This window comes from Mauremys mutica, chromosome 6 (genome assembly GCF_020497125.1).
Source record: "Mauremys mutica isolate MM-2020 ecotype Southern chromosome 6, ASM2049712v1, whole genome shotgun sequence".
Lineage (NCBI taxonomy): Eukaryota > Metazoa > Chordata > Testudines > Geoemydidae > Mauremys > Mauremys mutica.
Window position 1 is genome coordinate 73,042,766 of NC_059077.1, and position 243,793 is coordinate 73,286,558.

A 243,793-nucleotide genomic window follows, 5' to 3' on the forward strand; every position below is an offset into this window, starting at 1 on the left:
TAGGCAATGCTTAAATCAAAAATGATGCTTGTCACTTTGAGTAATTTTGTTCCGATCTCCCTTTTTGCTGGTGAATGTTTGTTTTTTGATATTCCTATTGTGCTTGAATTAAAATACATTCTTGGTATTTTGTGTAATAAAACCTTGTCTACTGGTTTAGTTGCATTGGTTTAGTTAAACAGCTTCAAACTTCTTTATAGAGATTTCTATTTCTCTTTAAAAGTGTCCACATCTTAAGCCCGTTCCTTATACACTTAAGCTAAACTGCATTAACAAAAATAAGAGTGTTCATGCAGCTTTTTTGCATTGGTTTAACTGAATCAGTTTAAAGTCATACCTTGTGTTAAACCAGTACAACTCCCATGTTTTGATCAACCATTGTGGCCTGGATATTTTATTTGGAGCTACTCAAATAACAGGGTAAACTATGTCCATACAACAATAGCTCTCCAATAAGCAAAGAAGATTAGCTATATCAAACCAAACCCTATCAGACATTCATTGACATTTCATGTTACGTAATTCTCAGCAAGCTGTCTGCACTTAGTAAAAAGTTCGGTTCGGACACTCAAGGAGGATCTGAGAGAGTCACTTAGTTTCACAAGTAAAACTTGGTAAAAAGGTTTCCACTGAAAATATCAATGAAATTTATTGTTTCTCTCTGAGTGCTACATAATCTGAGTTAATAATTCTAGGTAAAGCAATTTTATTTCCACCTAAAGTCTTATACACTGCTCTTTGTCAGATCTTCTTGATCACTAAAGGGACTTTGGTATCTAACTGCCTCCTTAGGTGCCTATGTCCAACATTTAGGTGCCACTCACATAACACCACTGTTTAGCAGTCACCTATCCCTGTAGGCATGCCAATTTCAGGTGTAAGCATGCACAAAACTGGGTAGATCCTGACACCACCAAGCTGTTAGGAGCCCCAGATCATGCATAAACACTAGCAGGATTCTCAAACTATGTGTTCCCTGCCTATCTTATCTGCAAGGCCTGATCTGGTAAGCACACTCTGAACACACCTACCCCTACAAAAGCCAGCCACAGGCAAGAATATATTTGGGGCTGGGTGGTGTGTGTGTTATTATACCCTCCAGCTCAGTGGGCACTCTCTTGAGATGTGGATGACCCAAGTTTGAAGCCCATCTGCCTGTTTTGGAGCAGGGACTTGAACCGAGGACATCTGTCTCCTAGTAGCATGTCCCAACCACCAGCCTATTGAGTATTCTGAAGCAGATGTCCCTCATTCTCTCCTGTTGATGCTGTTCCATGTTGTGAAACTAATTAAATATTTATTGAAGCATTGAACCTGACTCTCTCAGATCCTCCTTGAGTGTCCGAACCACTGGAATATAGAGTAACTCTTGCTTTTTCTCTCTTGCTCTCTGGCCCATTGGCTATAGTTGGGCAGGGTTTGGTCATAGTCTCTCTCTGAGTTGTTGTTTTTTTGGGGGGGGGGTGAAAGAAAGGGCTGACATGGCACCTAACTACAGGACAGAGTTTCATGATTGTGAATCCTGAACAGAGGGAGGCAACTCCCTCTAGCCTAGAGTTAGGCACCTATTTGAGAGGCAGGGCATAGGCCCTTTCCTCAGTATTTCCTACTAGCTCTCTTAGGCAGTACTCAACTCGCTGGCTTCAGTGAGTCCATTATTTTCGGTGCCTACCTCTCCCCACATAATGCATTGGGAAGCTTGGACTAATTCAGAGCTGTGAATTCCACTGGGCAGTATGTATTGCAATGCCTAAATCCCCTTTGTGACTCTAGCCCCAGAACTAAGTTGCAAATGCCCAGCAGGGAACCCTCTGTTAGAGGCATTTCCATGCTACTGCTGGGCCCTGCGTCTCCACCATCCAGACCCCAGTTCTGAAGGAAGAAGAGAGCCTTTTCGGAGGTGGAGGGGAAGGGAGGGAACACAGCAGAGCTCTGCCATGGAAATCCTCCTCTGGTTTACAGTCCTTTAAAGATCCTAAGCCACTGGAAGAACTTAAGCTACCAAGCAGCAACTACAGCTTTAAGTTGTATTGGGGCTACAGATGGCCCTGAGAACTGGGGAACAACCTAATCTCCACCTTCCATGCCAAGCTCATCTTAGTGAAAGCCTTCTGTGATATCACCATTTGGATTCTCCATGGTCCTCCAGTAAAAAAAGAGTAAAAATATTTCTATTTCAAGCAGAAAAATATGTATGTAAATTTTAGGCCATCTGTACACATTATAAAGATGAAGAACATGAACCAGATTCCATAGTAGTTTGGGTCAGACTTTCAAATCCATTATACTGGAGTGAGTTCAAAATTATGCAAAATGTGTTTGCCTATCTCTATTAGAAACCCTAACATAGAATTTCTCAACAAGCTTATGTGACTCCTTGAAAAACAGGACTAAAGAAATGGAACACTAGAAAGCTGAAGGGCTCTTTTCAGCACCATAAAGTCACAGCTTCTTTGGAGCTGCTCCAGCATTTTAACTAGATAAAGCTCCACACTTGTCAAGTGTTTATATGATAAAAGTACAGATTTATGAAGCATATTAGGTTTATAGATTTAGAAAGGCATTAAAATATCCACAGAATAAAAGAGATGGTTCTATTAATCATGTGATTATGGTGCAGACTAGTTTTAGCAGCAAGAAAAATCTTGAATGTTGCCATCCCGGTTGAGTAAGAGGTACTATTTAATTCAAGCTCGCTCTAAGGCTAAAATATTGAGAGTAGAATTTAGAAAATTAGGTTGTTTGTCAAAATATGTATCATTTGTGCTCTTGGATGCTTTAATTTTTGGTTGTCCATCTGAGCAACCACTTGCATCCGACGAAGTGGGTATTCACCCACGAAAGCTCATGCTCCAATACGTCTGTTAGTCTATAAGGTGCCACAGGACTCTTTGCTGCTTTTACAGATCCAGACTAACACGGCTACCCCTCTGATACTTGACACTTGCTATAAATCAGGCTCTGTTAAGATGTCTCCAGTTAGGCATCCAAATATTGAGAGACTAGTCACTTATGAAAATCTTGGTCAATGTCTTCCTCCATTTGTTTGCCAGACTAACAGATAAGGCAATAAGTTGTTTGGAACTTTGTAATCAGTTGTACATTGGAAAGTATTTGCTAGAATGTCACCTGCTAGTGTTCTTGTATAGATATTATAATTCAGCAGCTTTTTCTCAATTTTCAAGTCTATCCCCTTTTAGAGGGTGCTTATATGTGGGAAATGAGGGTTCAGAACACAGATTGATATGAGATGTGGGAACTATTTTGCAACCAAAACCAAAATCATAAATAGTGAATCTGGGTTTTGAGTACAGAACTGAAAGCCCCACACTATATGCATGCAATTTTTAGGGTCCAAAAACCCTTGGGTAAAACTGAAAATTGTTTTGCTGTCTCTAACCAGGGACATGATTTTTCAAGATGTGTGATTTTTTTATAATAAAACTTGGGATATCAAGTCATATCTGGTTTGAATAAACTCTTACAGTTAATATTGCAGGTGCAATTCCAGAGCTCAGTCCTGCAAGGTTCTGTACAATCCCCGCACATGCATTCTGGCACCAGCTGATTATCTGATCCAAAATGTTTAATTTCTTCCTGAGGCACTTAATCTGTTTTTGTTAGAACTTTATCTGATTTGACATGTCAAAATGTCAAAAAGCAAACCAAACCCCCACCCAACAGATTGCATTTAATAGTTACTTGGACAAATGTCATTTGAACATGAACTGATGAAAACTCTCCCGCTATTCACAGCACAATACTACAAGAGAGCATTCCGGATTCTGCTTAGTGAACCAACAAACAGATTAATAATAAATGAGAATCTCAGAGGGCAAGCAGCCCATTTATAACTGCCTAATGGGGCTCCCTAAATAACGCAGGTTGTACAAATGGAGTATTAGAACTCTGGAAATTGGAAAAGAAAAATATATTAAAAAGGCAAGAGCCCAGCGTTGAAGTCCATTACTCAGAATGATGAACAAAAATGAGTTTTCCAAAACTCCATGTTAACATAGTCCTTCTCATTAGCAAAACTAAATGTAAATGCGTATTTATTATGATTAAGTGAATATTAAAATGGCTTTGCACAATGTAGTCACTTCCAGTAAGTGGTTTTGCTTAATTCTATCCAATCTGAACCAGCTATTAATATTGTAATCTCCACCTCCAGGAGATTTATGAGCAAAATTGCTCTTTTAGCTTTATGAAAAATTTTCAGCACCACAGAATATTTCAATGAAAAAACCCTTAGCACTCTGGTCAGGATGGGAATGTCTGCACAGTTAGATAAACTTTTGTGAAATATAGCCTACCAACACAGCTTAGACAAACACTATTGATCACGCTGAAATGCAGCATGGAAGAAAAATTACAGAGCAGAAGTGTTAAGGGCAAAAGCATTGCCCACTAAAGCTCCAATTACAGATTTGCCAGCTCCACGTCAGTGGGCAACAAAAACAATCTGCACAGCATAGCCTGTTTGCTAAATATCTCTTTTGGTCTTTTCACTATCACACCACAAAAGCACAATCACATACTCCTCTCATCTCAGGAAATGCCAGATCTTAGAAAGACAATGATGTCCAACATGAGACAAATGCCTCTCTTCTCTTGGAGTAGAGTACAGTAACTGCAGAGAGCACAGTAATTGGTTTAATCTGAGCTCTCTTAGAGCTGTAAGTATTGGAGTTACTCTGTAACAGGATATACCAAACCCCTAAAGGTGCCAGTAATGTGCAGGTGTACACAAAGCAAGAGATAGTCCCTGCCCCAAAGAGTTTATGTTCTGAATAGATAAGGCAGACGAGTGAGAGATCGGAAGAATTGTTTTATCCACATTTTACAGATGGGGAACTGAGGCACAAAGGGATTAAGTGACTTGCCCAAAGTCATACAGGAAGACTGTGTCAGAGTGCAGAGCACTGGATGACCACTCATTCTACAGTAGTAAAAATCCAAAGAAATAAATAATATTAACAAATGGGACTAATGTCTGAAGTGGAATGTAAACTCACTCACACACATTGTCTCTCTCCACTCTCCCTGCCATGGGTTCAGACATCTCCTAGCTGATGGCCTGACAAGAAAGATTGCAGTTGTATTTCTTTGAGATGGCAGGATAAATTTTTATGAGCAGGGAGTTAATCTAATTGTGGATTGGAAACTATGTTATAGTCACCTTCCAGAGTAGCAACACCTTGCAGGCATTTGTCAGTTTTGGTATTTACTAAGATAAAGAATATGAAATCTGATTCAAATGCTGCATGTATGTTGGACACATTCATTCTCTTCCCATATACAGCATGCCTAATATGATACTGCTTACCTTATCTACTAGGGCAGGGGTTGGCAACCGGTGGCTCGCGGCTCGCCAGGGTAAGCACCCTGGCGGGCCGGCCCGGTTTGTTTATTTGCCGTGTCGGCAAGTTCGGCTGATCGCAGCTCCCATTGGCCGCGGTTCGCGGTCCCAGGCCAATGCGGGAGGCAGGAAGCCGCGGCCAGAACATCCCTCGGCTCGTGCCGCTTCCTGCCTCCCGCATTGGCCTGGGACCGCGAACCGCGGCCAGTGGGAGCCACAATCGGCCGAACTTGCCGACGCGGCAGATACACAAACCGGGCCGGCCCGCCAGGGTGCTTACCCTGGCGAGCCGCGAGCCACCGGTTGCCGACCCCTGTCTAGGGTAATGACTCTATAGTTGTGAGCCTATACCATGCTAGTCCAGTCCAAATGCATACTAAATTTATTTTTATATCTGAGAGTACATACACATGAAGCCATGTTTTTCTTTTTTAAAGAAAGAAAATAATTGTTTCCCTTGTTAATTGGAATTCTCCCCTTTATATTCTAGATAAAGGGTTTCAAACCACTCCCAGCACCTATGATTTCCTTTAAAGTCAAATCTTAGTTTCAAGGCCACATCTAGACTTGATTGCATTGACAACACAGAAAAACAAACATTTTCAAAAAACAAAAATAAATTATAAACTAACAAAACTACCCAAGAATCTCAGCATTTCAGTTATATTGCCTAGCTAATCACACTTGTGCTGGGAAGTATTTATGATGTATTTCCAATATAAAACTGAAGCTTTAGCTTATTATTATTATTATTATTATTATTACAGGACAGGAAAAAAGTCAGCAAGAGTTCACAGCTTCTTAACCATTTAAGTATTTAGGATTGCAAAAAGTAACAACAACAAGGGACTGGTCTTGCACGCACATAAGCACTTGAGTGTCTCTACCATCTTGAATCATTCTATTGACTACAATGGGACTATTCACATGTGGCTCAGTGCTGCAAGGTACTGAGCATACTAGCCCCAAACCCGCATAGCACTTAGCTCCGACATAAATTTAAGTCTGTGAAAATCAATGGGGCTACTCACATACTTACGGTGCAAAAGAGAGCTTTGCTGTTGGGGCCAGAATGCTCAGCACCTTGCAGGATAGATCACAGAAGACTGATCCAAAACCCATTGAGGACAATAAAAATCTTACCACCAACTTCAACCAGGTTTGGATTATGCCCATGATTTATAAAGCTACTCACATGTTAAACTGCTTCCCGGATCAGGCTCTGGAAGATAAAAGAAAGAAAAGAATGTATAACGGGGAGGAAGATATGGGATCAAGCGTAGCCAGGAAGTGACAATTAGCCCAACAACATATAATTAGTAGATCACCCATTTATTGAGTCACTGTTTCTATTTTTAGAAATTCCTCTCTCTTTTTTCTTTCTTAGCTTTTATTATCACCTTTAAAAATCTGGGCCTATGTATTTAGGCATTGCTCCAGTCAGTGACTTAATCTCTTTGACGCTTATTAAAAATTAGTGGGATTTAGGCTTCTAAATTTGGAATTTTTAAATGGGCCTAAATCTCAGCAAAAGTCATCTAGGAACTTTTGAAAACCCTTCCCTTTAGCCCAGTGGCTGCAGAATGTTCAGCTGCAAAAGGCAATATTCCTGGATGTGTGTGCCAAGCTCTCACTGGATCTCCTGTGCAGAGACACCAAAATGAGAGCTGATTGTGATCACCACTCACTTCTCCACTGTCACTCTGAAAGCTTGCAATCTCAGATTACTATCTGTCAGTGACCAATCAGTTTGGAGTTGGAAAATCCACAGTGGGGACCATTATTCTCCAAGTATATAAGGCTGTTAAATGTATTCTGTTGCATAGGACTGCGACTCTCAGTAACGTGCAGAAAACAGGGCATAGATTTGCAGCAATGAGATTCCTAAACTGCAGTGTGGCAATAGATAGCAAGCATATCCCTGTTCTGGCACCACCCATTTTGCCAGTGAGTACATAACCAGAAAGGGATGCTTTCCATGCTATGCAAGTGCTAGTGGATTACTCTAAATGCTTCACCGATGTCAGTGTGGGCTGGGCAGGGATGGTGCATGGTGCTTGCATCTTTAAGAAGACAGGACTTTTAAAAAAGGACTTTAAAAAAGCTGCAAGCAGAGACTTTCTTCCCCAACTGGTGCATTGTCAGGTGCCGTTGAAACGTCAGTAGTGATTCTGTGGGACTGTGATGAGATTTATAGGACACCCGCTAAAACAGAGTGAGGCATGGAGCAGTACTGGGCCAGGGGGATCCTGCCCTGCAAAGCTACAGGGCATACTGCAGGTGGAGTGATAGTTTAAAGGGGCACTGGTAGTGCAGTAACAAGGGGCAAGGAGCTACAGGCTGCACCAGGAAGTGAGACTGACACCTGGACTTGTGGATAGAGTGACTGCAGGCTTGGTAAGGCCACTCCAGGAGCAGTGATCCATATTCCCCTACCTTTTGGAGTGAGAAACCCATGAGAAGCCTTGAAGTACAAGATGTTGTGCTGGCAGACGAAGCTGACGCTGCTAATACTTGCATAGTGACAGGTTTCAGAGTGGTAGCTGTGTTAGTCTGCATCAGCAAAAAGAACGAGGAGTGCTTGTGGCATCTTAGAGACTAACAAATTTATTTGGGCATAAGCTTTCGTGGGCTAGAACCCACTTCATCAGATGCATGCAGTGGAAAATACAGTAGGAAGATATATATATATAGATATATATATAGATATATATAGATATAGATATAGATATATATATATCTATATATATATATATATATACACACACACACACACACACACACACAGACATAACATGAAAAAATGGGGGCTGCCATACCAACTCTAACAAGACTAATCAATTAAGGTGGGTTATTATCAGCAGGAGAAAAAAAACTTTTGGAGTGATAATCAGGATGGCCCATTTCAAGCAGTTGACAAGAAGGTAGGGGTAACAGTAGGGGAAAAATTAGCATGGGGAAATAGTTTTTAGTTTGTGTAATGACCCATCCACTCCAAGTCTTTATTCAAGCCTAATTTAATGGTGTCAAGTTTGCAAATTAATTCCATTTCTGTAGTTTCTCACTGGAGTCTGTTTTTGAAAGTTTTTTTGCTGAAGAATTGTGACTTTTAGGTCTGTAATTGAGTGTCCAGGGAGGTTGAAGTATTCTCCAATTGGTTTTTGAATGTTATAATTCTTGACTTCTGATTTGTGTCCATTTATTCTTTTGCATAGAGACTGTCTGGTTTGGCCAATGTACATGGCAGAGGGGCATTGCTGGCAAATAATGGCATATATCACATTGGTAGATGTGCAGGTGAATGAGCCCCTGGTAGTGTGGTGGTTGAGATTAGGTCCTATGATGGTATCTCTTGAATAGATATGTGGACAGAGTTGGCAATAGGCTTTGTTGCAAGGACAGGTTCCTGGGTTAGTGTTTTTGTTGTGTGGTTGCTGGTGAGTATTTGCTTCAGGTTGGGAGGCTATCTGAAGTGAGAACTGGCCTGTCTCCCAAGATCTGTCAGAGTGAGGGATCGTCCTTCAGGATAGGTTGTAGATCGGGGATTCTTTTAACGGAAAACCTGATGGCTGAACTTTGTGACTCTGTCCTCACCCACAACTATTTCACATTTGGGGACAATGTATACCTTCAAGTCAGCGGCACTGCTATGGGTACCCGCATGGCCCGTTGGCCCCACAGTGTGCCAACATTTTTATGGATGACTTAGAACAACGCTTCCTCAGCTCTTGTCCCCTAATGCCCCTACTCTACTTGCACTACATTGATGACATCATCATCTGGACCCATGGAAAAGAAGTCCTTGAGGAATTCCACCATTATTTCAACTATTTCCATCCCCCCACCATCAACCTCTGCCTGGACCAGTCGACACAAGAGGATCCACTTCCTGCACACTACAGTGCTAATAAGCAATGGTCACATAAACACCACCCTATACTGGAAACCTACTGACCGCTGTACTTACCTACATGCCTCCAGCTTTCATCCAGATCATACCACACGATCCATTATCTACAGCCAAACTCTAAGATACAACCACATTTGCTCCAATCCCTCAGACAGAGACAAACACCTACAAGATCTCTATCAAGCATTCTTAAAACTACAATACTCACCTGCTGAAGTGAAGATACAGATTGACAGAGCCAGAAGAGTACCCAGAAGTCATCTACTACAGGACAGGCTCAACAAATAAAGTAACAGAACGCCATTAGCCATCACCTTCAGCCCCCAACTAAAACCTCTCTAGCGCATCATCAAAGATCTACAACATATCCTGAAGGACAATCCCTCACTCTCTCAGATCTTGGGAGACAGGCCAGTCCTTGCTTACGGACAGCCCTCCAACCTGAAGAAAATACTCACCAGCAACCACACACCACACCACATGCATCTGATGAAGTCAGTTTTAGTCCACAAAAGCTTATGCCCAAATAAATGTATTAGTCTCTAAGGTGCCACAAGTATTCCTCATTCTTTTTGCTGCTATGACTATGACTACACCCCAAATGGGGCAGCCACAGCCTAATAGGAAGCAATCCAGTAGGGAGTATAATTTGGGGTAGACCAAGTGGTCCAGACACTGCAACACTCTTTTAGGGCCCTGGGTAAGAACCTGGTGAAGTGGGAGGGTGCAGGTCCCCCTTCCCCCTGTCATGAAGGAACACCTAATGGCAGAAGAAAGGACACATAGGGAGGCTGTGGTCTGCTGTATATGAACTGGCAGGGGCCCTTCTAGAATGAGCAGATGGAGAGAACTGTGAAGCCACTGCCTGACCTCTAGGCCAGCTGGCTATCAGGCTGATCCAGTACAGGGATTTAGCCTATATCACGCTCGCCTGGCTCATGAAGCTGTATACTGGCTACCCAGAGAGCACCAAAAGAAAGATTAAATTAGCAGCTCTGTAGGCACAGGCATACATCCCCATTATCATAGCTACGTGTTGTATACTGCATGTTTATGAGACAAAGGCTACTGCCAGAGTGAAGGGATGAAGTAGATTGAACAGCAAGACACAAAGGCTGTTAAAGCCAACTAGGGGCTATACAGCTGACAGAGATCTTAAAAGATCATGCAGCCACTTTAGCTTTGGAGTGCCTCAGTACAACACTGCTCTGCAGCTCAAGCCATGGCAAGAACGGACTAGTCTAATGAGGAGGAAAAGGTATGTTCTGATGGATGGAAGGTTTAAACGTTGGGCACCCAGGTGTGAATATAGTGAGAGTGAGGTGAATATTGTCACAGGCATTGGTGATTTGGGGTGATCTCTCAACTCTTGAGGGTGACAAAGGCACAGAAAACCCAGCTGCTACGAACATCCAGAAGCTGCCCAGACCCCTATACTACTAGCCCGTTTACTGCAGTGTGCCAGCAGAACTCATCGCAGAACAGCATGGGAAAGTCTCCTGTCATGGGGGAGGAAACAAAACTGCTAGAAATCTTCAGGAGAGGATTGCAGAGCATCTCCATGAAAGTTTAATTGAAATCACTCAAGAAGATGAGAGATATAATCATTCAGATAAATAAAGTACTCTGCCACATCCTCTCCCCCTCCCCCTTTGTCCAACAAGGGAAAGAACTGAACAGCAGATGCTGACTACCTCTGAGTTTGTTCTACGTCTACCGAGCAGAGCACGCGGATGTGATGTGAATTGCATATCTGTAAGCATGTGGGACTCACCCCTGCCTCCTGCTGGTGTCTTGGGAATTAGCTCATTTCCAGCCTTGGAGTGCCCTCTGCAGGCCAGTATCCTGCTGCTGCTTGGCCCCCATGTCCCTCCCTGTACTCCAGTGCCCCTTTATCTGGGGTGCTGCCCCTGGCAGTACACCCCTCAGTCTCAGGGTCTCCCCTCCCCAGGGAACCCCCACCCCCTATCAGTCATAGGCTACTGCCAGTCACCAACTTGCCCCTGCACCCTGGGGCAGACTGCAGCAGCAGCCACTCATCATAGCCAAGGTTGGGTCTGGACCTGCTGCCTCTCTCTACAACCCAGTGCCTCTATAGGGCCTTGGACAAGGCCCTGCAGTCTGGGGAGTTGCCAGCCTGGAGCTCCCCAGCCCCTCTGGCCTTTCCCCAGCCCTGCCTCACTCTAGGCACCCTGAGCTTTCCAGCAGCCAGGCCCCTCACTCTCTGATGGCAAAGAGAGACTGGCTGCTCACAGTCCACTGCCCTCCTATAAGGGCCAGCTGCGGCCTGATTGGGGCATGGCCCAACTGCAGCTGTTACCCAATCAGCCTAGTAGCTGCTTTCTCCTGCCACAGCCCTCTCCCAGGGCTGCTTTTAACCCCTCTGGGCAGGAGCAGTGTAACCACCCCGCTACAGTGTCAGACTGCCATATAACTTCTTTGATTTTATTCTCTAACATTTCATATTCTAACATACAAGTGAAGAAAGCAACCAAAAGCCAATGGCTTTGTTCTCTAAATTTATAGATAGGATGAGCATCATTTTTAAATGGGGAGAATGGAGGGAGATGAGATTTTGCGTGAGAAAAAGGTTAAAAATGGAAAAGACTATAAGGAATAACACATGTACACTCCTATCCGAGCTCCCTTTCCCTTCACCACCAGGTACATCTGTTTTCACCTGGTGGGCCTGGCTTGACTTTACCAGGGTTTCAAACAGGCCTGGCTTATGTTCGAAGCAGGGGTATCCACCTACAGATTATGCAAAGTGCCTCAGTCAAATGTGGAGTGCTGATGGGATCCCTGCCAGTTATGGGATGCAGGTTCCGTTACAAGTGGCAGATCTGTGGGGTAGCACCAGATTTGTTGTCCTCCCTTGCCTTCTGGTATGCCTCATAAAGTTCCTTTGCTTTCATGTGGCACTGCTGCTTATTCCTATCATGCTCTGTTTCAGCATCCTCTCTGCAATCAGCACATAGATGTCAATATTTCTATGGTTGTTCCATAACTGTGTTACCACAGTCTTTTCTTCCCACAATCCAAGGAAATCCAGGAACTTCTTGCCAGCTCTAGGCAGAAGCAGATCTAGCAGCTCTGTGTGTGATGAATACAACAAAGATGAGGTGGAAGGTGGAATGTGTACTCACCAAGGTAAGCAGTGAGGGAAAAGCATGTCAAAAACATGTGGGAGGTTTTAAGTTGGTTGGCATGGCTGTGTATTGCTCAAGGAGGTGACATTATTGCATTACTGTAACAGGATGCTTAGGTCAGCAGGACCCAAATTTTGGTGTAGACATACTATGTACACCTACATCAATACAAGACAAATTAGGTCAACCTAACTTTGTAATGTAGACCAGGCCTATGCCTTTCTAAAGTGATGTAATTATAATGGTACAAAAACAACATGTTAATATTTTTGCTTTGTTGTCTATTATCATCATCTTTGTTGTTTTCTTCAAGACACATGCTCTTTTCCAGGGCTGCAATGCTCTCGCTATGGTCCAACTGTGCATAGCTAAAGAATGACGTCTACACTGCAATTAAAAACCCATGGCTTGATCATGCCAGATGACTTGAACTCATTGGGCTCAGGCTGCAGGGCTATTTAATTGCAGTGTAGACATTCGGGCTTGGCTGGAACCAAAGCTCTGGGAAACCCTCTCCCCCCACACCTCTCAGGGTCCTGGAGCCCTGGCTCCAGTCCAAGCCAGAATTCAAATATTTACACCACAATTAAACAGTCCCTTAGCCCATGGCCTGTGAACCCAGGCCAGCCGCAGGTTTTTAATTGCAATGTATACATACCCTATAGTCCTTCCAACTTTCTCATTTCAGTAAACATGGTGTTGCCTGACGTGTACTCTGATTCAAGAAAGCACTTATTCATGTGTTTAAGTTCATCCCTAATCAGGACAGTACTTCAGCATGTGCTTAACATTAAGCACAAGTTTAAGTACACTTTTTTCTGAACATAAATCAAGAGAGTACTAATTAGGTCTCAAGCTTTTTAATGACTATTAAAGTCAATGATATATGACTGATGAGCAGAACAAAATTAATCAGATAGTCCACTGAATGAGTGTAGATGTGACTGGAATACACTTCTATGAGCCAAGAACACAGTAATCCATCACAGGTAGAATTAATTGCTGGACGAGTATTTGCCTAGTGATCAAATTGAGTTTAAGTCCTTCCTATTGTTCAAGGTATTCTGCAAAACAGATGGCTTTATTTACAGCATTGTGTCATGTTAAACCAAAAAAACCCCCAAAAAACCAACATTTAAACTTCACAGAGACTGGTAGCAAATAAGAATTATCATCATGTGACAACTATTCTGTGACTTATGCACATGGTGTCTTATGTACATGGTGTCAGCCCACTTAGCTGTTTACAGGTGGCAACATAATAATTACCATCCTAAATAGGTTTTGTGAGAATGAGTTAGGCATCTGCCCACAAACTAGGGGTGGGGGATGATAATTTTTAGCCCAGCTGTTAGAGCACTCACCTGGGATATAGGAGACCCAGGTTCAATTCCACCCTCTAGCTGAGGGGGAGTCTCACAGGGTGGATTGAGCCCTTTAAGAAGGAATTTGTCCAGCCCACCTGTGCCTTATTAATAGCCTCTCAGTGGGGCCATCTGGTTTTTATAAAGAACCAGAGGAGGAAGCCATGGTACAGTGAGAAAGGCTTCTGCAGGGAGGATCCTATGATACCAAGGGAGTTTTAAGACCATATATTAGGGAGGAGGAGGTGCCCAGGTTAAAGTGGGAGGGGAGAAGAACTCTGTCAATAAAACCATACCTGAAGGAGGTCTGAACAGAGAAAAGCCCTTAAGTTTGAGGAGCCCAAAAGGGGAAACTGAAGCAGGAGACTGCAGAACCCACCCCAGCACAATCTCTCCTGTTGAAGCTCTTCCACTGTGGATAAATGATTAAAGAGTCACTGGATGAGAGAGAGAGAGAGAGAGAGAGAGAGACTGTAGTCCGGTGCTTGGGGCAAACCAGCTGCAAGCCCCAGTCTCCCTGCTCCAATCCCTTTTTCTTTCTTTATCTCCCACATCAAAATATTCCATAGTTCAGGGGTTACAGCACTCTCCTGAAAGAGGGATACCCCTCTTCAAATCCTCTTCCTGCCCCCACTCTCAGGCAGAGAGTGAGGAATTGAACTCGGGTCACCACATCTCAGATGAGTGCTCTAACCACTGGACTAGAAGTTCTAACGGGGGGCAGGGGAATCAGCTTATCCTCTGGATGACAGATTTTCTGAGTGGGACCTTATCCAATAGAGCATGCCTATGAGATCAGGCCCATGACAGGCAGCTGAACATATCTTTCCCTAGTTCATGATCACTCTGGGGAGACAGGTGTCTAAACAGCTAGAGTCAGGCAGCAGTGTTCATGCCCAGAGGCAGAGACTTTTACCCTGATATATTTAGGCATTGAATTAGTTTAGGTGCTCACAGAGTTTGGCAGGAGTTTTGTGGATCACCATGGAGCCTCAAACTGGGATTTAGGTGCCTAAATCTGGAGCCTCAGCACCTAAATACCTTTCTGAATCTCATCCAACCCCCTCCAAAGTAAATCTATATGGAGACAATTTCATTTTATACACACAGTAGCTTGAAGAGTTAGTCTCCTTAGTCTTCTTGAAAGAGATGGAATCAGAGTTCCCTTGTAAATAATCTATTTATCCTATCTTGGTTCTTTACCATGCTCATCACTGGAGCAGAGAGTCTTCCAGTAGCTCAGTAAGCAATATGACTAACATCTGTTTGCATTCTCATACTCCCTGTAGGGGGAGAAGTATGGTAAGTGGAATGGTTTTTTTTTGGTAAGGGATTTTTGTTTTTTTAAATATATATGTTCAAAGCAGACTTTTGGCAAAATTTCTGATACCATATTACATTATCTTCTGGCACATCTAATTTAGGGCCTGATGCTGCAAACTTTAATGTGCTCTACATCTAAGTACAACTTAATTCTAAATTAAATGGTGATTTAAAATCCCCTCAAGGGCCCAGTTTTGCTACATATACTCATCCACTTCTACATCTTCCTAGTATTATTTAAGACTGTTTTCGACATTTTTTTCTCTGTCTACTACTTAGTATCACTTTACATATTTCCTCACTTCAAACTAGTTTGTTGTCCAAGTAAAGGAATGCCTTACAAGCCTGTTTCTACAACCCTTACTCATAGAGTGTAATACTTTACTCAAAACTAGTTTGTGAAGGGTGACCCTCACCAGCAGAGCCATCTAGTGGTCAACAAGGTTGTGGAAAGTGGTCCCCCTTCCCTCTACAACTCCATCCTGAGGGGTCAGTCCCTTCTCTTATAGCTCAGCCCTCCAACGAGGTCCCACCCCTTTTGGAGTATACAAAAAGAGAAATCCAAAACAGAGAAGGTTTTTGGTGCCCACAAAGCTTTAGTGCTTTCTCCTTAGCTTTAGGACTTAATGTCTGGACCCATGTGCATTAAGGGCTTTCATAACTGGATTCCCCACAGAAGGGTAGACTCTTTATTATCCCATTTTTAGGGGTTGATAGAGAATCCTAGCCAACCCTCTCCACTGGGCTTTAATCTAGAGCCCAATAGTAGGCCATTTAGTTCTGCTCCCTGGATTACTTCCTACCTAAATTCCTTTTCTGCTCCCTCCCCAAGGTAAGTTTAAAGCACTGAACAGAAAATAAAATTTGACCTTTCCTAACAATCACCAATCTCTCTTTTGTAGGCTTGGTCAGGTCGCAGGCAATTAGAGGTCCCGGGCTGTGACTTTCCAAGAGCAAAGATCTGTGCCCTTCTACTGCCTGTCCTCTTGTGAGCGATGCTGCTTCTCCTTTTAAGCTCCACTTCCAGCTTGTGCAGGCTTTGCTGATGTGGCCAGGTGGCTGGCCTCAGAGCTCCTTCTTAACCCTGTGTTCTCCAGTGTGGTGTTTGTATACCTCATCACAAAGTCCTACTAAAATGAAATTAAATGTACTCTGGTGCAATTGATTTTGAGTAATTCCACTGACTTCCACAGTCACCAATGTGCTGAGAGGAATTTCCCTATGTTTAGTCACCCTGTTTGATTCCATGCATGTACCACACTGCAGAGGTTCAACTACATGAGAAAAGTGGGGTGTGTGAAAATATGAAATAAACATGGGAATGAAAGGGTGGGGAGGGAGCCACAACAAGGGAGACATTAACAAGAGTAAAAAATAGGAGGGTAGCATAAACCCTTGTAGCTGTGGCTAACCTACTAGGTGATCCTGGAGCAGTTACTATTTAAATTCCAGAAAGAAGTAGGAGGAGATCCAAGGAAAGCAAAGAGCTAACAATCCTCTGAAGGCCTTTTCCAATTGTCCTAGCCTGTGGGCCCTTGAGTCTGGCCAGTCAGGCTTGGCAGGAATTCCCAACAGCTCCTTAAAAGCCTGAGGCAAGGGTGGGTATCCTGAGCTTGCCCAGTTCCTGAGAGTGCTTTAAATGGGATTATCATACAGCGTGCTTGCATCAAAGCGTTCCATAATAAACAGCCTTTCTAATCAGGGCCTGATGCATTATTTATTTTCTCAAATTAACAGTCATATCAGGTGCAAATTAAAAGCTACTTGATTCATCCCATTATGTTTATAAACAATGGCAAGTACAGTTATTATAGGAATAACTATGAGGGAAAGTGTTTATTATGGAATACTTATAGTGGATCCTTTTAAATACTTTTATTTTTCACTGTTAAAAAAAATCCAGCTCATTGACAATCCAATTACAGATAGTATTGTAGCACTGCAATCAAATGCAAATGTTGCCATAAAATATACAGTTTTACTATAATAATTGCTTAAATTGTCCTTTTAAACTGTAAATAAACATCTCTAATATGCATACTTCAAGTAACTCAAATTAGCAGTTTAAAAGGACTGCTTTCTATTGTCTGTGTAATTGTAAAAACTGTTTGATTTAGCAATAAATAAAATGTAAGGAACCAAATTGGCTGTGATGCAAACTTTTATTAACTTTAAATGTAGTATTTATCATAGCTAATTTGAGGAGGGATTATGCCAGTCATTGGCATATAAAATATCCAAGATGGCTTAAAATTGCATTCAACTATTTCAATTCACAATTACACTGCTCTGCAAAATGGCTACAATGAGGCACTTAACATTCTCAAATCATCTTTGATAGTAAATACAGGTTTTCAGGAGGGTTATTTTAAAAAAGGAAGGAAGAAAATATGTGTTAAATTATTCAAACTGAAAAAAAATCCATGTGATTACTATGTTCCCCCACACACTTCTAGATATTCTATAAAAGTCAAGACCACTCTCTGCTTTCATTAAAAAATAAAATAGATCGAGTCTTTTCATTGCATAAGTAGCCTTGAAAATGTAAGCTTAGTGTTGCTATTGTAGAACAAGTCAAGATGGCTCATGTAAAGATACAGGAGCCAAGCCTGTAGAATTCTTTGAAAGATTTAACATAATGGATAAAGGAGCACTAGTGATAGTTTATTGAAGGCTTCCCAGTGCTTTTATGAAATACTCTCACAAGAAGCTACTTAGGAAAACTGGTAACCATGGTGAGAAGTAAAGTCCTGTCATGCATTAACCCCTGGTTAAATTATTGGAAATAGGGTGACCAGATGTCCCAATTTTATAGGGACAGTCCTAATATTCGGGGCTTTTTCTTATATAGGTGCCTATTACCCCCCATCCCCGTCCTGATTTTTCACACTTTTTATCTGGTCACCCTAATTGGAAAACAAAGTAAATATAATCAGTGTTCATCTTGGAAAGAGATTAATAACAGTAGTAATCAGCACTTAGGGCCATTGTTGCACAGTTTACTTAATTAAGAAGTGAGTTTCCAGAATACTGAACATTTAAGATTTTGCTTGGTTAAGAAGGAATATTGTGATGCTGTACACAGACAACTAGATGCCACCGAGCAGACGAAATTCAAAGAGTGCCCAGTGTTCATTTCAAGATTAATGTAAAACTACTCATTCAGTAGCTCTGTGTACATTGAGGGGTTCTAAAGAATCACACTGAATCCTTGACTGAAGGAGGGCATGATCCGTTGGAGACAAGTGGAATGGAAGTGATTTTAGTTTTATTTTTATTGGTGCATAGATGCCAAAGATGTAAAATAAGCCATAAAATTCAGATCTAGATCCAAATTTCAAGCCACCCATAGTGTGGAAGCATGCAGATTTGGTTTAACCCACTATAGGGACAGGAGTCAGTTGAGAAATAGGGAATCCAGTTTTGGGTTGAGATTCTGAAATACATCTACCACTGCCCTGCCAAAGATCAGTAATGCTCAGGTGCATGGTTTTGGTATGGAGCTCCCTTTATATATAATGTTAGGCAGAATCAGGATTTTAAGGCATATGAGGTGGGCGAATGGGAATACTTCCTTGTCTGGTGAGACAGAGTGACTCCAGTTGGACATTTAGCAGAGGAATGAATTTGAGTGACACCTCTAGCAGAAAGGAAAGAATTTAGAGTGGGATTCATGAAGGGCTTTAGGTATTGCAATGCTGAGTGTCACACCACCTAACCTAGCCCTAGCGTGTGCCTTCCCAGTTATATTGCTATTGTTAGCCAAATCCTGTCCTGCTGCCTCCCATCTGCAGGACTCTCTCTCTGCTGCAGGAAAAGACTCCATCAGTGGGGAAAGGCTCTGGCAGCTCCTCAGTGCTGGAGCATTCCCCCACCACAGGTAAAGACTCCAGCTACAGGGAAAGGTTCTTGCAGGTGGGAGGCAGCAGAGAAAGGACTCAGCCTTTCTTGCTGCCTCCCGCCTGCTAAAGCCTTTCCTCACAACAGTGAAAGACTCTGGCAGCAGTGTAAGGGTGAATTTCCTCACTGCCTCTCCCCTGCCAGAGCCCTCCACTGTGATGTGTAGTTACACACTGCAGTGTGGATGCGGCCTGCTTTTCACTGTGGCATGTAGTTACATGTACCCTACTTGCTACCAGAAAGTGGTGGGAAGTGTAGACATAGTCAGTGTTCAAGGAGAGGAGAGTTAACAATCAGAGAAAGACAGTGAAGTGGCTGTTAAATAAAGGTGCATGATGGCATCCTGAAAGTAAAACCTGTGTGCAGCTTTGTAGCTGCTTTTGCTAAATTTCTTCAGGGTGAAAAAGACTTGTGTATATGGGGGCCCTAAATAGAAAAAAGTACCTGAATCTCAATCTATACATTCATTTCCCATCCAATGAGAAATCTAGAAACTCAAACTTGACTACTTGGAAGCTTGAAACATAAATTAATGAAAGGTATACAAAAAGACAATGGATGCTCATTTTTATACTCTCATAATACATAAGCAAGGGGGGCTCTCATTAAAATAATAATACAAAACATAAGTGCAATTAGTAAAAGGAAATGCTACTTTACACAGCATCTAACTGATCTATTCAACTCACTGCCATAGGCTATAATTAAGACAAATAGCTTGGTAAGATTCAGAAAGCATTAGTCAGGTACTGAATAAGAATGGTTCTGGCATTTATACTGACAAGAACAACATGGACCATCTATCTTCATGTTTTATAATATAACATGATTATTCCTAGTGTCGGGATAAAGTTACATACACACACTGATGCAGTGCTGCATTTTAGCCCTGGTGGTGCATTCTTGGGAATTCTACATCATATGATACATATATTATAGGGCATGGTCTGCTCTAGAATTCCTACCATCAGACAAAGTGCTCCTGTTAGCTTAATTATGTGATCACATCCTATGTATATTGCATTAAACAAAAAAAAATTAATTTTCTTTTTCTTTTTTTAAAATGGGAAATGATTAGAGATAACAGCATTTCATTGCATTTTGCAGCATTAGTCAAAGTAGTCAGGAACTGAGCACTAGCGCTTCTTTCCAAGAGAAGCTAAGTTACTATTTCTTTTTTCAGATTAAACATTTAAAAATATGTCTTACTGTTGCACTTCAAGAATTAAAAAATGATGCAAAGACAGAAAGGATTAAATGAAAAAGTTATATAAACTACAGTTTAAAAGGAAATGGGAAAAGAATAAAAACCATGAATTTATAGGTCTTCTTTGACTGATCTGATGTTAGCCCTTTGCTAATTACATTTAAAAACAAAGTTAATTATTTCATTTTTAGGGAACATTCCATATCTGAATAGAAATGTAGAATATAAGGGAACATTCAAACTCAAATGAGTTATGGGGTATCAATAATGACTTGGTTACAATTAAGGATAGATCAGAGAATCATTATTCTAGTTCCCCTTTATATTTTCATTTCAGGAGGCGACAGACCAAAATCTGGACACATTAGAGAGAATCCTACCATATTGCAAGTGCTTGCACTTTAATGAATAATTTGCTTTGGCTATCAAATTTCTGACTGAAAAGAGGTCGTGATGAGTCCAAATGATTGTGACTTCAAGGCCAGTTCAGAATAAATTTTTTACATTGTAGCTAGAGAGAACCCATATGACATGCTGAACCTTGTCTGATTATATTACTTTGCTTGTAACTGTAAATACATTTCCTTTTTTAACCCATTAGGCTCCTCAAGTCAGTTTCTGCCCTTGATTACAGGTAGCCTAATACAATGTAAGCAGTAGGATAGCATAGGTTAACTGAGGGCAGAAATTGGCCTTACATGTATAAACTGCTTTAGTATCTTTAAAAAAAATAGCTTGTGTCAAACTAGAATTTTTCTTCTCTATTCCTCTCTTAGAGTTTGACTAAATACTGCTTATCCTTCACACAGTGAATGTATGTCAACCAGAGATTGCCATTGGAGAATTTCCCTGGCAGCTGGGCTGCCTCCTGCACCAAAGAAACCTTCCCACTCCAAGAGTAAGGAGAAGGAGGAGGCATGTTGGAGGTTGGGCAGAGAAAAGGCACAGGAGGGAATGAGTGGTGGCATGGAGAATCAAGGTTCTATTCACCAGGATCTCCACCAGCATAAGGAGCTTACATAAATGGTGTAACTTAACACAGCGGCACAGGAGGCAGCAAACAGAGCTGCTAACAGGGGAGTTTGCGTGGGAGTTCCCATTGGAGGAGCAGGTGAGTGTCTTTGTGTCTGTTTGTGTAGTGTTTGTCTCCCTCAGTAGAGGCCCGGAGGGGCAGACTGCTGAAGGGGCAGCCGAGCCTGGATTGGCTGAGCCCTGATTAGGGGGTGGAGCCAGGCTAGGAGGGGCCTATAAAAGCGGCCGCCCAGCCAGGCAGCGGCACAGGAGGCAGCAAACAGAGCTGCTAACAGGGGAGTTTGCGTGGGAGTTAGCAGGGGGAGGAGGAAGGGGGCCGCGCCGTGTCCCCTGTGTTACCCTAGGTACAAGCACCGAGCGAGGCCGGGACAGCAGCAGCCATGAGCCAAGCAGCAGAGGACACACCGAGGATGAGAGCATGCAGCAGCTGCGGTATGTACCTGGTTCTAGCAGGGGACCCAGAGCAGTACTATGTATGTATGAAGTGTCGCCTAATAGAGCTGCTGGAGGAAAAGATCCAGGGCCTAGAGCTGCAGGTAGAAACCCTGATAGAGAATAGAAGGGGGTTCGAGCAGCTGATGGAGCAATGGCAGGCAGTAACCGAAGGGGAACGCCCAGGAGCACAGGTGGGAGCAGGGGCTAAGGCCAGTGAGGGGGGACCACCAGACGAGGAGGATGGGCGGTGGAAGCATGTGACTGTGAGAAGCAGGCCAAGGAAAAGGAGAGCCAGTGAGGGGGAAATAGAGCTAAGGAACAGATTTGAAGGTTTGGAGAATGAGGAAGGGGTAAAGATTATGGTAGCTGATGGTGGGAGGCCAAGGAAAAAGAGACGAGCGGCCAGTCCCATAGATAGAGGGGAGGAGTCTATGGAGGCAACACCAAGTTTGGGTCAGGGGAGATTACAGGATGGCTTAAGGGGAACCACAAGGGAAGATAGGAATGGAAGGAGCTTGCAACCAGGGGGAACGGGGGATAGGTTAGAGGACCGCACTGTCCCCAGGCAAAGGCAGGTCTACGTGATTGGGGACTCCATACTGAGAAGGTTGGACAGGCCTGTGACCAGGGCCGATCCAGAGAACAGAAGGGTGTGCTGTCTACCGGGCGCTAAAATACGGGATGTGGACCTGAGGTTGAAAAGGATCCTAAGAGGAGCAGGTAAGAACCCTTTGGTCATCCTTCATGTGGGAACGAATGATACTGCTAGATTCTCACTAGACAGGATCAAGGGAGACTATGCCAGGTTGGGTAAGACGCTTAAGGAAATTGAGGCTCAGGTGATCTTCAGTGGGATCCTACCTGTCCCTAGGGAAGGGCGCCAAAGGGGTGAGAGAATCCTGACGATTAATAGTTGGCTGAGAGAGTGGTGTTACAAGGAGGGCTTTGGGATGTATGGGCACTGGGAGGCTTTTGGGGACAGACAACTGTTCTCACGGGATGGGCTCCACCTAAGTAGGGAAGGAAGTAGACTTCTAGGAGGGAGGCTGGCTCATCTGATTAAAAGAGCTTTAAACTAGACACTGGGGGGAGACGGTTGGGAGAGGCCCTGGTGCACTCCACGCCAAATTTATACATTGGGAGTGAGAACAAGAAGATAACAACAGATATAGCCAGAGGGGGACGGTTAGGTGTAAGGAAGGGGGGGGGACAGATACTAGATCGACAGGTCATACTGGTAGTACTGTGTCCCTACCGAGCGGGGTGAGAAGAGTGAGAGGAGCCCAACAGCAAAAATTAGGATGTTTGTTCACCAATGCGAGAAGCTTAGGTAATAAAATGGAGGAACTGGAGCTCCTGGTCCGAGAATTGAAACCGGATATCGTAGGAATAACCGAAACATGGTGGAACGATAGCCATGACTGGAGTACAGGTATGGAAGGGTATGTGCTGTTTAGAAAAGACCGATGCAAAGGTAAAGGTGGGGGAGTAGCATTGTATATCAATAATGAGGTGAAATGTAATGAAATAACTAGCAATGCAATGGTTAATACGGAGTCTGTGTGGGCAATGGTCACATTAGGGAAGAAAACTACCAGAGCCTCACCCGGGATAGTGATTGGGGTGTGCTATAGACCGCCAGGATCTAGCTTGGAGACGGATAGAGAGCTCTTTAATGTTTTTAAGGAGGTAAACACTAATAGGAACTGCTTGATCATGGGAGACTTTAACTTCCCAGATATAGATTGGGAAACAAATGCTAGTAATAACAATAGGGCTCAGCTTTTCCTAGACGTGATAGCTGATGAATTCCTCCATCAAGTGGTTGCTGAACCGACGAGGGGGGATGCCATTTTAGATCTGATTTTGGTGAGTAATGAGGACCTTGTTGAGGAAATAGTTGTAGGGGACAACCTTGGCTCGAGTGATCACGAGCTAATTCATTTCAAAATTAATGAGAGGATAATCAATATTGCATCTGAGACTAGGGTTTACGATTTCAAAAGGGCTAACTTTACTAAATTAAGACGACTAGTTAGGGAAGTGGACTGGACCAACATATTTAGGAATCTAAAGGTAGATGACGCCTGGGGTTACTTCAGGTTGAAGTTGCAGGATTTGTCAGAGGCATGTATCCCGAGAAAGGGAAAACGGCTCGTAGGTAGCAGTTTTAGACCGAGCTGGATGACCAAGCGTCTTAGAGGGGTCATAAAGAAAAAACAGAAAGCGTACCGGGAGTGGAAAATGGGAGGGATCAGCAAAGAAACCTACCTTATTGAGGTCAGAGGGTGTAGGGATGCAGTGAGAAAGGCAAAGCGACAGGTGGAGATGGACCTAGCGAAGGGGATTAAAACCAATAGCAAAAGGTTTTTTAGCCATATAAATAGGAAGAAAACCAAGAAGGAAGAAGTGGGACCGCTTAAAACTTTAAACGGAGTGGAGATTAGGGATAATCTTGGAATGGCACAATATCTGAATGAATATTTTGCCACGGTCTTTAATGAGGTTAATGAAGGGCTAAGGAATAGTGATAGAGGGACCGATGGGAATGAAGATATGGGGGTAGACATTACGGTATCTGAGGTGGAGGCCAAACTTGAACAGCTTAACGGAAGTAAATCGGGGGGCCCGGATAATCTTCATCCTAGAATATTAAGGGAATTGGCGAGTGATATTGCTAGCCCGTTAGCGATGATTTTTAATAAATCTCTAAATTCGGGGATTGTACCATTGGACTGGAGATTAGCTAATGTAGTTCCTATATTCAAGAAGGGGAAAAAAAGTGACCCGGGTAACTACAGGCCTGTTAGTTTAACATCTGTAGTATGCAAAGTAATGGAAAAATTTTTGAAAAAGAGAGTGGTTAAGGAGCAGGAGGCCGATGACAACTGGGATAGATTACAGCATGGATTTAAGAAAGATAGATCGTGCCAAACCAATCTGATCTCCTTCTTTGAGAAAGTAACAGATTTTTTAGACAAGGGAAATGCGGTGGATCTAATATATCTGGATTTCAGTAAGGCATTTGATACGGTACCGCATGAGGAATTATTGGTTAAATTGGAAAAGATGGGGATCGAAATGAAAATCCAGAGGTGGATAAGAAGTTGGTTAAAGGGGAGACTGCAGAGGGTAGTACTGAAAGGGGAACTGTCGGGTTGGAGGGGGGTTACCAGTGGAGTTCCTCAAGGTTCGGTTTTGGGTCCTATTTTATTCAATCTATTTATTGCTGACCTGGGAACCAAGAGTAGGAGTGGGCTGATAAAGTTTGCAGACGACACCAAGTTGGGAGGTATTGCCAATTCGGAGAAGGATCGGGATATCCTCCAGGGAGATTTGGATGACCTTGTAAACTGGAGTATTAGTAACAGGATGAAATTCAATAGTGAGAAGTGTAAGGTTATGCATTTAGGGATGACTAACAAGAATTTTAGTTATAAGCTAGGGACGCACCAGTTGGAAGTAACGGAGGAGGAGAAGGACCTGGGAGTCCTGGTTGATCGTAGGATGACTATGAGTAGGCAATGTGATGTGGCCGTTAAAAAAGCTAATGCGGTTTTGGGTTGCATTAGGCGGGGTATTTCTAGTAGGGATAAGGAAGTGCTAGTCCCGTTATATAAGGCGTTGGTGAGACCTCATTTGGAGTATTGTGTGCAGTTTTGGTCTCCCATGTTTAAGAAGGATGAGTTAAAACTGGAACGGGTACAAAGAAGGGCCACTAGAATGATCCGAGGAATGGAAGGCCTGTCGTATGACAGGAGACTTGAGGAGCTCGGTTTGTTTTCCTTAACCAAAAGAAGGATAAGGGGAGATATGATTGCACTCTTTAAATATATCAGAGGGATAAATACCAGGGAAGGAGAGGAATTATTTCAGCTCAGTGCTAATGTAGACACGAGGACAAACGGATATAAATTGTCAGTCAGGAAATTTAGGCTTGAAATTAGACGAAGGTTTCTAACCATCAGGGGAGTGCAATACTGGAACAGCCTACCGAGGGAAACAGTAGGGGTGAAGGACCTCCATGACTTTAAGATTAAGCTAGATAAGTTTATGGAGGAGATGGTATAATAGGATAACAGGCTTAGTCAATAGGTCAATTAAGTGCCAAACTGGTACTTAATTGGGTCAAATTGGGTCAATGATATGATATTCTTAACCTCTTTCAGAGGGTATGGCTGGAGAGTCTTGCCCGCATGCTCGGGGTTCAGCTGACTGCCATATTTGGGGTCGGGAAGGAATTTTCCTCCAGGGCAGATTGGCAGTGTCCCTGGAGGTTTTTCGCCTTCCTCCGAAGCATGGGGCAGGGGTCGCTTGCTAAAAGAGTGGGTAGATCGGCTAATGTGGCCTGCATCTTGCAGGAGGTCAGACTAGATGATCATAATGGTCCCTTCTGATCTTGAATTCTATGATTCTATGATTCTATCTACTAGGGTCAGTGGATGAGAAACAGGGAGCTGTGATCAGCTCCAAGACATTTCTCCCCTCTTCATTGCTTACATTTATACTATATCTATGGGCATATCATGATAAATTGCAACAGCACATGATAATCGACATTTGTTTAGTTCCTTTAACCATTTGAACCTGACACAAGTGTTTCTTTCCCCTAAAAGCCTCTTGTCTGCTATCCTCCACCAAACACACCCACCCAACACAGCACTATAATTTTGATCCTTTACAAATAAGAACACAATCTGTTACTACCCAAATGAGGAATATCTCTGAAATGTTGAACAGAGAGATACTTTGCCCGTAAGCTACAGACAGCCAATAATACCATTAACACTAGATGCATTCATTAATAACTTTGCTTACTTGTAGTCTAATTTTCTAAAATGTAGTCTAAACAGAAGGTGCTTAGACTCAAAGGGCCAAATCTCCAGGTCTAGTAAGGCTGTACTTGATGTAAACAAGAGGTACAAGAAGGAGCAGCAGGTTGGCTCTAAACAACCCTTCTGCTTCCTCAATCTTTGGCCTGACTGGGTGCTGAACTGGTCTGCGGTATAATCCAGAGCAGCCTAAAAGCTGCTCTAAGTTATTTCTGCTGGAGAGGTTTCTTTCTGGCTGGCAGATCAGTCCTGTGATTACCAGAGCATAGTGCATTCCTGCACAGTAACTCTTGGCCAACTCTCTTGCCAAATTCTTGTGCCTGTGGGGAATGGACAATGTCTTGCTGCCTATGCTGGCTTTACGCCGCCCAGGGAATTTCCAGCTGCTCTCTGTTATCCCTTGCTTCCATCAGGCTATTCTTTTCACTCTTCTCTGGCAGCGTGAATGGGGCATGACTATGGACCAGGATCTGGACCAAGGAGATTAAACTCAGCAGGAAGTTTGAAAAGGTAGCAACAAGTTATTTCAGAAACAGACTAACTTTGCTGGACACAAGTCAACCTAACAAAAAATTGTTCAGCCATTTCCAAGATCAAGACTAGAGAAAAATGTATTGTTTTGCCCATGTTAAAAATAAATCCTGGTGACCTTTTGTTTAAGAAGCTCCAGAGCCTTTATGCTTTGGAGCAGGGACTTGAAATAAAAACCCACAGATGGCCCATGCCAGCTGACTTGGGCTTGCAGGGCTCAGGCTATGGGGCTGACGGTGTAGACATTTGGGCTCGGGCTGGACTCCATGCTCCAAGACCTTGTGAGGTGGGAGGGTCTCAGAGCTCAGGCTCCAGCCTGAGTTTGAATATCTACACTGCACTTAAACAGTCCCTCAGCCAGAGACCAGTTAGCCCAAGTCAGCTGGCACAGGTTTTCAGTTGCAGTATAGACATACCCCAGGGCCCTCCTTGCTCTGGACTGGATTAGTGCTCCATAAGCACAGAGCCTGGCCAAGCTATATTAATTATAATTATGTATTATGCCCAGTACCCAAAGATCCCAACGGGGACATGGGCCCATTTGTGTTTGTACAATGCTTAACACACAGTAACACACTGTGGATATGGGGAAAGCGGTGGACGTGATTATTTTTTGATTTTAGCAAAGCTTTTGATATGGTCTCCCACAGCATTCTTGCCAGCAAGATAAAAAAAAATGGATTGGATGAATGGACTATAAGTTGGATAGAAAGCTGGCTAGATTGTTGGGCTCAACGGGTAGTGATTAACGGTTTGATGTCTAGTTGGCAGCCGGTATAAAGCGGAGTGCCCTGGAGGTTGGTCCTGGGGCCGGTTTTGTTTAACATCTTTATTAATGATCTGGACAGTGGGATAGATTGCACCCTCAGCAAGTTCGCGGGTGACACTACGCTGGGGGGAGAGATAGATACACTGTAGGGTAGGGATAGGGTCCAGAATGACCTAGACAAATTGAAGGATTGGTCCAAAAGAAATCTGATGAGGTTCAACAAGGACAAGTGCAGAGTCCTGCACTTAGGATGTAAGAATCCCATCATAGGATGGAAGAATTCCCAGCCCGCTACAGGCTGGGAACCGACTGTCTAAGCAGCAGTTCTGCAGAATAGGACCTGAGGATTACAGTGGAGGAGAAGCTGAATATGAGTCAGCAGTGTGCCATTGTTGCCAAGAAGGCTAACGGCATATTGGGCTGCATTAGTAGGAGCATTGCCAGCAGATCAAACGAAGTGATTATTCCCCTCTATTTGGCACTGGTGAGGCCGCAATCTGGAGTATTGCATCCAGTTTTGGGGCCGCCACTACAGAAAGGATGTGGACAAATTGGAGAGAGTCCAGCGGAGGGCAACGAAAATGATCTGGAGGCTGGGGCACATGACTTATGAGGAGAGGCTGAGGGAACTGGGCTTGTTTAGTCTGCAGAAGAGAAGAGTGCGGGGGGGGATTTGATAGCAGCTTTTAACTACCAAAGAGGATGGAGCTCAGCAGGTTCTCAGTGGTGGCAGATGACAGAACAAAGAGCAATGGTCTCAAATTGAAGTGGGGGAGGTCTAGGCTGGATATTAGGAAACATCATTTCACCAGGAGGGTGGTGAAGCACTGGAATGAGTTACCTAGGGAGGTGGTGGAATCTCCATCCTTAGAGGTTTTTAAGGCCCTGGCTGGGATGATTTCATTGGTGTTAGTCCTGCTTTGAGCAGGGGGTTGGACTTGATGACCTCCTGAGGTCTCTTCCAACTCTTATCTTCTATGATTCTAAGGGACCGTCCGTATTCCCATAGGCTTCCAGTCTAAATAGACATGGTAGCAAAAGGGTGGAAGGAGAAAAAGGCAAAAAAAAAAAAGACTCACCCAAGGTCATATGGCAGGTCAAGAGCAGAGCTGGAACTAGAACTGCCCCATACACTGGACTATGCTGTTTCACCATAGAGCTTAACATTTAACAGCCATATGCAATGCATGTAATAATGAAAATGCAAACTTCCATGTCAGATCTACTAACAAATATTAAATTTTACATATGTTGGATCAATGAGACCACACTTACTGACAGATACCAAGCTGAGAAGCACTTTAAAAATAATTTTGTGAGACATACGGACACTGTACAATTTGAGCCACCTTGTTATAAAAAGGTCACAGAATGGATGGGGCCAAGAAGAACAGCCACAGCAACAAAAGAAACTAAGAATCTTGGATATTTTTTAAATAATGTTTTTTTGGAGGAAATAAAAAGTGAAAGTCACTACGGAAAGAGATGCCACATATATGTAACTCCATTGACTTCAATAAAATTCCATCTGCTTATACAAATGGTAAAGTAGGTCCAAAGTTGGTAAACTTTGGGAAAGAAAAGATTTGGGAGGGAACCTGACAGATAAAAATTTCTGTGAAAACTAGATAAGCTAGATTCTTAAAACTGTGTGATTGTGTCAAATGTAAGAGTGTAATCTAAAGGATGAATAAAACACCAAGGACAGCAATAGGAGCAGCTGTCACAAGTCATTCTAAAAAGGCAAGTATTTGTAGAAAGAAAATATTACGGGAAACAAATTTAGATGCGTTTCCTGGTCTCCTTCCTCCAGAATATTTCCTACATTGCCATGTCATATTGAGTCCCTCTTTTAAAAAGCAGCAAAGAACTACACTCAGTCTTAGAGTGCATAAATATTTTACAATTTAACTCATGTCTGTTTGATTTATGTTTTCATGTTTGACCAATGGCAGTTTGATTTATGTTTTCAGACTTGCCTTATGCATTGAGTATTTACAGTAACTGCTCCCAAAACTAGAAGAGAATCCTAAAAGAAAGTTAAATTTCATCTTCTGAATGGATATTTAAAGGTAACTGCACACTTTGTCCTCAGTTATTCATGGGAGCTGAGGAACTGGAATGTAACCATGGTACAATATGTGCTGTCTAAAAGGGGTTCTAGATTTAAAGATGAGGAAAATGTTTATAAGGACATATTTCCAGAGATCTGTATGTGTCAGGTAGAGGAACTGATGGACATCCCTGTTTTTCAGAATGCAGTATACTAGGCAGTGAGTGAGATTAAGGAGAGTTTAACTAGTATGTAAGCGAGGGTATGTTTTCATTGACACCTTACAAAGAAGGTCATGAAATGTTACCAGCCCACTTACAAACATAAATAAATAAATCTATTCCCCCACATATATGATGACAATAAAACTAGTATTTTACTCACTCAAAACAGTTAGTCACAAAGGGTAAATGAGTGAGTAGAGTTTTGCAAGACTAGTGTATTACCACCATTCTTTCTTAAGTAATATGTAGGCATTGTAATGTGGCAAAAATATTTTCTAATCACATTGTGGACATTGTTTATTATTTCCTAGGCCTGACACTACCATAAATAAAATGTTATGTGGTATGTATTGCAGATGTGATTACCAGTGGCTTTTATATTTCCAAAACAGAAAATTGTAGCCTGCTCCACAGAAAGAATGATTGCAATCCTCTATAACAGTCTATGAGTGAAATCATGGGCCCCCTTGAAGTCAATGACAATGTTCCTATTGACTTCAGTGGGGACAGGATTTCTTGCTATAACTTTATCCTGCCCTTATTCCTTCCTCACTCTGTTACCCCTGCTTTCTCTTTGAGTCACCACTGTCATATTTCAGTGTTTTCCATAACTGTCTACACATCTTTAGATCTGAAACTAGAAATGGCCAGGAACTAAAATACTGCCTGACTCATGGAGTTGCCCCTGTCCCCAACCCCAACTTCTTATTAGAAGTGCCCTACAGCAGTTTTGCTGCTTTAAGAGTTCACTGGAAGAGTAAAAGAGGGGTAGAATGATAATGTTGTTAAAAATTACCATCGCTTTCTTAGATTGGCAATCTCTGGGACATTGGATGGTGGTGTGACAGGTTCGGTCACAGAGACCGCCTTGGGACTGTCACCTGACGTGCTGGAATTACCTCTGAGCCTGTTTTCCCTGCCAGCTTGTGACTCCAGAACCCTGCCTTGTTGAGCCAGACACACTACCCTGCTGCAACACAGACTCAGGTCTGGTCCATGTCCCCAAAGCTGCAGGCTTAACTGAAAAAAGCTCTTCAGGTCGCCAACCTCCGGCACCCAGACACCCTGCTCCCAATGGAATCCTTTTGCTTGGCCTGACTGCTCTGGAGCTTAATTTGGACAATTTCCATCATGTCCTTTAACTCACTCCTGAACCTCTGAACATACTCAGTCACAGATTCTTCCCTCACCTTGGTGCATCCTTCCCAGGTATCCCTAATGAGATCAAGAGGTCCCCTCACTTTCCTCCCGTACAGAAGGTCAAATGGGAAAAATCCCGTGGACTCTTGGGGTACCTCCCTGTATGCATACAGCAGGAATGGCAATAACTCATCCCAACTTTGGCCCCTTTTCTTGGCATACATCCCCAGCATGGATTTTAGGGTCCCATTGAACCGTTCCACCAGCCATTGGCCTGGGGGTGGTAAGGGGCCGTCTTAAGATGTCTCATTCCACACACCTTCCATAGCTCATTGAGCAACTATGACATAAAATTTGCCCCCTAGTCAGACAAAATCTCCTTAGGGAAGCCCATTCTGCTGAATATGGTGAGCAGGGCTCTTGCTACCATTTCAGCCTGTATGTTAAACAGCGTGATTGCCTCAGGATGCCGAGTAGTGAAATCCACCACCACTAAAATATACTTGTTCCCCCTCCAAGTGGGGCACAGCCTAGGACCCACAATGTCCATTGCCATCCTTTGGAACGCCTCCTGTATAAGCCTTCTGGGGTCCCACCGGTTTCTTCCTCTCTTGACACACTGCAGAAGTCCTACAATAATCCCTCACTTTATTCTATATCCCTGGCCAGTATAAATTCCTCCTGAGCCTGTTGTAACTCCTCTGTACCCCCAAATGACCAGCAAAGGGACTATCATTTGCTACCAGCACTAATTCCCCCGTGTTGGCTGGGTACAACCAACTGCTTATAGGGTTGGCCGGAGCCTCCGTTCTTCCCTACAGGGGACTCCCTATACAGTTTCCCATCCTCTTAAAAAAACTTCTCCCCCCATCCCTTCCAGGAGTTCCCTCTGAAACACAGTTTCTTATGCCCTCAAGGGAGGGGCCGACCCTTTGTTTAGCTGCAAATTCCTAACAGACAACCCTTGAGATAGCCTCTCCATCCCTAGGCACTGACTGCATCTCCCCTGCCCCCATCCCTGGGAGTCTGTCGTCTTCAGCTCAGAGGTATGGCTCTACCTCTCCCATAATTGGAAGCACCCTGTCTTCCTGCACTGTCATGTCAATGGAACCCTCCTTCGCCTCCTCTGTGGGTTCCAAGGTCCCCGCCCCATTTCTGGGGATTCCCTCTGAGATACCTACTCCCATGTTCTCTAGAGCAGGATGTGTTAGCTGTTCAGCTGCATCAGACCTACAGTTATCAGCTAGAGCAGCCTTCTCACCGACAGGCAGTTCTCTCTCATCACCCTCTGGGAACCCCTCACAGTGTTTCTTCATGTTGCGAGTTACTACATTAACAGTCCTGGCTTTGCTGAAAAAATCATTTCCCAGCCACATGTCCACGGGGATATCCTCGAGCATCCCCACTGTCTGTTATAGCTCCATTTTGTTTCTTAAAGCTGTCCCCTTACTCCATTTTGTTCTTGTTCTCCTCTGTGGCCGTCCCTCCCTGGCTGTTAAGTTGTTTATCAGGGCCTCTGCCCTTCTCAAAGGGAGGGCCCCTTAAGTTGTTTAACAAGAGCCATTGCCCTTCTCAAAGGGATGGCCACTTGTGCTAAGTGGGACCACTGCCCTGTTCAAAGGGTTAGTCCTGTTATCACCTTGTTAAAACCTTGGCTTGGTGTAGGGTAGGCAATGTCCAGAGCTGCAAGACCTATTGTGTTTTTAAGATCCTGGGCATGAGTCATAGACCTCATGTGCTTTTGAGTCCCCTATTGCACAGGACTTGCCCAGACATGCCTGTGGCTGCCTGCAGTCTCCTCCCTGCCTTCTCTCCTCCCTGTAAGAGGGGGAGCCAATCAGAGTTACTGGCGGGAAGCTGCTAGGGTTTGCCTTTATAAACAGACATTTTCTGAACAGACTTTAGAAAGGTTCCTGCATTGCTGCCTGGTCTGATCAGCCAGGGGGTTCTGGGGATCCTTTCTCCGCTCTCATTTTATTTTTGAGCGTACCCCTGTTTTTTTAAAACCCCCCCACGAAGAACAAATTGCTGCCTGAGAGATCTCCTGATTATCTAGACTGTACCAAGCCTTCTGATGTTCTTGCTGCTTCTGCCTCTGCTGCTGCCTTGGGGGCTGGTAAGAATCCCTCTGTGAAACTTTCTGTACTTTTATTTTATTATTTTAGCTGCTGGCTCTGTCTCCCCAGCACACAGACTCAAGCTAAACCTTGGTCTGTGTTTTAAAACCTCTCTCTTAAACTCCATGGCACTCTGCCACTAAAAGTAAGTTTGTGCTGCTGCTAAGCTCTGCTCCTGTGGGCTTTGCCTTGGACTCACTGTTTTCAGCTGTATCCACTGCTGCAGCCACCTCCCTTGGCTTCCTTGGGGGCTGCCTTGGGAGCAGTATTCTGGGCACATACCACTCTGCCCTCTGTAACTTCCCCATAGCATAAGGTGCACCATAGATTTTGTTTCTTTAGTTTAATAAGTCATAGTTTGTTAAGATTATAAAGCTCGTAAGTCTCACCTGCCTTGCTATAGTTCGTTGTTTTGTTGCTCCATATAGCTGCTTGTTGTAGTTTGCTTAGAATTGTGATATTTGTTGTTTTGCCTAGTCATTGGTTAAGACCTCATTCTTTATTACCCATGTGCTGGCCCACACATACAGGTAAATAAACCATCCATACAGGTAAATAGACCATCCACAACCAATTGTCCTAGTCAAAATGGGAGCCATCAAGATTCTAAACCACCGTTAATGAGCCACACTTTGCATAATTATAAATCGGACCTCAGAGTTATATTTCATATTTCTAGCTTCAGATACAAGAATGATACGTGCATACAAATAGGATGAACACACTCAGTAAATTATAAGCTTTGTAATGATACCTTACAACAGACCTTTTGCATAAAGCATATTCCAGTTGCATAATATTTGCATTCATAATCATGTTTTCATAACGCATATGAGTGCAACATCACATGTGGACATGAGGAGGAAAAGTAGTGTAGATACCAGTCTAATAAGTGATATTGGCAGTAGAATGTCAGTAGAATGCCTAATCAGGTAAAGAATGTGAGTGAAACCAAACAGCAAAAATTAAGATGTTTGTACACCAATATGAGGAGCCTAGTAACAAAATGGAGGAACTAGAGTTACTGGTGCAGGAAGTGAAACCAGATATTATAGGGATAACAGAAACATTGTGGAATAGTAGTCATGACTGGAGTACAGGTATTGAAGGGTATGTGCTGTTTAGGAAAGACAGAAATAAAGGCAAAGGTAGTGGAGTAGCATTGTATATCAATGATGAGGGAGACTATAAAGAAATAAGAAGTGATGGAATGGATAAGACAGAGTCTGTCTGAGCAAAAATCACACTGGGGAAGAAAGCTACTAGAGCCTCCCCTGGGATAGTGCTTGGGGTGTGCTATAGACCACCAGGGTCTGATTTGGATATGGATAGAGACCTCTCTAATGTTTTAATGAAGTAAATACTAATGGGAATTGTGTGATAATGGGAGACTTTAACTTTCCAGATATAGACTGGAGGACAAGTGCTAGTAATAATAATAGGGCTCAGATTTTCCTGGATGCAATAGCTGATGGATTCCTTCACCAACTAGTTGCTGAACCAACAAGAGGGGATGCCATTTTAGATTTGGTTTTGGTGAGTAGTGAGGACCTCATAGAAGAAATGGTTGTAGGGGACAACCTTGGTTCGAGCGATCATGAGCTAATTCAGTTTAAACTAAATGGAAGGATAAACAAAAATAGTTCTGTGACTAGGATTTTTTTATTTCAAAAGGGCTAACTTTAAAAAATTAAGGAAATTAGTTAGGGAAGTGGATTGGACTGAAAAACTTGTAGCTCTAAAGGCAGAGGAGGCCTGGAATTACTTCAAATCAAAGTTGCAGAAACTATCAGAAGCCTGCATCCCAAGAAAGGGGAAAAATTCATAGGCAGGAATTGTAGACCAAGCTGGATGAGCAAGCATCTCAAAGAGGTGGTTACGGATCTAGGCATGGCCCAATATCTAAACAAATACTTTGCCTCAGTCTTTAATGAGGCTAATGAGGAGCTTAGGGATAATGGTAGGATGACAAATGGGAATGAGGATATGGAGGTAGATATTACCACATCCGAGGTAGAAGTCAAACTCGAACAGCTTAATGGGACTAAATCGGGGGACCCAGATAATCTTCATCCAAGAATATTAAAGGAACTGGCACATGAAATTGCAAGCCCATTAGCAAGAATTTTTAATGAATCTGTAAACTCAGGGGTTGTACTACATGACTGGAGAATTGCCAACATAGTTCCTATTTTTAAGAAAGGGGAAAAAGGTGATCCAGGTAACTACAGGCCTGTTAGTTTGACATCTGTGTTATGCAAGGTCTTGGAAAAAAAATTGAAGGAGAAAGTAGTTAAGGACATTGAGGTCAATGGTAATTGGGACAAAATCCAACATAGTTTTACAAAAGGTAGATCATGCCAAACCAACCTCATCGCCTTCTTTGAGAAGGTAACAGATTTTTTAGACAAAGGAAATGCAGTGGATCCAATTTACCTCGATTTCAGTAAGGCATTTGATATGGTTCCACATGGGGAATTATTAGCTAAACTGGAAAAGATGGGGATCAATATGAAAATTGAAAGGTGAATAAGTAACTGGTTAAAGGGGAGACTACAGCGGGTAGTACTGAAAGATGAACTCTCAGACTGGAGGGAGGTTACTAGTGGAACAGGTAAAGAGAAGGGCTACTAGGATGATCCGAGGAATGGAAAACCTATCCTATGAAAGGAGACTCAAAGAGCTTGGCTTGTTTAGCCTAACCAAAAGAAGGCTGAGGGGAGATATAATTGCTCTCTATAAATATATCAGAGGAATAAATACCAGGGAGGGAGAGGAATTATTTAAGCTCAGTATCAATGTGGACACAAGAACAAATGGATATAAATTGGCCATCAGGAAGTTTAGACTTGAAATTAGACAAAAGTTTCTAACCATCAGAGGAGTGAAGTTCTGAAACAGCTTCCAAGGGGAGTGATGGGGGCAAAAGACATATCTGGCTTCAGGACTAAGCTTGATAAGTTTGTGGAGGGGATGGTATGATGGGTTAGCCTAATTTTGGCAATTAATTGATCTTTGACTATTAGCGGTAAATATGCCCAATGGCCTGTGATGGGATGTTAGAGGGGGTGGGATCTGAGTTACTACAGAGAATTCTTTCCTGGGTGTCTGGCTGGTGAGTCTTGCCCACATGCTCAGGGTTTAGCTGATTTCCTTCCCAGCCCCAAATATGGCATTTTCCTCCAGGACAGATTGACAAAGGCCCTGGGGATTTTTCGCCTTCCTCTGCAGCATGGGGCACGGGTCACTTGCTGGAGGATTCTCTGCACCTTGAAGTCTTTAAACCATGATTTGAGGACTTCAATAGCTCAGACATAGCTTAGGGGTTTGATACAGGAGTGGGAGGGTGAGATTCTGTGGCTTGTGTTGTGCAGGAGGTCAGACTAGACAATCATTATGGTCCCGTCTGACCTTAGAGTCTAGGTGGTACTGTCTGTGGGATCGTGATTTGCCATTATGGACATCACACTTGCCAAAGATTTTAATTTCTTTGGAATTAAAGTCAGATAAAACTCTTGGACATTTTCTTGGATAAAACAAATACATTCACATGTGAGCTGAGGATGTTGATTGGCTGAGGCTTTTGTCACCAATAGAGCAAGTAGTCTGTCAGTGGACTCTTTCCCCTTTATGGGAGTTTCTGGGGTGTTCATTTGTTTTGTGTTTACATTTGTCCCCCTTCAATCCTCTTATTCCTTTTCCAGCATTTCCTCAGATTCAGGACTGCAGTTATCTTCTGGGGATTCACAAAGGAATATTGGTTGATGAAAGGATGTTTTTCTACTCCCACTATCAGGCATAGTCCATGTTGTAAATGCTTTAGCTCCTGTTATTTGTACTGCATCTTCTTGTGGTCTTTTCACAGTTCATTAAGAAGAGGAGGAGGAAAAAGAACAGACTGTCAGTTCCATCATTAATGTGTGCCAGTAGTATAACTGAGGGAGTAACATGCTCCACTAACTCTCGGATAAACCAGAAAAACCTGGCAAGCCTTTGAGAGTCAGTCACAGACAGTCTGATTGTAGCATTCTATAGAGTGCTTCCACTTTTTCATTATGTTTGGCATTTCTGACCTGTGCTAGAAACTAGAAGCCTGGGGTACTGTGCTGTAAGGATGAGATTTTACCAAGCTACAGACCACATTGAATGAAAATAAAATTGAAATGACAAGATTGCTGATATGTAACGCCTATGTCCATGACATTTAACTTGATGTAATTTTATGTTGTTTGTATATTGAAAGATAGTAAATGAGGTTTCATATCTCTATATCTAATATCAGAAGGCAGTACAAGTACCCTTTGTGAAATCCACAAAGGGTACTATTGTAGCTAAGTCACACAATACTGCTGCTTTGACACCAAGCAATTTTTCTGCCTTGAACAATACCTGTGACTGAACTCTCCTGGTCATGAGCTCAGTGCACACTTTATCTAGATAATATGAAACTTTTAAACAATTCATTTTATATCTAGATATTACACATTGGTGCTGCTAGTTTGAGGCTATACAGAACCTAACTCAGTAGTGGGAACTTGCCTGAGTAAGGATCTCTGCATTTATCCCATATACTCATTCAATGTGCTATATACACTGTTCATTTCAGTAAGAGATGCAGCCAGAAAAAAGCCTGTCTCCTGGAAAAAATAAATACTACTTAATGGTCCAATACTGCAATTTTTTACTTCCGGGCATCATACTTACTCCCGTACAACATAAGTACTGCCAGTGAGCTGGAGAACTTGGAAATGAAAACCCTTCAAATTCAACCATAATATCATGGTCCTAATTCTGCTTTTAAATACTCCAGATTCACACTGGGGTAGCAGATCTTAATTTAATCCCATGATTTTTAAAGTGCTTTCAAAATATATTTTTAGAGAGAGAGATCTAAATTAATTGGTTCACCTGATTGCTAATGGGTATATTGTTCCAAGGGGATAGCTGACTTTTCAGTGGACATACACTACAGTAGGCATATACTACAACCTTCTAAAAGAGAATCACCGAATGTTTCAAATGGGCAAATTGACAATAGCCAGTTCTATAACATTAACCATGAAGGTACCTACCTCTTCAGAGGGCAGTGCTTCTGTGGACCAGATCATTTAAAATAGTGACTAGTGCTGTCAGAGTTCATAAGTATGTTGGTAAACCAAAATCACTTTCTATAAAGCCAGATCAAGTTAAAATATAAATAAATAATAGGAGACATACCAATCTCCTAGAACTGGAAGGGACCTTGAAAGATCATTGAGTCTAGCCCCCTGCCTTTGCTAGCAGGACCAAGTACTGATTTTTGCCCCAGAACCCTAAGTGGCCCCCCCTCAAGGATTGAACTCACAACCCTGGGTTTAGCAGGCCAATGCTCAAACCACTGAGCTATCCCTCCCCCCTATATAACTTGAGTTTTCCATATTTAATAGAAGCATGCCATTTGACTCAATTCAAAAGTAACCTTTTCACCAGAATGGTTTTTGGCTGGTTGGATTTTTAAGTTTACAGCCAATTATGGGGATCTTTCCTCCAAAAGAAGAATCTTGTTATAGCAGAATTTATATTTAATTCCATAGAATTTGGCAGATATTCTTGCCTGCCTCCTCCTTAGTCTTAGCTTGATAGGGATGTGCCCTCCAATACTACCCCATGTTTAAGAATACCACCATCATATCTTAAGATAGTAGGTGATCAAGCTTTTGCTGTGGTGGATGATAGGGGTGGTCTTATTTTTGGGTGGGGGGTTCATATACTCTTAAGTACCATGACTGGTTATTACGGTTTTATTATATTTCCAGTGCAACATCACAGAGGGAGGCTGAAGTAATTCAGCATTCATATCCCACATACTGCATTACCTGTTTTTTATGTTTGGAGCTTTCAAACTCAACTTTCAAATGCACAAAAGGAAAACTAAAGAGGAAGCACAGATGTGGGGCTGTATGTAAGAAGAGCATGCATAGGAAATGAAGGGAAAACCTGTAAATTAAAGAGATCAAAGCCTGAGCAGTTAAAAGGGATGATAAATTAGCAAAAAGGATGAGGAACTAAAATAAAAGTGCTACTGAAACCCTGTTTTTCCTCCAAATGTCTGATATTCAGAGGTGTTGATTATTTACTCCAGGGATGGCCAACCTGTGGTTCCGGAGCCTCTTCAGAAGTTAATATGCGGCTCCTTATATAGGCACCGACTCTGGGGCTGGAGCTACAGGCACCAACTTTCCAATGTGCCGTGGGGATGCTCACTGATCAACCCCTGACTCTGCCCCCACTCCATCCCTTCCCCTGAGCCTGCCATGCCGTCACTCCTCCCCGTCCCCCTCCGAGCCTCCTGAACGCCATGAAACAGCTGATAGGGAGGTGCGGGGAGGGAGAGGGAGGCGTTGATTGGCGGGGCTGCTGGTGGGTGGGAGGCACTGGGAGCAGTGGGGAGCTGATGGGGAGCTAACATATTACTGTGGCTCTTTGGCAATGTACATTGGTAAATTCTGGCTCCTTCTCAGGCTCAGGTTGGCCACCCCTGATGTATTCCTTCAGTTAAAATCTATTAGCACTGCAGCATCTCCAAAAATCATGCCCCAAATTGCTAGAAAAGGCTGTTCTCTCAATAGCACAAACCATTCCTTTCCCCTCATTTGCAGATATAAGTTATAGCATGTTCCCCATAACTACCATCTGGGGGAGAGCAAAAGGTCAAAGCCGGGATTCCAACACCTCGCTCAGTGATGGCTCCCACTGATAATAGTGGGTTCCTGGGCTGGTCCATTTTGAGAGTACAGTATGGTAAATTTCATGTGAACTGTGCAATACAGGGCACAGAAATATAGACAAATACACACACACAGCAAACTATGTTTAGTAGGGGGTGCACACTGCATATGTGTAAAATGGATATAACAAAAGGTGACATGTCCCTGAGGGTAACAATGTATGTACATCTTTGCTGAAGCTCATGGGTGAAGGCAGACAAATAGTCTTCCACTTCCAATGCCTCTGTCTGCAGGTCATTCCTCTCATCTCATTCTGCTAACACACATCTAGCATATAAAGGGAAATTTAAATTCAGCATTAAGACTTAAAGATTTGCACAGCAGGGATTTGATTTAGAACTCCTAATTTTCTTCAGAGGTAGAGTAACCTCCTCCCAATAGCAGTTAATGGAATATTAAAAGCTTAATTTAGAGGACTTGCTCCTCATTGCCCATCTGTTTTCATTGCACTTTCCTAAACCTGAATGCTCAAAAACCTAATCCTTAAAAGAACTGCTTCTTTTAACTGTACTCTACTAAATGGGTAAAAGTTCTGTTTCGGTAACATGTAGGGACCTGCAGAAAAGATTAATTTAAGCAGAGTTCAGTGAATTATCAGTAATAAACACCTGTTGCCATTTTTCTCCATCAGCCAATCATGACTTTCCGAAATTTATTTATTTGTACTCCCTGAAAAATTATTTGTCTGACCAAATTGCAGCAAAATGGTCACTATGCTTATTATATGTATGTGTGACTGGTCACCTATGTCACAAGATAGCTCTGTTCCCTTTGGATGGTCTAAGCTGTCTAATCAGGAGGGCTCTCTAGCCAAATCACTGGGGCTGGATCTTTCCCTGGGAGAGGGAGTGGCACACTACAGGGAGAGATAGAGAGTAGGCATAGGGAACTTCAGGGCATTTAAATATTTCCCTGCTTTGTACAATAGGATAGGAGATATTCCATTGGCTTCAGTGGATTTTGTATTAAGGTCTATATTTGGCTGCATATATGGATACCTGATTTTAAAATACTGTTTCCTAGTGCAGGGAAAGACAGATCTAAGCATAATTTATTGGCTGTTTGTATGGAGAGATGGCAGGAGGCAATTTAAAAGCACTCACACTTTCTTCCTGGTTGATGCTGTGTCCCCATTTCTCCCTGAATCACTGGAAGAGCTGATGTCCCTCCTCCATGTCAGCAAACCTTTTATGTCCATCTGGCCACAAGGCAATAATATATGTAGTCCTGTGCCTTATGCAGAGGTAATTTCATAGTGCATTTTTCCCCAGGCATTGAACCCTTAGCACCTGGCTATCTTATCTTATCTTACTCTATGGCCAAGACATGTTAAAAGTGTGTCAAAACAACAGATCCTTCGTCTACTAGAACATTACCCCCTCCTGCCTCAAACTAGTCTCTTCTCACTGTTGTTCATGAAGACAATTATCACACAGTTTGGTGTTGTAATTGCTGGCTTTTTAACTCTCCCACAAATCTTTCATGGACCCCAATGGAGTCAGCACAGGAGTATGATGGTTAGTAAAAGAATTCCTGCTCTTTACCCCTATAGTATTTCCTGAATATGGTAACTACAGTTTAGAACCAAAACTTGGCACTCAAATTGTGGTTCTTATTATAAACAGCAAAGTAACTGGAAATTCCACTTAGAACTTTATATAACCCCTTTCTGTTCCTGAAAGCACAAGTGTGTGAGTGTGCCTTGAGGGGAACATAAGTGAAGTCTAAGGCACTTCGGATGTATGGCAAATGTGCAATGTCATAGACCTCTTACATGAGTAACCGTTGGTAATGTCTGTCTCTGGGCAAGTCATTATAAATATTAATAACTCCTGGAGAACAGCAAAAGGAAACAGCAAGTTGGCTTATCCAGGACTTTCTGAAAGGATCCTGTAGCCAGGTGCCCCAAAGCAATGGTGACTTTGATTATCACAGTAAAAGCATAGCTGCCATGTGGGGATGGTCCAAATCGTCTGCATTGTTGTAGAGTCAAACTGGAATTATTCCCCATCTATATTCATAATGATCACCTGCTGCTGTAAATCCCTGTCATAGGTCTCACCCCCACTTAGAGCTGTTGGGTTCCAATGTGGGGACCTGCCTTGGTTTCCCTCTAAACTAAAATCCTAGTTTAGATCTGGTAAAACTGCCACCACCCAATCAGTTACGTGGATTGGGACACAATCCTTCCCCAAAATCCTAGGGGATCCCAAGAGCCCCAAATCCATGGAGTTCTTACACCCAGGAGAAATAAACCATTCCCCCCTGCTTCCTCCCCCCTCCCTTTTCCTAGGAGAGACACCGGGATCTAACTACAGAGGGTTACCTCCCCCTCCTCTTTCCCTGAGAATCCACCCAAGGAAAGACCAGCCAAGTCCTTAATAGAAAAGAATTTATTAAAGAATAAAAAGAAAGTAACTTGTCTCTGTAATCCAAGATAGAACCATACAGGGTCTAAACTTATCAATCTCTGGAGAGAATTCCCCCTCCTTTCTTTCTCAGCAAAAGCAAAGTAACAGCAAACAGGAATAAAGAATTTCCTTTAGCAAACACACAATTGCAAATGTAGAAATCAAATTATAAGACTAATTCGCCTTTCTAATTAATACTCACTATTGAATAGTAGAAACTACTCCAGGAGAACTTGGAGACATGACTGACCTCTCTTAGATCCAAAGAGAGCTCTAACAAAGAACCCAGACAAAGGCTTCCCTCCACAGAGATTTGAAATTATCTCGTCTCTGATTGGTCCTCTGGTCAGGTGGTCACCAGGTACTGCTTGTTAACCCTTTACAGGTAGACAAAAACCTTAACCCTTAACTAACTGTTTATGACAATCCCATTTTCAGGCCGTGAGCGGCTCTCAGCATTTCATAGAATCAAACCCTAGATGCCAAAAAACAACTTAGTTTAAGGGTTGTAATTAAATGAACTACAATAACACTACTTTCATTTAAATAAAATGCAATTTTTGACAAATATATTCATGCCTGAAGGTAAAATTACTGTAAAGGCTATTTACCTTCTATGTTTGTTGTTTTTATTCGAGAAAGCAACCTAACTAAAAATTGCATCCCTTTTTATTAATAGATATCCTTGTGGACATAGTTTATGAGAGAAAAGCAATAGATCTAAACCCATTTAGATAAGATTTAAAGTGCTGAAAGCATTTTTAAAAGGGCAGGCATAAAAAGAGATCCAACTGTAGCAAATATCTATTATGAGCACTTAGTATAAACTAAGGAAGAAACATTACATAAAATAAGTTAGTGGCCTCTTTAATAATGATGTACAGGCAGAAGGAACAATGATACTTTGTATCATATAAGACTCAAGTCTAGATTGGTAGCTCCTTCAGGTAAGGACCTTGTCTTCTTTGCTTGTTAAAATGCATAGCACACTTTGGGCTTTGTCAGAATAAATTAAGGGCCCAATTCACCTTTGCTCTGCATCATGTGTAGTCATTTACTCCAGTGAAAAGCAGGCAAAAACTCTATCAGAAACGATAACATTTTGCACCCACCTTCCACTTATGTAACGATTTACACAAGACGCAGCCTAAATAAATACCTCCAGCCCCAAATATCTACATTCTGAGTAAATACACATGTGACACAAAGCAATGAGGGTTTCTGTAGTGCCTGTCAGATAAATAGATAGAAATCAGTAACATGCTAATAATCACACACAGCTCATATAACAGTTAGTCGCATGGAAACCTGACTGGAATCAACTTATTCTGATCTCTTAATAGCAGCCCTTTGTCTTCTGGATTGTAAATTATTTCCAGCTATTTCATTTCTATGAGGCTGAAACAGGTTTTGAATTTTTAATGACTAAAGTTACATCTGACCAGACACCTAAAGTAAATCAATACAGTGAGAAAAATAAAGGCCTGAGCAAGCGAACACCTCGTAAGTAAAAGGACTCTGCTCATCTGACACTCCCACAAAGCAACCTGGCAGAATCTTACCTTTCTAACTGAAAGTCATTCCTAGAGAACTGATACAGCTAAGTTGCAGCCCGCTACTACAGGGCATAGGGAATTAGTGAATATAGGTAGCTAGATGCTCCGTTCGTGCCCTGCAGTAGCTGGCTGCAGCCTAGCAAATTGGAGTTTTATGAATAGCCTGGCATGTTCATATTCCACCCCTCCATGGAACCCTGCAAAGAACTGCCATAGAGTTCCTTTTCCATCACAAAAGAGAGTGGGGGCTGCAATGCTTTTGCTCCTCCATCCAGGCAAGCAACCCTTAGGGTATGTCTACACTGCAATAAAAAAAAACATGGTATAGAATCTCAGAGACCGGACCAATTGTCTTGGACTTGGGCTTGGGCTTGGAGGGCCAAAAATTGCAGTGTAGATATTTGGGGTTTCAGAGCCTGGGTTCTAGCCTAAGCCCGAATGCCTATATGGCAATTTTTAGCCCCATGAACCCAAGTCAGCTGCGGCCATGCCATGGTACTTCATTGCAGAGTAGATGTACCCTTAGAGTCTGATCTTCATTTACACTAAGGCCCTGTAAAGGGGGCATAAATTTGATCTACATGTACTTCAATGCCCCTTTACAAGCCAGAGTGGTATAAAGAGACCCCACTGTAACTAAGAATCAGGCCCTCAGATTTTAAGATGTTTTCAAAATCCACTTGAGAAGCTTTGGGATAGAGCCCTTATTACATTAAATTGTTGGAAAGTGCTATATTTCTTTTATCAAGCTATTTGAAAACCAGAGCTAAAACTGCTGAGTTCCCACCTTCCTGAGACGTAGACTAATTTCAGCTGCTTGCTTATAAGGACCATAAAGAGCTGATAACGTGTTTAAAAGTTGAACAAATCTATTCCATTTAGGAACAATTCTTCATAGATTCCATTTTTTCTTTCACTGGTCTGAACATCTATATGAAAACATGTTCTTCAAAAAAAAGAGCATAAATTGGCCAAGGCTATTGTAATATATTCATAGCAATTTCTTGGGGGTGTATGCAGTGGTGAGCTGGATCTGGTTCACACCAGTTCACAAGAAGCGGTTGTTAAATGTAGAAGCTGGTGTAGAACCAGCTGTTAAAGGGATGTGTGGGTGGGCAAACTCCGGTCCGCAGACCACATCTGGCTCGTGGGACCGTCCTGTCTCCGGCCCTCCTGAGCTCCCAGTTGGGGAGGCTCCCCTGGCCCCTCCCCCACTTCCCCCCCCCCCTCGCAGAGCTGCGGCGTGCTGAGCCACTGGCACCAGCACTCTGGGCAGCTCTGCAGCTCCTGCCGCTTTGAGCAGCATGGTAAGGGGGTAGGGCTGTGAGCTCCAGCGGGCTGCGTGGCATCCTTACATGCTGCCCTGAGCAGCATGTTAAGGGGGCCGGGCCAGGGCTGGAGGAAAGGTTGGATAAGAGGCAGGGAGTGGTTGGAGGGGGAAGAGGTTCTGGGGAAGTGGTCAGGGGATGGGGAACAGGGGGGGTTGGGTAGGCATGGGAGTTCCAGGGATCTGTTGGGGTGGTGGTGGATGGGGTTGGGGCAGTCAGGAGACAGGGAACGGGGCGAGTTGGGTAGGGGGTGGGGTCCTGGGGGGCAGTTAGGGTGGGAGGTCTCAGGAGGGGGTGGTCAGGGGACAAGGAGCAGGGGGGGTTAATGGGTTGCGGGTTCTGAAGAGGGCAGTTGGGGGCAGGACGTGGGTGGGGGTTGGATGGGGTGGGGACAGGCTGTTTTGGGAGGCACAGCCTTCCCTACCTGGCCCTGGATATAATTTTGCAACCCTGATGTGCAGGGCCAGCTTTAGGAAGTACAGGGCCCGGTTTTGACGGGGCCCCGGCAGGGATGACTTTAAAAAAAAAAACACGTAAAAAAAAACAACACGTGGGGCTTGTACTCACCGGGTGGCTCGCCAAGTCTTCAGCGGCACTTCGGTGGCAGGTCCTTCACTCGCTCCGGGTCTTCAGCATTGTTGAAGGACCCACCGCTGAAGTGCCACCGAAGACCCAGAGCAAGTGAAGGACCCGCCGCCAAAGTGCCACCAAAGACCTGATAGGAAACCGGTTGTTAAGATTTTGGCAGCTCATCACTGGGTGTATGATATGGTATGACAGTTTTGAAAAAAATTCAGAGCTCATGAGACATTAGAAATGAAAGTCAATTAAAACAACTCTATACCCAACCATCTATCACAGTTTTGGGAGCTTTCACATGACACTATTAGAGGCAGTAAGATATTGTAAGATCTGCTTATCTGAATCACCTAACCCTGCACTTAGGCACCTAAGTCCCCTTTTTAGGTTCCACTGTGATCCAAAAAAACCCTGCCTGGCTGCTGCCTAATCCTGTATGCTCCTAAACTTGCTCAGCTATCACTCTTTGCTGTGCTTAATTTGTGCCAGGGCAGAGCCCGGGTACCTCTAGACTTGGCAGTTCAGAGGCCCGGCACCTCTAGGCTTGCTGCATCAGTTTTTAATGTAAAAAAATTGCTTGAGCCCCAGCACCTCTTATTGTAAATTAAGCACTGTCCCTACCCATGTTTCTACCTCTGGGCATGTGCACGGCTGCCTCATCTAGGTACCCATCTCCTGCCTAAGCCCCAGAGTGATTCAGTGAATCAAGGGAAGACAGGCTTTCCTCCACCTATCTTGTCTGCAGTGTCTGATCCAGTAGGATGCTCACCTACCTATACACAAAATGACAGAAGAGGTGGTAGTGCTCCCTTATAACCTTATCCTAGTGGTTAAAGTACTCACATGGGATGTGGAATGAAGAGATTCCCATTGTTTCTCTAGGCCAATTAATATTAATTAGTCAATTAAATAATTAAAGTGGTACAGCTTAACTGGAGAGATACCCATATTAGAATATCCCATAGCCCACTGGTTAGGGCACTTACCTGAGAGGTATCAGATCCCTGTTCAGAACCCTTTTCCTCATCAGGTTCAGGCATAAGAGGAACTTGAAGGGGGGGGGGGTCTCCCACATTCCTGCTGAGTCCCCTAACCACTGGACAAAAGTCTATAAGGAAGTTGCTTCTGCTCCTTCCCTCCTGGCAGCTATTATATGTGGAGAAAGGCAGGCACCTAACATTCTCAGAAGAAACTATTTAGGCATCTAAGTTGCCTGACTCCAGAAGAGGGGTTCTCAGTTATAGATCACAAGCAAAGACAGGTGCCTCCCTGCAGCCAGACTTAGGTACCTGTGTTGGTGAAAGGGGCAGGGCTTAGGACACCGCCCTCTCATTGGCATCTTCCATTGAGTAGCTTTCCCAGCCTACCTTGCTGACTTTTGTGGATCCCATTCTTAGATGACTATCTTCCCCATACATTGTATAGGGAGCCTAGACACCTGATTCAGGCTTTTCCTAGAAAAATCACTGGGACAAAACCACACGAGTCCCTTTGTGGAGTTAAGCCTTAGCTCTTGAAGAAGTGTTTGTCAGCTGTAATTCATTTTTCTTTAGATGGCAAACATATCTCCAATAAAGGCTGTGCTGCCTTAGTTTCTCTTGAAATCATTCTAAGCCAGCACAGCTGACACATGAGCAAAGAAAAGTCACATGGTGTAAAACGTTACAATTTTCTCATCAGGCCCATTGCCTTTGGATGCAAGAAGTTCTTAGGTGTTTTTAAATGCTCAGTTTACAATGGGCCATAAATTAAAGGGCATGTGGAATTAAATAACACAGAACAGGGTTGTTGGATAGACTGACTGTAATATTCAAAATTCTGATCTTGAGCCTTTCACCTTCACACCCCCAAAAAAGTGTGGTTGTTCAAAAAAAAATCTGTCATAAGTAGTTTACTTTGCTGCCAAGTCAAAACAGTTTTACAGGAGCTGTTAACATAATGACAGCTTTTACCATTCAAACTGACAACAAAATAAAAGCTTTTAGCACCTTTATGGACCACAGGAACCTAAATCCTGTAGTGTTTAAAAACCCAATCTAAATTAGGAAAAAATTAGGGGGAAAATAGTGCCCCATGTGGTTATTTTAACATAAAGAGAGAGAAGCTAATAAGGGTAATAAGTGATAAAATAATTATTTATGACTGATGAGAATCCTCATTGGTAGAGCTACGGAAATAATACATAATTTTTCAAATTTGCCCTTTTTTCCAGTTTGTAAATTGTCTGTCAACAGATCACAACAACATTCTTGTATGTATTACACCTCTACCCCTATATAACATGGCCCAATATAACACAAATTCAGATATAACGCGGTAAAGCAATGCTCCGGGGGGAAGGAGCTGCACACTCAGGCGGATCAAAGCAAGTTCGATATAACACGGTTTCACCTATAACGCGATAAGATTTTTTGGCTTCTGAGGACAGCGTTATATTGGGGAAGAGATGTATTCATATTACAATCTGCAGTCCAAGAATTAATCACTGAAATAAATTAGTAATGTTCAAAATCTGAACAATCAGTAATAGGAAGTAACTTATATATATATAACATAAAGTTACAAGAGAATGCAAAATTTGAATTGTACTTTATATTTAGTTGTAATATTTGCAGTTCTCACTGTTTTGATTAATTAGATAAGTAGGGCCCTACCAAATTCACGGCATGAAAAACTCGTTATAGACCGTGAAATCTGTATAGTACAGTGTAAAAGCACACAAAAGACCAGATTTCACGGAGTGGGGGGTGGGGGAGAACAACATTTCTCAAATTGGGCGTCCTGACCCAAAAGGGAGTTGCAGGGGGGTCGCAAGGTTATTTTAGGGGTGTCGTGGTATTGCAACCCATACTTCTGCGCTGCCTTCAGAGCTGGGTGGCCAGAAAGTGGTGGCTGTTGGCCAGCTGCCCAACTCTGAAGGCAGCACCACTGCCTGCAGCAGTGCCAGGGTGACCAGACAGCAAGTGTGAAAAATTGGGACAGGGGGTGGGGAGTAATAGGCGCCTATATAAGAAAAAGACTCAAAAAATCAGGACTGTCCCTATAAAATCAGGATATCTGGTCACCCTAAGCAGCGCAGAAGGGTGGCAGAACCGCAAAACCCCCACTACCCCCCCAAACACACACACAATAACCGTGCAACCCTCCTACAACTCCTTTTTTGGGTAGGACCACTACAATTACAACACTGTGACAGTTCAGATTTAAATAGCTGAAATCGTAAAATTTAGGATTTTTAAAATCTTATGACTGTGAAATTGACCAAAATGGATCATGAATTTGGTAGGGCCCTATACATAAGTCATCCAATCAGGGAACAAAGAATTCCATGTCCTATGTAAGTAAACATGGCACAAATGTTGAATTATAAATTTTACAATCACACATAATTTTATATTTATTCTTGGGAGATGTTCAGACTGGTCAGCTGAATGTTCACTTTTTGTATTAGTCTTTGTAAAGTTTGAGCATTTAAATATTTTCAGAATCAACATGGAAAGGCTGCCAGCACAGTTGAATCAACAGTAGTTTTCCAATTCAAAATAATAGTCATGGAAATGTTTTCCACTATTCACGCAGCACTATTCATTAGTCAGTGAGATTTTATTTTCATGCTGTTGAGCATCAAGCAAACTTGCTGTTTACATGAAATCATTCTATAGTGTTTTTCATCCATAAATTTCAAGTCAGTTTGTGGAGTTAAATATTATCATCTGCATTTTACCCATGGGGTAACTGGGATGTATGAAATGCTCACCAGAATACACAAGAGCATAATTTGGTGTGCAGTCTCCCATCTTCCACTGCAGAACTCAATCTGCTAGATTACAGCTGCCTCATATGTATGTTTTCATAAACTACTTTCTGTGGCTAATGAATGACAAGATTTTTCTCTTTAAAAAGCATATAAAGGAACTGTGATTCTGATGGAACCAAAATTATCAAATGCTCTTTGGGATGCTAAAGAGTACATGAACTTTCACACAGGGCTGCACATTTCCCATGACAGAAGGGAATGTACAGTCTTAAGACACAGATAACATACTGAAATCAGTTATTGAAGAGTATTATCCTTAGGATCCAATTGTTAATCTGAGTCTGTGAAGTTCAGTTGAAAGGGCAGTGGTCCCTTAGAGAAGCATCTAATCTGCACACTACAGATCTCACAAAATGGATGTTTTTATTCACTTCTCTCAAACTTTACATCAAGTGCTCAAAGTCAAGCAAGTTCCAATGACTTTATACATACAGCAAACTTTTGTATCAAAGTATTTATTTTTGCAGAAAGTGAGTGAATTTATTCAAACCGCTAGCATAGCATGAAGGCGTGTGGGGAAATAAATATACATAAATATACATAGGGTTGTAGGAGATAGACCTGCCCATACCAGAGTTAAGGTTAAGGGTATAGGAATTAGGCTTCAAACAAGGAGGTCTGCCATGACCAGAGCTAGGCTTCAAGCAAGGAGGTAGTTATGCTGGGGCCAGGGTTGTGGCTTTCAAAAGTAATAAAAATAGATCAAAGTCTGTTCAACTGTGCTCTCTATTCAATTTCTGACCTTTTTAACATGCACTAAGGCATGAATGCACTTCACAGCCATGGTGGTTACTATGCTAGAGGTCACAGTATAGCTCCACAGTGCAAAGAAAAGAGGACTGGTGAGGATTCTGAAGAAGGTGTGGGTGAAATTCTCTAGCGATCCACCCCATGGCATATATGCATATGGGATCAAGCATATGCTGAGGTAACCACCACACAGCCTCTCCACAGCTGAGGGAGGCTATATTTCTTCTCCCACCTTCACTGCACATCTGCCCAGTACCCAGCCTAGATAATACTCAAGTTGGGTGCTGGCATGAAGATTTAGCCCTGAGAGCATAATGTCACATTCTGAAGGAAAATCTCAAGAAAGAGTAGTAGTATTGAAATCTGGTTCATTTGCGGTTTGGAAACCACATCATCCTACCTCTTTGTAGGATGGATTAGCAGCAACATAGAATGAGCAAGTGGTACTGTCTTACAGCTACACAGAAGCCTGCAGGAATTTCTAACATCAACTATGCACATTCCAGAGCACTTATTTTACTTCTTAACCCTCCTCTCCATCCTAGTAGCTGACCAGCCATGCTACCACAAGTCTACTGACCAAGGGTGCAGACGCATATCCCTTGCAAGGGGGAACAGAAGTCATACTTGAATAAAATGTTTTACTGTACATTAATGTCGGTTTCATTTCTTGGCTTACAATACAGTGTTTTCTAGGTGAGCATAAAATAGCTGTCCCTGACTCTACGCTCCCAATCAGCTTGTTATGGTTCACAGAAAATGCACAGAGTCCAAAAATAAATGGGGCCTTGCCACAGGATGCGTGCTACTCACCACTCAGTGGCATCTCCTTGGGACTCATCTGGGGAATTAGCTTGACTCTGTCCACACTCCATCTGGCAGTCACTCAGCCTGTTGTCTTAGTCACTTGCTCTGCAGCCCCTCTCTCCCTGGTCAGGAGCTACAGCACCTCTCTTTCATGGCTTAGTCCTCCAGTAGGGTGATCAGATGTCCCATTTTTAAAGTCCCATTTTGGGGGACTTTTTCTTATATAGGCACCTATTACCCGCCACCCCCATCTCGTTTTTTCACAGTTGCTATCCTCCAACCAAGTCACAACTGTCCTCCCCTGTCAGGGTCTCACCACAGTCTCTCTCCACACAGTCTTAGGCAGTCTCCATAGCTACCGCATTGACCATGTGGCTTATAGAGGAACCCAGGTCCACCCTCTAACCTGGGTTCCAATCCAGGTGCCCTCAAACCAGCAGTTCAAATCTATTCTCTCAGCCTTTACTGGTCCTTCCCTGGACTGCTTCCTACATTATTACAGGCTCCTACTCTCTCCCCACTTTGTAACAGAGGGTATAACTGCAAACTTTATCCCCAGTTAAGCCTCCTCACATCTTAGCTCCCCTTCAGGTGCAGCCTATTGCTAATTGGCCTCTCTCTTGTCCATATTAACCCTCCAGGGTTAAGTGTAGGGAGAACCTTATCACAGGCCTAAAGACATGCTGTTGCTGTCGAGTCCCAGGAAAAAATACTATAGGAAAATTATTGTTTATACAATTACAGTAATTCTATATTACTGTAAATACAGTTACTACCGTTTTTGTCTTAAGTTTATTTATTAAAATATGTTTATGGTAATATTTAGCTCTTTTGATTATAAAGTATATTAACATTACAATAATGAGATTACAATATAGAGCTAGACCCTAAGCCAACATTGGTATGTCTCACAGATTTTAAAGAATATACTATATTGTAGTCAACCAATAGTTCTTAAAACATTACATGCCAGACAATGTCTTTGTGGCTTGCTTGTGCTCATGCTTAACTAGGCATGGTGGAATAAGTTCAGGTATTATAAGAATCAGAGCTGAACACTTATGAGATTTGAAAAAGTAAAAATAATTCCTCCCACCCCAGTCACTTTCATTTTCCTGTAATTTAGCTCTATAATTAAATGGAAGTGCAGCAAAACTACACACAAAGACTATTCTTGTCGAATTTCACTTCTTTTCTCTGGTTAAACATACTACTAAATGTCTTGCCAGAAAGCTGACTTTGAAAATGTCTCACACAGTTTTGCAGATCCAAGTGCTGAGAATAAGCTTCAGATCATCATCCAAATATTTGAAGATTATTGGAGATGGGCCTTAGCTGCAAAATTTGGATTTCAATCTGAACATGTTTTGACTTAGTCCAGTTTAAAGGGGCTTAGTCACAGCATTCATAGTTGACCTATCCCAAAGACTGAGAGTGGTTAGTGGTAGGATACTGGTCAAGGGATACAGGAAACCTTTTGAAATCTGCTCATCTGTGCTCTCTATGTCTCTGCTTTAAAGGCACCACACTTTTGAAATGGTCTGCTAGTAGTTTTCTCTTTGATAGTTTTCTTTTGGGTAGATAGTAAAGTAGAATATATTTCAATTGCAAAAGAGTAAGGACACAGCAATCTCCTTTGTTTGATTTAAAATAATGTAGTTAGTTAATGTGATTTATGTGTGGCCAGCATATTCCAAAAATGCAAAGCAGAAATATATAAAGCCAATGAAGATTCTCTAGGAAACAACTCCATCTTTCAAGATGTTCTTCATTTCTTGGCAACTCCTGAAATTTGTTTGGTTTTTTCTTTCTTCATTTCCTACTTGAACAAGACAGCAACATTTTGGTCACAGGGAAAGAACAGTTTTCCATTACCAACCTAAGCATTTTGTTCTCCCTTGAATTTGGAGTTTTCATTCTCTTCCCTTATGGGAAGTTGGATAAGTAGTGTTTCAACAAAGAGCTGAAGAGAAATGTTTGTGCATAGTACTGTAGCAGTAGCTCATCCCATGGGCAAGATACTAATTCAAAACTCATTTTTCCCTGTTCTTTAAAGTGCAGCCTCTGACAAGGCATCTCTTCCAATGTAGGCAAAGGTCTCTGATCACAAGAGACAGATTCCTACAAATGAAATGATGATATCTGAGCCCAGTGGAATCACAACTTAAATATTTTCCCTTGCAACTTTTCATCATGTAATTCTGTCAACATGTATGCTTGATTCTAATTCCTTCCTTGAATTCTTTGATAGCACTGTCTACTTTGAGTATTCATATAGTGAGATTGGGATCTTTGTTTTCTTGTTGGATTTGGATTTGTTTCAGAACAATAAGTACTGCAGCTGACTGATTGATTATAGAAGAGTTCCTAGCTTATTCCCTCAAAAGTCGATAGAAAATGTTTAAATGTCAAGAAGCCATTTTGAAGAAATATGTACTAAAGCACATCAAACTGCAACAGCACCTGGATTAAAAGATTCACATAATCCAAGAAGCTTTATTTTGGATTTCTGTCAATTTTTGCTCTCAGATAGCTTGATTCCCCTCACACTTAATTCTTGTATAGCAGAAACTATTCCAATGAATTCAGTGGAGTTGCATTGGTTTCACAATATTGTAAGAGAAGAAACAGTCCCAATTGTCAGTGACCAAAATCTAAGTGGCTAACAACCACACGCACCCCTCCTGTCCCAGAGCATTTCTTATCAGTACACCAGAAGCAGGAAAAAATGCACTCTGAATTTTATAGACGAGCTACTTGCTTTTTACTGTTCTTTAAAAATTAATTTTTTTACAGGTAAGTGCTTTCTTAGTAGCAAATGCTATAGTTTAATTTGCTAGTTAAACAGTTTAATTACAACTTTGTTCTCAGTTGCTCACAGATTGTCCATCAGTGCTACTTCTACACTAGCCACTCTCTAAGAAGAAAAATCAGTATGGCTCTCTTGAGGACCCCAGCTGTCTATGCCACTTTACAGATCACAAAGTGGTATAACTACAGTAACGGGAGCATAAGAAAGTCATCCATCTAGTAGGGCAAAGCTCCAGCCACATCTCCTACACCACGAGGCTGAGTGACCTAGAACTGTCTATGCCAGCTGTTCAGCATCTGCATGTTTCCTGATCCCTGGGGAATCCTCATTTGGTCAGTTAAACCAGCTCTATGACCTCGCCTCTTTTTTTTCCCCCTTTAAACGTGAATGACTACAGCTGAAGAAATATGGTAAGCCTGTCTCAGATTCTTTGCTTGTGTGATCACAGCAAGTTATCTTGTTCTTCGACAGCTAAAGATGTTTTACTAGATGTGACTTTCTAACTGAAAGAGCATCCAGCCAAACAAGGCCAGGAAGTGCATTAGTATGCAACTTTTTTTTGCTGATTTAGTGCTCTATTTATCTGAAGATAGATCCTTCCATGCCTGGAAGCTGGCAGAGGCTAGGGACAGACTCATGTTTCTGCCACTGAAGAAAGTGTTCGAATTTCTAAATATGAATCCAGGTGGGAAATAAATTAACTGCCTGGATGCTCCCCTCTGACAGATTTGGCACATCTCCAATAGAAAATCTGCTTTGTTAGGCATGAAATATAACATTCCAGGATCTAACTTCATCACATCTGGATGTATTTCATGCTGATCTCTGTACATTAGATTGTTCTTGATTAGGAACAGGGACATTTAGACAATATGTACTTTTTATTTTTTTAAACACAAAGCAATCTTGACTGTGTTAATGTGGAGGTGATTTTTCTCCATCAATGGGATTATAAACTATATTATTAGGAAACTTACCCAAACACAGAATGCAAGATGAATACCTCTTTTTTCTTCATGGATAATTCATATTTTGTTTTCCATAATGCCTGCATGCTACTGTTATTTATTTTAATACAAATAATCATTCATTTATTTGAATGCAAATATAATCCATCAGACATGTAACTTGAGCTGTGGTAGTAACTGAGTCTGTAGTAATTGAGGATGCAGAGTACAGATGAATAGAAAAACAACTTGGGATGCATTTTGATTTCCGGGTCTTAAAGGTACTGATAGCAATAAGAGGTATAGCAAACACTTATGAATGGAACTGGTGCCAGCACCAGTCATACTGTCAGATAACCTTTACTGGGCTGCCAGACCTCCTACTGTACTGCACCATGTATTTATGCCATTATATGAATGACTAATAATAAGCCAGACATACTTTACTGAGGCATCCTTAGCTGACTTCAGAAATTCCTTCATATGGAATTATCCAGCCTGAGGAATTTATGTGGCTCATTGGTTTTATCAGAGGAGCAGGAGTTGTAACATTTTAATACAAGATGATATTTCTTTTCATTGTAAAGGTAAATAAATCCAGAGCTTCCATCCTCTGTATTGGGTTGAAAAGAGGAGTCAGAGGAAGATAATCCTCCCAACTTTACCTGGTTCATTAGAAGACATTTTTTAAGTAAAAGTTGACCTATAGAAAGGGCTATTTGTTTGTGTGCAAAACTGTTGAAACAAGAGATTCAGTTAATAAGGTAGTATGGTTTGATTATGTTAGAGTCTATAATTGATCAATAAAGAATAAAATTAGATTTAAAACAAAAAAGTGGCCTTTTGACATCAGATTCTAATAGGTCCTCTGATCTAGCAAGGAAGACCTCCAATCAGTAACAAGTTTTGCCTGTTAATGGAGAAATTTACAAATGTTAGTACCACAAAAGCTTTAAAGCATTAATCCAGTAAAGCACTTAAATTTAAGGATGTGAATTTTTCGTTTTTAGTAACTAAAAACAAAGTACATGCTAAGAACTTTATTATATCAGGGTCTAATTTTTCTGGCTAAATTGTTGGTTATATTGGATTATAAATTTACTGATTATGGTGAACCAAGATCTATATTAACATCTATTTTTAGCATTCATACCACAATCTAAGCTAGATAATGGTTTAGATTTTACAAATAAATATTGTAACCCCAGTTTGGAATAGTCTGTATTTTTTTAAAAAAACAACATATATCAGGCTTCTCTTACATAGCAGTATTTTTTATGAGACTCAATCCTCATTGTTCTGAGGTACTCATAACAATCACTGCAATTCAACCTTAGTCAATTGAGTAGCTCCTTCTTTTATCTTAATGAGTTTTTTGTAAATCTTGACCTTGATCCTCTCATCTGACTGAATTCTGTTTGCTTCAGGACCAAAATGGAGGAGCAAAGGTGGCTGTTTACCACCTTTGCACTTCTCTGATCTCTGTGACTGTAGTGCACTAGCTGCAACAAACAAAGGACAACCAGGGACAGCCAGCATACCGCTTTCATCCTGTCTCCCCTGTGATATTTCCCTGTGCTGGGTGTCAGGTGAGGGAAGCATAGCGTTGTCTATTCCAGCTCTATCCCAGTTCAGACTATCTCTACCAGTGGAATCCTCAGCTTTATAGCCAATTTGTGCCATTCGGGTGCTGCAAAAAGGCCATACTATCAGCTGAGATTTAGACCATGAAGTACAACTGATCTTATTAAGTAAGAGTAGAATGCAATGTATGATTTAAAAATAATTGTTTTAATAAACTTTATATTACTGTAACCCAATACAATGATAATTAGCTGCTGATTCCACTATTACATGAAAGCAAACAAAATACAGCTATGTGGCAGTAACATTGAATAAGTCAATTGTATAATTCATTTCCAGAACATACTTGTGCAAAACCAGACAAAATTATTTTTTTGCACAGGCATTAGAAAGCTTTTGTTCAGCTCCCCAACCCCAATTTAGAGGAATCCTATTTGCAAACCTAGCTAGCTAATGCTAGTACACCATCTTGTGGTTAAGAGGTTTAATTGGGACTAAATCTTTTAGCAGGAGAGGTTTTTGATAGGGTTGCTTCCTTGCCATAGGATGGCTCTGAAAAAAGTTTTAAATATTAAAATACACATCCAATGCCTAACATCTGCACTGTTTATGAAGAACAGAAAGTTTTGGTATAGGAAGTAGTGTATTAAGTGGCAGTATGTTTATATCAGCTAACTGGTAAATATGCTCAGTAGGCCACATTTACAATGGTATCTTTGCAAAAGCAACCAAAATAATCTAGCAACACATATGGTTAGTTACTATAATTACTTACCTGTTGTGTTGTAAAGATAGCCCCACCCAGCACTGTTGTGAGAGAATTTACCATACTTGTACTGACCCCTGGCTTTGTTCTTGTGCGCAGGTGGTAAGCATCAATGCAAAGCTTGGTGAACACCTGTTGTTCATTAGTATCCAAAATGCTGGGTAGCTTTCTTCAGATATTAGAAATTAAATCCATATGAATGTAATGATCTGTGATATTTATCATGTCTTATTCATGTGAATTGTAATCTTAGTTCAGATCACTGAAAAATAAAAGAATAGGGTAAATTATGCCCAGCTCAGTGTACACAAAGTGCAGGAAGGTGCAAGGAGTTTTGATATCCCCTCCACTTTATATGGACCTCTGGAAAATAATCCTATTCTTTGCACTCCTAAAGCACAGGGCCCATGAGGTGGACTAGTGTGAACTCCTCAATACAGAGTGATAAGACTAGGACAGGGCCAGTCTCTCCACATTGTGTTGTCCAGCACTACTGGTCAGCACAGGGGATAGCATATGCTACACTCTCTGAAAGGACCATAGCCTGCTCAATCCTGCACCCTTCCAGAATGCCAGGAGAAAATGGTCCTGATTCTCTATTGCTCAGTCATTCTCACCAGTGGAAAGTGAGAAGTGGGTGTAAATACTACCACAGTGATTTAGTAGCATTTTACACCCACTTTGCAAGGGTGAAAAATGACTACATAAGGTGCAGACAATGGAGAATGAGGCCTGTTGAACACAATCTCACCGGGTGCAGCCATTGTTGTACAATTCCTTCTCCCATCCAATAGAATACAGGCTCCATAAAAGACACAAACTTCTTCAAAAGTGATTCAGAATTTCAGTGCCACCTATCTTCCCACACTCACACTCTGCATACCTGTACACCCACATGGAATGGCAACAGTAGCTTAGCGGTATCACTTCTGAAAAAACCTACTTATGGAATGTTACAAATGGCATATAAAACATAATACAGTGGTTCACTTGTTGTCCATCAAATTAGCAATGGGCAAAGTACTAATCCTTCACATGGGCTTCTGAACCCAAAGACTGTACCCCAACTTTTCTACCTCGTCCTTCCCATCTCTCATTTGAAAAACATTTCTTAGACAGATGGTGTCATTGTTCCTTTTCTAATCTTCCCCCTCCCTTGTACTCTTTACTGCAGCTCCTCTGTCTAAAATGAAAATGCAACACAAGTGCCAACCACAAGAAAAGGTAAACAAGCATCTTAAAGCAAGAAATAATTGTGAGGGGAAATTAGTGTAAAAAGAAAAATTCAGTTTGATAGTATTAGCATAACGTGCTGTATTTTGATATCTGTGGATAGGTTTAGATGGGGCAATTGATATTTATTGAGTAATACCATGACATGGTAGTTTCATGAGGCAACTGCATCTTTAAATTTAGTGTGCATAGTTGCCATCTGTTGTGGAATGAGAAAAAAAGTTCTTTTTTCAACTAGATTGCAATCTAAATATCATTTATCTCTAGAGAAGAGATTGATTATTTAATCTTTGTATTAGAATACTTTCAATTTAATATGTGTTTAAAATAACCCGAAAACTATAACAGACATAAAGATGCTCAAATTTGTTGATCCTACTCCAAATTGGCAAACAATCAGTCAACTCAATGACTGAATATGCACAAAAGTAGTGCAGACTGATGCTGTATTCTGTGGTTCAGTGTAGATTAATTGCAGATCTTTCAAAAGAAGGTTAAAAACTGACTGCATCAAAGTATATAAACAATTGTGAGGACAATAGAGATGCTAAATGCTATTTCAAGTAGTGTAAATTGCCAGTTAGGGAACAGAGGCTTAAACTAAGGAGGGGTAACTCAAGAAATTTAAAAGGAAAAGATTTGCATTAAGCAAAGATAATAAGGAATAAATTACCAAAACTGGAACTCCAGAAAAGAGAATCTCAGAAGTTTCCTGGAACTTTTCCATGTTAAGATTAACTTCCAAGTAGCCTGTTATGCTTTCAAAACTAGACTTCACACACATTACTAGCTACAATATGCTCTAGAGAATAATTAAAGTATTCTTGTTGTAAAGCAATGGATGGGCATTAAAAGAGGTACCAAAAGATCTTGCCCGGAAAAGATGCTTGTGCTGGAGTCTGATCTCATACAAGCTTTACATCAATGAAACTCCATTGATTTCAACGGTCAGTCCAGATTTACACCGGTATTACTGAGACCAGAATTAGACGATCCCTTTAAAAATCTGTTATGATTCCTAATGAGAAAAACAAAGTAGTGGTGGGGGATGCAAAAGGAAATTCTAAACCTTACCACACCTCAGAAACCTCTTTCTGCCACTAGCCAGCAGGAAACCTGAGAAAGACAGCGGGTAACTACTAGTCTATTTTCATAATAGAAGTTCAACAAGGCCTATCTGCACCTGTACCATAGCGCCTATGACATAAGATAATATTTTAGAGGCTCGGTGAAGGAATAGAAACTTTATGGAACATTAATCCATAATGAATGTAATTGAGAACATTTATGCTGTGAAGATGAAGGTGTTTCTTTTGTAACTGGTATGTGTTTCCTGTGGGTTTGTACTGGAGTTGGCTTTACCAGACATCCCATTCAATGACATCCCATGCTGCTGCCTCACAGAGGTAAATATATGTCTCAGTGAAAGATCCTAGTGGCCTGAAGGGAATAGCCATTATTCTCAGTTTGAAATAAACTAGCATCTCTCTCTACTTCTTTACTTAAAAAAAATAAAAGCCTAATTACTATCACAAAATCTTTTACCATATTTGTGACTGATCAGCAAGAAGGAGCATAAATCTTTCAAGGTGTCCATCACACATTGCATCAATTTACCAGAAACATGAGTGAGATGGTCTCTTTTTATTCATCTGGTTTATTAATTTACCGTAGCCTTTTATTCTAAGATAATAAATGAACTAGCCTCAAGAAGTTCCATCTCCTTCCACATTTAGCTGCCTGTTACATAGGTGACTAGGTATAATAAACTATGATAATAACAGTATTAAGGAGGAGATAACATATTTCTGAGGACAGGTGTGTTACACATTGATGTGTTGTATAGTGTTGTCTCCAAACATGGAGCCAAGGTCCTCTTTCCTTCTGCTGTCTTCTGTGGATGGGTCTGGTGTCCTACACCATGACATCTGCAGGGGGAGGGCATCTGATCCCATCTCCTCTTCATCCGTGTTGGGGACGGTGGGGGCAAGGTCAGCTCCAATCACCTCCAGAAATCAGCCTGTCTGCTTGAGGATTGTCTGCGTGCCTCCCAGCTGAGCAACAATAGGGCATTAAACACAGAAGGATGACTGTCACCACAGGGCAATTTGTCAGCTCTGTATCTCTTAGGTAATACTATTATGTAGCCCCTCCTTTTCAGTTTTTAATATCTCCCTCTGTGTCTGCCCATTTGACAGCTTCACTGTCATTATAACCAGTAGGTGATACAGCATGATCAGTAGATTCAGGGTCATCTCTGTCAGCCATTTTGTTAGTGTCTAGCCCTTGTTTCACTGATGCCATTAGAGGGACCTCGGGCACTAGTGTACCATAGTCCCTCCTATTCTCTATCTGTGGCACATAGTTGTTTAGTCTCCTGTGGGATGTAATAGTTTGGTCTAATTTTGGTTGTTGGGTTTAGTGTGCGGTACTTGTGGTGTTTGTTGCCTGTGACATATTAGAGGAGGTAGACTCTCTTCTGGCCTTAAACTCTCGAGTTTGTTCCAAATGAGATATTTTGGGCAGATCCTGGGGTCAGGACAAACTACACAAATCAATGGTCAAGAGGAATGAGGGCAAGTCCAAAGCTGTCTTAAGGATCACCCCTGTACTCCCCTGATCCTGGGGCCACTTTGTGAAGGATCCATCCCTCAGTGTGAGTTAAAGAAGAGGAGAGGGAGAGGTTGAAGAGAAAAGCATGCCATTTTATCCTCTATGGTTCCATGTCAAGCCTCATCCCTCCCCTGCAACTCTCTTCACTTTCAACATTTTAAAAAGTCAAGACCCCTGGGAGGGGGAATTCTCCATCACCACTTTCCTGAACTTCCTACCCCATTTCTGCAGGTCCAACCAGGGCCGGCTCTAGACCCCAGCGCGCCAAGCATGCGCTTGGTGTGGCGTGCCGCTGGGAGGGCGGCAGGCGGCTCCGATGGACCTCCCGCAGGCGTGCCTGCAGAGGGTCCGGTCGTCCGGCGGTTCCGGTGGACCTGCCGCAGGCATGCCTGCGGAGGGTCCGCTGGTCCCATGGCTCAGGTGGACCTCCCGCAGGCATGCCTGCGGATGCTCAACCGGAACCACGGGACCAGCGGACCCTCCGCAGGCATGTCTGCAGGAGGTCCACCAGAGCCGCGGGACTGGCAACCACCAGAGTGCCCCCCGTAGCGTGCCACCCTGCTTGGGGCGGCGCAATTGCTAGAGCCGCCCCTGGGTCCAACTCCTTGTCTCATCAACCCTGAATTCTGCTTTATTTCTTGCTCTTCTTCCATCTCTATTTTCTTCTTAGCTTTCTATGTTTTTGGTTTCTTGTCTTCCTTTCTCTTTTCTATATTTGCTTTGCTTCTCTTCCATCCGTACTCTTCTCCATGCTCATTCAGCCTTCTTCTTTGTCTTTTGGATGTCTGCTGGCTAGAGCTGGTACATTTTTTGGAACCTTTAAATTGTTTTTAACAGGAAACAACTTATTTTTCAGCTAACTCTGCTGCTGTGACTGCCAACATGGATGCCAGTTTGTAAAAATGGTGATGTGGGTTTTTGTTGTTTGTTTTTTGGTTTGGATCAGGACCCCTTTCCTTTCAAAACTGGACTCAGGTCACTTTCATTAAGATTCAGATAAAATCCCAAACTACAAGCAAATTTGTAGTGAGAATGATGGGTTACATTAGAGAAAGCATTTTTCAAGATGGAAAAATATTTTTTCCATTCGTTCAAAACTGACCTTTCTCATGCTCAGTCAGGCCAAGGGGTAGGAGTTTTTCACCATTTATTTGTTTTTTTGTTTGTAAATACTGGTGCAGAGCAAGCTTGCACTCTCATGTGCTCGCTTGCTCTCTCTCTCTCTCACACACACACACACACACAATCCAGAAATATTGCAAGAGTCAAAATAGTTTGCCTTTCTCATGAGATTGGGTCTCTAATCTGGTTATGTGAGAAAGGATGTCATTTTGACTTTTCAGAATGCATGACTGCCACTAACAAAGAAGCTTGAGCATTCATTTTATAAAATAAAAATGAAATTTAAATACAACTGATGGTTTACACATTCTCACTATGTGATCTTTCAGAACACTGTTCTAAGCAAACTAAGCACAGCTTCCTCTTAAAGTTGGGCTATTTGTCACAGACAATGGTGTAAACATGCTGATGGTCACTCACACATTGTCCTTTGTGCACACACTTGGTCTGATGGTGAACTATGGTTTTGGAAAACATAAGAGGATCAAAGTTGTCCTCTGTCACCTGTAATATTAATTGCTTCTCCAAGAAAAATAATCATCAGACTATTCAGTCTTCTTTCTCAGCCCTGGGAGAGAAAAGTGGGAGCTCAGGCAGCAAGTTCATATACCCCTAAATTCTCTGGCTGCAGAATTTGCTATTTGAGCCAGCTGCCACAGAAAAAAGGGTTTTTAGAGAGATTTTTGTTGCCTTTAGCTGCCATGTTGTGCTCCCTGCCTGCTTCTGCTTCCTCACCCAAAGGGAGTCCTTGCTGTTTTCAGTGTGCACCTTAAGCCACACAAAGGAGATTCTCAGGCATCTTGACTTCTCGCCAGGACACTGACCTCTGAAAATCAACTCTATCCTGCCCCAAGGTAAAAGTGATCTACTTTGAAACTGAACATGCTATGCTTCCCACCGCTTTTCTGAACAGCTTTTGAATATCTAAACCCCTTTCTTCACTCTGATGCCTTCAACTGCTCGAGTATGTGTTTTCCCTGCCTCCACCTTTGTCAAAATAACATTTCTTTCCCTCCCAATCCTACTTTATTCTATCCCCTCCCTCACTGAATCCCAAAGCCAGAAGGGAAGCAGTAAGACACCCATACGACTCCCTCCCTGCAGTCAAAGAGGAATATAAGCCTCCTTTCTTCTTCTCAGTAGCTAGGAGAAATACACTTTGGCCCTAAATTCTACAACAAGGCCCCTTAACTAGAGCCAGTATTATTGGCAAAGATCCGACATCTGGAAATTATGCGGGAACCTGAAATTGATGGTACAGAGATAATTAAATGGTTGAATTTTGGATTTAACATGTGACTAATCTTCACTGAGGACTGAGTCAGCTTTAGCCTCAGGATTTGCCTTGATGGAGAGTTTGTGCTCAGCTTTGAAACAGCAGTGGTTCAGTGCAGACCAGGGAACTTTTAGTGCATGCGGCCAGCTGAGCATGCCACATACTAACTTTTTTTCTAGACAAACCCTCATTTGTGCTGAAGAAGTGTTGCCTAGTGAGTAGGGTCCTGGACTGGAGGTCGGAGTTCAGTTCTAGCCCCACTAACTTACTATATGACCATGGGCAAGTTATTTATCTCCTGTGCTCCACACCCCATACCCTTTGTCTATTTAGACTAGAAACTATCCAAGGCAGACACTGTGTCTCACTCTGTACAGTGACTACTACAATGGAGACCTGCTTTTGGTTAGGTCTTATATAGTACACAGTAATGCAAAAAACAATGTGTACTTTTTAAAGTGTTATGAATGCAAAAAAAATTTCAGGAAGTGCATTATACTGGATACCCCAGTGTGAATTATGAACTATATTTATAGATAATCACACATGCTGCTTAGGCTTCTCTGATATAGGACCATATGTATTACTTATCCAGGGAAAAGTTAAGTGTTTATGTAATCTACTTGTGAGTATGTGTTACAGGTCCCTTTCTGTGGATGATCCTCTCAGGATATGACTTACACTACCTCCTAGTGAGCTTTAGCTCAAGCTTAGCAGCTCATGCTTTTTAGCCCTGGAGATCGCCAGTTGAATCCCCAGGGTGTTAGCCAAGCCAGTGGCCATCACATTGGGCCACCTTAATGCAGACTTTTCATGTTTTTGTGGGTTCATGTTTTAAGTTTAACCTTTTCACTGCTATGCATATTTGAAAGATCTGCATGCTATAGGAATTTTATAGTTTACAGACAAAGATCTTGCACAACTCAGCTTCTATGATTTACAGTCTAATATTGGATACCTCAAAACTCACTTGCATTTGAGAGAACTCAAGGAACCAATTTGTAATATTTTTTCAGCACACCCTTTAACATCATTTTAATTGTTAGCCAAGTTTTATGAACATCTGATTATGTTAATCTAAAATTCATAGTCATTATAAATTTCTATTCCATTTTTATTCAGCATAGTAATGGGTCCATCAAACTCAATGGAGCATTTCTATTGATTAGATTCCTTTGCAGCGCACATTTGTTAAACTTTCCACTTTTTTCATTGTTGCTTTTTCTCTTGAGTCCAGGTTGAGTTACTACAGATATACATTGCTTTAAAGTGTTCGAGATGAGCTCCAGTTTACAGATGCTGCTTTGCCTTCAATGAAGCAAACTCACAGACTATCTCTTATCCCAAAGAATGAATGTAATTCTCTCTTCCCACACATTTGTTCCTATCTGCAATAACAAAGTTAGCCAGGATGGGTAAGGAATGGTGTACCTAGCCTCTGTTTGTCAGAGGGTAGAGATGGATGGCAGGAGAGCGATCACTTGATCATTGCCTGTTAGGTTCACTTCCTCTGGGGCACCTGGCATTGCCCACTGTCGGCAGACAGGATGCTACACTGGATGGACCCTTGGTCTGACCCAGTATGGCCATTCTTATGTTCTTATGTTCTAAAATGCCAAAATAATTTTCAAAATGTTATTCAGCAACAGTTACTTGTCATGAGATCCCTTGTCCCAGCCATGGGTTAATCACCTTCCTCTCCCTCACCTGGCTGGCAGTAGCCACTTAAAGATTCTTGATTAAATGGCAAAACTTACAACACAGGAAATACTGTCCCTATTTCCAGCTAATCAGCCTGATCTCACACAGAATAGTACATTTCAAGTTGGATCAAAGCGGCAAACTGACAAGATATGAATGTTTGTGGTTGGAACATTCATTTAGGTAGCCTTAAGCTTAAAGAAAGACATCATCTAAATGATATGGGACATTTTTGGTGTTTAGGGTACTGTTTGTTTTAGATTTTTTTTTATACTATACTCCTGTCATTGCTCCTTCACTAAGTCCTTTTTACACTTCCTTTTCCAGGTGGTACAGTTATATATCTGCCAGAATGCTCACTACACAAAGCCTCAGCTGAAGTAAACCTATGCAGGACTACAACAGCAACAAGTACTTGCAAAACAACCTTTCACCGTGCCCTGCTATGGGAGTCAGACTAATATGCTAGCACCAGGTACATTCAATATGTAACTCTACTTTGTTTTTCTCCTTCACAGACTGCAGCTGGCTCAGTCTCCCTTGCAACCATGCTGTATTGTATTGTTATAGCTATTCTCCTAACATTATGTTGTTGTCAGTGTAAAGGAAAACACTTTTTCTTTGTGCACAGTGAAGTTGGCTTGACCTTGTGTTTCTCATCTTCAGAAAGGCTCCAAACTACTGGCATTGTTCAATTGATATTCTAGCCTCTTCAGCAGCTTACCTTAGAGGAGAGAGCTCATTCCTGACCCTTCATATCACTGATGCCCTGATTTAAGAGTTTGAGAAGCTTAAATGATATGAAGGGCATAGTTAAACCTTCAGCAGTAAGGTAAAATGTCATATAAATTAAACTATGGATTTTACTCCATGAACACTTGTCTCGTTAATTCAAGAAGCACAACCTAATGAATGAGTAATAAAGTCGTGGTTGAGAGGCATTTTTGTTAAAAAAAAATAGAATAAAACACTTGAGAAAAACCTATTTGTCCATGGGCATCAGTAGTAAGACAAGAGCTGCTGTTCTCAAAGCACTTGCAGGTGGACTATAGAGACCAGGCTGGTCAAATAGTGCTGTCTCTTTGTTGTGAGATGCTAAATTTGCCTCTCCCTCAACCCTCCAAAAAAGAAGCTAAAAATACACTGAGCCCTTTATTAATATCACTTTCCCATGGAAACAATTACTGTAATTGTCATGAGGGAATTTATACATTTGTGAATTGGAGTGCAGATAGAAAATCTCTGTCCAGATCTGGTCCACCATCCTGTGAAAGTTTTTGATAACACCTACACTCAAGTGTTCAGAGAACAGTTTTACTAAGGAGAATATAAGGCCATATTTACTCCATTTCCCATTACTTGAGCATGCTATAAAACTTATAAAAGAACATGAAATGAATTTATTTTTCAGTGTTTTTCAAAACTGTACAGTACTGGTTTTTAGCATGTTGGAGCCATTATCGCTATACATTTTAATTTAATCTAGAACATTTGTTACAACTGCAATTTTATTAATTAGAACAATGATCTTAATTCTGTGAGCTGTGAAGAGATATTTGAAATCTTCTTAAGAATATGATTGGTTCAGAGTTTAGCTCTCCATTGCATGTTTCTATATTACCTAGATTGTGACAAGCCCCAGCACAGCCAAAAAGAGAATAAGGATTCTCATCCTATTCCGTAGCCATTAGAGCAATGCAGATCTTAGCTTGGGATGTTGTGGTGACTCCAGTTGCTGCCAAAGCAGACAGGGACTAGGCAAAGCCATAGACTATTTACTATCCTCTAGAGCTAGCTGGCTCTGAGTAGAGGATGGAAGGTGAGGAGGAGACTGAACCCTGAAAAGCGATATTACAATTACTCCCTCGTCAAAACAACTGGAAGCCTAAGGAAGAATCATACCTCTGGGATGTCTGTGAGACACCTGGGCTCTCAGTGCACCCCCTGTGATGGTGCACCAATGCACCACCACTTACTCAAGCCAATGCATACAGGCACCATCTAGACTTGAATGGAGACTGCACGCTTTACTTAAATGAAAAGCGGTAAGGAACTGGAAGCTGGCAGTTCTTAAATATTCTGCAGCTTTGTAACTAAATGCAAATTCTGCTTTTATTGTATTTTTTTCCTTGCAAAAGCCTTGTTAATGTATTTCTCCACACCCTTAAAGAAATCTTAGTAATATGGCAATATGTTTATCCATGCCTTTGTCATCACACTGGAAGAGGCATTTCCAGAATGACCTTTAATGTCTGTTTAAATAAATGTGTGAGGGTGCATATATGATTAAGGATTATGTCATTGGTTTATGCAAGAAATTTGTATGTAACTTGGTGATGGATGTTCATGTGCACTTATTTATAAAGGGGAAACTTGTAAAAGGTTTCAGAGTAGGAGCCGTGTTAGTCTGTATCCACAAAAAGAACAGGAGTACTTGTGGCACTATGTTGTAAAAAGCATTGCTTAGCTTACAAAGCTTCTGAAACAGACATGTAAACGAAACCTGCTACTGCATAGCAGATATTTCATTTTAATGGCTTTCCCGTTTCTGCACAGCATATGTGGTAGCATAGTAGAGATCTCAGTAAAAATCCCGGTTTTGTATATTTTATTTATAAAGAAAAAATATGGATAAGTTCCCATGGGGGAAAGAAACAAATCAAATCTATAACACCACAACTGGTCATCTTCTTGAATATTAATTTAATCAATATCTTAATCATTGACCAACATCCTCTAAAGACACCCCAGCGATAATTTTTCCAGGTGTAAATAAGGACCTTTTTCATATTTTCTTTGTGGAATAAAGGACAGTAAAAGACTCTTTTAGACACGACATTGTCTAATGAACAACTCCACAGGTACTTATTTCATGAAGGATCTTTGATGGGTTAAGTGTCTGTTCTTTACTTCATCACCACTAAAGCCTCTCTCATCTTTCCAGAGCTTGAAATTCATAATTATGGTATTTATCTGCTGTTGTGATTCACTGCTTCAGCTGTACACCAAACATGAATGGGCTGCTGAATCTGTAGTGAACAGACATGAGGTATGGCAAGTTTCAGACATTTGTTTTCTCTTTCTTCCTTGGGGTGTAAAGATTTTTTTTCTACAGAGAGACAACTGAATTAATTTTGGTGTATAAAAGGAAGGCAAAAAAATCTCTCAGGCACTAACTGCTGTTTTAAATTTTAATTTCCAGATAACTTGTCATACATACAGAATCAAGTGAAATGTGAAGAGGGCACTAAAGGAACTCAGTGCAATAAATATCAATAAGTATCAGATCAATCTTTATTTTTTGCCTTGCTATGTCAAATAAAAGGTGAAAATAGTATTATTGTTTATGGATGCGTATGGGTGGACCTGGTGCTCTGCAGACAGATAGACTTATATGTCTGTGCCCCAAGAACTTACTCAGTAAGAGTCAAATTATGACCTTGGTCACATAGGTATAAAACTAAAGTAAGTCTACAAACTTCACTGAAGATACTCTGGGTTTACATCTCTGGCCCTAAACCAGATATATATAGTTAGGGATGAAAATAAACTAAGGATGGAAATTGTATGGGAAGATGAGGGTTACAAGAGTGAAAGATCATGTTTATTAGAACATGTATCTTGTTAGTTCCTCCTTATTTTTATTTAATTTACCATTACAGTTGGGTTGGGGACTGTCTACTTGTGGTAGAGTCCCAGAACCTGCAAACTGGATGCAAACATGTGTCCCACTCCATAATAAGTTATTGACCAGACTTGTCCTTTCTTGCCTTTGGGAGGTTTAGTGAGATCTCAATCTGAGGTAGTGTGGCTACAGAAACAGAAAGGGACCTTAGAGTGGATAGCTAATAATGGGAAGACTGGTAGCACTGCATTGAAGGTAAGCAGTTGTTAATAGGTAAGAAGTCGGTAGATAAGTTTAGGATCACATTTAATTTTGCAGGTGGGTCTCAAGTGTGTACTGTCAGCAAGACATGGAGTTTCTGAAGTCCTCATGTCAGATAATGGGCCTCAATTTACTACATTGCCCACAGAGCTACAGGCAGGTGGAGAGAGCAGTGCAGATTGTCGGAGAAAAACTCAGTTCTCGCTTTTTGTTTGGGTGCAGCAAAATCAAATACTTTATTATTTCTCCAGTAATTATAATGGAGGGAGAGAGTGCCATAGGACACAGGGTCGCCCCAGTCCTGGACAGGTCTCTCAACTGGTAAACAATTACAACAAACCTTTATACCTTTGTTACAGACAATTTCTAGCAATAATACAGACGGTAAAAAGCAACAAATACATTTTGTTTATACATAAGCCTTTCTGCTATCTTATTTGTCTCACTCCTAAAAGACGCCAGCCTGCATATTTGCAAGGTCGTAATAACTTTTTACACAGTTCTTTCTTGCTTCTAGAAGTCTCACGTCATTAGGGTTACAGCTAGGCTAACTCTTGCTAACTGACTGACATGCATTAAAATCCCCTTTGAATCCTTATTAATTCTTTCCCTGCTTCCACAAGATTTTAAAAAGACTTCTGGAAAAATTCATGCACCTCTATAAAGCACTCATGATAAAAAAAAGAGTCAATATTAATTGAGTCTGGACTATCACCAAGAGAACCTCTTAGGGGAAGAACCTTTTAGGAGATGCTTCTACCTGTGGCACCAATACAACCTAAATTTAAGTGACCCAGCCTGAAGGAATTTTGAAAATAGGATGCTGGAACAAAAATTTGGCAACAACAAAACATCAATGTTTGGCACAGAACAAAAACACTCCCTTAACTGAGCCCAGGGAACAAAGTTTGACGAAAAGCACCTAAACATTTGGAACTCAGCGGAAACTCCCACATCCTACCTAGTGGAGATTCCAGATAAATTGCTCCACAGAAATTTGGTTCATCTTCAATATTTCTCTACACAAAGAGAATTTGGGACTTGCAGGTATTCTGTTGGAAAGTGAGCCCTCCGTCCACAGTGTACTCCATATACAACTCAGTAGAAGTGAAAACAGTCTGGAGGAGTGATCAGACCCCCTCAGAAACTTGAACTTTAAAACAGTGGTCAGCAATGTTTAAATGGAATTTATAAGGTTAAGTTATAAGTTAAGGAATTCAAAGTTTATTTTGAAATGTGTGGGCACGTGTATGCACACACACATACACTTATAATTTAAGTTTTAATCTTTCATTAAAAAGGAGAGAGTGAAGTGGTTAGAGAATTCTTGGTCCTCAACAGTTATTAGGATGTGTTTCAGGGGAGCTCTTTAATTGCTGTTTAAGGCCTGGCTCTTTTTGTACATATCATGCTACAATTACATATCCTGTGTATACCACATTTTAGAAATGTGGTACAGTTTTTAAATATTTCACTGGCACTATGTTGCTTATCTCTCCACCTAAAAACCTGTTCCTCCAAGTACCAGAAGTTCAACTATCCAGGCCTCAGGAGCAGAGGGAAATAACCTAAAATATTAGAAGCATGACCTAAAATAACATTTTTCAAACAAAATAATGGTGTGATTGTAAAGTCAAGTATATCAGGGGTAGAAGCAGGTGGTATATATACTGGAAAACTGGAATCTCTCCAGTTTCTAATAGCATAGGATTCCAGTTTCCAAGTTGGATGGGGTGCAAGATATTGGACTTTAAACCTTTCTAATGGACCAGGACTGAATACTGCCCTGAGCTGGGCCTCAGAGTAATATAAATTTGAAGAGAAATTCCACATTTAGGTGGTATGGCAGGAGTTTTTGATGTGTGTTTGTTTTTAATAGTGGCTATTTGAAGCTGTACAGAGGATTGCAGTGCCAGAAGTTCACCTGGAATAGATGCACCTGTGGGAAATGAGCAGGAAAAGTAGCCAAACATGCATGATAAATGTAATGTACCACCTGCCTTATAATATGATCTGCATGATATACACTTACATCTGAGCGAGGCAGTCTAAATACATACCTGTAGTGAATACATGAAAAAGTATGAACATCTGTTAACATAAAAGGGAACGTTTCTATAGTGATAATTATTTGTCAATCAATTTTAAGAAAACCTATGTATTCAGCCTTTCATGAAAATAAATAGGTAGCAGAGAAAGAAAGATTTGAAAGGACAAGAATGCAAAGTTAGATCTCTGCTGCATAAGACAACACTGGACTCTTGAAACTTTACAAGCTTGAGGATAGATTGTTGACATTAAAGAAAACCTCATGCTGTGTCTATGCCCACCAACGGAGAAAGAAGATAATCTATGTTAATAGCACACAAACATGAAAGTGTCCCAGACTGCCCTCAACACGAAGGGATGTCTACACTTAAACTGCCACAGCAGCACAGCTGCAGCTGCGTCCCTGTAACACTTCCATGTAGTAGACGCTACCTATGTTTACAGGAGAGGTTCTCCCATTGCCACGGAGGGTAATTCACCTCCCTTAGAGGCAGTAGCTAGACTGACAGAAGAATTCTTTTGTCAGCATAGCACTGTCCACACTGGGGGTTAGATTGGCTTAACTATGTCTCTCGAGGGCATGGATTTTTCAACCCCCTGAGAGACATAGATATGCCAATATAAGTTCCCAGTATAGACCAGCCCTAAGTTACATATGAAACAAATTTATTTCAGAAGACAAACAAAGTTAGGCCCGGCCAACACTAGGAAATTAGTTTGGTAAAACAATATCTCTCAGGGGTGTGAAAAATCCACCGACTTAACCTCCGTTTAGACAGTGCTAGGCTGACGGGAGGTGCCAATTGGAGAACCCCTCCTGCCAGTGTAGGTAGTGTCTTCGCTGTGTGGCTGCAGCATTTTATCTGTAGAAAAGCTCTTTTAAAAGCAGCACTGGAATCTCTACATTGCAGCCAGAAAATATGCTTTTAGTCATTTCTACGTACCCCTTTGAAAAGATTTGTGTATGACCACAAAACTGACTTTTAATGAGGCAGATGAAGCTGAACTTACTTTACACTGAAACAAGCCATTCACTACTTTGCAAACAAACAACAGTCTCTTGGAATGAGTTTCAAATATTAATATGGACATGGTGTTTATCAGTACTTGCTGTCAGGAAATTGGGAACATCAGCATTTCTTTAGTCTCGGGGAAATTTGGTCTTAATGCCAAGGAGCTGATTTTGCATGGAAAAAGTCAAACCATTCCAAAGGGGGTGGGGTGCAGGGTGGATAATTATGCTTTCAGTGGAAAGCTACAGTGAACATGTGGTTTTCTCTGACCTCTTAAATATTCCTGTGGCCATACCTTATTCCATACATGGGAATACATTAAGGACACTTTAATACATTGCAATGCTGACTATAGGCCAAATTCTGCCCTCAGATACAAATAGACAACTTTCCATTACAGTCATGGTGGTATGAGGGGGGAGAGGACTGTATGCACATACTGAGCACAGAATCTAGCCTTTAGGGTTTGCTCTTAATCTAACCGAAGTGAATGAAGTCTAGACTTTTGACTTAAACAGGAGCTGGATTAAACCCTCAATTTTGCTACACTGGATGCAAAATACATACCAATTAACTATTAAGAACCAATTAATTTGGTAATTAACAATGTATACTGCATTATACTACAATGTTGGGCCAAAGCCTGAGTTCCTTAATTCAGTGTCTGTGCAGACAAACCATATTGGGCTTGGGATTGATTAGCACAGAATACAGTAATACTGAATTCATTTAGTCATGTTTTAAATAAAAGATGAGGAAAAACTACAAAGAAAATATGGTTGCAGAAAGAAACTGTTTCAGGGAAGTTAATACTTTTGGCCCTTCCTTCTCCTCAACATCTTTCTCTCCTTTGTTTTTCTACTTTCCAACCCATTCTCTTCTTTCTCCATCATTTTCCACTTCCTTTCCACAGGCCAGAGAGAAGAGTCCCCCTGGAATAACTGCAAGATATATCTGCAGGCAGATAGGAGACTTATTTCCTTAATTTAGACCTAATTTTCCTCCCATTGCTGTAAGGGAGTTTTTGCTGATGACTTCAATGAGAGCAGAATCTGATCCTTCTTCCTTTTATCCCTATATATTTCATATTTAAAAAAAAATCCATAATTGGCAAGAAGGGGGATGGAATTGTCCCAGTCTAGAGTACAAATGTGAAACTGACTAGGGTATAAGAATATCCCTACCATTTAAGGAGGGGGAAAAGATTGCTGAGCGGGGAGAAGAAGGATAAAAGGAAAGGTAAAAATTTATTTTCACTGAAGTCATAGGCAAAATTCCCATTAACATCAATGGAAGCAAGATTAATGCTATGTCTTCACTGACAAAAAGGGTGCATTTTTTACTGTGCAGATTTTACTGTGAGGTAGGTACGTGAGGTCAACACTCCACCTCTGCCCATGATTGTCCTTGCTTATCTACCTCATGATAAGTGCACTGCCATATATCCACTAGGATTTTACAGCAGAATAGCTAACTTGCATTGGTTATCCCACAGTAAAAGTAAAAAAGACATAGCTGATGTCTAAATGAAGGAAGTGAGTCAATAGTTTCCCAGCCCCATTTTCTCTGATGGATTGTTTTGTGGTGGAGGAAAGTCTTCTGCTATATGGAACTTGTGTGTTTCTTCTGATTCACTTGAAGAGAGTGAAAGGCTGACATGATTTCTCCCTTACTGGCAAGCAGCCTGACAACTATGAGTGCAGGAGCTCACCAAGAGGACTACAATAGCCAATTAGGGAAACAAGAGGGGAGAGGTAATATCATTCATTGGACCAACTTCTGTTCGTGAGAGACAATAACTTTCAATAACTTCTTCAGGACCTGAAAGCTATTCTGTCTCACCAACAGAAGTTGGCCCAATAAATGATATTACCTCACCCCCCATACCCCCACCCCCCTTGTCTCTCTCATATTCTGGGACCAACATATCTACAACAATACTAGGAGAGAGATGTGTATGCTCACAGTAAGAACACTGAAGACAGTAACCATATATAGATTATTCAAAACAGCACTGTACCTAAGAATTTGTCATTCAGAGTACAGTGATTTACATACTGTATAGTTAAGTAGTATGCATGTAGTAATTATGTAAATCAGATCACCGGAACCAATTCAGGAGCAGGATAACAACTGGAGGGATGTGGGGGGAAATCTATATAGTTATGCTTCAGTAACTGCAAAGTATTCTTAGCTCAGGTAATTCATTTAGTCTGTTAAACCCTATCTCAGGGATTGTTCTCTCTTTCTCTCTCTGCCAGAGAGATCCATCTTCTTTATCATCTCCCTCAAACCTGAACTCCCTCAGTCTGCTTAGAAGGCCTAGCTCTGCCACCTCTGTACATGAGGCAATTAGCTAGTGAGCACAGCATGACTAGCTGGTGATCTTTCCTTTGTCTTGCAGGTGAAGGGTATTAAGCCCCATCACAACATGTAAAGCACCAAAAGATGAATAGCTCCACATGTATAAGACCTGTCTCTGTCTAAAAGAATGGAAAGTCCCTATTAAAGTTTGAACAAATAGTATGCCAAAACAGCTGTTTTAATCAGCCAGTGGAGTCAATATCAGCTTCTCAATCTTCATGAATTCATCAACTAATAAAAAGATGCAAAATATAATAAATAAAACTTTTGCCTTGCTGTTGATTATAAAATTGTTGTTATATGGAAGCATAAATATCTTATGAATAAAGCATAGACCTTGTTTATACCAAAATTACAAACACAGTAATCTAATATCCATCTAATGCTCTGTACTACAGAAAAAAACAGACAATTATTAGAAATGATGAATCATTAGTGCACACACCATGCACTTCAAGAGCCTAGATGGCCAAAACAAGAAAATAGTCAATTAATTCAAAGAGCCTTAATTGGAAGAAAAGCACATGAAAAAGCATCACACTATTAGGACTCGTAACACACACAATGTGTATGGAATAGAAGATTTTTAATCATTTTAATCTGTAATCTTTGCTATGGAGGCATAGTATTGCCATATAAAGAAAACACACACAAAAAAGTTTATTCTAAAAACACTGAAAAAGGAGTTACTGACAGATAAAGAACATATTGATATATCAGGTTTCAGAGTAGCAGCCGTGTTAGTCTGTATCCGTAAAAAGAACAGGAGTACTTGTGGCACCTTAAAGACTAACAAATTTATTTTAGCATGAGCTTTCGTGAGCTACAGCTCACTTCTTCGGATGCATAGAATAGAACACACAGACGGGAGATATTTATACATACAGAGAACATGAAAAGGTGGAAGTATGCATAACAGGAAAAGTCTAATCAATTGAGATGAGCTATCATCAGCAGAAGGAAAAAAAACTTTTTGAAGTGATAATTAAGATGGCCCATAGAAGGTGTGAGGAGAACTTAACATAGGGAAATAGATTCAACTAGTGTAATGACCCAACCATTCCCAGTCTCTGTTTAGGCCAGAGTTAATTGTATCTAATTTGCATATTAATTCGAGTTCAGCAGTTTCTCTTTGGAGTCTGTTTTTGAAGTTTTTTTGTTGCAAAACTGCCACCTTCAAGTCTGTCGCTGAGTGGTTAAAGAGGTTGAAGTGTTCTCCCACTGGTTTTTGAATGTTATGATTCCTGATGTCAGATTTGTGTCCATTTATTCTTTTGCGTAGAGACTGTCCGGTTTGGCCAATGTACATGTATCTGTCCTAGGCCTGGTCTACAATTAAACTCAGGTTGACATAACTATGTGCTCAGGATGAAGGAATGAACTCTTTCATATGACCTTATTTAATACCAGGCTCAGATAAGGTGAACTACAGTGCCCTAGGTAAAATGTTGACCCACAGCCACCTGTGTCTACAAGGCCAATAACAGAGGGAAAGAGAAATGAAGAGGAAAAAATCAATTTTAAGATAAGCTCTTGAAAGAGCTGGAGAGTCAGTGAGGTGGAAAGATGACAAACACAACCATGCAATATATCCGATCAACTCCTCCTGCACAGTGGAAATGAGAGAGTGTGGAAGCTACCAGACCTGGGTATTTTATAGCTGCTGAAAAGCCCAAGGTGAGTGAGTGTCACCTTGATTAAGTCTTCAGTATCCCTAAAACAATAAAATGCTCACAGTTAAATCATAGCTAGGGTGAGATTTCAAGTTATTTGCTGAAAAAATGGTACAACAGACCACTTACAAAACAGATTAAGAGATCCACCACGCCACATAAGGAAGTATGACTCAAGTGTAGTTAAGTCATCATGGGAAGCGGTGATTTGCTGAAGGGGGCAGAGGCTGTTTAGACCTGTCAATGATATAAGACTATAATCAAGTCCTGCCTGCCCATTAATAGAGTGGCCTGTCAGCTACCAGTAATCTGAGTATATAAAAAGTGGGAGCTCTTAATGTTTCCCAAATTGTTAAATTGTTAAAGACATAATTATGAAGAGAAATGACTCTAGGCTGCTTTATTTCAAGTAAGTTGGAAAACTACAGAAGGACACAAGTGATGTCTTTTGGAAGCTTGTTCTGGGCAGTGGCTTGTGAAGGCATAATTAGGACCATTCTACATATGCAAGTATCAGAGGGGTAGCCGTGTTAGTCTGGATCTGTAAAAGCAGCAAAGAGTCCTGTGGCACCTTATAGACTAACAGACGTATTGAAGCATGAGCTTTCGTGGGTGAATACCCACTTCGTCGGATGCAGTTATACTACTACTTTTCCTGCATCTGAGTTAGTTCATTGCTTGCACAGAACCATGTGTTAAAAAAAGAACACTGTGTATGTATGCTGCCAGAGCCTTCCTCACCTCAGGAGGCGCTGAAGTCCCATGGCAGAGATGCCTGACACCTGTCAACTTTCAAAGCTATCTATGTGTTGCACAAGCCATTGTAATGTGTGACAAATGACTGAAATAGGAAGCAGCAAGTTCTGTTGGCACATTGCATCATAATTGAAAAGTTAGGGTATTTTAAATATAATATCAGTTTTCAGGTTGGTTTCTCACTGGGTGAACTAATTAAACCAATTTTGCAATCAGTTACAGACCAGGGACAAGGAATGTTTAAGGGGGCTGCCTGCCCAGCTTGCTCAGGGCCTCAGGTTTTGCACTGAGGGTCTTGCTTCAGCTTCTTGTGGGGAGGAGAGGTTTAGAGAAGAGAGAGTTGATCCTGCCCCAACACAATTAATTCAGCCCACCTACAATACAGTTAATACAGACCCCTCCCCCTGCCCTACCTTTCAGCAAGGCTACATTGCTGCTATCCCCAAAGTCCTTGCTGCTTCTCTAGCTCCCTGCTCTTCTCCACCCTTTCCCCTCCCAGCAGCAGGGGAGGAAGCCCACTAGCCAACAGTTCCTTTTGGAAGAAGGGAGCAACTTGGCTGCTCTATTTTTTCACTGATGATGCGGAGGAGGTTGGGCCACAAAGAAATGGAGCCTCGAAGCCTGTGAACCACTTCCTCCTCCGCTGCTGTGGAAAGCTGAGCAGGCTGTGTTGCTACATCCTCACCTCTCTCATAACTGGGGTTCTTTGGTCCCAGAAGAGTTTGCTTCCACATGCAGAGGGCTAGCAGGGCTTCTGTAAAGCTCTTATTCCTGTGGTACACCATTGGCTCTAATGGAGTTGTGCCAATTTAAACCACCTGAGGATCTAGTCAAATGTACTTCCAACTTCTATCATTTGAGGTGTCAGAGAGAAATGTTATGGTGTAAACTGACAGCCCCGCTGCCCCTTTGGGACTGTCCCTATAACTGCAGGGAGAACACTTTGAGATGATATCTGTGTGAATATAGCAACCTGCCAATGGAGCACTCATGTCAAGGTCACTCATGTGGTAGTGACATTTAATTACAGTTTTGCATTTGATTAAAAAAGACAAAAGTCTGATTCAGTCAGGCATGACTAGAAGCAATAGATGCTAAATTATTCTGTGTAATTCTGTGATTTCAAAACATGAATTAGCTGATGCTTAAGGCAATGAACTGTTGAAGTTTTAATGTGGAAAGTTCTGCCTATTACCAGTAATAAGAGCTGCCCTGACAACTGCTTATCACTCACATGCCAAACAGGATCACGTAGACATGCCCAGCAGGACACGGGTAATAAGTAATTAACAGCATCCACTTTAAAAAAATCTACTTTAACACAAGCCAGAATTCTTCATACTTCTAAAATTTACTTACAGAAAATAAATAATACATGCTGATGAATGAAGCCCTGAAGTTCAGAATTGGGATTAACCTCTGTTTTTAATGTATTATGCTGAGACGTGACAAGGGCAAGACTCATTAAAATTATGAGCATATCATAGCGGCAGACCAATGAGGCACAGCATAATTATACATTCATTCCAACAGTACATTAACATTACCTTATACAATAATTCTCTGGGATGAAGGAAGTAATTACAGTATATAGTAATTGTTACAAACGTTCATGCTAGCATTTGATTAAATTTTTATAGGACGCTGAGATACATTCCTCCTATGAAGTATTTTAAAAGGTACTTACAGAGCTACAAGGGGGAAATCAGATGAACATATTTTAGGTAAAATGATGCCATGCAATTATTCTATATGTAATAAGTTTATTTTGTGGGTTCATTTCATCTGAAGTTGTAAACTGCAATTTTAAATGTAAAAACATTTGGCTTCTCTTGCAAATGTAGCTGGTGTAACTTAATACCTCCGAACAGTTACTTTTATAACTTTTGCAGAGAGTAATTCTACATTTTAATGTGGATTTCAGCTAAGATTTAATTTACCTAAATTCAGTTCTCAAATTGCCTGCTTCTCCTCCTCCCCTTGAAGTCAAAGCAGCTTTTGGCACCAACTTCAAGGAGATCATGATTAGTCCCTAAGTGAATACCTATTGCAAGCCAATAAGGTCAGAAGAAAACTATGCAGCAGTTTGACTATATTTACATATTACATTTTGTGTTTACACTATTAATATTCCCTCACCAGATGGAATATATATTTTGCTTTTGCAAAAACTTTTTTTTTTTTTTACAATATGGAGTTTGTCAAAACTATGGTTTAATGTTTACAATGCAAACTTTATAAATAAAGCTAATATAACAGACTTTAAAACAAATATACATTAAAGGGAATGTATTTGCCTACATTTCTACTTAATTACAAGAGCAATTCTCTTAAAGAATAAGGTCTTAAAAGTGTAACTCCTTATAAATTTCCCTGCTTTGTTTTTTACTCAATGTGTAAATTTGTAATGATTAGATAAAAATCATTTTATCTGAAGGGTTTTGCTTAGTGGTCGAAATCTTGGGTTTCAAATACTAGGACTTTCAGACCCATGTGTGTAAATGTTAAAAGAATCAACTCAGTCTATTCTCCTTTCAAGTCTGAGACATGAATGAAGTTTACTGTATTCAGGTTTTTTGAGAGGTAACCTGAAAAAAAATTAAGCTCTCTTTGCTCTGTGGGTCTGATCTTGTGTCAGTTGAAGTCAGTGCAATATTACTGTTAACTTGAGTGAACATTTAGAAATGGTATCAACATTAAGGGCCAGATTTTCAAGAGCAAAGCCCGGGCTCAGAAAGTAAAAATTCATTTGTGTGGGCAGTAACCAAAACTATGTGCAAAAATTAAGCATTTTGACATGCAAATCAGGCATTTAGTTACCCAAATATCAATTTGTTTCTGAAATGTTCAGTTTGCAAGCACAGCTATATAAATGTATACATTTTCAATTAAAGCAACTCAGATTCACAATTCTCCATTGAATAGGGGTGGGATTTTCAGAAGCACCTAAGTGATTTAGGAGCACAAATCTCATTAAAAGTCAGTGTATCATATGCTCCTAATTCACATAGGTGTTTTTCAAAAGCCCGATCTGGGTACATATTGAGGTCACTAATGCACAGTTTGCAAGAATTTTGATTTCATGAATATTGTATGACAAATTTTTTGTATGACAAAGATTTTTCTGTATCTTGAAGTTTGTTTTTGATTTACTCATCCAGAATCCATTTTCAATTAATGCCTCAATTATTAATCAGCAAAATTGCAACTTCTCATGAATCCCCTTGCATATTCAGTTGTACAATACAATAGTTTGTCATTTGCAATTTCACGTATATCATAAGGTAAGAAGCAGCATAGGCAATACTCTAGTAGGTACGATATAAAAATAACCTTAAGAAAGAAGTATTTTTTTCAGTTTGGAAAGCATTTTATATTAACCATAAACTTCAAGCAAAGCATTTTCTGTACAATAGTCCTTGATCACACTGAAATATATTAATGGTCATATTTCTTTTCAAAGAATGCAGACATTTTATATTAGATGGTCTGTGTTGGAATTCTTGCATTATGTTTTTTTTATAATTAAACTATAACATTTCAGAAGTATGATTTTTGTGTTTGTTTTTTTTCCTCTTATCTTTGACCTGTTTGTTAGTTAATCACATCAGATTCTTGTCAAAATAGTACAAGGATAGAAGAAAACTAAACTACAATATTCACAGAAAACCAATTTGGCTCCCATAGTTGTTAGAGTATAAATCAATAATTAGGCAAGAGATGTTGAAGTAGCTGCATAGGAGAAAGAGAAGTGTTTCAATTTTAAATTAGGTCTTATTTCTATGGAGGCTGAAAAATTATACATGGTGATAACATTCTCTCTCAAGTCTCTAGGCATGTACCAAACTGAGCCTCCATTTTGTTCTGAAGTTTACTGGGTTTTTTTTCATATTCATCATTTGAATACTCTGACATCAGTTTGCTCTTGGATTTCAACAACAAAGTGGATGGGAGTAAACTAGGAAAGGGGAATGTAATAGATTTATTGATGGAGGAACTGTGGTTGGGAATTCACAAGAGGGAATGTAGGTGCCTAACTGCTACTGTAGGCACCTACATCTAAAACTTAGATTCTCAGAACCCTCCACTCAGCTGTGGCCTAACCCTGTAGGCATCTAAACTCCTAAGGTGCCCAAGTTTCCACTAGTAAAGTTCCTGAGGAAAAGGAGCCTATCACCAGCAGCACAGCATTGAACTCATATCTAATTCTTGGTGGGATTCATATAATAGGCATTCCCTCCTTTATCTCACCTGCAGGACCCAATCTACTAGATGTGCTCAGAGGCCACTTTAGATCATGTCTACCAGCTCAGCCCCTCCACTGGACAGAAGAGGAGGAGGTAGTGGTTGCAGTGGCCTATTACAACTTTTATCTCAATGGTTAGAGCTCTAACGCAGGATGAGGGAGACTTGGGTTCAAATCCTCCCTCTGCCTGATTCATAGCAGAGGATTCAAATCCAGATATCCTATCTCCTGCTGTCATTAAATTCATTTATTCATGTTTTTATATAAATTATCATGTGTGGAACTATTTCAAAGTTTCATTGTAATTTTGTTTCTTACAGGATCATTCTTCTCTGCCAGAGTACAAATTTCCCATATCATCTCTTCTGAAGTTCTGCTGTCAGAATGGAATAGCTAGAGAGAGACTATCTGCTATTTTTAGACTTTTTCAAAAAGATGTTTACAGTTCATTGCTTGTAATTTTCTTAAAGTTTGGAAATATAATTTTCCCCTTCACCAAGTTTGTCCTTTATTGTTTATCAAATATTGACTTTCGCCACTGCGTTTCTAATGAAGTAAAAAAAAAATCAGCAGGACTGCCTTTTGTTTACTTCCTTGTGGACACATCATTATTTACTACTACAGCACCTGCAAGTGGGATAAGTGTTTCTCAAGAGACAGGCAGGAGTTTACAATCCATATTTCAGACATGACAATGAATGGGAGTACCTAACAGCAGGGAAGGGAAGGATGGAGTGAAGAAGAATGAGAAGTATCACAGATTTCTCTTTTCCTGCACAAATGGGGAGGTGCAGAAGGAGGCTCCTCTGAGGCAGAATGCCTTCCAATACTCCCTACCACCCTCAGTGCTGGGCTGTGGCTACATGGCAGATTTTTCATTCAAAGGTCTCAATGCCTCAGTAACTCAGGGGCCACTGGATGGTACATAAAACAATGGCTCCTTTTTATCAAATTTTGAACATTGAAGTAGACATGTCATTCATTAGCTTTTAGAATACATCCTTCATTTTATCACCTTTATTGCCAACCTTTTTTGACTTGGTTGAGATTTTTTTTTAAATAATTGCTGCCTTATTCACTGCAAACAGGTGCAAACATCTTGATGTTTTGGGCAGGAGACTGTGACTTGTCATTTAGGCACACCGTGTCATTAGGCTGCATAAACCCCAATGGGGATGTTAGACATAGGCTGGCTTTTCTCCAGATTAAGCATAACAGGGTTTAAATGAATATACCATATGTGCGAAGAGGAGAATGTTCATGATAGCCACCCCTTAGCCCCTCCACATATTTGGTTAGTTCACTGTTTCTGTAAGGGACATTTCTGTCAACCAGTTTTACAACATGCACTTTGACAACTGTGTTCACCTTCCAAAGCAGCAACATGAAAAGGGACCAGTTCCTTGAATTCAGTATACTTAAGGGGAAAAAAGCTTGCCAAAGTTTGATTTAGAATAAAAAAAACAGAAAAAGAAAGGTGACAAATGCACAGGAAGAATCAACAATCTGCAGCCTTGAATCAGTCAAGAAGTAAATGACTTCACAGCAAAAAACAAAATAGCCCAGTGCCAAGTATTTGGTTTGTTAAAGATTTAAAACCTTGCCAATAATCAGCTGTAGGAAAAGACTGTTGCTCAAGTAGAATCACTTTACCAGTCACTTAAAAATAAAAAGCAGATCGTTTTAGGGTTTATTTGTAGCTTTTAGCTCATCATATCCTGTCAGTTATTTAAATATTAGGGTTTTTTTCTTCTGCCCCTGCTTCCTCATCTTAACAAGCTGGCATCTGAGATGATGGAGTAGTTTCTGTGAAACAAAGTGCAGAGCTCAGAGAAATGAATTGACACTAGACTTGGGGCTATATTGCAAAGTCTGTAGGGTACGTCTACATGGCAAAACAAAAATAACACACAGCAGCGAGTCTTGGAGGCTGGGTCAGCTGACCCTGTGGGTCTCAGTCTCAGTGACTGAGTGGGAACATCTACACTGCTACTTTTAGCCCCATAGCGGGAACCCGAGTCAATTTAACTGGGTGCTGAGACTCGCTGCTATGGGTTGGTTTGTTTCATTTTTTCAGTGTAGACATATGTGAGGTTTTCAACTCCAGACCTTAGATGTGGCCTGCTTAGAGAGTGAGAGTAGCTGAAACATTTATATATGGTTCCAAATATCTTCAGAACAGTGTGTTTGGATCTGAGATTTCCGTTTAGACCCTTCTGTAATTGATATCACCATTCTGTATGCTCTCTCTCAAGCCAAGGATTTGTAATTTCTTGGTCCTCCCAATCACATTCTATGTTTTAATAATATAAACACTTTGGACCTGATTCTAATCTCATATTTTACTGTAAAATTGGTGTGAAACTCTACAAGCTTCAGTGAATTATCCCGGATTCTCACAGGTGGAGTGAGATCAGAATCAGGCCAATTGTCTTTCACATGCTTGGGAATCAGTGATAGCATCAGAGTTTAAAAAAATCACAAACCTTTTGTCATCTGCTCCCAGAAAAGTCCAGCTACCATGCTAGCATATAGCAGTACTCACTGAATTGTCATACCAATCTTGTTTCTTATCTGATATTCTAGGCTTGAAAAACATCTCCCTCCATAGCAACAAAAACAGAAGATGAGTCAGCTGTAGTAACTAATAAAATGTGGTCTCTACACATCTAAGCCTTCCTATCCATACTACATGTTGATGCTAGGTTGCTATAAGTCTCTGAATAGCATTTCTAAACATTACAGGGAGGGAAAATGTTTCAACTTCACTGCTTCATGATTGTGGAGTGCTCTTGCAGAGAGTTATCAGGCTGATCAATTCATGACTTCTCATTTACGTTGGCCCTTTTGAGGCAATATCTTATTACTTAGATTAATTAGAGACAAGTACTGAAAAGGCATTGAATGCCATATAGAATATAAATATGACGACTAATTCAGTCATTCATTACTTTATATGGTACCTCTACTTCCTTGGGATTTTTTTTTGTTACCATAGGTAAATAATGAATAGAGAATTGGTACCATAAATAAAACTTCTGCAAAGGTAGCATAGGTCTGACATAAGGAGTAGTACACAACAAATATTCACAAGAGAACTTATTACTGGGATAGCTAGGATTCAAGGTTGTATCATTGCACTTTCATTCATCCTATGAACCAGCTGCCAACCATTTTCCCCAGAGGACAGCTATTAGTTCCTTGGCTAAGTAGCAGGAGCAGCAATATAAGCAACATTAAACAGCCGTTTCCCCTCTATTCTTTAACTGTTGAAATTGTAATGGAAATTGTAAGAAGATATGGATCCCAGCCGGAGGGTTGTCTGGAATCCATTCAAGTAGATATAATTGCAGGAAGAGGCCATTTTAAAAAAAGTTTATCAAATTGAGGTTAAATACATTTGTAGCTTCTTATAACTTCTCACAATTCCTGTGAGTAAATGTGCTGAACGATTCAGTAATGGTCTGGAATCTTGGTAAATAGAGTTACTCACCAGCTCACAGGTAGCAAGGTCATAGTGCTGCCCCCACTACTTTCAAATGCTGGAGATATGCTTCTTCTTGTGGAAGTTTGATGTATATTAGGACAGTACACTTCATGGCCTTGATTTAGCAAAGCACTTAAACACATGCTTAATTTACAATACATGAGTAATCCCATCCCTATTCAGAAAAGCACTTAAGCATGTGCTTGTCTTCATTGGGAGTTGTGTGTGTGTTTAAGTGCTTTGCTGAATATGAGCCAAGTCTTCCATATTGTAATGATTTTTACATGTCCCAGTATACATGCAATGAAAAATTCAGAGTCCTTGACTCACATTGAAAGTGTCGCTCTTAAGGAATTAGATCTGCAAAGTTACATCAAATTTTGCTTACCATGGGGGGTGAAGGAGACACAAGTCTGTACCCATAGCAACTCTAGAAGAAAATAATACATTCAACTCACACATTTATAAGTAAGATGCAATGTCTGCAAGAAAAGGAGTATTCCATAACTGTAGTTAGTAGGTAATTATAGGGTGGTGATAAGGATCCAAGTCTACTTGTTTCATTCCCTGAAATGGTGAGGGTAACTCACAAACATTAATAAGATCTGTGTCCTGAGAACCACTCAGTATAACTTAAGATTAATCTAAACCACAAAGGGTTGATTCTGATACCCTTACATTGAATAGTATCCTACTCCACAAATTGTTTCATTTATTTCAGTGAGACTATTCCTAAAGTAACTGTGAATAAGGGCAACAGAATAGGGCCCAAAGTTTGGATTCAGATTGAGATCCAAAACCAAACTTTTCCATAATCTAGGAGTTTTGGATCCAGAGTTTCAGTTCATACTTACCTTTAATTGCAATAGGAATTTTATTTGCATAAAGTGCTTCCTATTCTGATAAAATGATTTTTTGATCCAGTGCCACAAGTCCATCCTATCAAAACTGCTATAGCCTAACAAGCCAGAGAAGATCTCCTCTAGTCTAGACTTGAAGCACTTTGAGAGCATAGTATGTGAGAAATCTTATCCTGTTGCTGTATCCTATGTCTGTTTATCAGGTACAGTTCTTCATTAGGGTTGCCAGTTTAAAATCTTATAACCTGTTTTGCAAACCTCCTGGTGTTTGTTAAAGATTTAAAACCTTGCCAATAATCAGCTGTAGGAAAAGACTGTTGCTCAAGTAGAATCACTTTACCAGTCACTTAAAAATAAAAAGCAGATCGTTTTAGGGTTTATTTGTAGCTTTTAGCTCATCATATCCTGTCAGTTATTTAAATATTACGTTTTTTTTCTTCTGCCCCTGCTTCCTCATCTTAACAAGCTGGCATCTGAGATGATGGAGTAGTTTCTGTGAAACAAAGTGCAGAGCTCAGAGAAATGAATTGACACTAGACTTGGGGCTATATTGCAAAGTCTGTAGGGTATGTCTACATGGCAAAACAAAAATAACACACAGCAGCGAGTCTTGGAGGCTGGGTCAGCTGACCCTGTGGGTCTCAGTCTCAGTGACTGAGTGGGAACATCTACACTGCACCACTTTATGGTGATTAATAATCAGTGACATAGTTAAATGCCAAAAAATAATTTGTTAAAAATATTACAAAGCATTATATACCATAAAGTGGTGCTACCACAAGAAGCTTTATTACAATACATTTTCCTTAAGAGGATGGTAAAAAATAAAAGTAAAGTATTTTGCGGCGATCACACTACCAGTTTGATGTCCTGTCCTGGAGTTTTACCTTGTTTATTAAAACATTGGTGATAGCAGACAGTCACCTTCCACATCTTCACAAACAACTTGTCTTATTTAGTTCCTGTCCACTATATCACAGTATATGACTTCACAGGCAAATCTTCTAGTCTACACTAATGTAAATATCCTCACATAGCCCATTCAAATATATGGACAATCTATAGAATACAAATGCTGGGACATAAGAACATTTCAGAAACAGTCAACATCTAAAAGTAACTTGAGTCCTTAATAATCCATGAAATCTAAATGAAGAGAAATCATTTTCTAGGCAAAGCTGACAAATATATTATTCTTCTCACAAGCCTTAGGGCTCCTTAATTATGACCCACAAATTTATACAAATGCTATCTGAAGACAAGCCATATTAATCAGCTTTATAGATGATGGCTGTTGAAGTTTATTAACAAATGAGCATCATTATTAATATCATAACTCTGTTAGGATGATTGAACACTGAATACACAAATGTTCTTCATGAGTCTCCATTAAGTACAGTTTTAGACATTATGATTTTGTTCCAGTAGCAAGGGATATAGTAACGGTTTCTGATCTTTTAAAAAACACACACACTATCCCTCTTTACCCTCAAACTCATTAGGGGAGATCCTGTTGTTCTTTGTACCCATCTATAAGAACAAATGAGGAATGAATAACCTGTCTCAGTAGAACACCTCAGGTGCTGCATGCCTGAAATTCTAGCTGCCTTGGAAAAATACAGACTACCTGTTCTACAAGCATTATGGCCCCTCACAAGGTGTACAGTAAAACTGGGAAGTACTGAACACACTCCACTTCCACTGATGACAGTGGGAGTTGAAGGCATTTAGAACTTCTGTCTCAGCATCTTGCAGCATCAGCTCCAAGTGAGCTCAGCTATGCAGAATAAAAAGGGACCACGGGCACCACAAAAGTCCCTCGTAGGACTGGCCTCCAGCTTCAAGCTACAAACAAAGCAAGCTTTTCCTTGCCCATCCACTTGCTGTTTCTCCCACCTGAGCCTCCGACCTCCCTTCTCCTCCAGGCAGTGCTGAGATTATTCCTGCTCTTTTGCTCTGACCATACTCATAGTCAGGCTCATGTAATCCATGCAGAGAAAGTAGTCTGCATTTTTCCAAGACACACAGAATTGAGGAGTATCTATTCAGGGATGCAGATCCTGAAGTGTGCTTCTGCAACAGGTAATTTATTTCTCCTTTGTTCTTGTCCCTATTATTTTATTAAATTAGAGGGATGGGGGGGCGGGAGTGCACATGCGCAAAAGATCAGAACTAATTGATATATCACTTGCTAGTGAAACTAAAGCATATGTCTAAACAGTACTTAAACTCATATACAACATTTATGTATTATTCAGTGTTCAATCCTGTTGAGTTAAGATGTTAAAGAACCTCATTGTTGTTAAACTTCAAAAACCATCAGAAACAAAGTTCATTGAGGTGACTTGACATAACGCTTTTTGTGTAAATACCTGAATCATAATTATAGAGCACAAGGGATTGTGAGAATAATAATGTATAAGTCAGCTTTGTATGCAGTGTAGTTGTAGCCGTGTTTGTCCCAGAATATTAAAGAGACAACGTGGGTGAGGTAATATTTTTTACTGGACCAACTTCTGTTGGTGAGAGAGACAAGCTCTTGAACCACACAGAGCTCTCCTTGGGGGTCTCTCTTGGATTCCCAACTCTGAAAGGGAGTGGAGGGAAGAGAAATATGGATCACTGCTTCCAGCATGGCCTCACCGATACTGTAATCACTCTTCCCACAGCTACAGGCATCACTCTTACTGTCATAAATAGTTAGTTAAGGATTAGGTTTCCACCTGTAAAGGGTTAACACATAGTACCTGGTGAACACCTGACCTGAGGACCAATCAGGGAAGAGAATTTAAAATTCCTAGGAGGGAACCTTTTCTCTCTGTTCTTGTGTGTGTTGTTCTTAGCCGTTTGGAGTTACAAGGGTCCAGATGTTTAATCAAGTCTTCTGCAAGTTTCCATCTTTCTGAACTAATTTCTTCTAGTCAAGATAGTGAGTATTAGAAAGGTACTTTGTGTCCTCATCTAATAATCCTATGGTTGCAATTCTGTGTGTTTGTTATTGATTATTCTTAATTCTGCCTGTATTGTTTGTACTGAGAAGGAGAGAAGATTCTCTCCAGAAATTAGTAAGGTTATACCCTATGAATGTCCAGCTTGGATTCATAGAGAGTGTGTATTTTCTTGTTTTTCTTTTAATAAATTCTTTCTATAAAGATTTGATTAAATCCCTTCTACTGTGGATACAGGGGGAGGGAGCTAAGAGACTCTCTCTCGGTGGTGAGACAGGCTTATCTCCGGGCAGAGAAGGGAGGGGGGAGAAGGGGAGGTTTCTCCCTCTGTGAGTTGATCTGTGTTTCCCCAGGGAACGTCTTGGGAAAGAGGAGGGGGAAAACAGGGGTGTCCCGGCCCACGTAAATTGACTGGGTGGTGGCAGCAAAAAGGGGACCTACCCTAGGATTTTAGGGTGGGGGGGGATACATGCTGGTCCTCAACTTGAAACCCCCCAGTTTCAAGTGAGGGTGAGACCATGACACTTACAGGCTGAACTGAGAAGTAACTCCTTCGCCCTAGCTTCTGTGCTAGCAGTGTTTTTTTATGCTGTCCTTGCACCAGGAGGATGCCCTGCAGCTGCTAAGGAATGGTGCCTCCTTGATCGAGTAGTGCCCCCAGCCTTGTTCTGGTTTAGTGTGAGGTCTATGGAGCGCCTCACAGCTTGATTATTCAATATTTTTGTTAATGATGTGGATAATGAAGTGAACGGTATGCTTATGAAATTTGCAGGGAGGGTTGCAAGCACTTTGGAGAGCAGGATTAGAGTTCCAAAGGACCTTGATTATTGGAGAATTGGTCTGAAGTCAACAAGATGAAATTCAATAAAAACCAAGTGAAAAGTTCTGTATTTAGTACTGAAAAGTCAGATTTTCACAATACAAAGGGCTTAACATTCTATATCAGGACTAAAAGATGCATGATTGGCCAGGAAGAAGACACTTAGAAAAAAGCATTAAAAATGTGGGTGTTTAAGTGGCAAAAACGAAAACTAAAGAACCACACAAACAGCGACATCATCATCTCTAAATTTATAAACACATAGTTCAGTAGAGATGGGATTAAACCAAAACCTCAGTTTGGGATTTACATCTAAATTTATGTCTCAAACCTGTATCTAAAGTAGGCCATGTTCGGTCATCAAATTTGGACTCCCAAATACCGGGAAGATTTGGATTTTGAACCTGCAAGTTCAGGAATGTTCAGTCTGAGATTTTGGTTCTATTAAAGATCTTCAAAATTGAGATTCAAATCCAATCCCAGATTTTGGATATACATGGTTTAGGCTTAGATTCATCTCTAATATTTAGGTATTCACTATGTGCCTGATTGAAAGCTCATTGTAGTCAGGGGAAAGAGAGCCATTGACTTCAATGTGCTGTGGACCAGGCCTATTTGCAATTTCTCATAACAGAAAAAATCAAAAGGATATTTAAGCTATTTACAAAAAGACCAGCTATAAGAAAAGCTGTTATGCAGGGAGGGAGCTATAACTCAGGAACCCTTTAGTCAAATAGATTTAGTGACCTAAATCTGGGTCACTGACAGAACCCTGCATCCCCATGAGGCACACCAAATTTCAAGGTAATCTGAATAACCATATAGATTTTAGAGCACTTAGGGTTACTCTTTAAACAGAAAGATGGTCTTAACGTTAACTATAGTAGAGCTATCACTCTGCTATAATATGTACTACGGATAGAAACAAATCTGTTTTCCCCTTTGCCCTTTTTTAATTATTATTACCCTGCTCCTTTCTTTCTAATCTTCTAAAAACTAAATCACATTCGGCAAGCTTAAAAGATTACTCTATTGGCCCACAAATGCCTATTCCTTTTCTTTGACTACATCAATTCCAAAAGGTATAGGCATTTATTCATTTTGATGTTAATTTGTTTCAGAGCAGCTCCTTTATTACCTATGCTTTACCATCCATGAAGCCAGTATAATTTAGTTATGTCTTCCCTCATGGGAAAAGTACATTTAATACTTCAACAATTTCATATTTTTACATTCCCCTTCAATATAATTTCTGACTTCACCTCAAATTATTTTAGTTTCTTCCTTTTACTGATGTGCACCTAAATAAGAGCAGAACAATTGTAAATGTGGTGTCATTTATATTTAGTTTAACCTCACATCCTTTGCATTCTGTTCAATACATTTTTCAGGACTTTGTTTATTTATGTATTTAACTCTGGACTCAGCTTCAAAGCAAACCCAAAGGGGCAATGTTCCAGAACCTGTCTATGTTTTCCTTTTAATAGTGGAGAGCCCTTCCCAGAGGTCATTTCCCCCGTCTGCCCCACCAAAAGGCATCCGTTTCAGCTCTAGTTTATTTTATACCAGGTAGTGTTTTGGTTTGTGTTTGTATCCTTTTGGTAGCAGCCCTCACATAAGAAATGAAGCTAGTTGCAGACAAGATGAGTAGGGACCAAACTTCATGTGATGTGCCAGCTTGTTAAAAAAAAAAAAAGAAAAAAAAACCCACTTACCATCGTATTCAAGATCTAAAGGATAGATTTTTTTTTTTAACATTTAGTCTCCTAAATCCAACTGAAATCAATACATTCACTCATTAGACTAATTGTAATAGTGTGACTGATACAACAGAGACTCTCTCTTCATCTGATGAGGGCTAGATTTATCTCCACTCAGGGAGATTGGATGAGTTTGCACCCAAACTCAGATCCATACCTAGAAGTGCTGTGTTCTGTCATCAAGACACTGGGGCTGCCTTCCACAAAACTATTAAACCTCATGATTCTTATATCATTCCAATATATTCTTACACACTCAAAAAAATAACTAACCACTAAAATTCCTTTCATTTGAATTTTTGCACAGACCTGCATGTTTTGTTTTTTTCCCCCAGCTTGTGCCTAAGCCAGGGAGCTCCTGACGACTATGAGACAATAGTTCAGACTAGTCAAATTGGCTTTCATCCATCTCGTATTTATGGGGCTGTCATTTTTTCTTTATTGAAATACCTACCTGCTTTCCAGTAATTAAGCACCAACACAACACAGCATATGGCCAGGTGGACTGGTGACCTACTTTGAGAGCATAATTCTGCCTTTAAAAGATGTTCAATGTAAATATGAGTATTTTCCTTCCCAGAAGTTATCACATGTATAACACATTTCTTCTAATACAAAAGCGGCTTCTGCCTCAAAAGACCTGAGGCAAGACACCAGGTACATGAAGACTGAGATACTGGGAGATGTTCACATATATTCACTATTGGGTTTTTAACAAAGCAGCAATGCAGCTTAATTTTCTGATAGTTAAGAATCATAGGCTATTTTCAACAAGGTCTTACTCTGACTCCCAGAAATGGTAACTAGCCATGCCTGAAAAAATACTTGTTCTGACATCTCATGACAGGAATGCATTTGTTCCATACTTCTATTTTAACACTACAGCATATGCTAACGAACAACCTTGAGGCCTCAAAAGAATGTTTGTCTCCTCTTTTTATTTTTTGAACTTTTCATTTTTTTCCAAATTTTTATGATTTTATATAAATATTCTATTCAAATATGGAAGGAGATTCAAACATTTTGGCATATGAAAAGGGGTCTGCCTCAGCCAACCACTGATTCTTTCACCTTACACTTCAATATAAGGCTACATAGAGAAGTCCTGCTGAGAGTAAGCCCATAGCAGGGTCACCTGCCACTTCTGCCCAGCGTGGTTGCCTCTTCTACAGTGATTTTTCCCCCTCTACTTTTCCCTAACTACATGCCAGCCCCTCTTTGAGAGAATTAGGTAGGACTGGAAGAGCTTGGGAACATGTTAGAGACTAAAACAGTCTCAATAACACATGACCTGTTTGCCTGAGGCCTCCCCTCTGTCACTGATTGTTGACACATACTGCACTTCAGCAGAAAATACCATATATCTGCATGCTCCCTAGGTGAATCCACCCTTCCTGGGATGATTTGCTTGACTGGGTAGAGAGGCAACCCAGCATTAACTGGCTGCAGGTACTGCTCTTCCTCCCAGAATTTTCTACTGTAGGAACACTATTCACTCGGTATCAGAGAAAAAATGAAGCCCTTGACTTCAAGGATCCTGCCTTCTTCCTAGGAAAGGCCCAAATTGCTTCTTCCTACAGCAGCACTCACAACCCTTATTATTTCCAATCTACCTGTGGAAGGCAGAATGGCTGAGATCACCCATATCCCAGAGATCTGTTCTAGATTAACAAGCAACAGCTGAACAGGACAGTCCAAAACAGAGGAAACACTGGGCTGAGGTAGCACATCAACTCAGTAAGTGAAGTACACAGGCTTTTGCCTGCTGATTTTAGAAACTTAGTGTTAGAGCCCATGAGACAAAGCTACATTGCACATCTGTGACATACTACATAGTTTTAAAAGAAGCCTTCCACTGGAAGTTTTTTTTTCCACAAAAAAATCTTTGATATGAAAATAATCTCCAATTTAAAGCTACAACACAGCACATTTGGGAAGTATTTATGCAACAAGCTGGCAATAACAATACATTTGGGGAGGGGCAACCTGTATGCACATAAACTTTCAGGTACATAAAGGGAGAGAGACCTTTACTGTCCCCCTTATGAAGCAGAGTAGGAGCCAACCATAAATTAAAGCCCCTAAATTCTCTGAGCAAAAGGATTACCCTAGACTAGCAACAGCAGTCATCCTGGGCACCCCAGTGTGACAAAGGCTTAGGTTTACCTCTCCTTCCCTAAAAGGCAGTAGAACTGAACCAGGGTGTGGTTGCAAGTCCATAGCGCATCCTTTCAACAGCTATCAGAACAGCCTTGCCAGCATGACCTCCCCAACAGCTCTAGGAGGAATTCTAGCGGACAAAATTCCTGCAGCCAACACAAAACCTCTTCCAATATCTTGTTCCCCTCCCCATGTAACTTTAAACCATGGACCCATAATCTGAGCATAGTTTAACAGAAGACCTGAAAAAGCCAGTGGCAAAATATAAAGATAGGAGCCATTTGCACTAAAAATAAGTGTGGTGAGATTACATTTCCACAAGGACTGCTTGGCAGCAGCTGGAATCTATTATACAACATCTTGAGCAGATGTGAAGCGGCTCTCACTGGGAATACTGCTAGACTGCTTCAGGGTCTGACAAAACCAGGTTTGCAAGATTCAGAAGTCTGATAACATTATATTTACACCACTGAACAGAGTTTCCTGTGTGTGGAACAGTGGACTCAGTGAGGTACACTACTTGTTTCTGCAGTATTGTAATTACGAGAGTTTCAGTGTCATGTTTTCCCAGGCGCTATATAGACTAGAAGTTTCCAAGTGGATATATTTATATAAACACACCAGGGACTGAATCATAGTCTTTTGCTTCTGTCTTTATTTCATGTCCTCAGTATTTTTTTTTCTGATGTTTGAGGCAGCCTATATGTGAGACAACTCTGGGATCATATTGATGAGATTCAGTGCTGAAAGGAAACAGCTTGAAATGAGGAGTTGAGGCATGCTACACCCTCTGCTTCCTTGGAGTCAACAGCAATAAACCAGTCAAACAGAAGATAAAACTCTTCTTTCATGTTCCTAATGCTTTAAGAGGAAAGATGGTCTTGTAGTTAAGGCACAGAGCTGGGAGTCATAAGGTTTGGATTCTATTCCCAGTTCTACCACAAACTTTCTGTGTTAACATGAGCAAGTCACTTGATATCTTTGTATCAGTTTCCCCACCTGTAAAATGGAGACAACAAAACCTACCTACCTACCTTCCAGAGTAGTCCCGAGGCATTATTCATCAGTGTTTGTAAAGTGATTTAAGATCCTTGTTGGGAAGCACTTTAGCAGTACAGTTATTATTGAGCTAGCACTTTCATACTGAGGTGGATTTTGAGACCCATGTCCACAAAAGTTAGCACTTAAAAGTAATGAAGAATGAACCATTCTCTGCTAGCCTCTGTGGTGTCTGAATTAGCACCTCAGCTTTCTGCTTTTGAGTAGAAAATTGCCAGAGCTCACTTCTCCCCTAGGCTTTCTGCATCTTGCGGGTGTAACCTAGCATTGCTGGTCAACAAGAAAGCCATTTCAGTTTCAGCTTGGAAACAGCATCAGAAGGCTGCTTAAAATGGCCAGTTGCTAACATGGCTCTCAGCAAACTTGTTGTAAGGAGATATTATTATTAGAAGAAAGTTGAAGAGTGTAAAGGCAGGCAGGAGGGGCCTGAAGAAAGTTCTGGGTAGAGATGGACAGGAAACTGTCATATACATTTCAGAACAAAGTAATTTAGAACTGAAAAATTAAGCTTTTCATTTAAAATGTATCAAAAAAGGACATTGTGACAATTCTGAATTTTATTTATTTATTGCATTGTAGTTTCATCAAAACCAACCCTTTCCCAGTCTTGATTTTGCTGACTCAGCATTTTCAGATGCAAAACTTTGTCTGAAATTTCTGACTAGCTCTAATTCTGGGTAGAAGTTTTGGAGTGAAACAAGAGTAGAGAGAGAGTCCTTTATGGATAATTCTTTTTACATTAATTCCAGTTTTGCCAACACTTGTAATTGAGACTTGCAATATTTATTGTTCTCAAAGCCTCAGCTGCAGGAATCAGGTTATTGCCTGAGAATTCCAGCATTTATTTGTTTAAAGTTTCTAGCACACATAGTTGCAGAAAGAAGGTAGCAAATATGACCCCTAAATGCTAGAGGACCAAAAGGCAAAAATCAAAAGCACTCACAATTTATTTTAAATTGGACTATTTTAAGCCAGTCATGGTTTTTTGGAACCTGATTTGAATGCTTGGGATTAGCGATACAGAATTTCATTGTTCAATGTTAGAAAGTGACTGATTCTTTACTACTCTCGTATAATACAAAGTATGGACAAAACACCCCAAAGTCTACACTTTACAGATAATAAAAGCATTCACCCTGTTGATGGCACAGGCTTTTTTTTTCAGAACAATTGTGATGCTATCTTTGGCAATATATCATTTAATAATCTTGACCAGAAAAGAATGATTTTTCTTCCATTTAAACTACCCCATTCTGTTGAAAGTGTTATTGATCCAGTAGGCTGTAAGACCAAGAAAAAAAAAATCAGTGGACTATTCCGGTTCCACATGTATGCTCTGTGGGCGATAGGAAATAGTAGTAGTTCAGTGTATTTAATATTAATACCCGAGCTGGCTAGAACTTTTCCACTGGAATGGTTTTACTGAAAAATGTCAATTTTTCATTAGGGAAAAATCTAAAGAAATATTTCATTTTGGGTTAGCTTGAATCATATTGGAATATTTTATTGTTAAACTGATCAAAATATTGTTTCAAATCAGTTCAACAAAACATAAGCAGCATTTCCCTATTAGCACATTGCCTTGTAGGAATTGTTTGGACCCCATTCTCTCCTATGGGCTTGGCTTCCCCAGGGACTTCATCTCCTATAATGCAAAGTGTATTTTCTCTGACTGAACTGCATAGTCTGTTGTTGCAGTTAGTCCAACAAGGGGCTTGGCCCATGGAGAGGAATTGGAGCATCAGTCTCCCAGACTACAACCCTCCCTGAGGCAATGCACCACTGTGGGAATGTACATTTTATTATTGAACTAATTATATAAACAAGATGGTTTGGGTCAATTCAGTAAACAAAAGCATTTAGATTTGTGGAATGTCAAACTGTTTTTCAATCAACATTTCTGAATGGGAATTTCTGTTCCCCCCACAAACGTTCAAAACCTTGGGACAAATGCAAATACTGAAGTGTTGTAACTTACTGTGGGATAGAAATTCTGAATTTTGCTCAGTGATAATTAATACCACTTGCAGGCAACTTCACTCAAATAACTGAGATCACAGTATCAAATGCAAGAGGGAAGCTGGCTTTATACTGAGAGTTGAAGAGTTGCCTAAAGCCTCCAATAGAAATTGGCCAATTACCTACTAGCATTTCTCCCAGAGTAGACTAGATTTCAACTTTCACACAATCCCCATGTATAGAGTCCTCTGTACACTCGTTCTTAGTGCTTTGCACAGCTTTCAGTGTTTGGGACTGGACCAAAAGTATTATACCTAGTGTTTATTGTCGAACACATGCATAGTTCTTTCCTAAGCATATGGGTTAATTGTATCAATGTGCTTTTTCATGGCAGACAGAGCAGCTAGCCAAGCACTTTCTAGAGAAATTTCAGTTTTACAGAACTCAGTGAGAGATATTTTGAGACTGAGAAACTCCCATGCATTTCTACTCTTATTCACCCAGTATATCCCCAAAGATTCATAAACTAGACCTTACATTGCAGGTAACACTCAGAGTGGCTGATTTTATGCAATGACCAATCAATCAGTGCACACAGATGGTAGTCAAGTGAATATTTGATATCCATATTCAGACATCAGGATCTGAATAATTCTGAATTTTTCCATTGATGCTGGATCCATGTACAAATCAAATCTAGTTCAGGTATTCATGTGTCACTACTTTTAACTCTTTTCATACTGGGCTTCTAATTTGAATCATTAATCAAAACAGATTCAGAGGCTGCATACATAGATGGGGTTTGAAGGAAGTATTAGCCAATAGTCCCTAACACCAGCATCTCGGAACTGTAATTTTTTGAGGGAGGAGTGGGGGACTATTTTTAGAGGAGTTTTAGAAAAAGGAATGTTATGGCTTTAATCCTGGTTATTCTAATTTGGGGTGAAAGGTATGGATCAGTAGTAGCTGCAGGCGCTTCTTCACTGTGTGAGAGTTATTGTGTTACAGCTGATCAAATAGTATTTGATAGTCAAAATTATCAAATAGTTTAGGCCTTTTTTTAGTTTGACAGTCATTTGTGAACCATTCCTGATTTCTGCAAGTGCATTTGTTCATGTGTATTCACTAAATGATTTTCAGACTATGGTTGGTTTGCAAACTGTTCATGAGCTATTCTCTACAGCAGTGGTTCTCAAACTTGTTCCCAAAGCTTTCCCTGCACAAGCAGCGGAACAAGTTTGGGAACCACTGCTCTACAGCTATGTGATGTTCACTATTCATGGTGTGTGATTGGTCACACGGCTGCCAGAGGCGGCTCCAGGCACCAGCACGCCAAGCGCGTGGCTGGAGCAGCAAGCCACGGGGGGCACTCTGCCAGTCGCTGTGTGGGCGGCAGGCAGGTTGCCTTCGGCGGCATGCCCGCAGAGGGTCCGCTGGTCCCGTGGCTTCGGCGGACCTCCCACAGGCTGCCGCCAAATCCGCAGGACCGGGGACCTCCCGCAGGCAAGCCGCCGAAGGCAGCCTGCCTGCCGTGCTTGGGGCAGCAAAATACCTAGAGCCACCCCTGGTTTCTGCTCCCTAATTTTAACAGGATGACAACAAATGGAGAATAGTAAAGATATGTTTCTGGTTCAAACATTATGAAACACTGAGAATTTGCCAAGAAAATAGTCATCTAAATTGTTGTGAATAGTTAATAGAATTATCCCACAAAAAGCAATTGGGGAAACGTATTTAAAAATATGTCTGGAAAGCTGTTTCTTCTCTCTCATCCTCCACCCCCACATAATTACTTGACCAGTTCTAAATCAAGGGATAGTGGTAGCTGTGAGTGTGTGGAGGGGCTGAGGAGAGCCATTTTTATGGAAAGAAAGTATTGCACAATGCAGTAGGAGCTACCAACAATTAGAGCAGATCAGAAAAATTCCACTGAAACACTTCTTCCTTTAGAATTAGCCAGTTCAGCATGCGCAAAAATTTGCAGAAACAATTCTATTTCCACAGGCTTTTGATGGACCCCAGGCAGCTCCCAGGACTTCCAGGATACCCAGCTCCACAGCAGCCAGGGATCATATTCTGTTTCACAAACACCACATTTTTAGTGTATTCTAAACATATGCCATATATGTAAATATTGCCGAATTTCAGTTCCACAAAAATGAGAGTTTCTGGCTTTTTGTCCTGCTTCAGGATTAAAATTATTTCCAAAACCTCAAAATTGAGGAATTAAAAATTGGTTTCCCTGCCAGCTCTACACAGAATACTGATTCCTAAACCACTGTAAGTGTCACATTGGAACTATAGAATTAGGAATGTCAATGGTGTATGCACAAAATATTACACCCTATAGCCTGATCCAGCCCTTGAGGCACTACAGCCGATACCTACAACTAGCACTACATTTTCTTTGTATGTGTAGTCAACAGCAGTGAGAAATACAGCAGGTTGTTCAGTATGTAGTGCATGTATCTTTTATGCATCAGCTCATGTTTTATATATAAAATTAGAGCATAGCCATATGCTTCTTCTAGGTTGTCTGTACATCCAAGTGTGACACTGGCAGACCAGCTAACCTGTGTGTGACCCATAACAACTAAACAAGAGGCATTACAATTTTCAGGACAATTCACTTGCATGTGAATTTCAAAGAGATGTATTAGACCAGCAATCATTAACCCATTCATTTGTAGAAATAGAAATCAAGGGGAGATGCTAAATGTTTGTCTGTGTACCTGTAACCTGCTAGACATTTACCAAAGTAATCAAAAATTAGCTTTTAGATGCTAACTCCTTTTCATTTCTTAATTGCCTTACATTATGTATGTTACCAGTTAACCTTAAGATCAAAGATGTGAGATACTGCAGGAAACTAATTATCTACATTGTCTTCAGCTTATCTATCTCTGTTATAATGAAGGACTGGCTAATTGCCTTATGCAAATAAGTGTTAGTAGATTACCTGTGTATGCATAGGAAATTTAATGTTAACTTCAAAGAGGTGGGTCAGTGTGTCTTCAGCAAAAAAGAATCCTCAGTCACATGCTGTGCTCAAACCACTTAACAGTCTGCTTCAGCTCTAAAACCTCAGGCCTGATCTGTCTTCTCTAGTCTGATGAATTTTAAACAGGGAAAGTTTAAACTGTGGGACTGAGATTGTTCAAGTAGTTATTTGGAATACCCTGGGAAATGCATGGAAAGACTCTAACAGACTTACATCTAAGCTGCATTTGGATTCTAACCTTTTGAGATGATTCCAGAGAGACTTTTGCAAACCAGTAGACGCATCCATCACTGCTACAAATCTGATATAAGGACTTGCAAGCTTTTGTAATGTATATAATCATTTAACCGTCCAATAAACTTTTCTTTTATTAATAAATCTTTAGTTAGTTTACTAAGGATTGTTCGACAATGTGATATTTAGGAAAGATCTGAGATACATACTGACCTGGAGATAAGTGTCTGATCCTTTAGGATTAGTAGAACCTTACATATGGTGAATTAGGTTTTCAGTAACCCCTCACTATATAAAACCTGTTTCCCTAGATGGGAGCCAAAGGCTGGAATGCCTAAAGGGGGCTGCGTTTGGCTTCTTGTTAACCAGTGTGGTGCTGCAGAAGCTCTTTTGATACTGGTTTGGCTATTCTAATTATAGAATAAACCACCAGTTTTGGGGAATTGTCTGCCCTATTTCTTGCAGTCTGCCCTGAGTGTGGCATTCTCAATGTGGTCACACTAACTACTCAAATGGTCCTCATCATGTACTGTCTGATGTTCTGATGAAAGGTGCCTGAAGAAAAATCCTAAATGTAAACAGAATATTTTAATTCTCTTAAAGTCTGCCTGTGTGATATCAGGAAGAGAACAAAAAATAATTCATACTGCAAGTGATTCTGAGCAATACCTGACCATTTATATGCAAAGGGGACAGCATTAGTCAAGTATCAGTGATTCTGTACTTTTGTGTCATTTGTTAAAAACCATTCACTCTAAGCAAAACAAAGTTTAATGCTTCTGTTACCAATTTTGAAATCTGGTTTGTGTGAAAGTACATTTTTGGCATTAGAAATATTTTTTATGATTTAATTAAATCCCTGCGATTTGTTTGTCATTGGCAGTGGTCATGGATGAGAACCAGATTTAGACATAGTTTACTTACTAGACTGCTGACATACAGCTCCACGAAGCAGCTATTTACCAGGAACCCCTCAAAGTCCACTACCAAGAGGGCTGCAAGAATATCCCAGTTCTGGTACATACATTCTGGTTCACCAAAAAAAAGTTTAGCCTTAAGTGAAAGCCAAGGTCAGGCTGGTCATTAATATTATTGTGAAATGTACATAGATTATGTATGTGTACTGATAATATGTTCCTAAAATGTATCAAGGCTGAGTTGACAAACAGGTTTTCTGGCAGACAAAATAAGTTGATTCACCTGTCTCTCTATCAGCATGTAAACTAAGCATTGTAAGTCAGTACAATGGAAACTCCATTTACCTACAAAGTCAACAGTGGAATGTGAAATCAACAGGGAGGCAGCACACTGGAGAATGACACAGGTGATTATCCTGACTCTGGATACAGACAATGAATTTTGGGGGAATACAAGAAGGAAAGAAAGACATCCTTTTATCCTGCACCTAGGAAGTAATTCGGCAGTGAAGTTAAAGCCAAGAAGATAGGATCATAACCTGCCCTGGCTGAAATGCTACAGAGAACATTTGAAGTGAGAAACTTTTAGACAGAAGTTTAGCCCCTAGAAATAGTTTTCTGATTTTGTTTTATATGTTATAACCCATTTGTTTCCATAATTCTTACTATCTCTGAATTTTGGTAATAAACATATCATTGTTCTCACTATAAATTTCAGTACTATGATGTTGTTCAGTGACCTGATCCTGAATTGAATCATTCAAGCTAGTGTGTTCACTGTTCCCTTGTGGACAGCAGACCTGGTATTTGTATGAGTGTTCAGTGAATCATGGGCTGGACACTGCAGGGGAACACTTCAAAGGGTCTTGGAAAGTGAGTTAGTTTTCCTGTCTTTCCTTGCTTTTGGTTGCTGTATGTCTGTTTTAACATTTGCTATATGTAGTTGTTTTTATAGCTTACTATTGGGTGATCTTGAGAGGTGCTGTATACTCACAGCTCTTCCAGTGAGGCTCTATTTGACCAGAACTATTTGACCAAATTTCAGCCTCAATTACATTTAAGTGAAACCAGAGATAAAGCTGGAGGAGTTGCTCTAGATTTACATCAGTGTTGCCAAAGGCAGGGGATCAGTACCTCTAAGACAGCCTTTGGAAGTTCAGAATTCATCATCAACAGTGTTCTTGTCACTTTCTGGCTACTCGGTTTGACTGTGAAAGACTAAAATTATTCAGTCTTCAAAAGTGCTGAGTAAGGGCAGGGGCACTTTTCAACTGGACATTTAAAAAACAAAGTAAAATGAGCCCAAGCCTGCAGTCTGACATGCGAAACGACTTATGACTTCAGTGGAGCAGAAGCTTCTTTTCCTTTTTTCTATTGGCAATACACACTTCACAGTGAGGCCCAGGAAAGGGCAGGGAAGAGGCAAAGCGGGATCAGACTCTTGAAATAAGAAGCAGATGTTGGGGGGGGGGGAGGGGAAGTGTTGAAGTAATATTTTGTTTCCCATTAGCCAGTTATTTCAGCATGTTGAATGCTCAGAATGTGTATTAACAACCCACACGTGTGGTGATGAGAGAAATCAATAATACTGGTTAACTACAGCAGTAAATTCCTCATGGAAAAAGGAATTTTCAACCTCAATTTTTCAGTTATTTTAAATCCTAATCTGACCTACTCAGTCTGGTTTAATAACCTACAAAATTGTACTATAAAATCCCAATCTATTTCTAATAAGGTAATGCAAAAAACTGAAATTAGTTAAGTTCCTTTGCCTTCTTGTGATCTTAAAGAGACTAATTTCTAAAATCTAAAGTAAAACAAATATGCTGTTTCCAACCATTGCTAGTATTTGTGGTTGAATTCATATTGATTTTTATTACAGGTTGATAATGGTAATGATGAGAAGCTGTTACCATCACCGGTTCAGCAATGGCAGGAAGCCTCTTCTTGTAGATCAGACTTCTGTGGCTACCAGTGTGACCATTGTATTAAATCTAGCTCAGAGTAAAACTAAATGGCATGCTATTGAAATCTCTAAAGACTACAAAAGCCTTGTCTGTACTAGGACTATTATTTTTACTGCTGGTGGAACTGCACTACCATTAATTGGATGGCTGAGAATGGTGCCACCCCCAGCCCGATTGTGGACAAGGTCTATTCATGCAGCCTGTGTCTGCGTACCTGGTAACTCCTCTACATGCAGCAATACCATTATCTTTCTGCTAGCGAAGCCCAAGTGACCCTCACAATGGAGATCATAGTGTGTGCAGGGCAAGAGAATGCTGCTCTTAGCACAGTTAGGGTGACAAATGTGTTTAAGTTACACCAGTTTGAGTGGGGAACATGCTATCTAAAATGGCTGTACTCCTGACTCCTTCCCGCTTCAAGCAGGTGGGTCAGACCCCGTTACGTCACATGCTAGTGCCTGAAAGTAGTTGGTGAGGAGGGGCTGTGGATGGCTTTGTGGCCTTGAGGAAACATTCCATGAATCTATATTTTCAAGGCAACCTACCCAACCCTCCTGCTTTCCATCATACTACATGATGAAGTGAGCATAGAGACATTTGTTGATTGAGAAACACTGGATTATATACTTGCCTATTAATTATATCTCCTACACTGAATATTGATTATCACTTGCTTTGCAGTAGGGAAGAGTCCTTTATTTCAGAGTAATTTAAACATTTCTCAGACATTAACTACCTTGAGCTGCTGAGATTTGACATTGCCCTCAGCTACTGTCAGTCATATTCATTGCCACAGAATCCAGAAGACTAACCCTTAGTAGTGACAGCACTGTAACACCACTATAACTTTCCCCATAATTACCCAGGGATCTAGCAGTCTGGGATGATTCAGCAGAGTAACACTACTCTAATTCCATCCCTCACTTTTCTTTCTTGATGTCATGGGAGCTAGAAATTAAAGTACCTGTTGGTCTATTCATGGTAAGCCTGAATAGCAGTAAACAGAAATGAAGACTGCTAACTTTCCTTCACAGAATGAGCTATACTACCTATTCCATTCAATTTTAAAACTCTAGCCCTGATTTTTTTTTCCCTCTATAAAAATATTTAAACTTAAGTTTTCCATGAAATAGACAAACACAGAGCCAGGTATTAAAGTAGTGATCCACATTCAGAGTAACTACATGCCCAATCCAGCAAACACCTGATTTGGGGCTTCCTATCACAAGGAGTCCCACTGAAGTCAGTGGGATGCCTCACAGTAGTTAGCATTATACCAGGCAGGAAGGCTTTGACTCTGAAAAGTAGTTATGCATATATCTCTGTTCAGGACAGCACTCAAACACATTCTTAAATTTAACCATATAGAATCATAGAAATGTAGGAGTAGAAGGGACCTTTGTAGGTCATCTAGTTCAGTCCCCTGCACGGAGACAGAACTAAGTATTATCTAGACCAGGGGTCGGCAACCTTTCAGAAGCGGTGTGCCGAGTCTTCATTTATTCACTCTAATTTAAGGTTTCACGTACCATTAATACATTTTAACATTTTTAGAAGGTCTCTTTCTATAAGTGTATAAGATAGTTTAGTTCTATTGTTGTATGGAAAGTAAATAAGGCTTTTAAAATGTTTAAGAAGCTTCATTTAAAATTAAATTAAAATGCAGAGCTCCCCAGACTGTGGCCAGAACCCGGGCAGTGTGAGTGCCACTGAAAATCAGCTCGCGTGCCGCCTTTGGCACCCATGCCATAGGTTGCCTACCCCTGATCTAGACCATCCCTGACAGGTGTTTGTCTAACCTCTATTTTAAAAACCTCCAATGATGGAGATTTCACAACCTCCCTAGATAATTTGTTTCAGTGCTTCAGTATGCTTACAGTTAGGAAGTTTTTCCTAATGTCTAACCGAAATCTCCCTTGCTGTAATTTAAAACTATTACTGCTTGTCTTATCCTCAGTGGTTAAGGATAATTTATCACCCTTCTCTTTACAACAACCTTTTACATACTTGTAGACTGTTGTCATGTCTCCCCTCAGTCTTATCTTCTCCAAACTAAACAAATCTTTCCTCATAGGTCATGTTTCTAGACCTTTAATCATTTTTGTTGCTCTCTTCTGGACTCTCTCCAATTAGCCCACATCTTTCCCAAAGTGTGGTGCCCAGCACTGGACACAGTACTCCAATTGAGGCCCTATTAATATTAAGTAGAGTGGAAGAATTACTACTTGTATCTTGCATACAACACTCCTGCTAATACATCCTAGAATGATGTTTTCTTTTTTTTTTTTTGCATTGTCCACCCATATTTAGTTTGTGATCCACTATAACCCCCATATCCTTTTCTGCAGTACTCTTTCCTAGGCAGTCACTTCTCATTTTGTATTTGTGCAATTGATTTGTCCTCCCTAAGTGCAGTACTTTATATTTGTCGTTATTGAGTTTATGCTATTTTACTTCAGACCATTTCTCCAGTTTGTCAAGATCATTTTGAATTTTAATCCTCTCCTGCAGAGTGCTTGCAACTCCTCCCAGCTTAGTATTGTCCACAAGCTTTATAAGTGTTGTAGCAAGGGGGAGTGGTGTCACTCCCTGACTGATGGGGAGAGAACCATGACCGTCCCCTGGTGGTCAGAACTGGGACACCCGCTACCGCCCTGCCAGAGCCAGAGGAGCAGGACAGGAACTGAAACTATGAAAGGCCAGCCCTCCAGCTCCACTGAGGCAGAGCTGCCAGAGGAGCAGGATGCCTCCCCTCAACTGCTGGAGCCTGGACCTGACAGAGGCTGCTATACTGCCAGAGATCCGGAGGAGCTGCTATCCAAATTACATCTCTACCCTGATATAACGCGACCCAATATAACACTAATTTGGATATAACGCGGTAAATCAGTGCTCTGTGGGGGCAGGGCTGATTGTGGTGGATCAAAGCAAGTTCAATATAATATAGGTTTCACCTATAACATGTTAAGATTTTTTGGCTCCCAAGGACAGCATTATATTGAGGTAGAGGTGTATTTGTGAAGATATTGAATAGAACCGGACCCAGGACAATCCCTGTGGGACCCCATTTGATATGCCATTCCAGCATGATTGTGAGTCATTGATAACTACTCTGAGTATGCTTTTCCAGCCAGTTGTGCACCAACCTTATAATAGATTTGTTTAGGCTATACTTCTCTAGTTTGTTTGGAAGGCCTTGTGGTACAGTATCAAAAGCCTTGTTTAACAGTTGTCCTCAATAGGGATACTTTCCTAAATCATGGCCTAAATATTTCTAGAATCAGGCCTTAGGCCCATCACCATGAAGATTAAAAAAAAAAAAAAAGTAAAGTCCTACATGTGAAGAGACAACTGTGGATTTCAAACTTCAGAGCAAGATAATGACCTATTGGCAATTCCTGACCAGCTGACTTTAATTGCTTCATAGAATAGCAAAGATCCTGATATTTGATTTCAGATTACTCTGAGTCTACTTTGTAGATCTCACGTGCAAAACACCTTAAAAACAAACTTCAAGGCAGTAAGATCTGCCAATGATGCACTCTGTATTTTCGAAGAAAACTTGACCTGAGCATCTTTGAAAGAAGGTGTTTTTGTCTTCATACTAAGAAGTCAATTCAATGATACTAAATCTGCAAGACAAAACCTTCCTCAACTGTCAAGAGTCTCCTTGAATATGTGAAGAAACACGAAGAAAGAATTCTCTTGAATAGTGTGAACTTTAGGGGAGAGTGAACTTTTAGAAAGCTGTCCCTTCCAGCAATGTCAAGTCTTCTGATATAGTCCAGCAGGCATTTAATTTTCTTTATTCACAGGGATCCCAGCAAGGTAATGTGAAAAAATGGGAGAACTGCAGTTATAAACACCTCACAGGTCTCCTTTTAATCAGCAGCTCCTTCCTTCCCACACTTGCTTCCAGGTTGTGTTAGTGGAAGTCAAGATGATTAGTTGCTGGCCAAAGGCCAGGGCAAAATTTATGATTGAGTGCAGTGTGTGATAAGATTTGACATTTGAGTGAAGTCTGAAGGGATTGTTCAGTGATATTAAAAATTGAGGAATTTTTCTACCCACATCCACCTTAATTGGTAGTTGCATAATGTAAAGTTGCAATGGGTCAGCTTTAAACTCTATTTCTGCTTATAAAAATTTTTTCCAGAGAAAGAACATGTACCTTGTTCCCTTTTCTATGTACTCCACCCTATCTTTAGTGATTCGTACCCCATATCAAGTTGCTGATTATTTTGGCTATTCCTTTTATTATTTTAAAGGAAACAACTCATACTACAGCCACAAGGCCAAACTCTGATCACCTTACTCACACAAGCAGTTCTATTGACAAAATTAGGGCTACTTGTATTAGTAAAGCAAGCAAGATTTGGCCACTGTTACAGTAAAACTACATACTTTTTGCTGAGCCAGGCAGTCTGAAAATCCATCTGACCCACATCTCACCAGAAACACTCCAAAATGTATTTTTATTACAGTTGGCATTTCTAGACCTCTTAATGAGGATAGCATAGGTGCCGACTCTGTGGATGCTCTGGGGCTGAAGCACCTACAGGGAAAAAATGCTGAGCACCCACCGGCAGATACCCTATCAGAACCTTCCTCTTCCCCCAGAGTCTCCTGCCTGCTGGCAGGCCCCACCAATCAGCGCCTCCCCTTCCCACTCGGTGCTTCCCCCTGCCTCAATCAGCCAGATCCAGCCCGTGGGCCATAGTTTGCCCACCCCTGGTATAAATGAGCATCACTATTACAAGAAAAATACAAAACTGAGAATAGCAAAATAGAAATGATTCTTTCCCTAGCATCACATTTAAAGTTGGTGAACCGCAATGGTTAAGACAATTTGACTAAAACAATTTGGCTGAAATCAAACAACATTGAATGTATATAATTAAAATGAAAAATTAATTTTCTTCCCAATTTCCCTTTTCTGCAATTAACACTGCCAATGCTTCCCTGTTGGCCAGTTAACAATATACCCACCTGCTGCAACATGCTTCAGAATTAAGAGCAAAAAGAAGAGTATTTTCCCCTATAGCAGGGGTGGGCAAACTACGGGCCAGCCCGCTAGGGAGCAGGGTCTGGGGTTTGCTCCACTCCAGTGATCCAGCTGGGGTGCAGGGTTGGGGGCCACACCACATGGCTCTTGGAAGCCACGGCATGGCCTCGCTCCAGGCAGGGCGCAGGGTCGGGGGCCACACCTTGCAGCTCCCGGAAGCCACGGCATGACCCTGCTCCGGCTGCTATGCGCTCCAATGGCCCTGCTCCAATTGCCCCCTCCGGCATTCCAATGGGAGCTTCAGGGGTGGTGCCTGTGGACGGAGCAGCGTGCACAGCTGCCTGGTGCCCCTCTACGTTGGAGCCAGAGAAGGGATATGCCGCTGGTTCCAGGAGCCACTTGAGGTAAGCACCACTCAGAGCCTGCACTCCTTCCCACACCCCTGCCCTGATCCCCCTCCTGCCATCTGAATCCCTCACTCCCAGCCAAGAGCACCCTCCTACACCTCAAACTCATCATCCCCAGCCCCACCCCAGAGCCCACACCCTCCAGCCAGAGCCCGCACCCCATTTTTCCCCACCCCAGCCCGGAGCTCCCTCCTGCATCCTGAACTCCTCATTTCTGTCCCCACCCTGGAGCCCACACTCCCGACCAGAGCCCTCACCCCCTCCTCCACCCCAACCCCAATTTTGTGAGCATTCAGGGCCCGCCATACAATTTCTATTCTCAGATGTGGCCCTTTGGCCAAAAAGTTTGCCTACCGTTGCTCTATAGCAAAGCTCCTCCCAACCCAGGTAGGTCACATGTCCTTTTTGGTAGAGCAGCTGCCCTGACTTCTTACCCTCATTGGAGTCTTGTAATCCAGCTACAGGGAGCCTATTGAGCATGACCAACACTACCACACCCAATTCCAGAAAGTTCTGGGAGTGGAAGGCTAATTGTGCATTTGCAGAGCAACAATGGCCGAAACAGAACTGGCCCCCACTTCTCTCTAGATCTCTTAAAGAGATATCTCCCATTAGGCATGTGGGTTACATTTAGTTCTCAGATTACTAGGTGGGGATTCGAGCTGGTTCTGCATTGTGATATTAACAGGAACCCCTAGATTTTGAACCCAGCACTTGTTGCTGCCGACACCCCCTGGCAGAAGGGTTACACATAAAAGGAGTTAATAATATTCTAGGTGGTATTTTAGGCTTATGGGCTATATTATGCTTCAAGACACATCTATGAATGGAGGCAATACAGAGTTGTGCTGAGAAGCACAATAATTCCTTGAGCACACAATGTGGTTGAAGAGTGTGCAGTCTGCTCCTCTGTGTAGGTTAGGCCAGTATAAGGGCTAAACAGGGTTTCTGGGACTGTGACTATGCAAAGGTCAGGGATACGATATGTATGCAGGGGAAGCTACTTGTTCTGACTCTATTATTATTATTTGTGTAGGTGCAATCTAGGAATTGAAGTCTTTTTCTTTTTAATGACTGTTCAACCACTCCTAAAGCAGCATAGTAATTGGCTTCTAGTCTCTTGCATTGGGCTCTCATTTCCAAGATCATAAACAAAGTCACTTTTAAGCAAGAAAAGTCTCCCAAAGAAAGTGCAGGAACCCCACTTTTCATTGAAACCCCACTTTTCATTGAAAACTAGACTGAACAAAGCATTCAAAAATCCAGTGGAATTTCAAATAGCCAAATGTAACAGAAGCCACAAAAGTCATTTGCATAATGAATGTTTTGTAAGTGGATGAATCACTCAAATGAGCTGAAGCCACAATTTCTGTGCATAAAGTCTATGCACTGAGGTGCTGATGCTCTGCAGATGAACATGCACACCATGCACCCTAGTACAGAAATTATAACAAGCAATTTCTGTTGTCCCCTAGAGGCACAGTAGTTCTCCTCATACTCCAGACTGAGGGCACAAGAGGTAGTGTGGGTTAACACCTCTCTAGTTTCTCTTCTTACTGTGAATCCAGAAGGATCTGAAGCAGGAGGGGATGGAGAGTGGGTAGTGAATAGAGATAGTAACCAACATCTTGAAGAACTTCCCGTTACAAGTAAGTAACCTCCGTTTCTTCTTCAGGTGCTAGTCCCCATGTATATTCCACATGTGCGTGACTGATAAGCAGTATTCCGATTAGAGGGGGATGTGAAGAAGTCAGCAAGAAATACGCTTGAAGTATTGCAGTTCCCGCTACTGCATCTGCAGCAGAGGCTTGAGCTAGCGCATAATGTTTTGTGAATGTGTGACTGGAACTTCAGGTAGCGGCTCTGCATATACCCAGTAATGGTACTTACTGCAGTGATGCTGCAGATGCAGTTTGTGCTCTTGTGGAGTGTGCCCTTACCCCATCAAATGGAGGGATATGCACTAATTGATAGTACACAATGATGCAACCAGAAATCCGTTTAAAGATGCTCTGAAAGATTATAGCTTGTCCTTGTGACATTTCCATTATGGCAAGAAATAGCCTAAGTGATTTTCAGATAGATTCATTCCTCTGCAGATAGAACGCTAATGTGCATCTGACATTGAGGGAATGAAATTTCCTCTCCTCAGCAGAAGCATGAGGTTTCAGGAAGAAAACATCTAAGCTGACAGCTTGGTTGACATGGAATTCCAAAATACCCTTGGGGAAAAAATTTAGGATGTAATCAAGGAGAAACCTTTTCCATGTGAAAAACAGAATATGGTGGATCTGCCATGAGGGCTTCCATCTCGCTCACCCTTCTGGCTAGGGTAATAGCTACTAAGAATGTGACTTTCATGGAAGATGGAACATGGAGCATGCTGCCAAGGGTTCAAATGGTGCCCTGGTAGGTGCTGATGGTATGAGATTTAGTTCCCATTGAGGAGTGAGGGCTGCAGGGAAGCCTCCCCTTGCTGCAAGTCTGCATTACACTGTGATACTTGGTAAAGGAAGAATAAATACACACATGGTGAAAATGTTGACAATCCAGTGTGTGTTTTTGACTGTGAAACCACACAAACTGGTCAGGCAGTGCAGTTCAATGGGTACTGTTGGAGGTGCCCTGTGACAGTGCTCCTTACTTTCATGGGAAGCCCAGGAAAAAGAGTCCTTGGGCTTAGCAGCTGTAGATTCTGCTTGTGCTCAGAGAGGCACTGCCTGTTTGGTGGGGCCAATATACAAGGGGTCTCCCTGACCAGATCAGATTGGGGACTCAGTCTTCTCCATGAGGTATTTACTAATCTAAGATCACAGTGGAAAAGAGTGGCAGATGCTGCACTTTGCAGGAATATACGTCTCACCTAAACATTAGAGACACCATTTGCAATGGTCACTCATGGAGAAGGAGCGTGGGCAGAAGAAATTCTTGAACTTTGGGACTCTGGGAATAGTCCCAGACTGCAGGGAGGGAGTCCCCAGTATGGGGAAAAATCTACCAATACTAACTATAGTAAAATTCTCTAATTATGCTCATATAAAAATTATAAACCATTAAATTTTTTTTTGACAGAGCTCAATGATAAAAGCTGGAGAAATTTGTAGACACAGATACCAACTCAGGCCATGCAGCAGTAAGAAGGAACTGACGAGATGTCAGCTCACACAGCTTCTTATGCGCTCAGCCTGAAGCATGAGCAGAACTACTGCAGCTGTGCAGGCCAATGGACACTGCTTGTTAGAATTTCTGGACTCAGGTGCATGGCACACATATACACCCATGTATAGAATACACATTGGGACCAGCACTCGAAGAAGAATTTCAATATATTTGCAAGAAAGAAATCAGAAAACTAGCCTTTTATATTTAATTATGCATTCAGTTTCCTAGTTAACTGCATCAACGAGGGACTCATTACATAAATGAAAAAAATCCCACTCCCTGGGATTTGGTATTGTCAATTTAAGAAAATGTAACCCTCACCTGTACTCCTCCTACACTTGTCTTATGCCTATTGTTCCTTCTGTCCCAAAAGAGAAGAGCTCTAACCCTTTTTATTGATTGGAGCAACTGAACATACCTGTTCTGGTTCCAGGATTAGCTAGCAGGAGTCAGAATAGCCCTAATTCTCTCTGTAGGGGCCTAAAACCAGTGACTGTCCCCTACCCTTTACACTGTCCATGATTAAGGAACTACAACCTCAAGATCATACACAAAGCCAGGTATCAGAGATCACTATTTGAAAAAGAAGAATGCAGTAAATTCTTCCCCAATCATCCCTTCTTTTTCAAAATAATTTAAAAAATCTCCAACCTTAAGGTCACCTGTTGACATATCATGGTTGACTGGGGAAATCTGTGGAAGTTGGCACAGGGCCAGGAAACTCCATTAGGCTAACTTGGCAGAATTTACAGGTGATTGTCCCCTAAAGTGGAGGGCTAGAGCACAGCCTCCCAACCCCCGCAGATACTGGCAATCAGCTGGTAAGTGGAGCACCAGACCAGTGGAGATACGTACATGGTGGAGAGCTCAACTGCATTCAGAAGTCATGCTGCCATTGTATGAGTCTCCTAATCTGGCCTTTCTTTAGCAGGAAATCTTGGCTTTTGGAACTAGTGTTGAAAAAAATCCCCACACTGTTTATCCCTTGAATGGCAATTTTTTACACTATGTTTTTAAGAAAGCTGTGTGATCTTTGAACATTTTAAGTTTACTCATCACAATGTGACTTTTCATGTCAAGACATATCAGTCAGCGGTGTAATGTGCTATTGATGTAAGGAGATGGGTGGCATCCACTGGAAACAGTGAATATCTGCATTATTGAAATGAGTTAAATAAATCTGTTTTGTTTTTTTTTAGAAAAGTGTGAGTTTGTTAAAAAAATTCAAAACAGTTTTGAGAAAACAAAGAAGAGCTTTTATTACTCCTAGTATTTTAGGAATCAGTTGAGCTGATCAAAAAATGCCAGTTGTTCCTTGCCAGATATTTCCAATTTTTTTTTATATTTCCTACAAAAAATAAAAATCAGTTTAATTGAAAAAACAGAACTGAAAACCAATTTTTTTTTCAAACATTGCAAAATTCAGTTTGTAGTAAATATGATCAATTTTTGGTTTTAAAAACAGAATTGCTTGATTTTTTTCCTCTCAAAAAAATGAAGTTTTGAAGACACAAAATTTCTGTTACATTTTCAGGGTTTTTTGAGAAGCTATTTTTATTGAAAAAACAGTTTGTGATCAGCTCTAATAACCAGTAAATTGGAGTATCAAAATAAATTAATCACTTCCAGAGTTTCACTGTAGACAGAGAGAAGTTCTAATTAATAATGTGTTACCATTCTGTAAGATAGTGGTGATGGTGGATAAAAGACAGTGGCATAAAGGTGGCTGAGGCTGACTTACAAATAGTGTCTATCCATGACATAAATATTATAGTCAAGATTCCCTTATTAGTATTTTTCTATCATAAACTTTTCTGCTTTTCAAACTAACCATACCAGCCTCTGTGCAGTCATTCAAAGAGTCCTGTGGCACCTTATAGACTAACAGACGTATTGGAGCATAAGCTTTCATGGGTGAATACCCACTTCGTCAGACACATCTGATGAAGTGGGTATTCACCCACGAAAGCTTATGCTCCGATACATCTGTTAGTCTGTAAGGTGCCACAGGACTCTTTGTTGCTTTTTACAGATCCAGACTAACATGGCTACCCCTCTGATACTTGTGCAGTCATTGATGTTTCTTTAAAAGGAAAACACTGCTGTGATATAGAAAAGAGAATTATTTGAAGTTCAGATGTCCTAAAAAGTTAGAGATAAAATATATTTTGAACCTTTAGAACTCAGGAAATTATGTCCAGTTTTAACTGGTTTCATAGCACACATTTAACAACTGACTTGGCACTGATATGAAACACTTTTTCCCCATCCCTTCATTGTTTGGAAGCTGTATGTTTAATCTTTTCCAAAAGATCATGGGTACATAGATTTACAGTATTTACCACATAAAATGTACATTTTAAAACCCATTCACTGACATGCATACACATCCTCTTTGCTGTTTGGAGTCCAAGAAGTGTCCATATAAAATAATTGTAAATATGAATGTTTTATTTCAACTCCATCTATAGCATCTGGATTGAGAATGAAATCTTAAACCATTGAAGACATCATAGCAAGGCCTACTGGAGTCACTAAAATTATGGATTTGCCAGTCAGAGTTTCTATTATAGACCCTTATTCTCAAAGGTTTATAATTAGATTACAAAACTATGCTTGAGGATGAATGTTAGTTAGAAATGTCTCTAGAGAAATTTTCTTCCAAATTTCAAAACTAAAGTCAGCCACTTGTGTACAAAAGTAAACAAATACCAATTTTAGTTTGATAGACTCCTATCATTCACAAGTGATTTTGTGTTACAACTCATATCTTGCCATGAGGTTGTCCAAAATGTGGAATTAGCTCTTTTGTTTTTTAATTCAATAGCTGATAAAAATAGGCGACTACATACTAGTGGATACATTTCTCCATTTTAATGTTATGTGGATTTACAAATATGCCTAACTGCTCTAAAGTTGTTGCAGTCCATCTGCTAGATAAAATGTATTTTTAAGTTTCCCAAATATGTATTTTCCCATCCAGGGCCATAACTGATGGTCAGATGAATACATATGAAGACCATAAATAAAATGCATATCATGGGGACTTACAAAATGTGAGCCTAACCCTGAAGTCTTTATTCACATGAGTAGTTCTTATTTTCTCACAGAAGGGTTTGTAGGATCTTACAAAAAATAGGGCCAGTACAGTATGCCCAGAGTATGCTCAGTATGCTATAGCCACTGGCTTTTTCAAAAAAGCAGGGCAGCAGAGGGACTGTGATTATTTGTGAAAGCTAGTGTGAATAACCAGTGGTTTGTAGGAAGAATAATGATCAATTTACAAGCCCTAGTCATCAGTTTGCATTACAGACTACCTTTGCAATAAAAGGACAGGACTTCTTTTAAAAAAAATATCATTCAGAATATGTGAAGCACAGAAGTCAAATTGCAAGAAAACAGGTGGTAATACTCTTCTAAACTCCAGTCATAAATAAGGTCTGTCCAAACGAATCACCAAAGTGAGGCACCACTTACACTACATGGTGCAGATGTGCAAAATTGAACTGGCTCTCCATGCTTCTATTAATAGTGTATGCTTCCTACTAAGCAGCTTCAAGATTTGCTAAGGCAGATCAACATATTTCTGTCCTTTGTATTGGTGACCAGAAGCATTTGAAAATGTTCTGTATTTTAACATTTTAATTTTTAGTTTTAAAGCTCTTCATAGTCCTGAGTCCTCAGATCAAAAGCCTGCTTGCAAAGTGAAAACTGGGGAACTCTGCTGATCAAGATGACAATTTGTAGACTTTTGAGAGGAAAAAAGTGAATATGTTCAGCAAAGAGAATACAGAAGCTTCTTACCCGTACTTGTTTTTGGCTGGAATGTCACAATATGACTTGAAATGGGTACACACAGAGACCAGAAAGGGGTCAGAGTTGCAGTTAGTCCTGTAACCATGACAGCTGCCAACCTGATGTTGCTATAGAAATTAGGGGCTTGATTCTCACTTACACACTGTGTACAGGGACCTTAAAATGGGTGCAAATGTAATTTTCACCTGCTTTAAGATCTCTTTAAAATGCTACAGCAGTGTAAAGAGACCCTCGTGTAAATGAGACTCCTTATCTTTTTCACTTCTGATTTTTGTGTTTGGATTTGTGAATTTGGCATTGCATTGATATAGGCTGGGCTTCTTGTTTTGGTGCTGTCCATATAATTATAGAGAGCAAATTCCCTGGGTCCATCTATATTGTAATATAAAATTAAATCATATCAATATTTGTCTAATTTTCCCCTCCTCACAACAGGTTCTGGCTCTCCTCTACTACAGTTGGTATTGATACAGATGGAAGAGAGAGCTACTGAACCACTAATACTACGTCTTGCAGCATCTTGAATTCAAGTTGGAAGTTTTCCATCCGAGTACTGGCTTGCCCTGCCTCTGCTGAGTTTGTAAAACATGATAAAAATCACAGCCTAAGGTGGTACATCTGCAGTTCACTTAGAAGGTATGTCTGGCCACAAGTTAGCAGCCAAACATCAAAACATAAGTAGATCTAAATGTTAGATCCTGAAGTGTATGTATTATAGAGGTATCTGAACTCAGTTTAGATTTCCTTCCTTATTATGCAGGCTTCGAAGTCAAAGAATTCTTAGAGCAGCAGTGCCATCCAGGGGCCAGTTAATTAATGGTGTGTAATAAAATAATTGCCTAGATCTGATAATATACGTATAAACAATAATTTCTGCTGTGATTATATTTGGAATTATTTCTTCAAGTGTATTCATATCTGATTTTACATAATCTGAAGAGTGCAACCGATTAAAGTGTAGAAATCTAAAACAATAATGTTGATTTTCAGCTGTGGCTGTGAAACCTGTAACTGGAATAACATAGGAAATATATAAAGTGGTTTAAGATGATTGCATTTAAAAATCATGTGGCAATTCACTGTAGCATAATAAATCTGAAGTAAAGGAAAAAGTATCTTTTGATGAAACCTTGATAAACAGTTTAAGCCTCAATCCTGAAAATACTTATACAACACATGTGCTTAACTTGACTTCATTGAAACTATTCACAGTGCATAACATTAAACATGTATGTAAATCTTTACATGCCTTACATAGTTTAATTACTGTACATCCCATATTCTGCTTTCCAATAAAAGTGGTACTTTAATTAGCTTGGGTCTAGAGGAAGTTATTTTTTTACAGGCATTAAATTAAACAATTGCCAAGAAACTTATCACTCTGCATGTTATGCTCTTATTACTTTTTTATTATTGCTATATGTTAGCCTTACAATGGCAGCAACTACCATCAAAATGTGGATGTAATCCACTCCGTGGGAAAGACTTAATAAGACTGCTGTCTGGAGCATAGATTTCTATTAGAAGATTGTCTCACTACTGTTGTGTATTTGGTTGTCATGGGTTTTGTTACTATGGCAACTGAGTTAGACTATTAAGGGATAGCTCAGCCGGTTTCAACCGGCTGAGTGAGCTCTCTGTTTCTGTAAATAAAATGGAGGTTTTGGTTAGCTGTCTGCTCTCTGGCCTCAAGTGATTGCTTCCTACACCGGCTGCCCCTAGGACATAACACTGGCGACGAGGGTGAGATTCCGGTGCTGCTCCAGTAACAGAAGGAAGTAGAAGTCAAGGTAAAGACCAAACAAAGAAAAAAAGCTGCTTGTTTGCACTGACTGTGAAAGTGAAACTAAAAATCATGGCTACTCTGACCAGGCCCCTGGAGTCTTTTGATGAGAATACAGAGCAGTGGCATGTGTATACTGAGCGTTTTGAGCTTTTTGGTATTGCAAATGACATTACAGAAGCGAAGAAGGTGCCAATATTCTTAACTGTTGTAGGGGCTAAAACCTACTCTCTGCTACGCAGCTTACTACACCCTGTTAAGCCTGAGACTAAATCTTACAGTGACATTGTGGAAATCCTGGGGTCTCATTTTTCCCCAAAACTACTGGTAATTGCTGAAAGATATAGGTTCCACAAAAGAGACCAAAAGGAAGATGAAACAGTTGTACAATTTGTAGCCATTTTAAAAAAGCTAGCAGAACACTGTGAATTTAAAGAGATGTTAAATGATGCCTTGCGTGACAGGTTAGTGTGTGGCCTCTGCAGTGAAGCTATACGGAAGCGCCTACTGACAGAGGCTCAGCTTACATTACAGAAGGCTGTTGATATTGCTTTCTCCATGGAACTGGCTACAAGGGAGGCACAATACATTGGTGCATCCCCTAGGGTGCAAAAAGTGTCACAAGAACTGACCCACAAAACGGTGCAGAGTCAAGAATGTTACCGCTGTGGTAAGCTGGGTCACCAGGCATCAGAATGCTGGTGTAAGGACCTGGTGTGTCGACACTGTGGCAAAAAGGGACACATTGAGTATGCCTGTAAACAAAAGAAAAAGAGGCCTGTGGTCTGGCCGACAAAAAGAGGAACCTTGCATACCCTAGAGCAGACCCAGGATGATCAAGGTGACACCTCCTCACAAGAGGAAGTGCCACTGCATGTTTTGTCTTTGGCAGCGGGCTCACATGAATACTGGGTAACCCCCTTATTGGAGGGCAAACCTATACGCATGGAACTAGACACCGGTGCAGCTGTCTCGCTGGTTCCTGAGACTGTGTATAAGGAAAAGCTACAGCATCTTCCGCTTAAGGCAACAAAAACTGTTCTAAAGACGTGTACAGGTGAAGCTGTGCCCATGTTGGGCACTATTGATGTTAAGGTGGAGCTCAATGGACAGGCGGCTAAACTGCCACTGTTTGTGGTGAGAGGTGACTACCCAGCCTTAATGGGTAGGTCTTGGCTTGGGAAGATTCAGCTGAACTGGGCAGAAGTGCACCGGATGACTAAAGAAGAAACCAGTCTAACCCCTATACTAAGGAAACATGCTGCTGTTTTTGGAGATGATTTGGGAAGTATGAAGGGAATCACTGTGACATTGAACATTAAACCTGGCAGTCCACCAAAATATCTGAAAGCCCGAACTGTGCCATATGCCATCAGGCCAAAAGTTGAAGCAGACCTGGAGCGCCTGGTCACCAATGGAGTCCTAATACCAGTTACCCATAGCTCATGGGCCACTCCTATCGTTCCAATCGTGAAGAAAGATGGCTCTCTCCGGATTTGCGGTGATTTTAAAGTCACTGTCAACCCAGTGTTGTGTGCAGAGCAATACCCGCTTCCCCGCATCGATGACCTCTTCGCAGGCCTGGCTGGGGGACAAAAGTTCAGTAAGATTGATCTGAGTCAAGCATATTTACAGATGCACGTCGATGAAAAGTCCCAAGAGCTGTTGACTATTGTGACTCATAAGGGGCTTTATCGATACTGTCGCCTACCCTTCGGAATCACATCGGCTCCCGCCCTGTTCCAGAGGGCTATGGACCAGATCTTGTGTGGCTTGTCAGGAGTTCAGTGCTATCTGGATGATATCCTGGTCACTGGAAGAAATGAAGAGGATCACTTAAAGAATTTAGAGGCTACCCTACAAAGACTGGAAGAGTATGGCCTACGAGTTCGCAAAGACAAGTGTGAATTCTTCAAGCCCTCTGTTGAATATTTGGGACACATCATCGATTCTGCAGGTCTTCATAAGGCCCCTGCAAAAGTTAAAGCTATTGTGGAGGCTCCCCCACCTCGAAATGTAAGCCAGCTATGCTCATTTCTAGGACTACTGAACTATTATGGAAAGTTCATCTCACAGTTAGCCACACTGCTAAAACCACTTCATGAGCTCCTTGGGCAGAACAAGGCCTGGAAGTGGACTGAAGCCTGTGATGTTGCATTTAACAAAGCTAAGGATGCATTGTTAAATTCTGAAGTTCTAACGCACTTTGATCCATCCTTACCCCTGCAATTGGCCTGCGATGCTTCCCCTTATGGAGTGGGAGCGGTCGTGTCACACATTATGCCTTCGGGAGAAGAAAGACCTATTGCTTTTGCTTCATGCACTCTAAGCAAAGCAGAAACTAACTACGCCCAAATCGAACGTGAGGCATTAGGAATTGTTTTTGGAATTAGGAAGTTTCATCAGTACCTGTTTGGGCGAAAGTTTACTCTTCTTACAGACCATCGACCTCTGACATCAATTTTTGGACCCTACACAGGCATTCCCCCATTAGCTGCTAGTCGTATGCAACGTTGGGCATTGATACTTTCTGCACACACATATGAAATCAAATATCGGAAATCCACTCTGCACGCCAATGCAGATGGCCTCTCAAGGTTGCCTTTACCGGTCAAACATCAAGATAGTGCCCAAAAGGAAATCTTCTACTTTGAACAGGTAGAGAATACACCCATCACTGCTACTCAGATAAAGAAGGCAACCCGCGTTGACCCAGTATTATCCCAAGTTATGGACCTGGTGATGCATGGAAAATCTCGACAAACCTCTCCGGTCTCACCTGACCTTGTTCCCTACATGTCCAGGCGGACGGAGTTATCGGTCCAATCTGGTTGTTTGTTGTGGGGGATGCGTGTCATTATTTCACCACCCCTGAGATCACAGATGTTAGAACAGCTACATTCCGGTCACTGTGGAATAGTGCGCATGAAGGAAATTGCACGAAGCTATTTTTGGTGGCCTAGATTGGACAGTGCTATTGAAGAGAAGGCAAAAGCTTGTATGTCATGTCAGAGTGTAAGAAATGCACCCCAGTGGGCACCCCTACACCCATGGGACTGGCCTGAAAACCCGTGGCAACGTATTCACGTTGACTTTGCTGGCCCCCTTGAAGGAAGCATGTTCTTGGTGGCAGTAGATGCCCATTCTAAATGGCCAGAAGTCTCTATAATGCAGTCCACTACTGCAGAGAGTACTATCCAAAAACTACGAGGACTCTTTAGTCGTTTTGGTCTGCCAGAACAACTTGTGAGCGACAACGGACCGCAGTTCGTCTCTCAGGAGTTTCAAAATTTTATGAAGGCAAATGGGATACACCACATCACGTCAGCACCATATCATCCGTCCACCAACGGATTAGCTGAAAGATTTGTGCAGACAATGAAAAACGCTTTGAAATCAGCAAAGGGACAACACTCCATTCAAAAGCGTCTGGATACCTTCTTACTTTCCTATAGAAACACACCTCATGCTACGACCCAGGCTTCCCCAGCCTTTCTAATGATGGGACGACAGCTGCGCACTTGCTTTGATCTGCTGAAACCTTCTGAACCCAGACAAACTGTGCAACATCAGCAGCAATATCAAGTAATCAGACGGGCACCCAGAGCAAAAGACCGAACCTTTAGCCCAGGGCAGCCAGTTTTGGCTCGGAATTATACTTCCAGAGCTAAATGGGTCCCGGCCACAGTCATCACTCAAACAGGACCTGTTTCCTATACAGTCCGGACTGCAGAGAATCTTACCTGGCGGCGACATGTAGATCAGCTGTTGCCAGGTCATGCCAGTCTTCAGGACCCATCTGCAGTTGAGGGATTTGACTTCACCCCTCCTGGTGAGACACCGAATTATGAGTCACCTGTTCCTGACTGTTCTCCTCCATTACTGCCGGCAGCTGAGATACCCCTTTGCCCAGCACGAGCTGATACCACCTCCTCACCTATTCGTGCTGCGGACCCTGAGCCCCTAGTACTTTCGGGTGCAACAACACCAGAAGTTCGCCGTAATCCACCTAGAGACAGAAGGCCTCCTCATCGGTTGGATCTTTAGTTAGGGCGAACCCACGGTTATGGGGCAAAATAATCTCCAGGGTTTAGCCGGGAATGGAGGCAGTCTACCCTCCTTCTCTAGTTTAGTGTGTGTTTTATTTAGGGGATGTTCTTATTAGGGGGGAGGAATATGTTGTGTATTTGGTTGTCATGGGTTTTGTTACTATGGCAACTGAGTTAGACTATTAAGGGATAGCTCAGCCGGTTTCAACCGGCTGAGTGAGCTCTCTGTTTCTGTAAATAAAATGGAGGTTTTGGTTAGCTGTCTGCTCTCTGGCCTCAAGTGATTGCTTCCTACACCGGCTGCCCCTAGGACATAACAACTACCAGCATTTATCTTCCATGTTGCATCTGTGTTTTTTCATTTCTTTTTTAGGCTCCAATTCTAAAAAGACTTATGCATGTGCTTAACTTTAAGCATGTGAGTAGTATCACTAAAATACTGTACTTTGAAACTACTTAGTTTCACTTGCTCATAACTTTCTCCTTTTAGGCTGAAACTTTCCCATGTTTGATCTCTGCACAATTTTAAAACAATGTATTCAGTTTTTTTTTATTTATAAGAGAATGGGGAATAAATATATTGCTCTGCTATTAACATTGTTTAGATTTCTTGTGCATTCAATTAGCTGAATTTCAAACTGCTCACAGCTACTTTAGAATTAAAACAAAAAGTAACTCTTCCTATATTCAAATTCCTTTCCCCATGGTACCAAATTTCTTTCAGATTTTGAGGGATGTAGTATTTGAAAATACTATAGACTAGGTAAAAGCTTAAATTTTCAATTCCATAGCTGGTAAAAAAAAATTTCAAACCCTGTGGAGCATAATGAAACTCAGACACATGGGGTGACTGGCTGGCTCCCCGATGAATTCTTTATAATACTGTCATTTTTAAAAACTTGTTAGACATGTAATTTGTTTATTATATGAAATGTAGCAAGGGCTAGACCCAGTGAATCTAGAGGAAGGTATATTTGTTTTACAGGGTTAGACTGAACAATCGCCAAGAAACTTGCCACTCTTCATTTTATGCTCTCACTACTTTTTTTATTAGAGCTATATGTTTGCCTTACAATGACAGCAACTACCATCAAGTTGTGGATGCAATTCACTCCGTGGGAAAGACCTAGGACGGGCTAGAACCTGTGTCAGCATGAGCGTGGATCCAGGGGCAGGACGGCATGAGGAGGGGGGGCTATGTCCAGATCCTGCACACATACGTGAGAGGGTGTCTGTGTGCGGGATCTGGACACACACGTGAGTGGGTGTCTGTGTGAAGGATCTGGACACACACGTGACAGGGTGTCTGTGTGCGGGATCTGCGCACACACGTGACAGGGTGTCTGTGTGCGGGATCTGCACACACACGTGAGTGGGTGTCTGTGTGCGGGATCTGCACACACACGTGACAGGGTGTCTGTGTGCGGGATCTGGACACACACGTGACAGGGTGTCTGTGTGCGGGATCTCGACACACACGTGACAGGGTGTCTGTGTGCGGGATCTGCACACACACGTGAGTGGGTGTCTGTGTGCGGGATCTGGACACACACGTGACAGGGTGTCTGTGTGCGGGATCTGGACACACACGTGAGTGGGTGTCTGTGTGCGGGATCTGCACACACACGTGACAGGGTGTCTGTGTGCGGGATCTGCACACACACGTGAGTGGGTGTCTGTGTGCGGGATCTGCACACACACGTGACAGGGTGTCTGTGTGCGGGATCTGCACACAGAGCCCTCCGCTCCCAGGCGTGAGCTCGATCACAAAGCTCCATTATTCAATGTATAAAAAGTCCTGACAGAGCCACAAGCTGAAATCACTGAAAAACAAAGGAAAAATATCTTCCCCCGCCGCCGCGCAGGTCACCCAGCAACGTCCTCCAGCTCTGCCCCGCAGTGTGCGTGGTTCAATCAAGTCCGCTCGGGCCAGCGAGACGCCGCCGGTGCCTAGACTGGCCCTCACCATCGAGACGCCACCTAGAGCGTCTCCGCAACGCCGAGAGCAGTGCGCATGCGCGCAGTTTCGTTTCGTGCTTGTCTTTGCGACGAGCGTGAGCCGGGGGGCCGCGCTTCCCCACGCCCCGGGGCTGCCGGCTCGCGTGGGCTGTCGCGGTGTAGTGGGGCCCGGAGCGGCGGCCGCCGCCGCCATGGCGCAGGTGCTGAACCTCAACAATGAGGTGAGTCTGCACTCGCCCCCCCCCCCCCCCGCACGTGGCCCGCGCCGGCGGTTTCCCGGCTGCTCCCTCCCGGGGCTCAGAACCGGGGGCCTCTGGCGGGGGGTGCGGCCCCCAGATGAGGGGCGCTGGGGGGCGGGTCCCGGGCTGCGCGTGGATGGAGGGAGAGTGATGGGGGGGTCCCCGCCGGGGGCGAGTTGTTTCTTGGTCGTTTAGCTCGTCTCCCATTTCGGGGGGGGGGGGGCGCTGGGATCAGGTATGTTGTGGCCCCTCAAAGCCTGGCCAATACCAATCAGAGGAGACCCCAGTAGCTTTACAGTGTGGCCCATGGTGCCCAGGGTGTTCACAAGTAGTGGCCTGATCAAATCCGTGGTCCATTTTGGTCAATTTCAAGATCATTGGCTTTTAAACATAGTCAATTTCAGGGTTTTAGATATTTACACCTGAAATTTCACAGTGTTGTAACCATGGGGGTCCAGACCCAAAAGAGGGTGGGGGAGGGGTTGGTATTTTCACCCTTATTTCTGTGCTGTTGGTGACAGGTGCTGCCTTCAGAACGGGGCAGCTGGAGAGCAATGGGCTGTGCAGATATGAGGGCTGCATGGTATGGGGGGCATCAGCACTTTTGGGGGGCAGGGCTGGCCTTATGGCAGCCTCCACTAGCAGCTGGAGCCTGGTGTGTGGTAGGAGCTCCTGGTGGGGCACCCCCAGCCCTGCCTCTCCCTGGCAGATTTCATGGGGGGAGACCAGATTTCACAATCTGTGATACATTTTTCATGGCTGTGAATTTGGTAGTGTCCTATTTATAAGCCTCTAGAAATGTTTGGTCCATGTTCTGCCTCTGTCACCTGGATTGGGTGGACACAGGATGGTGTAAACTTCATGTTACACCTTCATGTTGACACCACTGGGATTGAGATATGGCAGGTGGCGATGTTGTCTCATGGGCTGCTGTTGTTTGGCTCCATGGGTTCCAGTGGGCTGTGCCCTATCCTGATCCAAGTAACTGTAACCAACAGCAATGAATACTAGCCCTTCTTCGCAGCTCAGAATGGTGTTTAACCTGATGGACTCTGTAATTTTGTTGGCTGTTCCTTTTGCTTTAAAAGTAAGAGCAGGTTCAACAGTTTCTTCCAGTTTTTAAAAACTATATGCATCTCTTTGGCTTCTGGCAGATTGAAATGCTGCCCTTAGATGGAGCTAGCCTGATGAAGATTAACAAAAGAGTAGGTTGCCATCACCCATGTTCTGAGTAATGCCCTAATGGAAAGCACAGACTTTCTCCCTTGAGGCTGCTGAGAAGAGAAAGGGTGCTGTCATTCAGTGACCCTAAGAGCCTCTCAGTGCCAACTGGCAAAGGGTTCACTGTCGTGTAACAGTAACTCCTATCAGGACTGACAAACACACTACATCTAACACATTGCTATCCTCGTATTTACATATAAAAATGTCTTGTAAGGTATTCAATGAAAGCCAGTAGCCCACTGGTCATTAATATAATTGTGATATGTATGTATCTATATGGAGAATTATGATACTTGCTGATGATATACTTTAAAGTCTGTAGTCAAACAAAGGGAGAACCAGGCTTTCTTCCACACAGGAGGGAAGGTATTTATCTCCTTGTCTCTAGAGTGAATTAAGCATTGTGGAACCAACACAAAGCCCTATTTGCATGTACCTCATCAGGAAAAGCTAGATTGACTGGAGGGATGTAAAATCAGCATAGAAGGACACTGGAGTCTGAACCCCAAGCGTTCATCTGGAAACAAATACAGTAAGTTCTGGGGAAATAAAAAGTGAAGCAAAAAGACACTTTGGTGATCCATCACTGAGAGCAGGTCTACACTTAAAACACTGTGACAGAACAGTTGCACTTCAGTTAGGACACTACTACACCCATGGGAGACCTTCTGTCAGCATACTTTATCCACTTCCACAAGAGGTGGTAGTTAGGTCAACAGGAGAAGCCCTCCTGTCGACATAGCGCTCTGTCTCTCAGGAGTGTGGATTACTGTCTCTCAGGAGTGTGGATTTTTCACACTGCTGAGCCACATAGTTATATTGATGTAAGTTTATAGAGTAGACCTGGCCTGAGAGAGCAAAGAGGACTCTGTCTTTGGATCCATGTTTTGGACCCTGGCCTGGAAGGGACTGGTAACTGAGAAGTTGCTATAGGTGAGAAACTTAACGTAGACATAGATTTTAGCCTGTTGGAGTTGTGTTTAATTTCTCAGAAGCATGGTATACTTTTTTTTCATTTGTAACAGTATCTGTTTCCACTATCTTTACCCAGTATCATTCAAATCTCTATTTTATTAATAAACTTCTTTGTTTTATCCCGAGTAGATCTCAGTACTTTAATATTAAGCAAAGTGTGAATTCTTTTTTGACTCAACTAAGCTGGTGTGCATGCTATCTCTTTGGAGGCAGTGGACTTGGTAATTACTGAGTGTCCAGTGATGGACTGGATACCACAGGAGAATGTTCTTCTCGGGGCTCAGGACCTGGGATACTAGTGTTACCTGCTAAGCAAAGTGACAGAGTCCTGAGAAGTTTCAGTGGTGGCTAACAGACTAGCTCAGTGGTTTGAGCATTGGCCTGCTAAACCCGGGGTTGTGAGTTCAATCCTTGCAGGGGAGCATTTGAGGATTTAGTTGGAGATTAGTCCTGCTTTGAGCAGGGGGTTGGACTAGATGACTTCCTGAGGTCCCTTGCAAACCTATGATTCTATGATGCTGTCACCCAGTTTAGCTCCAGCAATTCTCTGTTGCTAAGGCAGAGGGGTTGCCAGGTCACCCATACTTGTGGGTGCCCTGAGAGTGTCACAGGTTCCAACTCACATGTTATCCCTAAAACCTTTTAGGGGCTACATCTTTCATATTAGCTTCTGTCAAGTATTTGATAATATGAAGCCATGCTCACTCCCTGATGGAAATAGGAAGCCCAGTCGTTCTTGCCTCCCTCTGAGTCTTCATACAGGAGGACTGAGGACAAAAGGAAGAAGTAGATTTTTCAAGCTCGCAATCAATACCCAGGTATATTGCAGTAGACAATTAATGAAGGTTTAGAGCTAATGAAGGGTTAATGTTTTACTCTCACTTCTCTCAGTATGCACAGTATCTTAAAACAATTCTTAAGCCTTGTTTATATGTACAAGGAAATAAGGATATTCTTGACTAAAGTTCAGTTGTTACTCTAATTCAGACAGGTAGCCAATCGATATTCATCTTTCCAGAGACATTCTTTTTGGATTAATTGCGGTAAAACTAAAAACTCTACTTCTTTGTTCTGTTACAAATTACCAAATCTTTTAAAACATTTCTTCCTAATTTAAGCTGTCATACTTTGACAGCAGTTTTAAATGGTCCTGCATTATTGAGAGCTTTCAAATTAGAGAATAAAATACCTGCAATCCTGATTTTGTCCATCTTGTGAATGTGCAGGACAGCAGGGGGAGCATGAGACATAGTATTTGGGCCTGTATTTTGCAACTGATAGTTGAAGTTAGGACTGGTCTACAAAGGGGGAAATTTCCCATAACAAGTGTTCTACGTATTCTTCAATAGTTATTCTGATATAATTTAGCTAACAGGTATAATTCCCCTTTTGTTGTCACTAGTCTGCAGTAAAAGTGACTTTAGTCTGGAATAACTACTCTGCTTTGGACACAGAGTAATTATTCAGGAATAAAATTACTTATTTTGGAGTAGAGTGTTAACATGGTAAATTATTCAGGAATAGATATCTGCTAATGTTGTGCTGGTCAGATGTCTGTAAACAAGCCCTTAGAGGAGGTGACACAGATGCAAGGGATCATGCATTTGGTTGGGTACGGTTGCCGACTCAGATCCCTATTATACACTAAGGTTATAGAAGCCTTAGAGCTTAAGCTTACTCTCCCTCTGACTTTAATCAGGTCATTAAATACAATTGTTTTGCATTCTTTTAACTTCTTGTAAATTAGGTAGGTTCTGGGCTAAGTCGGTCTAGATCCAGACCTATCCTTTTGACTTCCAAATATTCAGCATGATAGAAACCAGACAGAACAGGCAGTCTGTTTATACAAAATTGAAAAATAAACATGAGTATCTGTTTAGTGACTTTGCTCTTTGTGTGCTACCCCACTTGAGATTTGGGATTCTAAAATATTAATTTGTACTTGAAAACAAAATTGCAGTTCTACTCTCTAAAGTGTTTTAAAGCAATTCACTGTGCGGCTCCACATTTTCCAAAGGACTATGGTTACTTTTTGCAGTTTGAGTATAAAGATACTGTTTTTCTAAGTGCTAATCATGTAAACTTTTAACTTGGATTTGAAAGTCATGTTGTGTACTTTCCTCCTTGTAGATTGATTCTGGTAATAAAGATTCAGCTAAAAGGCTTAACCATGTATAACTGAGGTTGTTTGGAACAGAATTAACTATCTGGATGAGTTTATGGATCAGCCAGAATTGAATCCAGCTTGCTTGTGCAGCTGTGTTGACTTTCAACTGCTAACAAGAATAAAAAGGACTACAAATAGGCTTGGCAGAATTCAATTTTTATTTTTTATAATTTTAACAGATATTGGTTTATTTTAAAACATTTTAAGACTTTTTATTTATTTAAATTTTCATAGTTGCACATAATTAGAGGGTCTAAGCATTTTTAATTTTTTTATCAGTTTAGATTTTCACAGTTGTGGAAACTTAGGAGAGTAGGGGTCAGACAATGGGAATATCACTAATTTAATATCAGTAAACATTAACAAATAGTTTAAAAGCTTTCTATAATTATACTATGACAGTAGACATTGAGATTCAAAAACTTAAAAGCTTTGTAACTGTTAAAACACAAGTTGTCAACATTGTGTGTCAACATTTACAAAGCAAATATCGATAAATCAAACACTAATAACTAAGTTCTCAAGCAACATTTTTCTTACATTGCCTACCTGTAAATTTTGATTACCATCAATAGAAATACTTTTTTGTTGGTTTGTATGAATGGTGAACTGGACACTTGCCGATAATCTAATCTTCCCAAACCTAAATATAAACTTATTTTTGGCCCTAAAGTAAGTAGACATGATTTTAAATACACAGAGGGAACATATTTTTGATTGAGTGTAATTTATACAGATACTTTTCAAAGTAGAACCACACTAGTAAAAATAACTAATGAATGTGGGAAACATGAGTGGTGAAGGCAAGTGTGTTACACGCTAGTTTTGGCAATTGTTTCATTTAGTGTTATCACAAATTGCATTGTTTTGTCTTTAAGATAATAGAAGAGTTTGTGAAGTCCTGGAATTGATACCAGTAATCATAAAAAGAAATAATACAACTTAAAATGAGTTGGCAAAAATCAAACAAAACCAAGCCACACAAATTTTGTGAAAGGTCCTGATCTCATTTAACATAATACATTATTATACACTAGGGAACTAAGCAAAAGACCGACCACAGAATACATGCATATTGCACTAGTACATGCTAAATTAGAAATATCTTTTGAGTTAGTGAAAAAAATCCACATTGGAGTTACTCAGGGATGATAATATAGCTAGAAAATGAAGAGAAGATATGGTAGAGCTGAACAATAGTAGTAAAAGAAAAAAGCACTTTCAAACAAAGTATACAGGTAAGATGGGAGACTACTGGAGGTACTAAGTGATGCGGGGGAAATGTGTGGGTTATTTGAGAGGGTATTATGAAGATTCTTGATCTTGTTAGCAGCTAATAAGGAGGAACAGAGTCTGGGCTCTGAAATCTTGTGGCAGTATTATGAGATATTGATGAATGACCATGGTTTTTCAGGAATCTATAAAGGGAAAATAGAAGGGATACTGAATTTCTTATAAAGAAGCTAGTGTTTGTATTTAAGATATTCATCTTGCAGGCAAAGAGAGGAGCTTTACCATTTTCCATCTTGGGCTTGTGCATTGTTTGTCACGTCAGCAGAGAATCTAAGATGAAAACCAGTCAAGCAAGTATTCTTAAAAAGGACTGTTGATGCTCAGCAAAATTTAAAATTAGTTATATAGAAAAAATATATTTTCTGGGAAACTAAACTGAAATAAATTACAAGGGCAATTGTTAATAGACCAGGTGGAACGCTCTGTCCTATGTTCAGGAGATAGTGGAAATTGACAGCGTTGGACTAGTTTGATTGCATTGCCTGAACATAGTGTTTCTCTTCTCTTAAAATCCAAACCAAATACCGATCCACAAATTGAAATGCTTCAGATAAGCTGTTTAATTTTTTGTTTTAAAAATGTACACCTTTTTTTTTAATGGCTGCAAAGAGAAACATTAAATGTCACATTTATTTAAATAGTAATTTATAATTGCAGACGTAGTTAAATTTGTTTTGGGATCTGTAAGGGCAATTGTTTGGTTACTTACTAAAGGCACCTCTGGGACTGCAGAAGGCTTTTAAAGCAAGGTCTACAGTCATTTAATGCTGTAGTCACCTCTTGTTTTTCTTTTTCCCTCCATCCTGTAGTGATACATCATGGAGGTGATCTGAGCCTGCTAATTCCAGCCAATGTTTTAAAGATGCTTTTTGGAAGCAGAGAAATTTTCCAGCTGCTTTTCTCAAATGCCTTTTTATTTTGGGAACCCAGTTACCCATAATGTGGATATCCAGTCTGAACTATGACCATGTTTATTTACAAGTCATATGCTTGTAGAGTTTATTTGAATAGAGACTGTAGCTTGTCCAAGTTTCTTTGAGTAAACGGCACTGTTTATGCTGTTTTGTGTTTTTCTGGAAGCATTTATCAAAACAAAGCACACAATCTGAGATCTGATCATGTTCAAAAGTTTTCAGAGATACTTGTCATTAAGTGATGGCTGACAGGTTGTTAAGTCGACAGTGTTGATGTCCTGCTGGGAACTAGACTGATGCAGAGGAAATTTATCTCCTCAGTGGAGTATATGTGAAATCAGATTTTCAAAATTGCTGTAAGGTAAGGTCTGGTACTCTTAATTTTTTTTAAGTGTTTAACTTACTTTTTACAAAAATACAAAATTTTCAAAAATTGGTTTCATACTTGGTCCAGTAATCTGATGCATTTTCTGTATCTAATCTGTGTCAGGCATTGTTAATCTGCATTAAGATTTTTATGGATTTAATTTCTGTAATTAGATGTACTGCTTTGACTACCTTTTGATATTACGTTGCTATTTTCCTTTTCATTATTAGTATATCTGAACAGACAGAGTTTGAGAACAGTGTTGTTAAAAAAAAATCTGTTGGTTTATGGTAGTAATAGATTAGAAGAGTCATATTAGTGTAAGGGAACCTGAACTCCAGTTGTCACATCTGGGCTTTTTCAGAGGCTGGGCAGAGCAAATAAAGAACTTCCTACATCATGGAGAGGTTAAAGAAAACTTTTCAAAAACCTTTCTTCAACCTGTTTCCTAAACATTTCTCAAGGAGAACTTTTTCACTGTTAACATTCTCCTTCCTCTCTCTCCTCCCAAAGGATGGTCTGATTCCTAATCCCAGTCAGTCAACCTCCTTCTCAGAGCACACACCCCGTCTAAAGAGTGCTGAAGCAGTTACTAATTTTCTCTTTGCCAGCCCCTGAGCGTGAAGTACTTAATCATACAAAGTGATTGAGGTGTCTGGGGGGCCCTGCAGCTGGTCTCTGGGCGGAGGGGTTCCATGATCCTGGGCTCTGAGGGGTAAGGGGGTGGATGTCTTGCCTGGGGGTTGCCCTGTAGCTCATCTGGGGAGGATAGGGGGTGTGGGTGTCTCATCTCGGGGGTGCCCCGCAGCTGGGCTCTGGGTGGAGGGCATGTGGGTGTCGGGGCACCCTGCTGGGCTCTGTTGGGGAGGTGGCAGAGAAATAGGAGCTTGGTTGTCATGGAGGTTCTCTACTCTCGGGGGAACTTTTTTTGTTTCTGTATTGTTGCAGCCATACTTACTGATAGGTATTTTGAAATAAATTACCAAGATAATTGAAACTGGAGTGATATATATTAGTGTTATTTCAACAAATAAAATATGCAGAATCTTAAAATATAGTGTGCTGAATTCCCCCAGGAGCAAAGTGTAGAATTTCCCCCCACGTAACTGCACTCAAAAACAAAACAAAATGTAAAACTTATAGGCTCTAAAGTCCACTCAGTCCTACTTCTTGTTCAGCCAGTTGCTAAGACAAACAAGTTTGTTTACATTTACAGGAAATAGTGCTGCCTGCTTCTTATTTACGATGTCACCTGAAAGTGAGAACAGGTGTTCTCATGGCACTGTTGTAGTTGGCGTTGCAAGGTATTTACGTGCCAGACATGCTAAACATTCTACAAGTAGAAGCATAATCTTTTATCTTTTTACAGTGCAAATATTTGTAATAAAAAGAATATAAGGTGAGCACTGTACACTTCGTATTCTGTGTTGTAATAACAATAAATACATTTAACTATGGAGAGAAAATATTTATAATTTAAATTAGTACTCTGTTTAACGGTACGATTAAAACCGCAATTAATCACAGCTATTTTTTGTCTCATGATCAATTGAGATTATTTTTAATCATTTGGCATAACTAATTTTTAGTTATGTTTTAACTTATTACTTAGCATGTTTCTAAAATTTAGTGTAGACAGAACACAGACATATGTTGCCAACTCTAGCTACAGTCTTCATTACAGTGTTAGCTCAGGTTATCTACACTTGGATTAATAATTTAAGTTAGCCTAGCTAAAGTAAGGGCGGTCACACTGCTCAACACTTGAGCAGTCAGAGTGTTTGTATTTGCAGCACAAAGTACTTGAATCCTCTCTGCATTACTAGCTGGAGTATCAGCAGCACTTGAGCTACAGCCCCCCACCCTGATGGACAAGCTAGCTCAAGTTTAAAGGATCACTTAATTTGAGCTAGCGATTTTTGTGTGTGCATGGGAATCAGGTTAGGAGCAACACTCGGATTACACCTCAAGTTAACACTGCAGTGAGGACATACTCTAGGTTTAAACATGACTAGCAGCAAGCGTTCGTTCTGTCTACACTAGAATATTCAATCATATTAGTTAAAACATGACTAAAACCTCAAGTGTAGGTATACCATAATGTTTCCAGAGGATAACTCATTTTCTTTTCTTGATATGGCAGTGTTACCTGGAATGTTCTATCTTCAGTATGGTCATTTAATTCTGTGTTTTATATCAATATTTTATGGGGTTTTAAGATATAATTCAACAAATATTTGACTGTTCTATTTTATACATATAGAAGGAAACCCAAGCTTTGAGAGAGTGGAATTATCCTTCCACATGGGCATGACTTGTTTAAAACACAGTGGCAGACATTTTGTTTACTAATCTTTTAGTATTCCATGATGTGTGACTTCAAAGTATTAGAGTTTCAAAAACTAATTCATAATTAAAAACAGCTATCTCCTGTATAACTGACACAGCTGTGTTAAAAAATTGAATGTTGATTTGCAGTCTGTCAGCAGAAAATTTTAACTAAGGAAATTTTAATCAAGAAAGCACTTAAGCATATGTTTAATGTTAAGAACATGAATAAGCATCTGTCCTGAATAGGAGTGCTTAATGTGCAGAAATAGCAGCAAGACCAGGTCCTAACTCATCAATGTGTTTAGTTCTCCTACAGATGTGTTGCTTTCTTTTTGAAATCCCATTTTTACATTCTGATGATGGCCACATTGGATTGCTTTAACCCCATTGGTGTCTGTGCATGCTATAATATACAATGTGCATCTGAATAGGTTTGATAATTCCATTTTTATTTCCATGTAGCACAGTGGGGTGGATAGGCAGAAAAAGGAGGAGGAAGGTAGAAAGTTGGAGCAAAGCGGAAAGATGAGAGAAGGGACTTTTTAGAAGGAATGTGGAGAATAAGATGCTGCTTTCATCTATAGTGCAAGGAAATGCATATTACCCTCCCCAACTGTTTTTCCCTAGGGGAGAGTGATAAGAATACAAACAAAAGTAATTTGGGGGGGGGGGAGGAAAACCTTTCATCTTGTAAACTCTTACATCCATTGCATACTTGTATGCTTCCAATGTTTACATTCATTAGGCCACAATTGTCTGTTCCCCCCCTCCATCCTCTCCTTATGTCTGATTTTGTAGTGATCTTACATTGAAATAATATCTTGTCCATGAATTGATGACTGTGAACTTACATGAAAACAAGATCTGTGTTTGAAGGTATTTCTAGGAATAAAGAATGAGGGAAGAAAAGGATTAGAAAACATGGATAGTACACCAGACATATTTCTAGTTACAAAGCCTTCTAAAGTTTGGTCCTAGATACAGTAGTCTGTCAGAAAGTATGTGTGTGGATAAACTAAATTCTTCTGAAAAATTTTGCTAGATGGCAGCACATAATCAGTAACTACTCTTGTCAATGACAGCTTTAGAGAGATCTATGTCATATATATGTTTAATAGGGAAAAAAAGGATTGTTTTTCATCTGCAATATAGAGTACAAGAGTGAAACTGATTACTATTCACAAATACAGTTATGAGATTTGAGTTTATTAATCATAACCAATGATTTTAGGCAGTATTGGCCTATTTCTGTTCTGTGGGACAGCACAGTTACAGAGACTGAAAGTACAGAATTTGGTCTTATTTGATTTTTTTTTTTTTTTTTTTTTTTACGTTTCTTAGGTTTTGGAAACGTGTTGAACATGTGGTCAAACAACTGAGGTAGCAAAAACACAAAATATATATAAAAAAATGCATTTCACATATGTATATGTTAAAGTCCAGGTGTAACAAGGTGTCATATTTTGTAACACAAATTAAATCCCCACAAAACTGGCAGTGGTGATCCATCACTAAGACATGCTGAAACAGGGTAAAACTGATATGACGGTTCGGGGGAAATAAATGAAAATCAACAATTATGTTTGTATATGCAAGCATTCATCATAATACCCATTTAACTGATTTTTTGTGGTGTGTCCTTCCACCACGCGTGCCTGCCCCTGCCCCCAAATAATCTTGTGGACTACCTAACAAATTCTCTCCAAACTGAGTTTTAAAAATGATGGGACCTGTTCCTGCAGAAGTCAAAGGCAATACTCCCATTCATTTTATCAGGAGCAGAATTGGACCATTAAAAGGACTGTATAAACCAAAACTATTCAGTTCCCAGGATGTGGAAGTTTAATAATCTTTGTGTTCTCCATGCTTATTTTGATTGCTCTATATATTTATTATTTAATTTTAAAAATATCCCTTTGATCTGGGAAAAAGGTTTTATAAACACTGTCATTTTATGAAACATGGTGTTTCATAATCTTTTCTTACCAGAGTGGTAAATCCAGTTCTGTCCAACAGTGGGCACTGCATATCTCTCAGATTAATAAACTGTTGATCTCCAATCACCTCCCAGAAGGTGTAGGTTAAGTTTTATTTTACCTTGGCTTGTAGTTCTTGCTCAGTCTTGACCAAGCTGAAATAGAAAACTCCATTAGTGGATTGGACCAGAGATGTTTAAATTATTAAGCATTTTAAATAAGGGATGCACTCTGGAGAAAGGCCCCTCCTCCCGTTCCCCCTCCCCCGCAACTTGAACAATGAGGAAATGTATGACTATTTGTGCCTGGAGGAGATTTGGGCCCTTGAGATGGTAGGAGTTGTAATCGGCACTATGCAGCCAGAGGAGTGCTGCCATTGAGACAGTGAGGATAGTTGCTCTTCTCTCATGTCATCTTCTCGAGGAAGAGAGGAGATAATGGGTTAGTGCTCCAGGCCAGAAGCTGCTTTCTCGTGGGTGGGTTTTCCCCCCTTTACTTTCCATGGTTCCTTGCTGTTCTATTATAGTGTATTTGCAGTAGCAGAGGGCGGGGTGGGGGGAAGGGGACGCTAACATCCTAAATTTCTGAAATGTTCTGTGGGGTGCTTCCAATAGCGAGATGTTTAGAAGGGAAAGCTGAACTTGTAGTTAAAGCACTAAACTGGGTCTGGGGACACTTGAATTCAGTTTGTAACTGTCACATAATCTTACTAAGCTTATGGAACAGTACCTGCCTAGCACAACAGGGCTCAGATCTCCAGGGCCGCCCAGAAGATACAGGGGGCCAGGGGTCTTCGGTGGCGGGGGCCCCCACTTCGGCGGTAATTTGGCGGCGGGGGGTCCTTCCGCTCCAGGACCCGCCACCGAAGTGCCCCAAAGACCCGCGGTGGGGGCCCCCCGCCGCCAAATTACCACCGAAGACCCGGCACTTTGGCGGCGGGTCCCGCTTCGGCGGTAATTTGCCGACGAGGGTCCTTCCGCCCCGGAGCCGAAGACCCAGAGCGGAAGAAAAACTCTCGTGGGGGCCCCTGCGGGGCCCGGGGCCTGGGGCAAATTGCCCCACTTGCGCCCTCTCCCCCACCCTGGCGGCCCTGCAGATCTCAGTTGAGGCCTCAACAGTATACTGTAATAGCCATTTTCACTCTCTTGTTGTCACTGTTAACAAGACCAGTAGGAAAACGTGGAGTGGGGGAGCTGTTGGGAAATAGTAGAGTGTCCTTAATGGCAGTGAAAATCATCTTTAGTTTGACTGCAGATTTTTTAGTCTATTATTTATTAGACCATAACTTACCAGAAAGTCTTTTTGTACTGATTTGTGTGTGTTTGTTTTTGTAGAGTGTACAGGCTGGAGCTCTTAATTTCTAAATTTGTATTTGTTATACAATTGAACTATAACACTCCTTGTATAAGAAGAAAAAATAATATGAATATAAAACACGAGTGAAAATAGCCGTAACTTATGAAAAAAGACCAAATATATTAACTTTCAGAGCCCCCAGACTACACACCAGAATATATTCTCTCTGTGCCCAAGTTGTCAGTCAAGTTTAAGAATTCGATCAGAGTGAAGCCAGAGGGAAGTTTTGATTTGGGGATCTGTGTATCTCACAGGGGACTGTGCATTCCCTTATTTGTGGGGAGGCTGGTTTGTATGTTGTGCTATGTAGCATTGATAAGTATTGTTCTCCAGGAGCTAGCCAGATAGTGGTTGTGAGGAAATTTCCACAGCTAAAATGAGAGAAGTACATAGAAAATCAGTTGGTGGATTCTTATTCCTTGCCTGTCTTTTCTTCAGAAATGTTATTTCTCAACTTGTAAATTGAATGGCCAAACACATTCTTTCATGGTATGTTCCTTTGGAGATACTGGCTTCTGTATAATGAGAAAAACATGTATTCTCAGTCTCCTTGGGGTAGAGGGTGGAATTTGAAGGAAGGATGGGAAAATATGATAGGGCGATATGTTCTGACTGAAGCTGAGCTGTCTGACTTGCATAGTTCAGGGCTGTGTAGATTAGTGTCTAAAATGTTTAAACTATTAAATATAAAAGACATTGTTTACTTATCCATGTTAGACTTTATATCTTGCAAGTTTTACACGACTCTGCAATTAACACTATTAATGTCAATCTAATGGATCCCAGTACAAACTGAACAAATGAGAACCACTTTGCTGTCACTGAATGGTAATCACTCTGATTGCCATTAAATACCTTAAATACTTAACAATTCAGAGCTAATCCTCCATGATGTATATCTTCCATCACCCAAAGTTGGTTCTTGACAGATTTCTCATTCTTGTTTTCACTATAGCGCTCCACACTGGGACCTGTTTTCAGTTTGTGTGGCACTTATCCAAGTTTGCGCTACCATATTGAATTGTCATCATAAAATGAAAACTTGAAGTTGTGTTAAAAGTAATGAACTCTTTTTGCTTTCATAGTTAAGGCTGGAAAAACAGGAACTACTTTTAATATGTGAGGCATCCTCTCACAAGACTTCCTCTTTTTCAAGAGAGTTGCTGAAACATTAAAATCAATTTGGATACCTTGTTTGGATACTTGGTGCATGCACCAAAAGAACAGACTAGGCCAGAGTGTCTTAAACTATGGTCTGTGTAGTTACCTGTTGGTCTTCACAGTGGTGAAGTGTTAGTCTTCAAGCAGTGACACTTCTGTGAATTAAAAATAACAGGAATACTTGTGGCACCTTAGAGACTAACAAATGTATTTGAATGCATAGAATGGAACACACAGACAGAAGATATTTATACATACAGAGAACATGAAAAGGTGGAAGTACCGTATTTATCGGCGTATAACACGCACAGGCGTATAACACGCACCTTCATTTTAAGGGGGAAATTTCAGGAAAAAAACTTAAATTTCAAATAAAGGACTTTGAAGCAAAATAAGGGTAGCTCAGAACTTGTTTTATTAATATTATTACCACTTATAAGGTAAATAAGGTTCGCGGGGAGGGGGGCTCGGGCCGGGCCGCTCGGGTGGGGGACGGGGGCTCGGGCCGGGTCGGGCCACGCCGCTCGGGAGGGGGGCAGGGGCTAGGGCCGCTCGGGGGGGAGGGGGGACGGGATCTCGGGCCGCTCGGGAGGGGGTCGGGGACTAAGGCCGCTCGGGGGCTCGGGCCGGGCCGCGCCGCTCGGGAGGGGGTCGGGGACTAAGGCCGCTCGGGCCGGGCCACGCCGCTCGGGAGGGGGGCAGGGGCTAGGGCCACTCGGGGGGGAGGGGGGACGGGATCTCGGGCCGCTCGGGAGGGGGTCGGGGACTAAGGCCGCTCGGGGGCTCGGGCCGCGCCGCTCGGGAGGGGGTCAGGGACTAAGGCCGCTCGGGGGCTCGGGCCGGGCCGCGCCGCTCGGGAGGGGGGCGGGGGCTAGGGCGGTGCTCCGCGGGTTAGGGCCGCTCGGGGGGGGGGACGGGGACGGGGTCTCGGGCCGCTCGGGAGGGGGGCGGGGGCTAAGGCGGCTCTGGCCGGGCCGCTCGGGAGGGGGGCGGGGGCTAGGGCCAGGGCCGCTCGGGGGAGGGAGGGAGGACGGGGTCTCGGGCCGCTCTGGAGGGGCGCGGGGGCTAAGGCAGCTCGGGCCGGGCCGCTCGGGAGGGGGCTAGGGCCGGGCCGCGCCGCTCGGGAGGTGGGGGCTCGCGCAGGCCGGGGCTCGGGGCTCAGGCCCCGCCGCTGGGGGGGGGGAGAGGGCGGGGGCTCGGGCCGCTGGGGGGGGGCCTAGGGCCGCGCTGCTCGGGAGTGGGGCAGGGGCTAGGGCGCCGCTCCGCGCCGCTGGGGGGGGGGCGGCGCTTTTCTTTTCTGCCTGGGGTGGTTATATCGGCGTATAACACGCACACATCATTTGCCCCCTATTTTCAGGGGAAAAAAGTGCGTGTTATACGCCGATAAATACGGTACACATACCAACTGTAAGAGTCCAATCAATTGAGATGAGCTGTCATCAGCAGGAGAAAAAAACCTTTGAAGTGATAATCAAGATGACCCATAGAAGGTGTGAGGAGAATTTAACATAGGGAAATAGATTCAATTAATCTTATGCTGAAACAAATTTGTTAATCTCTAAGGTGCCACAAGTACTCCTGTTCTTTTTGCGGATACAGACTAACACGGCTGCTACTCTGAAATTTATTTGAGCGTAAACTTTCATGGGCTACAGCCCACTTCATGGGACGCATAGAATGGAACATATAGTGAGGATTTATATATAATATACACATACAGAGAACATGAAAAGGTAGGAGTTGCCCAACCAACTCTGAGGCTAATTAATTAAGATGAACTGTTGTCAGCAGGAGGAAAAAAAAATACTTTTGTAGTGATAATTAAGATAGCCCATTTAAGACAGTTTGACAAGATACGTAACATGGGGGAAATAGATTCAATGTGTGTAATGGCTCAGCCATTCCCAGTCTGTTTAAGCCTAAATTGATAGTATCAATTTTGCGTATCAGTTTTGCGAATCAATTTTGCCTATCAATTTTATGCATTCTATGCATCCGATGAAGTGGGTTGTATCCCACGAAAGCTTATGCTCAAATAAATTTGTTAGTCTCTAAGGTGCCACAAGTACTCCTGTTATTTTTGCGGATACAGACTAGCAGGGCTGCTACTCTGAAACCTGTCATTATGTGAATTAAGATTTTGATCTCCTCATTGCCTGCAAATTCCTGAATTTGCAGGCAAATAGGAGAGCTGGTACTAATAAGTACTATTGTACTTAGTTCTTCATCCAGGGAAAAGAATAGATAGATAATTGGGAAGAGAAAACCAAACAGCTGCACTGCTGAATTAAAGATATTTTATATTTATTTTGTTTTCTCACCTAATACTACTTTTTCTATGTAACCAAGGTCTGTTGTTGCTGTGGGGAAGGTGTTGGATTTGTGCTGTAAACTTGAGGTAGGTTCAGGGGGAGAGGTTCTTCGATAGATGAAGTTCAAAATATGAACGTTTGAGAGCCACTAGATAAACCCATTGGGAAGAAGAACTTTTCAGACAAGCTATTGCCACTGAAGAACCTACTTCTTATCTTTTTTTTTTTTTTCTGTTCACACTGGTGTGGGAAGAGTGTTGACCGGGATAGAAAGAGAACTTACTTTATCAGGTTGGGCTGACATTCCCCCATCTTCCTGGTCCAAAATAAAAATAGTCAAAAGATAGATACCAGTTGGGACCTTTTTTAATATCCCTTTTTAAATGGTTTGGTTTTTTTGAGGCCACAGCTTAGAAATGCTGCTCTACAGAATCTTATGCTTTTTATTTAAAAAAAACAAAACAAAAAGGTTAATAGTTGGCATCAAAGTTGATACTGATGCTTAAGTAATTTTGTATACAACTTATATTTCTTTATTACATCTTTAATTACATTGCTGAGGAATCTTTATCGATTGGTGGAAAAACACTAATCCTAAATTATAATTTTCAAAGTAACTTTATCTCTAGAGGACTAAGCAAGGCATGAGAAATCATTAAAGCAAATGTACTGGCAGTTTCAAATTCTACCCCTTTACCAAATGTATTTTTTCATGCTTTAGCCAACTTGGGCTGATACAAAATTTTAGTTAGTTAGTGTGTATGTAATATAATATGCTTTGACAGCATGTGTTATAAATGTGTAGGGTGTTATGAAGAAAAAAGTATGTACTATTTAACCTCTGAAATACTTGGCAACAGTCATCTTTAGCTCTATGGAAATACATGTAAAGCTTTTTGTTTTACTTTTGTTCCTTTTAAATAATCCTCAATACAACAGTTTCTGGAAGAAAAACAATTTATAGCTTGGTCTTAAGTTCTGCCTAAAATGATTCATATGTTAAATTACTGACATTCTTTTACAGACCATCTAGATGTCCTAAGGAAAAGGTCTCTTTAAAGCTTATGAAATTTCCAAATTTATACCATGTGAGAGAGAATTCAGAGGAACAGTACTTTTTCTAGGAACTCTTCCAGCAGCTGTTTTTAAAGTTCCTAGAGATGCCACATCATCAGTTATACTCTATTAACGGCAAACTATGATCAGCAGATCACACAGATTTTCTTTCAGCAAATTGCAAAAGTAATTAAACATGTAAAGCAATCCAGTCTTTGCTGCCACCTATATTGTACACAAACAATATCAAACTACTGTACTTGAGAACAAGAACTGAAAGTTTTCCTTAGCTCTCAGTTGTTTATATAAAAGTGTGTGTGGTAGGCCACGTAGGCTAGTTAGGTGCTCTCATAAAATAAAACATCTGTGGTTCTTTGGTATGGCAGTGTATAATAATGAAAAAAACATGCGCACACAGTCATGAGAAACTGCTATAGATTTTATTTTATTTTTAGCATAGCTGCAGCACACAGATTATGCTATATAATATAGTTTACCAGTACTAATTTATTGGTATATATGCATGTGTAAAGGACAAATGATTTAAAAAGGGGGAGGAAATGCAACATACTTCAGTATGGCTTGCTGCTATCTACATAATGCAGAGTTCCCTCTCTGTTCAGCTTTTGAATTGTTAGTTTGCATTACAGGCTTGACGTGTACAAATTCATGAAGAAAAATGCAGGATTGTTGTGAGAGGAAGGAGGGGTTATGCTACAGTTTTTTTTCTTCCAAATTAGAATGGAGGCGCTATTGAGGTCCTTTTTCTAGAAAACTAAGAAGGAATAATAGTGAGTGATTATGACTGCTGCCTAATTGGGGCAGTGTTGATGAACTTCCATTCAATTTGGCTCATGTTATGGAGTTAAATAGCTGTGACATTCTGATTTCTCATCTCTAATACAGAAGTTACCAGATAATCATTAAAAGTTCACTGAAATCAGTGGAAGTCTTCCTGTTGACTTCAGTGGTCTTTGGATCTTGCCTTAGGCTAGGATGAAATAAGCATGGAGTAAATTGAATGTCCTCTTGCATCTGTTCAGAATAGTACTTAAGTCTTTTTAGACTTATTTTTAAAAATGACTTAACTGAGATATCTTCTTTATTGGGAAAATGGTCCAATGTGTCTTCCAGTTTCTATAATAACAGCACTATTCACTATATTACAGTGTGTATATTTGAACTCAACACTTGGACTAGATTGTAGATAAATTTTGCATAGATTTTAAATGCAAGTATTCCACTCAAATTTATGTACTCTGTTCTGTGAATGTCTGGCTTCTTAAGGTGTCATGGCTTTCCATTTCATAGTTCATATTTAATTAAAAGCTAATATCGTATGTGGCATGGGATTTGAGTAATCATTCTTAGAGTATCTCCATTAAAATCATTGTGGAGTTAGACCCAGAGATCTCCAGGTTACAGCAGTGCAAGCCAGGGTTATCTAGGCACTCTGTTTCACAAACTTAATTTGTTGTCTGAAATCCAGGACTCTGTTCATTCACTCAGTTAGGTATTTGAAGCTGACATATGTGGTGCAGGGCTTGTTTAAAAAAAACTTCCTCCGAGGTCAGGGCCATCATTACCCATATGCAAAGTACACAGCTGCGTAGGGCTCTAGGAAATTTGGTGCCCCAAATTTCCTGGTGCCCTACGCAGCTGCATGCTGCTTCAGCCCCTGCTCCACCTCTCCCCCCTGGCCTGCGCCCCAGCCCTGCCTCTTCCCATCCCTGCTCTGCCCCAGCCCCGCCCCCACTCCACCCCTTCCCCAAAGCCCCCGCTCCTGCTCTGCCCCCACCCTGCCTCTTCCCGGCCCTGCTCTGCCCCAGCCCCACTCCCATCCCCACTCCACTCCACCCCTTCCCTTGAGTACTGCAGCAGGGGTCAGGTCTGCACTCACCGGGAGATGGTAAGTGAAGTGACCTGGCCCCAGCCCGTGCCGCTGCTGGGGGGGCGGTTCCACCTGTCCCCCAAGGCTGGGAGCCAGAGGAGCAGAGCGGAGCAGGCTGGGGCCGGGTCACTCCACTTCCCACCGTCCCGTGAGTGTGGGGTCGGGCCCGCCCTGCAATCACCAGGCGGCAGGAAGAGGAGCGACCTGGCCCCAACCCGCTCCACTTCACTCCGCCCGCTCCTGCTGGGGAGCGGTTTTCCCCCCCTTCCCCTCAAGCCTGCTCCTGTGCCTTCCCATCTTCCCCCCACCCCTGCAGAGGCCTGGGGCCACACCCTCTTCTCCCTCCCTTGGGGGGGGTGCTGCATAGTGCACCAAAATGGTTAGGGATGGCCCTGTCTGAGGTCAATCAGACAATTAACATGAATCAGCACTAAGCAATCTCATTGAATAGTTATCAAATTTAAAATACTGTTGTATTCAAATGGTCTCCAAGGATAAGAAATGCATACAGTTAAACAGAAAATTGAAGCTAATTAATCATAAATTAATGGTAAAAATAGATGCATTGGTAAATGTACAGTGCAGATAAGTTATAATAATGAGTAGGAACAGAAGCTCAGAGTAAGAAACAACCTTTTAGCGAATGTCTGTAAAAACACTGCAAAGCTCTTTTTTGGAGGAGTTATGAGCAGGGCCCCTAAATAGTTTGTTTTGTCTATTCTTGAAAATTATTTTGGATTAAATTAAGTGTGAATTTAAAGCACAGTAGCAATTCTGGAATAGCTTCCTATGTGAATACTCTGATTCTAGAGTAAGGGTAGGTCTATACTTACCTGCCGGGTCGACGAGTAGAGTTCGACTTCTCGGAGTTTGAACTATCGCGTCTCATCTAGACGCGATAGTTCAAACTCTGAACGCGCTCCCGTCGACTCCGGAACTCCACCACCGCGAACGGTGGTGGCGTAGTCGACGGGGGAGCCGCGGACTTCGATCCCGCGGCGTCTGGACGGGTGAGTAGTTCGAACTACGGTAGTTCGAGTTCAGCTACGCTATTCGCGTAGCTGAACTTGCGTACCTTAGTTCGACACCCCTTCCTAGTGTAGACCAGGCCTAAGAGTGCCCTGTTCTGGTTTAGCTTAATCCGCTTCCAAACAATGACCTCATTATATCAAATTAACGTGAATAAACCACTTTCAAGCAAGGATTCTCTATACTGATTTTTAAAGTTGATTAAAATGTTATTTATCTGGGAATCATCTCTGCGCTCTTCTCTTTTGCATATTTCCCACTTTGCCCTCATTTTTTAGGAACCCTCAATTCAATGGAAAATAAGGGCTGGCCCTGAGAATGAAATCAGCCAATGGAAAACTAAATTTGCCCAGCACAAGGGAATCATTCCTGAGGATTCACATCTCAACTCTGAAATATTAAGGCAGCATTTCTTTTTCTTTGAATAAAAGAGTGCTGCTGTAAGAGCTACTCCTTTCACTTGGAATTATTAGAAAGCCAATTGTGGGGCAGAGCAAGCAGGAAAAGATAATAGGAATTTTAACTAAAACTCTGCATCAGTGAAGTGTTTAATAGTGTCTTAGAGGTCCTGAAAGCATCAGGCCTTGAATATCTGAATCTCTAAAATAAAATGCAATTTTTCTCTTAAATTTGGAACTTCTGTGATGCATCAATTTATTATTTCAAAGTATAGCCTATAGAGTTTCTCAGTATTTGGGGAAACCATCTTCAGGCAGCATTCATGTTTCTTTTTTCAGCATCACTTTTATGCCTGTATCCAGCGTCCAATTTTGTGAGGGCTTAAGACAAACTTTTTACCTCTCCACCTTTCTCCCCCCCCCCCCCCCGGCACGGGGCGGAGCTGTGTGGTGCTCCTTCCCTGTCCCCTGTGGGGGCTGACCTGGGCCCCAGCCGGGTCCTCGCCGAACATTCTCCGTGCCCCTCTAGGGGACTTGCCCCACAGTTTGGGAATCTCTGGCTTAGGAGAAAATTGCTCAGAGACCTGACACACATGCTAGTATGGGGAGATGAGTAATTAGAAACAGATTCATCAAGATAGGTCAATGAGAGCAATTTTGGATGAATACCAGGTCAAGAGTAAAAGATCAAAGGAGACCCATCATGTGTGTAGCATAAGTGTCTGAGAGTGTTGAAACAGAGGTTGAAGTTGCCAGTGGTAGAGTCTGGAAGGGAGCGTGAGAGGGGGATCCAGGATGGAAAACAGGACTGAAGTAGTCTGCTGAGAAGAGGTTAGCAGTGCTTCTTTATGAGGAAGGGAGAAAGAGTAGCTGGAGTCTGGTGGAGTGAGAAAGTGGGATGCCAATGCTATTACCAGAGTTTAAGGGTAAGAGGTGTGAGAACGGTACTATGCAATGGCAATGGAGACTGAGTCATAGAGTGAAGGTTTTAGTGGGAATGAGGAGTGGGAGAGCATGTTTAATTGTTTGAAGTAGGCATTCCAGAGGGTACAGAAGAAAAGGGCAGTTGATGAATAGAAAGGATGTTGCCCCTTGTGGAACTGGTCTGGTTAGAGGAAGGAAAATAGAGTTAATATTTGTCCAAATATCTCTAGAGCCAAAGATGCAAGTGAGAGGTTGATAGAGTAAGAGGTTGTGTAGGAGAGGAGGAATTGGAATAAGCTAAAAGAATAGATCACACAAATGAAAATGGGAGAGCAGGTAGTGGGAGGTGGGGAAGGGGCAAGATAGAAGGGAAGAGATTCCCCAACAGACTGGTTAGTAGATGTAGAAAACGAGTCATCAGTACTGTGACAAGGCAGTAGATTTTAGTAAATGGGATTAACAATGTGAGAGCAGCTGTGTTCCTAAAGCATAAAAATAGACTTGCTGAAACCTTCCAGGGCAATAATAAGTAGCACTTAAAAGATGGTGTCAGTAATATGTGGCATCTCATGTAGGTTGGGGCCTTATAGGCTGTCTGGGGGAGAATTAACTATGCAGGTAGGAGCTTTATACAAATGTATACTGTCAATCAAACCTCTAGCAGGGATATTTTAAGCTCTTTATTCCTTCTCTTGTCCTCTCCCATGGGCTTCACCCCCACTATTTGCTTTTTCTTGCAGAAAACATTTGTGTGTAGATGGCAAATTACTGTCCCCTTTTAATTTCAAACAAAATTCAATATCAAACTTTGTTAAACCTGTGCTCTGTCTGGCTTAATCAGTAAACGCCAGGTGGGGCTCAGAGTTCCTACTGAAGGAGGCAAATACACAGAAATGATAGAACTACCCTCAGAGGAGGAGCTTTTTCTTGTGGGATGTAAACACTTGCTAACATTGACATTATCCATGTGGCTATGTTTCACAATCTGGCTGGCCAATAATACCAAAGCATACTTGTGGGCAGCAGAAAGTCCTCTTCATCTTTTGGCATCTATAGTAGTCCCAGGCAAATGCAGGGTATTCACCCTCTCCAAATAAAATATGAAAAGAACTGAAGCAAATCTGTGAAACTTGTAGATGAAATGAAAAAAGGAATGTTTTGGAACAGATACAACAGATGTGGAAAAATGCACCTTTCAATAAATTCACCATACTTCTGATTTCATTGCCTCCTGTTCTCTGTTCTTTCCCTATATCCTAGTTTTTTGCATCACAAGTACCAGCTTGTGTCCCCCCGCGCAGTGGTAAATCTTTCTTTCATGTTATCAAGCTATGGAAAACCCTATTTAAAATCAAGCTGTTGGTCAGCTTCAAACACGTTTTTATCAAAGCTCCTTTTTGTGGCTTTGATTAAATTATTTATCTGAATAAAAGAATCCAGCCCTACTCCCTGAGCCTCAGTTTCCTCGTACTTGGTCATTCTGTTTGAAATGTACTCACCTCTGTACATCTAACCTTCATCACCTCTGTACATCTAACTTTGCTTTCTGTGTGTGATATTCACTAATTGCTGTTAAGGTGTTGATATCTAGGGTATATAGTTTTTTTTCCCCTAAAGTTTAATAGTGTTGTATTCATTGAGCTTAATAGGTTAAAGTAGTCAGTTATCATAGGGCTTATATTTCCCAATAGGGGAAAAAATATCAGAGATTATTTCTTTAGATAAACTTACATCTAGCCAAATTTCTATGACAAAAGCCTGTAGAAAATGTGACGACGACTTCCTAAGAGTAAAGTTCCCCTTTCAAGCCTTGCAGAGCCTTGACACTTTTGAAAGTCATGACACTTGTGTAGCCCAAGTTATTACAGAAAGAGACTTCATCTAATATGAGCAAAGAAAAATAGGTGGGAATCTTCTAAGGAGAACCTTTTAAAGTTTCAGTTTAGTTCAAGGTATGTGTTTATATTTGGGGAAAGAAATAGAAAGTAAATGAATAAAAATATCACCTAGTATTACACTGTACTGGAGTGCAGTTGTACACTATTCATTTGAAACATTTATTAGCCTGTATGATATGAAAACTGAGGAAGAATAAAGAAAAGAAGACAGTGACAGAAGGAAGAGGAAGAAGGAGAGGTTACAAAGGAAGAGGACCCATAGGTCTGTGTGATGAAAACAATAAAATGTGATCACGTGTTTTGTTTTTTTATCTGAAAAATGTCTTCCAAGATCTTCTGAGATTGGTAGAGCAAGTCCTGGTTGCTTGTTCTATAGAGGATGACCTTTTTCTGCTTATAAGGGTAGATACTAAATCTGTTACCAGGAATACAGTGGTCCCCTGATTTTATTTAGCTTCGCAGGTCTAAAAACCATGGCTAGAACTTGAGCAGAGTCCACCAGAAATGGTTGAAAGGACTCCAAATTGTAGCCCAATATTATCTGTTTAAGGGCTATATCCTGGACTGAATTGCTTTGTTGAATTAGGGCTGTAGTGCTCAGAATCTTATAGGATCAAGCTCTAAGTGAATAGTTGTGTTTGCTTCAGACTGCTCAAGGGAAGATGAAATGACTATCCATTTCTGGGCTCGTATTTGAGATGAAGAAAATAATTATACAAGTACATTTCTTTAACAACTAAAAGTTTAAACATGAATTAGGACATGGGTGATATAAATATGATTCTTGTATGCAAAATTAGCTGTTACTTGTACATAGCAAAAGAATAAAAAGCTCTGATTTTATAATGTCTTTTTGGAATCTTATCCAGATCATCTAATACCTGTATTTCAATATTTTAGAACAGACTACACCTAGCTAGTCTTGGGATAATATGTGAGCATTGCTTATTTTTGTCCCTTAACCAACTGGATTGTTAACTTCTGCAACAATCTGCTGACACTGTAGTTGAAAATATAGACATGTACCTTTCTTGCTACATCTCCCAAATCTTTAGTCATATTCTCCTAGATTAAAAAGAATTTGGCCGAATGTTCGCTTAATTTGGAGATGAGCTCCCTCTACAAACTTTAAAACAAGCCCCAAATGCATCCAAGCATAACATTTTATTCTAATGTAATATTCCTTTGAGAACATTTCCACCACAGTCCTTGAAATCTGTGGACTTAAAAAAAGGCTCTGGGAGGAGAGAATGAGGACAAACCTCATTAGCAGTGGCCTTCTATGTCATCTATGAATGTCTTTCTGTGCCTGTATCTGGGATTCAGTTATCATTAATGCATATGTGGAGCTATTTTTGGGGGGTGGGGGGAGGGAGAGGGAGGGCTGCATTTTTTTTCAGGTATCAGCCAGGCAAGTGGAAGGATTTTAATAATAATAAATTAATAATAATAATAATAATTTAAATATAGATAAATAAAGGATTTTTTTTGTCTCCCTTCTCCCCCACTTCTCATCAAGAAACTAGCAGAGCATCGTTTGTAGAAATTGCCAACTTTGTTTAAATTGTGCGGGTAATTTCTCAAATAACAAGAAAGAAATAGAAAAGAGTGTGTGTTGTATGCAGTGACACTTTCTTCTCTTCTGTCATGCATTTATTTTGCTTCATACTATGTAAAAGCAAATGCTACTTGTCCTGTAAAGTTGGTCGGTGCAGCAGTCTTGATCAGAGGCTAGTTTTGGTAAGCACATCAGTAAGTTCAGTCACGTTAACCAAGATGAAAATATATAATGGTAAGTAACATCAGAATCCTCAGACCCAATCTCAAAGAGCAAGTTTAATAACTCTGCTTCTACTTCAGGGAAAAGATGTTAGAGCTGTGAATATTTTGTGGGTATCAGACCTAGGGGACAACATATTGTGCAATGAGTCTAATCAATTTTCCCCAGCCTCTCTTATGCTTGGTCACAGTAATGAAAATGATAAATCTTTTACAGGATCCTAATTGATGAAGTCGTTGAGTAAGATGGTAAAAATATATATAACTCTCACAATAAGGAGTGAAGGAAAAAGAAGAATCTCAGCTGTCTGACTTCTACACAGTACTTGCAAAATTTAGATGGTAGTGTGAGTTACTACAAAGAATTCTTTCCTGGGTGCTGGCTGGTGTGAGTCTTGCCCACATGCTCAGGGTTTAACTGATCGCCACATTTGGGGTCGGGGGGGAATTTTCCTCCAGGGCAGACTGGCAGAGGCCCTGGAGGTTTTTCGCCTTCCTCTGCAGCATGGGGCACGGGTCACTTGCTGGAGGATTCTCTGCAGCTTGAGGTCTTCAAACCACAATTTGAGGACTTCAGTATCTCAGACATAGGTTAGGGGTTTGTTACAGGAGTGGGTGAGATTCTGTGGCCTGCATTGTGCAGGAGGTCAGACTAGATGATCATAATGGTCCCTTCTGACTTTAGAGTCTGAGTCTATGAGAATATTAGAGGTGAAGGATTACATGACAGAGAAGTGGCTAAACCCCTTGTTCATTAACTGGGTCTAATATTTGGATTTTCTTGGAAGTTGTAGAATTTTTTTTTTTAAGAAAATAACTTTTGATGGGGATGGAGTATGGTGAACTCTACTGAAGTACACTTTTCAATTTGATCTCTTTAACAGTTTTTTGTTTAAGAGTTTAAATTGGGTGGAGGTATTAGGCCAAAAGGAAGGAAGCCTTATCCTAACATATCTTACGAGGCCTACCAAAGTGGGGTTCCCCTCCTGCAGACTTTGGACGGTACACAAGAGAGGTGTGATGTGATGGGAGTTGTATATGGATGGAATATATATGCTATGTAGTGGAAGGAGAGGGAGGCAGCTCTTTATCCATTTGAGAGACTTCAAGCACTGACACCCTGATTCAGCAAAATACTTCAGCATATGCCTAATTTTAAGTATGTGAGTACTTCCATAGCTACCCAGTATAATTATAGAGTGTAATATGTTTCTCCATATTGATATCTGACCACTGAAATGGCAGAAGGCTGAAAAAGTACTCTGTTTAGGATTAAAATGCAATTACGCACACTATTTAATTTTTCGTTCTGCAAAAATACTGTATACAATATTTGCAGGATCAAAGCATGACTGAACTGTCTAGTTTTTTTTCCCCTAACAGCTTGGACACAGCACTTCTGAGAAACTACTAAATGCTGGGGAGGCATTCCTAGTGCTGGCATGCAAGTCAACATGTCATATATTTCACTAGAATTCTCTTCTAGAGTTCCATTATCCAATAATGACACTGCAGAACACTACAAAATAGATTTTCCCAGGCTCAGACCATAACTATGTGCCCGTTTGGACCATTTTAACCTATCAATGTAATAGAGCTACAGTGGTGATTAAACTTACTGTACTGATTTAAGCTTCTTATAATTATTGCAAATGCAAATTATATCTAAAGTCAGTTTTGTTACTTACTCTGCTAATTTGTTCTTTTTCAATGTTTCTTCTTTCTGTTTCTTTCTGTAGAAAGGAAATATGATCCAGTGATTTAAACACAGGACTAGGAGTCCAGTGATGTGGATTTATCCTATCTGTTCCATAGAATTACTAGGAAACCATACCTTTTATACCTCACAGTTCTTTCATCTTCAAAATTAGGGATATTTATGTACTTAACTGTGGTGTTCAGAATTAGTTCACTGGTATTTTGTAAAGTGCTTTGCTATCTTCTAATGAAATATACTGTAGAAGTGCAAGATATTATGATTCTCTTAATGTAGATAAACCCACTATAAATGAATCTGACGTACTTGAATGCATTTGCAAGATTATTTATTTAAATGCAAAATACAGAACTCTGATTCATCTGTTATCATTGATCCAAATATTTAAGTTGTGAATAAATATATTGTCAGAGTCTACCCTCACTTGAAACTGGGCGGTTTCAAAGTGAGGACCCGCATGTATTCCCCCACCCTAAAATCCTAGGGTAGGTCTCCCCTTTTGCTGCCACCACCCGGTCAATTTCGTGGGCCGGGACACCCCTGTTTCCCCCGTCTCCCTTCAAAGACACTCCCTGGGAACACAGATCAATTCACAGAGGAGGAACCTTCCCCCTCCCCCCTCTCTCCAGCCTGCTCTGGAGACAGAGATACCGTGATTCAACTCCTTGAATCTCACACACACAGGGAAGCAGCCCACTTCCCCCCCCCCCCCTCTCTCCCAGCCACCCTGGAGAGATATACACTGATTCAACTCTGTGAATCACTGAGAGAGAGTGTCTCGGCCCCTTCCCCGATCCACAGTAGAAGGGATTTAATCAAATCTTTATAGAAAGAATTTATTAAAAGAAAAACAAGAAAATACAGAATCTCTATGAGTCCAAGCTGGACACTCATAGGGTATAACCTTGCTACGTTCTGGAGAGAATCCTCTCTCTTTCTCAGTACAACCAGTACGAACAGAATTAAGAATAATCAACAACAAACACACAGAATTGCAAACATAGGATTATTAGATAAGGACACAAAGTATCTTTCTAATACTCACTATCTTGACTAGAAGAAATTAGTTCAGAAAGGTGGAAGCTGGTAGACTTGATTAAAACATCTGGACTCTTGTAATTCCAAACGGCCAAAGACAAAGACCCCCCCAAACAGAGGGAAAAGTTCCCTCCTAGGAGTTTCAAATTCTCTTCCCTGATTGGTCCTCAGGTCAGGTGCCCACCAGGTACTATGCTTTAACCCTTTACTAACTATTCATGACATATTATAAAGCATACATATGTATATGCTTAGTTTTAGTTGTAATTGATGTATATTGGGTGAGATCCTTACTCCTGTCCAGCCCCTTTATGTTGGGTAAAAGGTCTGGAGCAGTGTAAAGGGCCCTAAAAGCCAGGTATTGGTTGGGATAGTCATCAGCCTACCTTCTAAAATAATGGTTCTCAACCAGGGGTACACATACTCTTGGGGGTATATACAGAGGTCTTCCAGGGGGTCTAGTTATTTGCCTAGTTTTATAACAGGCTACATAAAAAGCACTAGCGAAGTCTGTACAAACTAAAATTTCATACAATGACGTTTATACTGTTCTATGTACTAAACACTGAAATGTAAGTACAATATTTATATTCCAATCAATTTACTTTATAATTATATGGTAAAAATGAGAAAGTAAGCAATTTTTCAGTAATGTGCTGTGACATTTTTGTATTTTTATGTCTGATTTTGTAAGCAAGTAGTTTTTAAATGAGGTGAAACTTGGGGGTATGGAAGACAAATCAGCCTCCTGAAAGGGATACAGTAGTCTGGAAAGGTTGAGAGCCACTGTTCTAAAACACCCTTGAAAGAAATGGCATAGGAAGTATGTTGAGGGCATGGCTCCAGCATACAGTACTGCAGAGATTCTGGGTAGCATTGCAACCCATGGAGCAACACAAGAAGCTGCTGTAATTTAGACAGCACTAAGAGTCTAAATTTCATAGTCTATAAATTATAAGGTCAGAAAGCATCACTGTGATCTCCAGTCCCTGGAATAGCCCAGAATCAGGAGGGTGCATAGAGGTCTTGCAGCCACCTTAGCTGTGCCCTTCTCCTGGGCTTTGAGTTCTGTGTTGTATCTCCAAGAGACACAGCATAGAGTTGCATGCATTATTTCTGGCAAGATTCCTAGGAATGACTTGTTAAATGTGTTGACATATCTTTTGCTACGCTGGTGTTTATTATACATTTATTTTTAAAGACACAAACACTGGTTTTCTTTCCATGATGACTTCTCAAGTTTTAGTTTTTTTATATCTAAGCCAACTAGACAGCACCATTCTGCAATGACTGTCAGAGCTGTCTTGAGGGAAGGAGAGCCCCACCATTCCCATCCTGCATTGCAAACAATTCTTGGTCATTCTTTCCACTGGTAGCCACGTAGTCTGTGGACTTCCAGCCACTCTAGAATGTAATTTTCCAGGACTGCTGTTGACAGAGGAAATTATTTGGTTTGAGGTTTACCTCTGGGGTATAATTAGTCTCTTCTGATTTTTGTTTGTATTTTTATATCTATGTGGAAGGAACTCCCCATCACCAAGTTTCAGGGGCTACTAAGTCTGGGGAGTTCTGATACATGGTCGTGAGCCTACCTCATACCCCAGTCATTTTAGAGGCTTCATTTAAAAGGGCTTCCACTTCCTTTACTGCTTGACCTTCTGAAACATCAGAGTCCTGCTTGGCTATAGACCCTATTTAAAAAAAAAAAAAAAAACTTTCTCAACTGAGCAGTTATCCAAGAAAGAAACATCTAACCCATTTTTGGATGTCAGAACTCACTGAACATTGCTACAAATAATAAAAGATGATAATGAGGAGCCCCAGTCATGACCAGGACCCCATTGTGCTAGGCACTGTACAAACACAGAACAAAAAGACAGTCTCTGCTTCAAAGAGCTGGTCATTTTCGTGGGAATAACTTCAAGAAGACTTCCAAGAGCCCAATTCACACATACCAACCACTGGGAAAGAAACAGCCACAGGTTGGTTACTTTGATATTTTGTGGCTGCTGGATAGTGGATACCTCTCCTTGTTCTCGCTGTCATCCAGCTACAGAACTTTATAATTGGCTGGCAGCTGAAGAAGTTGATTTTTTTTGGTGCAGCTGGTCCCTAAAAAACATGCTCCATCTGCATTAAATGTTCTTAGAAAAATACATTACAAAGCATGTTGGAGAGGAAACTAAATGTATATGTTTGGTTATGTAATGACTAGCTGTGCTTTTTAAATTAGTGTATGCTTTATTCAAAGAATAATCTTGGGCTTTTTTATTATAGTGTGTGGATTTTTTGCTGCAGTGTTAAAGAACCACTATTAAAGCTTCCTATGAAATAAGACATACTCATTTTTTCTTTTCATTTAAGAAGTTCTAAATGATCTCGAGCTTAAATGTTTTCCAGTGTGTATTCAACTGTACAGACTGCAGTTGTCAGAACAGAGCTAGACGTGCAATGTCATGAACTCCAAGGAAATAGTTTTCTCTGTAGTTATTTAATTACATCGTCATCTTTGTACATGTTTCCTTTTTAGGGGCAAGAGAAAGGTAATAATTGCTCAGAGCATCTATCACATCTGTAGTTTACGTTTGTTCTCAATGCTCATTTTGAAAAAGTACAACTTTGCAAGACTTTTTAAAGACAGACTTCCTATTTGTACAGTTGTTGGATAAAGGGTGTCTGCCGGCATGAAAATTTCTGAATAGTAAATTGTTGCAGTTCTCCCAGACTTCACATTCATGACCAGTTGGTTTCAAGGTGCAAACACACTTTTGCTTTGCGGTAAACCTTTTAAGAACCTGTAGTTTATTCAGCATGTGCAGTGGTATACAGATGTTCCTGCATTAGAACTATTACTATTAAATTAAAATTGAAATAGGATCTGTACTACCTTTTTAGAAAAATGTGCTTCACATTCTGAATGTAGTGAGCTGAGTACACATAGTCAATAAAAGCCAAGCTGAAATATTTGACACTTTTACCATTGAAACTTTAATCAGAACACAAATCATCTTTACTGTTTTTTTAACTTGGTTAGGGGAAGGGCTGGTGGTACTTCTCCCTTTTTCCACTTTTGGCTTCCTGAAAGCTTAGGACCCTTCTTGTGGGCTGAGGAAACAGACTTTTTCTTTGGACTATTGTAACTCCCCTTGCAAAGGACAGACTCTGAATGGCACAGCCAAAGGTATGTGCCCTGGAGTCCAAGACAGTAGCAGTGCACACTTAAGGGGACACTAAAAAGATGTAGCCTGCTACAAATACTAGAGAATATAGGCGTTCACTTCCCAGCCCTGACACTAGGGTAAATTAGAGAGAAATTAAAAGTCCATACTCGAGAGAGTCAGAGCACCCAAGCAGAATTGGTCCAGAGCAGTGGTACGAGTGACTGACAGAGAGCCAGAGACAACAGGCAACCTAGCAACAGCCATTCCAGCACCAACTGTTGCAACAGTGCACCACTCAACAACAGCTGCAGACAACCCAACAGCAGCAGCTGATATGCAAGATGGTGAGCCAGCAGAAAGACTTGCAACAAAACCTGCTATAACAGCTACTGTTGGAGCTGGTCTGGGCAGCCAGGGATCTGATGACTGGGGCCGTGAGCCCAGGGCCAGTGCTTCCATCAGTGCCCTTTGTGATGCCAGTAAACCAGTTGCCAGCTCATGCCAAGTCTTTAGGCATCAGCTGATCACTGACAAACTCAACTGGAAATCAAACCATCTCACCTGTATGTTGTTCAGAATAGGTATTAGTCTTTTATTAGAATGTATTTATGCATACAAAAATTGTCAAGCATTTCATAATCTCACTTGTAGTGTCTATTCCATGCCAAAAAAATATGTAAGTTTTGCTTATAGCTTTGAAAATATTTGCTCTAAACTTGTGAATCTAGGTATGGGAATCATCCCCTCCGCCCGTTCAGGAGGCCTGTCAAAATTAAGTTGGCAATTAACGAACATTGCAATACAAAGATTGGTGAATGACCCTATCACATCTTGGAAATGCTACGTGCGAGGTTGCTTGTTTCATGGGCTGGAAGGCTTAAATATAAAAGATAAAATGGGCAAAAGTAAATTTTTCATTTCTTTGCTGTTTGAACTCTCACAGGGCTAGAGACACTAAACTAAGGCAGAGATCCCCAGGGATTAGCCTTGGGTCCACCTTGAAAGACATTTTGAATTGAAAGGTTACTATGTTTAGGAACCATAGATGGTAACTCATTTGTGTGTATATGCTTGCTTGCTTTAACCTTTAAATAACTCTCATTTATTTTTCTTTGCTTATTAAGGATTAGTTAGAAGCATTGTCTTTGGTGTGAGAACTGAAATATAAATTGATCTGAGGTATAGACTCATGTGACTGGTTCCCTGGGACTGGAAGTAACCTGGATATTTTGTGATCTTTGGTCCAACATGCCTGGATGGCAAGATAGACTGAAGAGCCTAGGGGGACTGTGTTACTGGATTGATGAAATCTAATTACAGAGCATAGAGTTTGGAGTGTCTGCCCTGGTTTTTGACAGTCTGCCCTGAGGTAGGCACTCAGTCATGAGCTACTCCATAAAAACTGCCTAGAAACTTCAGAGATGAGGGCAGGGAACAGACTGAGGCTAAGAAGCCAACCCAACCTGATATGAACCCCAGGCAGAAGAGAACACTCTCTGTTCATCAGGGACAAGTGCCCTCATGTTCAGTGTATCGTGATTTAGAATGACTGACTTTGGATGAGTCACAGCAACAGGCTAGTAAGGGCCTGGACAAAACCTAAAGAGTCTGGTTGGCTACCGACACCGCTGCTATGAGGGAATAGTGTGAACTTAGATGCCAAACCACTAACCGACAAGGTTGGTAGCTGGTGAGAGAATGGGCTCAGACCAAAACATGGTGGACTATTCTCATGTGGGCAGCCAGAACACTCCCAAAGAGAGTACCCCTTTATGGAATGTGAGTATCCCAAGGTTTGGACAGTGGAAAGCTGAGTGTGGAAGACCAGACCTGCCAAAGTAATGGTCCCTGTATGGATCAATGGGACAGAAGTGCAAGATCGATTGGACTCTGTATGTAGCCAGGCCCTGGGGCAGACTCCCTTACCTGGGGCAGAAGGGACCCCAGGGGAAATAATCTTCCTACAGTGCATTCACACTCAACTGAAGGCCTATCTCTGCAGATGCCTATGACTGTCTGTGAGATGACATATGGCTCTACCCTCGCTGTTGTCCTATCCTGGGATTAGCAGTACCTGTGGGAAATTATCCATGAGCTAAGAAAATTGGATACAGTGGCTGCTGAACCCAGTTCTGGTACCTGGGGAAGATCCTGGAATGATCGATCTAGCTGAGTTAAGAGACTTAGGCAACCCCCTTTAGGGAAATTCAAGATTCACAGGTCATACATCCAGGTTGTAGACAGGAGTGGTAGCCAGGGAATTGCTGCTGCCAGATTTAGGGAGCTTTGGCTCATGACACAAATTTTGTCTGGGAGCAAAGAGAAGACCTTGTGCTGAGCAGGGCCTACAACTAAATTGCTGCTGTGAATGACAAGGTGGTAGAACCCTAACATTTGTGGATGTTACCCCAATTTATACTCTGAGAACAACTATATCATGTCGAACATGACAAATGCACGGGGGAAGAGGGTTCCTTGATTGTACCACTGGATGCTTCTGCAACTAGTACATGATATCACTTGTACTGGGCAGGAGAAGACTTGCATAGACTTCTGAAAACTTAATTCAGTCTCAGGGTACATCTACACTACGGGATTATTCCGATTTTACATAAACCGGTTTAGCAAAACAGATTGTATAAAATCGAGTGCGCGCGGCCACACTAAACACATTAAATCGGTGGTGTGCGTCCACGGTCCGAGGCTAGCGTCGATTTCTGGAGCGTTGCACTGTGGGTAGCTATCCCGTAGCTATCCCATAGTTCCCGCAGCCTCCCCCGCCCCTTGGAATTTCCGGGTTGAGATCCCAGTGCCTGATGGGGCAAAAATCATTGTCGCGGGTGGTTCTGGGTAAATGTCGTCAGTCACTCCTTCCTCTGGGAAAGCAACGGCAGACAAGCATTTCGCGCCTTTTTTCCCTGGATTGCCCTGGCAGATGCCATAGCATGGCAATCATGGACTCCCTGAGTCAATCCCTCCTTTTTGGTATCTAAAAATAGAATCAGTCCTGCCTAGAATATGGGCAAGTGTACTAGAGAACCACTGTATCATAGAACCAGAGAGCACAGCTGCTCTGTGTCCGATCCTGCATAAATTATGAGCTGTATGCTATTCACAGGGGGTGCTCCTGCAACAACCCCACCTGTTCTTCCCCCAGTCTTTCTGGGCTACCGTAGCATTGTCCCCCCACTTGTGTGATGAAGTAATAAAGAATGCAGGAATAAGACACAGTGACTTGTTAGTGAGAAATGAGTGGAAGGCAGCCTCCAGCTGCTATGATAGTCCAGACAGGACATTAAGCAGTGTGGAGAAGAGGAGCCCAGCATCCCACTGCTAGTCCAGGGGCAATTGAATCTTTTCTTTACACATGAAGGGTGGGGGCTGATGGAGCTCAGCCCCCTGTTGCTATGATGAAGACGGTTACCAGCCATACTGCACCATCTACCAAGAAGAATTAGGAGCAGGCGCCCTTGATCGACCTCACTGATGCTAGTCGGCATGGTTACCAGTCCTTTTGCACTGCCCCATGTGCCAATAGGCTGATGATGACGATGGATATCAGTCATATTGCACCATCAGCCACCCATGGTGCGGGGGGGGGAGCAATGATGTTGGTGTTGAGTGCTGCAGCATCCCGTCTATCTGCAGCATTCAGTAAAGATAGGGTGACATGTAAAAGAGTCAAGAGAGGATTGTTTTCCCTTTCACTTCTGGGGGTGGGTGGAGGGGTGCGTAAATTGCTGAGCTATGCCCTGACCCACCGCGGACACTGTGTTTGACCCATGAAGCATTTGGAGCTCAGCCAAGAATGCAAATGCTTTTCGGAGACTGCAGGAACTGTGGGATAGCTTGAGTCCTCCAGTCCATGAGCGTCCATTTGATTCTTTGGCTTTCCATTACGCTTGTCACGCAGCAGTGCGCTGAGTCCCTGCTATGACGTCTGTCTGGAGATTGTTTTAAAATGATTTTGAATTTCGTCTTCTGTAACGGAGCGCTGATAGAACAGATTTGCCTGCCCTTACAGCAATCACATCCGCATGGTCCATGCTGGAGCTCTTTTTTTTATTTTGATTTCGGACTGCATCGCCACCCGTGCTGATCGGAGCTCCACGCTGGGCAAACAGGAAATATTCAAAAGTTCGCGGGGCTTTTCCTGTCTACCTGGCCACTGCATCCGAGTTCAGATTGCTGTCCAGAGCGTTCAGTGGTGCACTGTGGGATACCACCCGGAGGCCAATACCGTCGATCTGCGGCCACACTAACCCTAATCCGATATGGTAATTCCGATACTAGCGCTACTCCTCTCGTTAGGGAGGAGTACAGAAATCGATTTAAAGAGCCCTTTATATCGATATAAAGGGCCTCTCAATGCTTGGCTACACTTACAAATTTGCAGCGCTGCAGGAGGGTGTGAAAACACACCCTCTCCAGCGCTGCAAATTGCAGCGCTGCAAAGCGCCAGTGTGGTCAAAGCCCCAGCGCTGGGAGCGCGGCTCCCAGCGCTGTCCGTTATTCCCCACAGGGAGGTGGAGTACGGACAGCGCTGGGAGAGCTCTCTCCCAGCGCTGGTGCTTTGACTACACTTAGCGCTTCAAAGCGCTGCCGCGGCAGCGCTTTGAAGTGCTAAGTGTAGCCACAGCCTCAGTGTGGACGGGTGTGGCGTTAAATCGGTTTTACGCTCCTAAAACCGGTTTAAACGCTTGGTGTAGACCAGGCCTCAGTTTGATGAACACGCAATGCCATGAGCCACTGGAACATTTAGGGTCTGCCCTAGGTATATCAGTATTTTAGATCTTATATGTGGATATGCATAGGGAGTGTGCAAGTATTTTAAGATTTTGTAGTTAAAAATAAAAACTCTGGGTACAATAAAGAGAGATTCCTCTATGGAATTTTAAGAAGGGTGTGGCAACTTAGCATACAGTACAAATTCTCTGTCCAGGAGTAAATTTTAGGATTTCGCTACAACTTTACCACAAATACAAAAATCAGACAATTTTTGTTCTGTTTTCTTTTTCTCTCCACTTTGTGGATTTTAACACTGTTTTACTATTGATGATGGTAAATCACTCCAAAAAAGAAAGTTTTAGAAAATGTATTTGGAAAATGTATTGCTAAATAGTTTGAAATTTCTGTACACTATTAATGTACACAAATGGCCAGGTCATCAGTCAGCAATGAGATGCTATCATCATCCTACACCTGAAGTCCTTGTATTTTTATGAAAACACTAACTTTCAATAAGTTTGGCCCTGGAGAAATTTCATGGCAATTTCATTTGCTGGATTTACCATTTGTTTATCCATGCTACATTTTTTTTAAAAAATGTGTTTTTTGTGGGATGGGCTGGGGAGAAATAAAACCCAAGTAGGATTAAATATATATTGATGTAAGTCTGTAAATTTACAATTTGCAAGTATAATTCTGGGTGGTGGAAATGAAACTAAATTTAATGACAGTCCATATGTAGCAATGTGGTTTCATTTGTTTGTCTGTTTATTCTTGTAGAATTTAGAATGGCCTTTGACAGACAGTCTATTATTGAAGAATGAATAAGTGTTCGCTTTAGCGGCTTTTTAAAGAACATTTAAATTGTCAGTTAAAGGTAGTTTTGTTCCATATCGTGCTTTAACAGAAAAGTACAGGTGCATTTTCAATGAGGTGGGAATACAAAATGAATGAGCAAAAAAATAAATGTAAGCTGTTCAAAATTCTAGGCCAGCGTGGTTCTAAGAATAATATTAAAATATGGCTGGTTAAGAATGCCTTGGCTTTTTCATGTCTTGTTCCTGTTTAGACCTCAGACACATTTTTAGACTGTTGGGGTTTGTTTTCCTCCTCTGATGTTTATGGAAGCAGTTCGAGTTTAACAGGAATTTGAATTCATTTGAACTAAGATTTTTGGTAAGCAGAGGAGTGAACTGTGTTCTCAAAATATTTTTCTGTTTATTGAATCAGTTTAAAAAAACAAAGGCATAACAGATATATTGATTAGTTTCTGTACACAAGGATAAATAGCTTTTCTAACATATTGTCCTCCTTTCAAATAGGTTGTGAAGATGAGAAAAGAGGTGAAGAAGGCCAGAGTTCTTACCATTCGCAGACTCACCAGACACATTGCAAAACTTAAATTAAAAAAGTTAGTTTAATATTAATATGCCTTTATTTTTAAAAATTTGTAATGCATTTATTTTAAATGACTTAGATAAATATTGAATAAACTGTGGGGAAAAATGAGTGTCTACATAACATTATTTAACACTCCATACATTTGAGGTGGATAGTGGGACAGTAAATTAATTGGATAGTTAATAACACTATGTTTTTAGAATGGGATTGGTCTTGAACTGTACTTTTATGAATGCGCATTATTAAGTGTGTAGGATGTAGTAAATCTTATTTATAGATTTATGTCAACATTTTACTTATCTTAATATAGTCTAAGGTAATATGAATCTAAAGACAATTTCCCAAAGCAGACTTGAAGTAAAGTTTTCAGAAGTGCTTAAGTGACTTTGGAGCCCAAGTCCCATTTTCAGAACTGGTTTAAACACTTGACCGAAGTAATTTTGAAAATGAGATTTAGACTAAATCACATAAGCATTTTAGAAAAGTTTAGCCTTTATGTTTTAGATCATCACTGTGTTACAGAAAGCTTCAGCAGCTTCCTCAGTGCAAAGTTCAAAGTACTTCTGCAAATTTCAGTGCAAGGAGCACTTTTCAATATGCTTTGAACTAATAAGCACTGTTTTTGAAACTTTTAATAATGTTTTTAATCAGTGTTAATGTAATCTTTCACATGGGGCAAAGTGATTTGTGACACTGTTAGTACTGGAGACCAATGGAAGATGACAAATCTACTGTTGTGTTTAAAATGTGAAGAATACAGCTGTTTTTGTTTTTTTTAGACACTTCACCCACTGTAGCAAATTGTGTACGATTTTTGGCAATATCGTGGCCTCCATTACATATTTAAATTTTGTAATTAACATTTAATTTTATTGTAAATTTTACTCAGAAAAGTACCTCTTGCCATCTAAATTTTCAGGATTCTATCTTCAGCTAACTCACTTTTTTTTTTTTTTTTTTTTTTGGTAGGTATTCTTTAATCCCTATCATCTCTTAAGGTTTGATTATTATATCCTATCTAGGGTCATTCAAAACTTAATCATAATGTACTTACACAAATTTTAGAAGTAAACTTTCAGCCTAATAATCATTCTCGGGCTTGATTAATCTCTTATTTAGTTTGAGCAACCTTGACTTACACTGGTGCTAAACAATTTATAGTGTTCTCTAGACACTACATTTAATTCAACAGCTCCTATAGAGGATGCAGCAGATTCTTCTGATTTTAAAAAAGTCCTTGCCAAAATGTTGCTATCAGATATATTACTACTTGCCATCACGTTTTTAGAATTCTCATTATATTTCTTCTGCATACTAATTTCATCTGTAAAAGCTGGGGATGCATTGATGTTTCTATATCTAGTTAGTTGTTCTGAAAACTTACATTTAACATAAAATAGATATGAACAGTAAAATACAATTGTTTGATGACTTTTGTGATTTATTTTGCTGCAAATAGTAACGTCCTTGTTGAGAAATGATTGCAAATCAGTATGTTACCCAGTTAAACACAGTCTTTATCTACAGGGGTTCGGAAGATGTGGTACTAAAGAACCAAAGGCGAGCAGAGAGATTGCTAGAAGAAATTCATGCCATGAAGGTAATGTCTTCGTATACATATATTTAATATTTAGTGTCAGTTATTTTAGTAACAAAAACCTGGGCTTGTTTTCGTGGAAGGTGAAATCATGCATAGATCTGTTTTGACTGTAAATGTAACAGGGTGGAACATTAAGAATTTTGCGTATTCCATGTTTGTTGCTATACCTGTCAAGGTGTTAAACTAATTTGACTGAGACTTGCCAAACTAAACTTGCATCTGTTCAGAAATGCTCCATTGCCTGAAGCTTTCATGGTAACTGTTACAAATATAGGAATTTAAATATTTGTGCTGTTCAGGGGTGTGATCTGTTGAAATTGAAGTTGCAGTGGACTGACAAGACATTGAATAGGATATATTTTCCTCTCTTTAAACAGGGTGTTTGTTAGCATAACTTTCAAATCATTCATTTCTATAACACTGTGACATGTAATTAAATGTCTGGTTGTCTGTTTTATAACAGAACTTTAAAACCACATTTGACTAATAATTATCCTAATGACAGGTTGAATTTTCATGAAGGTTTTTTTTAAATTATGAATATTGCATTTGAGTAAAATTCCAGCGTTCAAGTTTGAGCGAAAGGATGCAGTATGCTCCGAGAGCTATTTTCTCAGTTAGATAATTGCTGAATTCCCATCACTATACCTGTTGTGTCTTTCCTCCTGGTGTCTCTGGAGACTCTAGGTTTGAGTCATGTACAAAGGAATGCAAATTGGAAAGTCTTTATTGACAATGTAACAGTAAGTAAGCTGTTCTTGGGCAGATCTGTAAACTAGCTGGGTACGTTCTCTCCTCCAGTACGTTTCTCTTGCAACTGATTCAAAACCAGGCAGTCTCAACAGATGAACAAGAAATAGACAGAAAAGCCTCTCCCATGTGGGTAATGAGAATACATAAAGTACTGCATTTTAACATGGAAAGGAATTAAAGAATGTCAGATAATTGATTCAGAGGCATTCCATGTGTAACCTTTCTGCTAGTAGGGTTGGCAGCAACAAGGGCCGGGCACTTATATTAGGGGATTCTCTATAGTTTCTGTTTTTCTTTTTGGCTCAAACCCCCACCAAGTAATCTGGGAACCTATAACCAATCTGGGTGCCTTTGCCAAGCTAATCTGTACCCAGTCACAAGCACAGAGGTTTAAATATGAACTTTACTGGGGAGAGGGGAGAAAAGGGAAAGAGCAGGTTGAACTGAGACAAGTATTTACAATTTAACTCCTTCCATCACCATTTACCTTAGAAGGGTGGAGGGATAGCTCAGTGGTTTGAGCATTGGCCTGCTAAACCCAGGGTTGTGAGTTCAGTCCTTGAGGGGGCCATTTAGGGATCTAGGGCAAAATCAGTACTTGGTCCTGCTAGTGAAGGCAGGGGGCTGGACTCAATGACCTTTTGGGGTCCCTTCCAGTTCTATGAGATAGGTATATCTCCATGCGTAAGTCACAGCCCCAAACAACTGGTCCTTCAGTGGCTGATACTCTCACTCTGCAGCTCTCCTGTTGGAAGCAGTCTCTATCCCCCTTGCTCTCTAGCTCTGTCCAGGGCCTCTTACTCCACCTCAGCAAACATCAGTTTTCATCAGGATGATGCCAAACCCAGTTCAGGCTTTGCCCAGGTGGGTTCCCAACAGGGCAGTCTCAAAAATATGGGCCCCAAGTCAAAACTTAGTCAAATTATACCCCAATGTCCCCAAACTACCTGCAGTTGGTAAACCTCTCTGTCGACTCCCCTGCTCTACAACAGATGTCTGAAGAAGAGGTTACTGTAAGCTCAAAAGCTTGTGTGTCTCACCAACAGAAGTTGGCCCAATAAAATATATTATTTCACCCACCTTGTGTCTCTAATACCCTGGGGCCGACATGGCTACAACCACACTGCATCAGAAAGCTCACTCAGTTACCTCCCCTCCCTCATAGGCATCAAGCCACACAGCTTGCACATGCTTGTGACTTCTCCCTACCTCACATTCTTTACCTGTTGGCTTATTCATTGATTTTTTTTTTCTTACTTGTCCAACAACTGTAGCATGAGACTTAAATACATTTGAGCATTATTGGTAATCTTATTATAGGCACTTTGTACCCTAATTATAGGAGCCTATAAGAGATTTGAGCTATGGCATTTCAATGTAAGAACAAGCAATATTTGCAAAAAGTTTAGGTTTAGGACTATTTGATCAACTGTTTAATAATAGCTGATGCTTTTTAGATAAGCACAAATAGGCATAGACTGTGCAGTTTCATATTTGTACAGCATGTCATTTTAAAAGATTGTATTCTGTTTAAAAAAAAGATGTAAAGCAACTGCATGTAACTCAGCTAGGAAGGATTAGATTTTTATCAGTAAATGTCAGTTACGTCAATTTCACTTGCGCACACCCAAACTAACTAAAAAAATATTTCCATCGATAAAAGAAATTTACAGATAGGCAACATAAGAAAAATGCTGCTTGAGAACTTAATGGTTTGCTTTGAGAATATTTATTATGTATATTTTAACGTGATGTTGACAATTTGTTTTAATGGTTATGAAGCTTTAGCTTTTTGACTCGGTGTCTGCTGTCATTAAGTAATTGTCTCTGCTTCCCCCTCCCCCAACAATTTCCCACAATTATGAAGATTTAAGTGGATAACAATAGAAAAAATACTTAAGAATAAACATTGATATGAATTCTGCCAAGCCTACTTGTAATGCCTAGATATATTATTTGCCACTAAATAGCCTAGATAGTAGTATAGAAGTATGTGTTAGTAAAGATTGCAATGTTACCATACTGAACCACTTGTAAAGAATTTTAGACTCAAGTGAACTTATGTACCATAACAAATATGGTACTTTATTAAAAATATTCCCATTATACATATAATGCCTGTATGGCAAAATAAGCAACTTATTGTCAAATTCTACTTGCCGTTGATGTTAAAATATAGTATGTATGAAAAGTACTTTTCTCAAATGAGATGGGGAAACTTGCCCATCCTCACTCTCTGCACATCTGTTTGTCGGATGCTCTTTCACTCTGTCCAGTATTCCATGTTTTGGCAGATGTTACAAGAATCTCAGTCTCCTGGTGCATTCCTTTTCATAGTAAAAATCTTTCTCTATAGCATCAGTTCCCTGAGAGTAATTTCAAAGTTGGGTTTTCCTTTCATTCAGTCCTAAGACCAAGCAACTTTGACAAGACAAGCCTAAGACAAGCCTCTTCAGCTGTATGTGTTCCTCTTCTACAACTGGGAATCTTATTTGACTTTTGGATTTGGAGGCTTGGTAGAATATGTCAGAGTTGAAATGGAGAAGTATGGCAGTCGCAGTGGAAGTGCTTCATTATTGACTATATAAAGTTTGTGTCCAGTTTCCAAATCCAAAAATGATGTAGGTGGCTTTGTTTTGGTTTTATTTGTTTGGGGTGTTTTCTTTGTTTGGTTGGGTTTTTTGTATGTTTTTTGTTTTGGTTTTTTTAAGGTTCCCTAAAGGTTTGGAACTTTTGGACCCAATTCTAGCTGTCTATACTTGGGGAAAAGTCTCAAACCTCAGCTTTACTCTTAGGCTCTTTTTGAATTATTGATGCTAAGAGTTCAATGGGGAAATGTGTGATTCAGAACTTGTAGAAAGGAGCTGATGTATCAACTTTCTATCCCAAGAGAGAGACTCTGATACGTGGTTTCAGTTGTAACTCTTAATTAGTGCTTTCTTAGGTCTGCCATTTTGGACTAATGTTTCCTACCTATATGCTGTCTGTTGGGCAGGAAGTAGCCCTTTTTGCTGTCCCTGAATCCTGCGGTTGTTCAACATTAATTTCTAAAAATTATATAATACTTTAGAAATATAAACAATCAGACGACAAATATCCACAAGATAAGATACAGGACATTAGTTTAGGAAAGTGAATGTGACGATTACTGAATTATTAACTGTATTTTATTTCTGCTCTGCCTTCTGATCTTCTTAGTAAGAGATCCCATGCCTGCATACTGTACAGCCCAAATATGTTTTCTATTGTTGGCCTGAAATATGTGACTTGCAGCACACTATGTTGCCTTTTGTTCTCTGAGTAGGATTGGAGCTTGTATTTTTTTCTTCACACTCAAAAGCAGGGGTCGGCAACCTTTCAGAAGTGGTGTGCCGAGTCTTCATTTATTCACTCTAGTTTAAGGTTTCACGTTCTGATAATACATTTTAACATTTTTGGAAGGTCTCTAAATAATCTATAACTAAACTATTGTATGTAAAGTAAAAAAGATTTTTTAAATGTTTAAGAAGTTTCATTTAAAATTAAAGTAAAATGCAGAGCTGCCAGGACCCAGGCAGTATGAGTGCCACTGAAAATCAGCTTGCGTGCCTTCTTTGGCATGCGTGCCATAGGTTGCCTACCCCTGCTCAAAAGTATATTTTAGTAGGGCATGAGCAATTAGGGTTTGTGCTCTTTGGCAAGTTCTTGTGCAGTTGGGCAAATTCCTGTGCCAGCAGACCTCTTCCTACTCTTACATGCCAACAATGGGTTGTGAGTTTTTGACACAGTTTAATATGGAGTGGGAACAGTTAAAAGAAAGGAAGAGTGGAGAGTTTAGGTCCTGTTTAAGATGGAATCCCTTTGGAAATTGAGGAACTAATTCCCCTTTACCCAAATGATGTCTTTTTAGAGATCAAGAGTGGTAAAAGGGCCAAAACAATATTGCATATTAGCTACTCTTGGTATTGGATTTTGAGTTGGAAAAAGTTCAGTTGCTCCAAGTTTATCTCCCTTCCACGTTGTGGGGAAGGAAATGTAAAATAAAAAATAATTTACTTCTCAGTGGAGAAGTAATGGAGAGTAGAAAAACAGGTCTGCTTTTCTTGAACTAGGGTCGCCCAGAAGATTCAGGGGGCCTGGGGTCTTCAGCGGAGGGGGGCCCCTGCTTCGGCGGTAATTCGGCGGCAGGGGTTCCTTCTGCTCTGGAACCTGCCGCTGAAGACCCGGCACTTTGGCAGCGGGTCCCGGGGCGGAAGGACCCCCCGCCATGGGTCTTTGGGGCTCTTCAGCGGCGGGTCCCAGAGCAGAAGGACCCCCCGCCGCCGAATTGCCACCGAAGACCCGGAGCAGAAGAAGCTCCGGGGGCCCGGGCCCTGCGAGAGTTTTCCGGGGGCCCCGGAGTGAGTGAAGGACCCTGCTCCGGGGGCCCTGAAAAACTCTCGTGGGGGCCCCTGCGGGGCCTGGGGCTCTGGGCGGCCCTGTCTTGAACATGCCTGTTAATGGACTGAGTGTTTTCCATAAATCAAAGAAGCACTAATAGTAAGATTGGCTTTCAAAATTACAAATATATTTGACTGTATAAAAACAAATGGTAATATCAAAGAAAAAAGTAAAAGGGGGGGGGGGAGTCCATTTTTAAACAAAGGAAAGACCTCTACATATCCTTTCCATCAAAGAAGAATCTTTAGCGTATTGCAAAGAAACACCACAAATTATCCTGTTCTTGCTTTCTCTTTTAATATGGTACTGTGTTTTAGTAGGACTCAGATATGCAAGACAGAATGGATATGTTTTTCTCTTCCTTAACATCACCCTCAAATGGTGGAGTGGAAAGAGAACCCAACTTGCCAAAAATCTCAGGAAGATCCTGGCTATGTAAATACAGTAAAATCATATCTTGAAAAATTCATATTTTGTTAACTTTCAAGCCAAAAAAGATCCCCAATTTGGAGGCCTGATTTGACTTTTCACTGAAATCATATATTTAATGTGTAAAAGCAGCAAAGAGTCCTGTGGCACCTTATAGACTAACAGACGTATTGGAGCATGAGCTTTCGTGGGTGAATACCCACTTTGTCAGATGCATGCACGGATGCACCAAGTGGGTATTCACCCACGAAAGCTCATGCTCCAATACATCTGTTAGTCTATAAGGTGTCACAGGACTCTTTGCTGCTTTTACAGATCCAGACTAAGACAGCTACCCCTCTAATATTTAATGTGAGCATTCTGAATGAACAAGTAGTACATAAACTCTTCCAGATTACTGGGAGCTTAAGGTCTGGCCATATGTCATTCTCAAGAAAACTACCCAGATTTTTAATAAAATCTTCCTAAGCTGTGACCTCTGATGTTGATAGAGTATTTTTAATATTAAATGCAAAAGTATACATTGATATAATATGAACATTGGTCACTAAAGATAAGTCTAGAAATGTAATGTTCTACAACAAAGTTAACTCAGTCATTTTTTACTTATTTTCTATGATCTCTATAATAAGTTGAGACAGAGAGCATCCACCAATTCAGAGACCTCTTGGTTAGTTTGCCCACAATCAGCAACAGACAGAGCACAGATGAATGCTTCAGGTAGGTGTTCTGAGGGTCTCCGAGAAATGGGTCCTTTGCATGCTTCAGTTCACCACCTCCATCTAGAGCTGTATGCGGCTGTCCCTCTGAGCTCTGTTTTTTCTCTGCTTTTTTGTTTTACTTCAGTTTTTTTCACACTTTTTTTGTTTCTCTCTCATTTGCTTTGCCTTCAAAAACCATCTTCAGAGCCTTCTCCACTTGGCCTGTTCAGACATACAGCTACAGGACCCAGGTTGTCAGTCCCTGTCAGTGTGCCTTCACAGCTGAAGAGTCAGAATGTTTAACCCTGTATGACTGCTGCTCTTACTTTGTCACCAGGCCTGGGGAATACAGCAAGGTTAAGGATGAGAAACTTAAAGAAGATAAAGACAAGGAAGGCAAATTTAGAGGGGAAAAACACAATAGTGGGCAGATACATTAGCTGGGTTAGAGCCTAGGAAAGAAAATGTTATCTCAAGAACCTATTTAATCCATACACTTTTTCTTCTGCACTTTTTTCAGTAGATGGCTACTGTAACAATATTTAGCACGTACCGTGTAGATGTCGCTACGCAAAGTTATTAAGGTTGCTACAGATTTAAAGGAAACGCAGCTTTCTCAGTAATCTCAAGAAAGGAAACGTCAGTACAAGTTAGTCCTTTTAGGTTTCTGTGTAAAATCAGCAGAGGCAGCCTTTTTGTTCTTTCAGAACTAATCGTTGATTTTTTTTCTGTTTCAACACGCAGAGGACCAGAGTTAGACCACCTTTCTCCATCAACAAGGCTAACATTTAAAAAAAAAAAAATCAAACCTGGGAAAACTCGCACTGGCTTCAGAAGTGATCAGAAAGTGGACTCCCCCTTTACTCAATTTCATAAAGTCCTCATTTCAAGTACACTATATGAAGAAAATGTCTTTCTTAAGCTTGATTTAGAACTCTGGAATCTTGGAGCAATTGCATTCTTGTTGCTCCTCTTCATCATTTCCAGAGCAACACTCAAGCATCATCTTTGCATAGAAAAAGTGTAGGGGATTTGAGCCCCAGTCTGAGGGACTTCTCTCCTCAGCAAGTGTAATGAACTTTGAATTTCTGCTTGGAGACCCTCTACCTATTCATCTCTCTGGAAATTATCGACATTCAATTGGATTAAAAAATAGCAGGCCTTTTTGTACTGATTCTTTCTCCTTTTCTGGGATCTGAATCTCATTATTGACCAACATTTAAATAATTTCAGTCTAGCCACTGTTATCCTGAATTCTTTTTTTTTTCTTCCTGGTGGTGGCATGTGTGTCTGAAAGACATCTTAGTGCTTAATTACCTGGGAGATCTGCTGATCAGCGCTGTCTCCATGCAACACAATGAGAGTTGTAAATGTTCTGCCCTTTTCAGGATCAGACCTTTAACATAAGGAAAGCTTAAGTAATTAGGCCTGGAAAGTGAATTTTCCCAAATGTGTTTTCATGGTTTATGTATGTGTATTATACATGCGTGTTAAAAATTTCCCTCCAAATGTACATTGTGTGCCCCATTTCTCTGCATAACCAAACTAGTTTGGAGGGGGTATTTTTGTTTTTATGTAATTTTAAGAGAGAATTAAGGTTGCATGCCAGCATGCAAAAGTCCTAATATGGCCATATTAGGCCTGAACTTTGTCCCTGTATGTGTTAGGTTCAAGAAGAACTGCTGTCTTTTCTGTACCCAGACCTCTTCCCCTTCCCCTGCATCCACTCTTCTATCTAGCCAGGACCACCCAACCCCTCTCCCCTCCAGTTTAACAACATGGGAAGGGGAGAGTAGTTGACACCAGATTTAGTGCTAATTTTATTTCTCAGATAATACAATAGCAGACAATGAACTAATTTTACAGCCAGTATACCATGTTGGAGGATAATGTTATAGCATACCTGAAGAACAACAAATATTATGCCATGTTACAGAGACTTAACTTTTTAAAAAATCATATATAAATAGTCATAGAGGCAAATAATGGTGAATATGTTGAAACCGAAGGATATTTTTTCCCTTGTAGATAGGAAGAGCTTTTTTTATTTACAGCAAATTTGTTCATAGGGTAAGTTATATGACTGTGGTTTGGAACAGCATTTGTTATTGATGCTTATGTATCTTGGGGGTTTTTGGTAATGGAGGGGAATTAAAGGACAAGTAATCGCTTTAAATAACAGTGAAACATGTTTAGAGTCATTGCATTTCTCAAGCACAGGAATTAGGAATGTGTTTTATGTGGGAGATGGCAGTGGTTAAAAATTCCAGCTACGTGGATGCAAGAACTAGGTTAATTGTTTGCAGGAGTTTTCAGAGCTATTGGAATAGAACAGTGTTTTTGGACTCTTCTGATTTCATTTTGCCAGAATTGAATAAAACATTTATTTTAATGTTTCTCAAAAGAAGAAAAAAAAAGAAAAGAACAGTATGATCCTTGGTAGCCTTTCTTATAAGTGATTTACTTTATAGAAATAAAAAAATGACAAACTAGAAAGATAGGAATATTTTTAAAATAGTCTTTGCCTTGTTTAAGGTATTTTCCAAATGGATTATGGTTTGACTTCGCAGAGTTTTTTATCCTATTTTTTTTAAAAGTGTAATATTTAATAATCTAGCTTTCTTTACACACTATACTGTCCAAATGTTGAACTAATCAGAAAATAGCCTCTCAATTTTTAAAACTTTTAACAGAAATAGTACTTAGTGTCCAAGATTTAACATACCTGCTAAAAAAAAGTCACATTTGCACATGGTGTGATTTGCATTATTAGATATTTACTACCATTAATTGACTGTGCCCCTTTAAAAAAAAAAAAAGGCACTCTTTTTTAAGATTGATTTTGTTTTCTTATCCCAAACTTATCTGATGGGAGAATCTCTGTAGTGGAATTATAGAGGAAGGGTAAAGCCCTCCCCTTGATCAATAAAGGGAAATGTGTGGGTTCCACTTGCTGGTAGTGAGCAGCAGTTAACTGGCCAGTTCTACTAACAGAGAAAGAAGTTGTTGTTTGAGGGGATAACATGAGGCTCCAGGATGATTTTAAGAGCATGAGCCTTGAGAAGAAAATTAAGATTTAAATTCGTGAAAGCCATAGTGCAGTCAATGACATGAGGAAGGAAAGGCCTGGAGGAAAGCTGCAGTCTTTGGAAATGTTCCATTATAGGAAGATACTATTTATGCAGGGGGTTATTCAAGGCAGGTAGGCAGAGAGAAGATGATGGGAAATAAAGATGGAGTTATTGGGTTTCCACATAGAAGTGATGTCTAAAGCTGACGCTAACTATGAGCTAGAGGTTCCAAGGAAAGGGGGACAAAAAATAAATAATAGAAGGGAAAATGGGAGATTTATAGACTTTAAACCAAAAGAGTGCTAAGCACATTCTCTTCTTGCAATAGAAAGGATAATCAATACCAAAAATCACACTTGGATTCAGTGAAGTAAGAAGTGATCAGAAGCAAGGTTTAGGTCATTAACTCATCTAATATAGGGAAATCTCAGAATCATTACAAGTCTTGCTCGTTGCATTGTTTTCTTGGGTTTGTTTGTTTTTGTTTTTCTTTCTTTATTTAAAAAAAAATAGATTTCTCTTCTAAAAGACTTGTAATGTGAATTCTTGTAAAGTAGCTACTCTTTTGTTTGATCCTTTCAGCTTCTGTAGCCTAGGTTTCAGTCAACATCCCACTGTAAATAATTGTATTAGGCAAGAGCAGTGACTAATATTCCTTGTTGCTGTTTTGCTATATTTTTCTTTTGTCTCACAGCATATGTTTCCAACAAAAATGTGCTATATGTTTTGCTTCATATTAGGCATTGCAACATTCATAAAGTTAGTATGAAAGAATATTTTTAAGGCTTTTGAAAGAATGGTGTGAAGATTTAGAGCCAGGATACTTTCAAAAGTTCATCTATGTCTGAAGGTATAGAACATTAAAAGTGTATTAAGAACTCCTAATATGACATCAATGTGTATAAGTTAAAGTGCTTTGAACACTTGTATGAACACAGGCCTTAGGAGAATTAAGTTACAGCGAAGTAAGGCCATTTTACTCCTGAAAGAGAGCATTCATAATGGGATTTAACACACTTTAAGTTAATGTACATTGACTTAACATCTTTAGGTGATTTACCTTAACTTTCCTCAGTATCCCTATTCAGTGTTTCTCAAAAGTGGCCACCAGTGGCTTTTTGTGTGGCCACAGCCTCCTGGGCCATGCGGGGGGGGCAAAGCAGCCATAGGCGGCAGGTTATATATGTTTGCGGTGCCCGGGCTCCAGGAATATTCAGGGCCGGGTGCCCTGCTCCAGCAATATTTGGAGCTGGGTCTCTCCCCTGGCCCTGCCTGGATCGGGCCCCGGCCCCCGCGGGTCTCCCCCCCGCCTGGAGCAGGTCCCAGCCCCCGCCTGCCACCCCTCCCGCGTCCCCCTCTCCTCCCCACCGAGTCCCTGCCTGACAGAAAGCAGCGCCTCCCCTGCCTGCTTCCATGGCAGAACTGCTGTCTGTTGCCCCAGGGTCCTAGTGCCCGCTATTCACTAATAGCAAGGCAGGCTGCCCTTACCCTGTGCTTCCGCCCTCGCCCTGAGCCTCCCCAACGCCCCAAACCCTCATCCCCAGCCAGAGCCCTCATCCCCCTGCACCCTAATCCTCCACCCCTGCCAGAGCCCTCATCCCCCCGAACCCTAATCCTCAGCCCCAGCCAGAGCCCCCCACATCATGAGCCCCACAGCCCTCACCCCACACTTCTGCCCTAGCCCTGAGCCCCTTCCTGCATCATGAACCCCTGATCCCCCAGCCAGAGCCCTCATCCCCTGCACCCTAATCCTCTGCCCCAGCCCTGAGCCCCCCCGCAGCATGAATCCCTCATCCTCAGCCCCAACCCTCATCCCCCTGCACCCTGATCCTCTGCCCTGAGCCCCCCCCGCATCATGAACCCCTCATCCTCAGCCCCACAGCCCAACCCTCTTCCCTAGCCCTGAGCCCCCCACATCATGAACCCCTCATCCTCAGCCCCACAGCCCTCACCCCACACCCCAACCCTCTGCCCTAGCCCTGAGCCCCCTAATGCATCATGAAGCTCTCATCCTCAGCCCCACAGCCCTCACCCCTGCACTCCCTCCTATCCCCAAACCCCCTCCCAGAGCGTGCACCCCCTCCCACTTCCTACACCTCCACTCCCAGCCCAGAGCCTGCACCCAAACTCCGTCCCAAAGCCTGCACCCCTCACCCCCTCCTGCCCCCCCACCTCCTGCCCCAGCCTGGAGCCTGCACCCAAACTCCCTCCCAGAGCCTGCACCCCTCCCTACACCCCCAGCCCAGAGCCTGCACCCAAACTCCATCCCAAAGCCTGCACCCCTCCTGCACCCTAATCCCTAGCCCAGGACCTGCACCCCATACCTCCCCCGAAAACCCTGCCCAGAGCCTTAGGCAGGTGGGGGCAGAGTTTGGGGGGGTGGAGTTGGGGGGTGGGTTCTGGGCACCACCAAAATTTCTACAAACTTGCCACCCATGAAAGCAGCAGCCCCTCCCTGGGGCTGTCAGCAGGGGTTGGGCCTTGCCTCCCTCTGGAACTGCAATCACTGGAGAAGCAGGAAGCCAGTGTAAGTTCCCCACTTTCCTGGGGTCAGTGAGGATTGGACTTCTGGCTTCAGCCCTGGGCCAAGGGGTGTTGGGCTCTGTCCCCCGGCCACAGGGTTTCAGGCTCCGGTTGCAGGGCCATGGGCTCCAGCCCCAGTCCCCAGCCATGCAGCATTGGGTGCCAGCCCCACACTCACCCACACACTTCCCCCTCCCAACCCCCCCATCACTCTTGATCCCCACTGTGTTGTCTGGCCCCAGGCTTCAGTCATGTGGGTGCATGGCTCCAGTTCCCAGGCTCTGGCTTCAGGTCACCACCACCCCATTTCCCCGGCCCCCGCTGCCTTGCTCAGCCCCCCCCTACATCCTGCCATCATCCCTGATCCCTGCTGCCTCCCTACCCACCTCCCCATGCAGGTCTTAATTTGTGTCCTAGCTTACCAGGGCTGAGTAAGTCTGTTGTGAAAAGTGATATTTGTTAATATCACTTTTTGCTGCCTCCCAGCTAGCTAGCAAGTCTGCTGCTATGAAAACTGATATTTACAAATATCACTTTTCACAGAAGCAGATTTACTAACTAACTAGTCTTAAAAGCAACCAAAAAAAGCAAAAGAAACAATAGCAAAAAAGACAAGAACATGCAAAGCACATTTTATTTCTGTTCTTTTTAGGTCCAGTAAAGAATAGAGACAACTCTGCTGTTTTTATTTTTGAGTCTGCAAAAAACCCTACATGAATAAATGATTTGGACATGTATAGGAAAAATACTTAAATATGCACATAAAGTTAATTAAGTATTTTAGGAAAAATTGTCAGTGGCCACCAAAAATTTGTTGTGAGAACCCTGCATGTAGACAAGCCCTTAGACATTCAAGGGCTGATACATATGAGTAAGTGTACAAGGTTGTAGGTTTATCTCCCAAAGAGCCGGTGGAAGAGCCCCCATCGTCAGTATCCTGCAAAAGTAGGCTGAATGAAGCAATTGAGATTATATTGAAGGAACAATCCTATATTTCCAGTTTTACAGACAAGATAGCTTAGTACATCATTTCACTATCAAATTTCTAGGATTTTCTCTCCCCCCGCGCCTCCCCCCAGTTTAACCCATCTTCCCCCGAAACCATTCCTCTCTTCTGTCTCACATAGAATTCTCCATTTATACAGTTGCTTAAAGTACCCATAGACCCTCAGTTATGCAGTAACACATCCATCAAATGTTTAGATGGATAAGAAGAAAAGGTCAGCGTAAGGTCTGGTCTACAATGGAGTGGAGGTGGGAATTGATCTAAGAATCGCAACTTCAGCTATGCTATTCGCGTAGCTGAAGTCAAAGTATCCTAGTTCAACTTACCTGGCTGTCCTCGCGGCGGCAAGTCGACTGCTGCGGCTCCCCCGTCGACACCGCTTACTACTCCTGCTGAGGTGGAGTACGGGCGTCGATTCGGGGATCAATTTATCACCTCTAGACGAGACGCGATAAATCGATCCCTGATAGATCGATTACTACCCGCTGATCCGGCGGGTAGTGTAGATGGTGGCCTAAGTGCAAAAGCTCATCTCTCTCATCAACAGAAGTTGGTCCAATAAAAGATATTATCTCACCCACCTTATCTTCCTAATATCCTGGGACCAATGTGGCTACAACAACACTGCATACACATTTCATAAGGTCCAATAAAACTCTTGTTAACTTCCTAAAGTAATAGAGCAGGCTGGACAGCCTAGTTAAAAAGGTTAAAAGTTGGTTGCTGTAATCTTACACATCAGTCACTGTTTATTAATTTCCATTGCTCTGCTCCTCTCCAGTCCATCTGTCTCCTATTTTGTTGCATGCTGCTAAAGAGAGAGTAGGTGTCCCTGTTCGCCTATCAAATCCATTTGTCTACCCTTTCCAGGAAGTTACTGTTGTAAAGAATGAAGCTCTGATCTTTGTTCCACTCCTCTCCCAACCCCCCAGTTTGTGTTCTAAAGACATTATACAGCCCACACGTGACTGGGCCTGTCCAGGGATGTCAGTTTATTCTCTTTTTCCCCCATCGGGGTTTTTCTGAACAGAAAAATCTACAGCCTTTTGTTAAAGTGGTACAGCAAGATGTGGCAAGAGCCACATGCTTAGTCATGATTTTTTCAAGGTCCAATCAATATCAGTAGCTTTAATTACTTATCTATATTGGAGAGTATTGTTCTGTCATTTGAGTGTTTTCCATAGAATTCACCAGTTGCTGAAAATTCAGTTTCATATTTTCTTTTAATTTTGTGATTGTGTAGCTGAGTCTAGATAATGGTCTTTCACGTGGAGTTGTTCAACCCCTACTCCAGGATACAAGGAGCTGCACTGGCAGATGTATTATTTTGTTGCTTTGGGAAATGAGTTATTCGTATCACCTGCATTTTTTTTTCTCATTTTTTCAGATGGTTTATTTTTGTTTTATTGGTAAATTTCAGTTTTAGTTCTTTCCTCTTTTGTTTTTGTTATATTGAAAACCAGAACATAATAGTGAAAATTGTCTTTAAACATAACAAAAGCAAGAAAGAAAACTGAACCTTACCAATAAAAATAGTAACTTACTAATTTTTTTAGCTTCCAGGCTTGACTTTACTACTGATCTCTGTAACTAGATAATTGATGTATTAATAATATACCTGTTGTCACACAAATGCTATGCTATGCCTACCCACTCCAGTGTTCATGCTTCAGTGTCACTTTTCTACATATCTGAAACTGCTACTATGTGATCCTAACTGTATTACATTAGTACGTAAGAATTTCTGAGCTATTGGGCACATGGGCCAAAACTAACATTGCTATCATTGTAGAACTTGCTGTTTAAGAACTCTGTTTTCATATACCTCAATATGTGCCCCCATTAAGAAGTCCTTCAGATTTCTTGGCTGATCAATATGTGTGTAGTTTTTCCTTTAAGGCTAAAATATGTCATATTTGAAAAAACATGGGTATGGTTGACCAAAGGTGGGAATGCTAAAACATGAAGCTTAATAGGAGGAGGAAAAATACCCAATGTCTGCACCGATTTCCGTTTAATAAAATATTCTTGGAACCAGTTATTCAATTTACTCAATATTTGGTTAAAGTTTTGTCTTGGAATGGGATCTGCATACCCTCTGGGTTGTCTAATTTTACTGCAGCTAGTAAAAGTACCTCCTTAACTTCCTGATTCTAATGTGCTAACCTAAAACAGGTTCCCCTCAGCTCCAGTGTCCAGAAATGGCCAAAGAAATGTTTAACTTCAGCATTTTTTCTTTTTATAAACATTGATGTCAGGGAGCCTTGATTACCGCTTTGCCTGTGTAGTGTAATGGGTCGCATTACAGCTGCTCCTCCCTCTCTCTTCTCCCCCCCCTCCAAGAGCTCAAAGATGAGCTACTGTGCAATACATGGGCAAACTTAACAGCATAAACCTTTCGGTTTATTTTGCACTAGCTCTCTTTATTCAAACAACATCTTAGAAACGTATGACTTATTTTGTTTGTTGTTCAGTAATTGCGCTGGCTGTCATATTTTTGCTGACTTTTTTTTAAGGATTCTCCCTGCCTTTCTCTTTCTGGAGTTATTCAGTTATATCAACTGCGCAAACAAAAAGTGCAGAGAATGTTAAATTTACACACTCTCTCTCTTCCTCCTTCCTCCCCCCCTTCCCCCCGCCCCGCCCCCCGTTCATGGCCTGGAGTGAACAATAGTTCATTTCCATCATTGTTTTTCAGTTGTGAAGATGGGGATAGGATTTTGACAACCACCTACTTCACAATTCTATTCACTTTAGAGGCACTTGTTGTCATCTTACTCACACAGCTCTGTGGCGGCAAGTGCATATTTTGTTCCTTCACTCCTCTGCTGGGAAACAACACCAGTTTTTATGTGAATGGCAATAAAGGTATCAAGAGTCTGATTCTGCATACCAGAAGTGTGCAGTAAAAGGAGATGAGTAAGATGAAAGAGAGCTGGGGTGCCTCTTCTATACAGTGAACATGATTGCACAGCTGCATAACTACTGCTAGTTGGACTCAGGAATATGGCCCAAGAAAGGAACATGCAGCAGGCTGAGGACAGCACTTAAACCTGTCTTCTCTGCAAAACCCATTTTCCAACACCTATCTCTTTGCACTTATGAGATTCAAGGAGCTGGCACACAGAGGTCTGGAGATTTCCCTCCACTTTGAATAACTGTGCTTAGTGTTGAACATGATTTTCACCCATGTACAGTTTCCCTTCATGTATGTGTTTCCTGCAGGACACCTACTTCCCTGGAGGTACAGATTTCATTCGTCCTTTTTTTCTCTTTCATGGAATCAGTTGAATGTCATTTGCTCAAGCTTAGTAGGGAAGGTGCCTATGAGGAATGATATATACACACACACAAGTATTTTGTCTGCAGTGTCCTAGTTGCAGATACTGTACCAGTGATAGAATACTTAAAATAAAAACAAAGCCTTATTGCAAGATAGTTTAATTATTTTTTTGTTAAGGTCCAAATTTCTTGATCAAGGTATAGTCAATGTCCACCAAGCTTCCCTCCCCTAACCCTCTGATTGCTCCCCTCCCCCGCACTCTCCTGCCAGTTCTCTGTTCGCCCTGCCCAGAGAGTACGGTGACTTTATTTCCCTAAACTGAAAATGGGACACATGGGTCTGGCCTGAGCCTCTTGGTGTTGTCACTTGCCCCTACCCCCAGTTCAACCAAGTAACAGAGATAGGGCAGAGGGGGAGAGGAATGGGTATGGGCTGGGATCTGGGCAGCAAAACAGGGTGTGAATGTGTACTTTTGAGCTCAGAGCCAGGAGGTAAAGCTATTGGACTATGATCCAGCTAGTGGTGCGATGCCCTTTTGGGAGCTGGGATGGCAGAGGGGCAGGAAGGCATGCTCTGGGTAGCAGGAGAGACCAAGGAGACTCCAGGTAGCAGCTCTGGGGACATCAGGCTGGATGTGACGGAAGTGGGTAACTGGAGGTGGACTGGGGAGGGAAAGCTGGAGAGGACTCCGGGGACTGTCCCAAAGGACAGAGGATGAGGGGGATGTGAGGCCAGGGTGCGGGCTTCTGGGACTGGTTGGGGGTAGGGGGCATAGGGCCGGGTGGGGGGGGGGGGAAGACGTGCTTTGGGGACCGCTCATGGGCAATGGGTACGAGACCAGGGTTTGGGGGGCACTCTGGGGACTGCTCGTGGATGATGGGCACAAGGCCAGGATTTGGGGGGGCACTCTGGGGACTGCTCGTGGGTGATGGGCACAAGGCCAGGATTTGGGGAGATGCTCTGGGGACTACTCTGGGGCGGGGGGCATGAGGCTGAGGTGGGAGCACTCCAGGGACTGCTCAGAACGTGAGCACTGCTCTACATGGCTCCAGCCTGAGCTCAGCTTAGCTTTAGCCCATGCGCAGAAGCAACACATAGCTGTGGGTAGTGTGTGCGTGGGAGGGGGCGCAAATAAAGGTTCTGGGGGGGTCATGTGCCCCCCAATTTCTCAGAACACCCAGAAGTGAGGAGGCAGTACTCTCCCTGGTCTCATCCCACACTGCACGGACACACAGAGAGTGCGGCTGCCGGTGGGGAGGCGGGGGGGGAATGCTGCCTCCTCACTTCTGGGCATACCCTCCTGAGACATCTGGAGCCATAGGCGGGGGGAGCACGTGACCCGTCTGTCCCGCCCACGCGTCACCTCTGCCTTTGTGATCCACTGGGCTGGTGGTCCAGATTCAGATTGCAGTCCGCCTATTGACTACCCCGCCTTATTGTTAGACAAACTTAAGGGGGGCGGGGGGCTGGATTTTGGATGAAAAACCTTTCCTTAATACACTAAATTGGGGGGGGGGGGGCAAAATAGCTTTCAGTGTCTGTCATTTTCATGGAGAACATCAGTCATGATTTTGCACCAAAATATGTGGAATGGTTAATAATATACACACAATGTTGCTTTAGATTGCATCAAAGCCTGTGGCCCATATTTCTTAAATGTGATCGTTAATATCACCACCTTGATCTTGTAGCCTTCCCTGTTGACAAGAGAGTTGAATAGAAAAAAAATACTTGTCTCTTTTCCTTATGCCTACTAGACTGTTAAGGTGATAAAGTGAAACATCACAGAGGCAGCTTTTTGTTGAATTTATGGCAATGTCAGAAAAGTAGGCTAAATAACAAAGACTGTTGACAATCTTCATTTTAAAAGAAGTTTTGCAGGTAAAATTACTCCTTCCAGAGTCTTGTGTAAGTATTTTTCTTACTATTCTATTTTTCATAGGGATGTAAAAGAGGTGGTTTTCACTTTTTTTAAAAATAGGGCTTACAGATGAAACTCTAATTCCCTTCTGAGTCTTGCATAAATGAATGTATTACTACTCCTGGTTTCATAGGGATGCAGTCTTTCTGGTAGTACAAAAAATTGATATCTATCTTCTGCCTTTTATTTAGTCTAAAATTGGGTAAGGTCAGTTAACAAAACACAAGACTTTTTAATGTCTTGGCACAATGACTTGGCATAGACTTCTTTGTGTGTTCTTTTTCCTCAAAATTAACATTTAATCTGTGTATTTTCTTCGTTCTGGTTTGTTTCCTCATTGACATCTATTATTATTTCATAGAATCATAGAATCTCAGAGTTGGAAGGGACCTCAGGAGGTCATCTAGTCCAACCCCCTGCTCAAAGCAGGACCAAACCCAACTAAATCATCCCAGCCAGGGCTTTGTCAAGCCTGACCTTAAAAACCTCTAAGGAAGGAGATTCCACTACCTCCCTAGGTAACCCATTCCAGTTCTTCACCACCCTACTAGTGAAAAAGTTTTTCCTAATATCCAACCTAAACCTCCCCCTCTGCAACTTGAGACCATTACTCCTTGTTCTGTCATCTTCTACCACTGAGAACAGTCTAGATCCATCCTCTTTGGAACCCCCTTTCAGGTAGTTGAAAGCAGCTATCAAATCCCCCCTCATTCTTCTCTTCTGCAGGCTAAACAATCCCAGTTCCCTCAGCCTCTCCTCATAAGTCATGTGCTCCAGCCCCCTAATCATTTTTGTTGCCCTCTGCTGGACTCTCTCCAATTTATCCACATCCTTCTTGTAGTGTGGGGCCCAAAACTGGACACAGTACTCCAAATGAGGCCTCACCAGTGCTGAGTAGAGGGGAATGATCACATCCCTTGATCTGCTGGAAATGCCCCTACTTATACAACCCAAAATGCCATTAGCCTTCTTGGCAACAAGGGCACACTGTTGACTCATATTCAGCTTTTCGTCCACCGTAACCCCTAGGTCCTTTTCTGCAGAACTGCTGCCCAGCCATTCGGTCCCTAGTCTGTAGCAGTGCATGGGATTCTTCCGTCCTAAGTGCAGGACTCTGCACTTGTCCTTGTTGAACCTCATCATATTTCTTTTGGCCCAATCCTCTAATTTGTCTAGGTCCCTCTGTATCCTACCCCTACCCTCCAGCGTATCAACCACTCCTCCCAGTTTAGTGTCGTCTGCAAACTTGCCCAGGGTGCAGTCCACACCATCCTCCAGATCGTTAATTAAGATATTGAATAAAACCGGCACCAGCACCGACCCTTGGGGCACTCCACTTGATACCGGCTGCCAACTAGACATGGAACCATTGATCACTACCCGTTGAGCCCGACCATCTAGCCAGTTTTCTATCCACCTTACCGTCCATTCATCCAGCCCATACTTCAACTTGCTGGCAAGAATACTGTGGGAGACTGTATCAAAAGCTTTGCTAAAGTCCAGAAATAGTACATCCACTGCTTTCCCCTCATCCACAGAGCCGGTTATCTCGTCATAGAAGGCAATTAGGTTAGTCAGGCATGACTTGCCCTTCGTGAATCCATGCTGACTGTTCCTGATCACTTTCCCCTCCTTTAAGTGGTTCAGGATTGATTCCTTGAGGACCTGTTCCATGATTTTTCCAGGGACTGAGGTGAGACTGACTGGCCTGTAGTTCCCTGGATCTTCCTTCTTCCCTTTTTTAAAGATGAGCACTACATTAGCTTTTTTCCAGTCATCCGGGACCTCCCCCGATCGCCATGATTTTTCAAAGATAATGGCCAATGGCTCTGCAATCTCATCGGCCAACTCCTTTAGCACCCTCAGATGCAGCGCATCCAGCCCCATGGACTTGTGCTCGTCCAGCTTTCCTAAATAGCCCCGAACTACTTCTTTCTCCACAGAGAGCTGGTCACCTCCTCCCCATACCATGCTGCAGAGTGCAGCTGTCTGGGAGCTGACCTTGTCTGTGAAGATAGAGGCAAAAAAAGCATTGAGTACACTAGCTTTCTCCACATCCTCTGTCACTAGGTTCCCTCCCTCATTCAGCATTATTTTTAATGCTATTGGAATTTAGTAATGATCTGAGGATATCACACTTACTCAGGCCTTTGAAAAGATCTGTGTACCTCATTCAGAGCTTCTATGAAAATGTGACGTACCAAGTAATACATAACAGTAAACTGACTAAGCCATTCAGGGTTACCGAAGGTGCCAGCAAAGGGTGTCTTTGCAGTGTTGGTGTAGCTGTGTTGGTCCCAGGATATGAGACACACGGTGGATGAGGTAGTATTTTTTTTATTGGGCCAACTTCTGTTGATGAAAAAGACAGGCTTTTGAGTTCCACAGAGCCCTTCTTTAAGGCAGACCTGAAGAAGAGCTCTGTGGAACTCAAAAGCTTGTCTGATCCACCAACAGAAGTTGGTCCAATTAAAAAAAAAAAAAAAAAAAAAAAATTACCTCACCCACCTTGTTTCTCAAGAATGTCTTATGTCACCCATGATACTGGTAGTGGATTGGGAATTGGTAGTGGATTGGGTGATGAAAGAGACCAAAGAACAACCAAGGGATATACAAAGGGCTTTCACGCAGAAGTTGGAGGATCTTGAGTTTGCAGGTAACATCAACTTGCTATCCCATTCCCATGGAGAGGTGCAAGCCGAAACAAATAATCTCCACAGCTGTGCACAAGTAGTAGGGCTGAAAATCAACATATAGAAAACGAAAAGCATGAGAATCAAAACAAGAAGAAACAAAAAACACTTTTTGGACTGACATAAAAGCGGTTCAATATTTCACATATGTTGGCAGCATTGTAAGTACAACAGGTGGGACAGGTGAAGACATTAAAGCCAGAATGCTAAAAGCCAGTCATGCCTTTATAACGCTAAAGCTGGTCTGGAGAAACCAAAACCTTGCACTCCAAACTTAACTTTGAATATTTAACACCATTGTAAAGTCAGTCTCACTATATAGTGCTGAAACTTGGAGACTTAAGATCTTGTCTATACCTCTAGTTTTCATAAACTGTCTTAGATAAATCTTCAGTGTCAGAGGGCCAGAAAAAAATCACAAGGAACTCTGGAGGAGGACAGAACAGAAATCAATAGAACAGGAAATTACAGAACGAAAATGGAGATGGCTAACACATAGAGAAAAACCCGAACAACAACCAGACAGGCATTGGACAGGAACTCCCAGGGCAAAAGATGACGAGATAGACCCAGGATAACATGGAAATGCTCAATAGAAGAATTAACTGAAATATCACAATGACATGAGAGGAAGCTAAGACTGAAGCAGGAGAGTTGCAAAGATGGAAGGCAGTTGTTAAGGCACCATGTTCCTTATGGAATAGAGAAGTATGAGGGAGAGAGCGGAGTCCACATGACCAGTTAGTGCGTGGCAGGCTAATGCGCTGTAGATTTACCCTCCGTCTCGCTTGCTGTGCACTAATTCTCCATCTGGACAAGCCCTTAGTGCCACACATGGATTGCCGTACCATTGTGGATGCCGTAGCCGGAGTGTTACTTTGCAGCATGACTGCTCTCACTCAAGCAAGGCTAACCTGAGAATAAACAACTCAAGATAACTCTTCAGTGAAGACATTTCCTCTGTGTCTTGTTCTGAGATTGATTCAGTGCATGCCCAAGAAGCTTGATATCTAGTTAAGCTTTTGATTCCAATCCTTTTGGTTCAGACCACTAACAAGAGACAGTTTTTTCTTCTAATGGATGCAGCATGCTTCCCCACCAACTGATGGATACTTCTAAAGAGTAAAATAGGATTTGTTTATGGTCTACACTGTGTAGAAATGTATCGTACACCATTTGGTCCCCCTAACGCTTGTTAGTAAAACACATCACAAGCACACATGAAAAGAAGGTTGAGAGAGAAGAATTTTTGGGGAGGTTTTCAAAGCGCAAAGGGCAGTCAGGTGTCTTTATTCCTTGAAAAAATTTTCCCATAAAGTTTAGTTTGCAGTCTCTATCCTGATAGTCACAGCCTTCCATTGGATTGGTCTGGGAGACTGCCATCAATGGCAACTATGCTCCACTAAACTAATTAAGGTATTTCTTCTATTGGCTCGGGAGGAAGGAAAGGAGTGTGATGTTGCTTACTGTTTTTAATATTTGGAAGGCTCTCAGATGCTATGTTAATAAAAAAAAATTACCCAACTCTCAAATAGCACTTTTCATCAGCAGATCTCAAAGCACTTTAAAAAAAACAGGTCAGTATCATTTTACAGATGGAGAAGCTCAGGCACAAAGAAGTGACTGTGCCAAGCTCACCAAATAGGCAAGTGACAGAGCTAGGAATACAACCCAGGTCTCCTGAGTCTCAGATCAGTACTTTATCCATCAGATAATAGTGCCTCATTGTGGGGACGGGGGGACTGGATGCATAATGACTTACGGTATAACAAAAAGGAAATGATTAAAAAGCAGTTTTAAATGCATCCTGTTAACTCTGTGACTCTTGTCCAGATTTTGACGTTTAATTTTCAGTGCTGATGGAGGATATGGAGCCGTTGAGGTTGGTGGCTAGTGATGTCCACATCAGTTTTCTTGGGATACGTTTCAATGTGTAGTATTTTCTCTGACCAACATGGGATCTCGGACCATGGGTGAGCTGAGAGTAGTGGACTTGTTCTGGGAGGCATCCGGACACAATGTCCAACCTAGCGGAGTTGGTGCATGAGTATCATTGCTTCAATGCTGGTGACATTGGCTTCAGTGAGGATGCTGGTGTTAGTGCAGTAATTTTCCCACTTGCTGCAAAGGATCTTCTGGAGGCATCGTTGGTGTTACCTCTCCAGACTCTTGAGATGGTGTTGATAGGTCACTCATAAAGGAATGTAGGAAAATGAGAAGTATAAGACCACCTGGAGACACCCTCGCTCCAGGCATTGGCACTTTTGAATATGTTATTGTTAGAGCTCGAGATCAGAAGGATGTCCACATCAGGAAGGCCATGCATGGAACTGATGACTGTTTAAAGGTCACTGTTTCACTGCTCAAAGCACATAGGGAGTGGAAGTAGATGATGATCTGAGGATCTATGGATGGGCATTATTGGCCACACTCCTTTATCAATCACTTACTGTGGCCTGGAGTAGAAGGCTGAAACCGTTGCTATGTAGGAAAGAAGGAGGCTGCTGTCCGGCCTCTGCTTCTCCTTTGTAGTGTCTCACACCAGCAGTGAGAAGAGTGGCTAAGGCAAGGAAGAGAGGAAAGAGCAGATAACCACAGGCCTGGTGCCAGCAGGGCACAATGTCCCCCTCTGGCAGGTGACCATATTTTTCTCACTAATTTTTTCAAAAACAAATAGTTCATCTGGCAACCTATGACATTGGCAGGGATTGCAAACACTGGGACTGTAATCCAAAACTGAGGATGGTCCCATCTAAAAAAGTATGGTAACCCTGAAGTAACATGGTGGTGACTTCAACTGTTAGAAAAGTGTTTTATGTAACAAATTGCAAATAGTAAAATTACAGATTGCACTACTTCATGTGACTACTGACATTCAAAACCAAAAGATGCTTAGGGAAAAAACATTCAAATGTTATAATTTTGGCTTTATCATACTTACCCTACTGAATAATGCCATGAGCTTGGTATTTCCTTTTGGGTAACTTTTTTTAATGTTTAACTGTGTAGTTTACTAAATACTTTCATACAATGGTTATGAAAAAAACTATACCTACTACTTTTGAAATTGCTACAGAATTACAGACTTGGTAACTGCTGTTCGAATGTTAGGGTGAAGACAGTAAACTTTCCTCCACAAATGTGGCCACTGAGTCAGGTGGGAACCTCCAGAATTAAACAATTCATTAAATAAAATGCCAAGTTCATAATGTTCGTCTCTTTAGAATGATGTAATTGCTGGCATTTGACTTGCATACCTCTTGAGATATTAAATTAGTTTATAAACGTGGCAGAGGAAAACAGCCTATACTTGCCAAATAAAGCTTGAGTATTTTACATCAGCTTAAGCAGCTAGCCACATTAACTCTTTTGTGCTCTTAAAAGGTATTTATTTTGTGATTTAAGCAATGAATAGGTTTCTCATGATTACATGTTCATATTTCCAGGGCTAGCAAACATTTTTCTAGATATAGAACTTTTTACTAGAATCATTCAGTAGTATAAAGTGATTTATTTTAGTACTTTAAGATAAGAAATTTTAGCTATTTAGGTGTGTGTGCATTCCTGGAAAAAAAAATTAACATTTTGTAGTTTTACTTTTCAAAATAAAGGGATGAAATCATTAGTGTTTTACATTCTCTAAAAAACATTCTTTATACAAAGAATACATATAAAACTTCTTAATGTAAAGCTTAATTTCAATAAAATTAAGATTGAGTTTGACATTGAATTTCACTTGGACCTAAACTGAGACAGCACTGCATGTAGACATTTAGTAATGTTTAAAATTGCTGCCAGCAAAAACCTGACACAAATATAGTTCACAAAAGAACAATCCCTAAACAAACTCAACTTGAAGTATTTTCTTACATTCCCAATGGTAAACTGTAACTTGGGACTGCTTTTTTTAAAAGGTAAATAACATTAGACTACCATCAAAATCAAATGACGCATTGGCCCAAACTAAAGTTGTTGAATAGCTTTAGAATTTTTTTAGTTCCTATTCACTTCTATTGATCATTTTCGTCTGCTGACTTTCTGCACCGCTTTTTTATTGTAATATGCATTTTGAATAGGCATTGCTACTTTTGTTTATATCTGATAAATTCAGATTATCAAGAATAAACAAACATGCTCAGTTTTGTTAAGAGCATCAAGCTTTTTATGTTTTGAAAAGTTGTATGCTAAAATTAAAGGTGGTACAAATAATATAAATCCCTTGAAAATTAAAAAAATCATAATGGGAATGTGGATGAAGTTGCATAATATTAAACAATACACCGTATTTTCTTTGGCATATTGTTTTAAAAAATGTTCTGTAACTTCGGAAACTTCTTTCTTTTGTGATGATGAAATCCTTCCTCTTGGCAATATATAATCTACATTTTGATAACTGAAGAAAGCTATAATTAATTCACAAAATCATAATGTTAAGCCTCAATGACATGGGAGTTTACTTAAATCACAATTTATTTAATAATTTGAACACATTTTAGCTCTAATTACTGCTGTTCCTACTTGGTAAAACCCTTATTTTCAGTATACAATAGTATGGAATTTCCAGCATAAGCTATTCTGTCTGATGTCTTGGAAACATTTTTTATATGTTCGCTAGGCCAACAAAGCAAAAAAGCCTATGAGGTCTTTTTGTGGTGTTTCTCCAGTAGTTGTCTGCCCTCCATTGTGTGGGTTTAATGAGTAGTGTGGCCTTTAGGCAGGGTTGTCAATTATTTTTTTGTCAGAGTCCATATTTCTTGGTCAAGATATTCCAGAGAAGAAAATAATTAAAAAAAAAAAAGTAGATAAAAAGATTTTGGATTCTGTTCAAAAGCGTCTGGTAGTCTAGATTTGGCCCATAGTCTGCCTATTGATTACCGCTGCCTTAGGGATAGGACACTGAACTTCAACTCAGGAGATCTGTTCTCTGTTCCTGGCTTTTCCACTGACCTGCTGAGCGACATTGGGCAAATAACTTCTCCTATATGCCTGTCTTCCCATATGTAACTTGGTGATGATGATATTTTGTAAAGGGCTGGAGATCTGCTGTTGAAAAGTGGTATAAAAATGTGTTGTTGATGTTATGGGCTCTTCAGTCTAGCAGACAAAGGTATAATGTGTACATTTTTAACAGTGAGGGTAATTAACCATTGGAACAATTCACCAATGATCATGGTGGATTATCCTTCACTGGCAATTTTCAAATCAAGATTGGTAGGGCCTAGGAGCCCCCAGTCATGGCTCAGGAACCCATTGTGCTAGACATTTCAAATACCATAAGAGCTCCTGCCTTAATAATTTAGTAAAGGTGATTCAAATACTAATGAAGACCTTCACACCTCACTCTGCACAGAACAAGTCTTCAATGCCTTAGGTAAATAAAACTTTAACTTCAGGAGCTACCTGAGCACACATACAAGCTATCAGGTATGGAATGAGAAAGTAAGATACTGCTGTTAACATACTACTTTTAAAGTTTCCAATTTTTGTGAATAAGTACCGTGTATACTCGATCATAAGCCAGTTTGTTTATGAGCCGACACCTCCTCACCCCAAGATAGATAAGTAAAAATGGAAAATTTTTATGACCTGTTCATAAGCTGACCCTATAATTCAGGGGTCAGCAAACTTTGGCTCCCGGGCCATCAGGATAAGCCGCTGGTGGGCCAAGATGGTTTGTTTACCTCAAGCGTCCGCAGGCATGGAGGTAAATCTAAGTAAACAAAGTGTCCCGGCGCACCAGCTGCTTACCCTGACGGGCTAGGACAGAAACTGGTGACAGTAACCCCTGTGACCCCCCCCCAACATGACCCCACCCCTAGCCCGGGACCCCTACACTCTCCCCATCCCATCCCTTCCTATCTTATCTGGAGAGGGCCAGGGAAGGATGTCTCTGGCCTGGCTGGAGTTGCTCCAGTAGGCTGGGCAGGGCAGTGCGGCTGCAGCCTGCTCTGGCGGGCCAGACCAGGCAGCGCGGCCGCAGCATGTACCCAGCTGCGGGGAGCGCAAAGTGGCCAGAAGCGGAGAGACTCTGGCCCCGCCTCTTCCCTTCTGGCTCTGCTGGCTGTGCTGCCTCTCCTTGTTCCTTCTGTTGCGGGGAGGGGCTGTGTCCCACCTCTCCCTCTCTATACCCATTCATAAGCCGACCCCTTTCTCTGGTGCTTCTCTTTATTATTAAAAAAAATTGGCTTATGAATGAGTATATACAGTAATAACCTTAACATGTGATGATCATATTGCAGCAATTTCTAGGTAGACTTTTTCCATCTTCATCTGGCCAAGGGACTGAAACAGTTTCTCTGATGCTGACCTTGCCGCAGTGAACTATGCTTTTGTGCTGTACGTTGGGCTACACCTTAAATCAACCCAGAACTAAACATGGTGCAGCATTCTTAGGCTTACTTGTTAAGCAGTGTACCTTCTCAGTGCTCTGTGATCTGCACGGCTACCTGTTGGTTTCTAGATGGAATATTTAACACATCGGTTTTAACATACAAAGTTCTGATTTGGGACCAATGGTGACGTTTCTCTTTGAAAGCGTCAGCAAAATATGTTCAGCCATTTTTTAACTGTATTGTGTATGTTTAGTATACATACACTTCAAAGTCCTGTCAGAAGTTTGTGGGCACATAAATTAATAACTGAACCAATTTGTTTGAAACTTGGTCCACTTCCTCACTTAGATCCAATGAACAAGTAAAATATTAAATAAATTGGTGGAAGCTTTTTTTTTCAGATTTTCCTAGCAGAATTGTCTTTGCTAAGTCTATACCTGAGAACCTTGGCGTTCTAAATACTACATAGACTTTGCTACATTTCTTTTTTTGTTTGCATGAAAGAAGTTCTTAATTCCTGCAGCTTTCAAGGACTTTGAGGCTTGGAAACACTAAAGGGAGAAATAGGTAATATTGTCCCAGAAGGATAAGCACATGGCTGGGAACCCAGAACTTGTGTATTATTTCCCACCTCTGCCACTCAACAACCTCAATAGTACTTTGCTTTACAAACACTAGTTATGCATCGCAGCACTGCTTTAAGGAAAGGTAAGGTAAATATCACCTCAGTTTCACAAATGGTGAAACTGAAATACAGAAATGACGTGACTTGACTGGAAGATGCTGTGGTGTATTAGATTATGTATAAGCCTAATAGTCAGGAGAGCTGAGATGTAGTCTACTCTTTTCACAATGAATGTTCTGGTTACTTGAATAAGTCACTTAACCTCTGTCTGCCTTGTTTTTCACTATTGGAAGTCGGGTTTGTAATACTTTGTTAAAATGCTTTTAGATCTATAGATGAAAAGCACTATAGAAACAAGGCCCCGTGTACACCAGAGAGAGGTTCCTACGTTTGGGTACTGCAGACTGGAAATTGTCTGGCAGTCTTTTAAAGTAAAATATAACAGTTCTAGCTTTAATATGAAATCAGTACTGACGCCTCTTTGTATTTACTTCGATAATTCAATTAGCTTAGCTGTCCCACATTTTTACTTATGACACATTTTTGTAATTGTAACAGTGTCTGGGGGAAGGCTGGAATTTTGGGGACTGGGGTGGCAATAGTTGGGAGGCAGTTTAGGGCAAGAATGTGTTTCTGCCAAAATGATCAGCAGTCAAATAGTTAACAAAATTGACCTTTCACTTAACACATTTCACATCCAAATAAAGGTAAATGGGAGCAGCTCATACCTTTCAGACATTTTCAAGTTGTCTGCAGACCTAGGGAGGCAGCACTGCATCAGTTTATACTCAGTTCACATTTCAGAGTCCCAGCCAGGAAGGCTAGGTTTTATTTTTTTGTTAAAGAATGCTTGGATTCATAGAGCAGTGAGTTCCATTGCAAATTCGTCAACCACAGAATGCAGAATGCATTAGGCTCTGTATTTTTTTCCCAGTATTACAGATTGGGGCATCAAAGTCTGAGAAGTTTTCTGATTTGCTGGGATGGTCATGGCAGTGGATTAGGCTTGCATTTTAGTAGGGAGGAGATGCAGATTCTTCTCTTTCCAGCTCTAGTGCTGACTATGCGAATTTGGACAAGACCTAAATTTTCTGTTTGTCTATTTATCCATCTGTAAAATAGGAGTTAATTACTGTTTACTATGAGGATTAATAAATGATTATACAATGGTTTGAAAATGTAAAGCGGTATATAGATGTTCTATTCAAAAAGGGCAAGTGAGATGACCCAGGAAATTATAGGCCAGGTTAGCCTGATATCTGTCAGAGGCCAAATAATGGAAAAGCTGATATGGGAGTTAATTAATAAAGAATTACAGGATGGGAATATAATTAATGCTTATCAACATGTAAAACCTGATTTCATTCTTTGAGATAATAAGTTTGGTTGATAATGGTCACTACGTGTACATTTGGAAAGCATTTGATGTAGGACAACAAGACATTAATAAAGCACCCATTAAATGGATTAAGAACTGGCTAATTGACAGAGGTCCAAAAGTAGTTGTAAGTGGAATCATTGAATAGGGATATTTCTAGTGGAGTTCCTCAGGTATCATATCTAGGCCTAATTTTTTATCAATGATCTGAATATAAAATCACTGCTAATAAAATTTGCCGATTATATAAATATTGGCAAAGTAGTAAATGATGAGGACAGGGAAGTCAGAGATCTGGATGGCCTGGTAAATTGGGCCTGTTCAAACAAAATGGACTTTAATATAGCCAAATGCGGGATGATAAATCTAGAAAAAAACAATGTGGACCATAATTATTGAATGGGGGATTGTATCCTAGAAAACAGTGATTCTGAAAAAGATTTAGGGATCATTGTGGACAAATAATTCAAGGTGAGCACCTATTATCATGCTGTAGCAAAAAGGGCTAATATGATCCTTGGATATATAAGTGGAGGAAATAGTAAGGTCATTTTATAAGTGTGTACAAAGCTATTACAAGAGTTAGTGGCTGGAGGTTAAAGACAGACAAATTCAATTAGAAATAAAGCACACTTTTAACAGTGAGGAAGATTAACATATCAAGGTGATAGATAGATTAAACTATCAAGAGAAGGAGTGGATTCTCCATTTTTTGATATCTTAAAATCTCAATACAGATGTGACGCTGGTAGACTAGGTGCCAGCTCTTGCCAAGGCATCAGCTGAGCACTGACAAATTCACAGCTGGAAACCAGACCAGCTCACCTGTATGTTAGTATTGTTCAAGAAAGATGTTAAACTTGTAAGGATGTTTTTTAGTGGTTAAGACTTTCTAAAATGCATGCATTAATCTTACCTGTAATGTCTGTATCCCACACTACAAGGTAGTATGTAAGTTTTGCTTTATAACTAAAAATGCCTGCTGTGAACTCAGGCAGGAGGAGCAGTTCCCCCAGCCATCAAGAACAACTATCCAAACTAAATGAGCCACCATGAAACATCACGATATAAAAACTTGACTGATGGTCAGTCCTCTTACACCCATGAAGGTGCTACCTGTGAGAAAGCACATTCTATCAGCTTGAATTCTGGAAGAAGGAAATAAAGATAGCTGACATGAAAATTCTTCTTCTCTTTGCCATTTGGATTCTCACCAGGCTGGAGCTAGGAACCAAAAGCTGAGATTCCCCAGGGTTAGCCCTAAAAGACGTTCAATGCTGACCGATTACTACATCTGTCACCTGTGTGTGTGTGTATGTATGTATGTATGTATATATGTATGTATGTATATATGTATATATACACACACACACACACACACAAATCAAGTACAGTCTATAGTTCCAAAAGGTGACAGATGTAGTAATCGGTCAGCATTGAACGTCTTTTAGGGCTAACCCTGGGGAATCGATCATAAGCCGGTTCGTTTATAAGCCGACCCCCCCCCCCAAGATGGATAAGTAAAAATGGAAATGATTTATAACCCGTTCATAAGCCGACCCTATGATTCAGGGGTCAGCAAACTTTTGCTCCTGGGCCATCAGGATAAGCTGCTGGTGGGCCAAGACGGTTTGTTCACCTCAATCGTCTGCAGGCACAAAGGTAAACCTAAGTAAACAAAGTGTCCCAATGTGCCAGCTGCTTACCCTGATGGGCGGGACAGCAACTGGTGAGGAATTTTTTGGGGGGGGAGAAACTGGGAGTCAGGGGAGTAACCCCGTGACCACCCCCCACATGACACCACCCTAGCCCAGGACCCCCCCCCCCACTCTCCCCATCCCATCCCTTCCCACCTTATCTGGGGAGGGCCAGGGGAGGATGTCTCTGGCCTGGCTGGAGCTGCTCCGGCAACCTGGGCAGGGCGGCGCGGCCGCAGCCTGCTCCGGTGGGCCGGGCAGGGCAGCGCGGCCGCAGCATTCTCCGGTGGCATGGCCGCAGACCACTCTGGGGGACAAGGCTGAGCAGCACAGCTGCACCTTGCCAGTGCCTCCCCAGCCTCCCCAGCCAGGCTGGGGCTAGGAGCTAGGAGCCCCAGCTGGGGCGCTCCTAGCAGCCCAGAGGAGATCAGACCCACTTCAATCTCCATGAACCTCCCCCAGCTGGAGGAAGTTCCACAGCTGCTGCCTTCAGAGCCCAGCTCTGAAGATGGTGCAGAAGTGAGTGTGGCAATCCCATAACCTCCCCACCCCTCCCAACAGTTCTCTCTCTCTCACACTCACTCACACACACACACACACACACACACACACACACACACACACACACCATGGCCTCCTTTTGGATTGGGACCCCCACAATTACAACATACCACCAGTTTGGGTTATCTGCCCTGCTTTTTGATAGTCTACCCTGAGGTTGGCACTCATGGTGGTGAACCACGCCGTACAGCGTGACAACTGGATGAAAAACTATAGGGTGTATTATGCTGCGGGTCAGACAAGATGATCTAATGGTCCCTTCTGGCCTTAAACCCTATGAATTATTAGATTCTTGCAGCATGGAGGACAAAGAGTAGCACTGTATGTGTGAGAGGCAACCTCCCTCATTAAAAAGCTTTTCACAATCTCTTGTAATGGGAGATTGTTAGGGGATTATAAAGTGAGAAGAGCTGAGAGGAATTGTTGAGGCAAGAATGTTTGATGGGAACATTTTCTGCAGAGATCAAAGCTTTTTTAAAAAGGAAATGAAAGAGAAGTTACACAATGTAGCAATGGAGCTTGTTGGTTCTATGGTACAGAATAGTTTAGCAATTTAAACAGCAGGCTGGAAATATTCAGGCTCCCTGGAGCCAGGGTTACAAATGTAGGAGGGCTGGCTAATTCTTTCTTTCTTCCTCAAAATAGCTAAATTGAGTCCCATGTTACTCGGATTTTCCAGAAAAGAGCTTAAAAATTTACCCCTAGCTGATTTTAGTGGACTTTCAGTAGCCTGTGGTGCAGTTTGTAAGAGCAGGAGTTTGCGCCAATGGCATCATATAAGATTTCCTTTCCATGAACTATTATGCAAAGTAAATAATAAGATATGATCTGTCCATCCCCTGAAGAGTTTAGTCTGAGACATGATGCAGTGTGAGTAACAAGCTATGATTTTGGGGGGATAAACAAGTTGGTCAAAGGAAGGACAAGGGTTATGGTAATAACAGTTTGGTTACTGTGCTTTGGTATATACACGTCTTGATCCATTTAAATTCCAGATAATTAATTTACAAGTTCTGTTTCATTTCCCCCCCTCTATTTATTAATTTTTTTTTAAAGGAAAAATCTGGGGGCTGAAAAATAGCATTCTTGTAATGTTAATGATAGGAAAAGCAGAATCAAGGTTGAAAGTTCAGCCTTAACTGCTCCTTGTGCAAGAAAAACAAGTATTTTGGACCTTTTAAACCATGATGTTTAAATGTATAATTACTATGCAAATCTCCATTTTTATGTTAAGTTTTGAGTGTGTTTTACAGTGTGACATTAACCTATGTTTGTGCATTTCATTTTAATTCAAAGCAGGAAAGTCACCTTCCATACTACTTAAACTCTGTGGTGGAGACTGCAGTGAGGGGAAAGGAATGGGCAGAACAGCTTTGCAATTGGGCTTCTGAACCTACCCATGTACTTCAGAGATTGTTATTTATAAGTTTGCCTTATGTGTTATATTTTTCTAAAGAATTATCAGTACTAGTAGTATTACTGTAGTGCATAGGCGCCCTAGGCATGGACCGGTACCCCATTTGCTGGGCATTGTGCAAACATAGAACAAAAGGATGGTGACAGTAATTCTTGTATTGCCCTGGCAAGAATATAATTCAGCAATGCGGGAGTTTCTCTCACTTGTTAATTTATATCAAGAGAAATTTGAAGGAGTTCTATAAGGGCTTTAAGAGCAGTGTTTAAAATGTACAATGCTAATTTAACTTGCTCCCGGCAGAAAGTAGTCTTCTCTAATGAGGAAAAAAAAGACAAAGATGAAACACAGGTTATTTTAAAATCTACTATCCCTCTGTGGAGTCACAGGGACTGTTACTAAAATAGATATGTGGCTTGGCAAGTATAGAGCTACTGAAGTCTGGATTTTTATTCCCCTGTCTTTTCCCTAAATGCTATTCCTATTTATACATTGCTCCAATTCTGCAGTAATAGGCAGTTTTAACAGTGAGAGTTGAGAATTGGGTGATATCACATGGCTGAACATTATCTTAATGTGAATCTTTCATCTTTCAGGGTATTATTGCTGCCTTTTTTCACTTGTAACTTTTTATGTAAAACTTTAAAAGAATCCCAAATCTAAGTAAGAATTTGGAGTCACTTGGCTATCAAATTCAAATTTGCTTTGTTAAAATGTATACTATACTTTATTTGAATAAACCAGTTGGCACTATGTGACATCTGGTAAAATAGTTTTTCAGAAATAGTTTGGGGGTTTTATTTTGTTGTTACAATAGAACCTTAATGAGATTCCCAGCTGTAGAAATTCATGTAGATTTGGATCACAATAGGTGTCACAGGATTTGAATTTGTAAATCGTGCCATGACAAAATGTTTTTCTTCTACTTCAGATACACCATCCCAGACTGATGTCACACTCTCCTTTTCTCCTGTTGATCAGGCAATCAGCAGGCCATTTAGAAAATAAACTTGTTACTGGCACCAAGATCCTTAGAAATGGGGCTCAACAATTGAACCCAACTGATGTGTCTATTGTGGATTTTGTTTCTAATTGGAAAATATTAAACCCTTTATGTGGACCATAGCTGGATTATTTTACTGAACTGTATGTCCAGCCCTACTTGGAACTTTCCCCCATGAGTTGCCAATATACACTCTGCCTCTTTGTAGCACAGCACATGTCCCAGAATGGTAACACGCTGCAACTGTCAGTCACAGAGTACATCTGTTCTTCACTAAATTTCCAGCTTTTTCAGATGAGACAGAAATGGGGGCTCAAATTAATCATGACATTAGACTATTCCGCCATAAACTGCTAGAAAAGGGCACTTCAGGAAACTGTGAGCTGACCTGAAAAGAGTCCTTCCCCACTAAGACCTCTACAGAATCTAAACATATTGGCAGGAAATAGCAAGATAAGATTGAACAACTAGGGAAAAAAAATCAAGTTAGTACATTTGTGGAAAAATAATCTGAAGCACGGAAACTTAATGGGAGAAAAATACTTAGGTATTACTGCTTTCTAAGCAGCAGAGTGGACAGCTATTTGTAATATTTTGCAACGGCAAAAAATTCTATACTTTAAAATTAGGGTACATTGTCTTGTCACCCAACAGTCTAAGCCAGAGGTTCTCAAACTGGGGGTCAGGACCCCTCAGAGGGTTGCGAGGTTATTACATGGGGGGGTTGTGAGCTGCCAGCCACCCCAAACCCTGCTTTGCCTCCAGCATCTATAATGGTACTAAATGTACAAAAAAGTGTTTTTAATTTATAAGGGGAGGGGGGTCTCACTCAGAGGCTTTCTATGTGAAAGGGGTCACTAGTACAAAAGTTTGAGAACCACTGGTCTAAGCAAAGTCCCTCCATGTGGCATTAGTGAGACTTCACCTAGAATACTTTATATAGTTCTCGACAATGCAGTGCTATCCATCTATCTAAGTTCTAATATTGTTATTGATCATCATAGTTCCTCCAAATTCCAGAAAAGTGTTGTCTTTATTAGAGGGAATTTTAGGGTGGATCAAGAAATATGATTAAAAGACTAGATTGGTTTATTTAAGAGGGAAGACATATGCTGTGGATGATTGGGGAATATAGTTGATAACTAAGTATTTGAAGGGTGTAAACACTGGGGAGGGAGAACAATTAAATAGCATATGGGAATATAAGTAGGACTAATGGAATGAAGTCAAACAAAAAAAAATGTTGACTGAATATCAGGCAGAATTTCCTACCAGTGAGGGCGCTTAGACTTTGTAATTGTCTCCCAAGGTAAGTGTTGACATACGTTTCCTTTGAATCATCTAAAGCCATGCTGGAGAAGACAGCTGAGAATATATTTTAGTTGAACACTCCTGCTTTGGCATAAGGATGTCCAGCTCTAATTTATGTGGTTGTCTAGTCTATCAGGTTTTTTGTTTTTGTTTTTTCCTAATTGAAGCTATTTCATGAAATACATTCTAATCTACGTGTAGATTGTATTCTCTTCAAGTCAGGGACTGTCTTCATCTGTGTTTGGAAATCACTCAGTACACTATAGACTGCACTGCATTCAAAGTAGTCATAATCAATATAAATATAATTAAGAAGGCTAAAAAAGAATTTGAAGAACAGTTAGCCAAAGACTCATAAAGTAATAGCAATTTTTTTAAAGTACATCAGAAGCAAGAAGCCTTCTAAACAACCAGTGGGGCCACTGGACAATTGAGACGCTAAAGGAGCACTCAAGGAGGATAAGGCCATTGCAGAGAAACTAAATGAATTCTTTGCATCAGTCTTCATAGCTGAGGATGTGAGGGAGATTCGCAAACCTGAGCCATTCTTTTTATTTGACAAATATGAGGAACTGTCCCAGATTGAGGGGTCATTAGAGGAGGTTTTGGAACAAATTGGTAAACTAAACAGTAATAAGTCACCAAGACCAGATGGTATTCACCCAAGAGTTCTGAAGGAACTCAAATGTGAAATTGCAGAACTACTAACTATAGTCTGTAATCTATCATTTAAATCAGCTTCTGTACCAAATGACTGGAGGATAGCTAATGTGATTCCAATTTTTAAGAAGGGCTCCAGAGGTGATCCCAGCAATTGGTTGAAACTAAAGAACAAAATTGTCAGACACGTACAGGAACATAATTTGTTGGGGAAGAGTCAACATGGTTTTTGTAAAGGGAAATCATTCCTCACCAATCTTCTTAGAATTCTTTGAGGGGGGTCAACAAGCATGTGGACAAGGGGGATCCAATGAATATAGTATACTTAGATTTTCAGAAAGCCTTTGACAAGGTCCCTCACCGAAGGCTCTTAAGCAAAGTAAGCTGTCATGGGATAAGTGGGAAGGTCCTCTCATGGATTGGTAACTGGTTAAAAGATAGGAAACAATAGGTAGGAATAAATGGTCAGTTTTCAGAATGGAGAGAGGTAAATAATGGTGTCCCCCATGAGTCTATACTGGGGCCAATCTTATTCAACATATTCATAAATGATCGGGAAAAGGGGGTAAACAGTGAGGTGGCAAAATTTGCAGATGATACAAAACGACTCAAGATAGTTAAGTCCCAAGCAAGCTACGAAGAGCTACAAAAGGATCTCACAAAACTGGGTGACTGGGCAACAAAATGGCAGATGAAATTCAGTGTTGATAAATGCAAAGTAATGCACATTAGAAAATATCATCCCAATGATACATATAAAATGATGGGGTCTAAATTAGCTGTTACCACTCAAAGAGATCTTGGAGTCATTGTGGATAGTTCTCTGAAAACATCCACACAATGTGCAGCGGCAGTCAAAAAAAACCAAACAGAATGTTGGGAATCATGAAAGAGATAGATAATAAGACAGAAAATATCATATTGCCTCTATATAAATCCATGGTATGCCCACATCTTGAATACTGTGTGCAAATGTGGTCACCCCATCTCAAAAAAACTATTACCCAGGATGGGCAGGGATGGTGTCCCTAGCCTCTGTTTGCCAGAAGCAGGGAATGGGTGACAGAGAATGGATCACTTGATGATTACCTGTTCTGTTCATTCCCTCTGGGGCATTTGGCACTGGCCATTGTCGGAAGACAGGATACTGGGCTAGATTGGCCTTTGGTTTGACCCAGTGTGGCCGTTCTTATCTGAAATTAAAATTTCAAATGCGATTTCTGCTTAGCATTTTAATGTTCAAGCTTGACTACTGGTTTCCTAAGTAAGGGTTATGCCTACTTTAAATGTATTTAGTTACAACAGGGTTTATCAGTTATGCTAAATATCACAACCATTTCAGATTCAAATATTACTTATTTTAAAGTTTGTGTTTAAAATAATTTGATTGCTAAATACGCACATTAAGGAAACATTTCATTTTGCTTTCTAATATCAAAATTTGCTTTGTGTTTTAACTTTTGGTGACACCAATCTTTAAGTTTGACACCTGTCACTAATCATTTTAAAGAAATTTTTTTTTTTCCACTGTGCACTGAAGAAATCTACTTTCATGTAATATCCAGCTTGTTAACTGGATAAATGAATTGGCAAGCAGGTGATATACAGGAGAAAAATTGTTTTGGAGAAAGGTTACATAGAAGAAATCAGGAGAATAAAAAAAAGTGAAAAAATATGTAAAAATATAAAAGGATTATCAAGAAGAGAAACGTATTGAATTACAATGGGAAAATGTGTGGAATATTTAGATTTAAAGGGGAAATTATATTTCTGTAGATAAGACATTAAAAATTAAAGTTTTCTTTTCAAAATGTTTTTAAAATGCTACTGCTTGTGAAAGGTGCAAACTGGATACCACTGGAAACTGAAGTCTTCTGTTTATATGTAGAAGGAGTACAGCAGTGGACGTACAAGCTTCCCTGCACTCCTGATTAAGTGCTTGGACCCTGTCCTGGGAGAGAGCACTTCTCAGAATGAGAGAATATGCTTTCTGTGCCAATTTCATCCTTAGCTTCTGGGCAGAGGTTGCCAATAAGGAAGCCAGATTTCGGTTCTTTAAGCGTTTGTGTACATGGATCCAACTCTTAATGCATGTGCACATGAGATAGGAATCTTTTGGCCAGCAGTGTCCATTGGAGTTGTGCCTGTGCCCTGAATGTTCTTGCTCCTTCCCCACAAATCTGAGGGCAGAAAGGATTGGAGTGAACCCAACCGTTGCTCAGTTTCTTCTTGCTGCCCGTGGCAACAAGAACCCTTGTTGTGTGTGCCTGCTTCGCTGAAACCAAGTTATAATTAGTGATTAGATAGTGGTGGTGTTAGGTAAATACATGATTCTTAGGGCTTCTACACACTAGCACTTATTTTGGTATAACTTAAATCGCTCAGGGGTCTGAAAAAGCCACCCCACAAGCTACGTAAGTTACATCGACCTAAGCACCAGTGTGGACAATGCTATGTTGACAGGAGAAGCGCTCCATAGAGCATCTGCAGTAGCAGTGCTAGAGGAGTGCAGCTACATCAGTACGGCTGTGCCACTGTAGCGATTCTAGTGTAGACTAGCCCCTTAGTTTGCCTTTTGGCTTTAGCAAAAAAAAAAAAAAAGGTTTTGCTATTTTTTACTAATTTTTCTGAGTCCCCTACACTGCGACTGGGACTCAAGCAATTGTTACGGAAGCTAAATTTCCAGGGTTAAAGACATGCTCCTCTTATGCTTCTATGCAACTTAGTGATGTGCATTTTAAGTGCCTGTTTTATGTAGGTAAAGAGTATATCCATAATCATTTCTCCACCTGCCAGTCTTTCCAAGCAGACTCAGAAGACTAGGGATGCCTTCTAAAGCGGGGGTTCTCAAACTGGGGGTTGGGGCCTCTCAGAGGGTCATGAGACTATTACATGGGGGGTCATGAGCTGTCAGCCTCCACTACAAACACCACTTTGCATCCAGCATTTATAATGGTGTTAAATATATAAAGTGTTTTTAATTTGGGGGAGGGGGTGTCACACGCAGAGGCTTGCTATGTGAAAGGGGTCACCACTGCAAAGGTTTGAGAATCACTGTTCTAAAGTTATTTCTTCTGAAGCGCATCATGAACGCCTTTTTGGACAGGAAGAAGGAGGATACAGCTAAGGCTTAGTCCTCCCTTCAGTCCCTCTTAGGTAGGGACCCAGTAAGTTGTGATTCCACCTTGGCCTCCAGGGTTGAAACATGTGAGACTCCAGTTACTGACTTCAGTCCATTATTGACTTCTTCAGGAAGAGGTTAGGAAGGCGTCTCACTCTAGAGATAAGATGAGATATAGGTCTCCCTGTTCAAGACCCTCGGAACTCAGATATAGTTCAACATGTAAGATTTGTCTCAAGCTCCACAGCTGAAGATCAGCCAATGGCCTAAAATGTGACTCTCTGGACCTTTGATAAGAAAAGAGTGTATGCAGTATTGACTAGATCTGCTATGTGCCGTTCTATGGCACTGACTCTGGCACCAGCTTTTTCACTACCCAACACTACAGGCCGTTTTAGTCCCTGTGTGGCACCAAGTGACCTGCCTGTGGGCCTGGACCAAAATCCCCATTGTTGGCTTGTACAATGCCAACAGTGCTAACTAGTCTTCAGTCACCAAAAGCACAGCACCATGTACAGCAGTTGCGGAAGTAGATTGTACCTCTACCCAATTAGAAGTGATGAGGGAGTGGTCTAGCACAGTAGAAAGTGTAGCCCCATCACTGGAGGATGTGTATTCTTTTTCATCTTCTCCACTGGGAGACATGATAGAGACTTCTCTTGTGTTCATCCCCCTTACCCTCTAGGGGCATCACACTGGGGGCTTGGGTCTCACAAAGAACAGGGCCCCTTGTATCTTCTGTGCATCAGTCCAGTAATAAATATATGCTATGGGTCATGGTGCTACTGGGCACCCTGGGATAGGCAGCCATGTGTCCACAATCCATCATCTTCTGCCCCCCTTTTAGGGCAAAACACCTTTCCCATAAGAATTAGGAGGCTCAACAGGCAGAAATTGAGAAGGAATTGATCCTGGCAGCTATTTCATCACCCCTTCATCCCTACTCCCAAAGAGGCAGTCATTCCCTCCATGCCTTGTGCAACAGATGATTTTAAGGTGTTCAAAGACCCTTGACATCCCCAGCAGTAAGTCAAGAGAAGTCCCACAAGCCACTAGAGATTGTGCTCCCTTCCATGCCTGGTAGATTTGCCAAGTTTATTAATGACAGATTGTTAGAACTGCAAAAGATTTGTGGCAGACTCCTTTCAGTACCTGCCATTTCCAAGAAGGTGGATAGATGGTACCAAGTTCCTCTCAAAGGGTTCAAGGGCTTTTATTTGTATTCCGTTCCAGGCTCACTACTTGTTGTGGCTGTTCAGGAAAGATCCAAACAGCAAGGGCCCCCTAAAAACAAAAGGAAAAGAACCCTAAAACTGGATCTATTGGCAGAAAAATTTGCTCCTCTCCTGATATCCAGATATGCATTTCCAACTACTAGGTGTTTCTGGCAAAATATCACTTTCTGCACTGGGATGTGATTGTCTCTGTCCATGGAAACACTTCTGCAGGAGCACATGGAAGAATTAAAATTCATCATGCTAGAGGGTTTGCTAATAGCTAGAAATTCCCTGCTGCTTTAGATGCATCTTACACAACTGTATGCACCAGGGCCATATTGGTGGTGATGCAAAGGTCCTCCTATATGTGGTTTATTTTGTAAAAGGATTCTTAAAAATAGGTGGGTGAGGCTTAAATTGTTGCTGCTGGAAAAGTCCATGAAGCCTTCCATTTCTGACTCAGAGAAACCTGGAGTAGATCATTCTCACTCTGCTTTGGCACCGGCTAACTGTGGCTCAGCTTCCAGCTCCCACACTGCCTCCTCGCACAAACCCCGCTCCTGTACTGACTCAGTAATTTCTGAGAGAGGAAGAAAAGAGTACCACTCTGGTGGACGATCAAAGTATAGGTCATTCTCCCCAACCCTGAGCAAGGGACTTAAACGTTCTCAGGCTTCATCCACCAAGGGTCACAGCTCAAGGTCCTATTCTTGTACACCAGCATCAAAGAGCAAAGTATCATTGATAGATCCTTTAATCAACAAAGCCCACACCATTTCGGTGCAATGCCGATACTGGACACATCAGCACCACCTTTAACATCCACCACTTCACCCCTGATACCTTCACAGTATCAATGGACATTAAAGTACTGAATGTCTCAGCACCACATATTCAAAGCCTTTCACTATTCATATCTATCCATAGCTCCAGTACCGGAGTCTCCTCTATGGGAATGCTTAAGAGATTTGATCTCCAAGCTGCTGTGGGGAAAGCTAAATGTTATACGCTTAATGGGGTAAGAGCATCATCATATTATCGTAACAGGACACAGTCATTCAGGGTACGTCTACACTACGGGATTATTCCGAATTTACATAAACCGGTTTAGCAAAACAGATTGTATAAAATCGATTGCGCACGGCCACACTAAACACATTAAATCGGTGGTGTGCGTCCACGGTCCGAGGCTAGCGTCGATTTCTGGAGCGTTGCACTGTGGGTAGCTATCCCGTAGCTATCCCATAGTTCCCGCAGCCTCCCCCGCCCCTTGGAATTTCCGGGTTGAGATCCCAGTGCCTGATGGGGCAAAAATCATTGTCGCAGGTGGTTCTGGGTACAGCATCACCCCTCCCTCCCTGAAAGCAGCAGACAACCGTTTCGCGCCTTTTTTGCTTGGTGAACTGTGCAGACGCCATAGCACAGCAAGCATGGACCCTGCTCAGCTCAATACCGCAATCGTGGATGTTTTAAACACCTCGCGCACTCTCGTGCAGTATATGTTTAACCAGGACCTTCAAACCGAGGCGAGGAGGAGGCGGATACGGCAGCGCGGCGATGACAGTGATGAGAACATAGACACAGAATTCTCTCAAACCACGGGCCCCTGCGCTTTGGAGATCCTGATGGTAATGGGGCAGATTCTATCCATTGAACGCCGATTTTTGGGCCCGGGAAACAAGCACTAACTGGTGGGACCGCATTGTGTTGCAGGTGTGGGACGATTCCCAGTGGCTGCGAAACTTTCGCATGCGTAAGGGCACTTTCATGGAACTTTGTGACTTGCTTGCCCCTGCCCTGAAACGCCATAATACCAAGATGAGAGCAGCCCTCACAGTAGAGAAGCGAGTGGCGATAGCCCTGTGGAAGCTTGCAACGCCAGACAGCTACCGGTCAGTCGGGAATCAATTTGGAGTTGGAAAATCTACTGTGGGGGCTGCTGTGATGCAAGTAGCCAAAGCAATCACTAAGCTGCTGCTACGAAAGGTTGTGACTCTGGGAAACGTGCAGGCCATAGTGGATGGCTTTGCTGCACTGGGATTCCCTAACGGTGGGGGGGCGATAGATGGAACCCATATCCCTATCTTGGCACCGGAGCGCCAGGGCACCCAGTATGTAAACCGGAAGGGGTACTTTTCAATGGTGCTGCAAGCACTGGTGGATCACAAGGGACGTTTCACCAACATCCACGTGGGATGGCCAGGGAGGGTTCATGACGCTCGCGTATTCAGAAGCACTACTCTGTTTAAACGGCTGCAGCAAGGGAATTACTTCCCAGACCAGAAAATAACAGTTGGGGATGTTGAAATGCCTGTCGTTATCCTGGGGGACCCAGCCTACCCCTTGATGCCATGGCTCATGAAGCCATACACAGGCAGCCTGGACAGTGGTCAGGATCTGTTCAATTACAGGCTGAGCAAGTGCAGAATGGTGGTGGAATGTGCATTTGGCCGTTTAAAGGCGCGCTGGCGCACATTACTGACTCGCTCAGACCTCAGCCAAACCAATGTCCCCTATGTTGTTGCTGCTTGCTGTATTCTCGACAATTTCTGTGAGAGTAAGGGGGAGACCTTTATGGCGGGGTGGGAGGCTGAGGCAAATCACCTGGCCGCTGATTACGCGCAGCCAGACACCAGGGAGATTAGAAGAGCACACCAGGAAGCGGTGCGCATCAGAGAAGCTTTGAAAACGAGCTTCATCAATGGCCAGGGTATAGTGTGACTGCTGTGTTTGTTGATGAACACCCACCCCCCCTTGATTGACTCATTCCCTGTTAGCAACTCACCCTCCCCCTTCGAGTACAGCTTACTTATGCAAATAAAGTCACTCTCGTTTAAAAATCATGAATTCTTTATTAATTCATTATAAAAAGAGGGAGAGAAGTAAGGGTGTGGTTTGGGAGGAGGATAGGAGGGATGGAGAAGGCCATTAAAAAAATTTCACAGTAATGACAGCCTTCTGGTTGGGCTGTCCACGGGGGTGGAGTGCGCGGGTGCACGGAGCCTCCCCCCACGGGTTCTTACATGTCTGGGTGAGGAGGATGTGGAACATGGTGAGGGTTGAGGGTGGTTATACAGGGGCTGCAGCGGCACTCTGTGATCCTGCTGCCGTTCCTGAAGCTCCACCAGACGCCGGAGCATGTCAGTTTGATCACGCAGCAGCCCCAGAGTTGCATCCCGCCACCGCTGATCTTCCTGCCGCCACCTCTCATCTGGGGTGTCCCTCCTGTCCTCACGTTCACTGGCATCTTTCCTGTAATTTGATACCACGTCCTTCCACTCATTCAGATGAGCTCTTTCATTGTGTGTAACTTCCATAATATCCGAGAACATTTCATCTCGCGTCTTCTTTTTCCTCCGCCTTATCTGTGCTAGCCTTTGGGATGGAGGAGGGACGCTTGAAAAATTTGCAGCTGCATGAGGGAGAGAAATATTTAAAAAGATACATTTTACAGAACAATGGTTATACTCTTTCACAGTGAACAGCACTATTCACCTTACATAGCACATGTGATTTCCCTACAAGGTCGCATTTTTCATCTTAATACTGAGTGCCTGCAGCTCTGGAGTTACAGATCTCACAGACACAGGTCCGGGCATCAGAATTCAGCTTGCATGCGGCCATGGTAAGCCACTGTCTTTCGGCGTCTGTAGTGATTTACCCCTCCCCCCAACGCATGGCTAATACCACGCTAGCTCTCTGCTAATCAACACCCTTCCCACTCCCCACCCCCCTCTGCATGGCTGGTAGCTTGGGGAAGCCCCGCTGACCAAACACAAAAAAGATCATCGGCATTTCACTCCTCCCCTCCCCCCGCTTGGCTACGTGCAGGAAAGGATTTTTTTTTAAGCTGCTGCAGTCCACGAACCCAGTAGGAAAATGGCCATCCCTCTTACTTAAATTCCTGATTTTTAACCAGGTTATCCTGAACGATATCACTTTGCTGAGGATAACACAGCGAGATAAAGAACGGATGCTTCTTGAATGCCAGCAATCACCGGGACCATACGCTGCTATGCTTTGCCATGCAATGATACCTGATTACTTGCTACATGCATGGCGTGGTAAAGTGTCCTACCATGGTGGGCGGAACAAGGCTGCCTTGCCCAGAAACCTTCTGCAAAGGCTTCTGGAGTACCTACAGGAGCGCTTCATCGAGATGTCCCTGGAGGATTTCCTCTCAATCCCCGGACATGTTAACAAACTTTTCTAAGTAACTATACTGTCTGCGAATGCATCCCAAGTCCTCAGGGCAAATCAATCATTAAAAAATGCTTGCTTAAAAAAAAATGTTTGCTATTTGCAAAGGTACACTCACCAGAGGTCCCTTCCATGGCGTCATTGTCTGGGATTGTTGCTTGGGAGGGCTGGGAGGAGGGTAATTCCGTCAGGGTGATAAAAAGCTCCTGGCTGCTGGGGCTCACGGAGTGCTGTGTGCTTTCTGCTAGGTTGTCCTCCTCTTCTTCATCTTCATCTTCCCCGTCTGCATAATCCTCAGCCATGGCAGAGATTACAACCCCCACCTCAGAATCCACGGTCAGGGGTGGGGTACTTGTGGCGCAGCCCCCTAAAATTGCATGCAGCTCAGCATAGAAGCGGCATGTTTTTCGACCTGCCCCGGACCTTCCGTTTGCTTCTTTGGTTTTCTGGTAGGCTTGTCTGAGCTCCTTAACTTTCACTCTGCACTGCACTGAGTCCCTGCTGTGGCCTTTATCCGTCATAGCCTTAGAAATTCTTTCAAATACTTTTTCATTTCGTCTTTTGGAACGTAGTTCTGTTAGCACTGAATCCTCTCCCCATATAGCGATCAGATCCAGTACCTCCCGTGCAGTCCATGCTGGGGCTCTTTTTCGATTCTCAGGAGACTGCATTGTTACCTGTGCAGATGAGCTGTGCGTGGTCACCTGTGCTGATGAGCTCTCCACGCTGGGGAAGCAGGAAATGAATTTCAAAAGTTCGCGGGGCTTTTCCTGTCTACCTGGCCAGTGCATCCGAGTTCAGAATGCTGTCCAGAGCGGTCAGTGGTGCACTGTGGGATACCGCCCGGAGGCCAATACCGTCGATTTGCGGCCACACTAACCCTATTCCGATATGTTAATCCCGATATTAGTGCTACTCCTCTCATCGGGGAGGAGTACAGAAACCGATTTAAAGAGCCATTAAAATTGATATAAGGTGCCTCCTAGTGTGGATGGGTGTGGTGTTAAATCGGTTTTACGCTCCTAAAACCGGTTTAAACGCCTAGTGTAGACCAGGCTTCAGTAACGCACGTGGAATGTTCATGCCTTGTTGATAGCATTACGGGTCAGGCAGTATCCTTACGAGATTATCAAAATAGGTTTCCAACCTTATAAGAGCATGTTACAAGTTAACAAGATTAGATCCACCCACCACGTTAGAGCTTATTCTACTAGAGCACAGACAGTCTCAGCTGCATGTTTGAAGAATGTCCCTATTTTTGAAATTGTAGGGCAGCTACACTGAGCTCTGTCCAGACTTTTACAGGGCACTATTCTTTAATGGAGGCTTCCAGATTGGAAACCAGTTTTGGTAAGGCTGTCTCTACAGTCATTGTTTTAGTAGGATGCCTAGCACTCATCTCCAAGCCAACAGGTAACTGCGTGGTAGTTCCAAGAGTGGGATCCATGTGGACAGATACTTGAAGAAAGAATGGTTACTTACATTAACTGTCATTCTCTAAGACATGTTGTCCACATAGATCCCATGATGTGCCCTCCTTCCCTGATACTTTAGAGTCATACTCTTCTGGGATTCTATATTGGTGAAATTACTGAGGGACTATTGGGCCCAGTCTGCCCTTAATGCCCCTAGGTGAGGGCATGCAAGGATAGCTAGAATTCAGACTTGGCCCCAGTGGACACTGCTAGCCAAAATAATCCTATCTCATGCACGTGGGGTGCATGCAGACTAAGAGTGGTATCCACATGGAGAACACATCTTGAAGAATCACAGTTACTGTAAGCTAAGTAACCAATGCTTTATTGAAGCAGTTATGCTGGTCAGTCTTGTGAGGTGAGCACCTATCCACCTCAAACTTGCATCAGCAACTCATTTCATATAGACCACTGAACTATAATTTGATGGTACTGAACTAGGGGTCTATATTTTATTACCAGTCTAAACAACTAGCAAGTCCAAATTTGGACAGAACAATGGTCTGTTTTTCATAAAACTTTGATTTTACCATTGGGATAAAAATGAAAATGTTTAGCCTTTTTTTAGACTTCGTGTACTGTGGACAGATAAACCAGTATGCCAATTCTGCAGTCTGTTTTATTGAACTACACCTATAGGATTAGCTCTTTTTAGTGGATTTTTTTGGTTTGTTTGTTTGTTTTGGTTTTTTTAGCAGAGTATTTTAACCACCAATGAGCAGAGTTAATCTACTTTTGTAGATAATAGCACCAATATCTGAACTGCCATATTGCTTAGGATGTCATGCTATGTGTATTGTATCACGAGTCAAAGAACAAGCCTTTTTAGTGTGCTCTAAAAGGTTCAAACTAGGAAGTGACATTTTGTAGTATCTGCTGGGGCATTAGCAGAGAATTCTGTACCCACTAAAACTATTGCTAGTGCATAGAAAATATATATGGGTGGGAAAAGAGCTCTTGAGTTTTGGAATTGACTTTACTAAGTATTTCTGTCAGGGAAACCAATGTTAGGATAAGACTGTTATCAATTTAAACTGAAAGTATGGTTTTACAAAACTCTAACTTTGAATATAAACCTTAATATGAATAGAAGTGTTTCCTTGTATTAAATTTCAGTGCAGTGGTGTTTTTAAACTTCTAAACATTTTTTGAATTCTTGTGAACCCAAAGGACATCATAGTAACCATAGAGTTAGAAGGAACCGCAAGGGTCATCTAGTCAAACCCTTTGCCAAGATGCAGGATTTGTTGTGTCTAAAAAGCCATCCAACACAGATGACTATCCAACCTCCTTTTGAAAAGCTTCCATGACATGATTTTAGAACACTAATGGAATGTTATTGATTTGTGTTCTTAAGAACCAGAAAAAATGAAACTGACAAGAAAATTGAAGTTAAACTAAGTGGTAAATTTTTTCATAGTCTAGACTGAATGAAATTCCATATGTAAAGTATTCAGCTTTACTTGTCTAAAGATGTGTGTCTGCACTCTTCCCCCCCCCCGCCCCCGATCCCTTGTCAGCAAGTCTCAGAGCCCAGGTCAACGGACTCAGGCTCACACTATGGAACTAAAAATAGCAGTGTAGATGTTCCCCGCACAGGTTGGAGCCAGGACTCTGAAACACTCCCCTTTGCCAGGCTTCAGAGCCCCGGCTTCAACCTGTGTGGGAACATCTGGACTGTTATTTTCAGCCTCATAGTGTGAGCCCAAGTCAGTTGACCTGGACTGTGACGCCCGTTGTCACAGGTGAATTTGCTGATTTTGTTTTTCATTGTAGCTGTACCCTTCGTGACACTACAGTATATTGTTTTTTACTTTTTGTGTTTGTCTTAACAGTTCTTTGACTTTTTTTTTTAAAAAAGCAAACTTCCATCATTTGACCAGTCATAAGAATCACTACTGCAAAACTAATCGTAGAATTATAATTTGTATCATGTGTTTGATTGTGGCATATTTGTTTTTTAGCAAGCACAGAAAACCATAGAATCATTGAATTGTAGGAGTGGAAGGGACCATCTAGTCCAGCCCCCTGCACTCATGGTAGGACTAAGTATTATCTAGACAGGGGTGACCAACCTGTGGCTCCGGAGCCACTTGCAGCTCTTCAGAAGTTAATATGTGGCTCCTTGTATTGGCACCGACCCCAGGGATGGAGCTACAGGCACCAACTTTCCAATGTGCTGGGGAGGGGGCAGGGGGAGTGCTCGCTGCTCAACCCCTGGCTCTGCCACAGGACATGCTCCCACTCCACCCCTTCCCACCCCCTCCCTTGAGCCTGCCATGCCCTTGCTCCCAAGCCCCCTGCATGCCACGAAACAGCTGATCAGGAGGTGCAGGGAGGGAGTGGGACGTGCTGATCAGCAGGGCTGCCAGTGTGCAGGAGGTGCTGGGAGTGGAGGTGGATGTGCTGATGTGGGGCTGATGACACATTACTATGTCCAACCTAAACTGCCCTTGCTGCAATTTAAGCCCATTGCTTCTTGTCCTATTCTCGGAGGTTAAGGGGAACATTTTTTCTCCCTCCTCCTTGTAACAACCTTTTATGTACTTGAAAGCTGTTATCATGGACCCCCTCAGTTTTCTTTTCTTCAGACTAAACAAACCCAGTTTTTTCAACCTTCTTTCAGAGGTCATGTTTTCTAGACCTTTAATCATTTTTGTTGCTCTTCTCTGGACTTTCTCCAATTTATCCACATCTTTCCTGAAATGTGGCATGCTGGCTGCCACACATAATAAGACAGAGTCCCTTCCCCAAAATTGTTACTGTCTAAATAGGCAAGTTGAACAATAATATGCAGGTAACCTGTTGCAGTTGATGTTAGCCATACATCTTATCAGTTACATGATATTTTTATTTTAAACCATCCTCCCTTTTCCCAAAAGGCAGGTGCCCCAGCCTTTTGCATCTCCAGAAATATGACCACCTATCAACCTGCCCACCTCAGAGCCAATTAGATATTGCCCGTATTGTAGGCCTGACTTGACATGGGTGAGGCCTCATTTCTTAGGAGACTGGATTAGGGAAGTGAATGAATCAGTAGGCTAGGAACAGAATGTCTGTACTAGCTAAAATAAGGGGAAACACCCAGGAAACCATTTACAATGGACAAGAAAACAGTAGATAAGATAGGCCTGGAACGTAAGATAAGGTAAAGGATAAGTCGTTGATCGTGCGTGCTGTGTAGAAACCAATCCCTGTGACCAAGCCAATCTCCAAATGTCTAGTGTGATGTACAGTAAATGCAGTGTAATGTTTAAATGTATATAAAGGCAGAGATTTGCTGTGTAACTTTGGATATTGATGTGCCCTATGCCCACCCTCTACCCTTAATTCTGATTAACACAGTGCAGCTTTGCTGTATGCCAAATAAAGGAGCCTGAGCGATGAGACTAGAGTCAAACTAAGTTCTCGGAGAACTAAGTGGAAGAAGTCTTAGGGGAACCCCAACACATTTTAGTACAATTAGCTTAAGATGGTCTTTGGTAGTTTCTGCTGTTCTATACCCTCTGGCTTCCCATGGAAGGTTAGGGAGTGGATGTTTATGGGGATAGTGTGAAAGGTCTGCATGGGTTCATCTGACTCTAGTCTCTACTGGCCCCTGCACAAATATGGGGGGAGTGGAGGCAGCCTTCTCCACTGGCTCCCTTGGAGTAAGAGCACCCATTTTTGTTGGCTTCTGCTGTCCTTTCCACCCACCCTCTATGTATATGAGAGGAGGGGGAAGATTGCTCCTTCCTCTGGAATTTATGCTGTTCTTTCCCATGTCCCTAGGAATGCTCATTTTATACTGATTTTGCTTGCAATTTTTAATAGTTTTATCATAGTCATAAGGATTATACCATTCATTTCCTGTATAGATTCCCTTTGCAATGTACATAGCTTTGTACTCCATTTAGTGTATTTCAATTCCAAAGATAAGCAAAAATCCCCACTTTAAATATCAGGATTTTTTCTAAATTGCTTTCCTGATTTAGCATAGGCAAGCAGCGTCGTCTAGTGGACTGTGCATGGAGTTGAACCTCCTAATTCTTAGCCCAGTGACTTACTGTGGACACATCACTTAACCACTCTGTCCTAGTTTTCCCATCTGTGTAATATTTGAAGAGTCATGGAAAACTGAATCATAGATTCTAGGGGTGAAAAGACCTGTTAGATCATCCAGTCTGTCTACCTGCCAATGCAAGATTGTTTCCTATTGTAAATTTACTAGTGTGTTTTCAAGCTGGTTTTAAATATGCTGACTTGTGATAGAGCTTCTTCCAGTGCCTCTGGGCGATAATTTTAGAAGTTAATAGATCTCACCATCAAGAGGTGTTTTTCCTAACGTTCATATCAAATGTATTTTCCCTTTCTTAATTTCATCCCATTACTCTTGGTTATACTTTACTTTGCTGCAGCTGTTACTCATTAATTATTGTAAAGCGCACATGTTTTACACAACACTTAATGACATAGATAAAACACATTCCATGCTTAAAGAACTAACGAGCTAAATAAGATGGACGCAGGACAACGTTGTGAGAGAAGAAAACGTGCATGGATTATTAATGATAAAGGAGTAGGAACTGCTAGAAAGGTGAGTTTAAGGAGGGATTTCAGAAAGTAGGATGAGAATGGCTAGCAGATGAGGACAGGAAGACTAGGTGTGGGAGCAGCATGATAAGATGTACAAAACTGAAAGTAGGAAAAAGTGACAGAGTGTAAAGCAGAAGGACTGGGATGCTCATTGGAAAGTAAGCAGGGGAAAATGAGGACCATCTCTCCTTAATGTTCACATTTTTAAGCTATTTATAGATGATCGTGTCATCACATGGCAAGGTGTGCATATATTGCACTTAATCTTTGAACGTAAATCAACCGCTCTAGACCACTAATTGCTCTGGTTGTTATGAACTTCTTCCCTAGAATTTTTCTTCTGAGGTGTCCATATTTGAACGCTGTGGGTACAACACGGACACAAGGATCTGCTATCTCTCTGTTGCGCAACACAGTGCCTCTGCATATATAGCCCAAAGTTGCACTGGTCTCTTTGCTGCCATATCACACTGCAAACACCGGACTAATTTACTCGTCTTTGTTATGTTTAAGTTGCTTCCCAGCTTTCTGCCTATTTGAATATCGATTTTATGAATTATTTTCTTCAAACATTAGCACCACCCATAACAAAGCAGGGCCTGGTGATGGGTAGGCCTGAGCCTAACTGCTGATTTCTTCCTTTACCAGTCTTATATGACTATGCACTATATGACTTGCATTATAATTTTTAAAACTATAGATATGTAGGAAGTCACTTGGTCCTCATGTAATCTAGTAACATAAACTCTGTTTTAAAATGAATATATGGCAAACAATCTATAATGTAATTTATTTTCTTCAGTACCCATAAAAAAAACAAAAAACCAAGCCAATATCAACTCTAAAACAGCTATTGAATATGTACCGTTGCTAAGATTAATAAGGATTTTAATATTATTTTGAATACATACAACTGTCCTAATTGTGGTCACAGTTAGTTTAAAATTTGCTTCTCTAAAGATGCCTGCTGTGCAGGATTCTCCCTTCCGGCGTGAGAATCCTGCATAGATGATAGCTTCAGAGAAGTGGAATTACAGGTAAGTAATTTTCCCTTTCAACCTCAATTACAGGGCTGTAATCAAATCTATATATTTACACTGGAAAGATTTCAGAGTCTCTGGTAAATGGGCATTACTAAACCTCCCATGGTCTATTTTAAGTGACAAATTCAGGCAATTGAGTGTTTCTAAAAATAAGATCTGATCCTGAAGACTGTACTCACTCAAAACTCCCACTGGCTTTAGTATAACCAGGTACTGTTGTGATGGCTATGATATAAATAGATTAGGAAGAATCTGGTTTTAAATATGTAAGGCAACATTTTGCAAGTAAATTCAGTAAAATTTTACCTGTAAGTGTACATAAATACTGGTGTCTATGCCATCTTTGAAGAACTGATCCTATTCTCCTTTAAATTAGTAGGAATAATCAAAGTTTACTAAACCTTTCTCCGATTCACCTTCTTCATGAACATTATTATAAAGTACTATTATTACACATGTCTAAGAAGAGTAAACATTTTTCTTCCACAGGAAATGAAACCGGATCAAGTAACCAAACTTGCTCTTGGAGGAGAGATTAATTTTGAGCAAGTCTGCAAAAAGGTATGACTTTTTTATCTTAGAATGATCATTAGGACACATGCAAGTGTGGGTATATGTATGCATGTGCATATTGTGTGTATGTATATTGATTTTTTTAATTAAAGGAATATACCGATCCACTAGGGCATGTGTGTATGTATTTAAAAGAGCAATTTAGCAGGAATGGCTTGTTATTAGGGCTGGTAAGGCTAATACCCATCAGTAGCAGGCAACCGCATCATTGGCCTATATAACATCTATATCAGGGTGTCATGGCCTGCCTAATATATTTGTGACCCACATGACCTACTCGTGGACAATGTATGTTTTCATTTTTTTATACAGTAAATTTCCAACCACTTTGGCTGCAGAGAGAAATGTCCAAATGTGAACAGGGTATAACTGATGTCATGGTGTCTGCAGACAGCCTGAATAATGACTGAGTGGTGAACTCCCTGTCCCCTATTAATCTCATTGATGTATCACCTTGATAGCCTTATAATTAATTGTCAACATTAACTATTCCATTGTTGATGTTTTTAGCAAATCAGAAGTATATGAGGGTAGTAATAAGTTGTTCTGTTGGAAAGGAAATTCAGAGGGTGGATGCACAGACAAGATAATGGGAGAAAAATGGAGAAGGAAGAGTAACAAAGGGCAGGAATAAGAGAGTCTTAAAGGGGAGCATATTTTCCCGCTGAGTAATACTGAATGTTACAAGAAGGCATTGAATCAATAATAAATAGATACAATTTTATTATATATATTTATTTTTATGAAATTTTATATTGCATGTTCTTCTTTTGATCTCTGACATCAGTGGACTCTCCACTGAGGATTATGTGGAGTATGAAGTCTGGAATTTATATCTGAGGCTAACATGGAATTCAGCCATTTATGAATGGGCTTGACATCCCTGGGCTACTATACTGCATGCAGGGTGTAGAGGAGTCTGAAACAGCTGAAGTTTCTCAAGCCCCAGGAGCAGGCCCACTGACAGTGGGGGGCAAAGGGGACAATTGCCCAGGGGCCCGGGTGATTTAAAAAGGCCTTGGGCCCGCTGCTGGCAGCGCAGCAGAGCTAAGGTAGGCTTCCTGCTCGCCCTCACTGCTGCTCCCGGAAGTGGCTAGAATGGCCCTACGGCCCCTGGGCGGGGGGGTCTCCACACTGCCCTGCCCCAGCACTGACTCCATAGCTCCCATTGGCAGGGAACTGTGACTAATGGGAGCTGCGGGGGCGGTGCCTGCGGCCAGCGGTGTGCGGAGACCCACTTGTCCCCCACCTCAGAGCTGCTGCCAGAGGGGTGTGCCAGTCGCTTTCGGGAGCCGCCCAAGGTGAGTGCTGAACCCCTGACCCCCTCCTGTACCCCTGCCCCAGGCTAGAGCCCACACCCAAACTCCCTCCCAGAGTCCACACTCCCTCCCGCACCCCAACTCCCTGCCCCGGCCTGGTGAAAATGAGTGATGGTGGAGGAGAGCGAGCGACAGAGGGTGGGGGGACGGAGTGAGCAGCGGATGGGGCCCAGAATTGCTGTCGGTTGGCCTGCCCAAGAGTCTGTGCAGCACATGAGATTCCAAACTTCCATGGGGAAAAATCAGATTAATCCTCAATTCAAAGAGCAGAATAGCAGCATCCTCCGTCAGAGGGAATGAGCAGGTCTAGAGCGGCACTCCGGTAGGCATTCCTCTCTGTTGTCTTCTCTACTATTCCTTCATGCTAGGGCTGGAAAAGAGAGTAAATGAAAGATTGGGGGATTGCTGGTAGGGAGTGGGTTGGAAGTGCCTGGGATGAGCATGGAGTTTCCAGGCATGGAACTAAGACAGGAGTGTTTTCTGGTGTGGAGGGACTCTGGAGATGGGAAGGGAGCTAAAACAGGGAGAGTTCGCATCTTGGAAAAATTCTTGCATTGAAACAGTGAAGCATTTTGATGCCAATTTCTGTGTCTTAATAGCATTGTCAAGAGTCAACCAGTTTCTCATTCTGTGATGAAATTCTTGAAAAATACAAAAGCCCAGAAATGAAGCAGCTGGCATTAGCTTGGAGCAATTCACTGTCATGGTTAGGTTTTTATTACCCCAAAAGAATGGGGAAGTAAAGCTGTTAATCTGACCAGTCAGATCTTCTCTCCTGTCTATTCCTTGTTTTTCTCCAATTATAAACCAGAAGCAACCAAGCAAGGAAAGGTTTATGTGCTGTGAAATTCCCGGGGCCTTAACTATAGCGATTTTTCCCAATGACATGGCTGATTGCGTGTTTTTGTATTTACATAAAGTAAGATTTCTTTTTATCATTTAAAACAGACATGTTTATGAAGCTACCTATTTAAAATTATTCTAGGGATTTTTATCATAAACCTCATCTGCTATTACACGGCTGTGTTCTGTTTTGCAACTACTATATGACAGTCTTTATTTTAAACTTGCTCCTTTATAATGAATACAGTTTCTTTGCTCACAAGAACAAGTAAACAGGGGTTCACCATTATGTTTTATTAGAATTAAACTCTGCAGTTCCTTCTTTATATTATTTTCCCCTTATTTTTTAGGTTTTCCTTTATTTTTGTGTTTTTCTTCCTCTTTTAATCCCTAATAATGTTCTATAGGTCAGCTAAAGCACATAATATATTGTTTACCTTTTCATTAACTTGAATATAAAAATATCTGAAACAAAACATCCTGTAGCTGTTTTCCTTCTCAGAATAGGTTTGTTTTCATTCATAAAAAGCAATCTTTTTTTTAAATTCATAGTAGAATGGTGAATATTAGTTTTGCATAGTCATTTGTTGCTAATTCCTTCAACCTACTGAGATTTCATGATCCAATACTAGCTTTCTTTTGACAGGCATAAATTTCTATTTGGAAACAGTTTATGTATATTTCAAGTATTGTCAGAAAAAGAAATTGCATACCATAGGTGTGTAGTAAGTCAAAAATATTACAGTTCTATGATTTAGCTGTTTTGAGATTTAATCAACATATTTTTATACCGGGTAGTCACTAGTATGGCAGATAAGAATATTAGATTTACAGTAGATAAAGATTATTATTTATCTGTATTGTGATAGCACCTAGAGTCTCCGGGCCCCTTGTACTAGACCCTGTACAAACACTGCCCTGCAGAGCTTACATTATATTAATATTGTAAGAACATCCGGTGGATACTTCATGTTTGTGGGTACATCTACACTGAAAAATTTTGTACCCATTTTTTCAGTAGTGGTGCAGCTGCACCAGTGCTACCAACAGAATAACCTCTAGTATAGACCGCAGGTTAGGTGACAAAGTGATAAAAATGTCTGCATGAGGGTAGAGTAGTAGAACTTATACTTTTGGTTGCTCTAATGCAGCTGTGTCAGTACTAAAAACTGGGACATAAATTTTCTAGCATTGACATTGTCTTTTAGGTACTGATTATGTGCTGCCAAAAACCTATATCTGTCAGCCAAACACAGGACTCTGAATAATACAGAAACCGGATCTGTTGTGGAAAAAAGACCCATTTATACAAATACACTTTTTTGACCATGTTTTGCATTTTTAGAGTTCTTATTGAAGATGTGCCCAAACTGGGATGGCACGTTTACTTTATTAAGAGTTTCACAAGCAAGAAATGTGACCAAAGTCTAGGATGCTCAATTTATAGTTCAGTGGATTGAGATGAAAATAAAACTCAGTGCAACTAGAGAACTTTCTAACATTGGGGATTCCCAAAAAAGGGTGTAGCTGGTTTAGTCCTTTATTTTAAATTACAAACCTTAAAAAAATTTTAATGTCCAAGAACATGTACTTTGTTGCATTCTAGAGTTAAAGGAAAGAGATGAGTTAAACACAAGAGTTTCTTCTCTCTCTCATAGTCCACAAATGATATTTGCATGAAGAAGCAGTAACTTTAGAATTTTAGTCATGAGAAGGGCAAAGGGCAACTCAGATTTTTGTCATGGGCCTAAAATAGCATTTTGTGTATGAAAATAGAGGTGAAGTAGCAATGAAAATGTGGTTGCATTTTAGTGGCACTCACTGATGATCTTCTGTTGTCAGTGGATAGAGGGTTGATATCCATTCTCATCCTCCTGGATCTCTCTCTGATATTCAGTGCTGTTGACCATGAGATATTGCTGTGTTATCGGAGAGAGGTGACAGGGATTCAGGTGACAGACATGTTCACGTTGCTTAACATGCTACTGGAATACGCTAAAATGGTTTGAGTCATTTCTGGAGGGACATACCCAATGACTAGTAATGGGAACTCTACCTCCGCTACTAGATTGCTCACTTGTAGAGTCCCCAAAAGGATCAGTTCTCTCTCTGGTCCTTCTCAACTTCTGCTTGCAACCACTAGATGAACAGGTCAGATGACATGGACTCAAATGCCAGCAATATGTAAATGAGACACAGCTCTACCCATCTTTCAATATAAGTGACCATGTCACTACAACAAAGATGGCCCAGAGCTTGGATGAGATCAGCGCATGGTTGAAGAACAGCTGGCTGAAGCTGAATCCAAGCATAAAAGCGGTGGTATTGGTGGGAGAGGAAAGTATTTCGAAGAATTTGCGTCCACAGTGCAGAATCCTCTAGTTGAAGGTTCACATCCACAGTTGGTCAGTTCAGTCTGTAGTTTGAGTACCCTTGGATTCCTTATTGACATTAAACTCTCACATAGCATCCATAAGTTATGCATTCTATCACCTCCAGTTGGCTAGGAAACTGTCACATCCTGGCAGATGATGGCCTGGCCTCTCTTACTTACACCTTTATCACGTCTTGTCTGGACTACAGCAATGAGAAATATGTAGGCATAAATAAAGCCTTCAGCACTTAGGAAATTCCAACCTGTATAGAAGACTGCAGTGCATCTCCTCAGCAACAAAAGCTACCACAATCACATTAGACCTGTGTGCTCTCTATATTGGCTTCCCATCAAATATCAAATGAAGTTCAAGGTCTCAGTTCTTATCTTCAAGGTTCTTCATGGTCAGGACCCAGGCTATTTAAAGGTCGCCTAATCTCCAGGATGAAGACCATGGTCAATAACTATACTGCCCTAGCATAATGGAACGCTGTACAGCAAGGATAAAACTCAACTACGTGGATGCAGACCTTTTTGGGTGAAGCCCAAAACTATGGAATGACCTCCCCCAAGAACTAATGACCTTTACCACTTTCCAATCCAAGTACAAAGTGCATTCAAGTGCATTTCTTCAACTTTGCCTTCTCTAATGTAACTACATAGCAACATGTAAAAACAAAAAACCCTATCAAAACAAGAAACTTCATTGCACATGTCTGACCCTGTGTAGTCATGTTGCTTAGTACATTACTGAAGGATACTCAGATACCATGGCAATAAACGTAGCATAAAAACCTATATAGAACAGAATACATTGAAATAATAACTTCACGTATATCCTCTAATATTTAATAGCAAAGGCCTTAAACAAGCTCTAGAAAGGCATGTGTTAGTTGCCTCTACTGCCTAAAAAAAGATTTTGGTTTCTTGCTGGTATAAAGAGCTATAGCTCCTAGTTCCCTAAGGCCTTGTCATGAAGAATTATATCATCTCTCTTCTTCAAATCCTCTTTCCTCAGAACAAAGCTTCTGAAATGGAATATAGATTCAGTGTCTTTTTAGGAAGAAAATCATTGGGCTGTTAGATGTGTCAGGAGATTGGTAATGGAATGTAGTGCTTCTCATATATAGGGTGCCAGTTTGAACCATTAACTAACTAGAAACAAAAACACAAACAACTTACAGTTGTGGAGAAAGTTCCAGACCAGAGAATTCTTCTATTGTGAAAAGACATATTTGCAGTAACTCCAAATTCCTTTCCCCATAGAACCCTATACACACAGCATTCTCTAGTCTGGAGACCAACTGATAGGCAGTAGCAAACAGTTTACTCAGAAAAGAGAGGAGGAAGAGCAGAATAATAAAAGTTTGAGAGAATGACAGACTGTAGGACTCATCAGTTAAATGCAGCATCTGAGTTCTGTGCTCTGAGAAATAAGACATCCAGTCTTCTTGTGGATTTTTGAAATAGCTGATCTAGCTCACCTGGGGATGGTTTTCTTAGATGTTTTGAGATCTTGTTTCTTTTCATAGCATACAAGATAAACAAGGCATCTGATTTCCTGAAGGGCTTAGTTCTACATATGTATAAATTGATCATGCTCCAGACATCAAGCCTGTCCTGGTTGATCTCCTGAAACTTGGGACAGAACAATGGAAAAGTAATGGCATGACTGAGTTAGAGAAACCATTTTAGGCAGGAACTCAAGAGCAGGTTTAAGTACCATTTTGACCGAGAAAATTGTGGAAGAGTTTAATACACAGTTCATTTTAATTCATTGATCCTTCTGGTATAAGTGATTGCAATCAAAAAGGCCATTTTGATTGCAAGGAAAAGCAAAACTGAGGGAGACAGTCTCAAAAGACTAATCTATCAGTTGTTCCAGGACCAAGTTAGGCTTCCAACTGGGGATCTAACAGGGGGATAAAGTATCACAATTGCTTTGAAGAATTTAAAAACTTAAGGTTGAGATGCCAGGCTTTCTTGACCTATCGAGATTCCCAAAGCTCCCAGCAGCGACGTCGACTTGTAAATTAACCAAATATCCTATTTGCTTTTGTAACTGTGACTGCACCAAGATACCAACATCTTTTAAAAGATCCTGCAAGTTTGGAGCACGTAATTGTGTTAGTACATATTGGCAACAAAAATCTTATTTATCAAATGGCACTTAATGTTCTCAGCTGCCCAATCACATATGTGTCTAGAGTGTCTCCCAGTTCTCCATGTCTTCCTTTTATGAACTGAATAAGTTTTGTATCAAAACATTTCCAAAATTGACATCAGCTTCCTCTTCCCAATCACAAACACATTACACAAATAAAACTGCTGCTACTACAGACTGCTAGCAACCCACTATTAATTTATTTCAGTTCCAAGGCATCATCTTCCTATACATGGAATTCCTCTCTAACATTTTTTAAATTAGAAGATCTAGAAGAATAGTATGCTTCACATTGTAATCTGTATTTAGAAAGGAGTTCCAAATTCTTCATAGTTTTCAGTTTCAGTAGTAATTTTCACTGGGAAAAGAAAAGGAGAGCATAATAATGTACATGTTATTTTCAGTCCCAGAATGAAAAGATATTTAGTATTTCAGATCTTGGACTTTTGTGCTACTTTCTAACTGAATTAGAGATTCCTTGTTGCCAACTGATAAATGTGTGGAAGAAAGATAAATAGACAATTTAATATTCATAGACCTCAGTTGTATTTTTTTCCTCATGACGTTCATGAAATGAAGACACTTGAACATGAATACAATCTTGTAAATTCATTACTATTCATCATACAGTAAAAAGAAGAAAACTTAGCAAGATAGTGACACAAACAATTCAGATTATTTTTACTTAAGCATATCAGATCACTAAGCAGAATTTCTACTGGGCAGCGGGGAAGAGGATCTCTTAACGTGTTTTCTCATAATTTCCCAATACCCATAATGAGGAAGACAGCAACAAATATACTTCTTATAGCCAATAGAAAACATCTTCCACTTTGGATGTAAATATATGACACAGTCCCATGTTATAACTATTTTTTTTAAAAATGGGAAATTTCATCACATAATTTTCAGATGACGTTGAGATTTCAGGCGTACATCAGCGTTTTGAATGTATATTGTCTTTAAAGAAGAATGTTTAAGTTTAAAAATAACCTTCAATGGCCAGGTTGCATTTTGCAAACAAAGCACATAAACTAACTTTACTAATGATGCCTTAACAAAATCAACTTCATGTTTCCTTATCAAACCATAACAAACAGTTCTATTTTATCAGTGACTATAAAAACTAGAATACCTCAGTCTTAATCAAATCATTCTTGTGCTGCTTTATAGTCTTCCTTACTGTCATGTATTGTACACACAAAGCATTTTACAAATTCATGGTGGAAAAGAGCCTTCTGAAGGCACTTGTTTCACAATCCTTATTAAGGATGGTAGCAGCAGCAGGCATCTCCAAGGCAGGGCGAATCTGAATGTCTTTTAAGAAGCACAACATAAACTGCATTTCCTAGTTTTTTTCTGAAATTTGAGGGGATTTGCTTTTTTTAACCTTCCTAAATACATGTCTGTATCCGTAACTTCATTTTAACAAAGTATTTTGTGATAGAAAGTGTATAAAACAAAAACAATGCTCTTTCTGGGAGAGTGTAATTCTCTGTGTATATGAGAGATTCGTGTGTGTGTATATGTTAGAAAAGTCACAAAGGGCCTGATCCAAAGCCTGTTGAAGACAGTGGGAGTCTTTCCATTGACTTCAAAGGGCTTTAGAACAGGCACAGAATTACTGCAGTTTTCATTTTGTTCCCAAATAAAGTCTGTTCACTACAGAAAACATTCCTGCAATGATAGATTCCTATTAGTGATATAAAACTTCTGGTTTTGTTGTTAGTGCCTTTTAATAGCAGCATAACCAGATAATTACTTGTGGATTTTTAACGTTCTTTGCTTATGAAAAAGTTCTGTTCACAGTCCATAAACCATAGAGAAATAACTACTGTATGCAGTCCTCTCTCTTTATTGGTTTAATATTATTAATGTGCTGTTCAATCTATTTAGTCTTTTATATTTTGTATAATATGCTTGTCATTGATGTCTTTCACTTAAGTATTTCTGTGTTTAATTATAGGCAGCACATTCTCACCCAAAATTCGCCATTTAAAAATAATCTGACTCGGTCATTGCAGTTTTGTCAATAAATATACAGTGGTTGTTTGGCAAAAGGAATTTTGCTGTTATTCCAATGCCAAGAAATTTGAAACAAAAAGCAGCTGCTGTTTTTGTGGGACCTATCAAAAAATTTTATTCTGCTTTTTAGGGTCTAAATTGTGGCCTCATATGTAAATGTAAAACTCTAGATGAAGTAATGGAAATTCTACAAGGTCATTCAGTGCAGAATTTGATTCCAAATATGTTTCTGATATGAAACTCTACCTTTAATACTCATCCTTCTGTGCTTTAATAGTGTGTGTATATTTGTAGCAGCTACTAGAAGTTCTGTCGCCAACATATTTAATGTAGCAGGGAGTATTTCCAGTTATACAAATTTCCTCAGAAGCAGTAGTGATTATTCTATTTCTTTTTGCTCCAAAGATGAATATGCTGCCTTCTGCATCAATCCCCTTTCTTTACCATCTTAGGATATATAAATCTGTGACCAGGCTCTCAGTTCGCTGCCCTTTATGGCAGCATATTTATGCTGAAAGTACTGAAAGGGAAATAATACGTGAATGGAAGTGCTTTTCTTTCCCCATTATATCAGATGTGTTATACAGGGTGCAATAAAGAACTGTCAGGATCCCTTTAATGGAAATCTATTCAGTGATAACGTGTGCCTCAGCTTTACATTATATCTACATACTCAAAATCCTTGCAGAACAATGTGCATTACTTCACTAAATAACATGGTTTCTTTTAGTACAGACACAAAATAACTGAAGATATACAGGAATCACCACTATAGGGTTGGGGGTTTTGTTCATTTGTTTGTTAAAATCTGCTTGACATGGAGGTGACTCTGGGTATATGAAACCACAGTTCCCTGAGAATTTTCCATGGCAAACATGAAATGTTAACTTCAAACAAGGATGGTTGTGGCTTTCATAAGACCATTTGAAGATGTGAAGAATGTTGCACTAAGGTGTAAAAACTGTCTGTCTGTGACCAGCTCATCACCTTCAAAACTGGATCGTTTAAACTGAACTTAGAGATTCTTAAGGCCTGTCTACACAATTATTTTTACCACTTTAACTATATCCATTTAGAAACTGATCGTTAAAGTGGTACAATCATTTGGGAGCTGTATTGGTATAAAGATGCTTTATATCAGTAGACTTTATTCCCCATAACTTACAGGAATAAGCTACACACAAAACTACATTAAAGGAACATCAAGGCTGGTACAAGGGATAGCTCAGTGGTTTGAGCATTGGCCTGCTAAACCCAGGGTTGCGAGTTTAATCCTTGAGGGAGCCACTTAAGGATCTGGGGCAAAAATCAGTACTTGGTCCTGCTAGTGAAGGCAGGGGGCTCAATGACCTTTCAAGGTCCCTTCCAGTTCTAGGAGATAGGTATATCTCCAATTATTATTATTTATTATAACGTTAAGAAATGCCAGAATTAAGGGTGCCCTTGTTTGGCCCACTTATGCATGTGCATTATGGTAGTCTTTAATTACATACATTTTTTCCCAAATGACTTATTAAACCCCAGAATTGCTCTGCCCTGTCCACTGAATGAGGCAGGAGTCCATTGGAAAAAAAAATGTGACCATGTAATTCAGGCCTGCACAACTCGTAAAGCGGCAAGGGCCATATTACTCCAAAGAAAACAGCTGAGGGCCGAAACCCCCCAGCCCCGCCAAAACACCCCCTCCCCAGCGCCGTCCAGCCCAGCTGAAACACCCCTCCCCCCCATATTTCTTCACACAGCAATACCAAAAATTAAAATACTGAAAATGGATGCCCTCCTCCAGCCACCGACTCGCCACTTGCCTCCTCACCCCCCCCCCCCCCAGTATAAAGCCTCGCTGCCACTGCCCGCCCACCCGCTTGGCTCGTCATCCCCCTATGAAATAAGGGGAGGGGGAAAAAGGGGACAGTTTGAAGGGATTTTCTGAACTAAGCCGGGGAGGGGAAAGGGGGGCAGTGTGAAGGGATTGGATGTGACTGTCCAACACACAAACACGGGGGCCGCAGGGAGACCTGATGGGGCGGGGGCAGTGTGATAGGGGCTGGGGAGGGGGAAGGTCCCTGGATTAGGGAAGGGGGGCAGCAGTCGGGGCAGGGCAGGTGCAACAAACACACACTCTCTCTCTCTCTCTCTCTCACCCACACCCACACACCCCTCTCTCCCCCTGGAGATTTCCTGGCTGCCCACATACAGTTCAACCCCTGCACCCCAGCCATCACTACAGAGGCGGCCCTGGGACCAACTAGTGCAGTAGCTGCCCCGTCCCCAACAGAAGGGGAGGTTTGGGAGGGTGTCGGCCCAGTCCTACCCCCAAGCTGCGGCTCGAGCCCAGGCCGGGCACCCCTCCCCTCGCTCGGCACTTACTGGCTTTGCCTCATGCCTAGCGCTTCCCGCCTCAGCGGGCCCCAGAATTGACGCGCCCGCCGTACGCCAGGCGGGGGGAGCGGGAGATGGAGACACGTGCAGTTCTGGCATTAGGGCGGTTGGAGCGCAGCGCATACGCGCAGGGCTGTGAGGTGCTGCTCCCCCCCCCCGGGCAAGGGGAGAACCCAGCAGCCCCACCCCGCCGCTTGCCCATGGGCTGCACAGTGAGCCCACATGGGCTGCATGTGGCCCGGGGGCTGCATGTTGTGCAGGCCTGATGTAATTAAAGACTGTACCATACATATCCATAGGGGGCCAAATTAAGGCTCTACAGTCAATTGGGGTGGATTGATTTAAATCAAAGCTTTTTAAAGAAATGAGGAGGAAATCTTGATTTAAATAATTTATTTTAATCATGTTTTTCATGTATACTTTTTAGTTATTTTTTGGAAAGAGACGTTGATTTTCTTCAGTTCATACCCCTTAAAACATGTTAATTTGCAACTAAATATAGCCTTTCACTAAATCTTGTGCTTCTTTTTGCTAACCAGGCAGATACAGTATATCTATATACATTTATTTGAGCTATTCAATAGGTTAACCTCCATTTATTCGTATTCTTAATTTTTACATTTTTATAGTTAGAAAATGGTGAATGATGCAGTTCTTATTTAGTAGATTAATTTTTTTACTTATGATTTGTGTCAAGCTGTATTTAGATGGAAAATCAATTTTAAAAGCCCCAAAACAGCATTTTACTTTTTTATTGAATAAAACTACCTTAAATGTGTGAGATACATGGAGGGGGAGGGGGTCAAAACTTTTATTAAAACATCTTTTGCATTTAACATGTCCTTTAAGATTTTAGAACTAGTAGATGTCATCCTCTCAAACCTAGTTTTTAATTAATAAGTTGGAAGAAGATAACAAATTCCATTCTTTTTCACCTTCCAATTGGTTTCTTAACTTTGAATGAACTGGTCATTGAACTGAACTAATTGAGTAAACAAAAATGAGAGAAATATTCTCTCTACACCTCCAGGAGAGGATGCTGCTGTCAAAATCTGGTTTAGCTCCAGCAAACTCTGGTTCCAGCAAACTCCATCTGCTTAGCAAATGACTTCAATCAATTCAGTGGGGGACTTCCACCAGACTTTGTTTAAAATTTGGCAGCAAAAATGTACTGCTTTAATTTTTTTTGTATTTAATTTTAAATGATTTTAATTATAATTTTTACATAGGTTGTCAATTTCATATTTAATTTTAACTAGGTTTATTTTTTTAAAAGCCATATTTGCTTTAAATTTGTAAAAGTCTGCTTTTATTTATTTATTTTTTTAAATTACTAATTTTTATTCACCATTCAGGAAACTTTTTTCTGGCATTTCCTAACTTGAGGGCTTGGCATTGTAACCTTTGTCCTTTAATTTATTTTTGTGTGTGTAATTCCATATTTTTTAAATATTAAACTGAAAAAGCAGAAATTCCATAATTTGGCATCATATTTGGAATAATTTGGCACTGCTCATGACCCATGAGTCATCAGCAGTTTTGGAACTTTTAGATCTACGCAGACCTCTGCCACTTGAGCTAACAAAGCAACCAATAATAGTCATGTACCAACACTAGAGAAGCATCAGTGGGTTTCACAGATATTTGCTGGCAGCAGCAGAATTTAGGTTCATGAATCTTGGATTCCATTCCTAGTTTTGGAGGGATTTGTGGTCTAGTAGGCACAGACACTTCTCTGCCCATTGCCCCCAAGCTTGATCCCTTCTGCCTCATCCCTTCAAACCTATCCCTGTCTCTTCCCTGCCCTTCTCCCCTCCCCCGCGCCTTGCCCACAGTCCCAGCCTCCACTCCCCAGGCTTCTCATCCTAATTCCAGTCTCTTTGCCCAGCAAGTGCTAGTCTCTCATCTCCAGACTCTACCTTTCCAGTTCCCCATCTAATCTGTCATTTTCTCCAATCCTGGCTTCCAGATTCCATTCCACTCCCTGCCCCATCCCATTTCTCAAGCTCAGTCCCAATCTTTTTGCCCAGCCAGTGGAAGTTCTCACACTGCACCCTGGGTCCTCTCAAATTGCCTCCCCCTACTTCACTAATTCTCAGTCACAGTCTTTTTGCCCAACCTGCCCCAGCTCCTCATCCAATCTTAATCTACCCATTCTCCCCACCTACTGGCTCCCAGTTCACCAACCCTCCCCTCCCTTCCTTCCACCCCCCCAAAAAAAACCCTTACACACCTGGTCTCCTTGCCCAAGATATAGTTAACAGAAAATTGAAATAAACACTTATGTGCCTATGTTTTCCAGAGTGCTGTGAATGAGAGAAATACACAGAAATGATGGGTAAAGGGCAGTTATGCATTGTACTATGTTCCCTCCTTGTTCCTCCATGCTAAATTATTTTGTTTCCTCTGTGCTGGGAAAATGTCATGGACAGTTCTGGAAAAGGATAGAAGAAATCCTGCACTTGCATGTTTAGAGGCTGGGAGCTGATTTCATCCCTGTATCAGAGGCATGGGTCTCAGATTTGTATATGTGATGTACTCATAAGGGAATGTAATTGTTTTTTTAAGTTGACCCACAAAGAGGGGGAAAATAAGTTTGGGCCTTTGGGGGTGGGGAAGGAGTCTTACAAGCCACCCCTGTAGATAACAAAAAGATGGGGGAAAAAATCTGCATGTTTTTACATAGGAACTTCATTTTTTGTCAGTTCTGCTTTTCCACCCCATTCCTCCAAAAAAATACAGATAGCTGGAGGGGTTGTAGAGTTATGATGTCACAGATATCAAGCAAATTAAATCTGTCTGAGGAGGGAAGTGGGTTTTGTTTAGTTTTATTGAAAACTTTTTTTTGTTAAGACTTGTTTAATGCAAATGTTCTGTAAACAAAGAAAATGAGTAATCTGTCAAAGATTCATCTCCCTTACATTTACGAATGGAGAATTCTCACTATACATGTCTGCATTTGAATATGACTGGGTCATACTACAGTAATTACTGTGGTGGCTGTAAATTGACCTAACCTAAGTTAATTTAAGATGTAGTGTAGACATGCCCTAAGCTATGCAAGTGTGGAGACACCCTTGTATTGTGCAGCAGTGTAACTGTTTCCTTTAAAAATAGTAGGGATTAGGGGTCAGTCTACTCTTGTCCCCGGGTGTATCCGTTTAAGGTTCCTGGGACTTTTCCGAGTGTACAAAGGCCTCGGGAAGGGCAGAGGTAGGTATTAGGACAGAGGAAGATGGTCCTGGGTGAATAGATAGTGCTGGGGATGGGGGGATTTGTGGGGGAGAATCCCAGGTCACTGTTTCTGTGAGGGCCTGGGACCAAGGAGATTGTAGGGCAGAGTGGGGCAAGGCTTCCTGCCAACTGGGACAAGCCTTGGGAAGGATGGAAGCATCTATGCTGTCTCCTCCTTCATAACAGGAGAGATATCAACAGTGGAAGGACTGCTGCCCTTTTCCAGCCTGCGGGGGGGAAAGGACTGAGCTACAAAGGGGGACAGCTGGGACAAGCTGGTTTAAGGCTACAGCAGGCCTGAATATTAGCACAGCCCCAGAATGATGGCTGTGGGGCTCCTGTGCCTAGAAGAGGAAACCTGTTGTTGTCCAGGAGGAGGGCGGGCACAATCCCTGAATGAAGGAGGAGAACAGTTGGTCCTGAAGGGGCTACAATGGTCTATATTTGGGAAAGTCTAAATAAGACCCCACAAGGGGGCATATTATTAAAAGTATTCTGGCCTGAATATAAATTATTGTGAAGAACTAAGATGGAACTCAGGACATGGTGTCCGTAGGGCCACCTCAGACCATGAGGGGGTGCTCTGGGGCAGCACCAATCCACATACTGGCATAACTGCATTTACATTAAAGGGCTGTGACAATTTAACTATTTTGGTTTAAAAAATAACTGCCTGTAGACGGAGGCTAAGGAATAGTACCTCAGTAGCCTAGAAGACACCTAACAGATCTTCTCCCAGTATGATACAGAATCACTGATGTACCAAATGCTGAAATACCTACAATAGGATTTTTGAGCGCAGGGTTTAAATTCATCTCCAATTCCTCTATGGTATGTATGGAAACCTTGATTTTGCTTGAGCAGTTCTGGCATGTGTTACTCATTACTAAATGCATATATTGCCTAATGAACATAATGCTGGAAAATCTGCTTTTCAGTGCCAAGAAGTTGTTAATCTACATGTTTATCTCAAATGCTTTATAGTTTTTCAGTGAACTGAATTTCCATTTCTATGGTACGTCTTTCAGAAAAATGGCTAAACACATACGATGAAAATCTGTTTTCAATTGTGGGCAGACTTTATGAGTGTAGTATGCCAAGAAATCTTTTTGTTTTCAATAGCACATCCAGCTTTTAAAATGACACACTTATTGTAACAGTACCAGATACCCACTAGGTCATTTATCCCTGTGTGTCCTCATTAGCCCTCACCACCTTTGTAGCATGGCCCAAGAGGTTAACATACCTCTTCCCCTTGAGTCTAACTGCAGCAGCAATTATTTTTTTCCACCATGTCACAAGTCTGTGTGGGTATGAACTGCTCTATCGAGCTATACCTGATGAGTTATCTTTTGGGGTTTGTGTTTGTGCCTTGGAGCCACATAATTGCCTAATAATACTTTGAAGGTTAAATCCCCAGGAGTCCCTGTGTTCATCATTCCATCAGCAACCTAAATTTGTAATAAAAAGTTAGCTATGAGGATTTTAGTTCCAGAACTTTTCAACTAATAGTTTGATCAAGCAGCCGCTTTTCTTGGGCCATCACATAGTTTCATTAATATAGAGATACGCCACCATCCTCAGAACTTTCCTTATTTATTTCTACCATCTACTTCCACTGAGAGCTTTTGGGGTATGGTCAGTGGTAAACTGCAGAGAACTCAAGATGCATTCGAGTTATTGCTAACTCCTAGTTTTTTCAGAACTCAGTCTCCAAATTGGCTTACAACACATAAGTTGAGGGGCATAGTTTGTTCTACCCTCAGCCTGTGTTCTCTTCTCCATTAAAAATGGGTGGTAATGTGAAACAGTGAGAACAATACTAGTTTCAGACTTTTCTTTTGGAGCTTGTTGAGGTTGGCCAGTTCCCATCATGTTTAGACATCCAACTCCCTGTTGGAAGCAACTTCCTGCTCTAGTTCTCTCTAACCTGGCTATTCTCCATTTTCACTTTTTAGTGCTATATGATCAGCTACTGGTATATTGAGAGGCCAGTTTCACATTTTGCTGTCCAGAAAAGGTGAAACAATCAGTGTGATGCTTTCGGATCAGCTGTGAAATGGTTAAGAAATTATTTTTTATATATATGTTTACAATATGGCTCAAGATTTCATTCCAGTTTTGTAACAGATCTTTTTAGTAAGATTTTTCTACATATTCTTTACAATTTCTTATTCACTTACAAATAGTGTACTGTCTTTTGCTCAGCCCTCTTATTTGACCATGTTGTATTGATGCAGCACAATCACTGTTAATTATCTCCTTATTTTTATGGAGATTGCCTGGTTTTTAAGTACTAGCATCTCTTCTGCTCCCCTGTTTTTTGCCAAATGTTGTTGTTCAGCACAGCAAAAACCAAATAGTAAAAATATTTAGCAATGGCATAGTTTTTTAACTTTTCAAAGAATTGTACCAATATGTAATCCCGATGAATAAATACCACTGCTGTCGTCTTTTTCTATATGAATTCTTACAGTATTTAATATACTAATACTTTTTCTAATATATTATTAAATTTAAGATTGGCAACAAAACCTGAATTGATTAGAAAGTTGGAAATTCATAAGGCAAAACTGAATAATCCAAATTACTTTCAGTATTTTTTTTTTCATAAACATCTTTTGGACAAGTGTACCTGGTATCCCTATTGATAGGAACTTAGCAATGTTTTTTGTAAATGCACTTTTTTCAACACTGAAGAAATTTCTAAAGTCAAATATGAAGAGTATAATACCCACCTACTTTCTAGTGGAAAAATTTCCCACTAGAAAAACAACATAAAATACCAATCAACATGACTGCTGTGTCAATTTAGGCCTGGAAGGATGAACTCCTGAGTGGGTAGGTAACTCAGATCATGTGCATGCCCTGTCCTAGAACTTTTTGCTGTGGTTTCCCACTATAATACCAGTTTTAGTGTTGATACTATGGACAAAAGGAAGAAGTTAAGAATAATAATGGCTTGTAGATCACCACAGAACTTGCACTTGGGAGTTCTGATTATTATTCCAGGCTCTGCCATAGATCATTATAGTGTCACTGGACAGATCACTTAATCTTTCTATGGCTGTTTCACACTCTTAAAAAATAATTGCCGAGCTCACAGAGTTGTTAGATAGCTAAATTAGTTTTGCCAGATTAATCCAATGGAACTACATTGACCATTTGTTGTATTCTAAATCTATTAAGACTTGTAAAGTGCTTTGAGGTTTCATGGAAGACAGGTTCAATATATTATGTCATCTTAATACTACCAAGTCAATTAATATAAATCCAATTAAGAGTGTGGGGAAGAGGGTTTGGGGTTTTTTTTCAAAATTTTGAGGAAAAAAACTTTCTGAATTCATTCCAGGCAATTTCATGCCTCTGAATTTTCCCTTTTATGTGAAAATGTTGGTATGGTGGATATTTTTTACATCAGATCCTGCAAAGAAAATCTCTATAAAAGTTACTTTCACATGAAAACCATTTGCAAAATTCTGATGGGAAGTGGAGTTATGTCTTTGAAAATCCTCTTGGAAGAGGAAAGGGGAATACATCTTGGAAAATCCTCCTGTTGACAGGGTTGCTGGAACAATTTGTATGGTGGAGGTGCTCAGAGCCATTGAGTCAAACTGTAAACCCTGTGTATAATGGAATCCATGTCAAGACAAGGGGTGTGGCAGCACCCCTACTTCCAGCACTTATGCTTGTTGATGGAAGGGGGTGAGAGACTGATAGAAACTCATTTACATATTCAAGTATACTCATTCTTTTTTGATGGAAGAAAGAGGCAGGTGTGGCTGTAGTGTAATTGGAGGACAGAATGCACAGCCTCCAATGTTTTGGGGATATACTTCACTTTATAAGAGGAATAGGGCTAAATGCACAGGATGTGTGAAAGTGGTTAGCCTTGGTCTCAGGCCACACATATAGAACAGGGCAATGCGCTTGCTCTTCAGCCGTGCTCAGAAAGTTGGATATTCAAGGTTGCACCTGGGTGCCAGACTCCACCAGAAAAGAAGAGTCAACAGCACTGATGCCACTCATTGTTATCACCTGTTGCACAGGGACAGACTCTCCAGACTGCTGCCTCATTCTCCAAATTTCTCTATGCATGTTTGCTGATAAGCAGAAGGTGGTTCAGGAAAATCCCTGGTTACCAAAAGTGGCCTTTGGCCCTTCTAAAAAATCATCTCAGCTTTCATTTTAATAAAATAAAGCAAGCCTCTAGGCCAGCGGTTCTCAAACTGTGGGTCGGGACCTAAAAGTGGGTTGTGACCCCATTTTAATGGGGTCACCAGGGCCAGCATTAGACTTGCTGGAACCCAGGGCTGAAGCCTGAGCTCCACCCTCACCCAGGGCAGTGGGGCTCAGGCTTTGGCTCCCTCTCCCCCTACCTGGATCATGTAGTAATTTTGTTGTCAGAAGGAGGTCGTGGTGCAATGAAGTTTGAGAATCACTGCTCTAGGCTTTTTACTTATAAAGATTACCGTGAAAATGGTAACTGATAGAAACCAAAGGGGACCTTAAGATTGCCTGCGTGTATTGACTTCTTATGTGAAATGTTTCAGTGAAGTTTGGGTCTTATTGTGAAGTATCTTGCTAAACCTCCACAAAATCCTTAGGCCAGTGTGATCACAGTGAACAGACAGTAGTGCTGGAACTATGGGTGCTGGGAATGCTACCGCACTCTCTGGCTTGAAGTAGTAATAACAAACATCAAATGCATGGTTTCCATCGTCAACACCCCCTTTATATAAATTGTTCCAGCACCCCTGTGGACAGATGTCAGCTACAGCTGAAAACATTTCATAAGCCTACTCAAAAATGCTAGGGTCATCTCTGTTGACATTTACTGACGCTCATGCTGAGTTGTTTGCTCACTCAGGCAGCTGCTGCAAGGGGAAGTCTCACCTACAGTGCTGCTAAAAGCTTATGAAAGTCACTGCATGTAGTCCCTACACTCCATACCACCCCTGACCCTTGGCAGCTGCCCCAACATTGCATAGAGAGGTGAGGAGGCTTGGGTCAACTGAGTGGGAATCCTGCAGCTGCTGCAGTCCACCTCTCCCTTCCATTGTCCACCTCGCCATCCCCAGCTCAGAACTTGAAGAGCCAGTGCTGGTGTTCTTGGTTCCCCTCAATATATAGTTTTCAAGTATGAAAAGTAGCTTATATAACTAGCATAAAATGTCACTCACAGAGATTAACTAGACGTAGCAGTTGTTGACAGACCGATTCCTTTTTAAGTTGTTGTAAATCAACATAAATATGTGCATCCCTTAACGAGGCTAAAAAGTTTTGAAGGAGCCCCTCGATAAAATGACCACCCTGCACCTGTAAGCGGATGGGTATTTGGCTGGCTGGCCAAACAAGGGAACTGTGCTTTAGGGCTTGGGAGAAGGAGGAGATAGAAAACTGCTGCAAAGGGTCAGTGAGGTCACTGACTCGTCCCCCAGGAATGAGGCATTAAAAAGGGGCAGCCCTGTACCTTAACCCTCCCTTTTGCATGAAATGGTGTGGATCTGCAGGCACAGTATTGTTTTGGGAGAATAGGCAAGCATCCAAGTTGCTTGAGGGTTCACAGCTGGGCTTCAGTGGTGAAGCAGTTCTCATTGGCATGCAAAGAGGGGCATGTTATGGGATCAACTGATACAGCTGCTGTATGCTGTGCGGGCCCATCACTGGCCACCAAATATAGTTGTGGTACACCTTGGGGAAAACAATTTGGGAATGCTTAAAGAGGTGGAACTAATGCTCAGAACAAGGAGGGACTTGAGGCTGATCCTTGACATTTTTCCAGGAGTTAACATGGCATGGTCAGATATTCTTCAGCACTGGGTCTGGCAGGGAGCCATGAGGCCCCCAAGGTGGACAAGGCCAGGAAGTATGTGAACAGGGAGGTGGCCAAATTCCTGGGGACCCTAGAAGGGGCAGTAATTTCACATCCTGGCATAGTATATGGAGCACCAGAGTTGTTTCAGGAGGATGGGTTTCACCTCTCAGACTTGGGTGCTGTCATGTTTTTGACTGATATAAAAGAGGGCATTAGGTGAGGTCTGGGAATCTTACTGGGTTTGGGAGGAAGCAGCCAAGCTAATGGTTTTCGCCTCCTTGTGGCAGATGTTCAGTGCAGGTACTCCATAGGAAATATATACAGTGACCAGATAAATGGTTTGGAAAAGCACATAAAAAGCGGTGTTGGTAAAGGAGCGAATGGGGGCTGGTTGGAGACTGCTATGATTGGTACGGCACGGAGCCAACCCCTATTATTATAGCCCACCTTAACCCTCCTATGAGGAAGGGGTGGATGGTAAGTTCCTGGCAATGGATTTGCTGGAGGGACCTGGATGGAAAAAGGGGGAGCTGGTAAAAGCCTCCTGGTTAATTATGGAATAAACATGGGGTTACCTGCACTGTACACTTTTATCTGCCGGGTAATCCCAGACATCTGATTAAACCTATGTCAAATATCTCCTGTCTTTTTTCCGGTATAGCCAGACAATGTTGGCATCTCATGACTGCCCAGGTTGAATGTTGAGTACAGAAGGAGCCAGTCACTGAACAGTAAACATATATTACTCGACTGCTTTATTCACTTTGCACCTCCCAGACTGGATGCTGAATGAGGGAGGAGGATCCTATGGAAATAATATGTTGTGATGCAATTAGGTAGTGTCAAAAATGCATATGCACAGGAAGATAGAGATGTGATTGTGCCTGCAGCCTTAAGCATTTGCTTATAGTTTGAATTTCACATTGCAACTTTTACAATTTTAGCATTGTTTTAGTTTGACATATTATCTATTGGATAAAAGACAGCTATAGAAATACCAAAAAATAAAATAATTTCTGTTCATGCATATCTAAGTAAATATTAGGTTTTGTAAGTGTAAACTTCTTGATAGAGAGCCAGGATTTTATTGTTGCATGCCAGAAACTTCCTTTATGACTTCAGGTAAGTCACTGAAACTAATCTAACAAATTTATTGAAGCATGAGCTTTCGTGAGCTACAGCTCACTTCTTCGGATGCATAGAATGGAACACACAGACAGGAGATATTTATACATACAGAGAACATGAAATGGTGGAAGTATGCATACCAACAGGAAGAGTCTAATCAATTGAGATGAGCTATCGTCAGCAGGAGGAAAAAAACTGTTTGAAGTGATAATTAAGATGGCCCATAGAAGGTGTGAGGAGAACTTAACATAGGGAAATAGATTCAATTAATGTAATGACCCAACCATTCCCAGTCTTTGTTTAGACCACAGGTAATTGTGTCTAGTTTGCATATTAATTCGAGTTCAGCTGTTTCTCTTTGGAGTCTGTTTTTGAAGTTTTTTTGTTGCAAAATTGCCACCTTCAAGTCTGTCACTGAGTGGTTAGAGAGGTTGAAGTGTTCTCCCACTGGTTTTTGAATGTTATGATTCCTGATGTCAGATTTGTGTCCATTTATTCTTTTGCGTAGAGACTGTCCAGTTTGGCCAATGTACATGGCAGAGGGGCATTGCTGGCACATGATGGCATATATCACGTTGGTAGATGTGCAGGTGTACGAGCCCCTGATGGCGTGCCTGATGTGATTAGGTCCTATGATGGATAGTCTGTATCTTTTTGCGGATACAGACTAACACGGCTGCTACTCTGAAACCTGAAACTAATCTGTGCTTCAGTTTCTCAGGCTGTAAAATGGGGATAAGGTCTACCTTTGAGAATACTATGAGACTTGCATGAAAGACACAGATTAGTGAAAAGTGGTACAAGAAATAGTATGGTTTCATATGAATAAATATTTACCATTCCAGCATTTTCATAAATAATCAAATTTAATGATTTTTTTCTCTGTGAATAGACTTAACATTTTTCCTTCTAAATTAGGTTTTCTGTCAGTGTTTTCCATCATATAAAACACTTCTGTTCAATTTGTTTTTCCATAAGCCTGGATATGCCAAAAAGTCAAAAAATAGGAAGTGTTTAAGGATAAGAATGTCACATTGTATGTTTATGGCTGCTATCTCCTAATGTAGATTAGTGTTTGCAGGTATTTTTTTCTATAAGAAAAATGTGAGTATTCCATATAAACTGGCAAATAAATTTAAACCCTTTTCCATAAATACTTGAATTAAAGAACACCAGATGTTGCACAGAAGCTACTGCTGCTTTGTGAACATTATGGTATACACTTTCTAAACCCACAGGAAGCGTCTGAGGGGGAAAGTATATTAATTAAGTTCAAAAATACATTTTCCAGCTATAGAAAAATCTCCAAAGAAAATACCTTTTGATCTTCAGCAATGTGAGCAGTCTGTCCCAGCAGTCTGGGAGCAGCATGCACCGTTGTCACATGGGATCTGGATTCAGGCTTCAAGTTCTCTAGGCCAAACCAGCCTGCGAGTAAGCCAGCTGAGGCCCATTGGAGATGGAACATGTACGTCTCTTGGACCATCTCCTCTGGCCAATGTTCAGAAAATCGCAGACTGTCTGCAAAGGGAACAGTTTCCCGGCTCTCCTTGACCTGAGGAAAGATTTCTGCGATATAGGGGACTTGGGAAGAAGGGAAATTACTCACAAGCCCAGAAAATCATCTCATCAAACAAGAAATATGACCTAAACAATATGGTCTTCTGCTAAGATGTTGAGTTTCCCTCACTATTTTGTAACATTTTCCCTAGGGCTGGCCAGAAAACATTTGTTTCCAAAGAGGTTAGAGAGTTTGAAATTTTGTTTTTATTCGGATATGGAATGAGGGGGAGAAACCCACCTAGTGTTGCCAGTAGCTTGATGTTTAGGGCACTCATCTCCAAACCAGGCATAGTAGGAACTTGAACCTGGGTCTCCCACATTCCAGGTGATAAACACTGGGCTATTAGCAGTACTGGGTTTGGAGTTTCTTTCCCCCTTCCTTTCCCCTCTACCCCACAAAATCCTCCTGGATCTGAGATGCCTTCTCAATCAGTTTTGCAGTAAAGTGAGGACAACGTCGTGAGTGGTGAACAGTCTTTCTAATAACTGCCGGTTGTCTTCCAACATATGAAGAACTAGGAATTGAAAATCACAGGGTAGGAAAGGAAAGAAACACCATCTATAGTACTTTAACCCTAATTACTATAAATTCCTCCTCTTGCCTCCATGACACCCATGCCTCCCTTATCTCTTCATACAAGAGACACAAACCCCAATATCATCCTTGCCCTTCAATCTGACCACGTTACCCTGCTCTTTAAATCCCTCCAGTGGCTTTCCTCTGCTCTGCTGCATCAAATTTAAACTTACCCTTGCCTTCAAGACCCTGTATAACTCTGCACCTTAACTCTTATCCACCCTTCTCTCTATCCATCTTCCCTTATCTCCTCTGCTGTGCTAACAATGCCAGCCTTGATGCCTCATTCCACCTGCTTCTCTCACAAATTCTACTCTCTATTCCTTTATCCAAACCACCCTCTTTGAGCTAGTCCTCAAGGTTGCTACCTTCTTCATGTTCAGATACTTACTAAAAGTTAACTTCTACTGTGACTCCTACAGGAAGTCAGGTGGTTGCTTATTACTATTTATCCACAGTCTTGTCATAACCTCTATTTAAAAAAACACAAGTGTGTTGTATTTTTCAAACTGTTACTAAGATGTGACCATTTGCTACTTTGACTACCTTATTTACATATGTACACTTCTCCTCTACCCCTTCGTCTGTTTGCCTTTTAGACTGAAAAGTTCTTGGAGACAAGGAGCAATGTTGTCTCATGTTTGGAAAGCACCTAGTACATTGTGAGCACTATTGGAAATAATAGTAATGACTTCAAAATTTAGTCTCTAGAGCTCTATCAGAAAAGGAAGATGAACAATATTATCTGATTTAACAGTAATTACCCCTCTAGCCAAGAGGAGGTGGCCTTGTATATGAGCCTTTTTTTGAATTATTTTAGACCAATATAGCAAATATGCAGTGAATGTAAAATTGTAGTATGTTATCCAAGCCTGGAAGATGTGCAGACAATCTATTCTTAAACAGAAACATCAACAATATCACTCATATTTAACAATAGGGCAATTGCAATGGTGCATATTTGTGATGTTCTTATCAATAGCCCCATAGTCAAATTCTTCCATGCTCCTTGGGATGACGTGAGATTTTAATTTAAGACAAATGTGTGGTGAGCAGGCCTGGTAACATTTAAACTTGTATTGTCTTGGGGTTTGGTTTGTTTTTTAGTAGGCTGGGAGGTCCATAATCTGTCACTAGCGTATCTTGTAGTATGGATCAGGCAAATCTACACAACCACCTTATCACCATATAACATTTCTTACTTATTTTTTTATTTTTTGTATACAGCCAAATTCCACTGCGGCTGACAGAGCAACTGCTAGACTAGCAACACACCCACTGTTAAAGACAAAAATTGCTGATATTAAAGGTATGAAATAGACAATCTCATCTTGTTCAAATTCCTGTATTTGTTTATGCACATTATCTTGTTCTGTCCCTTAAAAATGGTGTTTTGGAAGAGGTAATATAATTACACTCTGTCTCAAACAGGGATACTTGCCTTAGCGCCACAGATGAATTTTAAAGGTTTTACAATTATATTCTGAACACCGAGGCTCCTTTTATTCTGTAAGGAACTGAATTTTTAATAGAGAGAAAATATAAATATATATAGTGTGTCAATAATGAATTGACTTATTATAGCCTGAATATGTTGGTCACTTCTGATTAATATTAAATTGCTTCCATATTTGTCTCTGCTTTTTAACCCACAGTAATAGTATTTGCTATTCTGGAAATTTCCACTACATGCATCCGACAAAGTGGGTATTCACCCACGAAAGCTCATGCTCCAATACGTCTGTTAGTCTATAAGATGCCACAGGACTCTTTGCTGCTTTTACAGATCCAGACTAACACGGCTACCCCTCTGATACTTGACAGTATTTGCTATTAGGTGTATGCACTGTTTGCTAATAGGTGTATGTACTGTTACACACTTGTATTACCAAACTTAAGTCAACTAGCTAAGATGAAGTCACAGACCTAAAATAGTTTTGTAATATTAACTACTAAACTGGTTAATAGGTGTAAAACTCTCAATTGCATAGCAGCTAGCAGAGAGAGGGATTATATAATTCATAAAATCCAGAAGCCTCTGCTAAATTGGTGCTGAATCATATTTAGGGCAGCACCTATATTGACTCTATAAAGACTCTATATTGGAGATATTTAAGGGAGGTTTCCAAGTATCCTAAGGCAGTTTGCACTGTTTCCAGTATGGACATAGCGTGCTTTTCACCGCAGCACTCACATACCCTACACACCACCGCTAGTGGTGTACAGTGTAGACGTAGGCTAAAAGAAGATTGAGGCATGTTGGTTGTGCTCGCTGTTGGGCTGAAAGCAGATATGGAAAATTCCAGGGCAAAGGGTGAATGTTCCAGAAAAAATTAGCTTGTGAAAAAAGGTTATGGTGGAAATAACCTTAGCTAATGACAGGCACTGCTAGGTGCCTATAATTATACGTGTGTGTGTGTGTGTGTGTGTGTATAACATGTGTGTTTGCAGTTTTTCCACACTCAAAATATCACCTGACATTAACTTGAATCAGTGAAAATCATCTGATCCTGAGAAGTTCATTACATGCAATAGGAGCCCTCACTCAGTTCTGATTTCTCCACTTTTCCTCTTTGACATTACTTCAAGCCATTTCAGCCCCTACTTTTACTTGCTAAATGATCTAGTGAAGGCACCAAAAATATCTCATACTTGTTCAGCATAGTGGATCTAACTTGCAAACTTAGTGTCATAACCACTTGAACGTTGTTTTAACTAATGTATGTACTGTATGATGCTGCAATAACTCTATTTGCTATTATTTTTGTAGCTGCTGTAAAAGCCTTTAAGGATGCAAGACAGAAGCCACCTAAAACTCAATCTTCGTATGAGCATAAATCAGAAGAACAGCATTCTCAAAAGCCTAAATTGAGGCAACATTCTAATAGCAATATAGATAATCAGACACATACACTAAAACAGCAAGAAGCTAAAACCAAGATGAATGTGAAAACAGCTACTAACATAGAAAATAAACAAATCTGTGAGAGCGAATGTGAGCAGAAATCTTCAGAAACTGAAAGAACAGATTCTCTGGGTGATTTGTCATTACAAACTTCAGAAGAACATGCCATAGTTCAGGATCAAACAGAAACGACAATTGACTGGCCAAAAAGAAAAAAACTTACAAGTGCGAATAGGTTCAGGATAACAAACAAATCAAAGAGTGATGTTAGTGATATGGAAGAATTTGATAACAAAGAATATTTTGATGACAGCACGGAAGAGAGGTTTTATAACCAGTCATCCGATTCTGAAGATAGTGATAGCGATGATGATTTCTTCATCGGCAAAGTAAAGAAAAAGAAGAAGAAAGTGGCACATAGTGACCTTTCTTCAGCAAAGGAAAAGAAAAGACTCGAAGCATTACTAAACAAAACAAAGGACTCAAAGTCTATGACGATGCAGGATGTCCTCACAGAAGAAAGTAAACCAAGTGCAAAAGCAATGAAGTTGGAATCCGTATTTTGCAATTCTCTGTCCAGATCTGATCAGAAATCCAAAAATATGAAGAGGTATTCTTTTCCATTTCAGTTATAGAAATTATAGAGTAATTATTATGACTTGTAATATTTCCATCAACTGAGCAGAATTTCAGCCAATCACTGCTCAGAGTATTTGGATTGACATTTTGTATCCAGTCACATCATTCTTCCTTGACCGTTATGCATTTTTCAAATTCTTCCCTGCTCAGGAAAGTTATTTGTGTCAGTATCAATAGAAAGTTCTAAAAAGATGCTCACGGCAATGTTAACTGCTCCTGAGCTTCATAAAAGCTGAACTCAAAAGCTCAAGATGAGCCAACAACCAAAATCACAGTTATATACAAAAATATAAATTGTATATAGTTCTTGCATTGGTTTCATGTCAGTTTCACTTCAATGTTAACCAATAGCAAAAGCCGTTTATTGCTACCATATCCTAGTGCCATGTAGATTATCCAGCAAGTATGGTGGAATTGGCCATATTTTCCAACAAATCTTTTATTATTATTCTTTTCTTGAAAGATCTTTAATATTATTTTCTTGTTTTTTAGAAATGTTAACTATCAGACTTCCAAAAACAGAAGAACAGGTATGTATCCATGGTACTGCTGCTCCATTTGAATTCCTTAAAATGCCAAAGTAAAACCTGTCAAGCTACACTTATCCCTGTAGGGCTAATCACAGTGAGGTATTCTGGTTTGTTTCATATTTCAGTTTAGGACTTGTCTGCATGAAAACAATTAGTTTGCGGCAAGCTGGAGTGGGAATCTACCTCCCTACTAGCCTGTGTGGACCCTCTTGACATACATTAACAATATGTTAATGTGCTTTGGTTTAGTTCCATTTCAGAGAGGACTAGATCAAAGAATGTTATCAAACCGTAAATGTGCATCATCAAGGTCTACATAGATAGTTAGTCTGCAGCAGGGTAGATTCCCACCCCATCTTGCCACAAACTAAATGTTCATGTAGACAAGCCCTTAGTGAAATTTATTTAGATATTTCTGTTTGAGTCGTCAAGAGATTGCACTTGTCCTTTAACTTGTAGAAACTGTTTGATGTTATACGTTTCCATGGTTTGAAATAGTTATCAAAAGCAAGCATCCTACAGGTCTGTACTCTGCCACCTTTCCCCACGTTAATATCTTACTCCATGAAACTACTCATGGAAAAAGGTACAATCTGAGTGTGAGTAAAAGTGACGGAATACAACCCTTAATCTCATCAAGTGGTTCATCCCAGCAAATTATTTTAGCCACTTGAATATTTTACCCAGATTATGGCTCATTCTGCACTTTTAAGGATTAGAATTTTTTTTGCTGCATCAAAGAAATTATATGCCGATCTCATATTGAAAGCGCTACTCTAAAATGGTAATTAAATTCCACACAAATTTTGCATTGAAAGAGAGCCTTCTGCCATCTTAATCATATCATCTTGAGCATATCTGCTCTTCATGAACTAGCAGTTTGCTGATTTGTGAGAAGAGGGATAATCTTCCTTCCTCCTTAGCAATCTTTCTGGGTATTAAAAAAAAAAAGTATAAAGTATAATCATGTGTTCATATGTATATATTGTGCGTGTCTCATTAGGAATGGATATTGGAGATTATATGGTATGTCTCACATATTATATATTGGCTTAGTTATATTGGCTTCCAGTAAATATCTACCCTTATTTTAAGGTATTTATAGTATGTATTACCTGGTTTTGTATATGTTCATGACATAGTTGCATTTAATGTTTTTTATTGTATTTTATGCACAGCTTTTCCAAAAAATGAACTACGGGTAAAGAGAACACACCTTGCTAAAGCTGCAGGTATAAAGTATGAAAATAAAAAAGAGCATTTAGAGCAACCACTTCATCCTTCGTGGGAAGCAAGCAAGAAGCGTCGGGAACAAATATCTCAAATTACAGCATTCCAGGGGAAAAAGATTAAATTTGATGATGATTAAACTTTTTTAATGTAAATTCATATTGTTAAAGAAGATTCTTATAGTTCCCCTCTAGTTCGGTATCTACTTTTGAGCTGTAACAACTTGTGTTTTGACTGGACCTTTGTGACCCGGGTGTTGTAGATTGATAAGAGAATATTTATCTTCTTGATTGAGATGATACTTGCAAAATTGTTTGGAAACTAAACCTTTTACAGTATTTGAGAACTCGTGCCTTTTTTAAATCATATTTACATGTTTTTATAAACTAAATAGTATCCTAATCCTGAGAAATCGGTGATGTAGTCTTTTAAGGTTTTTTGGCAAGGAAAAAGCTATTCCAGATTTGTTTATAATGAAGATTGAGCAAATGAAACAATTTGTGCTATATTAGTTGACTAATGGGGATGTCACACAGTATATGATTAAGAGTTCAGTTCTATAGTGCCACCACCTATGAAACCCACAATGAAGTCAGGAAGGGGTTTATGGAGCTATTTTGTGCTCTGTAGTAGTTGGGAGTTTTGACTTGCTTCTCTTTCCTTTGTGGGGTTTTGCATTATGTAAGGTACACTCCAGAGAACTATTTAAGGATTTCAGTATCAGAAGAGATGGGAAGGATAAGTGCTCCTAGCTAAGAAAACGTAGTTAAAATAGTTCAATAAGCTGTATGTTTAAAATATCAAAATATTTACTCTTATCTTAGCTGGAAGAAGTTCAGAGCTCTGTTAGCTCTGAAGACATTTGCTAAATTCCATAAATGCATGAAGGAAGCAGAAATGCAGATCAGTACTGTGTATGGCAAACTCTAAATAGCAATAAAAACTTGCCATCTAAAAAATGTTCATCTTTCTTGATTAATCAACAATTTTGATAACTAAAGTACACAGTTGTGAACATTCCTGTATTGAAAGGAAAATTCAGTGTGCCCCACTCAATTTAAATTGCACGTAGTCAGAGAATTAGGATCCCATCCTCCTGATTCCTAACTACCAGAATCAGTAAGAAGAGTATAAATTTAAAATGTATTAAATGCTATCGATTTGTTTGCCAAAGATCTTGGGGTTTTTTTATATCCCTAACTGTTGGAAGGGCATTTGACTGTATTGGATGGAGCTATCAGTTTAGTGTTCTGAAGTTCCTGGGATCGTTATATGAAATAGTGGTGTGGGGGAGGAGAGGATTTTATACCGGATCGTAAGAGTTCAAGACATCTTCAATAGCAATAGACTCTTGTAAAAGTAATCTTGTACTAGGTAAGCAGCCAGTGG

General features: G+C 41.2%; 1 protein-coding gene across 2 annotated transcripts; it reads left to right on the top strand.

Moving 5' to 3' along the window:
• The first annotated feature begins 115,450 nt into the window (after window positions 1-115,450).
• SRFBP1 (serum response factor binding protein 1) lies at window positions 115,451-243,363 on the top strand. Of its 2 annotated transcripts, none has more exons than XM_045022131.1 (8): window positions 115,451-115,602; window positions 160,014-160,102; window positions 161,620-161,692; window positions 213,593-213,664; window positions 238,328-238,409; window positions 239,871-240,615; window positions 241,137-241,174; window positions 242,353-243,363. In XM_045022131.1, exons 2-8 carry the CDS (start codon window positions 160,023-160,025, stop codon window positions 242,541-242,543), a joined length of 1,281 nt encoding a protein of 426 aa, XP_044878066.1. In that variant the 5' UTR covers window positions 115,451-115,602; window positions 160,014-160,022; the 3' UTR covers window positions 242,544-243,363. The 2 variants fall into 2 exon arrangements, with proteins under 2 accessions (XP_044878066.1, XP_044878065.1); XM_045022130.1 differs by lacking the exon at window positions 115,451-115,602 and adding an exon at window positions 122,742-122,978.
• The last annotated feature ends 430 nt before the right edge of the window (window positions 243,364-243,793 follow it).

What these genes read in the sequence shown, in the direction of transcription:
- SRFBP1 (XM_045022130.1), top strand. Translation starts at nt 122,949, where the DNA reads ATGGCGCAGGTGCTGAACCTCAACAATGAG. An exon ending in AAGAAATTCATGCCATGAAG is followed by an intron (nt 161,693 to 213,592) that starts GTAATGTCTTCG and finishes TTTCTTCCACAG; the next exon opens with GAAATGAAACCGGATCAAGT. An exon ending in AAAAATTGCTGATATTAAAG is followed by an intron (nt 238,410 to 239,870) that starts GTATGAAATAGA and finishes TTATTTTTGTAG; the next exon opens with CTGCTGTAAAAGCCTTTAAG.